This window comes from Trachemys scripta, chromosome 4, assembly GCF_013100865.1.
Source record: "Trachemys scripta elegans isolate TJP31775 chromosome 4, CAS_Tse_1.0, whole genome shotgun sequence".
Taxonomy (NCBI): Eukaryota; Metazoa; Chordata; order Testudines; family Emydidae; genus Trachemys; species Trachemys scripta.
In genome coordinates this window covers 19,819,816-20,108,173 of record NC_048301.1, presented here as the reverse complement: position 1 = coordinate 20,108,173, position 288,358 = coordinate 19,819,816, and the positions used below count along the sequence as shown (strand labels likewise).

General features: G+C 42.3%; 3 protein-coding genes across 4 annotated transcripts in view; all 3 read left to right on the top strand.

The window, feature by feature from the left end:
- Nucleotides 1–4,386, top strand: part of TDRD9 (tudor domain containing 9) — a 162,821-nt gene extending 158,435 nt beyond the window's left edge. For both annotated transcript variants that reach the window (XM_034768443.1, XM_034768442.1), the window contains 2 exons: nt 1,563–1,635; nt 3,568–4,386. In XM_034768443.1, coding sequence (XP_034624334.1) covers nt 1,563–1,635; nt 3,568–3,669 — 175 coding nt within the window. In that variant the 3' untranslated portion in view covers nt 3,670–4,386. The remainder of the gene's footprint in view (nt 1–1,562; nt 1,636–3,567) is intronic.
- Nucleotides 4,387–34,217: 29,831 nt separating this feature from the next.
- ASPG (asparaginase) lies at nt 34,218–109,941 on the top strand. Its single transcript, XM_034770021.1, has 16 exons — nt 34,218–34,457; nt 49,435–49,564; nt 53,081–53,192; nt 57,332–57,457; nt 59,883–59,966; nt 61,711–61,837; nt 73,088–73,200; nt 79,387–79,572; nt 83,383–83,496; nt 86,928–87,047; nt 91,335–91,430; nt 92,447–92,610; nt 98,735–98,821; nt 106,938–107,037; nt 107,357–107,416; nt 109,873–109,941. Exons 1-16 carry the CDS (start codon nt 34,271–34,273, stop codon nt 109,912–109,914), a joined length of 1,848 nt encoding a protein of 615 aa, XP_034625912.1. The 5' UTR covers nt 34,218–34,270; the 3' UTR covers nt 109,915–109,941.
- A 47,873-nt stretch (nt 109,942–157,814) lies between these two features.
- Nucleotides 157,815–286,958, top strand: KIF26A (kinesin family member 26A). Its single transcript, XM_034768642.1, has 16 exons — nt 157,815–158,275; nt 158,632–158,898; nt 198,541–199,041; nt 224,259–224,425; nt 252,762–252,945; nt 270,603–270,812; nt 272,753–272,846; nt 273,323–273,585; nt 273,825–274,008; nt 274,322–274,481; nt 276,729–276,891; nt 277,501–280,888; nt 284,242–284,432; nt 284,907–284,927; nt 285,289–285,439; nt 286,091–286,958. The coding sequence occupies exons 1-16, from the start codon at nt 158,210–158,212 to the stop codon at nt 286,267–286,269; spliced, it is 6,189 nt and encodes a 2,062-aa protein (XP_034624533.1). The 5' UTR covers nt 157,815–158,209; the 3' UTR covers nt 286,270–286,958.
- The last annotated feature ends 1,400 nt before the right edge of the window (nt 286,959–288,358 follow it).

Genomic DNA, 288,358 nt, shown 5'->3' with positions numbered 1-288,358 from the left:
CTACAACCGTCCTTTGCTTAGTTATCCTGGTCTTAAGATTTGTGGATCATAGTTAGGGCCCTACCAAATTGACGGCCATGAAAAACACATCATGGACCGTGAAATCTGGTCTCCGCCCATGAAATCTGGTCTTTTGCGTGCTTTTATCCTATACTATACAGATTTAATGGGGGGAGATCAGCGTTTCCCAAATTGGGGGTCCCGCCCAAAAGGGAGTTGCGGGGGGGGGGGTCTTAAGGTTATTTTGGGGGGGGGGGGTGCGGTATTGCCACCCTTACTTCTGCACTGCCTTCAGAGCTTGGCAGCTGGAGAGCGGCGACTGTTGGCCGGGCACCCAGCTCTGAAGGTTGTGCCCTGCCAGCAGCAGCACAGAATTAAGGGTGGCAATACCATACCTTGTCACACTTACTTCTGCACTGCTGCCTTCAGAGCCGGTTGGCCGGTCAGGATCCCTACTATTACAACACTATGAACGTTCAGATTGAAATAGCTGAAATCATGAAATTATTCATTTTTAAAACCCTATGTCCGTGAAATTGACCAAAATGGACCGTGAATTTGATAGGGCCCTATCACAGTATCCAGAAATAAAATTTCAGAAGTAAATTTACATCTTACTCCCCCCTTACCCCCTCCCCCAAAGTATCAGAAGCTGAACATACTCTGATTTTGAAGGAAGAGACCATCTGCTAGCATAGTGTTGCATTGTTTATCTTATTTTTCCCCTTATATAAAATCTTTCTTCTCCTGTATTTCAGTTGTTTTCTGGTCATTTTTTGTTTAATACACTGAAAAAAATGCCTTGCTGAAAAGACACTACATGCATAAAGACAGGTTTGAGTAGCAGCTGTGTTAGTCTGTATCCGCAAAAAGAACAGGAGTACTTGTGGCACCTTAGAGACTAACACATTTATTTGAGCATAAGCTTTCGTGGGCTCAAATAAATGTGTTAGTCTCTAAGGTGCCACAAGTACTCCTGTTCTTTTTACATACATAAAACTATTCAGGCTAAGTCTTTCATGGTTTCCCCTTTACAGTTTTTTTTAAATTAACTGTATTTACATCATGTCACCACTACTTAAGAGTAAAATGTGTATTTGAAATACACATCTAGACAGAATTAATTAAAATGTATCACTGTTGTACTTCCCATAGCTTGAGGAAATAACTGGGGCATACAGACAATCTATAATAATTGAGTTGTTACAGAAAACAAAATGATCTAAAGATAGCTAAACTAGATCCAAATGAATAAGCATACATAAATGTATGGAATAAATGATAGTTGCAAATTGTAGCACTTTGTCAAATAAACAACTTATACCAAATATTTTTTCTCTCAGAATAAGTTTTAAAACAAATAGTTTCACGAGAGCATGACATTATCTGTGACTTCTCACACTGGAGAGATAGTATTAGATAAATGAGCAAATTAGACTAGCATGAAAATGTTAACATTTCATCCAGCACTGGAATGTAATAAATTTCCACCTATTTCATTAGGTGTTTAGAGTTAACGATATACCATTGGGTTTCTTAAAGATGTTTTTATGATATTTCAGTTTAATCTGCAAATCAAAACCTCGACAAGTAATTGCTCCCAAGTGGTATGGGAAACCATATGATTGGAATCAGGTAAGGTTATAATTTTCTAAAAAAACTAAGCAAATGGGAATGGGTTATTACCATATTCCTTCATATCTGGAGACTTACAGTAGGTTCAGATCTGATGGTCACAAGTAAGATGTTTTTTGTCTGTGTATTCCTTTGCTGATATCTGTTAACCTCATGAGCAGAGACGGTTTGAATAACAGTACAAATATTGTAGGTTTGGATTTGACGTGCATGGACAGATCCATACACTCAGTCTGGCTCTTGTAATATTTCCTGTTTAATTTTGTGACCTCCAATATTCATTATTTCCAAACAAAACACTTCAGAAATTTGCAGTGAAGGATGGGTTTCTGGTAGGGAGTTGTAATTTATTAGTTGCTGCTCAGTGGGATAAACATTTTATTACTATCTGAATTTTTGTATTTCCCCCTTAGAAATTAACCTTTTGGTACTGCCCATCAAATAGCATAAAATTAACTAAAGGAAAGGAAAGTTTGTGACTGGTGTATTTATGTTGTTTGTTTTGGAATTGTTAGCTCACTGCAGTATATGTTGGATTTTATTGCTGGCCATTGTTGTATAACAGGATTTCCTTTTTATACTTTCAGGAAACCTGCTGGTTTTAGGGTCAGATAGGGAAGTAGTAGTCTGGAGATTTCAAAGGGTTTCTTGCAGCACAGAAGTAGGGTTTTTGTTTGGAATAAGTGCTAGTCTGCCCTGTTATTCTGTTAGAAATCTTTCCTAACTTCCTCAGTGGGTCTCCCCATCCAACCAGATTCCCACCACATTTGGTTCATGGCCAGCTTAGTGGTCAGTGAACCAGCAGGAACAAGGCAGGCCAGTGGGTATCATGTGTCTTTGGTGGTGGAGGGAACTGGGTGCTTTTCTGAGATGGGTAAGTGAGGGGTTTAGGTCTCTTCTTGAAAGGGAAGGAAAGTCTGAAGATGGGATAAGCACAGAGGGCAAATATGCTCATCCTCTTCACAGTTCACTGTGGGGAGTGTGTTTATTTTCTTTTAATTTTGCTGTAAGGTTGTCCTATATAGATGTTATATTATAAGAGTGCAAATGGACAGAAAATATCTGTCCTCTGCAGCTCTAGTACAGAATGTGCATATTTCTATGTTTTATACCTTGCATAAGCTGAAGTAGTGCTTGCTACTCATTTTTCAAATTTTAGTAGCTATCCACAGTGTCAAAATATGCTATTATGCCATCTCTCTCTCAGGGAAAAGGCCAATTTAATATTTTTTTAGACGCTCTTAAATCCCACAATGCTATGTTACCTTTAACAGACACACATTCTCCTTTCCCTTCTAAACTGCCTAAGGAACTGAAAAAACCTATGGCTGATCCTTATTTCATGTTGTGTATGGGAGATGAGCAGTGCTAAAGCAGTGCTCTATACTGATTCCTCCCACAATATGCACGTGTACATGAGTGTGTTCATTTTAACCTGATAATTCAAAGAACAGAAACTCATGGGATTTTTTTTTTTTACTACAGTACAAAGATTTGCAGGATATAATTATATGGGGCAATGAGCATGCTAGTATAATCTTTTATTTATCTACATCGTTTTTAATTTTTCGTAAAAGCAAATTGGTGTGTAAGCCATATAGCAACATGTCAAGTCTGAGAGACCAGGACATCTGACTTAATATAATTACAGAATGCTTACCTTATTAGTTATCCACTTGATAAGTAAAGCCTGTGGATCTGAAACAGAGAATTCTGGCATAGGCATCCCATGAGGTAAGTTTGGGTTTTGATGGTAATATTTATCTAATTTTTAAGCATGCCATAAAGAACATGAGCAGAATTTGTATGATTTGGAACAATCAAAAAGTTATTTGAAAACAAGATAGTGGGGGGGGGAAATCTTGTGTTTGCAGAGTAAGAACATATGAACTTACATCTTTCTAACATTGTAATTTTGCTTTTTTTCATTAGGTGGATTCAAAACTGATCATCGACCAGTCTGAAAGGCAGAATGAAAGAGGAAAGAACGCTTTCCTTTACCAGCTACATAAGCTGGTTGTGTTAAATACTTAAATATTTCTAGAAATCCTTAAAAGAAAGAAATGTTAAAGCCAGTTCTTAGTTTAATTTTACTGATGTTTTCTGTATGATCCTTAAAGTTTGGCTCCACATCCCTCTGATCTTAAAGAGGAAGGTAGTATGCAGTTTGGAATGTCCTACTGGGTGTATTAATAAGATTAAAAAAATGTAGTATGTGTTAATATCTGGTGTTCTCCCAGAGATTAAGACTCAAGGTACACATATACTGAAAATACTGTTCATAGAACAGATTTGTTTAGAGCAAGAGGCTCTTTTTTTTTTTAATAATGTTTCTGAGACGACTTTTCAAAAAGCACCCAATAAACGGAAGGGGAGAAAATAGATACAGTCTTAGTTGTTTAGCTCTTTCACTAAAGTATACAACAGCGAAAGATGAATAAGATTTTCTTTGTCTTTGAGATAAAATATATTGAGTTGCATGTTGAATTATATATATGTTTTATTTTTATGTTACTAGTGTTTGAATAATAAATCTTACAGCAAATTTACTAATTTGTTTTCTATAATTAAAAAGTTAATGAACACTGATATTTTAGTTTATGTACTGGTGACTTCAAGGCATATTTGTGTACAGATTTAGCTATAGTATATAATTAAATATCTCATGCTCGATATAATCACTTGCACAGTACACTTTTGACACAAAACATAAGTCATAAGTACATATTTTTTCATAGGTGGAGGGAAAAATCTTTTTGAACCTCTGAGTCATTGTTCCTCCATTCTTTTTTCCTGTCCCCTAAAACACAAGGTCTTTACCCCCAAAAATATGAGGCTGCTAGCTTCAGAATAAAACACACAATTGGAAATAAGATATGGTGTCTTTCCCCTTCCTCTTTACAAACCTGGTTAATAAAAATTGAATTTAATGACTATTGGTGTGCCACTAGATTCATAATATACAACAGATATTTTTTAAGTAGTTTAATTCTGTTAAACCAGTAGGTGGCAGTGCCAATCACCATAAATAGGCTAGCAGCTCAGAGAAACAAAGCTAAAGTGAAGAAATCTTAAAAGAACAGTAATTTTAGTAATACTGTGAGTCAAGAGAAACATCCATATAATAGACAATTGCAATGACCCAGTGTAACCATCACTTTCCTTTGCTCCCCAGTCAGCAGGGGAATGAGAATGGTACAGGTAGATGTATCCTCACTTTGTGATATTACTGGTGAGAGCTTCTGCAGGACAGAGTACTCCATAATGTCAGAAATTCTGGATATAAATACAAAGGCCTGGTCTACACTGGGGGGGGATCGATCTAAGTTACGCAACTTCAGTACGTGAATAACATAGCTGAAGTCGACGTACTTGGATCTACTGACCGTGGTGTCTTAACTACAGTGAGTCAACTGCTGCCACTCCCCCATTGACTCTGCATGCGCCTCTTGCCAAGCTGGAGTACAGGAGTCGATGGGAGAGCGCTCGGGGATCGATTTATCGCGTCTAGACTAGACGCGATAAATCGATCCCCGCTGGATTGATCGCTGCCCGCTGATCCGGCCGGTAGTGAAGACATACCCCTAGATACTTTTGATTCTTTATTAACAGTGAAGTTGAGATTTTGAAACATGCTAAAGGATGTTCAGTAGGATTTGGGTGCCTTATTCACTTAGGCTCTCAAAATATCCGAGCCTGAGTCTACTGAAGTGGTTATCTTCAACTATATGTAATGTTTTGGAATGTCACTGGAGAGTTGTTTAGTAGTCTTTTACACTATTAACAGTGCCAATATTACTCAGATATTTCTGTCTTCAGGCCCAATTCGGTACTCTGGTGGAAGGCTTTCTTCCCACTAAATTCAGTAGCACACGTGCAAGCTCTTTTGCTTACTATGGTCAAGAGGAATTGAATCTGGACTTGCACTCTTATCTCATGACCAGTGCACTTGAAGGTCAAAAAGTTTTAAAACGAGGGATTTTTGCCAGTCTCATACAAAGGAACTAGAACACAGAGTGAGCTGCCTGCAAGATATCTTCAGAGAAGCAGAATTACAAGGGAAATTTCCTTTCTTTGAGTGCTGGTCCCGTTAGGTATTCATTGTGTACGTGCAGATGTTCTGTGTGCCTGCGGCTGGAAATTCTTCAGTAGCACTGTTCATTGGTCCATCCCTGCACCGTCTCGTGCTCCCAACCAAGGACCTAAAGGTGGCATGGTTTGACCACCTCTTCAGTTTCTTTTCTATCATTTGCAGTCTGGGATGGAACCTCCTGTGTCCATTTCCACTCTTCAGTATTTTGCTACATCAAATCTGTAAATATTGTAAAAAGTACTTTTAGTTTAGCTTTTAATGCTAGTTAGTTGGTTGGTGGGAGTGTTTGGGGGTGGAGAGAATCCCCCCATTTCAGGCAGTTATGCCCAAAGTCCCAGGTTTTAAGCCTTGCCTGGTCTGCCCCCGGTCTTCCTGGTGAGCAGCCACATGAGACCTGCCTATATTGCCTCAGGGGAGTACACATTCCCTTGAAGTGCGGCGTCTGCTGTGCTTTCCCTGCACATACCAGGCAATCTTACGAATTCAGGCTCCAGAGGTACTTCATGGAGCTCTCCATGAGCCCTGTTCACATCCTGAGTCCTCCTGCTTCCCTTCCACCCATCCAGAGCCACTGGACAGCACCCCACCGGCAAGCCTGAGACACCTGGCAGATCACCTCTCGTGGGACTCTGATACAATCTCCTGGAGGACCTAGCTACCTATGCAGACCTGGAGTCCCCAGTTTTCTTGTAGCCTGTCCTGCTGTGGTAGGTGTCCCCATGGCAGTACCTGGGCATTCTCCAGGCTATGACTCTCTCTGAAGTGGCACTCCTGATTAATGAGGCTATTGTGGAGCCTGCCAAAGTGGTTTGGCACATAACTGATACCTGTGCCCCAACCAAAAGAGGGCTGAGAAATGTTTTTGGTTCTCCCCAAGCAAGTGGAATTTTTATTTTCCCACTTGAAACCCAATTCCCTGGTTATGTAGGCACCCACAGAAAGAGGCTGGCTGCACCACCCAAATTGACTCCACGAAACAAAAATGCCCAAGCAACTTTCTGCAGAAGACTTTGACTCGTTTAGCATACCAAATAGTAAATTACCAAGATTTGATGTTGAAATCTGATGCCTTGAATTACAACAAGCCATAGGCAGTAACTTCGTGGGTGTTCTGGGCTGGAGCACCCAGGGGGGAAAATTAGTGAGTGCTCTGCACCCACCAGCAGCCAAGATCCCCTGCTCCTCCCCTCTTGAGCATGCCACTTCCCTGCTCCTCTGCCTGCCTCCCAGTGTTTCCCGCCCAGCCGCCACCAAACAGCTGTTTGGCAGGGTTATCACGCTTTGGGAGTGGGGGAGGAATGGGAACATGGTGTGCTCAGGGGAGGAGGCGGGGCCAGGGTGGGGATTTGGGGATGGAGATGAAATATTGGCAGGGAGGGGGCGGGGACTTTGGGGAAGGGGTTGGAATGGGGGCGGGGAAGAGGCGGGGCAGGGGTGGGACCTCATGGAAGGAGTGGAGTGGAAGCAGAGGACCAGCATGGTAGACAGCCTGCACCACCATCCTCCACTCTGCAACCTCCACCACATCTCAGAAAGTCTTCTGGACATGATGGCCAACGGTCAATAGCCAGTCTCCACATTGCCTGCTACCACCCATATTGGTGGCTGCCTGGCCTGTTTTCTGACAATGTACTGAGCTATCATGATGGACAAATGGGTCCTGGACACTATATCAAACAAATACACACTAGAATTGCTTCTGCCCTCTCCATCCCTGTAGTGAGTCGGTGTGGCTCCCCTCCTGCCCAGAGGAGGGAGCACCCTTGCAGGCGCCTGAGTGGGTGGAGCCATCGCCGCCTGTTCCCACCCCCCGGAAGTCAAGGGACGGGACAGGAAGTATAAAGGCCGGCCGCTGGAGCTCAGTCAGGACCCAGCCACCGCAGGGAGCAGACGTGCGGCCGGGAGCTCCCGGCCAGGAGACCTCCGAGACCCGAAGTCAGTGCCCTGACTGGCCAGGGCTGCCCCAGGCCCACTACGAGGAGGAGCCGCCGGAGCCCGTCCGCTCCCGTCGTTGGGAAGAACCCTGGGAACCTCCCCCCACTAACCCTGAGGGCGAGACCGCACCAGAGCCCCTCAGCCTCTGCTGCTACCCGGAGGAGCCCATGCTGGTGGACTGGCCCTGGCCCGGTGCCACGAGCGAGGTAGGCCCTGAGGGGGAAATTGGAAGTAGCCCGGGGGTAGCCGACCCCGGTCAGGCTGCAGGCGAATGTGAGCCAACGTCAGTGTATTTCGGTCAGGATACCCCACTGACCAGCAGCGACAGTAACCGCTGCTAGGGCCCCGGGCTGGAACGCAGTGGAGTGGGTGGGCCTGCGTTTCCCCCCTGCCACCCCGCTCACGGGTGGCAGGCTTCCCCCTCACCCAACGCTCAGCTGCAGAAGTCTGGGCTCTTTACCTGTTTGCTTGCTCAGCCCCTGCACCAGAGGGCCTGAGCCATAACTGTGTGTGCCCCGCCCTGACCCAGGGCCTGGGCTCTTTACCTGTTTGCTTGCTCAGCCCCTGCACCAGGGGGCCTGAGCCATAACTGTGTGTGCCCCGCCCTGACCCAGGGCCTGGGCTCTTTACCGATTTGCTTGCTCAGCCTCTGCACCAGAGGGCCTGAGCCATAACTGTGTGTGCCCCGCCCTGACCCAGGGCCTGGGCTCTTTACCTGTTTGCTCGCTCAGCCCCTGCACCAGAGGGCCTGAGCCTTGAACTCACTGTGGTCTGCTCAGCCCCTGCACCAGAGGGCCTGAGTCCTAAACTAACTGTTGTCTGCTCAGCCCCTGCCTGAGGGCCTGAGCTAGCCGTCGGTTTTTGCTCCACCCCTGCACCGGAGGGTCGGAGCTTCTGAACTAACTGCCTGTTTATCCCCGCAATAGTGAGTCAGTGTGGCTCCCCTCCCGCCCAGGAGGGTCGAGCCCCGGCACGGACCTATTACACGTGGCGCCCAACGTGGGGCGACGAGCCCCTGCCCCTGTGAGAAGGGGCTAGCGGGGGAGTGGCCATTGCCTCCCCCCGTTCCAGTAAGGAATTGATATGGAGCGGTTGTTCCAGCTGCTTACGGAGAGCCAGGAGCGGCAGCAGATGGCCCAGTTGCAACAGCAACAGCAGGCCGCTCAGTTCGCGCAGCAGCAGCAGCGAGAGGCCGCCCATCTCCAGTTACAACAGGAGCAGCACATGGCCCAGCTTGAGCAACAGCAGCAGTTGATGCGGCAGTTGGGGAACCAGCTGCAGCAGCTGCTGGTTACGCTCCCTCGCCCCGTGGCGGGGCTGGCGGGGGAGACTACGGAGATGCCGCGGTTAGCTGCCTCCCTTCGTCTGACTAAGATGGGCCCGGAGGATGACCCTGAGGCCTTCCTGGTCACTTTTGAGCGGGTAGCCCTCGTCGCCGGGTGGACCAGGGACCAGTGGGCTACCCTCTTAGCCCCCTATTTGACCGGGGCGGCTCAGGTGGCCTATCGCGGATTGGCGGCCGAGGAAGCCCAAGATTATGACTAGGTGAAGGCCGCGATACTGGACGCTCTTGACATCAGTCCCGAGACCTTCCAACAACGATTCCGGAGCCAGACTTACCCCGCCGGGGCCCAACCGTGGGCAGTGGCCCAGACCCTAAAAGAGGACTGCCGGCGGTGGCTGCAACCCGACATCCGGACGGCGGAGGAGGTGACCGAGCAGGTTATACTAGAACAGTTTATTCATACTCTACCTTCCCGAGGGCGCGCCTGGGTGCTCCGCCACCGGCCGGCGATGCTGGCCATGGCAGTGTCGCTAATGGAAGATTTCCTTGCCGCCAAAAATGTCGTGGGTCCCACCTTCCGATGCCCCACCACCGGGCCCGAACCAGCCCGCGGCGAAAGGAAAGGGGAACTCCCGAGCGAGCCATGGCACTCCGCACCCAGGCCCAACTCCCGCCGTGAGGTCCGGACCCGGCTCACTGAATCGGCCCCCCGGACAGGGCCAACGGCCCCGGGCCAGGGGCTCCCAAGGGCTCGGCAAAGCCCCCCCCCCCGGAGCCCGAGCCGAGGGGGTCCCCGGAGCAGGCGACCTGAACTCGGTCCCTGTTTTGGCTGTGGGAAGATGGGGCACCTTCAGCGAGACTGTCCAGAGATGGATTGTAGTTATGGACAAGTGTGGGCGGGCCACAACCGAGCCCGGCCAGCCATGAACCCCAAGTTGACAGTCCTGGCGGCTGTCGGGGGGGTGAACTACCCAGGCTTTGATCGACTCTGGCTGTGGCCAGACGTTGGTCCGTAAGGAGCTGGTTTCGCAGAGCGATACCCGCCTCGGGTGCATCCATTTACAATGCATCCACGGGGACGTCTGATCCTACCCCAGTGCCCGGGTCCCCCTAACGATCGCGGGTGTCACCCGGCATCTGGTGATCGGGGTAGCCCCCCACCTCGCATATCTCGTGATCCTGGGACGGGACTGGCCAGCCTTTGAGGAAGTCCTACCGTTCCACGCCGGCCCTGGAGGCCGATCGACTAGGGTCCTCATCCGAGACCACCGAGCAGGTCTCGGCGACCGAGGTAGACGGCGCGGACGTGGTGGGGCAGCAGCCGGAGCCCGCCCCTCAACCCCGCTTTGACACCGACTTCTGTCGGGACCAGCGAGCTGACCCTACACTCAGCCGCTTCTACGAGCAACTCGCAGCAGTAGACGGGAGTGTTGTGGACCCCCAGCGGGCTACCCAGTGGCCCCACTTCGAGCTGCGCCGAGACCGGCTCTACCGCGTGGACCGCGACCCCCGCACCCGGGAACCACAGACCCAACTGTTGGTGCCCCTGTGTCACCGGCGGGCTGTAATGAAGCTAGCCCACGATGTGCCAGCCGCCGGGCACTTGGGACAGGAGAAGACCCTTGCCCGGATCCTGGCGCGCTTCTTCTGGCCAGGAATCTACCAGGAGGTGAAGAAATACTGCGCCTTCTGCCCAGACTGTCAGTTGGTCGCTCCGCCCGGGATCCCCAAGGCGCCCCTGGTCCCTATGCCGTTGATGGAGACGCCCTTCGAACGGGTCGCCATGGACCTCGTGGGCCCGCTCCCGAAAAGCGTTGCGGGTTTTCAATACATTCTGGTTCTGGTAGACTATGCCTCCCGATTTCCGGAAGCCATCCCCCTGCGAAGTATTACCGCCCGGACTATCGCGGGGGAGTTACTGAAGATCTTCCCGCGGGTGGGACTGCCGAGGGAGATCCTAACCGACCAGGGGACAAATTTCACTTCCCGACTGTTACGGCAGGTCTGTGCCCTCTTAGGCATCAAACAACTCCGTACGTCCGTTTACCACCCGCAGACGGACGGGTTAGTGGAGCGGTTTAACCGCACACTTAAAGGCATGTTGCGGAAGTTCCCAGCAGAGGACCTCCGCCACTGGGACCAGTTCCTTCCACCCTTGCTGCTAGCCGTCCGAGAAGTCCCGCAAACCTCGACAAAATTTTCCCCATTCGAATTGCTATATGGACGCAGGCAACGGGGCCTCTTAGATCTGATGAGAGAGACCTGGGAACAATCGACCTCCCCAGCCCAGGGCCTCTTAAAATACGTCCTCCAGTTACAGGAATACCTTACCCAGGCCAGGGCCCTGGCACGCGAGAATTTGAGGACGGCGCAGGAGCGACAGGAATGGACATATAACCAGGGGGCCCAAGTCTGGGAGTTTCAACCCGGGGACCGAGTCCTACTCCTTCTTCTGTCCAGTGAATCAAAATTGTTAGCCCGATGGCAGAGGCCTTACGACATAGTGCGCAAGGTGGGTCCTGTCACCTATGAGGTACGACAACCAGATAAACGTAAGGGGACCCAACGGTATCATGTGAACCTGCTGAAACGGTGGCAGGACCGGGAGGGCCTCTTAATTAACCCGTGCCCGCCTGAGCCGGAATTGGGACCCCGTGTACCCTCGACAGATGACCCCCCCGGCACCCCTGTTAGGAAATTCGCTCACTGAGGAGCAGTGTAAACAGGCCAACTGTCTTCTGCAGGCCTTCAAAGGGTCCTTTACGGCAGTACCAGGATACATGTTCCTAGTCAAGCACTCAGTCCAGACCGAGCCTGGGAAAGTGATCCGAGAGACGACCCAGCCCCTGCCATATCGGATGCGTGACGAGGTCGAGGAGGAAGTAAGAGCCATGCTGGCTCTGGGCATTATTGAGCCGTCCCAGAGCGAATGGCGCAGCCCGGTGGTCCTGGTGCCCAAGCCAGACAGCACCCGCCGCTTCTGCATCGATTTTCGAAGGGTAAACGCCATCTCACACTTCGATGCTTACCCGATGCCCCGCGTGGACAAGTTACTGCGCCGCCTGGGGGAGGCCCAGTATATTACCACCCTGGATCTCAGTAAGGGCTATTGGCAGATCCCCCTCGAAGAGGCCTCGAAGGAAAAAACCACCTTTGCCACCCCAACCAGGCTATACCAGTTCACCCGGATGCCGTTCGGTCTCCATGGAGCCCCGGCCACCTTCCAGCGACTGATGGATCATCTCCTGCAGTCCCATCAGGACTATGCAGCCGCCTACCTCAACGACGTGGTCATCTATAGCCGCAGCTGGGAAGACCATCTGCCCCGGGTTGCGGCGGTCCTGAGGTCCCTGCGACAGGCGGGTCTGACCGCCAACCCTAAAAAGTGCCGTATGGACTGGCAAGAGACCACCTATCTCGGCTATACAGTCGGGGGCGGGCGTGTCAGACCCCTCGTCGGAAAGGTCCAGGCCCTTCTGGACTGTCCCACCCTGACGACCAAACGACACGTTCGACAGTTCCTGTGCCTCATTGGGTATTATCGATGGTTCGTCCCCCAGTTCGCCTCCATAGCCGCACCCTTAACTGGGCTCCTGACTAAAGACTGCCCCCGGCAGGTACAATGGTCCCCGGAGTGCGAGGCCGCCTTCCGGACACTTCAGAAGTGCCTCTGCCAGGAGCCGGTTCTCTACAGCCCGGATTTTAATCACCCATTTGTTCTCCAGACTGAAGCTTCCGAAGTGGGGTTGGGGGCAGTCTTGTCCCAAGCAGTGGATGGAAAAGACCACCCCGTCCTATACCTCAGCCGGAAGCTGTTCCCCGTGAGAGGAATTACGCAGTCGTGGAAAAAGAAGCCCTCGCTGTGAAGTGGGCCTGCGATGCCCTTCGCTTCTACCTCCTCGGGGCACCGTTCACCCTCGTCACAGACCACGCCCCCCTCCGGTGGCTGATGCGTATGAAAGATAATAACGCCCGCATTATGCGTTGGTACCTGGCCTTGCAGCCCTATGCGTTTACTGTGCAGCATCGGGCTGGCAAAGACCACGCAAATGCGGACTTCCTATCCCACATCGGGGAGATGGAAGGACCTGGCCCAGGTACGCGGGAGCCAGTCTTAAGGGAGGGTGTGTGTAGTGAGTCGGTGTGGCTCCACTCCTGCCCAGAGGAGGGAGCACCCTTGCAGGCGCCTGAGTGGGTGGAGCCATCGCCGCCTGTTCCCACCCCCCGGAAATCAAGGGGTGGGACGGGAAGTATAAAGGCCGGCCGCCGGAGCTCAATCAGGACCCAGCCACCGCAGGGAGCAGAAGTGCGGCCGGGAGCTTCCAGCCAGGAGACCTCCGAGACCCGAAGTCAGTGCCCTGACTGGCCAGGGCTGCCCCAGGCCCACTACGAGGAGGAGCCGCCGGAGCCCGTCCGCTCCCGTTGTTGGGAAGAACCCTGGGAACCTCCCCCCACTAACCCTGAGGGCGAGACCGCACCAGAGCCCCTCAGCCCCTGCTGCTACCCGGAGGAGCCCATGCTGGTGGACTGGCCCGGGCCCGGTGCCACGAGCGAGGTAGGCCCTGAGGGGGAAATTAGAAGTAGCCCAGGGGTAGCCGACCCCGGTCAGGCTGCAGGCGAATGTGAGCCAATGTCAGTGTATTTCGGTCAGGATACCCCACTGACCAGCAGCGGCAATAACCGCTGCTAGGGCCCCGGGCTGGAACGCAGTGTAGTGGGTGGGCCTGCATTCCCCCCTGCCACCCCGCTCACGGGTGGCAGGCTTCCCCCTCACCCAACGCTCAGCTGCAGAAGTCTGGGCTCTTTACCTGTTTGCTTGCTCAGCCCCTGCACCAAAGGGCCTGAGCCATAACTGTGTGTGCCCCGCCCTGACCCAGGGTCTGGGCTCTTTACCTGTTTGCTTGCTCAGCCCCTGCACCAGAGGGCCTGAACTATAACTGTGTGTGCCCCGCCCTGACCCAGGGCCTGGGCTCTTTACCTGTTTGCTTGCTCAGCCCCTGCACCAGAGGGCCTGAACTATAACTGTGTGTGCCCCGCCCTGACCCAGGGCCTGGGCTCTTTACCTGTTTGCTTGCTCAGCCCCTGCTCCAAAGGGCCTGAACTATAACTGTGTGTGCCCCGCCCTGACCCAGGGCCTGGACTCTTTACCTGTTGTCTGCTCAGCCCCTGCACCAGAGGGCCTGAGCCTTGAACTCACTGTGGTCTGCTCAGCCCCTGCACCAGAGGGCCTGAGCCCTGAGCTAGCCGTCGGTTTTTGCTCCACCCCTGCACCGGAGGGTCGGAGCTTCTGAACTAACTGCCTGTTTATCCCCGCAATAGTGAGTCGGTGTGGCTCCCCTCCTGCCCAGGAGGGTCGAGCCCCGGCACGGACCTATTACAATCCCCCTTCAGGGATCCGTCTCATGAGAGGATTCTCAAACAAGAGGCAAATTCTCCAGCTGGGGGCAGTAGAGTTTGTGCCATTCCTTACTTAGGGAAGTAGTTTTTACTCAAGGTATTTCCTCATCCCTACAAAGAAGGGGGGCTGGAGACCCATTCTGGACTTTGGAAAGCTGAATGTCTTCATATGGCACTCAAAGTTCAGAATGACTGCTCTGGCCACTGTAACACCTTCCCTCCACTCAGGTGACTGGTTTGTGGCCCTCAGTTTGAAAGATGCATATTTTCATTTGGACATTCACCCCCTTTCACAGACGTTTCTGCACTTCATAGTCGGCCCAGAGCCCTTTCAACACAGGGCGCCCCCCCACCCTCTTAGGCTCCTCTATGACCCCAAGAGTATTTACAAAAGTGCTTGTGGTGGTGGCTGCATACCTTCGCGGACAAGGAAGATTGATATCTCCTTACCTGGATGATTGGCTGGTCATAGGTCAGTCATGCCAGGAGGTACAAGCAACAGTCACCACTGCACTTCAACGCTTTCGTTCCCAAGGACTCCAAGTCAATTTAGACAAGCCCTCTTTGACACCCACACAAATCATAGAATTCATTGGGATAGACCTGAACTCAGTAACAGCAAGGGCCTATGTACTTCAGGTCAGATTCCTTGCCTTGATGGCTCTAATTAGCCAGCTTTGGTTCAGATTTCAACCCAATCCTGCCTGGTCTTGTTGGACCACATGGCAGTATGTACTTATGTCACACCATTTGCACTACTGTACCTATGATGCCTTCAGATCTGGTTATGGACAATCTATGCCCTGAACAGTGACTTCTTGGACAAAAACGATTCTCTTCCATGGAATGCACAGACATTGCTCACCTGGTGAGAGAACAAAGACACAGTATGTGTGTGGGTCCCCTTTGTTCATGCACCACCTACAAAGACACTCATCACTGGAAAGATAACCAGACAGCCCAAGGCTCATGGTCCCTGCAGGAATCCAGACTACATATCAACCTACCTGAACTTCAAATAGTTCACAAGGCATGCAAGATGTTTGTACCCATTGTTCAGTCCACCCATGTCTAGGTCAGATCAGACCATACAACTACCATCTATTATGGAAACAAGCACGGTGGAACAAGATCCACCCCACACTGCAGATGAGTGGTCTATCGCTAGAACTGATAAATCAAGGACAGAATCATCCTCTCAGCAATTCACAACCCAGGGGTAATGAATTCCCTGTCAGACAGTATCAGCAGGCATTTCTGCATGAACCACTGGTGGGAAGTAAACCTGTGGATAGCACTGTGATGTTACCTGATTAAAATATGACCATATAGATCAACCACTGTCATATATATGCAACAAATCTTGTACAAAATGTAGCATGTAAGATCATAGAACTGGAAGGGACTTCGAGAGGTCATCTAGTCCAGTCCTTTGCACTCATTGCAGGACTAATTATCTAGACCATTCTTCACAGGTGTTTGTCTAACCGGCTCTTAAAAATCTCCAATGATGGAGATTCCACAACCTCCCTAGGCAAAAGTTTTTTCCTAATGTCCAACCTAAACCTCCCTTGCTGCAATTTAAGCCTATGGCGTCTTGTCCTATCCTCCGAGGTTAAGAAAAACAATTTTTCTTCCTCCTTCTTGTAACAGATGGAGAACCCATCCCTTCCCTTGGTAGATTGTTCCAATGGATAATCACCCTCACTGTTTAAAAAAAAAAATTAATTTCTCATTTGAATTTGTCTGGCTTCAGCTTCCACCTGTTGGTTCTTGTTCTTTCTAGATTAAAGAGCCCATTACTACCTGGTATAGTCTCTCCATGAAGGTACTTAAACACTGTAATCAAGTCACTTCTCAATCTTCTTTTTGATAAAATAATCAGATTGAGCTCTCAAGTCTATCGCTATAAGGCATTTTTCCAGCCCTCACATTTTTATAGCTCTTTTGCATCCTCTCCAATTTTTCAAAACCTTTTTTAAAATGTGAACACTAGAACTGGATATAGTATTCCATTATCATTAGAAAGACTTGTAATAATACTCCAGCTGGATGGATAGTCTCATGGGGAAGAGCATTATAGTACAAGCAGTTTATGATTTGAAAAGATATATGTAGGGTGCTGAAGGTAACTTGGCAAGTGGACACCACCAGTAGTCATTCTAGAGTGGTGATATAATAGCTATGTGATCATCAGTTGGCAAATAGAAATATACTCCTTCCCCATTAATTAAATGAATTGTCTTTTAATTTAAACAAATTCCTGTAGGCTTCATTAGGATTTTGTTTTCTCCATGATTGCAAGAAATATTTATTAAACCTGGCAGATTCTTACTATAAGAGTTCAAAGTTCAAGTAGACTTTATGCAAGTTGTTACTTACAAACCAGAAATATTCCTAACTATAAGTAATTAATTCATATTTATGAAGTGGTGTTGTGTTACGCAGCTGCACCCTATCCTCCACTAGTATTAAACACCATTCTATTATTTTTCACCAACATCGCTTTAATCAGTAATCTTTCTAGTGGAAAATAGGGCTGGCTTTCTAAAATATTATTTTATAGAAACAATAGTAAAAAAATATATCAGGCAAGTGTAAAGGGCATAAAAGGATGATTTGTAAGTAATCCTGCCTAAGGAAATTATGGCATTTTAACCAAATAGTGTTTTATGTATATCTTATTGAGGGAACTCATTTGGAGGTACTAAAACAAATAAATAATAAATTACTGTGCTAATCTTGGCATTGTCAAACTAATCCTTTCCCAGGAAAGTAATAGGGTGTAATAAGAGGGCTTTTTTCCCAGTTATGCACTCTGCACAGGGTGCACACTTATTTATTTTGTGCAACCGTGCATTGGCAAAACATGTCCTGGTGACATTAGGTTTGATCATTCATGTCTCTAACATGGGTTTTAGCAGAATTTCTCTCTTCCTTGTAATTGTACAGCATGTGGCAGCATATTTCTTCACAGATTTAAGCAACTATTATATTATGTCTACCCTATATTTTTCATACGGTCTGAATTTAAGTTGGTGCTGCTGCTTTAAAACTTTGAATGGTGTATGCCCTGGTATATTTGAGACTCTGACTGATATCTGCACTCAGACATCCCAGCACTTCCTTCCTTGGCTGCAGCCCTGCAAACCTGCCTTTCCACTTATTAGCAACTGCTGAATAATGTCAACTTTTTGCTGGCAACCAAGGGATTGCTAATAAGCAGAATCTACTGTATATGCAAAAGCAAAGGACATACACATTTTTCATTATTGTGACTTTTGAAAGTCACATTTGAAAATTGTAGAAATAATATTTACAATTTTATAATGTCTTTCATCTTAGGATCTCATAGTTTAGGAATCAAATGCCCCATGTATTCCATAGTGTCAGTAAAACTTAATTCTGGCACAAATGTTTTTGCATTCTCTGTAGCGGCTTATCATCAGGGACCCTAGAAATCCATTTGCCACAGAAAAATGCAAAATTTGCATTTTTGCAGAGAATCTAGTTTTTACATTGGGGGCGGGGGGATATATTAACTATTAACTAAATTTTACTGAAAGAACCAGTGTCACTTATTCAGTGTGTGCAACCCCTCCCTCTTGTGGTTGATTCTTGAATGTGCTTTAAATTTACATAGCTTAACATACTCCAATAAACTGCTTCCTGCATGTAGAGGTTACTCAATGGGGCATAGGGATTCGTGTTTTAGTGCACCTTCAATTTCATTTCAGCCTCCAGATGTGAGTAATTTAAAGTAATGAAAAGATGCTGAAAACTTTAAAAATCACCCCTAAAGACTGTCACTGAGTTTGGCAAGGACAAATTTCACGTTGATGGTAATTTACTGTTCTGTACTGTATGCAGCAAGGCTGTAGATTAAGTTTGAAGACAGGCAGTTGTAGAACACATGGAAAGTGCTAAACATAAAGCGAATGAAAAGAAACAAAAACAAGAGGCTGAAACAGCAGAGCCATCGACAACAGTAAAGAAACAATGCACTGTGACTGGATCATTCCAGTGTTTTACAACTGTAAATATATCAATAAAACATTATGTTCAACTGATACCTATAAATATTGTGGCTAGGAAAACTAAAGTTTAGCATTTCATTTTAATCACAGAAAAATGTGGATTTTTATGTGGTTTTTTATTAGAGAGTTTTGGGGATTTTTTATCACAGAAAACTAGGATCCCTGCTAATCATATACAATATGTGCTTATATATATTGCAGCGAGTAAAAGGAGTTCTTTCGCAGGATCTCGGTCATGTAGGAGTGATTTCAGAAGGTGATATATTACCAGAAGCAGACTTGGCTAAGCTCTCATATATGTTGGGCAAAAGCAGCTTAGCATTCTATCCCTAGAGATTCTATGGTACTGTTTCATTCATTTAAGACTTATACTATATTTAACGCTGCTTTCTCTCACCTAGATTGCCACTCCCCCACTGGCATGACCTGCTCCATCATTCCTATATATTTTGTACCCTGGTATAACCACGGCAATGGATTATCATCGTTCCACCAAGTTTCTGTGAGGAAAGTTACCATTCAGCACAAAAAAGAAAACCACGCCATAAAAACTACTAAACATTTGGGAGCATGGAAATTAGATGTTAGGGAATAATAATAAATATTAAATATTGTAGTTAGTGCTTTTCATTGGTAGGTCTCAAAGCTCTTTCCAAAGATGAATAAACATTCCCGTTTTACAGGTGGAAACCTGAAGCACAGAGTGATTAAGTGAATTGCAAGTCGACTAGTAGAGCTAGAGATAGAACCTAGGTCTTGGGATTCCTGGCCAGTGCCACATTGGGACGATAGATAAATATTCAGATGCATTCACAATTCATTCAGTCAATTAAATCTGTGCCTCTTTCATGTTGTCCATTGCTTTACAGGAGAGAACTCTCTTATGGACCACTTCTGCTCCCAAGTTACTGATCTCCTACAACATGGTTCTCAAAATACTTAATTTCGCAGATCAACAGAAAGGAGCCATACCTAATGACATTCATTGATGTTTGTTAGGCATTCAGATACTGCATTGTTCAGAGTTATGAACAACCTTCATTCCCAAGGTGTTTGCAACTCTGAGGTTCTACTGTACAACCATTACAGCAGACATTAACAGGTTTGCTTATTTTTGTCCTATTTATTTTAATCTATTTCTATAACAACATATTTTCTTCAAATACAGGCTATGCATGAGTTATCAGGGAGATTTGACTGGAAAGTTTGAAGGGCTAGTAAGAAAGTTATTTTTATGTGACTGGGACACAAACATTAAACACAAATTAACATTTCATATCAGGGTAATTTATAATAACCTGTAAATGAAAATATTGTACCCAATTTTCTCTAGTGTGAAGGAAATATATATCTTTAGTCTTCAGAGCAAACATGGCAAATTTCAGGCCAAAGAAATTTTGCTAGCTAATATATATAGGGGCTGGAGTTAAAATAAGGACTATAATATTATAATGTTAATTATGGAATGGATAGCCTCTCCATAAGTTAGATTTCAATGATGAATGTTATTGTGCCAAACTTGAAATATTTGTATTCTGTTCTAATATTCGGAATATTTAGTAGGTCTTTTCCTTGCTAATATAAGCCTGTTTGTATATTTGCACACCCTTTGAAACAAACACAGCTGTTGACTGATTGGGTATTCATATAAAGGCAATTTTTTTTACTTCTGCTCAGTATTTCTAGGTATCCTAGTGTGGTGAGGCATCTAGGGTAATGGATGTGCCACTTTTTCTCCATGGAGAAACTCTTAAAGGCTTTGGGACTAGTGGATGCACCAATTAATGTATCATCGTCTTTTTTTTTTTATGCTGTATCTATGTAGGTTTCCCACTGCAGTTGGGTGCCCAAGGGCAAGGCTGATGTTTCAAATCGCTACTTGATTCATCCATCAATCAATATGCCTCGAAGCATAGTTATGTCATTTGTAATGGTCACCTTGCACTATGAACTCAACTGACACCACCAATTTATTTCAGATGAACTGTTGAGCAACCAGCAGATGTTAATGATGTTTGATCATTGCTTTCAAGATGATGACCTTGAAGTGTGTATCATCATCTTACCAGTCTCCTGACCCATCCAGCCTCTTGCTGTCTTCAATACTGTGTTACTGTGTTATTTCTTTCCTTAACAGTCTGGAAAATTAACACCAAGATAAAAACCTGTTAGTTGCCGGCTGTGTGTGTGGGTGTGTGTATTCTTTCTGTGTGCTGTCCCACTTCTGCGCAGATAGCCAACACAGCAGACCTCGATTGAACTGCCCACAAAGATCTCAGACCTGTTTCAGTAGCAAAGGCATCCAACCAGGTTTATTGTCAACAAAGTCCAGTCCTAGCATTCCATAGACTCTACAGGACCACGAACACATTTATGCCCATTACAATGGACCAGGTCAGTGAATGGTGGGACGTTCAATCTCCACCTCAGCTGGACAAAAGACACCCCCTCTGAGACACCTGTTTAGATACATCTATATAATCAAGTTACGTATTGCTCCTCTGACCTGGTTACTTAGCATCCTATACCTTGTCTGTTGCTTTTGTCTGCATACCAAATGGATTGCAGGTGTGCCCTTGATTGCTACAGTACTGTTTTTGGGTAACTCGTGTTAATGTATCAATTTTAGGGGTTAAATTGCTCATTCTCAGTTTTTCACTTTGAAATTCGTTTTTATTTTGATTGCCTACTTAATTGTCCATATATGGTAGACTGAGGTGTATAAAGCACTTCATTTTTCTTTTCTTGATGCTTGGGGGGCTATTCCCTGTGTAATTAGTTTTTCTGCCGAAAAGGACCTGGGGATTACAGTGGATGAGAAGCTGGATATAAGTCAGCAGTCTGCCGAGCACTTCTAAGGCCTGGTCTACACTGGGGTGGGGATCGATCCAAGTTACGCAACTTCAGCTATGTGAATAATGTAGCTGAAGTCGATATACTTAGCTCTACTCACTGTGGTGTTTTCACTACGGTGAGTCAACTGCTGCACCTCCCCTGTCAACTCTGCCTGCGCCTCTTGCCAAGCTGGAGTACAGGAGTTGACGGGCAAGTGCTCGGGGATTGATTTGTCATGTCTAGACAAGACATGATAAATCGATCTCCGCTGGATCGATCGCTGCCTGCCTATCTGGCCAGTGGTGAAGACATACCCTTAGGAATGTTTGTGTTTTTGCAGTACCAGCCCTGTTCTTGCCAGCTTTTGTGAACTTACAAGTAGGCATGTTTTGAAACAGGGCTTGACTTCTGCCTACAGCCTGACTTCACTTTGTATCAGCAGGGCCTGACTGCTTTAATTCAGGCCATAGGCCTCTTATATCTCTCTTGTGTCTCTCTCTTTCTACTACATTCTCCCACTTTCTGTCTTTTTATGGAGAGGATGGTTTACCCATCATCCTGGAAAAGCATATTGCATGGACTGAAGATCACCCAGTGGGTTAAACACTGTTATATGGTCACCTTATTTTATTATCCACACATTCATGCCCCATCTGTCCCTTGTTTTGCACATTCCCTCATATGACTGGTGGACAGATTTTGTTTTCCAATTTATTTTTTTTATCCCTTATGGTGGGCCTGGGAATGTTAGGTCTGGGACTTTGAGGAGTGTATTTTTATGATTGAGCCTTGAGGGCATTCCCAAATAATATATATGGATAATATGGATGTGGTATTTGTAGTGTATATGTGTGTATATATGTGTAGTACGTATGTATACATATAACTCCACCTCATATCCAAGCATAACAATCTGGTTTTCCAATCTGGTGTTGCAGTCTTGCCCTTTTATTTTGCTACTTAGGAACAGACTCCTATTAGGCAATTACAGTTACCACCTGTATCATCATTAGTAGTAGGATGAGTGTTTTGAAATACTGGGATAGGCATTATTACAGTGTGTCCCACAGTACTATGTATATGAGAAGTAAAACAGAAATTTGGAGTAGTGACTTTACAAATGAGGCTTTTCATATCTATCTATATATCTATCTATCTAGATATATATTTCTTATCATTAGTACTGTCCATCCATGTTATAGGTTACTCTTACTGCTGGTCGTCACCCTCTGGTAAGCTTTGCTGGTCAGGAAACAGGAACGGCTAGCTTCTCTGTTCCATTGGTTGCATTGTTCTGTGATACACCAATAGTTGATGTAGATCCAGTTGTTTCTTACGGATGCTATCTTTCAAATAACCTACTGAATGGACAGTAACCAATCTATCAAATATTGCTGTGTCGGGATTCAATATTGCTAACTAGACCCTGAACAAGATTGTTTTGAATAACATGTGCCTCAGTAAGGATTCAGTGTCACTGACCCAAATTATGACTGGTACCAACAGGGAATTTGTTTACACAATTTGTAGTTATTATGTAACTTAATTTCTTTACCAATTTGATTTTTCCTTGCCTGCATGTTGTTTGCTGCCATTAGTTTGTTAATTTTTACTTGTGTGTTGATGAAACAGTTCAGCTATGTTATGCACATTTTCTATGTTGTACACTTCTTAGGAGTGTTCGTAACAGGGCCTGACTTCTGCTCACAGCCTGACTACTTTAGTTTAGGCCTTAAGCCTCTTATATCAGGTCTTATGTTTCAGGTTCTCTCTTTCTACTACAGCTGATATTATTTTCCTTAAAATCTTGAGCTTTTTTTGTCTCCTGACTTTTGACTGCATCTAAAACAATAAGAAACTAAATGCTGTTTTCTGCATTTTTTTTCATGTTTCCTCTTGTAGAAATTTCCTTGCTATTCCATCGTTGGACACCGACGGCAGTGTGAATTTACAGTTGGGTTCCACTCTGTAAAGTGGCTACAAAAGTGACAATGCAGGATTGCATCTTAATATTGTCTCAACACTTTCCACATCAGATTTGCTCTGTTTACTAGTAAAAAAATTCTTCCTAATTGCTAGCTTTGAAAAATCACCATAGGAGCTGAAAATTAAGCTAGTCTCTAAATTTATGTATCATCACTAGTGTAAAAAAAAAAAAAAAAAATTACTACACTAAGCAAATATTTCTTTGCAAGCAGACAGGGATCGGGCATGTTGTTAAGGTGTCTTATTGCAGTCATGCTTCACAGCAGAACCACACATTAAATGCAGTTTCATTAGTTAAAAAAAATCCTCATTTTATTGGATTGCTTCCTGTTACTGTAACCAGATAAGAACTTTTCTAGCACCCTCTCCCTTCTGCTGTATTACAGGTACACAATAATCATATGTGAGTGGAGCTTTTTTGTCAACTTATGTACAGTACTAATGATTTGTCCAAAATTCAGGTGACTTGGTCCTGTACAACCATGGCTTCTATGAATGTGCCTGTAACACCTTGAGGACCTGTCTTCTGACAGTGTGTGAATCTCCTCACCGGGTAAGAAGGGGGGTTGATAATTATCTGAGCTTTTTTGATTATTCAGAAAGGTAGAGCTTGGGGGAAGCAGCCAAACCAGTTCAGCCATCTCTCATTTTACCTTCAAATACCAAATATGTTGGGCAACAGTCAAGCTGTCCAAAGATTACTCCAATATTGAATCCAATTTTAATTTAATAATTACTAATTTCTATTATACAGCAGATCTGAAGATCTTATAGTATTAAGGATAAATATATGATGACCTCAATTTTCAAAAGTACCTCGTGATTTGGGGTCTCAGTTTTTAGCTGCAAAACCTGAGACGCATCAAATGGGTCTGATTTACAGAGAGTGAGCGCTCAGGACATTAGGACTCTTGTAGGGGGGTCTCAAGTTGGACACCCAAAATGGAAACACCCAGAATCCCTAGTCACTTCTGAAAATGTTAGCCATGAATTTTATACAATCATAAACTATCTATAATTCTATCTATACAATAGATACATGCACAGGTATGGTATAGTAACACTGTAGACCAGTGCTTCTCAAAGTTGGGCCGCCATTTGTTCAGGGAAAGCCCCTGGCGGTCCGGGTCGATTTGTTTACTTGCTGCGTCCGCCGGTTTGGCCGATCGCAGCTCCCACTGGCCGTGGTTTGCCGCTCCAGGCCAATGGGGGCTGCGGGAAGCGGCGCGGGCCGAGGGATGTGCTGGCTGCCCTTCCCGCAGCCCCCATAGGCATGGAGCGGCGAACCGCGGCTAGTGGGAAAGGCGATCGGCCGAACCTGCGGACGTGGCAGGTAAACAAACCGGCCCAGACCGCCAGGGGCTTTCCCTGAACAAGGGGCGGACCGGCTTTGAGAAGCACTGCTGTAGACCTTTAAATAGTATGCAGGAAAGTTAGCTCTAGCAGGGCATTATAAGTTTCATTGCATAAATAATAATTCACTCAAGGGAGGATTGCCATTTCTTATTGTCTTTCCGTGTATATGTAGGAGGGATAATGCAGCTTCTTCCCTTGGATTTGCTCTTCACTACAGATTAAATTCACCCCTGTGCACAGGGTCAGTTCAGTCCTTTTTAAGCTGTATTTTCAGTACTTATCTGGTGCATAGGAGTTTTGCTGGCACTCTTCACAAAGGTGTATTTCAGGTAAAGCTGGGCAAAGTTTATTGGACAAATCGTTTATTCACTGAAAATTGAAGTTTTGGATGGACCAAAACTTTGTGAATTTGTGTTGAATTTGGCAAACCAATTATTTTTAAAGTAAACATGTTTTTTGTTTTGAAAATTTTGCTCAATTTATTTAAAAAACAAAAAAGCGTAAAAGCACTCAAATAAAATGAAATTTAAATAACTGGAAAAAAATTCATTTGGGGTCCAAAAAAATCACCATTTAGTTTGACCCAGAATGTATTCTTCTTTTGACAAGAAAAATCAAGAAATTTCTGTTTTGGGTCAACCCAAAACAATTGTTTTTTCTGAATTTTTTTGGTTCAGCCACCACACTGAAAAATCAATTATTTGCCCAGCTCTAATTTCAGCTGTAGTGAGGAGCATCTCTTGCGGGGAATAAAATCACCCTTGTCCATAAAAGCCAAATACAGTGAATGATAAACTTTAACACATTTCCTTGTGGATATTTTTATAGTTCATGCATGCACCCATCACTATAGCATTGTTCTCCCTGTGGGATATGTAATCATATCAAAAATAGGTACCCTTTTCAGCAGTGAGCACAGAAACCAAACTGACTTCTTACAGCTGAAGCTGGTCCCCCACTTATGAAAGCCAATATTTTTCAAACTTGGGTGGTTAAAGGTTAGGCACCTAAGTCCATATTTAGACCCCTAAAGAAAAGTGGCCAAACTTTACATACACAAAACACCTAGAAATAAATTGCCAAAGTGGCATCTTTCAGAAATTCTACATTTATTTTTATTAGTTGCAGTAGAACAGATTTTCATCTACATTTTCTTTCCTAGGAAACGCTCCCTCTGTTGCTTATCACAATCAACTTTGAGTGTGACAATTCAAAAAGTCGGGCTGAAGGCCCTTTTAATCTTTATTAGGAAAAGTTCTTATCCAAAATCATATCTGAAATCCTATTATTATTATTTTTAGAGAAAGATCTGAGTAGGAACTGTATCGACTGAGATATAATTACTTGACGGATGATTTTTTTGCTTTTCACATGTTACTGCTCACCTTCACCATTTCCTTTACATTGTGCCAAGTTGTAAAATGATTATAAAATATTAATATGCTTTTAGAGGTTGGCCTCCTGGCTTGGAAATAACATGTCATACTAATTTATTTTTATTCTTTAAATTTAAGCCCAAATTTTTACAGGGTGAACTAGCTTTTAAGGGATCTGAGCTTAGTCTCACCTTTGCCTGGTTTAGCCAGAGTTAGTATAAGAAAGATGTAAATACAAAAACAAAGAGGAGTCTGGTGGCACCTTAATGACTAACAGATTTATTTGGGCATAAGCTTTAATGGGTAAAAACCCACTTCTTCAGAAGCATGCAGTGAAAATTACAGATACAAGCATAAATATACTGGCACATGAAGAAGGGAGTTACCTTACAAGTGGAGAACCAGTGATGACAAGGCCAATTCAATCAGGGTGGATGTAGTCCACTCTCAGTAACTGATGAGGAGGTGTCAATACCAAGAGAGGGAAAATTGCTTTTGTGGTGAGCCAGCCACTCCCAGTCCCTGTTCAAGCCCAAATTAATGGTGTTAAGTTTGCAAATGAATTGTAGCTCTGCAGTTTCTCTTCGAAGTCTTTTTTTGAAGTGTTTTTTGTTGAAGTATGGCTACTTTTAAATCTGTTATTGAATGTCCAGGGAGATTAAAGTGTTCTCCTACTGGCTTTTGTATGTTACCATTCCTGATGTCTGATTTGTGTCCATTTATTCTTTTACGTAGCGACTGTCTGGTTTGGCCAATGTACATGGCAGAGGGGCATTGCTGGCACATGATGGCATATATCACATTAGTAGATGTTCAGGTGAATGAGCCCCTGATGGTGTGGCTGATGTGGTTGGGTCCTATGATGGTGTCGCTAGAGTAGATATGGGGACAGAGGAGGCAATGGGGTTTGTTACAGGGATTGGTTCCTGGGTTAGTGTTTCTGTGGTGTGGTGTGTAGTTGCTGGTGAGTATTTGCTTCCAGTTGGGGGGCTGTCTGTAAGCGAGGATTGGCCTGCCTCCCAGGGTCTGTGAGAGTGAGGGATCGTTTTCCAGGATAAGTTGTAGATCGTTGATGATGTGCTGGAGAGGTTTTAGCTGGGGGCTGTACGTGATGGCCAGTGGTGGTCTGTTATTTTCCTTGTTGGGCCTGTTCAGTCCTAGGTGACTTCTGGGTACCCATCTCGCTCTGTCAGTCTGTTTCCTCACCTCCCCAGGTGGGTATTGTAGTTTTAAGAATGCTTGATAAAGATCTTGTAGGTGTTTGTCTCTGAGGGATTGGTGCAAATATGATTGTATCTTAAGGCTTGGCTGTAGTCAATGGATCATGTGATGTGTCTTGGATAGAAGATGGAGGCATGTAGGTAAGAATAGCGGTCAGTAGGGTTTCCGGTATAGGGTGGTGTTTATGTGACCATCGCTTATTTGCACTGTAGTGTCCAGGAAGTGGATCTCTTGTGTGGACTGGTCCAGGCTGAGTTTGATGGTGGGGTGGAAACTGTTGAAATCCAAGTGGAATTCTTCAAGGGCCTCCTTCCCCTCGGTCCATATGATGAAGACATCATCAATGTAGTGCAAGTAGAGGAGGGTGCTAGGGGACGAGATCTGGGGAAGTATTGTTCTAAGTCAGCCATAAAAACGTTGTCATACTGTGGGGCCATGCGGGTACCCATAGCAGTGCCGCTGACTTGAAGGTATAAGTTGTCCCCAAATCTGAAATGGTTGTGGGTGAGGACAAAGTTACAAAGCTCAGCCACCAGGTGTGCCGTGGCCTCATCAGGGATACTGTTCCTGACAACTTGTAGTCCATCCTCATGTGGAATATTGGTATAAAGAGCTTCTACATCCAGGGTGGCCAGGATGGTGTTTTCAGGAAGATCATCAATGCATTGTAGTTTCCTCACGAAGTCGGTGGTGTCTTGAAGATAGCTAGGAGTGCTGGTAGCATAGGGTCTGAGGAGAGAGTCCTAATAGCCAGATAATCCTGCTGTAAGAGTGCCAATACCTGAGATGATGGGTTGTCCAGGATTTCCAGGTTTATGGATCTGGGTAGCAGATAGAGTACTCCTCGTTGGGGCTCTAGGGGCGTGTCTGTGTAGATTTGTTCCCATGCTGTGGCAGGGAGTTTGTTCTTCTGCTCCATAGCCAGGAGGCAGAAAGGGAAGGAATATGTGTCTACTGATAGTAGAGTATTGAGTCTAAGGAACATCTAGAAATTCTCTGGAGTTTTCCTGAGTCAGAGAATGCACTTTGTATCATGAGCCCCAATGTAACTATTCAGGTTTCTATTCAGAATATCAAAAAGCAGGAATTTGGGACATCTGTCCTGAGGATACAGAGATCATTTATTTCCTGTACATTCTAACTCCTTAGCGTGAACATTTCATATAATTAAATAAGAACATAAGAACGACCCTACTGGCTTAGATCAATGGTCCATCTAGCCCAGTATCCTGTTTTCCATGCCAGATGCTTCAGAGGGAATGAGCAGAACTGAACAATTGTCGAGTGATCCATCACCTGTCAGCCAGTCCCAGCATCTAGCAGTCAGAGGCTTAGTCATCTTGACTAATAGCCATTGATGGACTGATCCTCCATGAACTTACCTAATTATTTTTTAACCTAGTTATACTTTTGGCCTTCACAACATCCCCTGGCAACTAGCTCCACAGGTTGACTGTGCATTGTATGTAAAGAAATACTTCCTTTTGTTTGTTTTAAACCTGCTGCCTATTAATTTCATTGGATGACCCCTGGTTCTTGTGTATAAATAATTCTTACTTCTTCACTTTCTCCACACCATTCGTGACTTTATAGATTTCTATCATATCCCCCCTTACTCATATGGATACAGACTGGCTAACCTAGTGAGGAGGGCTTTAAACTAGGTTCGAAAGGGGCAGGTGACCAAAGCCCACAGGTAAGTGAAAAACATGGAGACCTGGGAGAAAAGCCAGAATTTCGGGGGAGCTTGGGCAGGGATAAGGGAGAGACAAGACAGAACAGGGGGAGGAGGGGAAAATCGAATCCGTATCTTAGATGTCTGTATACTAATGCAAGAAATATGGGGAATAAGCAGGAAGAACTTGAAATGCTAGTAAATAAACACAACTATGACAGAGTGGGCAACACAGACTTGGTGAGATAATACGGGTGACTGGAATATTGGTATAGAAGGGTACAGCTTGCTCAAGAAGGACAGGCGGAAAAAAGGGAGGAGGTGTTGCCTTATATATTAAAAACATATACACTTGGACTGAGGTTGAGATGGAAATAAGAGACAGGCTTGTTGGATCTAGAGTCCATAGGAACACATGAAACCATAGGCAAATAACACATACAAGTACAAAAGCATCTATCTTTTAGTAGTTTTATTAAAGTTACCAACCAAGTTATAAATGTCACAGCATATACAATTCCTAAAGATAAGTACAATGTACCAGTTATGCCTACAGACATACCCACATCCTCCTAGATGATGTTAGTCTGTTGGCCCTCTCATGGATTGATCATCAATATGGGAGTGGTTCCTGCTGGAGTTTCCCATAGGAAGCTCAATTTTCCTGCTCTAGGCACCCTTTCTTATAATGAGAGTCTGTCTATACCTACGTTCTTCGCATGTACATGAAAGTGTTAATTCTTTCTTTCTTACTCGTCTGTGTCCCCTAAAAATATAAGGGATACTGAATTCTATAGGTTATGTAGGTTCTTGTTAATATTGACGTACCACCTTTATCTTGCGGTTAAGGTATGTGTTAGAGACAATATTTGTTGTTACAGCACTTTATAATTTAAATTCAATCTTCCCAGCTATACTTTCGCAATATTACCAGTTGGTACCTCTTTTCCTATGATCTTTCGGGTTAGTTCTCTATTGTTTACTTACACCATCATTTCTTGTTTCCAAGGCCTAAAATAGCTAAGCTAAAGTCTTGCAGGCCTCAGCCCACAGGCTTTTGCGTTTCAGCTTGTCTTACTCATGTCTACTACCTAGTTCCTCTAAATACTGATCAATCTTATACTTTTGTAATCCTACAAATCAACTCTGATTAACATACAGTGAATACGTCATATTACATATTGATTAATCATAACATCACACAATAAATGGATACTAAACTAAAATCATTGGCTTAGTAGCATTATATTATCTACTGTCTTATTATCTATACCTTTCCTAATGGTTCCTAACATTGTTACTTTTTTTTGACTGCCGCTGCACATTGAGCAGATGTTTTCAGAGAACTGTCCACAATGACTTCAAGATCTTTAAGTGGTAATAACTAATTTAGACCCCATCATTTTGTAGGTATCATTGGAATTATGTTTTCCAATATGCATTACTTTGCATTTGTCAACACTGAATTTCATCTGCCATTTTCTTGCCCATTCATCCAGTTTTGTGAGAGCCCTTTGTAACTCTTTGCATTCAGCTTTGGACTTAACTATCTTGAGCAATTTTGTATCATCTGTAAACTTTGTCACCTCACTGTTCTAGATCATTTATGGGTATGTTGAACAGAACTGGTTCCACTATAGATCCTTGGAGGACCCTGCTATTTACCTCTCTCCATTCTGAAAACGGACCATTTATTCCTACCCTTTGCTTCTCATCTTTAACCAGTTACTGATCCATGAAAGAACCTTCCCTCTTATCCCATGACTCCTTTGCTCAAGAGACTTTGGTGTGGGACCTTTCAAAGGCTTTCTGAAAATCCATGTACACTATTCTTGTACAATATATACTATATCCACTGGAGGGGCAGAGGGGATGGCATGAGCGGGAGCTATGAGGGCACCAACCCGCAGGCTCTGAGTCGAACCCCCGAAGGGGCCTGCAGCCTGCCAAGAGGGCAGTGTGTGTGTGTTGTGATGATGGCTGCAGCCCCTGAGGGGCACCTAGCAAAGCAGGGCAGAGGGGGTGAGGTGGGCTTGAATCCTCCAGGGCAGGAGAATGATGTGAGGCACCCGTGACACCAGAACACTGTTTATAGGAGGGGTGCTGAAAGCCATTGAACAAACCTGTAAATACTGTACATGACAGAAGCCAGGCATTCAGTTGCTAGTATTACTTCAGTCAAGCAGGCACATGGCAAGCAGCAATCACACAACAAACAGACAGACAATAAACTCACCCCAAGGGTCATATAGTTACTTCCTCTCTCCTGGAGAACTCCCTCGCAAAACCTCCGTTTGCTGCTCCTGTTGGTTGGTTCAAACAACTGATACATGAGCATGTGAGTTACGATATTCTGCAAGCATCTTATGTGTGATTAAGTATTTCGGTAAAATTCAATAAAAGTGCAGACAAGTTTGTAATGACCTAAGAATATAAGAATTTGATCAGTAATCATTTTTGCATCAATGTTGAAGTCTACACTTATCCCAAGTGACACATACATATGACCATTAGATTTTTCTGAAATAGCTGGGAAATGACTCTCTCTGAAACAAAGTTTAATTTCTATGGAAATCACTGACCTGTGTGACACTCATACCCACTTCCCTTTTCCTCACAATAAGGAATTGGCTTTGATTTCCTGCAAATGACAAACAACTTCTTGCATCGTCCCAAGTTACACATCCCTGCATGCTTTAGAATTTTTGGAAGTGGCCTCTTCCACACCTATCATTTATTTTTGCAGAAAAAGCTACAACAGATCACATTCCTATGCCATTTCCATTTTTCCAAATTCTATTTGAATTAGGGTGACCAGATGTTCCAATTTATAGGGACAGTCCTGATTTTTGGGTCTTTTTCTTATATAGGCGCCTATTACCCCCACCCCCCGTCCCGAGTTTTCACACTTGCTGTCTGGTCACGCTAACTTGAATACTTACCGGGCTTTGACTGCTTCTAAGTGACAAAATATCTTTCAGGTCACCTCAAATGACATGTCTGTGTCATTAGATCATTCTGAAGATTCTGCAGTGATGCCTATGACTGTTAATAAGATGCCTTCTTGACATGTGTGATCCTAGTAAGTAAATAGAGAAATATCTGCTTAGTTAGTAATAATCTTTATTACTAGTCTTGTTGTAGGAAAAAGTGAGAACCAAGTTTATTTTTCAGATCCTGTGGTGATTTTTTTCAGAGCTGGCAATTAAGTAAACTGAGCAAATCTGATGTGGAAATTCTTGAGACAGTATTAAGATGCAATGCAGCTTTTAGTCTCTTTACAATTAGATCCCTGTTGTAAATTGACACTGTCCTCTAGTGTCTAAAAATGGAATAGCAAGGAAATTTCTACAATATGAAATATACAGTATTATGAAAAACGCAGAAAATGGAGAGTTTCCTATTGTTTTAAATGCAGTCTAGATTAGGAGAGCAATAAAACACAAAATTTTATGGGCAATAATGGAAGCTTATTTTACCTTGGTGTTAATTTTCCAGATTTTAATACCCCACTATGTGTTTGCTAAAATGGCAGACAATTAACTCCAGAAGGCCTAAAAAGGTGAAGAACTATAAAATCCAATATACTTCTGAGCTTTCTCTGTTCATTTTTGAGTTATTTGTCAGGCTAGATTTTTCCAGTTCATCTTCAATTAATTTTGACAGATTTAATGTATCTAACTAATGTTGTGCTACTGAGGTAGATTGTAAATAGTATAATTTGGAAGGGGGAAGAAAGGGGTTTTTAAAAAAACCTTTTGGAAGTTTTAACTTCTCCAGAGTCCTTTATTTGACACATTTTTATGTATCTCCTCCCCGAAGTAAAATTCTAATCAGTATTCAATATTTCCATTGTGCACGTTCACAGGGGTCTATGTTGTAGCCTAATTCTGTGCATGTTCAAATGTAACATATTAACCATATCACACTTCTCAGTCTTGTATAGGTAGTCAGTCAAATGCTCAGGACTGGCTAATTTGTGCTGGATACAGATTTGTGTTTTTATGTGAAGGGTGGAGAATGCAAGTGTAGCTTGGTCCTCTGAAGACTACTCTGCAGCTGCCAGTAACCCTAAAGATCACTTTGGCAACTGGGAATTATGTGGATGCAGCAGCATTCTGACCATGTCCCCTTTCCTCCAGCCACACCACCTATATCTTGGACCAAGAGTCTGGGGCTTGTAGAAGCTTTTATGTCAGCTTTGTGGTAAATGTTTCTTAGGAGGCTGAAATTGGACCCTTATTCCAGTTCCTTATCTAAAGGCTTTTTTTTTAAATTGCTTTTTCTGCACAAAATGCCATATGGTACAACCCTGCTTTCAATTTTGCAATTGTTCCTAGAATAAGTAATTAGCTTTGACTTCCTGAACATGACAAACTATTTTTGACAGCGCTTTATATAGAAATGAAGCTTAGCTGGAACCTGACACCCCATGACCCTATTTCAGAAAGGTCTAACAGAAGCGATGTGTCACTTGGGATGGCCAGAGGGGTAGTTTGCAATTTTACACATCCTTAAATGTCACTCATTCATATTATAAGGCAATGACAGTGGGTGATATAGGGTGGTCTTTGTGTCTCAAAAAAGTATATTCTTAATAACTATATTAAAATTCACACATTTGTTTTTATGAACCTTCTGAATATTTAAATTTATATTAATAAGCCCCTGCCCCTAGTTGGCTTTGTAATAAGGACAAGGGAACGAGGAATGAGGGACCAAGTTTGGTCTTGTGCGATACCTTCAGGCTGGGGAAATCCTCAGCTGCCTCATTTTAATTTTTTTAAACTCTTTTTCATGTTAATCGGGTTGCTCCCCCTCACTCGATATTCCCTATGATCCCCGTAACTGGGCGTCTGCTAGAGGTGCCAGTCCCAGAAGATGCCCACTCAAGTTCCTTTTCTGGGGGTGCCTGGGCGGCTGGCTCCCCGCATCTCGCTGCTCCCCTGCCGGGCCGGTGTCTCCTCGGGCAGGGTGTCAAAGGCCGAGCACACGGGCGGGGCCGCTTCTCTTGGCTTGGCTGGTTTAGCAGGGGGCAGCAGGGTGTCCTTGGGACGACAGGCCCATGCGCTGGCTCCGCCCGCTGGTTGCGGGGGGCTGGGGCCCATGGACCGAGGGGATCTTGTCACTGACCAGTTTCAGGTTGCGGGGGGGGGCAATACCGCCCCCCCCCCAGGCCCCCGTGTGTGGGTCTGTCTCCCCGAGGGTCCCGGCCAGGGCTGGGGGGGGGGGGGTCTGAGCCTTCCCGGCCCAGGACCAGCGCAGCACATCCCTAGACCCGGGCCCGACATGGCTACGTCTCCCCCCGCCCCGCTCCCGGACTAGCCCCTTGGAGGCCCCGCCTGTAGGGCGGGCGACCCGGAAAGGGGCGGTGCCGGCAGCCGGCAGGTCCCCGCATGGCATTGACGCGCCGGAGGTAGCGGTCTCATTGTGGCCGGGATGGAGGCAGCGGCGCCGTCGGCTGGCGGGTTCCCCCTGGGCAGAGCCCTCTCCTGCACCCCGCGCCCGGCCTGCCTGCAGCGCTCGGGCTCCCTGGAGCTCGGGGGTGGCTGCAGGGCACCGGTGCAGGTGCGGGTGCTGGTGATCAACACGGGCGGCACCATCGGGATGGTGGAGGAGGAACAAGGTGAGGGGAGCGTCTGGTATGGGAGGGCACCACCAACCCGCAGGCTCTGGGTCGATGGTGGCTGCAGTCCCTGAGGGGCACCGAGCAAAGCAGGGCACGGGGGGGAGGTGGGCATGAGTCCTCCAGGGCCGGAGAGTGGTGTGAGGCACCTGCACCAGCCGCACCAGAACACTGTTTATGGGCTGGGTGCTGAAAGTCATCGCACAAACTTGTAAACACAGCCCATGATGGAAGCCAGGTATTTAGTTGCTATTATTGCTTCAAGCTTGGGGTGCTGCTGCTCTCCTAGTTCCAGCACCCTGGGGGTACCCACCTGTCGCGGTGATTGAGGGGTGGGCATGAATCCCTTGGGGTGCACAGCAAGGTGTGGGGGCGGAATTGGGTGTGAGCTCCCAAGGGGAATCCAGAAATAACTAGCTCCTTTTTAAACCTAGGTAGGAGGCCCTAAATTGCTGTTTGATTCAGATATCACTAAAATGATGCTGGTAGGCTGGGGAAAACTAGCTGAAAACCTAGCCAGGACTATATCTCTCCCTGTCATTTAGGGGGTATGTCCATAGTTGGTTACATCATCAGTAATAGTCAGGACTAGAACTAGTTGGGAATTTTCTGACAAAACAGGTTTTTGCTGGAAAATGCCAATTTTATCAAAACCTAAGTGGTGGTGTGAACAATTTGGTTTTAACCAACTTTCTCCGAAATGCAGGCAGGGTTCTGTCAGAAGCTGCCTGGTTTCCTGCCAGCTTACCTGGGCTTCCAGAGTCCCCAGCAGTGGGATAGTCCCACCATGTAGACTGCCAGGAACCCCAGAGTTTCCAGGGTTAGCAGCCCTGCCATGCTGAGTGCCTTGGAGCCAGGGGGCTAGGTGCTCTGAGAGCTCCAACTTTAAGAGGGGCGCTCAACATATACCTACAATGCAATTAAAAACCCATGTCTTGCCCATGCCAGTTGACTTGAGATTTGGGCTAAGGGGCTGTTTAATTGCAGTGTAGATGTCTGGGCTATCTTCCTGAATCTACAAAAGGAACAGGAGTACTTGTGGCACCTTAGAGACTAACAAATTACCTCCCTGACACTAGGGAAAACAAACTTATTCAGTGTTAAAGGAATGCGGTTCAAAGAGAATTGTTTAGTCTGTTTTTGTGTTATGCTCTGGCTAGTGTAAATCATTAATGAATCACATTTTGCTTGATTAAACTTTCACTTTCCTTTTACGCTCTTTACAATGATACTGTCTTCATTCTGACTAAACAAAATTCTCAGCCTGACTCAACACGTAACAGAAGATTTTCTGGTTCATCTCTTTCAGGATGTTCAGCTGTCTTTATAAGTAAAGTCTCCACAGTTTGCTTTAATACAAGCCTTCCTTTATATACCTTCATTTCACCTTGTTCTCCTCGGACTTTAATCAGTGACTAGAAACTGTCATGAGACACTAGAAACTGTCTATTAATAGCCCTGCATAAAGAGGCATAATTGGTTTTATTCAAAGGTAAAGTAAACAAGCTTTATGCATCTGAGGCAGATGAATCATCACAGGGTAAGACTAGGTCCTCCCACAGTAGCAGCTGGTTACATTTAAGGGAACATGTAGTCCAATCATAGCACATCAGGTATTGGACTCTATTCCTCACCCCCCCCACACTTCTGCAGTCAAACAAGGCACCACAATTGGTGCTTCTGAATTACTCTTCCCTTCTGAGGTGTGGCTTATTAACGTAACAGTTTATCTTAAAGCTAAGAACTCCCAGCCTTCTGCTCCAATCCATTGTGCCCTGTGCAAGTGTTTTGCTCCTGCTCCTCATTGCAAGTAGCTCCAGCCAAACCTTTCCCTTTGGCTGGTATGGAGAGGTTCATCCCCAGGCTTTTCTAACTCTGGATCCCTTCTGGGTTTCCTGCAAGTCTCTTTACCTTTGTATCAGCTCTGGGCTATCACCATGTCATGCTTGGTCACCTGACACAACCACTGGCCCAAGCCCAAACCCATCATGAGGGGTGTGGTGGATAACTATGCACAGTTAAACTGTGGGGCTAAACTAGAGCAGGTTGGAAAAATTCTGATGAAACAGAATTTCATTGGAATTTTTCACAAAATCAAGTTGGGTTTGACACACCTATGCCAAATCACAGCAAGGTTCCATTGGTTCCCTGCCAATTCACCTAATAAGCTACTGGGAAGCCCTGCCAGCTGGACAGCTCCAGGATGGAGGAGTTCAGGCTTTCAGGTTCCATGGCGGTAGGACAGCCCTGGGACTAAGGACACTGGGCTTCCAGGGTCCACAGCTCTGGGGCAACCCGTCCATGCCAGTGCCTTCAGGCTCCCTATCATGGAACCAGGCAGTCTTGGAAGTCTTGTGAGACCCAGCTCTAGCCAGGGGTCTCAGTCTAGGCCCCCAGCTCTGCAGCAGGGAGCCTGGAAACCCTGGAGGCTCACTCTTGCAGAGCTGGGAGCCTGGAGGTACTGGGATAGATTCCAGGGCTCACGGCTCTGGAGCAACCCCACTCTTTGGACAGCCCCAGGGACAGAAACCCCAGGGTATCCAGACTCCTGGGCCAGCTGGTTTCCCATGTGTTTGAGTCCTGAGCAGGGAGCCCTGGGGGACTGCAATTCCTGGAGTCCCTGGCAATCTGCATGGTGGGGCTGTCCCAGATCCTGGGATCTCTGACCGCCACTGACTGAATTTGACATTAATAGTGGTAAAATTAAGAATGTCAATTACAGTCAGACAGTCACTGGTCTGTGGAGTGTTATGTTTCAGAAATACCATGTGTCAGGCTTTCCAATGTGTAATTGGTTTTGGTTTTCCAGTTCCCAAGAAATTTTAAAAAAATTGGTTTTGTTCCAACCAAATTCTGAATCATAGAATTTTAGGATTGGAAGAGACCTTGAGAGGTCATCTATTCCAATCTCCTGCTCAAAGCAGGAACAACACTAACGAAATCATCCTTTGTCAAGCCGGGCCTTAAAAACCTCTAAAGATGGAGATTCCATCACCTCCCTAGGTAACTCATTCCAGTGCTTCACCACCCTCTTAGTGAAATAGTGTTTCCTAATATCCAACCTAGACCTCCCCCACTGCAACTTGAGACCATTACTCCTTGTTCAGTCATCTGGTACCACTGAGAACAGCCGAGCTCCATCCTCTTTGGAATCCCCCTTCAGGTAGTTGAAGGCTGCTATCAAATCCCCCCTCACTCTTCTCTTCTTCAGACTAAATAACCCCAGTTCCCTCAGCCTCTCCTTGTAACTCATCTGCCCCAGCCCCCTAATCATTTTCGTTGCCCTCTGCTGGAGACTCTCCAATTTGTCCACATCCCTTCTGTAGTGGGGGGACCAAAACTGGACGCAATACTCCAGGTGTGGCCTCACAAGTGTTGAACAGAGGGGAATAATCACTTCCCTCGATATGCTGGCAATGCTCCTACTAATACAGCCCAGTATGCCGTTGGCCTTCTTGGCAATGAGGGCACACTGCTCACTCATATCCAGCTTCTCATCCACTGTAATCCCCAAGTTCTTTTCAGCAGAATTGCTGCATAGCCAGTTGGTCCCCAGCCTGTAGCGGTGCATGGGATTCTCTCTTTCGAAGTGAAGTGTTGACATTTCTCACAAATCAAATATTACTGAGTTTCGGCCTTCTTTACTCAACTTCCCTTAAAGGACCAGCCCACTCTGGGAAGCCTATTTAGTTCCATTTAACATAGTGGATCATCATGAATGCTTGGAGCTACATTATAAACCAGTGGTTTCCCCTTTTTTTTTCAGATTGAGGGCCAAACACAGTATTTCACAAAGATTAAGTTGCCACAGGCAATACTTGGGAGCCGATGCTCTATACTGTTCCTGTTCCTCTTCCTTTATTCCACTCATATGGCACAGCAGGAGGTGAAATCATACACCAGTCCATAGTTGGGGATTTTCTCAACATAGTTGTTCCCAGTGGGCATAGAGTCGGTATAGCCAAATCCTATGCCTTCCTCCCCACAGTCCCTAGTGTAGGAGACATATTAGGGATGGAGACAATGTGGGATGTCTGTCAGGAGCACACTATGCTCTAGCTTCTGCACCTGGTATATGGTCCCTAGGGGACTGTTGCCAACTCATTCAAGTTACAGGAGCTCCTGGACTTTAATTGGGGCTGGAGCAGAGAATGAGGAATCTATGAGAGACTTGTTTTCTCAGCTTCTCCTCACTTTCCTCTCTCCTGGGTTGCCTATGCTGTGTGTGGGGGGTGTCTCTCTTTTGCTAGCTGCTATGCTAGGCTCAGGCAGAGCCATTTGAGTTCCTTTCCTTCTGGGGTCCTTATCATTCAGCAGCTGAGCAGCCAGAGCTAATCTTTCTTCCTTTTGTGATCATAGGTGCTGGAACTGGGGGTGCTGCAGCACCCCCTGGCTTGGAGTGGTTTCCATCATATACAGGTTCAATGGCTCTCAGCACTCCCACTATATAAATTGTTCAGGCACCCTTGCTTGTGGTGCAGCACGGGAGCTGCTGAGTAGCTGCAGTAGGGAAAGGGCTGCTGTTGTGTTCAGAGTGTTCTGAACTGATGGTCAGAACTGCTGCACTGGAAGTGGTGGGAGGCAGCACCTTCTGTCTCTTCCCTGTAGTGCTGGGCTGATTCATACACTTCAGTTCAAAAAACAGAGCTTGGCTCAGGGACCGCAGTTTTGATTTAGAATTAGATATCCACTTTCTTTAACTCAAAGGGCCCCCTTTTAGTTCTTCAAGAAACCACTGTGATAAACAGGTGTGTGTGTGTGTGTGGGGGGGGGTCTGTTTCAATGCTAAGTGGATCAGCTCTGATGCTTCTATAGTATTAAGCCTAGCAAAAAGACAGTTACTTAAATTTGGTACAAGCTCTTGATGTGTAATTTGGGACATACTACAAAGATGAGTCAGCCAGAGGTCCACTTAAAAGCAAGACAGATTAATATTCTCAGGTCCTTTGCTAATGTGTCTCTGTTGTCCAGGTCCCACTACAGATATCTGGGGTAAACTGACCACATGTCTGGATTTAGCTAGGTATCTGAAATTAAAATCAGCAAATGGAAGCCCAAAACACTTGAAACTGTGTGCTGTGCTTCTAAGGTGGAACAATTCTATGCAACAGCACAGCAGCAGAAGTGGCCATTTGTGATGAAGTTAGGAGCAAGTATCAGGGGGTAGCCGTGTTAGTCTGTATCTACAAAACCAACAAGGAGTCTGGTGGCACCTTAAAGACTAACAGATTTATTTGGGCATAAGCTTTCATGAGTAAAAACCTCACTTCTTCGGATGCATAGAGTGAAAGTTACAGATGCAGGCATTATATACTGACACATGGAGAGCAGGGAGTTACTTCGCAAGTGGAGAACCAGTGTTGACAGGGCCAATTCAATCAGGGTGGATGTAGTCCACTCCCAATAAGAGATGAGGAGGTATCAATTCCAGGAGAGGAAAAGCTGCTTCTGTACTGAGCCAGCCACTCTCAGTCCCTATTCAAGCCCAGATTAATGGTGTTGAATTTGCAAATGAATTTTAGTTCTGCTGTTTCTCTTTGAAGTCTGTTTCTGAAGTTTTTTTGTTCAATGATAGTGACTTTTAAATCTGTAATAGAATGACCAGGGAGATTGAAGTGTTCACTTACTGGCTTATGTATGTTACCATTCCTGATGTCCGATTTGTGTCCATTTATTCTTTTGCGGAGGGACTGTCCGGTTTGGCCAATGTACATGGCAGAGGGGCATTGCTGGAACATGATGGTATATATAACATTAGTGGATGTGCAGGTGAATGAGCCCTTGATGGTGTGGCTGATGTGGTTGGGTCCTGTGATGGTGTCGCCAGAGTAGATATGGGGACAGAGTAGGCAACGAGGTTTGCTACAGGGATTGGTTCCTGGGTTGGTGTTTCTGTGGTATGGTGTGTAGTTGCTGGTGAGTATTTGCTTCAGGTTGGGGGGTTGTCTGTAAGCGAGGACTGGCCTGCCTCCCAAGGTCTGTGAGAGTGAGGGATCATTTTCCAGGATAGGTTGTAGATCGTGGCTAATGCGCTGGAGAGGTTTTAGCTGGGGGCTATATGTGATGGCCAGTGGTGTTCTGTTGTTGTCCTTGTTGGGCCTGTCCTGTAGTAGGTGATTTCTGGGTACCCGTCTTGCTCTGTCAATCTGTTTCCTCACTTCCCCAGGTGGGTATAACTACAATATAACTACAATGCCCAAATAAATCTGTTAGTCTTTAAGGTGCCACCAGACTCCTTGTTGTTGAAGTTAGGAGCAGTATCTCCTTCACAGGAGAAGAGATTCTAATTGAACAAGTGAAATGTCTGAAGCTTGAAAGCATGTTAAGTGTATTGTGTAAACCAAAGTACTCTGGCAGTAGTCCAAACAAGTCCAGTTAAATGCTGTTGCTGTCTTGTGAGAAAGTTGGCCATGAAAAGGCCTGCTATTTAATTTAAGGCAAGCCAGGAAAGAAATTAGCAAGTGCCTAAAATCAGTCTTTCCATTAGTTTGGAAAGAGCATAAACCCCCAAATGGGCATAGCTTGGCATTACCTACTATGCACACAGTTTCTCTGCTCGTTTGGGCATTTAAATAACAATAAAAGAGACTTTGGTATTGAATCTGAAAAACAGGGAAATTGGAGATGCTGGCTCAAATATGATGTTTAGGCCAGACAAACTGAAAGAGCTAGGAAGTGGAGAATCAAAGAAAATGAGTGAGCACCAAACTAACTGGCACTAACAATAGTCCAAAAACTGGGTATAGAATTTGATTTCTGCAGCCTGAGAATGAGTTCTGGAAAGTTGAAATAGGTTTACTCATGTTAAGTTTGAATGGAATCTGATAACGATGCCAATAAAGAGAGTTAAATTTAATTTAAAAAAAAAGTGTTTCAGATGAAATGTCTCGTAAGCAGTAAGACTTACATTTTTTCTGAAGTTTTGGACAGATTTTGGACTTCAGGTTTGGGGCTCCAGAATTATGATTTCTGTCTTGCCTAAAATTGGACTTCCATACCCAAGTTCATGATTCAAATTGGGAAAAATCTAAATGTACACAATTGAAAGTAGCATGGATCTCAGATCGCTATTAGCCTCTGAAATTCCTATGTGACAGTCATCGGTGAAAGATACAGCATTTCCAAAGACTTGGATAGTGGGATTAAAAAAATTCTATCACACTGTGGATTTATAAAAACTAATCCCTTCCTATTCCTCTCATCTAAACTCTTTGGCTACAATTTAAAGGTCTTGTCAGTTCAAAGCCAACTCTGCCAACTGCAAGCAATGGGAGCTGCAGGGGCGGTTCCTGGGGGCAGCGGCACGCCTAAGAGCTGTTGCTAAAGGGGGGTGCGGGTCGCTTTCGGGAGCTGCCTGAAGTAAGCACCACACTCCAACCTCCTGCCCCTGCTAGGGTAACCAGATGAGAGGAAGAAAATATTGGGACACGTTGGAGGGGGAGGGGTCGCTGGCAGAGCAAAAAAAAAAAAAAAAAAGCGGAGTGCCGCAAAATATCGGGACGCGGGATCAAAGCCTAAATATCGGGACGTCTGGTCACCCTAGCCCCAGCCCAGCCTCCAGAATTCACCCCCCACACCCACTCCCACACTCCAACCCTTGCCCCAGCCCAGAGCCCGCACCTTAACTCCTTCCCAGAGCCCGCCCCCAACCTCCTGCCCCCTGCACCCAAACACCTGCCCCCCGCACCCATTCCTTCATCCCAACCCCCTGCCCCAGCCCAGAGCCTGCACCCAAACGTCCTCCCAGAGCTCAAACCCTCACCCCTCCCACACCCAAACTCCCTCCCAGAGCCTTAGGCAGGTGGGGAGGGGAGTGGGACTTGCACTTGTTCTGGGCACCACCAAAAATTATACAAACCTGCAACCCCGAGAGCAAGGAGCAGTGTGGGTGGACTTCCTTTTCCCCTCCCTTGCTTTTCCCTTCCTCCCACCCCTTCAGGGGAGCAAAAGGCAGCTGCCTTTCCCACTTACCCACTTCTGACACCCGCTTTCCTGGAGCCAAGCCGCCTGGAACCGATGCAGAAGCTGGGCCAGTCTCGGCCGGTGGGGGGGAGGGTACAGTAGTGGGGGCTTGGCTGTAGGTGGGGGCGGGGAGGGAGGCTGAAGACGTTGTGCCTAGGGGCACATAAGGTGTAAGTCCAGCCCTGATCACGGTATTTATTCTCCATCAAGATCTGGAATTAAAGGAAAATTGGGGACAATCCAATCTCCTCCAACCCAGAATGTTTTTATAGATGGTCTGTTCAGATGGACCTTGTATAATTATAACCTCTAGAGTGCAAGATACTAAACCTCCAAAATATAACAATTACACTGCTCTACAGCCAAAATGCTTCTGAAATAAATGTAGTCAAACTTTACTAATTCTGGGTCACTGAGAATGAAAATGATGCTTAAAATTGTTGATTGTCTCTAGTTTTCAAGATATGCTATTGGGACAGTATATACGACCCTTGACTTGGGAATGGCGGAGGATAAGTGAGTTATAAAGGGAAGGGATCTCAATTTAAACCAGAAATGACTAAAATGCATCTTTGACTGGATCTATGAATAAATCTATGACTGGGTTTGGACAGTACTTGCTTTTTAGGCAAAACAATGAATGATGCAATCTGAAGCTGGTATTGCGTCATACATGATATGAATTGCATCATGTCATTCCTAGAAGTCATGGATGATGCAATCATAACGAAGCTTACATCACTCTGCTGAACAAATTGCCCTATATCAGCTCTAGAAATCATACAGTGTCGTGTTCTCTTATTTGTCAGTGTTTGATTTTGCAAAGGGACGCATTTCTGTTTAGCCAAAGTGAGCAGAGATGCCTCATACTTGTGTGAACAGTGCAGATAACTTCTGCTATGTTTGCATCACAAAAGTGCAGTATAACCACTATGTTTAAGAGAGCCTATCACCTTTATTTTGGCTGCAAAATTGGAGATCAGGACAAGAGGTGGGGCCCACACATATGCTGCAACATTTGTGCAACAAATCTTCGCCAGTGGTTGAATATGAAAAGGAAACCTATGCCTTTTGCAGTGCCAATGATTTGGAGAGAGCCAACAGATCATACCAGCAATTGTTACTTCTGCATGGTGCCTCCAGTTGGGAAAGGTGCGTCAAAGAAGAAAAAGTGGACTGTGCATTATCCAAACATTCCATCAGCTATACGCCCAGTACCCCACAGAGAAGGACTGCTGGTTCCTGATGCACCAGAATCATTCTCACTTGAGTCAGACCGAGGAAGAGGAAGAGGATGAAACTTCTGTTCCTGAACCATCAATGTCACAGGACCCACATTTTCTCCCATCCTCCTCCTCTGAACCACATCTCATAACACAAGATGAACTGAATGACCTTGTCAGGGATTTGGAACTAGCCAAGAGTAAGGCAGAGCTGTTGGGTTCCAGACTACAGCAGTGGAATCTCCTGGAAGGTGATGTTAGGGTTTCCATGTTCCGTGACTGTCAAAAGGATCTTGTCCCATTCTTCTTCATGGAAGGTGATCTTGTAGCCTGCAGCAACATCGATGGTGTGATGGCAGCCCTCAACATCGTTCACGATCCAGATGTGTGGAGACTGTTCAGTGATTCGTCGAAGACGAGTCTTAAAGCTGTTTTACTGCATAATGGCAATGTTTTGCCATCAATTCCAGTTGGTCATGCAGTCCATATGAAGGAAACCTATGACAACATGAAACAACTTTTGAGGTGCATAAACTATGACCAACATCAGTGGCAGCTTTGTGGCGATTTGAAGGTTGTTGCTCTCTTGCTTGGTCTGCAGACTGGATACACAAAGTACTGCTGTTTTCTCTGCGAATGGGATAATCGTGCAAGAAAGATTGGCCACTCCAACAGTCATTGGAGCCTGGGAGGAAAAGTCTTCAGCATCCACCACTTGTTGAACCAAGGAAGATTTTGTTACCACCCTTCCACATCAAGCTGGGTCTGATGAAGAACTTTGTCAAGGCCATTGACAAAACACAAGCAGCTTTTAAGTACCTCCGTGGAAAATTTCCAAGGTTAAGTGAAGCTAAGATAAAGGAAGGTGTCTTTGTTGGTCCTCAGATTCGTGAACTTCTTCGAGATGACGCATTTGACCATGCACTGCGTGGCAAGGAAAAGACGGCATGGAAAGCCTTCCAGTTAGTGGCAATAAATTTTCTCTGAAACAACAAGGCAGACAACTACAGGTTGTTGGTGGAAAACCTCCTCAAGGCATACGAAAGCCTTGGTTGCAACATGTCACTAAAGATACATTTTTTGCACTCTCATCTAGATTTTTTTTCCACCGAACTTCGGAGCAGTGAGCGACGAGCACAGCGAGCGATTTCACCAGGACATTGCAACAATGGAGAAACGCTATCAGGGCAAATGGAGCCTATCAATGCTTGCAGACTATTGCTGGACAGTGACAAGAGATGCTCCATTTAATGAATACAAGAGACAAGCCAAGAAGCGCCGAGTAGACACTAAATAGGACTAAACTATGTACATAATAGTTTTTTGCCTTTTGTTTCATAATAAATTTTATTTATATAACCCTTTTGCTGATTTTTAAAGTGTTACATAAACAGGACAGGTGAAATATTATCATGTAAAGCAACCATAAACACATGAAAAGACCTAGGTTTACAATTTATGATTAAAACTCTACTATCTACACAATATACATAGACATAAACTGTAAAAACTTAAATATCTTAGAAACAGTAGCCAATCAGTTGTTTTAATTGTCATATTTGAATTCAGCACATCAAAATACATAATAAATAGCACATTTTATCTCTGAAGCAGACGACTTCTCAAAAATTGTAGACCAGTGTTATAGGTAGAGAGGAAATTCTTCTTAGGAATTACTGAAGAAAATAAACTATCTTTTCTTTTACAAGCCTTTATGTTGAGTGCCTCCTAGTGGCTGGGTGTGGTTCTACAGTCCTCTTCTTGCCCCTGGTGTGTCTTCAGTGGCTTGACCCCCTGGATAAATCACAAAGTCCAATAACTCACAGTCTGTTGACCCTCACTAGGGTCTTCAGCCCAAGCTCTGGTCTCTTTAAATTTGTCTTTTTGTTCAGGCTCCAAAATAAGGCCTATCACTTCTTGGGGTTTATGCCACTTTACCTGGGGAAGAACCTGGGCCCACCCACTACTCCAGGTTCCAACCCAGGGACACTATACACAGCAGCCACATACTGCTTATTCCAGTCCATCATTGCTATTTCCCTGGGTCTCTTCCTAGTTGGCCCTTTTAGCTTCACCTTATCTCAGAGTTAAAGTTCTTAGGTCCTCTCTCCCTGCAAGCCCAGCTAAGCAAAATGCAGCCAGAAACAAACTCTGGCTGTTCTTCAAGCACCTGTGGCCAGAGAGGAGCTCCCTTCCTTGCCCTTCTGCTTCCAGTCAGGAACTAACCTGCGAAGGCCCTGCAACGCCTTTTATCTGAGTCTGCTGGGCTCTGATTGGCTGCTTTTGAGAGGCCTCTGTAGGCAGGTCTGGAGAACCCATTTTTGCTGCTCCTTTTCTGTCAGTTCGCTGCTTCCTGGGGCACGATGTAGGAGGACCGTAGGGCCTCCTGTAGGGAGCCACACAAACCAGGTGCAACCTGTCACACTGAGACTAATCTGTTATCGCTTGTTACACAGATTGATGCTTTCCAGATTCCATCTGGAAGAAAAAAAATTGTTCATGTATCTGTGTCAAGCCAGCATGACATTGCTGCAGATCATTGAAGCTAATAGTACAGAGCACATGTGCGTGTTCTAGTGGAACACTGTCTCATTCATGCTTTGTATAATGTTTCGTACTACTCTATTTTACAGATACTGTCATTTAAAACATCTTCAGTGTCAGCTTGTGGGGTCTGGGAGATGAGAAATCCAGGCCTGATAATCAGAGTCATCTGTGACTCAGACCCTAAATCTGTACTAACATGGTCTGGACCGTACAGTATAATCAATTTGGCTGCCCAGCACAGAAGGAGCTTAACTGTTTTAAAATGTGTTTGAGACTATGCTATAGACTGGAGGTAAATTTTTCAAAATGCCTAAGTGACTTAGGAACACACGTCCTATTTTCACACGTGATTTAGGCACTTTGGAGACTAAGTATTATTGAAAGACAATAGGATTTAAACTCCTACGTCCCTTAGACATTTTAGAAAATATTACTAGGAAAATCTGTATTCTTCCTGGCCCCTGACATTTGGGAATCAAGGGAGGATTGAAGGGGATTTTGAGTGGCAAGGAGAGTGTTGTGCTGTCACAGACTCACAGATCATGCCCACTCATGGCCCCGTGCGGTCCGTGGGGGGTGCCCCTTCCAGTGAGACAGCCCTTCTCAGGGGTCCACTCTCTCCCGGGGCTGGCCCCTCCACCTCCTGGAGCTGCACCTCTCTGAGCCTTAGCACACCTGTTTCTTGCCGTGGGCCCTCTCAGGGAGTCCACTCGCTTTGGACCCCCCAGGCCTCTACCCCCGAAGGGGTTGATGAATCACTATTCTCTAGACCGGAGCGACTCTCAGCCAGCGTAAAACAGGAGGGTTTATTGAGAGTTGAACACAGCACAGGAAACTCTGAGGGTCTCAGGCCTGGCCTCCCTCAGCACAGCACATCCCAGTCTCCCCTGCATCCAGGTGGGCTCCGCCTGCTCCCCCTCTCCAGCCCAGAGCCCCAGCTGGGCATCCGATATCCTGGGCCCCGAGCCCCACCTCTGTCCATTGTCTTCTCTCCAGGTAAACAGGGTCGTAAACAGGGTGGCCTGGGCCGCCGCCTCCTCTCAGCCCTCCTCTGGCTGGAACCGGCTGGTTAGGTCCCTGGGATCCTCTCTTCGCAGCCCATTGTCCTTCCACTGGCCAGAACCGGCTGTGACTCCTGAGCTGCGTCTCCGGGTCACCAGTTGCTGGGGTATCCATCCTCCAGGCCATCAGCTGGGGTCCCAAGTTCCCTCTCCAGTCCTCTGTAACAACAAACTCCCTCTCCCCTCACCTCGTTAAACCAGTAACACCCAGGGACACTGAGTCCCGCTCCCTCTGCATGCAAACCATTGGAACACATGGAAAAACCCAAGAAAACCCCCCACTTCGTCACATGTGCAACACCTTCTAGCTCCAGAGATGCATAGTTGTTGTTTGCTGGTGGCCTTGACATTAACTACTAGAAGTCTGGTCCTCCACTTTCCCCCCCTAATTTGGATCTCTAGGTGGAAGGGGAAGGTATTTATTTTCCTCTGGCTCTGAGAGTTAGGGTTGCCAAATCTCCGTTTTTTGACCAGAACGCCCGGTTGAAAAGGGACCCTGGTGGCTCTGGTCGGCACTGCCAACCAAGCCATTAAAAGTCCAGTTGGGGGCGCAGCAGGGGTCTGGGGCTAAGGCAGGCTCCCTGCCTGCCCTAGCTCCACGCAGCTCCCGAAAGCAGCAGGCATGTCCCTGCGGCCCCTGGGCGCTGGGGCAGCCAGGGAGGCTCCATGCGCTGCCCCCAGCACCGGCTCTGCAGCTGCCATTGGCCAGGAACCATGACCAATGGCAGCTGCAGGGGCTAGAGGCTGCAGGGACCTGGCAGCCGCTTCCTTGGAGCCTCAGTAAGAGCCTCCGGGACCCCGCACAATCTTCCCCACCCACCCGGAGCCCCCTCCTGCATCTCAAGCCCCTCATCCCCCATCCCACCCCCAGATGGAGCCCTCATCCCCCCCCCCCACATCCCAACCCACTGCCCTAGCCTGGAGTCCCCTCCTGCACCTCAAACCCCTCATCCCTGGCCCCAGCCCGGAGCCCCTTCCTGCACCCCAAACTCCTCATCCTCGGCCCAACCCCAGAGCCTGCACCCCCAGCCCGGTGAAAGTGAGTGAGGGTGAGGAAGAGTGAGCGATGGAGGGAGGAGAGCGGAGCCTCAGAGAAGGAGCAGGGCAGGGATGTTTGGTTTTGTGTGATTAGAAAGTTGTCAACCCTACTGACAGTGTCAAGGCTCTGAGTGGTGAAACACAGACTGCTGTCTAACCTCATCCCTTTAGACCAGGAAATGCAGTCAGGAGTTGGAGGTTTCTAAGATATATATATAGATATATAACATTTTAAACTTAAAAGTGGGTTTAGACTTTGAAAGCTCCATCCACATTTAAAAATTGAGTTTCCATGTTTTAAGAGACTGAGCATATCAGAGGTGCATGTCTAAGAATAAAGATTAGGACTGTCTATAATGCAATACCCCCCTTGCCTACTGGACTACTGACTTTATCCTCCTCTGAGCAAGAGAGGAAGAAAACTTAAAATGAAAAGTTCCTAGGATGCATGGGGGTTTTCAGAACCCAACTCCTGCTTGTCTATTACAGGTAGCATGGCAAGAAAGTTGCCTTTGGAGAACAGGTGGCAAAGAGTCAGTGGTGGGGGTGGAGAGAGCATACAGTGTTTTAAATGATTTCTGAAATGGCTTTGGCTCCATCTGAGTACTTCATAGTCTGTCATTTTAGTTAAATTCCCAGTTGCAAAAAAAGCTAATGGATGAATGTCATTGGTGGCCGAGAGTCTTATAATATGGATAAAGAATCAAAGTTCAAGGTGTAGGAAGGAGGTAACATCATTGGTTTTTTACTAAATAAAGTGTTCTCTTGTTTTCCTGATCCTGGTATGTGTCAGGGAAATAATTACAGATAATTTGTTTACAATTGCTCAGATTCGTTGACAATCTCTAAACCTGCTGGTAACTGATTTAAAACTGATCTGGAAGAGTATGCATTATAAACAGGATGTTTTCTCCTTTCTGATCATGTTAAGGTTTAAGCAATGATAGCAGTTACTTTTAATCTTTCTAACCATGCCTATTAATATTGAGTGTTCTTTTTGGAGTAGATATGCTGGGTTTAAATCTGTGCTGGAAAATACATGGAATGTCAATGCAGGGGAGCAGAAGAAGCCAAAGAAAAATCAATGAGAGGGAAAACAGAAAAATGAATGTTTCATCAGTAGTTTTTTCCCCCTTTATTTTCTAGGACTTGCTCCTGAAGCTAATAAGTTAGTGAAGGCCCTGAAAAAAATGCCGATGCTGCATGATGAGGTATATGCGAAAGAAAACAAACACTGTGATTGCCCCAAGTTTCCTGATAACACGTTGGTGCTTCCGTAAGTAACTGAAAAAACATGTCTTCCCACTCATTTTGAGAAATTTTTGTAAAGTGCTTTGAAGTCTTAACATGAAGACTCCAATGTTCTTCTTGTGAAATTAATTTAACATGATTTAAAATAAGATAACTTATTTTATGAGTGCTAAATTGTTATGCCTTGCTGGGTCATTAATCATGACCTTTTTAACTCGTGGAAGGCAAAATAATACCCTTCTTGATCAAATTGTTGAGACAGTCTAAAATAAGTAATTATTTGGTAAATTCTGGGATTTCAAGTAGATAATCCTCTGGATATGAATGGTTTTAATAGCCAAGTTATTCTTAGGCTTTTTCTTGGCCAGAGGGGAATATCAAGAGAGAATGTGTGGAAAATAAAATCTGTTCCGGTACCTGTCTTAGCTAGTGGAGTTACCTTTCAGCCATGTTCTAACAGCTGATGTGTTAAGACCATAAGATAAATCACTGTAGGGTTAGCAAAAATATTTATATTACATTACTTTAAAATCAGAATGCCAAACACATTAGTTAACCATAGTATGTACTTATTTTGATCTACATAGTGCCTAATACAATCTCCACTAGTTGCCAAACACAATTACGTTACAAAATAATTATCAAAAACCTAAGAAACACTCTTCAAATCAACCATTTCACAGTGAATGTATGTCATGAAGCTTAAACCTTTCCCCCCAAACATACACTTTATCTATCCTGGGTGCTTATTTGCCATGGTACTATCACATAAACAAACGCTGGCTACTATGAATACTGTATAGAGCACTATGTGAATTATCTCCAATATGTCTCTGAAGAAGTAGCAGCAGCAGCTAATTAATACAGCTTTGAACTGCCTTCATGCTTTAATTCTACAGTCCCTGCTGCTGTTTAGAATCCCTAAAAGCCAATTGTCTCTTTCTGCCCCAAACTTATGCAACATCATGGTAATTAGATATGGGCTTTATAATTAATCTGCATGGCTTTTTAACTGTTGGGCAATGATTAACAGGCTTATAGGTTTTATTTAGAGGACCATATGCTAATTTGATGTCTTCCCCAGCTGTGACGAATGACTGAATCCCTGTAAACATGTTACATTACACATAGATTGCAGGAGTATATTTTACAAAATATTTGAAAAGTTAAATAGAATTATGGCTGTTTTGCTATAAGGAGTGGCGAATGAGGTTGATTATGGAAAATCATCTCTTTGAGGGGAAAATTAGGAGACACATAAGCCAAGCAATAAAGTAAATTTTTTAGTTCAAACCTCAATAAATTGAAGCACTTAAAATAAAGAAATTAGGACAAAGGAAAGTCCAAAGGGGACAATACTAACATGAGTTTATGATATACTTGATCTTGTTAAATATTTTGGTTATTTTAAGAAAAATATGTTTTTTTACTGATAGATGACTTTTTATTTAAGTGCTTATAATTGAATAATTTGTTAAAGACATTTTTAAAGGAATTGAAAGATAGTGGAACTCTACTGATGTGCCCTTTTTGTGTCCGAAGTGCATTGCATGTGAAGTGTACAGACAGGGAAAAAACAAACGTATAAATACATGAAGTTTAAAAAATATGTTTCAGGTGAAGGACTGTCAAATACAAATCTTGTTTGTTCTTTAGTATTATTGATCACTATTTCACGAAGGTTAGTGTGGCAAAATTTTGTTTGCCATTGTAGTTTCTATATTTCAATGATTGCTTAGTGATATTTTAACTAGACAATTGAGAAATATTGTAAGTTTTGGGGGAAGAAAATGGGAACAGTTAGTGGACTTTGTAGATCAGTCTGATAACTCTAATGTAATGAAATGGAACATTCTGTTGACTTAAGGATTTGTTTTTGTGGAGGTGTTTCCACCACTAGTAAAAGAGTTGACTGACCGTACTATCATATGTCTCCTTTTTAAACAGCACTGGCGCAGAGGATCTCTTTTCACTACTGTTTCTTGACTTCCTTTGTAGTTATTTTAAAACCTTGCTCTCATACAGAGTGTGTACATAATGGTTAACGTTAACAAGGCAAAATGCTGTATAAAACCTACATTTCTTAGTTACAGTATGTCAGTTTAAGATTGAAAACAGAAAGTTTGTTTGAATGGTCACACTATAAACTATTCAAATATGCAGACCCACTTCTGCCACGATACCTATAAGAAATTACCCAATTAATGATGGATTTATGGCAGCTGGGGATAATTGACTCCTGTTTTGGCATATTTTCTGTTGTTTTATAAATAGTGTGTATAAGAAATGTATAAATCTGATTTTTCTTCTCTCCCACCATTTGTATGTTTCTTGTAAGCTGCTCAGAGCAGGGTCTCATTGTTTTTGTACAGCACCTAGCCCTGGGGATCCTGATCCTTTTTGGAGCTTGTGAGTGCTACTGCAGTATAAATGTTAATAATAAAAGGTTTTTAAAAACCAAATATGGTAACTCCCCTCTATTCCATAGTAAGCATCAGGATGTACTTAATTCTTAATCCTCAGATTCATAGGTTCATAGATTTTAAGGCAGAAGGGAGCATTAGTCTGACTTCCTTCATGACACAGGGCAAAGAACCTCACCTGGTAATTTCTGTATCAAGCTCATAGTCCAAATGACCATTCACCTTAATCACATCTGTATTCCAAGGAAACCCTGGACATACCTGCGCAGAAGAGAAAATATCAAAAGCTGATTTTGCCTTCAAATGTTTTTTATTTCAGCTAGCTTCTTGTGTGCCAGTAGCTTGTTATTTAGGAAGCTAATTGAAATGGAAAATATGAACAGTGCACTGCCATGTTTTCAAAGGTTTGGATTTATTGCCAATTTAGTTTAACCTTGTGACTGAATTTTAAGAGTTTTTACTAGTATGTACTCTCAATCTTAAATTCACCTTAACAAATTTCTCTGCTTACCTGCCTTTTGGTGTGAGAATCTCCTCTTAAAAAAAAAAAAAAATACACGCACTCGCAGACACACACAAACAAACCCTAATGAGGACTAGGGGAGAGAAAGGGGTCTTACATGGTGAGTATTCCATCTTATTCCCTGAAGTCTGCAGTGAGCACTATCCCACTTTTGGGAGGTAATTAAGATCTGAAGGAGAAGAGATTTGTTTCTGAAGCCTTATGAGGAAGTTGTGAGGGGAGCACACAGGGGTGCATTGCTCTCTCTTTTAACATGGACCTTATGAGGGCCACCAGAGACCATTCAGGGTCCCTGCCTTCCTACTTTTTGGCACTTTACAGCAAAAAGAAAAAGTTAGGATTTTTTAAACCCTTTATATTTAGGGTGTTGTAATTCAGGAGCTCATGGTTCAGTGCATCTCTACCTTGATAGAAGAATTCTACCATGGCCCCAGGCTTAACCTACCAAACTTGATGTCAGTATTCCATTGCGTATTTTTACACATGTGAACAAAAACAGGCTTACCATGGATCATTCATTCAGTTAAAGGTTAAAAAATTATGAGCATACAATAGTTCATAGCCTAAAACTTTTTCATGTTCTTGTCCTTTTCAGCCTCTCTGAACAAAATAAAAGAATTATCTACACAATTCTGGAACTTTCACCACTGCTTGATTCTTCCAACATGACAACAGATGATTGGGCTAAAATTGCCAGGAATATTGAGGTACTGTAAGTGTGAATAACCTTGATCATTCTTCAGGTGATATGCTGCAGTTTAATTATTTTCACCTTCTGATAAAATAATTCACTTGTACTCTGCTCATATCATTTATATACTTATTAAAAGTACAATGCTATTCAGTATTTTACGCAGCACACTAGACTGCTGATGACTTGTTAACTTTTGTATGCTTATAAAAAATCGATGAAAAGATACATAAGTATAGTTTTGCAAATAAGAGCCAGAGAGAAATTATGTTTTGTGAAAATGTCAGATTTATTAGAAATGTTTGAGCATTTAGCTATCATTGAAATAATTTTATATAACTGATAGTTAGCTTATGTGATTTATTTTTACAAAATTATGTCAATTATAATTGAAAGAATATAATGTATCTGAGGCTCTGTAGTACTAGTAGCATGGATGATTAAAACTGTGAAGAATGGATTAGTTTTTTCTACAAAAACAACAAGGAGTCTGGTGGCACCTTAAAGACTAACAGATTTATTTGGGCATAAGCTTTCGTGGGTAAAAACCTTACTTCTTCTTGGACACTGAAACTAGACTGCTTAGCTTCATTAGTCATTAGAACAATATTATTGTGGATGGATTTCCTACACTTGGAGAAATGTCTATGTGCACAAAAATAACTGACATTTATGAAAACAAACTTATGAAATCCTTGAATTTTGTGTGGTTTAACAAAAATTGTCCTTATCCGCCAATCTAAATCAGTTGTGTGCTTTTAGGAAGTAGATCTGTTGTGACAAAACATTGGGAAACATGAACATGTCGTTATTAATGTGCAATCTTTTAGGAAATTATAAGTGACTTCTTGCAAAATTAATCATTATGATTGTGGTTGTCGAAAACACTATGCTCCCCTGGTTCTGTTCACCCTGCATGTTGGTGATGACATTTCAACTGGGCTTGTGTACAGTGAATCTTTTTTCCTCCACCACTGGAATAGCACCAATGCTGCTCCACCAGCACTAGCAACTCTGGAGCACTGCTGAAGACCAGCTGCCGGTGTTGTTCCCGCCATGTCCTCTAACCCTACTTGAAGCAGGTCTAGTGACATCACTGGCTGGCCACTCCCACTATTGCTGCCACCACTGGAGCGTCACTGGTGCTGCAGCCATGAGGGGAGACTTTCAGACACCCATCACTGTAGATTCAGCCAAGATGAACATATGTAGCCTTCAGCTCGCATTGAAATGACCTCAGTGGCTTATGTTTGACTTTTAAAAAAATATATTAATCTTTTAAAATATCAAATCGTTTATGAAGGCAGTTGCTCATTAACCCACTGATGAATGTATGTTATAGGTCTCCCTCTATGCCTGAGCCTCAGAGGGTCAGAGTCTGTTATAGCCTCCAACTAGAGAGCCTTGGCTTTTTAGCTCAAGATGTACCCCTCTCGGGCTTTTAGTTCTGAAGGTCCCTGGTTCAGTCCTGTATGTCACACTGCAAAAAAAAAAACCAACCCCCCCTCCCCCCCCAAAAAAACAAACCCCACAGACATGCAGAGTTACAGCCAGCAGACTTTATATCAAAGAGACACTTTTCTGCAAATGGGTGACAGTTTGTGAAGGATATTTGCACTCTGATTTTCACTTCTGCATGTTGGCCTCTCCCAACAGCAGTTCCAGTACAGAAGAGAGCTCAACACAACTGTATTTCTTTAAAATTGCATGTTAGCTTTATTTTAGCTTCAGCTCACAACAAAATCTCCTTTTTCATATGAGCTTCCCTGCTTGCTTATTCTGTCAAGGAACTCTTTCCTCTCCGACGAAGCATCCGACGAAGTGGGTATTCACCCACGAAAGCTCCAATACTCTGTTAGTCTTAAAAGTGCCAAAGGACTCTCTGTTGCTCTTTCCTCTCTGTTAATGTGTAGCTCTCATTTCAACTTTCCTGTTTAAGTGCATGCTATCACAAGGTGGAGACACATAATTTATCTTGTACATTTACAGAGCATAATGGTGGCATGCTGATGACTTGTCAAAAAGAGACGCTTTGTCTAAGAAATATGCATTTTGATTGTTTTCTATTGTTTTGGAGCATGAGAAAGAAATCAAGATACATATTTTGATCAGTGTGCTACTCTTAGCTTCTGTATCATCTTATTGGAAAACTGCCTGGAAGGAGGTGGCTAGTGGTGGTGGATTTGAGCTCAGTCTGTGGGGTACATCCTCAAATGATGTAAATCTGCTAACTCCACTGAAGTCAATGGAACTACACCAGTTCATACCAGATAAGAATCTGGTCCTTAATGTGAAGCTAAATTAAATTTCCATCCATGTGTTAGTAACACTTAGCAGTAAAGTACAAATAAAATAGGACCCTTATAGTCTGGTTCCATGCTGAAAAATAACTCTGTAAAAATGGAATTGTGGGGTTTCACATTTGTGAATCAATGATCTTCAGATCAAATCTGCTCAGGTTACAAGTTAAAAGATGTTTTCTCTAATTGCCAGCCCTTCAAACTCAGAATTTAAGTCAAGCTATGTTCTTTCTGGCTGATGCATCATTCTCAATAAAGATTCTGCCACTGAAACGTCAGTTAACTATATGTTGATGATGCATAGGCCAGAAACAAATCCAGCTCGCTGTCCCATAGCTGCATTAGTATTACAGTGCTAATGAGAATATTAAATAATAAAATTTACTTTTGTAGTGTAAGCAAATGAGACTCTGAAAAAACACAGGGAGCATATTGGTTGAGTAAGAAGGGACACATGATTATTTTTCTGACCATAGCCACAGTTTAAGCTTGATTGTCTTGGACAGTCTTATCATGACACACCACCACAGTATCATGTCAAAACTTAAGTGCGGACTTTAGCATGTTGCAATTTGGCATCATGACATGGTGATTTGTCCCCAAAGAGATTTTTGAACCCTTTTATTTCCTGCATATTTAGCTTGCAGAATTGGGAATGGCCCCATCAAATTCTGAGTAGGTGGCAAATAGTACCTATTTGAGTATCTGTAGGCAAGTACAGAGGTAGAAATCAGCACGTGGTAGAGGAGGTGATATTATCAGATGAAATAGTAGTGCAAAACTTAAACTAATGCTTGCTTATTCTGGCAAGTAACATCATCAAAAGAAATATTCCATTTCATGAAAACAAATAAACATGCTTGTGCTGACTTCCATGCTGTTGCTGGCACATGCTCAACTGAAAACCAAAGGTAAAATAGTAGTTAAAAAATGAAGACAGCAGAATTACACTAGGAAATATCTTGTATGGACAGCTCATTAAATAGTGAGGGGTTTTGGCCTTCCTCTTCCCCCTTCCAAAATCTAGCAGATGTCTTCATTCCAACAGAATCTGCTGTGAACTGCGTGCCTTTGTACTATTACAGCCCAGAATATTATGAGGCCTTCACATTCCTTACTTTTAAAATGTGTACATGACTTGAATAGTTCACATTAACAATAGCAGAGGTCCTTTTTTGTGAGAGCTCTTTCAGTTTGTTACTTAGCCATGGACCTACAGTAGTGAGAGAATCAATGCCTTTGTGAGAGAATCCAGATTCATAGTAACATGACCAAAGAAAAGTTAAACATCATACAATAGTTACTTCAGTGTTAACTTCTGAACGGAAGAGGGCACTCTTACACTGGCAATTTGCCTTTCTGCCAATCGGATTAAATGGGCTGTTTTTGGTTTAGTACGATCGTACTGGTTTGCCTAATCTGTTCTTGTAAATGGTGTAATCTCCAGAGTAAAAGCAGCTACAAGAAATCAGACTGTGCGACAGATTTACATATGTTAACATTCCTGTTTAAAGCCATTGCTAAACTTTTCTTAATTAGCAGTCTTCTGGTTTAAAAATGCTGCATTAATATGTATACATAGATGAATCTGTCTTTGACTCTTCCATAATTAGCTAGAAGAACTAGATTTTATGTTGATTGCCTTATTAACTCTTAATTATGTTCAACTGAAAACCTGGACTTCTCTAGGAGGAAACATATTTTATATATAAAATATAGTACTTTTAACGTATAGCAGTTAAAATTATCACCCTGCAGTAGTAGAAGTAAAGCAATATATGTCTGATTTGTGTCAGCACCAGCACAGCATTGTTCTAATTCTGATTAATGTGAAAAAATGTCTTTCCATTTCCAGAAATACTATGAACAATACGATGGTTTTGTGATCCTTCATGGCACGGACACAATGGCATATACTGCTTCGGCTTTATCCTTCATGTGTGAAAACTTGGGTAAAACCATTATTCTGACAGGATCTCAGGTAAACCTTAATTTTAGGCTGAGTTCAAATGCATTTTTATTGTAGTGTGTCTGTATGTAAATTGTATAGTATAGTGATTAACACTATATGCTTTAGACTTGCAGGGGCAGATTCTTAGCTGGTATGAATTGTCAGTTGTCATTGATTTCAATAGAGCCATGGCAGTTCACACCAGCTGAGGATCTGCTCACAGGTTTTTTGTTGTTAGTGATTCTAGAAACGTAAGAATTGCCGTATTAAATCAGACCAGTAGTGGTTCTAGTCCAGCTGCCAACAGTGGCCAGTACTGGATGCTTCTGAGGAAGGTGCAACAAACCCTGTAGTGGGCTATTGTGTAATAACCTCTTTATATAGGAAACATCTGCCTAAAACCAGGCTGTTAGTGGTTTGTTTAAGCCCAGGAGCATGGAGGCTTATATTCCTTTATAAATTGTTATCCTGTCCTGGGTTGTTGTGTGTGGATTATTTTTGTATCTGAGTGTAGCAATCACCCATTTCTTTGTTGTGGGGGACAATAAACTTAATTTCTTCAAAACTCTTTGTCCCCATTTTGAACCCTTTTATGATTGCCAGAACAGGATGCATGTGCTTCCTTGGCCACGGAGTGTCTAACATGGGATAGGAGTAGGATGCCTTATGCCCAATTTCACAGTTGGCATACTTCCTTTAATTTATTCATCTCTATCATCCTGGTGATTGGGCCTTACCACATTGAAGCTGACTTTTTATTTTGCACCAGTGTGCATTTTACACTTGCTGTTTTACCAGAATGGCCTCTGCTGTTTGTTTAAACATAAAAGTGCAACTCTAGTCTTAAAAGTGACTTGAAAAATGGTATTGTGAGATTTCATCTTTTATCTTCCAATAACTTCCACATCAAACGTGATCTGTTGCAAATAAAAATATTTATTTATTGCTAGCTCTGAAAAATGAACTTGAGCTCTGAGAAACATCCATTTTCCCAAGTAATAAAGGTCCAGGCCATATTATGCTTTTATTAACACAATAGGTAAGCAGGCAGCAAGTTATGATTACCACTCTTGATTGACTAAGAATTATGCACATCCTATTATTTTGTTACCCTGTCTTCTCAACCTGCTTGTTGGTTTCATCCATCTGTTATGTTTTTTTTTCTTTTTTAGACTGTAAGCTCTTTGGTAAGCTCTATGGTTGTACAGTGCCTAGCACAATTGGACCCCAGCCTGATTGGCATCTAGGCACTATCACAATTTTATTATTAAATAACAATAATTCTGTATTCCTACTGTTGTCTCTGGGTTTGTGCAGGAGAGGCAGTGTAATCTAGTGTCTAAAGCACTGGACTGGGACTCTGAAGACCTGGATTTTATTCCCAGCTTTTCTACTAATCTACTAGGTGACCTTGGGCAAATCATATAATCTCTGTGCCTCAGTTTCTCCATCTGTAAAAAGAGGACGATACTTACCTCCTTTGTAAAGCGCTTTGAGAGTTTCTGATGAAATGTGCTATATAAGATCTGAGTGTTATTATTTATTACATGATTGACTTTGTACTTGGGACTTAGTAAAGAATTTGGATGATAAAGAAGGAATAGAATGCAGGTCACTGTCTCTAAATTGTCGGGGTCTGTAAGATTATATGTACTGTTTACTTTATAAAAAAAAATGAAGGATTTTGCTTTCATTTTTTGCTGTATTATTTACAGATCTGCCTGGCACATGAACCAGAAGCAGAGCATGCAATCTTAACTTTTGCATTGTTTAAAGTCGCTCAGACATTGGGGATGATTTTGCTAATAAAGATTCATTCTAAAAAGGCTTAGAAGTCATCATCCTTTAAGTAACACACTAAGTCTCTACATTTAGTCTTGTCCTATTCTGTCAATAACAAACTACCTGTTCGCCTTTTATATTCAGCCAGGAAGGGGAAGGCAAATTATATCCTCAGATGATGCTATGGGTGATTCAGAATGAAGTGAGGCTGTTGCTCATCTTACTCTCTGTACACTTTTCTGCCTCATGCTTCCTCACTGAAGAATTGAATACACACATTTTCTGTTCTTGATGTTGTTGCTAACCTGGCTTTCCCTTCTGAAAGAAAATATGCAGTTGCTTAATCAGACCAGAATAATTTCTTTAATGAGATTTTTTTTTTAAATAAAGCTATTACAATAAGAGGAAAAATATGAAAAAGCCAATGATATATTTTATGAAAAAAATCTGTTTTACATTCAGAGGGAGAAATTCCACCATCTGCTTCTGTCTAAAATAGTTAGTTTGGATGAAGAAGTAAATCTTATTCACCGTAAATGATATAATGGGAGATTGCCTTGATTGTTACATAAATTATTCATGTATTTATACTGGATTTGTATTGCATGAACTGGAATCTCTTCTGCTGTTTATATATAAGAAATGGGGTGTAATTTCAGTCTCTTCTTTTTAGGTGCCTATATATGAATTGCGGAATGATGGTCGAGCCAACCTACTAGGGGCGCTGCTGATTGCTGGACAGTTTGTAATTCCTGAGGTCTGTTTCCCTAGCATCAGAATTTGCTTTCCTGAATTTAGTAAAACCAAATGTTTACACTTTTAAAATATATCTGTTAACCAAGAAGGAATATGCATTGATCTTTAAAGGAACCCCGTCAAGGTTAACAGACCCCCATCTGACACAGTGCACACACTGTTGTCAGGCTTAACTTACCAGTATGTTCCTAATATATTGTATAGACTTGTCATGTCTCTGACATACTGGCGCAGTAGACTTGAAATCAAAGATTTTCATTTGCACACTGTGCTTGGGACTCGAAACAAGTAGTTGAGTGGAGGTGGTGGGAATAGTTAAAATTGAAGAGAAGTTTAGTACTGGTAAAATGTAGAGAATTTCTGTCTCTGTAGAGATTGTAGTGCCTGTTATGTTAATAAAGGACATCACACTCAGAGCTGTGGAAGCTAATATGTTTGAAATCTGCCTCACTAATATGTTTGAAATCTGACCAGCAGAACCCACCCATCAAGCAGAGAGAGACAGTAGTTCAGTTTTCACCCTCATTCAGTCTGTCTCTGTTCTGACACTGCCAGTTTGATGTGGGTTAAGTTCAGCAGCTTACTGACCAAGACTTTCCAAAGTGACTAGTAATTTTCAGGTTTCAGAGAGGTAGACGTGTTAGTCTGTATCAGCAGAAAGAACGAGGAGTCCTTGTGGCATCTTAGAGACTAACAAATTTATTTGGGCATAAGTTTTTGTGGGCTAAAACCCACTTCATCAGATGCATGGAGTGGAAAATACAGGCGCAGGTATAAATACACGAAAAGATGGGAGTTGCCTTACCAAGTGTGAGGTCAGTCTAACGAGACAATTCAATTTAACAGTAGGATACCAAGTGAGGAAAAATAACTTTTGTAGTGGTAATGAGAGTGGCCCATTTCAAACAGTTGACAAGAAGGTGTGAGTAACAGTAGGGGAAAATTAGTATGGGGGAAATTAGGTTTAGGTTTTGTAATGACCCAACCATTCCCAGTCTTTATTCAGGCCTAATTTGATGGTGTCCAGTTTGCAACTCCCATCTTTTCATGTATTTATACCTGCTCCTGTATTTTCCACTCCATGCATCTGATGAAGTGGGTTCTAGCCCATGAAAGCTTATGCCCAAATAAATTTGTTAGTCTCTAAGGTGCCACAAGGGCGACTCATTGTTTTTAGTAATTTGCAGTGCCGTAATTTTTATGGAGTTCAGCTTGAGACCTTTGAAGGGGACTGACTTTTCACTAAGCATGGAGTTGCCTGATGCCTTTTAGGCATCTTAAGTTGGGCACCCAAAAACGAATGTATCCAAACCACTAGTCCCTTTGGAAAATCTTGACCATTTTGTGTGGGCCACCAAAAAGCAATTGGACTCCAATTTTCAGATGCTTATGACATCTCTTTAAAAGTCCTCTCTTTTCTTCTCACCTACCTCCACTTAAACTTGACCAAAAAACTCTAAAGAAACAGCCTTCGCCGTCTTTCCTAGACTTTGCCTGCTCTTGTGAGGGAATTAGGTAGCTAGTTAACGTTTAACTTGTTAAGAGTTAAAGAACAATCCATAAAGTGACAGGCATTCCACTTTTTTTAAAAAAAAAAGTGTCAGAGTTGTAAATCTGCCAACCTCTAAGTACTTCTCATTAGTTTAAAGATTTAGAAAACATTTTAAAAGGGGAAGACAACAGTATTTGTTTATATCTTTAATTACTGGCTTCTACACAGACATGTTTCTTTATTTTTCTTGTAGGTGTGCCTGTATTTTTATCATAAGCTGTACAGGGGAAATAGGGTGACTAAGGTGGATGCTGGGAGTTTCAATGCCTTTTCCTCACCTAACCTGCCTCCACTTGCAAATGCTGAGGTTGATATTACAGGTAAACAATTTCATCGTTTAAGCCCTGTAATTTATGACACATGCAAAAGTGCACTACCTTCCTCAAGAGCTGTTTCAGGATTTGATCAGTACTTACACAATTGAGACACACATTTTCTTAAGTATGGATGTGATTTAAAAGCATTGGGTTATGCCGTTTGTGTCTTGACACCACTCCATGTGCCCTAGAAGCTGTTAAAATGATAGTTGTATAAGATATAAGAATCAGTGATTAAACTGCAGGTAGATTTTGTACAGTTCTCTATTATAAATAGACATGGCTGGATTGATTCTTACCAAATATCCAGACTCTTGGGAGGGAAGCATTTTGGGAATATGCCCTTCTGCCACAAAAATGCTTGGTCTGTGGATAAAATAAGGTAGGGAAAAATGAAAGAACAAAGTGGTTTAATCTCTTTAATGATTACACTGGACCCTGAATAAGGCACAGCAGGTGGGGCAGCATCTGTACAGTTTTTGACAGATCGTTTGTGTCTGCACTTTGGTTCATAGTCATAGTTCATGGTAAGGCGCTTTATTAAGTGCTTAAGAAACTAAGATCCTTTTAAATCAGAGGGACACTGTTAATTTTGGTAGGTCTAAAATTTGATCTTTCTTCCTAATTTATTTAGACATTAGGCAATCTGGATGTGTGTTTCTGGTTTTTTTTAATTATTAAAAAAATACATAAGGATTTCAGTACCAGTATGCAAAGTTACTGTCACAAATGATTGTGCAAATGTGATGGATGAAGTTCCTTTTTGGTCAAGAAACTTATTTAAAACGTCAAGGTGTCAAGGGGTCACTACAAACCTTGACTAAGATATATTTCATACTTCTGAAAATTATCTGTTCGTGCTGGTGTCCAGTTAAATTAAAAAATATATCTGGGGTAGAAGTGGTGCAGAGAATGGATGCACTAACCTTTCACTTCCTTCCGTCATCTCTAGTCCCTAGTGGTTGTACACCTAACTTGAAAAACCTCTCTTGTTAGTGTTGTTGAAAAGACTGGTACTGTGGCTAAGACATTTGATTAGGATTTGGAAGATCCGAGTTCTATTCCTGGCTGTGTCACAGGCCTCCTGTGTAACCTTAAGAAGTCACTTAACTTCTCTGTCCCTCAGTTTTCCCCAGTTGAAAAATTAAGTTAATAATACTTCCCTACCTCAGAACTCTCTTGTAAGGATAATTCCATTAATGTTTATATAGATACTATGATGATGAGCACTGTTAAAAAAAAAAACACCCAACTATAATTTATTTTTTTTAAATTTCAAGTAATTGACAGTCCATTCAGCCACATTCCAAGATTGGAATATACCTCTACCTCGATATAACGCTGTCCTCGGGAGCCAAACAATCTTACCGTGTTATAGGTGAAACTGCATTATATCGAACTTGCTTTGATCCACCGGAGTGCGCAGCCCCACCCCCCCGGAGCACTGCTTTACCGCATTATATCCGAATTCGTGTTATATCGGGGTAGAGGTGTAGTAGGTTTGTACTTCTCAGAACTGAGGTGCATCTTGTGAGATTCCCCACAATAACTGCCTTCAGAACATCTGGGAGATAAAGGGAATCTCTTTCTTACTTTTGCTATCACAATTTAGTTAAAATTAACTCAGGCAAATAAATGACTTCTGTAGTTAAAGAAAAAATTTAATGTATTCGGTTAACCAGAACGCTTCCCTTTGTACTATTTCTGAATACTGGGATGGGTTGTCTTGAATTTTTTTACTGAATTTTTATAAACTGGGACAAATGACATTATAAATATTGGATTTTCTTAATGATCAATAATGGAATCAAACTTTATGTAAATTCTTTCTTGGGTTCAAATGATCTGCTTTATGAGTACCTGTTTTTTGTAGTAGAAAAACGATAAAGCTATCAGTTACTTTTTCCTGGCCATAATATCCCATTAAATTGTAAGCAGAACTCCCCCATTGAAATCAATGGGGAGTTGTGCTTAAAAACTGATGGCATGAATTGCCCCATTATTACTATTTGTTTCAATTGATTGCATTGTTAGTGTAGTGCCACTTGTCCAAAGTGGAAGTGTCAGTACTGAATGATTGTTTCATTTTGGAAATCCATAGTTCACAGAATACAGACAGTATCTATAACTAGTGCAGCTTTACTCTGTCTAAAATAAATTTTTTAAAACATGGTTATTTTTCCTGAGTGCACTCCTAGAATCCTCATGAGAAGCTCTTGTGGAGAAAAAGAACCATTTGGGGATTTTAAAAACACACCAAACCAACCCAGCTATTTTTAACCATTTAAATTGCTTGTGTACATTGTCTTCCTTCACTTTTTTCAGACAAGTCCATCTCTTTTGCTGCTTCCAGGGCTGGCTCCAGGCACCAGCACAGCAAGCTGGTGCTTGGGGCGGCCCATGGAAGGGGGCGGCACGTCCGGGTCTTCGGCAGCAAGTCCCTCTCGGACTTTCTCTTCGCTGCTTGGGGCAGCAAAAAAGCTGGAGCCGGCCCTGGCTGCTTCAGTCTGCTGCCGATCCGCTGTCAGTTCCAGAAGGAGATATAGGCAGTCTACAGAAACTTTCCTCTGAGAATCCAGCTCCACAGGTCTACAAACTGGGAGACAGGCTGGGCTTGGAAGGTGTGTGAGAGAGATTAGGAGGAGTTGATTATCTGTTTCCAGCAAGAGAATGGAAGGTGGGAGTATAATGGGACCAGAGCCCACTATGACTGATTAATTGGTGCAGAAGGGCGAGGTGGAGAGATACTGCTGGTGGGTAGAGAGCTATGCTATGCTGTATCTGTCTCAGAACCAAAGAGTGAGGCAGAATAGAGAAGGCCAATGCTCAAACCACTGAGCTATCAATCTGCATTCTGTGCATCTGCAGCAGCCTCTTCACCTCCAGTTGCTCCTCTCATTTTTTCCCCATTGATCCATGCTCCCACTGATCAATCCTTGTGGTTGGTTTCTGACTTCATCAGTCCTCTTTTCCTTTAATGTCCCTGGTCAATATTTAGAAGTTTCCTGTGGCTTTTTCAGCACCTTCCTTTCAGTTCCATTGTCCATCTCTGGACGTACTGGCTGTATCAACATCCCCAAAATTTTGGATCTGGCAAGCTTGATTCTTGTAGGCAGCGGTGAAAAGATTCCAGAGTGTTGTTCATGTGAACAAGCCTCAGGAAGCGCCCATGAAATACTTACTTTAAGCTCCTGATGCAGCATAGGACAAAAAGCATTGGAATACATTAAAAAATATATTTGTAATATCTTCAGTGATCAAGAATAGACCTTGACTCCAGGGGTGCCTTACAGATTTGAACCGGGCAGACAAAAAAGAAGCCCAGGCTAATTACTAACTACAGTGTATAAAGACACAGTCTCAGTGCATTTCATAATTTATTTCTCACTTCAGCTACTCTTTATTCATAGAATCATAGAATATCAGGGTTGGAAGGGACCTCAGGAGGTCATCTAGTCCAACCCCCTGCTCAAAGCAGGATCAATCCCCAACTAAATCATCCGAAAGTATTTTATTGCCTGAAAGTATCAAACTAAAATCTGCTTCTTTATTCTACCTAGTTTTTCTCCATCACACATGCATATGGTTTGTTAGCATAGGGATTTTGAGGGCTGAGGTTGTCATCATTGTGGTTTGGTTTTGTTTATTTTTTAAAGAAACATTGAAAGATTTATGCAGGAAAAATCAAGTACCTAAAAAAATTGCTGGACTTTGCAGATAGATACAACAGGGAAAGTTGTGAGGATGCGCACTATCAAGCTTCATAGTATCACTAATGTAAAAGATAGAGGATGGTTAGTTATCAGGGGCCAAAGTTACTGTGTTTTGCTTGGCAGTATTAGGCAGTTCCGGTTGTACATAGTAAAAAGCCCAAGTCATTTATTTATTCATAGTATCAAGGTAAATGCCAGCTCTATACATTGAGGTATTTTTTCTTACAAATACAGGCACGTTTATTGTTGGAATGAATATTTAGTTGGGATAGACTCATTTCAAAAGGCGTGTATCAATTTTGACAAATTATTGCCAGAAAAAGGCGGCTGTATTTTTTTGTCTTGCTTTCCACCTTTAAGAACCATCCATAAGTTGGTTTGTGCTCTCCACCCATTGGCTGTCACTCGTATAGCTTATATAATGGTACGACTTGCCTGTCACTTTGCAGAGAAGGGTAAGAAGAAAGTGCTGCTGTTTGACTGGAGCTTTGCGATCATTAAAAGCTGTATTTCTTGTTTGATTTCATAACTTTGAGTTCAGTCACCACTCCTTAGGGAGGTGTCACTTTTAGAGCTACTGTACTCCTATAATGAATGAGTTCAAACCTGTATTGTGGCGTTTGTGTATGTGTTGCCTAACAAAAATTTGCTGCTTTCTAGAATGTGTTGTATTAGTTTGATTTCTTTCCCTCTGTCCTGATGTATGGTCTTGTCTTTATTAGATTAGACAGAAAGAGACAAGACTTTCACCATCTGATACTTCTGTAAAGGGAAAAGAGGTCTTCACTTACCTTCCAGGACCTATGACCCTGGAACCTTCCACATTCTTACTCCTTTCTATTCAGTAATTCTAAACCTTTCAAGTGAACAACATCCTTAGTACACACATTCTGACATCCTGTCACGGATATCTCAGATATTACACCTTGTGGGATATAAAACACAAATTTAAAATCTTAAAGAGTCTTCACAATATACTAAACCAACCTCTTCATACTTCAACTGGATTGTATGGTAACAATGGTGTCACAGTCTGGTTCGTGCTGAGGCTTAACAGTGGAACAGAAGCTAGCCAGACTTCAGGACACCGCCACGCCTTCTGCCCCCAATCCCTCTGTCAAAAATGGTTTAGCGTACAGTTATGTATGAAGGTCAAAACTTTCAAACTTGGCTGCTTAAAATTAGACTCCTCAGAAAGTGTCCTGATTATTTCAGAAGGGTCTGAAGTCAAAAGGGAATTGTGAATGCTTAGCACATTTGAAAATCAGACCACATTTGTAGATGTCTAATTTTAGGCACCCAATTTTGAAAACCTTTAAGGTTTTAAATTTTTGTTTTTATATCTCATATGCTTTGGCCTGTTTGCCTTCCTTTCCCAGGCCATGTTGGACATTTAGTACACTAAAATATAATTACCTAACTTTTTAAATAGTGTACATCCTTTTTAGGGGCTTGCCTGTTTCTGAGGAAGATGAATAATGTGCTTATCTTTGTTCCTAAAATAATCAGCTTTGTACTCAAATTTACATAATGCAGAGGAGTATGTATGCTACATCAGTTGAAAGCTTTTTTTACAAGCATAGCCCATCCAAGTCAGAACAGGTTGCTCGTTATCTGTTGCAATGTGCCAAAAGCTCAATGAATAACTTCTCTAGTTAGCCAGTTCATCATATAGGAGTCCATAAAGCATTATTCTGAACACAGAAAGGTAGAAATTCTCATACGTCATCTGCCTATCCATAAGCTTCCTTACTTCATATTGGCTGTTCTTAAGATTATTTTCATCGAACAATCCAGACAACCTGATGTAGCTGCAGAAGTTGTGGGATAGAATGTTCATCCAACAGAATGACATAAATTGTGCATAAATTGAGCCATGACATGGAAAATTTCTCCATTTCTTGGATATTGTATATGGTAACACAAACAGTGCAAAAGAATTGCTGAATGAGATTGTGTATGGCTCTCTGCATGATTTGAAATGGCTCAGAACAAGCCTTAGCTGGACATGGAAGGATTTATACTTTTGTTTGTTTGAGAACTAATCCAGCTCAGTTGGATTAATTAGGTTGGAAGCCAGAGCAGAATGTACGAGTGGTGTTATTTGCAGGATGGAAAAATGTCATTTGTAAAGATAACTGCTACTCTTATCCCTGAAGTCATGATCTGTATTAAGCAGATCGGCAAAACTCTCGGTGTGGGGAATGATGCTAACTAGAGGAAAGTTTTCTGGCTATATTAATTTTGTTTAAAATAGATCTCTCTTCTGGGATAAGTTACTTTCCTCCACTAATGCTGTAACATTTTGAACACCAGAGCATTATTCAGTAGAGCGCATTTTCAGACATAGGTTCAGAAAATATAAGGTAAACATTAGACCTATCCTGGTTATCTCAGTTTTAGTCTTCTTATCTTGGCGTGGATCTCTAATGAGAGATGGTTTAATCTTATTTTGGCAAAGTTAACCAGGATAGGTCTAATTCACTCTTCAGATTTTTTAAGAAAACATTAAGTACACTGATAGTTTCCAAAGTAGGTAACATACATTCTGAAGGATGTCTCAGCAAAGTCTAATCTTTGACTGAGGATGGAAGAAAAAAAGCTTTCATGTCCTTTAGTTGGCACTGGCTTTGAGTGTAGATGAGACAGCTTTAAAAAAACATCCCTTGTTGCAGGGGAAAAAGAGAACTGGGGATTCTTGGGCATCTTAGTAAATACTGCTGCTGCTCTCTCTCCTCCCACCTATGATTATGATGAATAGGACTCAAAAAAAATTTTAACACTCACTTACCAGGACAACCTTCTGGCCTGGTGAGAGAGATTTCTACTGCTTCAGCCCTCAAGGCCCTACTCCAAGCCACACCTATTTAGCTATCACATCTTCAACCCCTACCAGTAATTTTGCCCCAATAAATTCTTCCTTGCTAAATAGAATCAAGGGGTTGGAATCAAACTATTGGAGACTGAGTGATGGGGATTCACAAGTCTAGTTAATGATGTTTCGGTACAGTTCATTACAGGCACATATGAGAGTTTCCCTTGACACAATCCCGGAAAGAAGCTTTTGTTTGGGATATAAGTTATAACAGCTTCCAGATGTCTTCTTTTGTTGCAGCTTCTTATTGTAAATGTAGGCCACTTTTTCCCTGTTTTATTTAAACTTAAGAGTACTTCAGCTATTCTGTGTGTGAAGAGGAAGCCATGCTGGATGCAGGAAGGGGAGCTGTTGAAACATGGTGGGAGACAGAATCTTAAACCAGTGTAAAATGGTATAAAAGCGAGGAGAATAAGTGAAGCTTGCTATTTTCATCAAATACTGATTTGCTGCAGTAGAGTTGATCCATCTTCAAAGGCTAGGTATCGTGGTCCGCAGGGCTATTGTGGTGGAATGCTTTTCTCAGCTGATTTAGGATCCTGCTTTGCAGTTGAAGTTTTATCAAACACAGTGTTTTTCAGATTGTAGAAAGCATTTGCATGTTACATGATTGAACATATAGCTATGATTCATTTGAGCTATTAGGAGTTGATTAATGTTGAGCATATGAGCATACATCCAGTGCCTTCTGTATTTCTGTTATTAATTTTATTTTAATCCATGGACCCTTCCCCTGTCCTGCTGCAGGAATTAAATTTCCTGTGCTAGGAATGGCATTGTAAGACAGGGTGTAGGAGCTGTCAGTTTCTGTAGGGAAGGCAGCAAATATGGGGATGAAGGAGCAGAGCTGGAGACCATGAGCCATCTCATGCATAGTCAGTTCTTTTGTTGCTATTTTATATACTCCCCTCTTTATGAGAGTGTTCAGGTAATATAACAAAAGCTTCCTCTAGCTCTAGAGTAAGACACAGGTTTTCTGCTTTTCCAGTACTCACTCACCTTCACCGTAACGTCTCAGAAATCATTACACTCATAACCAATTGGGTCTTCTCCTGATGTCTGTTTCTTTGGTCTATATTACCCCAGACTTAAACTTTTCTACTAGTTCTGCACTTAGCAACTGTAATGCATTAAACATTTTACTGCATAATATGAATTATTACATATTACTATGTTTAGTATGTAGCTGGAACCATTTCAACCCTAGGCTTGTTGGACCTCCAGGTTCCTCCTCTGCCATATTGGTGTGACAAGGCAAGAGAGTTGCCTTTTTAGAACATCACTTTATATGTTATCATCAGTTGTCAAACGACTTGGACCCAATCTGCCTCTGTTGGCGGCATGTTGCAGGCTAGGGTGTATTTTCCTGCAAAAATAAAAATGCTCATGCAGAATTGCATAGTTCACTTTAGGCACTGAGGAAGCATTGGTCAAACGGGAAAAGCATTTGGTCCAGTAGTAAATCCAGCTATGTGATCTCCTGAATTGAGCTGGTCAACTGCCCAGAAATTTTGTAGCTATACATGTTCAGGTTGAATCTGCACATACATCCTACTGCTCTCTCTCATCCTCAGCACAGTGGGGATCCATTTGCTCATGAGTGGATGATTCTTACACCATCATGAATATCACTTTAAATATGTTTCACAATTTATGAGTAAAAACATTTATCCATATAAATGGTTTATTTTTTCTGTAAGCACTGTCCTGAGACCCTTGTGACGTATCTGCTGTCTTGCTTGCCAGGGATGGGACGGTGTTGGGAAGTTCATAATAACTTTATGCTGATAGATTAAATCAGTTATGTATAGCCTGTCGTGATTGTTAGAAATTGTCTTGTCCTTGCATCAATGAGAGGAAAATTGTTTTACTGGGGTTTGGAGGGAGGCTTTTAAATATATATTGGATATTCTTGAAAGCAGCTGTGACTATTGATTGCAAGAAATCAGGATAGTAGCTGAATGTTTTCAGGAGTGACTAATTCCTTACAAGACACAGGGCAAGTCTATAATAATATGTATCCTAATTTTCTATCTGTCCTTGCAGTCCAGGGGCTTCTCCAGAAGTGAAAAGAAACAGTTTGTTTTCCATTGTGAGCTAAGTTTTACAGCATGATCTGTGCTTTTAGTGAAATATGGTACTTGAAGCCATGGGTTGTCATATGCAGTGTACTCCTGGTGGAATTCTGCGCCACTGCATATGCACACAATTCATTTCCCCCGCAGATCTCTTTGCTTTCCCGCAGAAAATGCCTTTCTGATGGGGAAGCAAAGGGAAGCCATAAGAGCAGTCATGTGACCCTCCCCAGCAGTATGTTTTGGGTGCCCAGGGCAGCCAGCAGAGAAGTAAATCACTGTAGGGCAGGGGGCAGGACTGGAGAAGACCTGGCTGGTGGCTCCTACCCTGCGCTGGGTTCAGCTTTTAGTCCCGGATGGGCTGGGGAGGACGGGACTTCCTCTTCCCTTGCACGGCATCCAGGGCAGATTTCTCCCTAGGCTGCAAGAAGCTCTGCAAACTCCCTACTTATTGCTCCTCAGCTGCAGGGGCGAGGGATCATGATACGAGGAGCTGCTCCTCCATCCGCCCAACTCCCATGCATCCAGACCCCCCTATACACAGACCCTCCTGCCGAGCCTCAACTCCCCCCATATCCAGACCACCGCTGCCAAGAACCACTCCCTCTGCACCACCCCTAAGAGCCACCCGCACCTGGATCCCCACTCTACGGAGCCTTAAGCAGCTGAATCTGGATCCCCACCCCACTGAGCCCCACTCCCCCAGTATCTGGACCCCAATCACCTTCACATGGACCCCCCCTGCAGAGTCCCATTACCGTTGCACCCAGAACCCCCCGACAAGCCCCTGTGTATCCAGCTCACTGCTCGCACCCAGAATCCCCCACACAGAATCCTCTCAACCCATACCTGGATCCCCCCCACAGTAAGCCCCTCCACACTTGGATCCTGCTGAGCCTGCCTGCCCACATCTGGTGCACCTGGCAGGGAGGAGTAGGGCCCTGAGGTGTTTCTAGGGCAGACTCAGTCCTTGCACTATGTCAGGGTTGGGTGCAGCCTTACTGCTGAGCCATGTCCCGGGGGGTGGGGAGGAGCTGCAGAGTGATCTCCCACCTCTGTGCAGCCAGCGGCCTGTACTTCCCAATGCCATGCTGGAGCCTCCACATTTATTTGACAAATAAAATTTGCTGAATTTTAAAATATTGTGCGCAGAATTTTTTTTTTTTTTGGCGCAGAATGCCCTCAGGAGTAAAGCCAAAGCCCCTTCTACAAGTTGTCAGTTATTGATATTTCTCTCTTGCACTGGAATACTAAACTTTTTGAAATCCATAATGCATGATTTGGCTTTTAATAATGGAACACAAACAGACTATTAAACAGCTGGCATCTGGCTTTAAATATATAATCACAGTTAATTGAATCCTTGCTATTTTATTTAATCATTAGTAACTACATTATAAGGTCTGGAGATGATTAGTGGCAACAGTAACAACATCTGTCTTTAATATGACATTTGGAATTCGTGTCACATCTTTCATATTTGAGAAGATGTATTTTTTCTGACTTGGAGTACTTGTTGATATAATTCCAATTACAAAATAATGAAGTCCTGATTAGAATGTGTGAAAAGTAAATGTTTCATTTACGTTAGACCTTCTTCATACCATTCTGTTGCCCCCAAATCTTCCGAATATTCTAAACAGGTGAAGGTAGAAGGAGGGTAGTTTATAACGGGGGATAGTAACAGGGCCGCCCAGAGGCGGGGGGCAAGTGGGGCAATTTGACACGGACCCCGCAGGGATCCCGTGAGCCCTGGCCCGGCGGTGGTCCGGGTCTTCGGCGGCCCCGCGAGCCCTGGCCCAGCGGTGGTCCAGGTCTTCGGCGGCATTTCGGTGGCGGGGGGCTCTTCAGTGTTGCCGAAGACGCGGAGCGACTGAAGGGCCCCCTGCTGCCGAAATGCCGCCGAAGACCCGGACCGCCGCCGGGTGAATACAAGCGCCGCAGCTCCCCCGCTTTGCCCCAGGCCCCCTGAATCCTCTGGGCAGCCCTGGATAGTAATGATGGCATAGGTGTAAGTGGAATATCAGTCAAGGACTTTGCACAATCACTGAATTAACTTTACATTTTCAGAAGATTATATTAGAATGTAGTGTCAACCTTTTTTAACAGCAGATCATGCTGTTCACTAGTAAGGACCAAACAGATACACTTACATTTAATATTTCTTGTTTTAAATTAGTATATTATAACCGAGCTGCTGTATTAAAAATATGGGGGACTAGTAATGTGGAAACTTTTCTGCTGAATAATATTGATTTTTTTTCTGGAGATCTAAATTATTTGTAATTTTTAAGATTTAAAATATAGCACGATGAGATCTGACCTAATGGTTCCTTTGGACACTATTGAAATATAGGCTCATAATAAACACAGTGAGTGAGATCAGCTATTGTGTTTGCCACTCTTGATTATTCCTTCACTTCTCCTTTTTAATTGTTTTTGTATGAAGGTCATACTAATGAATTATAGTACAGACTTTAAAAATAAGGAAGTATGAAGTACTACAAATACACTTGATATAATGTTGTGAAGCTTAATTAAATGAGCAGTGAGACTTCTCTTTCTTTATGGTTCTGTTTCTCTTTAACAGTTAACTGGGAGACAGTGTGGAGAGCCAACACCACAAAGAAGTTTAAGGTCCACACTAACATGAACAGGAATGTTGGGCTGCTGCGAATCTTCCCAGGAATTAATGCTGCCACTGTAAGTATTCTTTTTTAATTGTTGAAATGGTAGAAAGAGTATCCAAACACATGGCTGCTTGGCCTAACAGAGCTGCAGTGATTCAGATAACCTGTTGTTATAGATGGAAAAATCGATACGATCTTTTTGTAAAGGGAAATCTTGCCTCGCCAATCTAGTAGAATTCTTTGACGGGGTCAACAAGCATATGGAAAAGGGTGATCCAGTGGATATAGTATACTTAGATTTTCAGAAAGCCTTTGACAAGGTCCCTCGCCAAAGGCTCTTAAGTAAAGTAAGCTGTCATGGGATAAAAGGGAAGGTCCTCTCGTGGATCAATAACTGGTTAAAAGATAGGAAACAAAGGGTAGGAATAAATGGTCAGTTTTCAGAATGGAGAGAGGTAAATAGTGGTATCCCCCATGGATCTGTACTAGAACCAGTACTGTTCAACATAATCATGGAATTCCATAATGATCTGGAAAAAGGGGTAAACGGTGAGGTGGCAAAATTTGCAGATGATACAAAACTACTTAAGATAGTTAAGTCAAAAGCAGACCGTAAACAGTTACAAAGGGCTCTCACAAAACTGGGTGAATGGGTAAGAAAATGGCAGATGAAATTCAGTGTTGATAAATGCAAATTAATGCACATTGGAAAACGTAATCCCAACTATACATATAAAATGAGGAGCTGTAAATTAGTTGTTACCACTCAAGAAAGAGATCTTGAAGTCGTTGTGGATAGTTCTCTGAAAACATCTACTCAATGTGCAGCAGCAGTCAAAAAAGCTAACAAAATGTTGGGAATCATTAGGAAAGGTACAGATAATAAGACAGAACATGTCATATTGCTTCTATATAAATTCATCGTATGCCCACATCTTGAATACTGTGTGCAGTATTCACCCCATCTCAAAAAAAGATGAATTGGAAAAGGTACAGAAAAGGGCAACAAAATGATTGGGGGTACGGAACAGTTTCCATATGAGGAGAGATTAATAAGACTGGGACTTTTCAGCTTGGAAAACATGACTATAAAGTCATGAGTGGTGTCGAAAAAGTAAATAAGAAAGTGTTATTTACTCTTTTTTTCCAGAGGATGTTGTGAAGGCCAAGACTATAAGGGGGTTCAAAAAAAGATCTAAATAAGTTCATGGAGCATAGGTCCATCAGTGTCTATTAGCCAGGATGGACAGGGATGGTGTCCCCAGCCTCTGTTTGCCAGAAGCTGAGAATGGGCAACAGGAGATGGATCACTGGATGATTACCTGTTCTGTTCATTCCCTCTGAAGCACCTGGGATTAGCCACTGTTGGAAGACAGGTTTCAGAGTGGTAGACGTGTTAATCTGTATCAGCAAAAACAACAAGGAGTTCTTGTGGCACCTTAGAGACTAACACATTTATTTTGGCATAAGCTAACTAAAAACTAATTTCCCCATGCTAATTTCCCCCTACTGTTACTCATACCTTCTTGTCAACTGTTTGAAATGGGCCACCCTGATTACCACTACAAAAGTGATTTTTCCTCTTGTTGATAATAGCCCACTTTAATTGAATTGTCTTGTTAGAATTGGTAAGGCAACCCCCATCTTTTCATGTACTATGTATATATATCTTCCTACTGTATTTTCCACTCTGTGCATCTGATGAAGTGGGTTTTAGCCCACGAAAGCTTATGCCCAAATAAATTTGTTAGTCTCTAGGGTGCCACAAGTACTCTGTTGTTTTTGTCGGAAGACAGAATACTGGGCTAGATGGGCCATTGGTCTGACTCAGTATGACCTTTCTTATGTTCTTAAGATGTTTAATTGTTTTGGTAAACAGCCTTGAGCAATGTACCCCAATTGTGTTGGTAAATATTCCTAGTAGTAATATGACTGACTAGTCCTAGCATGGAAAACTATTTATGAAGGTTTTAAAAGTACCTTTAACCTGAATCACATGGGCTTTGGAATTGATAATGTATTGCTTCCATGTGTCTGGAAGATGTATTTGAACTCTTGGCAAGCACGTGCAAGCTATAGTGACCAGAAGTGTCTATTTGCCAGGCAGTCAAGTGTGTGTGTATAATATACACTTTGCCAAAGGTATGCATGCATATACAATATGGGAAAATGGAGTGAGGAAATTGTGCCCTTTTCTACAATTCATGCTTCTTCCTGCAACTAGTTTAAGGGTTCAGGGCTCTGATCCTGTTCTATGATATGCTAATGTGAACCCCTGCACTCCTGTGAACACCTGGAGCCCTATTGATAACAATGGGACTCCACAGAGGCCAATGCTAGCAGGTTGCTTTGCAGAATTGAGGTCTTACATGGTTTGGGCTAGATTCACGAGGGGAAGTTAGGTGCCTAACTGCTATTTAGGCACCTCCATTCAACATTTAGGTGCCACTGACATTCACAACCCCCCGTTCAGGTCCACCGTACCCTGTAGGTGCCTAAAACCCCTAGGCACCTAAGATTCCACCTTAAAGTTCCCTAGCTGCCTAAATGTCTGCTGATGGGCATACATAAACCACCTAAGTCCTGATGCCACTGAGCAGCTTTGTGCCTAACTACCCCTAGGCCCTGTCAGGATTCACAAACTAGGCATTTCCCCAGCCTATCTCGCTTGTGGGGCCAAATCTGGTTGGTGTATAGAGAGGCCACCTAAAAGCACCTTACCCTGCACAAAATGTGTTGAAGTGGTGCCCCCTCCTGCCTTATATACTCAATAGCCCAGTAGTTAGAGCACTCATCCAAGATATGGAGCGTGGGAGTTCAAATCCCTCCTCCTCCTGATTTTAGACCAGGGTCTTGAACCCAGGTCTTCCACCTCTCAGGTGAGTGCCCGAACCCTGACTAGCCACTAGTCAGAGGGTATTTTGGGATAGGTCTGTCTCTCCTTTCTGAAGCTCTTTCACATTGCACGAAATGTGTAGGGCTTGTCTATACAGAGAGTTAGTGCGTGACAAACCGAGGTGTAAATCTATGAGCATTCTGGTGTGCCGTGCGCAAACTGATTGTGTGGACCTAGCGGCTGCATACTAAAAATTCCATAGTGTATTTTGACCTACTGATGTGCCAACTAGGCAGAAGGGTGCCGAAAAGTTAGGGGGTTGCGAAGTTCAGTATTGAAGCGCTGGTGTGTCTGTTTTTGAAGTTTCGCCAACCTGAGTTATCTTTCTCGTGGCCATTGTCAGCTTAAATTGCATCCAGTAGTTTAAGCAGAAATTCCTCAATTATACTAGTCTTCTTTTTAGGTGAATCTGAACAGATGGAAATGCAGTCGGGTGGTAGATTTGTAATAAAACTCCAACTGTATAGTTAGTCTCATAGGCGACTGTAGTGTATTGCAAGTAGTTTATGTGATCAACAAAGAAATATTTAAGTTGTTTTAAATGATTTCACTAGATGACTACTTACATTGATGAGATACATTAGCTGCGTGGTTACCAATTGGCCCATAGAAAACTACTTCTCCCTCCCCTCCCCTCGACTCTTCAATTAAATGAACCGTCTCTTGAATTTAAATTAATTCCTTCTAATGTTTGGAAGGCATATGTACTAATAGTGAAAAGTGTAAGGTGATGCACTTGGGGATGACTAATAACAATTTTAGTTACAAGAAGGGGACGCATTGGTTAGAAGAAACGGAAGAGGAGAAGGACCTAGGGGTCCTTGTAGACCGCAGGATGACTATGAGTCGACAATGTGACGTGGCGGTGAAAAAAGCCAATGCGGTCTTGGGATGTATTAGGCGAGGTATATCTAGTAGGGATAAGGAGGTCCTGCTTCCGTTGTATAAGGCGCTGGTGAGACCTCATTTGGAGTACTGTGTGCAGTTCTGGTCTCCCATGTTTAAAAAAGATGAACTCAAACTGGAACGGGTGCAGAGAAGGGCGACTAGGATGATCAGAGGAATGGAAAACCTGTTGTATGAAAAGAGACTAGAGGAGCTTGGGTTGTTTAGTCTGACAAAGCGAAGGCTGAGGGGGGATATGATTGCTATCTTTAAATATATCAGAGGGATAAATACAAGGGAGGGAGAGGAATTATTCCAGCTTAGTACTAATGTGGACACGAGAATGAATGGATATAAACTGGCCGTGGGGAAGTTCAGGCTTGAAATTAGACGAAGGTTTTTGACCGTCAGAGGGGTGAAATATTGGAACGGCCTTCTGAGGGAAACGGTGGGGGCGACGGACCTGCCTGGTTTTAAGATTAAGTTAGATAAGTTTATGGAGGGAATGGTTTAATGGTAAAACATAGTAGCCAAGGAAAACCAAGCAATGGTACGTAAATAGTATAATGGCCAACAAGGGTTAGGCTAGAGACTCTTGCCTACATGCTTGGGGTCTTACTGATCGCCATATTTGGGGTCGGGAAGGAATTTTCCTCCAGGGTAGATTGGCTGAGCCTCTGGAGGTTTTTCGCCTTCCTCCGCAGCATGGGGCAGGGATCACTAGCAGGAGGGTCTCTGCCAATTGAAGTCACTAAAACACAGGATTGGGGACTTCAACAGCAGAGTCCAGGGAAGGGGTAGGGACGGTTTTGTGGCCTGCAGCATGCAGGGGGTCAGACCAGATGATAATAATGGTCCCTTCTGACCTTAAAGTCTATGAGTCTATGAGTAAACATGGTAGATTTTATCATTGTGGTTCAAATGTATCAAGTAAGAATTCTGTGAATGTGTTGTTCCATTTATGAATATTTCTGCATTTACAAGTAATACGTTTACATTTATCAAATAGTTTTCGGTCATCATGCAAGTGCATAGCTTATGTAAGAGAGATAAGATGGGTGAGGGTAATAGCTTTTATTGGATCAACTTCTATTGGTGAAAGAAACAAGCTTTTGAGCTCACACAGAGCTTGAAAGCTTGTCTCTTTCCCCAGCAGAAGTTGATCCAATAAAATATATTACCCTCACCCACCTTGTCTCTCTAATATCCTGGCACCAATATGGCTACAATACAGCAAATAGCCTATGTAATGTATTTAAACAATAGCTTGCCATCCTTTTCTCCCTAAGGTCATTTTAATCAGCCCTTCCTGTAGAAAATTGCCATTATTTTAAAATATATCCCTTTGGGATTTTCATAGGAGTCTAAAGAAATTGTTTCCCAACTCCCATAGCCTTCTTTTTGAAAATCCCAGCCTTATTTTTTAAAAATGATCACCACAAATGGCCAGTGTAGATGAAGTACTTATTATTTGTAAGACTCTGATTCCTGCTTGAGACATAATGGCATTTTAACTAAACACTTCTTTATGCACCTCTTATTGATGGAACTTATTTGAAAGTACCATGTGATTATTAGTAATCATGGCATCACTTTTTGACAGTGCCCTTGCCTTGGAAAGCCATGTGTCAGAAGTGGTATGAATATAGTTTTTCTAGTTGTGCAATTTGTACAGGCCGCATCCTTATTTATTAGTTGACAACCTCACAAGTGTAAAACATGCCCTTGTGATCATGAGGTTTCATTTTTGCAATTCATTTCTGCGTAGGGGTCCAAAGAGAGTTCTTCACACACACACATACCCCTTGCAATTAGTTCAGTATTCAACTGCATATTTCCTCACTGGCTTGAGAAACTCTAATCAAATTAAGTGTTTACCCTGTACATTTTTGTATACTGACTCCTGTTTTGTGGTAGATTGACTTTAAATTGATGCTGTTGGTTTTTAATATCCTCAATGGTGTAGGCCCTGGCTAATTCCAGCTGACACCGCATAACCTTTCAGGGGTCCTATATTCTTATTTGTGCTCTGATGTCCTGTAAAAATTGGAACTTTTTTCCCACTGAAGTCCATCTTGGTCCATCTTTTCGCATACTTAAACTTAATTTTTTTTCCCCAAAGATGCCACTACTGCCGCTATATTTATAAGCGTCTACCAACCTGTCTTGAACACTCACTTCCAATGTGTTTTTCCATATACTTTGGTATTGGATTAGTCATATATAGATATAAAGCTCTGAACATAGTTAATATGTTTGTGCTACTGTATGGTACCTCAGTGGGGATACTCTCTATAAATACTGTCAATCATGATAGGCAAGAACTTTAATTCCCTTTTTTTTTTGGCTCGGGAGTGCCATCCACTGCTTTTGTAAGATCTTTTGAAAAACATGTATGGGGGAGAAAGGGGTTGCTAATCGAATTATATAGCATTAAAGACATGGCATTGTAATACTTTAACACCTTATTTTAAATAGGTGAAGGCATTTCTTCAGCCTCCAATGGAGGGCATTGTACTTGAAACTTACGGAACTGGTAATGCACCAAATAATCGAGAAGATTTGCTAGACGAACTGAAGAAAGCAACAGAACGAAAAGTAGTGATTCTGAATTGTACCCAGTGCTTACGCGGGAGTGTTGCTGCAGTCTATGCAACTGGACAGGTGAGAGAAATACAGCAATTTCAAATTGCAATGTTATGTAAAAGAAATGTTTCACTTATGTGATTGGCTGTATGTTTAATATGCTAGAAAACAAACATCTAGCTACAGGAAGATGTTGTCTATAAAACAACCATATTCAATTAGCTTTTAAATGGTTCAAGCTGATCTGCAAACAAGATTTAAAAAAGCCCTTTATGTTAGTCTGAATTTTGTAATTAGCTAGATCTCATCCCAATTTACTGATTGTTGGCTTCCACTGTGTGTGTGACACACCAGCATCCATCTGCAAAATACTGTTGATGTCAATCCCAAAAGATCTCCAGTGAGTGTGGTCAGACATGTCAAGTAATACCTTTTCAGGTTTGCAGTTACTTTAATAGTTAAAAAATAAGGGCATTCAGTAAGGTGGCAAACTTCTAAAATATTCTAAACATCATCACTTACTTGACCCTCAAGACTCCCATTAGGCTATCTGCATGTGCCAATGAGTTCATCAGTATAGTATGTACTGGGATGTCTCTCTGAATGGAGGCCAGTAGTCTGTGACTTCTGGAGATCTGAAAGCAGGTGTAGGCTAGTTTAAAGCAAATTTATATGCAGATACTGACACTCTTGGTATTCAGGGTATTCATCATATTTTAATAGAGTTTCCCTAATTTTATTTGCAATTCACAACCCTTTTGGTTAGTCAAAATATTGGTAGGACTCATGAGCCTCACAGACCCCACCAGTGTTCATAACCTGTGTGAGAATTCTGAATTGTGAGAGGAAAGTTCATTTGTCTTGCTTAACTTTCCTTCTATTCCCTAGCCTACGTCTGGTTTCAGATCTCCATTGACCATTCAACGACTAACCTTTTTATAGTATGCCTTGTGTTTATAAATATCATTTCTTTCTACAATAGGACTGAACTATTATTGTTTCTTATACATGAAATATTTTGGCACAGCTTTATTTATTTTTTGTTTCAACAACTTTCTTATAACCTAATATATAACTGAGGGAAAAAAGGAAACGTAAATTGTGACATTACCCAGGGTACAATCTGGACTGTTGAACAGCTGTGTCCCCTCAATTCTCCAAACGGGGTTTTACACCAGCCTTTTACACTGCTTCACTGTGAGAGCAACCACTCCTGGTCTGCTCTCACACAGCCTCCAGCATGTAAATTACTCCCAGCTATACTATATGAGTGCTATAGCCAGCCACTCTTGAATTACACTGTAGAGCAATACCAGCAAACTCCCAGTCCCAGACTGTCCCCAGAAATGTGCATCTTGGACTGCCTAGCCCTCTCCTGGACAACACAAGCTCATATAAAGCCCGTAATTTTATTAATAGAAAATGATATGCTTAAATCCTGTTATCTCAAATGAAGTGTCCCAAACACTTCAATCCAAGCACACCAGTTTAGATAAAACAATAAAACAAATTTAACAACTGCAGAAAGATAGATTTTACATGATTACAAGTAATGAGGCATAAAAGTCAGAATTGGTTACAAGGGGAAAAAAAAGTAAAATGCATCTAATACCTAAGTTAACAAGCTAAGTGAATTCAAAGCAAGTCTCTCTCACCACATGTGTCAGCAGTCTTACTGGCTGAACTACTTTCAGACAGGATTCCTCCCTCAGTCCAAAGCTGTTTCTTTGTTGCTCAGGTGTAGTGTCTGCTGTGGATAGAGAGAAATAAGGAAGGAATAACTTGGGGTGTCTATTCTCCATTCTTACACTTTTCCTCTTCTTTGAGAGTCATCTCCAACTGGAGTTCAGGAGACAGAAAGTCTGTGGGGATGGGAACCTCCAGCTGTTTCTTTGCAAAGATGTAAATATCTCGCTCACATCCTTTTTCCTGCCAAAGAATGGCCACTTAACTAGGTGATAGTTCATTTGATTTCATTGACAACTGGCTAAGATGTCAGTTTGCCTTTTGTCTTCGAGGAACTGGTTTGTGGCTGCTTTTTCAAACTCAGAACATGTCTCAGTAATGTCATTACAGTAGAATGTTATAACTTTACTATGATGTTGCCACACATATTTTACTAGGACAATAATGATTAGTAAATTATGAGTTTTCAAATAATATCTCACAAGGCATACTTTGTACAAAATTTATCATAGTCTTGTAAATGGGATGAGCATAGGGGTACAGACTGTCACAAATGTCAAAAGATTTGAACTTGAGACCTTCTGAAACATAAGGTCAGACCTTTTACTGAGTAGGCTATAAAGTTTTGGGCTAACATAAATGGGGAATTTAGAGGGATTACTTTGACCATCCTGGAGCTCCCGTACATGTTGGTTAATGTAAAATATATGAAGAATGAAAAAAGCAATATATAAACAACTGAATGTAAAAATTTAAACAAATGTAAAGTTTGTTCACTAAATAATCCCAAGATACCTGAAACTGCAAAATTTCATGAGAACAAAATCTAATTTAGTATATGACATTCTGCTTCAACAAAAATGTAGCAATTTTTCCCTATATTTTGGCTGAAAAATTCTCCGTAAGTAGAGCACCTCTGAAAATGACTTCTTGTGTTTGATCCAAAGAGCTGTTTTCCAAATTTAATCTTATTAAACCTTTACAGGGTTATTTAGTCACTTTCAGTCACTTGTTAATTCCTGGGCCCCAGCTTTTCAGCTTTGTATTATGTGGCTTCACCAACTTCCACTGATGGAGGCTAAACCCTATTTATATTGGTATCCGTACAGGAAAACATTGCCAACGTGGACAGAGCCCTGGAGTGTTCTGGCTGAATTCTACAGAATTTATTTAATGGTGGTTTTTCACTGCCCTTCCCTTTTCAAGAGCAACAGCTCTGTGGAGGAAACATGTTGTCTGAGTTCTGGAAATGTACTATAATATTAGTTTGTTTCAAAAAAGATTGTATTACATTTTTTATATTTTAAAAAAAGTAAATAATATTTTGAGTAGCTGGTAATAACATGTTACCTTCACTACATGTGGCTTTATCCTGTCATTTGTACATATTTTAGCTAGTCAGGTGATTTAGTGATTAAATAATCATGGTTCATCTCAAACTCTTTTAATTACGGTAACTGAATATCTGGGCTCTGATCTACCTCCTCAGAACAGATTATAGTTGAGGGGTCTATATGGTGATAGGAAGTGGGGGAAATCACTTCCCCTCCTATCCAGCCCCGGAAAAAGCCTTATCTATTCTTTGGCTGAAAATACTGTAACTTTCCAGCACAGAAGGAAGTTTTAAATGGTATATGAAGATCTTAAGGAAACCTCCTTTGTCTTCACTCCATGGCTGGTATGCTTTGTAAATGTACATACTGAAGATAGGTCAATTTGGTTCTCCTTTTGCATTGGTTCAAGCATTAGTTAATTGCTGAATTGTATAGGGGAAGCAATCTGTCTATAGCAAGCACTATTTGTTTTTTGCCAGAACTGTAATTATGCAGTCTAGTCTCATATCCTAAATCATACACAGGTAATGCAGCTTAGAATGGTCTGACAACACCTGTATTGGTAGCACACTGCAGTACTGGAATTCATCCAGGGTAATACCCCATAATAAATTCATCAATATGTTTGTGGGAAAACAACATATTTGGCAATTTTAAAAACACACTGATTTTAAAAGCTAGTAACTGCAGCTTTATAATGTGGGCTAACCTAACAACTGTTTATGTAGTTAATACACACCCATAACCTTTTCCTTTTAGGATAAAAGAAATGGTCAGTCTGGGTCTCTAGTAATCCCATATGCATCAATACTGTATAGAAGTGTTTCTGAATACTACACTAATTAAGTCAGTTTCTTTTCATTCACAGACTCTCACTTCTGTAGGAGTAATTCCAGGGGGTGACATGACACCAGAAGCAGCCCTAGCTAAACTCTCATACACACTGAGCAAAAGCCATCTTAGCTGGGAGGAGAAGAAGGAGGTAAATATTTCACTGTTAGTTAGTAGACTTTTAATAGTGGTTGGTTTTTAAAATCTAATTTTTTAATATTTACTACACTGACTTCTGTGAAGTAAAATTATTTGACTTTTTATGTTAATTTATGAGCATTCGCTTCCACTGTCTAATGTGAATACCTCACACCCTCCTACTTTATGCAAAATAATATTGTTGTAGAACTATGAAAATAGGTAGATTTGAGGGGGGAAGAAAATCCTCAGACCTCTGCATAGAGGTAAGCTGAAAACCAACACCAATATTTAAAACTTCTGCTTTTAAATTCAGCAGTGGATCTGTCCTCAGCTTCAGCACAGACTCCAAATAAATAATGTGCAAACTGAAACAGGACGGAGGTGAAATCCTGGCTCCATTGACATCAATGAAAATTTTGTCACTGATTTCAGTGGAGCCTGGATTTCACCCAGGGTTTATATTTAAGTCTTTATGTAGCAACTGGTGCATCTTATTATTCTTGTCACTTTATTTGAAGTCTGTGAGTCTTGAGTGTCAATGTTAGATGTAATTTTGTTAAGATGAAAAGATTTGAAATGAGTATGTTCTTTAAACACAGACCATTTCTCTGCGTCCCTGACTTTCAAGTGTTTATTAATTGACTATATATTTATAATTACTTGTTAATGACAGATTTGTTTTGGTTAATTAATGTCTTAGGTGTTGGGAAATAGATAGAGTTAATACAACACATACAAATATATAGCCCTCTGTTAAACATTCTCTTTTCGGTGGCAGAACGCTAGCACACGTATACATTAAAACTTCTGTTTTTATATGCAGCAAAGTCATAGTCCTGATGGAGTAAAGTTGTTATCCTGATTTTTGGATGATATCAACATGAGTCATTCTCTAGATTTAATCTATCAAACTAACGATTTCCCCCTCCGTTGGATGTGCTAGGTAAAAAAAAAAAAAAAAACTGATCAGTTGTGAAAAAAAAATCTATTTCCAAGTCAATACCTTCAAATAATGGCTGTAAAAAAGAAAATCCTATAGAATACTTATCAATGGGGATGGAGGTTGGTGGCTTTTCCTTTCTTTAGAGCTTTAAATTTAAATAGTCTTATAAACTTTGTAAGAGATTTACTAGCTGTCTGAATATGAAATTTTAATATTTTTAGAACTATCTTACCACTTTCTACTTTAGTAGTTTCTTATATTTTAAACATTTTCTGTGTGTGTAACTTAACAAAATCTTTGTCCTGGAATGGTCTCTTTGCTGTGGGAGGAGCAACTGTGCACAACATACTTTATGCAGGAACACATTCCACAAAGGGTGTAGTAGAGAATATGGCTTATAGGTATAGCAGTGCCAAAGAAACAGTGGTAGTCCATATGTAACCCCACAGCAATGAATATATAATTTCTACTTTGCCCTTTTTAAAAAACATATTTTTTTAATGAAAGCTCTTCAATAGTATATTTTAGCATGCGGACCTATCTGAATTTATGTCAGCCTGTCAAATCTGGAAATTTCCATGCACCAAATCAGTACATAACTTCCACTGATATACATGTAATGGGACTCTTCCAGCAGACAGTTACAATATTGTAAGTGTTCAGGAGTGTTTTTTTTTTATAAAGGGCATGCCTAGACACAGGTAAATCTGGGGCACTCTTTCTTCCCACATCACACCTTGCTTTCTTGCAAACTTGCACAGTCCTGCTTCTTAAAATTCTAATTGAGACAAAAAGAACAAGGAGTACTTGGGACACCTTAGAGACTAACACATTTATTTGGACATAAGCTTTCATGGGCTAAAATCCACTTCATCAGATGCATGCAAGAAGGTGTGAGTAACAGTAGGGGGAAAATTAGCATGGGGAAATAGTTTTTACTTTGTGTAATGACCTATCCACTGGAGAAACTGCAGAACTGGAATTAATTTGCAAACTGGACACCATTAAATTAGGCTTGAATAAGGACTGGGAGTTGTCAACTATTTGAAATGGTCCATCCTGATTATCACTACAAAAGTTTTTTTTCTCCTGCTGGTAATAGTCCACTTTAATTGATTAGTCTTGTTAGAGTTGGTGTGGCAACACCCATTTTTTCATGTTCTCTGTGTATATGTATATATGTATTCTTACTGTATTTTCCACTGCATGCATCTAATGAAGTGGGCTTTAGCCCACGAAAGCTTATGGCCAAATAAATTTATTAGTCTCTAAGGTGCCACAAGTACTCCTCGTTCTTTTTGCTGATACAGGCTAACACGGCTACCACTCTAAAACCTGTCACCAAGCAAGGTAATTGAGGCAACTTACACAATAGTTGTAGAGGCATCTTGACAAGAGAAAGCCAGCATATAAAATCATCAAAGTTGGAGAAACCAGTGGATTTGTTAATGTTCATGATGTTCAGATTTGTTCCCCCTTTCCTCCAGCTTTTATGAAATCTTATTTCTAGATTTAAGAGTGTCTCTATTTAGGGGTGCTGGAAGAATTTGTATCATGCGGGTGCTGAGAGCCATTTAAGCATTCTGTAAACCCTGTGTATAATGGAGTCCACTTCAAGCCAGGGGGTGCGGCAGCACCCCTAGTTTCAGCATCTATGGGTCTGTTCATCTCCAGTCTTGTTTCAGAGGCTGCTTCTGAGCAGGGAGTCTCTCATTGATGCTTGATCCTAGTTAGTACTAAGGCCCTCATCCTGCAAATCCTAAATACATGTTTAATGTTGAAACCCTGAAATCAATGGGGCTACACACATGCTTAAAGTTAAGCATGTGCCTAAGGGTTTACAGAATCAGGGCCAAAGGGCCTGATTCAAAGCCTATTAAAATCGGTATGAACCTTTCCATTGACGTTATTGGGCTTTTGATTGAGTGATAAGTGTACAGTCAGTGCAGTGCATACTAGTTAAACATTGCCTTGCTTCGTTACTCTAAAACACCGGACAAAGGCAGGATCTCAGAAGGCCCAGTGCTTTTCCTAAAATCACCACTGATCTCCTAGTTTTATTTTCTCATTCAGTGTTTTAACTTACTGTTAGTTTAAATAGGATGCTACTTACCATGCTGGGAAATCTTGACTACTTAAACCAAACCGTTCTCACACACACCCCCACCCCAAACAACTGCTCCGCCTTCTGGATTTTCGAGTATGTTCTGACATTTCTCTATCTTTTAGGTTATAAACTCTTTGGAATTATAACTGTTTTTACCTTTGTTTCTTCTCCAGTGCCACTTCCACTGTGCTAAGCAAATAAATAATAGCCTATAGAAAATATTAAGTAATTTCAACTGTGTTCTTATTCTATGGGGCAAGATTAATTTTTACAGTAAATTGCACTCATTTGCATTTTCTGTAACTTTCTAGCTTAGGCTAATAAAAATTAACAGCATCAACCCTTTTTCTCTTGCTTTTTACAATGATTTGTTTGTTTGCCCATTTTTCAGATGCTGAGTAAGAATCTGAGAGGAGAAATGACTGTAGTACCCACAGGAGCCAAGATCTCTCTTACAGATAGCAAGTTTATTCAAGTTATTGCCAAATCTCTAAATGTCAGCTGCAAGGAGGTACCTACTTTAAATATTTAAAGTGAACTCATGTACAGCAGAAAATTAACTTAAACAAGTATATCTTAAAGGTGAAATACAGTGCAACGTTGAAAACGAATCATAGATTTCCTTGCTAAGTGTCCCAACTAACCAGGCCATGGGGGGGCATTTGGTACAACAATAAGTTAAACTTTGAATTTGTTTTCTATGTCTGTAAAATTCTCTTGATACTTCTTGGTTCACTGATGATCTGTGCTATCACAAATACTACACGGGTCATTGTCATGCATGGTACTTATGATGTGAAAGAAAATACTAAATTATTTTGAATTTTCTACATATTTTGACAATATGGAACAATTCAAGCATAGAGGGAAAATACTGTAATACACAAGATTATAAATTACTAGTACAATGAGAGGCATTCTGCGTGTAGCTGTTAATGCGGAGTCAAAATATTAGTCAATGTTGATTGCACAACAAATGTTCTATGGAGAACATTGCAAGACATAATTATTATGGTCTTCTCTTGGCTTGTTTTCAGGGAAGGTTTAATTGAATACCTACTCTAGAGTGCATGGGGGTAGGAGAGAAGGAAAAAGGGTGAGGGACTGGGGTCACTTGGAGTGAGTTAAACATAAAAGAAGTTGAAGACTGGGTTTCGAAGGTTACACGCTCTCCTGCTCATTGAACTCATGGAATTGGGATCATTCTGCAGTTGAGAGTTTTAAAACAAACAAAAATAACCCCCCACTTATAGCACAGACAGTGTGTTCCAGATTTTCTGGGTCATTCTATTAGTGTCAGCAGAACTTGTTGCTGCTGTTCTTTGAATTGTGGGTCACTAAGCTCTGTATCATGCTTTATGAGACAAGATCTCGCTAATGACCCATTGGGGAGGCTTGGAATGACCCCAAATAAGACTCAAGGGCTTGTGTAAATACAGTCTTTGTACTGCTTTAACTTTATCATTTAGAAACTATATAGTTAAATCAGTACAAACCTCTATTGTGGACACAATTATACCAGTATAAAGGTGCCTTATAGTGGTATAGCTTATAACTGTCTATGGTAGGGGGTTGTACAAACTTAACTGTTTTGGTAAAAAAAAAATCACACAACTACTCAAAATAATTAATTTGGTACAAAAACTGTGCGTGGATCAGGTCTAAGGAAGGGTACAAAGCAAAGCCATTGGACTCTTTGGCTCTTTTCATCTTTATGAAGTTGGTGTCTCCTAATAGTGTCTCTTCATAGTCCTATCAGAGATGAATCAGAGCCTTATCGGCCACACTCATTCTAACATATGGGTGAGAGTGAAGTAGGAATGGTATGAAACTTGCAGGGGTGAGGTACATATCGCAAATATTTTTCTCTCTCTCTCTCTCTCTCTCTCTCAGCTTTACGTAATACACAGGAAGATCACAAGTATCTTCATGCTGCATTTTTTGTTGGCTTTTGTGAATCATAGATTCAACTTGTGCTCCCAGAGGCTGAGATGAGAGAATTTTGATAGAAAAGCACTAGTCCTGTGCTGTACTTCTGGGAGATGCTGGATTTTGCTCCTATTTTGATTATAGGACTGGAGCTGAGACAGCATCTTTGTTAATCTGCAGGTCAAATGGGTGAATCTGAAGACATTCGGAAATAGCTTGCTGGTTCTGTTTAACCTGGATAACAGCTGGTAGGCTGATAAATGCTTTATTGTGGAACAGCTACACAATTTCTAATCTCACGCACCTCAGGTCAATAAATAAATCTTTGATGCAGTTGGACTGGATCAACACAGAGGTCTGTAAGGGGAGAATACATGTATTGTTTGCTTTTGGTAAACCCTGACTCAGGTGGTCCGAGCAGACGGAAGGCAGACAAGGAGCTTAAGGACCCAAAAGCCTGGTCCACCCAGGCTAAATGTAGCCTCAGGACTTGAAGCAGAAAGTTGACCATGTTAACCCAATGCATGTGGGTGAAGGTATCTACCTGTAAGCCATGCCACTGAGCACAGTAGTACAATGATAGGTTAAAATGAGGAAATAGGGAGAGCCCTAAGAGACAACAATGTGTTCCAGTACATATAAGGGTTTAGCACAGAGGTTCTCAAACTGGGGGTCAGGACCCCTTAGGGGGTTGTGAGGTTATTGCATGGGGGGTCGCAAGCTGTCAACCTCCATCCCAAATCCCGCTTTGCCTCCAGCATTTATAATGGTGTTAAATATATAAAAAAGTGTTTTTAATTTATAAGGGGGGGTCGAATTCAGAGGCTTGCTATGTGAAAGGGGTCACCAGTACCAAAGTTTGAGAGCCATTGATCTAGCATAATGTGTGTTAATGTTGAAGGCCTGGGTGGCTGCCTACGGAGTGCTGAGTGCACCAGAAGTTTATTGATGCTCAACCTTTCTTGCGAGGAGAGTTGGGTAATGTTTTTTACAACACATTGTTTTTTTGCTGAAAACTGCATTGGGGGGGCTGAAACTATTTGCCAAATTCAGGTCAAAGTTCATGAATACTTTTGGTTGGAAAAAACAGCCTTTTAATTTCAAATGTGATCAATAAAAAAGGTGAAGAACAGCCTTTCTGTTCAAAAAACTCGAGAGGGGAAAAAAGAACAAAAAGCAAAATTTGTTTTGAGTCGACCAAAACATTTTGGTTGCTACAAAATGATTTTTTTGTTTTTGATTAGAAGAAAAAATGTTTTGGTATGAATCGAACCAGATTTTTTTTTTTTCAGTTTGGCCCCTATACCAAAAACATTCATTATTTGCGCAGCCCAAATAGTGAGTAAGTAACATATGTTAGTAACGTAGATCTAATTTTTGGAGTTTATGCAGCATACTCTTCCACTATGAAAAGCATTTCCAAGCAGAATGATAAAAAAAAAAAAAAAAATAGCAGAGCAAAAACAAGTGTTGCTGTCCTCGGTTCTAAACATCAGTAGAAACTTCTCAGCATAGTATATATTAGCAAATGGTGTTATATATATACTTTAAATGACGTTCAATATTGTTCTCATGGTATGTTTATTGGCTTAAAATCTCAAAAATGGCCAGTGATTCTTGGATTGTTCCTATGTTTAGGTGCCCCATTTGATACACCTTATAGGGGTGTTACTTTCAAAGCCTGGGTGATCTTTTGAAACTCAGACCCCTTTTTAAATTGCCTCAGGTTGGGTTCCCAAAAATGGAGACACCCATAGTTGTTAGTCCCTTTTGAAAATTAAGGCCTTGATCTCTTTAATGAGCATGAGTTTTCTATGAGCCTTATGAAGGTGGATCCATGATAGGTCCATCATATTTATATATTTTACTCTTCAGTCTGACTAGCTACCACAAAAAGACAAAATATTGTAAATTTGTATGTGAATCAATCAAAGCAGGTCTCAAAATTTAAGAATCTTTAACAAATGTGGTTCAAAAAAGTCACACCTTATTGATATTAGGACGTGCCATATTTTGCAGGATCCTATTTAGCTATGAGGTTTGTGAATACTGAAAAAGATTGTTTACTAAATAGCTGTTAGAATCAGCATGGTCAGACTAGGACTCAGAAGTATCCTAACTCCATATTGACTTCAGGAAACTGATATCTGTAGTTAGTAAGGAAGTGGTAAGTTTGGTAATAATACAGTTTTCAGGCATTTAATTTATTATCTTGATCACTTCTTTATTATATTGATTTTTATATGAAGTGGGAGATTGTTTTAAAATTAATTATCAAACTTCAAAGATGACTGCTTAGAGGCTTTTTCATTGCCACTTGCACTAGAAGAACCGACATGCTCATTGTTCCGGAAAATAGACATTTTAAAATATGCTATTTCAGTTGCATATTGTTTATTGGCCAAACCAGAAATGGTTTCCAAAAAACTAATATTGGGTTGAGATGAGCACATATTGATAATAGGATGGAGTTTTGCTGTGTAGAATTCATGTGTAGACACAGGGATGTCATTTGGGGGATCTGAAAAAAACTGTAATTAGCATGTGCGTCTGAAATAGCATAGTTCAGAAATCCTCTTAATTTAATTCCAGTGTAACTAGGAAGTGAGAGAAGTCCAAGTAACTATGGAAACAGGGTTTTATGAACTTCGGGGAGAGTATACATGTGACTTCTTTTCCCTCAAAGAATGTGAACAAGATTGTTTTTACTAACTGGTATCCTCAATTATTATATTTGGTTACTCTCCAAGTAAACGTGGGTGCAATATTGTTCTTCTGATGTAGATATCAGTAGTTCTAAGGACACAAATGGTAAATAAAAAGATATGTATGATACTAAAACTTTTAAATTTTATTTTTTGTTTCCCAGGAGCTGGAAGCAATTAGAGATGCATTAATTCCTTCTTTGGCCTGTGCCGCAGCTAAAATAGGTGACACAGATGCACTAAAAGCCATAGCAGAAATGGTAAAAAATTAAACTTTTTACAAATCTTTTATTTATAGCTTAATACAAAATGCATTTGTAAGAAACTGGAAGCAAGCAATATGTCTGTATACTAGATTATGGTAGTAACACAAACAAAAATCTACATTTTTAAGTTGCACTTTCATGACAAAGAGATTGCACTACAGTACTTGTATGAGGTGAATTGAAAAATACTATTTCTTTTGTTTATCATTCTTACAGTGCAAATATTTGTAATAAACAATACACACTTTGATTTCAATTACAACACAGAATACTATATGAAAATGTAGAAAAACATCCAAAATATTTAATAAATTTCAATTGGTATTCTATTGTTTAATAGTGCAATTAAAACTGCGATTAATTTTTTTGAGTTAATCGCATGAGTTAACTGTGATTGACAGCCCTAGCAATAATTCTTTCCTTGCTGTTTTTAAATATGTAGGTTCTTTCTGGTTGCATTTAATATATGTATGCATATTTATGTGTGTGTCTGTATAAGTGGTGCACATTCTTAGATTTGAATATTCATTCTTTATGACGTGTGGTCAGGCATCTGGTAGGTATGGTCAGGCATCGTGGTAGGTGTGCTGTGGCATCTGGACCTGTACTTTTTCATCCACAGAATGTTCAAAGTATTGGAACTGGAGAATTCACCAAAGAATTTCTTGATGTGGTAGAGTATTTTTAGCCACTTGTGAAGGTTCCAGAGCTGAAAGAGGTGCCAAGGATGGTCTTGATATACAAAACCACTGTTTGTTACATCCAAAGGTCTATGCATCTCAAAGTATACATGTTTACCCGTGACTACTGGACACCATAATGGACTTGACTAACCAATTAGTTTCACATAAGCTTTTGAGAAACTGTCACATGTTTAATGATTTTTGGTCATTGGATTCAAACTGTAATGTTGGAGTAGGTATCATTATGTGACTGAGCCCCTGAACCAACCAGCCTCCGGTGTACTATCATTACCTCTTTCCTTAGGCGTTGATGTGTTTATGTTGTAGGGTGGAAACTTGAGCTGTGAAGATTATGATGGTCGAACTCCACTTCATATTGCATCAAGTGAAGGAAATTTACAACTAGTTGAGTATTTATTGAAGTATGGAACAACTGTTTATGCTAAAGACATGTTTGGTGCTACCCCACTGAAGTATGCAGTCAAATTCAGGTATTAAAAAAATACATTTTACACACAGATCTATGAGAGAGCTAACCCCATCTCATTTCAGATTTACATCGCTTTCAATTAGTGGGTTTTGGTCAGCAATCTGCAATAGTGGAAAGCAGTGATCAATTCTGTGACAGCAAATTCTGTAGTTTTAAAGGATGTGTAAATGGGTTGGATGTTTAGGACATTGTAGCCGAAGGAAACAGCCTTGCTGATGCCAAATCCCAGAGCTAAGTAAGTCAAGATTGTTTTTTTTTATCCCTACCCCCTACTCCAGGACTCCACTATTTGTGGTGAGATTTCTTTATAAAAGAAAAATTTTACTTATTGTTAATTTTGTTTTTGCAGAAGGGAGAGTTCAGGAACTAGAGCAATAGGGGAGGGGGGCTGTCTCTTTGTACCTTCCCTTCCTTGTCAGGAACAGAGGGTTTTAAAATAAAACAGGCTACTCCAGTAGGCTGAAGGGTTTTGTAACCACCCTTTCTTTCTGGGTGACCATTTCTCTGATTTCTCTCCCACATACTCTACACATTTATCAGCAGAGGCATGCACAATAAGCATGTGCTGGCTGCCTCCCTCAGTGATTCTCTCTCCGTGTTGGCAATGACACCAATAATCCTTGAAGTTGGTCTCCTAGGTGGTGGTGGTCTGTAGGCCAGTCATTCTGCTGGTCTTTATCCTATTGTGTAGGTTCATAGTGCCACAATTTATCAGAATATAAAAAGATATCAATCACTGTAGTTGAAATTAAGACTTGTAGTTTGGAGATTTACAACCTTATTGGTCCTCCCACTTGTTTGAAGCTACAGATTGACTCTGTCTCTCACTTACCTTTGCTTTCCCTGTTTATTCATCCTATCCTTTAGGCCCTTATTATGTGTTTACAGTTTGTGAACACCATTTGTCTGTATTTTTGAGGGACAGTGCCCATTTTTTATTTAACAAAATATTTATCCTTTTACACTCTGTGCCTCCAAAAGGTCCCTCAAGTCCAGTGCATGTCCTGGTCTTTCTCTCCAAATGTCTCTGTTATAGCTTTCAAATGTTGGCAGGTTCACCTGTCTGTGAGGGCTGGATCTGGCTCCCTGTGGAGTCTGACTGTTCTGTTTATGTAACAACTGAAGAAATCTCTGCAAAAGGATGTAAAGCTTTTCTCCTCTACAGGAGCTCGGACGCTGGCTTAGCACTGATCCCAGTTTCTGCTAACCCAGGACTCTCAGAGCACAGGGTGGCTGCACACTGTGCTACTGCTAGACCATTGCGTCCCCCCTACATCTTTATAGTTGTCACTGTCATTCTCTTATAACTATCCAAGCCTTTTTGATATAAGAAATATTTATAAAAGTTGTAAACCCTCCCCTCCACACACACACACCAAGAACCAACTAAAAGAAAATCAAACAAACTTGCAGTAGAACAGAGGTGCCCCTAGTCCAGTGTGAGAAAGCACTGCATCACTATTAGATGTTCCTGCAAATCAGATACCTGCATTTATTTTACCACACCCAACTACTGCCTAAGGAATTTCACATGAGTTTGTTGTTTGGATTCCTTTTCATTGCCACTCCTATATTCGACTCCTACTATGCTTCTTTAAACCTGTACACCCATTCTGAAATGGGGAGTGGTAAAAGGAAAATGAATCCTAACTATTTTTAGTTTTTGTTTGTTTGTGCCCTCATCAGAATGAGAGGAAAAGCTAAATAAATATGTCATTTTATTGTCTGTAAAAATAGCTTCAGGCCTGTACTGCTAAGATACTAAACTTTATACTGAAGCTGAAGTGGCTCTGGACATTAGAAATCTTGCAGAGCTAATTTACCTCTGATGTAGATGGGGGTGTATGGAATCAAATATGTGCTAAAAAGATGTGATTACTACAAAATATATTTGAATTGCATTCATAAAACAACTGCCTGTTGAAGGTGAAGAGAAAAAATATTGATGTTAAACTTTTGCATTTTATATTAGGCAACAAAGGGAAATGCCTGTTTTAAAAAGTATTACTAATAAGTATTCTGTGCTTTATATCATGCTCAGAATTGCAAAATATAAAATTGTGCTTTTTAAAACAATCTAAGAAATTGCCTTAACTTCATAGACCTTTGCACTGATTGATTCCTTTTTCTGGAAATTAATATTTTAGTTGAATTGGAATATAATCACCGATTTATTCTGTATAGTGTCTACTCCTCTCAAAAGCTTTATTTTAATGTGTGTGTCACTTCTCTCAATGATTTGGGGTTTTTTAGCAAATCAGAAAAATGACTGGTGATTTCTCTCTTCCCTTACCATTAGTATACGTGGTCACGATTTGTGTTTCTGCCAAAAAGGATCTTAACAGAGCACTGTCAACTTGTAGGCAAACAAAATGGCCTATGTCAACAGTGGTGTCATGTTTAAGCTCTTATAGCTTTCCTTAATTTTTAAAAAATTAACTTGATATTTTCATTGCTGTTAAAATTGGAGTTCTTTTAAAAGCCATAGTAATCTGTTGCATGTCCATCTTCTCTCCCATAATACATGTACTCATCCTCTTTATTACTGTGTATATACACATTCTCTTTATTATAGGGCACCTCATACAATATCTCACACCCAGGAGATAATGTAGGTCAGTTGTTTGGACCTATAAAAGTTAGCAACATCCCTTTGACTGCCATTTTCCCAGTGCCTTAATAGAGTGTTCATTTTCAAAACTGTAAAATAAATACTTTTATAAAATACACTTTTCTAAGCATGAAACAGATGTCTCAAATCAAAATTTCATATATTTTATTTATTATAACCTTTTCCTTATACTTTAAACTTAAGGACTAAAATGGCTGCAAAGAAAAAGTTGTATACAGTTTGTGTTGCACACTGCTGTGAGAACATCAGAGACTATTGTTGGTAAAGTCACTTCCCACATAAACATGCATTGAATCTACACCTCACTCTGACTCTTTAAAATCACATTGTAGTCTGTCTGATATTATACAATGCTTCGGAGTTTGAAATTCATAGTGGTTCAACATTGTGAAAGTTGAATGAGAAAAACAGAGCCAATCCTGTCATAGCCATCCTAGCTGCTAGAGAAGCAAGGATCAAAAAGAACGAAGCTAATCACGTTTAAACGTACATTATACCTGCATTTCTTTAAATGGCTGGTGGAAAGTGCAGCCCAAGGTCCTGAGCCTCTTACACGTGGGCTTAATTTTGTGCACTCACAGTACATAAACTGATGTTCAGAAGCCCTTGCAGTATCAATGTCTTAGTTACTTTTCTAAGGATAATGAAAAAACTCTGATAACTCAGATTACCGCCTGTGGTGAATATTGACTTTTTAATGGCGACCATGGTATGTACCAGTTTTTAGGGATCCCAAAAGATTGAGGGCCAGATCATTCTTCTTGATTTTAGCTGTACAGGTGAAAAAAACCCATGCAAATGGCCAAAAGTTTGTCAGAGGAAGGGAAATTTGAGCCCAAGTAGCAGGAGAGCATTTATGGCTTTTGGGGAACTACTCTCTCCTGTCAAATGTATGTGAGAAATACCCACACAACTTAATTCTGACCCTGTCAGCACAGATTCCCAACCTGCAGCTTCACACCTCCACATGGAATGAGAAGCGTGGTTTTGTGGTTCAGACATGATTGTAATGCAAGGAGAGCCTGGTTCCTGAGTTGTGTTGTGTTACCAGTTAGAGTAAAGAGCCATGGGGGCTAGCGGATAAGGTCTGGCCCTCCATAGGGGCCCTGAGATTGGAAGGATTTCTATATGGATCTAAGGTCATCTGTGGGGCAGGAGGGCTGTACCTCCTACCACCTCTAAAGATCTCCAGACTCCATCTGTTGCAGTGGAAACAGTGGGCTCAAGACCATTGAGGTTTCCACTTAGTTTCAGTTTATTTTAAAAAAAGAAAGTCTTGCCAACACACACTTCTCTCCTCCTCTCACCTCTATGCAATCTGTTCAATATATTTATTTAATGCTGCCAAAAAATGCCACAATGGAGCAGTAGTCTTTTTAGGAGTGTTAGAAATGCTGAGTACTCCAGGACAGACCACTACCAAGGAAACTGATACAGACACTTTTTGCATGTACTCCTATACAAAATACAAGTTTGTGAGTAAATGTAAAAGCTTTTCTGCTATAATCTGTTATCAGTTTCATTTTTCAAATGAGTACTAAACTGCTTGATATGTTGTGGTTAAATCATACTCTTATGAGTTGTATTATGTAAAGAAAAATAAAGACAGCACTAGTTCCTACTTGCTGTCTCCAGGAGACTCTTACTGACAGCCAGCCATGTCTCAAGGGACTCTTCTGATGAAATATTTAAGATAACTAGACCAACTTACAATATGTGCAGTTGCAGTAACTGATCATGCTTACTTTGCTGCAGAGAAACAAAGAAATTAAGATTTCAGTTTCACTCTGGGCAAAAAATTGGCCGCATGATTTAAATGCTAAAATTCCATTGAGCAATTGAAAGAATTTAATTTTTGAAAAGGCAAAATTTTAAAAACCTTGTCATAAAGTTGTTACCAGAATAGCTTATAAGGAAATGTGGATCTTGTATCAAATTTAAAATTTTATATTTTAATTGGGCTTCATCATGATAAGCTTTAAAGTAACTTCTCTTTGTCAAGATGAAGATTTCAGAACACAAGCTGTTTGACCTGCAGTCCAGTTTCAAAATAGGAAGGTATTATAATCTTCAAGAAGAATAAGAAATGTAGAATAAACTCAACATACATTTGAACTTATTTTTGTATTTGTTGATGAATTAATATTGAGTGACTGGTTTGTTCTTAAGGTTTTGAATCCAGCCATAGATTGTTGATTTAGTTAATGAACAGCGTTGTACTTTTCACTTTAAAATGTTCCTATAGCCCCCTCCAAACAAAGTCACAATAGATGTGATTATACTTGAAATAGACATTCTGTAGCAGTGTCGGTTAAATTCTGCCTTTGAGTTTGGGAATTAGGCAACACAATAAATTAACATATTTTCTTCTCTTGAGACCTGGGTCCAAATCCCACAGGGCATTAGGTCAAGTTCTCCAACTATCATATTTTGGCTGATCGTTTTCCCACAACTTGATATAGTGCTTCTTTATTATTACCCTTTTGGGTAATAGATGGTCTATTGTCAAATTGTACATACATCCCACAGCATTGTAATCCAAACAACAAAGTTTTAAGGAGCCATTGCAGTGGCCTCAGCAGAACTATTTCTGAGTTGTGTGGCTGAGGAATGGGAGCCAGGCTGGTCATGTAGATCCTACCATACCTATCAGGCAGAAGAATGCACTTATGGGAGAGGGCCAGCCAAACCATGACCATGGGTGGACTAGTAGGCCATGAAGAAGATTGTATCCAGCTGGGAAGAAACTTAGCAGAGAGATATTTTGTGGGAGATTCTCCCAAAGGTCAAATAAGAATCTAAATTTATGGGTGCTTATATCATCCATGAAGTCATAGGAACTTTGGCATCTCTCATTTTAACCCACAAGGTTTCATTGCTAACATTTAAAAACAACAGAAATCTTACCTTGGAGAGACTCAAAATGCCCGCCTAATCTATCCCTTTATGTGGAAAATACACACAGAAATACTGTTACTCTGTGAATGCCTTCATTGTCTATCTGCATTTCAGTGCTTGAATTAACAAGAGCTAGAAATGGGGACAGTCAGGGGACAAATAAATATAGATTCATATTTGAAAGGTATTTATGTTCCTTTCTCTTCATTTTGGATTCAGTAATTGAGAATGTAGCATTTTTGTAAATTCAGTGTGCCAAGGGAGTTAAATGATGTAATAAGCCTTTGCCTCTTCCTTGCCCTACATCAGTGCAGAGGAAACTGGGTGGGGTTTAGTGGCCTGTGATGTGAAGGAGGTTAGAGATTATCTGTTGGTCTCTTTTCTCTTTAAACTCAGGCTCCTTGAATGGAGAACATACTCATCAGTCTCTCTCTTTTTTGGGGGGGAGGGGAACATACCAATCTGAAAAATGGTGAGAATCAGTGTATAAAATCTGTGTTTATGGAATACTTGTTTTGATCTCTAGATGTTTTTCCCCCAGGATATTTAATTGTTAAAAATAACTCTTTTTCTTGTTATCAATTTTTTCATAAAGGCATATAGAAGTGATTCAGTTACTGCGTGAAACTGGAGCTCACCTTTCCAGCCAAGAGCTAGAGAACATAGGAACGGAACTTTGCAGGTAAAGATGACATAAGTTTAGATATTGCATTGTAGCATGGTCCAAGTGTCAGGAGCACAGCTAGCTCCCAGCCTGGTCGCTAGGCAACACAGCAAGCTCAGCTGGGCTCAATGAGCCTTCTCCAAATGTGTGTGTTCCTGATGGGGCAGGGGAGCCAGCAGCCTGCTACTTGATCCTTGCAACAGCAGTAGCACAGCAGCTGCTCAGCTCGTACCCACAGCTGTACCTGCCCTGCCTTGGCTTCCACTAATTGCTCCAACCCTGGTTCTGCCTTGATTCATATCAGCTTCAGTCTAGTCCTTGCCTCCCTGCCCTTTTCTGACTCAGACTCTGATCTATGGCTCGGCTTCTTGATTGTGACTTTGGCTTACCCTTTGGCTTGGTGTTCCCAATTCTGATTCTGGTTCTGACCTTTTGGCTTGGCCCCTCAATCTTGACTCTGCCTTCATCCTCGGATTGGTACCTGACTCCTGGATCTATGCTCGCCTTTACTCTGGACTGTCGCCACAACCACCAGTTAAGGTCCTGTTGCAGCCACTAGGTAGGCCGCCCGTTCCCTGGCATCTTACACCAAGTCAGCTGTGCTAATATGCAGTAGTTACAGTTACATCCTCCTCCTCCTGTTATCTCTATTTTCAAGAGTAAATGATTGAGTTGTTAATATGCCCAGGATTTATTTTGAAATGGGAAACAATCAGGGGTTTTATTATTGAAGCAAACCAATGTGGTTGGGTATAAATTACCGAAGTGATACAATAATATGTTAGTGCAAACTAGGGATCCACATGGGAAGTGCGGGGGGGGGAGGGTTACAGCACAGCACTTTGGTGTGCACTACAGTTCACACCTCCATAGTCTGAGCTGTGGTAAAGTGTAGCAAGGCCCTAGGTGAGGAATTCTTGGGTTGTAATCTTGATTCTGACACTGGGTTACTCTGTCTGTAAAATGGTGATTTTTTTATAGTAACCTGTTTCAATGACTGATGTGAGAATTGTTTCTCAAATCCTTTCAAGATGGAAAGCACTATATAAGTAATTATTATATATGCCAGGGACCATTGGGTACCTGGCATATACTATTTTGGGGCTAGAATTAATAACTAAAATGCAAGTAAAGGGACAAAATTTACTATTGACTGTGTGACATACCTGAAGTAGTATAGCAGAACTCCACAAGTGAAATGGAGAGCATTATGGAAAATGTGCAAATGTATTTGAAGCAAGTCTGTCCCTCTTCCTGATGCATTTTTATACATTTTGTATTACTTTTGGGTTGTAGGGAACTTGTGTTTTTGGTGTCCAGATCTTGAGATTAGAGCAACAGGGACAATTTCTACTGAAGCAATGGAGTGGTTTTATTCTTCCTCATTCCCCCAACAATAAATTAAATACTAGTCTCCTCACCCAGACAGAATACTGAGCAAAATACATTGTACCGTGTCTTCAAGGGCTACAGCTCTGCTACCCCCACAGAAGATATGGATTCCATAGTTGAGGGCCCTCTACTAATAACACCTTGCTACTAGCTGTTGGACATCTAAATATAGGGACTCTTAGGTGGAGTGCCTCAACTGTTACGACAATACGCAGAAGAGAGACTCTCTGGCACATAGCCTGCACCCAAACCATATAGAGCTATACTACATATTTCCCAGAACATTGCAAGCGATGGAAACAATGGAAAGTCTTTTCAAATTAAGAGTTTGCTAACTCTGATCCATCTGTCAGAAGTATTAGGGGAGCGGCTCAGAAAATTACATTCTTTCACAAATAAATTGACCCCATACATAGCCCCTTCTGCCCTCTGCAGAACCTGTTTAACTGGCTAGCCTGATAGTAGTACCACAAAAATGAGAGCATGTAGCTTTAAACAAAAAGTGAATGTGATGCAATTTGTTGTAGTACATTCAGGGAATATTGTATACACTGGATCTGTATTGCGTGATCTCTTGTACTTTGAATGAAGTGGTAATGAACCCCCGAGGCTTTTGAAGCATTTTAAATTGGTTTGTGATGGTATTAAGCTAACAGAGGACAAAAAAACCCATTTGTTTTAAAGATATCTACTGTGCAGAGAGTGGAATATACATATGTGGAGAGGAGAATGAGTGGGCTTTGTGCATGGAATTAGTGCATGGATTTCCTTGTCTTGAGACTTTCCACCACACAACACGAACAGAGCATGAACCAGCTCTTTCACAGCCACCCACCCACAGACAAGAATAGTGGCCTCACACCTATGGGGAACCCGGGACTGCTGCATCAGTGTAAATCCTGCGGCCATGCCCCTTGCACTGGCCTACACAGAGCTGATGTGGAGTCCAGTTCCACAATGCACATGGTATTGAGAGAGACACTGAACTATGACTTTTCAGCAGGGCACTTCTGCACAAGGGAACCACTTCCCTTATACTGCTCTAGAAGGCCTTCGGTGTCCCTTTGCAGAGGGGTGAATTTCCTCCAGAGTGTATGAGCCAAAATGCTAAAGTGTTTGTAGTTAATATTGTCTTGTTGCAGATGTTCTGTCCTTCCAAGGTGTCAGGAATACTCACTTTGGGATATGACAGCTCTTAGATGATTTGAGCAAACTCAGTGATTTATTCTTCCATACTATTCAGTTTCACTTTATCCGCCACCCCTGCACCATCTTCCTAGGGAGTTTTCTCATACTAGGCATTGGCATATTGGTGAGGTTGTTGCATGTGTTCAGCCTGGTTAGAGTTGCCTTTGGAACAAACAGATGTTTTACTAACTCTTCCTCTGGTCTAATTTAAGTGACCGGCACCATGGCAATATGCCCAGCCCCCAGGGTCTGGAGAGCCAAAGCTGATTGGTTCCTAGGTAGCATTCAAGGACTGGTCTAGCTAATTTTAGCATTGTGTCAGGAATCATCTTGTATTGTTCTCTACCTGAATTAAGATCCAAAAGCCAGTTTTTCTCACTGCTTCTCTATTGTCAAAATAATTTGGCTTTATTCTGTATTCATTCATCTCCATGGCCAGAGCTTTTGCTGTTCTAATGCTAGCCCCTTAATTTCCTTATCTTTAGACATAAAATGATTTAGGATTTAGAAACTAAAGTGTTCGGTTTAGTACATTTGGTCATCAGCTGATAACTGTAAAATGTCAGTTGGAATTCTTTCTAGTGCATCTAGTGTTGGAATTGTACTTGCAAACAAAACACTCTCATGTTATCCAGTCTTTTAGCCGCCTCTTTTAAGTGTTAATTCATCCTGTTGTTTTTAGAAAGTCAGATGAGGAATTTGCATTTTTAAGATGTTTAATTCTTTGATCTCACGTTTCCATTTTGTCGAGATGAGAACTAAGTTTTCTTACCAGTCATCCCTCAGAATCTTCCAAATCTGTTTTCCCACTGCAGGGGTATTGTTGTCTTTATGCAAAACAAAACTGTGACCACTCCAAGACATATAATGGTGACTCTCCAAATTTGTTCAGAAAGCTACTCCACTAGATTCAGTTTAGCCACAAATTTGATTTATACTACTGTTTTTTTGACTGTCTATTAAGTGAATGTCACCTGTTCTGAACAGTCTGTGCTCAAGAAGGCTGAAGTAAGGGCAGGGGGGAGCAAGCAAATGAATTCACTCACTCACTCATATGTTAAAATATCAGTTCATGAAATCCAAGGATGCTCTTTTTCAAACCTGTTATCAGGATAACATACCTTTTTAAGTCTGATCACAGATGTTGGGATAAATTATAGTTCTGAAGGTACTGGAACCATGCTTCTAATACCTACCTGGTTAACTTTCTGAAGAAATAAAATATGAAGCAGGCTTTTATAATCTTAATCTCCCATCTCTCCTTGCAGTTATGAAACATGAACAGAAAGGCCTGGGGACACTGGATAATATGAACGGTATCCTTGAGTGTACTCTAGAGAGAATTATATTAGTCCCTCACAGAATCACTACCTTGCATATCAAGAATCTTCACCAGCAGAGAAACATAATTTCTCTACTGTCTGGTTGGTGCTGCAGCTACAAATATCTCATCATATTCCAGTGGCTTTAATTACACATTGAACAAGCAGGATCCCCACATGGAACTGTGTATAAGACCCCCTGAGAAAGATGGGGTTCTGAGCTCACCAAGAAAAAGGAACTTAGCCTCCCCACCCTTTGCAAAACCCCACAGATGAGTCAGCAGTACCTCATGGTAAACACTATCAGTAGCCGTTAAGAAGCTTATACTTTCTTCTAATCCAGTTAAAATGGTACCAACTTTTTATTCTTATTTTGCTGTCACTGCAATGCGTATTTTGAAAGTCATGAAGCACCGAGGAGTCCCAGCCTTCGTAACAGTTTTTATGCTTGTAATCTAGTGCAACCTGCACATACTAGCTAATATAATTACATTTATCACTTTTCCACCATCTTGACTCTTCTACAATGAAGTCATTCTGCCCATAGTGGAAATTCCTGTATTATGTAACTGTTCTATAATCATCCTTCCCAAATGTTAAAAATCCAATGGTATTCTCATCTATGCTCCTGCCTACTATATGGTATGCCAAGCGGCACAAGAGCTTAGCGGTGTGTTGTTTTTCACTCTCAACCAGTGTTGAAGAGTTATTTGTTTTGGAGGGTGGGATTTCCTTTTTTTAAATAAAAATACAAGAAGCCTTGAATGTTTGAAACTGGGCTGGCATTGAAACATGTTCTGCACCAGACACACTCCCATTTTTCTACAGAGCCAGGCCCTTCCTTCCTGCGCTTTTCTGCATGTGTGCAAGAAGGAAGCTCCTGTCTTGCAAACCTCGGGATCGCCTCAAAAGCTTCTTGGGATATGTCTACACTGCATTTGGGAGCAAGCCTTCCAGCTTGAGTCCAAAGACTCATGCTAACACAGTAAAAATAGCTCTGTAGATGGTACTTTGAAGTTGCAACTTGGGCTAGAGCTTGGGCTGTCATGGCCGGAGTGGAGTTGGCAGCCTGAGACCAAATGTCAAAGCACCAACTACTCACCTAGCACGAGCCCCACTAGCACAAGTCTGTGGACCTGGCCAGAAGGCTCTCTCCCAGATGTGGTGTAGACATACCCATGCGAGACATGCAGGAAGGTAGCTCTTCTGTTGTAAACTAGGAGAGTCTGTAGTAGCAGGGCTTCTCTCTTGTGCTCCTTCCAAGGCATGCCAATGGCTCTCCTCTGGAGTGGTTCTCCTCTGTTGCCAACCTGTTAGGTGCAGAGGAGGCTTCTGGCTGTGGGTAGGAGGCCCTGCAAACCTCAGAAGGTACATAGCAGTGGAGTTCCTGTGATGCAGACCTAAAGAGATTTCCTTTTTGGCACACCTCTGAAATTGGATTAAAGTTATTTAGAATCAACATAATGTCTGTGAGATGCAAGATGACCAAGCTACTTGCACTCTTCAAGCATATCAAATGGATTGACTATTTTCAACTTAAAAATCTCATCTAGGTCTTTACCAAAACAATTCCTTTGAGGCAGTAAACCTCAAAGGATGCCCCCGGCCCTATTTAGCTTTCATATCCTGGAGGGAAAATGTAAATTGGCTGTGAATTAATCAACAGGATAGACTAAAGGTCACATATAGTGACAGCAGTGAAAACAAATAATAAACATTTATCTCACTGGTTTTGCTCTTGGTTAGGATACAGTGGTACTAAATTATCTGTTTGTTCATTACCCATTTGAGCAACTGTGACTTGATAACCTGCCATTCTTAGTTTTTGTTGATAAAGACTCCCATCTATGATGATGTCAGCAAATTTGGACAAATCCAGACACAAAAGCAAAAGATGTAGCAAAAGATGAATCTTCTGAAACAAATAAACTTTCACTTGTTGAGTAGCCACTGCTGTGAGCTACTCATTTCCCTATTTTTCTAATACTCTTGCTGTCTTGTGCAATTTATAAGGGCTCTTTCCTTTTAACTCACTATTAAACTCCCCCCTTTGGTCTGTTGTCAGTGGGAAATAACCTTTTTGCAACAACATTGCTTTCCATTAGTGCTTCCTCAACATTTCATCTCTTACCTTATGCCTGCTTCCACTATTAAATTTCTCATACAAAACAAAGACGCTAACTCCTCTCCCCACCAAAGGCAAGCCTTTATCTTCTTCCCACCCTCTCAGGCTGCTGCCAGGAAAGACCGTGAAAAAGCTTTCTTCTCACCCACCCTCAGGCTGCTGCAGTTAGAGGTTTCCACTCCCCTTTACAGATTTTTTTAAGTACCTAAAAATAATTATCAACAGTTGAGAAGTGGCTTCAGACTAGCAGGGAGTAACAAATTTTGCGGACTTGACTGCAGAATGACCCTTCTACAAGCTGTCCTGGCTGCCTGCTGCTGGGATCTCACATGCCTTTACTGCATTCCTTCCTCCTCCTCCCCCACCTCCAGCAGTCAAGTCTGCTCAGCCAGTCTACAACACTCAGGAGCCTTTCACCTTCCTCCTTACCCATGGCCTGCTGTCCTCAGTACTCTTTTCCTTCAGAAGACAGAGAGCGACATTCAGGGCACCAGGGCATATGCCAGAGACTAAACAAACAGGCCTTTTCCATCCCTCACTTCAATGAGATCCAACCTCACTGGAGAATCACCTGGCTGTTTCTGTTCAGATATTCATCAAGTAGTCAATATTAATGCTTAAAGGCCTTACAGCTCCAGAGCTAACATCCTCTTGACATGCCTGGGGGTAGGCCCAGTCCTTAAAGCGTGTCAGGTCGCAGATCTGGGAAACAACCTTTCTAAGAAGCCAGCTAAGTTGCTGAGGGGTACACATTTTTAGTGCGGCTGGGGAACCCCTCTGATTGGTTGCTTTCCCCAGGGCTGCTGCTGCAAGCAGGCAGAGTGCTCCACTCCATCCCCAAGCAACCTGCACCATTCTCGCAGGGGATGGGGAGGAAAGAGTCCAGCGGCTCATGATGGCTCTGCTCCTCTGCTCCTTCCATCCCTGCATCCTGGAAAAGCAGAAAGGAGACCCCAGGATTTTGGGGTGGGGTGAAGCACCCCTAGAGCTGTCGGAGGAGCAAAGGTGAGGCTGAAAGGGGCAGAATTGATATGTGGATTGAGGGGCGGGATTGATTTGGGGTCAGAAATAATTGCTGGGGGGACAGGCAGATAGATGGCGGCGTGATGGTGAGACCCACCCACTTTTTTCAGACTACATGCTGTTCTATTGTTTCAGCCTGTCTGCAGGTGACATTGCATTGGGGCACATCCAGGTGTTTTTCACACCACAGGAGCTAAAAACACTTTTTTTAAATGAAAGATTAAGTTCTGCAGATACTAGTGGGGCTGCCAGCAGGCCTGCAAGAAACTGCCTGTGGTGTTACACCACAGATTCAGAATCCACTCGTGTCTTGATTCACTTTGGAACGGTATAATGTTTGTCATCTAGAAATGGTGAGCATAGACCTCCCTTAGCAGACTTTTTTTCTCACTGTGTGTAAAATGGCTGTTTATTGATACTGAGTTTTATAAATTGCCCTTAATTTAAGATCCAAATACTGTAGCATCATTACAATTATCCAAATGGCACCACAGAAACATAATGCTGTCATAACCATAGCTGATAATGACTATTAACATTCATGCTAGAGGCAATATTGTATCAGATATGTTTATACAACTTTTGTAGTTTGTTTTTAAGTGCAATATTTTGGTAGCATGTCTGCTGTCACTCTCTGTATAGTAAAACTATTATTGAAAATGCAACACACTGCAACTCAAATGTGGGATAGCTCCCCCCAGCCCCCCTTAAACGCCATTTCACAGGATAAATATTGTGTTGTGAAATATGAAACTGCGTATCTTTTTTCCCCTTTAGTCATAGTCACACCCACTGGGTGAAACTAGCCTGTTGTAAGTTGCTTATAATACAGCCTTGTTAATTTAAGGAACTGATTCATCAAGCCGTGTTGCTGGCTCAGCTGTTCAAAGCTTTTGTAAACTTCTCCCTCCCTTACTTGTGCTCTCCGCCCCTCCAACCCCCCCCATCCTGGCAGTCATGCTAAGATTGTTGTTGGTTTAGTGTTCACATTATTTTCTCTGATAGTTAAGAGAACACAGTATTACAGTGAGATGCCCTTACAGATTTAGAAAAAGTAAACTGTTCTTAATTGTTCTTTTTCCAGCCTCGCTGCTAATGGCGATGTGGAAGGGTTGTATGCCTGGTATCTAGCTGGTGCAAACCTGGAACAAACTGGGTATGATGGCAGAACTCCCTTACAAATAGTAAGTGTGACTATTGGTGTACTGCATGTGGAGCTCTGCTAAGCATGTGTGTTATGGCATATCTGTTCTGACATGTCAGATGGTATTAGGTTGGGCAAATTAAATGCCACTTTGGTTCCGACAGTTTTGATTAAAAAAAAGTCTTTGCTTCAAATTAATGACACTTCCAGAACTCTTGTCAAGTAATAAGTCATTCAAAGCCATCATTCTCCCAACTCTCCACAAGTAATTAGACATTTCAGTCAGGCTTTAAGTAGTTTTGCATGCCTGTGTACATGCATACAAGCCATGGCAGTACTCTTTAAATTTCTGTTTACAGGCAGAGGCTACAGGGCATGTGGAGCTCCTAGACTTCCTTAATCAACTGAAGATAAAGCAGGTAATGGTTATTTTAAAAGTTCTTGTTTGCTGAAATGAGCCTGGGTTGTCTTTTTTGTTGCTGTTGTTATTGTTGTAGGATGGTTTTGTAGTTAAGGCCCTGGACTGGGTTTGGAGAATTCTGAGTCCAGTTCCTGGTTTTGCCACAAACTTCTCTGTGACCTTGAGCAAGACCTTTAACCTCTCTGTGCCTCAGTTCCCCATTTATAAAATGGGGATATAATCTAAATAGACTGCCTTGTCTATTTAGATTATAAACTCTTTGGGGCAGGGACTGTACATACAGCACCTAGTACTATGGGATCCTGAATTTCATCTAAGTATTACTGTAATGGAAAGGAGAGAGAATTTACAAAGTAAAGAATGCATTAGTGAGTTTCTTCTCCGCAGGTCTGACAACCACTGGTACATCGATTTAAATTTACTTAAGTAAACCCAAATCAGGAATACTTTTAGTCAGAATCAAAACAGACAGACAAACTACAACCATGCAAATACTTCAGAGTTTACATATTTCATTCAAAAGGAAAATGTGTTTTTGTAATGTGTGCAAATAGATTATGCTTATAGCAACCAAGAAAATACACGGAGTGAATTAAACATTCCCCAAAACAAGTATCTTGTTACTTAAACCGACAAGTTCCTTTCATGTAACTGTATGGATCTGTTTTCATTTGATGTGACTTAGGAGTCTTTGGGCAGAGGATGAGTTTAATTAGCTAAACAATCTAATAACAGCACTAGGGAAAACAGCATCTTTGGGAAATATGTATTGCGCCTTCATCAGAAACTTAAAAAACAGATTTCAGAGTGGTAGCCGTGTTAGTCTGGCAACTCCCATCTTTTCATGTACTGCTATATATATTTTCCTACTGTATTTTCCACTCCATGCATCTGATGAAGTGGGTTTTCGCCCACGAAAGCTTATGCCCAAATAAATTTGTTAGACTCTAAGGTGCCACAAGTACTCCTTGTTGTTTTTAAAGAACAGAGTGACACTTCAGCTCTGGTTGCAACTGTTTTCTGGGGTATGTCTACACTGCAATTAAAAACTCGCGGCTGGCCTGTGCCAGCTGACTCGGGCTTGCATGGCTTGGACTGTGGGGCTGTTTCATTGCAGTGTAGACTTCCAAACCTTTCCACATCAAGATTAAAAGGCAAGATGGGCTCATTTGCCAGAGCAACACCTTGGGATCACTTCATATCATCCCACTCCTTTCTCATCTCATTCCTGGCATGTTTTGATGGCATATTCATCTGTCTTGACTGTATTAGATCGTAAATTCCTCTGAGAAGCACCCTTGCCTCATATGGACACCTGTGGCACTATATAAATGATAACACACATTCTGACTCACTGGCTTGAGGACAGACTGTATTGTAGTTAGCCAGCACTGAAACCAAGTGGCGCAGATCTTCAGCTAGACTGAATACACCAATGACAATTTAACCAGCAGAGCATTTGCCCCCGGCTATCCTAACTCAGGATTTTGTTCCTAATAATGTAATTTAGAAAATCTTAATCATAAAAAAAAAGAGAGAGAGAGAGAGACCTGACTAAGCACATGTTAGGAATTATTGATGATTGACGTAGAAGACTTGGGTTTAAAAGGCCTCACAGATTCACCCTGCCATTGTAGATTCTGAATCAGGACAGTAGGAGAGATCAGGAATTTCAGAGATTATCTGAATTCTAAATTATTTACACTGAATGCCAAAATTAACAGTATTGACATATATCTTCTCCAGCCAACAGTCAAATGAAACTGGGAGAACAGTCAACCAAATCTTAAATGATGCGTGAATGTTTGGAGACGATTTACCACTCAGCTTGCCACTATAACTGGAGGAAATTCAAACACTTAGATTTTTTTTTCTCAAAATTCTACTCTGATGCAATCCTCTCACATTGGAGATTAGATAGCTCTTTTCCAGTGTACTGGAAAATCTAAGATATTGGAGAGGTTAAAAAAAAAACCCTCAGGATGTTTAAAGACTTTGGGCTGGATTCTCCACTGCTATGCGTCTTGGGTAGTCATTTACACCTGTATAAAGTGGATGTAAAATGCTCCCACTGGTGTATGTGAGTGGGGAATTCTCATTGGTAGCATCCTATACCCACTACACGCTGATTTAGTGTTTCAGTAAAATTCAAAGATTTGTGGTGCCTTTACATTCACCTCAGTTGAAGTCAATATTTATTTTTAAATAAAATTTGATATCAGACTGAGAAGCATGTCACTTTAAATCTGTAACTCTCATATGGGCCATCTCTTGATCTTTTTTTAATCTTCCCTACCTATAGGAAAGACAATCTGAAGGCATTCCTGAGTGTTGGATTAGAGTTTACTCAGTAGGCTACAATGTAAGCTTGTCTTGGAAAGGCTTCAGGCAAATTTGAGTGGTCCACACTGCATGTCTTAAAGCTAACTGTTTCTTTATATGATTTCTCCATAGGTTATGGAAAATGAACATTCCTGGGAAAAAAGCCAGTTTTGAACAATTAAACACTAGTGGGCAATAATTTAAAAAAAAAGAAGAAGAAGAAGAATTAAAAAAGGAAGGTGGAGATGATTGCAGATGCTGCTAGAGTATATTGGGAACCTAGAATTAATTTAGAAATATATTTACTTTTTTCTTATCTTTTAAGATTATTTTCTTATGGCTGATATTTTAAATTTCTTTTAAAAAATGAAAACCTGTTACACTAGCATGTCACATCTCAGGTTAGGTCCTTTTTCAGTGCCAAGTGTCTGAGCATATAGCTAAACAAATGAGATTAGAATGTCATGATATAGTGTCTCTTACTCTATAAATATTTTATTTTTCTATAACTAGTATGTTGATTTTTTTATTTTCTATAATTGGGACACTGAGTTTTTATCTAGTAAATCTATGGGGGAAATGCTGCATGCAACCAGCAGCATTTCTGTTATGTGAATTTATATTTGTGGGGGGGGGGATTCAAAGTTGATTATATATTCATGGATTTACATTAATAAAATCTCTGGAAATAAACGTTTGTTTCGCTTCACTGGTTTTTTGCAATAGTTTAGATCGTGTCAGTAATAATAATTACAACAACTGTGTGTGTGTCAGCGCAAATAATTGCATCAATCAAGAGCATCCGCCTGCAGTTCTGTGCTAATATTCACCAATGTGTTACTTTAAACTACACTTTTTAAATGTATTATAAGGCTGACACCTTAAACACAGGGCTTGTTTGCACTGCGCCACAGTGCAGACTACAGGCTTCAGAATTGTGCGCCAAAATGTTGCTCACTGCTCTGTGTGGATGCTTCAGGTGTGTTCTAAAAGGTACCCAGTTGACATTAACATGAACTATAGTAAGAGACACTTTGGTGCACTCTACAATTTGAATCCCCATAGTTCGCACTGTGGCACAGTGTGGACATAGCCACATTCATTGATGGGACTCTTTAACTGAACTGAGTTTCTGTAACAATGATTTTACCTACCTTCTGACCAGGACATAATCAGAATAGCTATGTTTGACATCAGATTGTATCTTGAGTGGCTAAAGAATTAATAGATTTCTGGTTAAAGCAATAATGCTTCTAGGTATGAAAGCCTAGAACTTGCAAATATAGAGAATACTTAAGGCAGATGCACAGACAGGGAATAGGTTTCAGAGTAACAGCCGTGGTTTTTTTTTTTGCAGACAGGGAATACAACTTTTGATTTACAACTATAATTTCTGATTTTATGTCTTCCTCAAACAAATGGCACCTTTGTTGAAGCACGGAGGAGTTCCTCCCCCTTTCCATGCAGCCAATGCTCCATTGATCCTTTCTGAGCCCTTTAGCGTTGGAAGCCTTCCCAGGCCAAGTTACAGACCAAATTCCCCCAGGAATATGGAGTGAACACTATGCACACGATTGGAGGAAACCCCGCTTTCTCTGCCAAACACAACTATTGTCCTATGGAATATACTGTAGACATACGAGCCGATTTTCACACCTAGAAATACATGATCCTGTTTTATGCTATGTTTGGTGCATCCATTCACATTGGAGCATTCCTCTAGTCACAAAAAACATCTTAATGCATGTACAAAAATACTGTCTCTCATTACTGCTATATCAGCCTAATCCAGTATGGGTATGATTGAACAGTATTGGTGTATTAGAAACTTCTCTTACTAAGCTAACATCTTGACCCATTGCATTAATAAAATGTATTAAATGGCTAGCATTACATAGCAAGTAAATTATAGCTCTCACATTAATATGGATCAAGCTAATAAAATCCAAAGATAATGATTAAATAAACTTCAAAAGGAACAATGTCAGATGTTTTAGGCCTCAATTTTAACATATCCTTGAACTGGTAAATTATAGGCGGATTTAACAATTTAAAAGCTATGTACATGTATTATCCTGATCATAGTGCACGAGAATAGCTTTATTTGTATAAGACCTAGACTGAGTGGCATCTTAAGAATCAATCCTGCGATGGTAAACTTTCTAAAAATTGCTACACTGGAACAGGAAATCCTTCACTAATAGTAATATGTCACTTGAAGATAAATTAAATTTGGGACTGAAATAGTGGAGTTTGGGGAGCGGGGAGAGCTTTAAACTGATTCTGGGAGACAAAATCAATTCATCCATGGCATCCATTCTTAGTGACACAGCAGATAAGAGGACTTATTGAGAAACCCTCAAAGGACCGACATATACTATGGATACCATTCTATCTTTAGAAAATAAATAAATAAATAGAGATATCATATCTCCTAGAACTGGAAGGGACCTTTGAAAGGTCATCAAGTCCAGCCCCCTGCCTTCACTAGCAGGACCAAGTACTGATTTTGCCCCAGATCCCTAAGTGGCCCCCTCAAGGACTGAACTCACAACCCTGGGTTTAGCAGGCCAATGCTCAAACCACTGAGCTATCCCTCCCCCCTTTATCAAAAAAGCATATACGCTAAAGTAGAAACACTGGTGATCACGTCTTTAAAGTGTACAATACAGCATATCTTTCTATACCACACTTTCTGTACAAGCATCTTAAAGTGACTTAAAAAAAAGTACTAGCCTTCGGCATTAAAACTGGGAAAAAGGTAAGTTATTGACTTTTTCCTGCACATAAACCAGGTAGACAAATTCCGATTTTTAAAACACTTGGGGCCAAGTTTTCAGTCACAGTGTAAGCGAACTCTACTCATTGAAATCAGTGGTATGTCCAGCATTTCTGGTTAAGTTTGGGCAAAAGTTTAGAAATGTGATATAGTAAGAAAAGGGTTTATATCCAAGAACTTAATAAAACCTTAGAACTAGAATGCAATACTCAAGTCACGTATGTGGAATGAACCCTTGCCTGCTATGGCTAGGAAAATTATAATAACGCTTTATAACTGAAGAGAAATATGTCAAAACCCACTAAAACACAATGGTAAGCTTTTAACTCTGGTGTAATATGCTGTTCACATTCTGCGTAAAGTAGCAAGCAACGTGAAAAGTTCCAGATAAATTGCACCTGGCAATGTAAACAGTCCGGAAGGTCTGCAGAGAATGAGTTTTTAAATTATGTAGCTGAGGTATATTAAAAGCATGAAAGAAAGGCTAAGCATTTACCTGAGACAGTAAATAGTAGTAACCTTTTTATATGCTAAATGACTGTAAAGGGGTCATGATGTAATGAAAATGCCAAGCAAAAGCTATCCCAAGAAGGGAACAAAGCAGGGTTCTGAACCTTTATAGCAGGCTATTGATACTCCCATTAAAGGGAACTGAAGAGGATGAAGCTATAGTGGAACCTCAGAGTTACGAACACCTCGAGAATGGAGGTTGTTCGTAATTCGGAAAGGTTCGTACCTCTGAACAGAACATTAGGGTTGTTCTTTCAAAAGTTTACAACTGACTTAATACAGCTTTGAAACTTCACTCTGCAGAAGAAAAATGCTGGTTTTAAGCACCTTAATTTAAATAAAACAAGCACAGAAAGTTTCCTTACCTTGTCAATTCTTTTTTTAATTTTCCCTTTATTTTTTTAGTAATTTACATTTAACACCGTACTGTTCTGTACAGTATTTGCTTTTGGGGGGGAGGGGTCTCTGCTGCCTGATTGCGTACTTCCAGTTCCAAACGAGGTGTGTAGTTGACCAGTCAGTTTGTAACTCTGGTGTTCGTAACTCTCAGGTTCTACTGTATTCAAAAAGTAGCAGGGACCACCTTAAATCAGCTGTGGTGTTTGCTCAGACTTTGGCTGAAAGTTACTTTAGAGTTAGAGCCTAACTAAACCAAGAGTTGTTCTCCTGTAGTCAACTGAATGGGGAGAGGAGTGACCATGTGTCTTGTGAGTGTCACCATGATAATTATGCCTTTGAATCATAGCACCCATGTGAAATATATATATAATACAAACAGTACAGCATAGGTCCAAGGACTCTGCCCGGTGAGACCTCAGAGTGCAGGCGAATCACTTTAAAACATATTGAGCTTCAATCACTGAAGCAGCAATCCATGGAATTGGAGTTTTCCCAAGACCTCCTTTTACTTGGTTCCCCAAGAACTCTGTTTGACTCCAGGCTCACTCAAGTTCCTTTATTAGGCATAGAGCAAAGCTACGCTGAGTTGGTCAGACTCAAGCATAGGGGCTGGATATAGGGTGTATTACACATCCAAAATGACACAGCAAAACGTATATACATTTTTACTAATGCTAGTAATACATGCATTTTTAACTACACATTGCATTATATGCTTCATGATTGGATTGGTTACGTTTTAGAAACCAATCCCTATACAGCATGATCTGTCCATGTGCTGTTCCTGAATAAATTGACTTTTACATTCCAGGTTTATTTTGTCCACTGTTCGTAGCACCAAGGTGTTCCTGCTTACCTTAGCTACCACAGACATCCTGATTCCAGCCTACTACTGCTGGTTAAGCCCTTATTTAACCTTCCATTCACCTTCCCAATCATGCACACTAAGAAATGAGTTCTGTCTTACATTGTTACTACCCAAGCCAACACATGGTCAATGAGTTAGGTGAAGCAGTATGATCCAATATTATATTTGCTCAAACCACTGGTAAATACTAAGAAGGTTGGTCTCTATAAAAAAGAAAGCCTGAACCTTGTCAGACTTCTCAGCAAGGTCATTAGTTTGGAGGAAATGATCTAATTAGGTTGCCACAACTTTTTCAGCCTCTCTTGTCCAGAAAGATCAGCTGTCAACATTGCTGAGGACAGAATAATGTCTGTGAATGCTAAAATTACCCAGGATTCATTAACTAAATCTAGTGTCACTTCTAAAAGTTGGTGATAAAATTTTTAGCTAGATCAGGGGTGGGCAAACTACGGCCCAGGGGCCGGATCTGGCCCGTGAGCCATTTTAAGCGGGGAGTGGAGTCTGGGGCTTGCCCCGCTTCGGCGCTTGGTCGGGGGCCGCACCATGCAGCTCCCAGAAGCCTCCAGCACTCCAATGGGAGCTGGAGGGGTGATGCATGTGGATGGGGCAGCGTGCAGAGCCGCCTGACTGCTCCTCCACATAGGAACTGGAGAAGGGACATGTCACTGCTTCCAGGAGCCGCTTGAGGTAAGTGCTGCTTGGCGCCTGCCCCAAGCCCCAACCCCCTGCCCCAGCCCTGATCCCTCTCCTGCTCTCCAAACCCCTCGGTCCCAGCCCAGAGCACCCTCCTGCACCCCAAACCTCTCATTCCCAGCCCCACCCCAGAGCCCGCAGCACCAGCCGGAACCTGCACCCCTTCCCACACCCCTGTCCAAGGCCTGATCCCCCTCCCACCCACTGAACCCCTCAATCCCAGCCCAGAGCACCCGCTTACACCCCAAACGCCTCATCCCTAGCCCCACCCCAGAGCCCACACTCCCAACCAGAGCCCTCACCCCCTCCTGCACCCCAACCCCAATTTTGTGAGCATTCATTGCCCCCATGCAATTTCCATTCCCAGATGTGGCCCTCAGGCCAAAAAGTTTACCCACCCCTGAGCTAGATGATACTCGTTGAAAGTTTTGGTGGCATTTTTCATCCATAGGCTACTCTGATGTTTTCTCAGAACTCCTACTGGAGTACATAACAGAGAGAATATGGCCCTTTGTAGACTCTGTTGCTATACACGGCTATGCAAGGGATAGAGGGGTTTTGCCTCATTCCTGTTCCAACACTTGATGACATTCCTTCAGGCAAAGGTATTTCCCCTGGTTTTACATGCTGTCAGCCTCAAACCATAGGACACATCTAGGTCTTCTTGACCAGAAGTTTGGTGATTGTGAGAGCCTCTTCATAGCAATGGCATGCATGTTAGGCAGTGCAGGCAGAGTTTCTGGGTGTGCATTAGTCATATTGTCTGTCAGAACAGGTAATGGTGTGTGGGTACACAATAAATACAGGTTATTGCAGTACTGCCTGTTGGACCAAATCCAAATTGGGGCCCTATTCTGCTACGCACTGTACAAACACACAGTTAGACGTGGTCTCTGCTCTGAAGAGTTTACAGTCTAAATTCAGACACGATGTATGTGAGTTCAGTAAGCAATAGGGGAGGGCAGGGCAAGGAAAGCAATAAAACATGCATTTCCGTAGGCTGGCTATTTGCATAACTTGATTTCAAATAATTTAAATTATTTATATATAAACAAAATGATGATCCTGTGAGTTCAATAACCAAATGGCATATCATGTACCCTATCGAAGCACTCCAGGCTAAACTGAGAAGTCACTTAGCGACGGTCTTTTATCAAGAGGCAAGTAATTATCACAAGTGATTGTAATAAGGCCAGTCCAGGGAGAGCTTTAAATAGTAAGTCAGAGACCTTGACTTGAAGTCTGTATTCAGAGGGGAACCAGGGCAGAGACTGGATGTGGGCTGATGTGTTTCAGGGGCTCACTGAGCACAGGCTGCTGTGCTTTGTACCAGGTGGAATCAGGCCCTCTCAGAGATCCAGAGCGGCCCAGGCCATAATAAAAATAAAACATGACGACACGTGGTCTAATCTTGTGCCATCAGAACCGATATATTTTTATGAATATTTATGAACATTTTTAACTCTTTACTATGACAAATTCTATATCAGTTAACAAAAAAAGGCTTTCACCAAATCACATCTCTTATTTGCTTAAATTTTGCAGTTCTAAGCTGAGAAAGTGTGTCACAGTTTGGTCCGATAGGGATGCTCATAAAAATAAGTTGCAAAACTTATCAAATGCCAAAAAATTAACAAGTGTCTAAATTTGAGGCCCCCCCTGTGAGTTGAGGCCCAGGCCAAAAGGCCCCCCCCCCCCCCCCCCCCCCCCCCCGATTGGCCCTGGTTGGAATATTTTTCAGGGTGTGTGACTTCATTCGTAGACATGAGTTGCAATAATCAAGTCGAGGTCCCACGTGGATCACTGTGGCCAGGTCTGCTTGATAAGATGTGATGCAATCTTCTGGCCAGATAGAAGTGGAGTCTGGACATGTGTCAGAGTGTTTGTGCAGCCCGTCTAAACGTTCAACTCCCATGTTGTAAGCCTGTAAGATTAGCTTCTAACGTAAAAGTTCTAGCCATTCCTATAGTTCTTTGCTTTGCATCTTTGCTGGCCACTGTGGGCATGGCTACATTGCAGTTAACAACCTGTGGCCGGCCTGTGCCAGCTGACACAGACTAAGGGGCTGTTTTTAATTGCAGTATAAATGTTCAGGCAGCCCAGGTTCTAGGACCGTGCAAGATGGGAGGGTCCCAGAGCACAGACCAGCTGCAGGTGTCTAATTGCAGTGTAGACATACCTTGAGGGTGAGGTAAAATAGGTCAGTTTATTCATTAAGAGTATCCTGGACAAACTCGCCACCTGTAAACCAGTCCCCAATTACACTCATATGCTTTGACTTGAAAAATTCCACCACAAAAGCCATGAAACCTGAAGAATCTGATGTCACGACAGCAGAGATGTTGAAAAATGGTTCGTCATGCAAACTTGTCCCCCTGCCATTGTATTCTCTATGGCTTGAGCTAACAGTCAGATACCAAATCTAAAGAGACGATCAAATTGCTAAAGAATAATGGCTTTTTGACTAGAGACATTACCCAACAACAAATTATGCTGAATCTTCAGAACCAGCTGTGTGGGTGAACGTGAACAATAAGATTATAATAAGGTTTGTGTTAATTATTGCATTTCGGAGTGTAATTAAAAACGTACTTTGTGCCTGGCAACTAACTTTTAAATGTAAATTTCTTGGCTAAGATTTTCAGACGTGACTAGTGATTTTTGGGTGCCTCAGTTTCCAGGTCCCAACTCGAGACACCTTAAAGGGAGCTGATTTGCAGGGAGCAGGTGATCACTAACACTGGAAACATCTTGTCCCCTGGCTATTTCATTGGTATTTTTATTTCAAAATACCACAAGTTTACAAAATAGCTGAGGGGGGGAGGAGGGGACGAGGGAGAGTCTTGGGCCCAATTTCTCTGACATAGGGTTGGGTGTCCAGGATGAACTTCAGAACTGACTCAACAGATTCAATTTCTTTTACAATTCTGCACCTCTCAAGCTGATATCCTAAATGTTTGCAGCTCGCTGAAGTTTGAAAGAACTACCCTGAATGCTGGGGTTACAGTGGAAAGGTCACAGATCATTAATGTACAATGGGACTACTGGAAGTGGAGAAATATCCATTGATGATTTGAAATGTGCTTTTTCTAACGTTCGTGTCTTTGCTGCTCTTGAGATGCATGTAAATCTTCGTCAGTGTCAAGATCTCAGAGAAAAAGGATAACTACTCCCAGAGGATAGATCATGCAGATCAGTTTGACAGTTCTCAAGCTAGCCCTGAATCGCAAGGATTATCTTTAGCCCTGTTTTATATTTACTGATGCAAGAGCATAAGTAATTGTTGCAACCACTGATGAAACCTGTGTGCATGCAAAGCCGAGGTGGCTCTTTCTTATTCTATACCAGATATCAAAAGAATTGACTTGTGTAACAATGAACCAGAAGGCATCACTGTTTGTTTACTGCTAGCAATCATGTTTCTGTATGTTTGATCCTGTGCTGGATATTTTGTATTAGGTAATTTATATTACTTGGACCATTGGAATGAACAAGGTGTTAAATCAGAAACGTACAGTATGTATCCTCTAGGGCCTATGTTCTACATTGTCAGGGGATGAGCTAGACAACCAAGTAGGTATTTTTATCGCTATTGTCTATGTTTAATGTACTAGATACAGATCCGTCTTCCGTTACACTCATTTCTGAGCCTGAGAAATGTCATCCACACAGTGGTGATGTTTTCCAAACTAAACAGTGAATGTTTGACATCACATGAAGCTACTGGTTATTCAGATTTTTATTTGTAGTTTGAGCTATCATTTATTTATTTAAAAGTAGCAGCTGGAAATTTCCTATAATCTTTACAAAAGTTCATAGTTCTACAAAGTACGTCCACCCCTTATTACTCTGTAGTAATTATTTATATAGTAATTACAAATGTTTCCTATCTGAAGTTATCAGTAAGTTTGAAACTGTAAATCCAGGTGTTTATTACCAGGAAGATAGGTTACTACCAATGTATTGTTATACTGGCATGTGACACTCAACAGGTTGTTATACTGACAAATCAGATGATACTAAATAATGTAAACAAAAAGTTGTAGCATCAACGTTTGTTATGATTATATGGATTGGTGAGTTCTAGGGGAAACAGCTAATCAGTATGCAGCAATCTGCATATTATTTTATTATTTTTACAGCACCTAAGAATGTGCTAGTTGCTTTCCAGACAAGTAGAACTCAAGATCCCAGCCCCAAGGAATTTACAATCTAATTTCAGGTGACCCACAGTGAATGAGGATGGGCAAGCAAACAGAAGTGGGGAAGTGATACGGAAAGTCAAAGGTTACAATAATAGGATCATGTGGTTACACACTTAAGGCATGAATGCATCTTAATGGTTCAGACAGAAAGATACACACAGAGAACGTTGAATGAACTCACTCTTTGTATATGACTGAGCCTGCAAAAATGAGGCTTTTAGGAAGGATTTGAATGGGGGATAGAGGTGGCTTGGTGAGCTCTAGAAGAGCGTTCTGTCCATAGGAGTGGCGCTGAAGGGACACAACTGGAAGTGGGAAAAGGAAACAAAGGGGATGTCAGTGCTGCCACATTTGGCAGTGAGATTGGAAAACATGAAAGAAAACCAAGCAAGAGATGTGGAATAAGGCTAAGGATCGGCTACACTTGAATAGGGATTAAAGTAGGATGTGAATTTAAAACATGATAGATCAAGCTAAACAGGAATAAGGCACTTGTTTTCCAAAATAAGTGTGTTCATGCATGGAGTTAATCAGGAACTGCTGTATGTGTAGACAAGCCCTAAGTGTTGAAGGCCTTAAAAGAAAGGACAAGAGATTTGAATTTAATATGCAGTGCAATGGGAAGCTAATGGGAGGGTTCAAAGAAGTTTGACATGGTCTGAATTATAAATACTGTATGATTACTAAAAGCAATTGGGACCACCACACAAGTCAGGTATCCCCATCCTCTGGCTTGATGAGAGCATTTCATTTTGGCTTATAATTGATACTATGTGGTTTCATAATGTAAACCACTAAACTTTGATTACACAAGTACCCACTATAACTCCATTTTACTGCAGGAATAGAGAGTGGGTTCAGTCTGTTTTGACAGCGGAGCTCCCACTTGTGGATAACACACAAGATAAATATGCAAATTTGGACTGTTGGGGATGCCCGTACCCTGAGTTGCTCCTGTTTGGAATAAAAACATCACAATGTAGTAAAACTGCTCAGACTGAAAAAACAAAACAAAAAAAAAACAACCCACTTTCAGTTTATAAGAAAACAAACTGAGGATTAACTAAGACTCCTCATAAATCTAATCAGAATCTTATCACTACAGCAATACAGCAAATACTATGCAAACAAAAATAATAGTATCAAATATACAGATTTCTTCAGTACAAAAGGTCACAGGCCACGAATCCTATGCATTTAAAACATGCACTGCTGATTTGCCATTTATGCCACCACTTCATCCTGAACTGAACAAACAGCAAGGGCCCAGCTCTTTGAATAGGCTGTTAGTCTTCTCTTTGTGGTTATCTTCTTGCTGCAGTAAGTAAAAGTAAGCCTGTGAGCATCAGCCTTCAGGCCAGAGATCTTCACCCCCCAGCTGGTATTGCCATCTCCCTTGGAGAGTCCAACCTCCCCTCTTTTTTTTAACTTGGGAGTGGAATTGTCTCCCACCCTTGGAGAGGCATGAGCATGCTCAATGGGTTTGTGAACTCCCCCCGCTAGTCCCAGACTAGTTGGAGTCAGTGGACAGCTGCTCCACTCTTCTGGCAAAAAAAAACGCCCCCAACTACTGCTGTTTAAAGGAAGCCTGGGTTACAATAACACATTTGGAAAATGCTTGTCTGTGATCATTTATCACACCCTTCTCCTAACTCTGATCGTATCTCCCACTCTTATTGAATATCTCTGTCTCTTTCAGTGGGCTTCTCCTTTTCCTTCTGCATTAAAGCGTGCTTATGGTAAGAAAGTGGTTATGCAAAATGACACTTTCTTACTCAATAGATCTGTTCCCTCTATATTCCTGTTTCCTGAGTCCTACTTGCTTGCTTTGATGACAAAATAAGGCTTAACTGTGTTTGTTCCTGTTAGTACTACTATCCCTAATACCCTAGGCTGGATTTTACTCCTTTTGTGCATCACCATCAGCAATATGTGAGGATAAGAGAACAAACCACATGTGACAGATGAGTCCTGTCTCTTAATGAACTACTAGCGTGCAGATGCTATAGTGAGGAGCAAGGCATACGACCCTACATAGAATAGAAATAGAAGGTGTATAGCTCCCTTACACTTTAGCTCCATTGAAAAACGGCCTCCGTATAAATGAGTTCTACAAACTCAGCCTGCGTCTGTTGATGTGCAGCTACACTTTTCTACCTTTAGAGCCTTCAGCCTCTTCCGTGAGACTGTTTCTTCTAGCTAACAGAAATAAAAGGACATTAGGTAAGGTCACGGTTTTATAAACCTGAGACATTTCAATAAGAACAAGTAACTGAAGTTGTACTGTTTTGTTCAATGTAGCTGCATACGTTCTTTAGAAGGAGAACCGGGGTTTTCTGTAAATATAGAATTTGTATTATTTGGGCAAATAAGTATCTAAAAGAGCATATGTGAAAGTTTGAACTCAACTCTCCTGACTCTCAGTAACTGTACCTTAGCATATGTGAAAGTTTATGCACCTGCTGCATGGATTGGGCCCTAGCTGTTTTCCTGAGAGTAATTCTAAATAAACTATCACCCCAGAGTTTAGCCAATAGATCTTAGCTATTATCCTCTTTCATTATCTTCTTTCCTGAAAATAATGACCTTAAAATTAAATCAGTAAAAGGCACCAGCACGCACTAAAAACTACACAATGCATGAGGTTTATATGCATATCTGATATGATAGCAGTGGGGTCAGAGTTTATATACCTGACTTGTATGGTAGTGTGGCTTATACCTGACTAAAGTGGTGGGTGGGTGTTATACCTGGCTAGTACAGTAGCAGGGGAGGGGTAATATACCTCACTGGTATCAGTGGAATATTTATGTTAATACTCCATAAAAACCTGTGATGGGGATTAAGGCCTAATCCTTCAAAGAGATCAGTGTGGGAACAGCCTGGCTCCCACAGTGTCCCATTGGGTAAAGGGAGTGTGTCCTTACTGACCTCTTTGATTGCAACATATCAATAATGCACCTCCCACTGTTAGTTGGGGACTGTAGGTAGGACTCACTCAGGGGTCAGGTTTGCCAGGAGACGTGGCATTGCTCTCAGAGCAGTGTCTCTGCTCAGGCATGTTCAGATGACTAATGCACAAGCATTGGATTTGGTCAAGCCTCTCCTAGTCACATGATACCTACTCTTACAGGCCATTTCTCCAGGTCTTGACCTGTATTGTCTATATATTTTTAATGTGACAGTCATCATAGTATTTAGGTGTCAAAATAACAATACTTATGTAGTGCTTTAAATGTTCAAAGCGCTCTACAAACATTAACAAAGCCTCATAACATGCTGGGAGATAGGAACGCATTTTCCCCATTTTATAGGTAGGAAAACTGTGGCAGAGAAGTGCAGTGAAGGGACATGGCCAAGCCACGCAGTGAGTCATTGGCAGAGCAGGGATTAGCATCTTGGCTCCCCACCTCCTGTTCATGTCTCCACATCACAATCGTACTGTGAGGTAGGAACAGCAGAGTCACCTCCCCTGCACTGGCTAGAGGGAACTACTGTTGAGCAACAGCAGGACCTCCCTGCCTGCCGGGGCTCAGAACTAACAACTGGGAGTGACAAACTCTAATGAGATTGCTGGGCAGCCCATTTGACACAAGTGCACTGGCTACTGTGAATCCCATGCCAGGTGCTGGTGTGTGTAGGCCTCTAAAGCATCCCTTTGGCTGTAATGTGCGGACCCTTGGGACTTTCCCTGCCTTGCACAGACTGAGGCTTAGCAACAAGACATTAGCATATTGTGTATTTCTGATGAGTTGCTGAACCATTTAGAAACCCAAACTTTATCAGGAAACATCAATGCTTTTTTGCATGAAAGGACAGTAGAAGTCTTACAGGGATAAGACTTCCCTTTCTAATGGCACCTTCCATCCCAGCATAACAAATTGCTTTGCAAATATTAATAAATTAATAAATATCCACAACAATTCTGTGAGAAGTATCCCTATTATTATTCTTTTGCAGATGAGAAAGCTGAGATTCAGAGAAGTTAAGGCCAACATTTTCAAATGTATGCGCTTAACGTTGGACTCCTAAATTCAAGGTTTGGGGCCTAATTAAAAAGGGCCCCATTTGCTGAGGTATAGAGTGTCCTCTACTACTACTGAAGGTAATGCAAGCTGTTGAGTGCTCAGGACCTCTGCAAATAAGGCCAGTTACACAGGTTGCTTGAGCCTGATTTAGGCTCCTAATTTTAGGGGCCCAAGTGGCCTGATTTGTAGGTGGTCGAGCACCCACAACTCTTACGAAAGTCAGTGGAATCCAATGGTGCTCAGCCCCTCTGAAAATCAAGCCACCAAGTTCCTGAAGCGTAGACTAAGTGACTTACTCAAGGTCTCACAGGAAGTCAACAGCAATGCTGGGCATTGAACTCAACTCTCCTGACTCTCAGTAACTGTACCTTAGTCATAGGACCGTGCTTTCAATACAGTCCAGCACAATGGATAGACTCTTTCATAAGTTGTCCAAAACCAATTTGTGGAGATAACCTATAGGGCCAACATTTTTAGACTTTGGTATCTTAACCTGAGCATCTAAATCCATAGTTAGGCACCCAAATAACCCACTTGATTTTCAAAAGTGCTGAGCAACCCTTAGCTCCCATTGACTGAAATATGGAGGTAGTAGCGTAAAAATAGAGCCTCCGGTTTAGGCATGTGAGCTGGAAAATGCTGGTCATGGTACGAACCCAGGTGACAAATGTTTGCCGAGGGGTAAAGAAATGATGAGACCAAGACTAAAATGTGCAAACCGGAATGTTTACAGTTGGGATGCTACATCTAAATGACCTGACTTTCAAAGGTGCTGGGTACCTGCAGCTCCCATTCGTTTCAGTGCTGTTTGTGGGTGGCCAGCAGTTCTGAAAAGCAGGTCTTTTATACGTAGGGGCATTACTCTAGGTAGCCTACTGAGAGTCCTGGGGAAACCTTTAAGACTAACAGAAGTATTGGAGCATAAGCTTTCGTGGGTGAATACCCACTTTATCAGATGCATGCGTCTGACGAAGTGGGTATTCACCCACGAAAGCTTATGCTCCAATACATCTGTTAGTCTTAAAAGTGCCCCAGGACACACTGTTGCTTTTTACAGATCCAGACTAACAGGGCTACCCCTCTGATTCTAGGTAGCCTAGTTACTGTAGGTCCCTACAGTTAAAGAGGTGTTTTCAGCTGATGTGTAAATAGATGCAGAGACACAAGAAGGTGTTTATAGATGGCGGGAGTTTTACTGGGGCTTAGAAAATCCTCCGAGAACATTAAAGAACAGCCTGTTGTCAGGCCAGGAAAGCAAAGGAAGCTACCTGGGGAGGCTGCCAGCCAGTGGGAGTGTTTGTGTCAGGCGGCTGCTGGGTGGAGTTTCTTACTCACCTTTCTGAGCTACCTCCAGCTTCTGTGAAACCTGTTGAGCGGTTTCCCCCCGGTGCAGGGCGGGGGGAGGAAACGCGCCTCTTGGAACAGGTTTGTCTTTTACCTGCTGACGTTTTACTGCCTCTGATGAGCGTTTGAAACAAAACCACCCTGTCAGTGCAAAGGCAGCCTGGAAAAACTGGTCATGTCAGGGGCGAGGGCTGCATTCCTGCCTGCTGCTGCAGGGGACGGCAGGGAGTTGGGCAAGTATATAAGGGGCCAGCTCAGAGAGCCTGAGCAGAGAACGGAGCCTGGGGAGTGCAATGGGCGACGGAGGAAGAGCCGAGCCAGCCCGAGGAGCAGAGGCAACAGGCGCTGCGAGAACAGAGGGGCTGCCTGGCTACCTGCCTTCCTCAAGGCAGCTTGGCGCGTGGGGACCGCTGGGATCCCCGCGCTGCCTCCTGCACAAGCTCTGGGGGCTGCAAAAGGCTCAGTTGGTTGCAGCCAAGCTGGGAAACCCCAGTGCAAAGGGGGGTGGGAGGAGGGCTCCTCCCGGGACCGTGGCACCAGTAAGTGGCCAGCTGCGTGGGGAGGCCAGGCCGGGGCGGCGCGGGGGTCTCTCTCTTGTTTGTTTTGTCTCGCAGGTAGGTCTCTGCGGCGGAGCCAGTGCAAGCCCCGGCGGGCGGCGGGCAGCCTCCTTGGTGCAGTGGTTCTTAACAGTTCAACAGTTCTCTAGCATAATTGTGAAATGTTTAGGACCACTTGACCAGGAAGGCCCGGGCATCCGGCGAGGAGGAGAGAGAGCAGCGGACGGCGGAGCCCTCGGCGGCCCAGGTGGGAGGGGAGCCGCGCCCTGCCAGGGGGCAGTCTGCGCCTGGGACGGGCCGGGCCGGGGTGGGGGGCCCTAGGGCGCAGGAAACGAGATCGCGGCTCGAACTGGATCGGTGAGAAAGGGCTGCCCCTGCTGGAGTCGGAGCCCGAGAAGCCGGGCTGGACACTGCCACCCAACCGGAGCCGGGGCACTTCAGGGGGGATTGTGCTGCACAGGGACCATGGTTCACTTGACAGCTCTTTCACAGATTGCCTGGACTGTTCCCTAGCGGCGCTAGGCGCGTTACTGACAGGTGCTGGGTGGCTGGGAGAGAGGATACCTGGCACATGCAGAGTGAAAGTATTGGCCAATAGACCAGCTTTAATTGCAGAAAGAAGAGCGCACCCATCAAATAGGCTGCAAGACCAGCTTATTTGCCTCTATTTCCCCCTCTGTACATGCCAGATAGTCGTATGTTCTAATATATCGTTATTGATAATGCCCAGTGAAAATGAGACTGACACAGAGTAATACCAATGGAAATATTTTTAAAACGTTATTGTACCGTGTGTTGTAAGAACCAAAATGTGGCTAAGTGTTTGATAAGGAACAATTGGGGTAATGCAGAAACGAAAGGGTTTCTGTTGTCTTTCTGTTCTCTCTGAACTCAGATCCATGTTCTCTCTCTCTCTGTCTCACAACCATTACCTGATTAAAAAAATGTAAATGAATGTACTGCCTATGGAGGTTCTATCTTCAGAAGTCTGATCTTTATATGCGTGTTGGTGTTAGAGATCTGCCAGTCCGCCTGTTGGTTCTTTAGCAATCTTAACGTTGTTTTGGACTGTCGCGTCACCTTTATACTGCTGTACTTCATGTGATGTTATTTTCAATATATATACTGTTATTTTAGAAATTTAGGGCCATATACAACTAAAGAAAACAAAAAGAAGAGGCTTTTATTTAAAATGAAATGTTACCATTTCTAAATCTTTAATGGGAATGGATATCTGTCTGTGGTTTTTAAAACCAAACCAAACACACACCTGCCTCTGTTGCACTCTGCTTGCTTAAAAAGTTGCCACTGTTTTATAGCAATCACACTAGGTGCACATGTGCAATTGCTGGGGGTGAAATCCTGGCCCCATTGAAGTCAATAAGAGTTTTGACATTGATTTCAACAGGGCCAGGATTTTACCCCTGTGTTGTTTTGGTGGAACAACATCCAGGGGAAATTGATGATATCTGAATGTGGATAGGCGAAAATAACACAAATGTGCTGATCCGGGACAGTTTAGAGCAGTAGGTAAAAATCATACCATCTCTTACTCAGAACAGGTTGGGCAAGGTTAATTATGACATATGGGGTTTAATATAGCTGGAAGTCAGGGAACGGTGGCCCTCTAGCAGTGTTTCTCAAACTGTGGGGCTGGCCTCCTTAGGCAGGCTTAAACAAGCCCAGGTAAAATGGAAAAACAAATTTTGTACGGGACTTGGCAAAGATAGAGCCCCATATTCATTAATGAGGATGATTCCTCATTCACAGAGACAACAATTGAAATGATCTAGCAAGGAAAAGATTAGCAGCCTATCCCATTTAAAGGTCTGATGATTCAATGCTATTCTGTCTAGGTTCTAATATATGGCACCCATCATCACAGTCTCTGAGCACCTGCCAAATATTGAAAAAGAAATAATAGTACGATTCTGTGCACTCAGTTCTCTTTCACTTCAGTGGGTGTTGTGAATGTTTAAATAGTGCAGGGCCGAGCCTTGAAGTGGTGAAATTATACTTGCAAAACATCATGGGCCAGGTTCCCCAGCTGGTGGAAATCAGTGTAACTCTGTTCACTTCAGTGGAACTACACTAATTTACACCAGCTGGGAAATCTGGCCCAATGTGCTTCCCCACCACCACAAACAATGGACCTGATTCTGTCATCCTTCCACAGCCAACCTGCCCACTGATGTCAATAGGAGTATTGGGTGCACAAAAAAGTGGGATGGGACCTCTTGATATCAACGAAAATGCTTCCCTCTTGCTCCATTTAAAAAATATTACCATACAGGTCCAGAGGAGTATATTTTTCTGTGCCTGAGCACAGAATGCTCTGAGACAGCTTGAAAAAAACAAACCCTGCTGCCTGATAGAAAAGAGGGTGTTTTGCTTTAAAAGAAAATCTTGGTAACAATGGCAGAGTGAACCTGTTGGAGTTTGTACACACAGAAAGAAAGAGAAAACTTAATGTCCTGTTTTGCTTTGTCAAACTTATGTCAAGTCAAAGCTCTCCTGATTACTCATGGGAACGGATGCTTTACTGTAACCCTTTGGGTGGAATCAGGGAAGGTCACTGCTTTACTGGAATGTCTCTTCCATGCATATTTTACCATGCATGACATTTTAAATGTTCTGAATTGGATTGATGCTAACCATTGTTTTTCTTTTGTCAGACTTGTTGTAGTTTTCATAAACTGGGCAACAAGCCACCCGGATAAACAAACAAACAAACAAAAATGCTATGCAATGGAATATGAAAATATGCTGGCAACTAGCTCTTCCTTGTGATACATTGTCTGAGCTAAGTTCAAAACTTGAGGGGCATCAGCAAGGGAAATCAGACCGCTATTGCTTTTTTCTGCCTAAACTAGTAAAATATTGCTGCACAGCACGTCTTCAGCTCTAGCCATTAACATCTAATGTTTGAGACTTTAGGGCAAAATGTAAGCTCACACGGCTCTGTAACCAACTTCGTATAATGACATCTGATATTAAGCACCCGGTTAAAATGAATAGTGAAGATATTAAAAGGCTGGTTATGGCCAGGATAGAAGCAGTGGCAGATTAAACCTTTGTGCGACCCTGGGCTCAGACTAAAGATGTATTTCTCCTAGCCTGCTGTGCCAAAGAGAAGTAAAAAACATTCCTCCTTTCCCCCTCCTTCTTTGTGTGGGCTGCCTTTGCTACTGGCGCCTAATATTTTCAGAATGCACAATAATGCATTGGACATGATAGCTAAGTGGTCAGAGATCCAGCTGGCAGCCCATAGCAAAGCTCACCAAGCCAAGCCAAATAAAAATAGAATGCCTGAATGAAGAAATCGATGTATTCTCTCTCTCTTTCAATTGCTGGATGCTACCCCCTGTATGTGGATGACCTAGGCCTTGTCCCAGTCTGCTCATTGATAAACATTTTGCTGAATGCAAGGCATCCTTGATAGCATCACACTTAGGTTCTTAACTAAGCCATAGTCACACCTCTTCAAGCCCTTGAAGTAATTGCATAAAGCCATTTTGTTGTTGTTAAAGCTAATAAAAATATTTCTACTTCAAAGCATCTATGAGTAAAATTTTCAAAGGGGACTCAGTGTGGCTTCTAACTCACACCTGCGGTTTTGCGTATGCAGTCACTTGCAGAAATAGACAATAGAACTTTCATCGTTTAACTGCCTGTTAGTGGCAGGAATTGTTAGGCCCAATCCAGTTCCTGTTTTCTCACTGGCTGCAAGAAGAGCAGGATTTGACCCATAGCTTGGGTGCAAAGTCAGTAGGTAGTTATTGACAGCCAGATCCTCAGCTGGTGTAACTTGGCCTGGCTCCTTTGACTTCAGTGTAGCTACACTGATGTACAGCACCTGAGGATCTGGCCCTGAAATTCTCTTTCTCTACACAAATGATTACAAGCACAGAATTATAGGTGCAAATGTTCCAAGTGTATTCCATTTAAAATACATGATAGTGGATGTTGACAAATGAGAGCAAAGTGGGGGGCCAAGGCCTGTCAGCATGATGATAACGAGGGAATGCACAGTCAATCTATGGAACTCTTTGCCAGGGGATGTTGCGAAGGTCAAAACTATAACGAGGTTCAAAAAAGAACTAGATAAATTCATGGAGAATAGGTCCATCAGTGGCTATTAGCCAGGATGGGCAGGGATGCAACACCATGCTCTGAGTGTTCCTAGCATCTGTTCACCAAATGCTGGGAGTGGACGACAGGGGATGGATCGCTTGATGATTATCTGTTCTGTTCATTCCCTCTGAAGCATCTGGCATTGGCCATTGTTGGAAGACAGGATATTGGTCTGTCACAGTATGGCCGTTCTTATGAATGATGTGCTGAGGGTTAATATGTTTAGTCAGGAATGTGGCAATTCCCTGTGTTGACATCAAGCCATACAAAAATCCAGCCATTTTAGAATTCATATGAGTCTCATTTCAAACGTGCTTATGATTTTTAGACACTATTAATGGCAGCCAATGTGGCAGTGGCCACATTAAGCATGACCCCCCAGTGCTATCTGGCCTGCCTCTCTCCATCCCTGCCTGGCAGTTAGACACCCCTTAGTCACTTCTCTCCTCCTGCCATTCTGGCTTCCCTTAATCTGTATAGTCCCATTGGCTGCAGCTTGCTCTTTGATGGTGGGTATCAGAATCTGTGTTGGACACTTGAGAGCGCCAATAGCTGGTATGTATGCAGCTAAATCCCAAATCATTTGATTCTTCCTAACTCCAGTTTTCAATCTGATTTCTTTTCCCTGTTCTCTTATGTCAGACTAGTGACTCCATCAAGGTACAGAAAGCTGGAATGGAAATGTTCTGCACACTGGATAGTATGATGTATTTTATTAGACAGTTGGTTAGAGTCCCCGTGTGATGACTCTTAACCTGAGATGAGCATATCTGGCCAGAGCTGTAACTCTTTAGTCTCCTTTATGGGAAACATCACTTGTTCCTCGAGTTCTGGAGTTACTTGAATTACCTTTGTCTTTCTTCCTGGAGTGCAGCAGGAAGCAATTTTAAGAACATGGGGCACTAAAATTAGAAATAATTCAATGACATTTTTATAGTAGCCACATGCAGGGAATTCTCTTTCCTACCTCGTTTAACCTTCACAATATCATAAAGTAGCTCTAAAGGCTTTTTGATGTCAAGATGAAATATATTTAAAATAATGTTTAGTTACTGCACTTCATTAATCATACAGCAAGCTACATTTCCAGTATTTTTATTTCTGAATTCATAAGAAAGCTGGGGGGAAGGAAAAAATGAACCAATACATAGCCCATATACTGTGAGACTGTCAACGCTGCAGGTAAATGATCTAAGATATCTACTGATACACAGCACTCTTCTGTCTCTTATTCCATTCTTTTCCTTTATGCTACTCTGGCAAACGTTTCAACTTTTCCCACTGTGATAGAACAATAGTTAGAATTACTTCATCAAACTGGTCAGTGTCCATGGTACATTGTGCTGCCAACTCTTGCAATTTTATGATGAGTCTTGTGATAGCAGGTGTTTTTCTTAAAGCCCTGGTTCCTGAATTCATGTGAATAGAGGAGAATTTCCACTGTGTTTTTGTCTCAAGTGCACCCTAAAGTCTCATAACCAGAAGGTAAATAAGAAGAATTCAAATTGTGTTTTATTTTTTTAATCAAATGATTTTTAAGTCAATCTCATGATTTGGGGAGGGGGCTTGCCTCATGATTTTTGAATGTTTGGATTTGGCAATACCAAATTATAATAAATCTGGTAAGATGTAGCTCATTAATGTTAGGAAATCAAGACATTAGGCCAGTTTTTTTCTCATTTACACAGCTGTAATTCCAGAATGACTCCAATGGCTTGTGTGCACTGGTGTGACAGAACAGAATAGAAAGACATGGACCTTGTTACAGTGACCCATGCCTTTGCCATCTTCAGACTAGAATATTGCAATGTGCTGTATGTGGGAACATAGCTTAACTCTTTTTAGAAATCTCAAGCTAGTGGAAAATCCTGCTGCCTGTTTATTAGGCGCTGTTTCATGCAGATAGCATGTCCTGCTGGTACTCTGGAGTGTACCAAGGTCAGATGGGACTGTTATGATACAGTAACTCCCCACTTAACGTCCTCTCGCTTAACGTTGTTTCGATCTTACATCCCTGCTCAATTACAGAACATGCTCCATTTAAAGTTGTGCAATGCTTCGCTATAATGTTATTTGGCTGCTTGCTTTGTCCACAGCTGGCAACCCCCCTATCATCACCCCTATGCCCCCACACAGCGCCTCCTGCCCGCCGGCAGACCTCCGGATCAGCACCTTTCTCCTCCCCCCCCCCGCCTCCTGCCTGCAGCAATCAGTTGGCTTGTGGCGTTCAGGAGGGACGGGGGAGGAGTGAGGACTCGGTGCTCAGGCTCCCCCTCCCTCCCCTGTCTCCCTAATGCTGCAAACCAGCTGATTGCCGTGGGCAGGAGGCAGGGGAGGGAGGGGGAGGAGCGAGGACACGGCGTGCAGAGTAAAGGAGTAGGAAGGGGGGGAAGAAGAGGTGGGTTAAGGGTGGGGCTTGGGGGAAGAGTTGGCATGGGCGGGCCAACGGTTGAGCCCCCCGCCCTTGGTGCTTGCAGAGTAGGGGAAGCGGCCGCTGCTGCTGCGCAATGTGCTTCTCCTAGCCTACAGCACCTTCAGCCTCCTTGCCTGCCTCATTGTCTCCAGTGCCAGTGGGCTGTGCCTGTGTGGGGTAAGGTGGGGGCACCTCCCAACTATAGTACTGTACTGCACGGCAAAACAAAATTTCCCTGGAACTAATCCCCTCATTTACATTAATTCTTATGGGGAAATTGGATTTGCTTAACATTGTTTCACTTAAAGTTGCATTTTTCAGGAACATAACTACAAGGTTAAGTGAGGAGTTACTGTAATGTAGTCTGACCTCTTCCACGACATAGACAGGCTATAGAATTTCACCCAGTGGTTCCTGCACTGAGCCTAATAACTTGTGTTTGAGCTGGAGCATCTGTTTCAGAAAGACCAGCAGTCTTGATTGAAAGACTCCAAATGAAGGCGTTACAAACATTAGGTTTACCATGGAAGTTGCAAAGGGTTTGGGATCCAGTTGCCTTAGACACTCTCTTACTACCAGCCACAAGTGAGATCAGCAGGAGTGGTGGAGCTAACAGACCCCGGGTTTAAAAGAAAGGGAGCTCTTGGTGGGGGTTTTATGTAAAGAGTCTTTTGTCTGGAATTCATGCCCTACGTGGTCCACCAGTGTCAGACTTTGTTGATCTTCAGGTCAAGCTGCCAGGCTTATCCATTTGTCCAGGCTTTCTGAGTAGGCTTGGTAGGTAGGGGAGGCTACTCCTTTCTGTAGATTGATTAGAGAGACCATTTTTATTCTGGAAGATGTAATTAGTTTTGACAGGGATGGCTAGGTCTTCTGTGTTGGATATTTAACCTTTTGGTTCTCTGTTTTGAATGTGTATGAGTACCTACAACTCTGGGTAAACTTACATTGCCTCATCTCTGTAGTTACGGAGCATCTCCCACATATTGATAAATTTATTCACACAACAACCCTGTGAGGAAGGAAATTATTGCCCCTCTTTCACAGATGGGGAATAAAGGTAGAGAGAAGATAATACCCAGCATCACACATGAAATCTGTGGCAGAGCTGGGAATTGAATCCAGGTGTCCTGAGATCCAGTCCAGTACATTAGCCATAAGAGCATTCTTCCTGACTTTTAAACATATATGAGAAATACTGAGAATAGTGGGTTTCTCTAAAATGCTTTAATGAGCTTAATCTTTCTATTTGCCAGAATAATATTAATTATTGATTAGGGATCTGATTCGATGGTCCTTACCAGGCAAAACTCCCACTGATTTTAGTGTTGTAACAGGCTAGAATAGAAAACGTGACCATGAGCCAAATTTAAATGGTTAAATAATTATTGTAATTAAAACAATACAGGCTGTCTAATGAGGTCTTTACTATCAATATGCTCTTTTCAGTATCAATGTGACCCATCTGCATACTCTGTGCTGACAATTCTAGGAGACAATTGGCCACATTCCCCTCTGTCACAGCTTTGCAACACATGTTGAGTTCAGTCAAGTTGTGCAGATGTGACTTAGAGCATAATTTGGTCTAGTTTCTCAGCATTGGCAAATACTTAAATTCAGAATTGTGGCATCTAATTTCAGAAAGGGGAACTATGCAAAAATGAGGAGGTTAGTTAAACAGAAATTAAAAGGTACAGTGACTAGAGTGAAATCCCTGCAAGCTGCATGGACACTTTTCAAAGACACCATAATAGAGGCCCAACTTAAATGTATACCCCAAATTAAAAAACATAGTAAAAGAACTAAAAAAGATCTTAACAACTATGTAAAAGAAGCAGTGAGAGATAAAAAGGCATCTTTTAAAAAGTGGAAGTCAAATCCTAGTGAGGTAAATAGAAAGGAGCATAAACACTGCCAAATTAAGTGTAAAAATGTAATAAGAAATGCCAAAAAGGAGTTTGAAGAACAGCTAGCCAAAAACTCAAAAGGTAATAACAAAATGTTTTTTAAGTACATCAGAAGCAGGAAGCCTGCTAAACAACCAGTGGGACCCTGGGACGATCGAGATACAAAAGGAGCACTTAAAGATGATAAAGTCATTGTGGAGAAACTAAATGAATTCTTTGCTTCAGTCTTCACGGCTGAGGATGTTAGGGAGATTCCCAAACCTGTGCCATCCTTTGTAGGTGACAAATCTGAGGAATTGTCACAGACTGAAGTGTCACTAGAGGAGGTTTTGGAATTAATTGATAAACTTAACAGTAACAAGTCACCGGGACCAGATGGCATTCACCCAAGAGTTCTGAAAGAACTCAAATGTGAAATTGTGGAACTATTAACTATGGTTTGTAACCTGTCCTTTAAATTACCTTCTGTACCCAATGACTGGAAGACAGCTAATGTAACGCCAATATTTAAAAAGGGCTCTAGAGGTGATCCCAGTAATTACAGACTGGTAAGTCTAACGTCAGTACCGGGCAAATTAGTTGAAACAATAGTAAAGAATAAAATTGTCAGACACATAGAAGAACATAACTTCTTGGGCAAAAGTCAATATGGTTTCTACAAAGGGAAATCATGTCTTACTAAACTATTAGAGTTCTTTGAAGGGGTCAACAAACATGTGGACAAGGGGGATCCAGTGGACATAGTGTACTTAGATTTCCAGAAAGCCTTTGACAAGGTCCCTCACCAAAGGCTCTTACGTAAATTAAGTTGTCATGGGATAAGAGGGAAGATCCTTTCATGGATTGAGAACTGGTTAAAAGACAGGGAACAAAGGGTAGGAATAAATGGTAAATTTTCAGAATGGAGAGGGGTAACTAGTGGTGTTCCCCAAGGGTCAGTCCTAGGACCAATCCTATTCAACTTATTCATAAATGATCTGGAAAAAGGGGTAAACAGTGAGGTGGCAAAGTTTGCAGATACTAAATTGCTCAAGATCAAAGCAGACTGTGAAGAACTTCATCAAAAAAGATCTCACAAAACTAAGTGATTGGGCAACAAAATGGCAAATGAAATTTAATGTGGATAAATGTAAAGTAATGCACATTGGAAAAAATAACCCCAACTATACATACAATATGATGGGGGCTAATTTAGCTACAACTAATCAGGAAAGAGATCTTGGAGTCATCATGGATAGTTCTCTGAAGATGTCCATGCAGTGTGCAGCGGCAGTCAAAACAAATAGGACATCAGGAATCATTAAAAAAGGGATAGAGAATAAGACGGAGAATATCTTATTGCCCTTATATAAATCCATGGTATGCCCACATCTTGAATACTGCATACAGTTGTGGTCTCCTCATCTCAAAAAAGATATACTGGCATTAGAAAAAGTTCAGAAAAGGGCAACTAAAATGATTAGGGGTTTGGAACAGGTCCCATATGAGGAGAGATTAAGAGGCTAGGACTTTTCAGCTTGGAAAAGAGGAGACTAAGGGGGGATATGATAGAGGTATATAAAATCATGAGTGGTGTGAAGAAAGTGAATAAGGAAAAGTTATTTACTTGTTCCCATAATATAAGAACTAGGGGCCACCAAATGAAATTAATGGGCAGCAGGTTTAAAACCAATAAAAGGAAGTTCTTCTTCATACAACACATAGTCAACCTGCGGAACTCCTTGCCTGAGGACGTTGTGAAGGCTAGGACTATAACAGGGTTTAAAAGAGAACCAGATAAATTCATGGAGGTTAAGTCCATTAATGGTTATTTCCCAGGATGGGTAAGGAATGGTGTCCCTAGCCTCTGTTTGTCAGAGGGTGGAGATGGATGGCAGGAGAGTGATCACTTGATCATTACCTGTTAGGTTCACTCCCTCTGGGGCATCTGGCATTGGCCACTGTCGGCAGACAGGATACTGGGCTGGATGGACCTTTGGTCTGACCCAGTATGGCCGTTCTTATGTTCTCCTTAGCCATATTCAGCTGAAACATTTTAAAAGGTAATTCTTGGGCCTGATCATGCCAGCTGAAAGGTGAGAGTCCATCAATTAAAGACCTGTTGAGACTATAAGACAACTTCCAAGTTCTTTACAAAAATACATAAATATCAGAACCTAGGCAACAACACATCATTAATTATAAGCATTCCTCCTAGCCATCAAACAGGCAGATCTGATCATCTATAAAGTTCCAAAGTAAACTTTTGCAACAAGGGATTGGAATCTGTTCAGTATGTCTCTGTTAGTTGTTATATTTATTCCAGCGCTAGGTGACTAAGATGGCGTCAGAGGCCAGTGGTCACTTGAGTATCCTCAAGAGAAAGAAGTTTCCTTTACAATGACCTTACAGCCAGAAAAAGAGATGGAAGTATCAGCTAATGATGTATGATGAGGCAAATTTGGTGATTTACAAATAATGGGATCTCAGCCACGTAATAAAGTTGGTCATTTTTTCGCTCATTCTTTTATGCAAGTCAGTCTAAATTCCAAAAGTTCTCTTCAGAACACCTATCATTGTCAACTCTATAGCCAGGTTCTGAAGAAAAAGGTGGAGTGACCCAGTGATTACGCCATGGTATTTTAATAATATGCATTGAATGTTTGTGTGTGCACAATGCATATTAAACAATCACCTGAAGTCCCAAGAGTTACCGTGGCCACCATACAGAACTAGGTCTTTGTTCTCTATCATGAACAGGGACTGTTCTGCAATCTTTTTAGGCTTGGCTTGCAAACAATATTCAAATGACAGACAGCAATTAAGAGAGTTGCTGCCACTGTAAAGTAAGGGATGGAGTCTTATTAACCAATGGCAGATATGTCTCCTTCAGAAGATGAATGACTTTGCTGAAGGCTTGATCTGGTACCACTGAAGTCAATAGGAGATTTGCCATTGAGTTCAGTGTGTGTAAGATCAGGCCCTAATCTTGCTTCATACTGTTCCTAAATAGAATTAGATCCTATGCATTGAAGATTTTCAAAGGCACTCAGGTGCTCAGCTCGCTCAACTCCCACTGAATGTCAATGGGAGCTTAATTGTCTCAGGACTTGTTTGCACGGCGAGTTAATGTGCAGCAAGCCAGGGTGTGAATCTATGGTGCACCAGCTTGCCACACACTAATGTAGCCTGTGGACCTGCTACAGCCCAGTGAAGGTTCTAGAGTTTGGCCAGGTGTGCTACGCTTTCACGGCGCTATAGCAGTGATGACCACATGGGACATTGGTGTGCACCAAGCTGATACACTGCAGATTCACATCCCACTAACTCACCATGTAGACAAGCCATTAGGAATTCTCCAAAATTCCACCCATTGAAACCAAGCTTTTCAAATCTGAGTGCTTAAAATTAGGTTCCTAAACCCATATTTAGATGCCTAAATATAAGTGGCCTGATTTTTAGAATCACTGAGCACCAAAAATCCAGCTGAAGTCAATGGGGTGATCTAAGAAATATCAGATCATATGAGTGCTGAAATATGGATTTAGGAGCCTCACATTAGGGACACAGGTTTGGGAAGTTTGGCCTGGTCCAGTAGAATCTTCAGGTAAAACTTCAAACTCTACTTTGCATCCCTCCAGGCTTACAGGCCAAAACTCTTTTATGCATTCTTTGGAGGAACATGTGCCTTATACGTTCTGTCTAATCTTGTACACACTCCTATGTCTCCAATGTGTGACTGAACCCATGAATTCTTAACAAATAAAGTCAACATATGAGACCATTAAACAAACAAAAGAATTATATAAATTCCTGGAGGATAGGTCCAATCAATGACTATTAGCCAAGATGGTCATGGATACAACCCCATGCTCTCAGTGTTTCTAAACCTCTGACTGCCAGAAGTTGGGAGTGGGTGATGGGATGGATCACTCAATATTTGCCCTGTTCTATTCATGCCCTCTGAAGCATCTAGCACCCACCATTTTTAGAAGACAGGATACTAGGCTAGATGGACCATTGGTCTGACCCAGTATGGCCATTCTTATGTTCTTACCATATTTTAAAGAATATCAGCATTCACTCATATGGGCACCTATTATTCACCCCTTGTTCAATAAACAGTCAGCACACATCTGGCCTGGTGTGAGCTTGAGCACTGACACATGACTGTAATTGTAGATGCTAAATATTATAGTGCGCAATAAATTTTGTTTTCTATTATGCCAAGTTTATCCTATGAATGTGACTCCAAGGCACCATAAAGAATTATTCTTCTCTGCTTGTTGATCCATAAATGTACCACAGAAAGCGTTTGTATCACAGCACATATCTATGGCAAGGTATTTCACAGAGAAAATAAGTAATTTGATGGGTTGCTTAACATTCTGCAATTGAGCAAATTGATAATCTATAGTTCATTTACAGATTAATCCCAGAGATTATATATAGTAGTACAACAATTGCAGATTTTAAATAGTGTCTTCTGAGACGCCCTTTAAAGCTAAATTAAAAACAAGTTATATTCTACAGTCCTGCATGAGGTGACTTTGCAGCACTTTTAGATGCTGCATAAAATATGTCCCCATCAGATTGGCTCTCACTGTGCTGTCTAACATCCCAAAACAGAAAGGCCAACATTTTCAGGTATCTACATTTAGGCTTCTAAATCCACATTTAGGCTTTGTCTACCCTTGGGCCTTGTCTGGCCTTAAAAGATTTGCCACTTTATGCCAGCATAGTTATAGTGGTAAAGCCACCTTAATGTGGCTGTAGTTAAACCAATATACAAGTGCTTATGTCAGCATCACTTATTCCAGTTTGGTGAAGCAAAATAAACTATACTGACATAAAGTGCCTTATTGTATAACTACACCTCTATCCCGATATAACGCTGTCCTTGGGAGACAAAAAATCTTACCGTGTTATAGGTGAAACCGCGTTATATTGAACTTGCTTTGATCCGCCGGAATGTGCAGCCCCGCCCACCGGAGCACTGCTTTACCTCGTTATATCCGAATGTGTGTTATATCGGGTCGCGTTATATTGGGGTAGAGGTGTATGTCTACACTAGGACTTTCACTGGTATTACACTGTTGTTGAAATAATCTTACTCCAACCAACACAGTTATATTGGTAAAAATTACATGTAGACTAAGCAATAGATACCTGAATGAATGCCCCTATTTTCACTTACGGGTATTTGGGTGATAGGTAAAAACCAGAACATTTATTTAGGGCCTATGGAACCCACCAGTAAAGTTCAGTAGATAATTGTTACTTTCTGTGTCCAGGCCACAGAGGATGTGTGTCATTACACCTCAGGTATGGAGGGTGGCTCTTGAGCTCAGTTGTGCACACTCGTGTTTTTGGTTCCCTGGTTCAATCCCTGGTGTTGGACAAGTCAGTGGCCATCACACCTATGTGTGGATATAAGTGCTTAACTTTAGAAACACAAATTTGAACAACTGGCCTTAGCCTTTTCTACAGTCACCAGCCCTGCCTGGGTCTTAAAGCTAGAGCTCCATAGATATAAATTTGACCTTTGCACCCTTTAACCAGGATGTAAATTTGACCTTTGCACCCTCTGTGTTGCCTGACAGCCCATGAACCCACATGGCTCTGCAGGAGCTGAAGTTGCCTCTCCCTTCCTCGGCTTGTGTAGTGGGACCAGGGGAAAGAAATATCAATGAGCACTGGTGGTGAAAGCACAAAACACAAGATTAGAGGGGGCAGGGAAAGCTTCCATACACCCACCTACAGATCAGATCAACTCCCACTGTGCCATGGATTAGGGAAAGTGGTGGGTGGTTCCTTTTGCTCCCCCCAGCAGCCAGAGCAATTTCTGAAGTAGCTTGCTGCAGGATCATCAGAGGATGGGGAGGTAGCTACCACCCTACCTAGGGAAGTAGTATATGGTGACACCAGGTTGTTTGGCCCACCACCAGGGGTTAAGTGGGAAGGACCACTGGATATGAGTCTGAGGAGAGGGACTGAACCAAAATGAATGGGGAGCTTGGTTAAGAGGGACATGTTAGGGAATGGGAAGTGGCATAAAGCCCTTATATGGTGACAGTGTTAAACTATTATTAATGATGGGTGCGATTCATAAAGGTATTTAAGTGCCTACGTCCCATTGTTAGGCGCCGGTGTGATCCACAAAACTCATGCTCAGCTGCCGCCTAACCTTGTCGGTGCCTAAGTTTTTGTGATAAAAGTTCCCTGACTGCCTATGTTTCTGCCTCTAGGTGCCTAGCTCTGGCCTAAACCCCAGAGTGATTCACAAACTGGTGAAGACAAGCCTAAGTCATGAGTTGGGGCCCATCCCATAGGTGGGCTCAGACGGTCTACTGGCTCAGGCCTCTCAGGCAAGTTCATGTAAAGCAGCTGGTGGGGTACGGCAGGAATAGGGCATCCCTTATAAGCTTTAGCCTAATGGACAGGGTACTCAACCGAGAGGTGAGAGACCCCCATCCTCCTCCTGAGCGGAAGAAGAGATTTGAAGCAGCATTGAGCACCTCTCAGGTGAGTGCTCTAACCATTGGACTATGGGAGAGTCTGATGTAGGTTTCCCTCAATCCCTTCTGTTGACATTGTTCCACTTTAATGAAATGATTGTGTAATTGAACATTAATCAGGCCAGAGAGTGAACTCTATAGACCAAAGCTACATCACTTAACTGAGAAGTACCCAAGTGCTGTTCAGATCACTTCTTTCGTTCAGGCAGAGTGAGTGTTGGGGGGGTGGAATGGGCACTTGAACCTGGAGGCTCCATCTTCTGGGTGAGTATCCTGTGCACTAGGCTGAAGGTTACAATGGAGGCCCTTTTTCTTCCTCTGCCCAGCTACTTTGTTTTGGGCACCACAAGTGACTTAGGTGGCTGAACACCTATATTCCCTTTGTTGGTGGAGCTCAGGCAGAAATAGGTACCTCCCTGCAGCCCAGACTTAAGCATCTCTTAACAGTGGCTCCCATTGGCTAGCTAGTGTGCTGGTTTTGTGAATTGGCATCTAAAGTGCCCAGCTCTCCCCATTCATTACCTAGGTGCCTAACGGATACCATCCACTCAGAATTTGTGGATTGTAATGTTGTGCTGGTGATTGTCTAGGTGTCACAATGTCTTAGTGCCTTGTTGTCACATACTGAGGGGAATCCACTCCCCTTTAGGAATGCTGCTGTTTCTGTCCTTTGTTGTTGTTTTCTTGTCTGCCTTTCTCTGTTTCTCTCCCTCTTCCTGTCATCGTCTCTCTCCTTTCTTTCTTATGCATCTTCTTCCCAGCTACAACTTGGAAATCTCACCTGTGAGCTCACGCCCACCTCTTACTCCAACCTATCTGGAGCATTAATTAAACAGTTAATGCTGACATTAAAAAAGTAATTGTGAGACTTTAGAATTAAAACCTCGCTAAAATTAATAGGGTAGAATTTGGGGGAATTAACCTCTCCGAGACATTGTTTCAGCCTGTCTGCAGACTTAGGTAGCCATCATTGTATCAGTTCATACTCATTTCCTGCTAAGAAGGCTTTTCTTCACAATCACAGGGGCTTACTTTTATTTTGAATAAAAATTGAAATTCTGATGAATGTGTCACGTGGGCCACAAAAATACAACCCATGGGTTAGATCTGAAAAGCAAGTAGTGTTTGACACATCTAGGCTAAAATGTTAGATCGTGCTGCATTAGATGCTAGATGCCCACCAGATTATGTGAATGTCCATAGGCAGAGGTGCAAGAAGATAGGAAGCCATGCTGTTTTCAAGTGCAAGTGTCTGTAAGCATTGACACAAATAAGCATTTGCAGCCTGAAAATATCTGGGCAAAAGTGGGTGCAGAGTGAGTGGATCTTCCCGTTTAATTGACCATTGGTATGTTTCAATTGCAATATTATGCAAGAAACTCTAATTATGCTTGTTCATGTCATAGATTCTCTTTATGTGTTTTACCATGCTCCAATGATACCATCTTTCCATGTTTCTCCTTTATGGGTTTCATGTAATATTATATTCATTATACTTTCTTTCTTTCAGGCTGTCAAAGCATGGTTCACGGGTTCATCCTTTGTCTCATAGGGAAGAGTAGTAGGTAGGAGGAAATGGGGTGAATAATGTACACCCGAACTTCAGTTTTAAAAGTTAGTAATCCTGAAAAGAGAATTTATTGCTACTGATGTCATTAGAATGAATTCTGTCTATTCCAGTTAAAAAACATACTTTGTAAAGCCTCTTGGCAGACTGGAATAAAAAGCCACTACATACATACAAGCCATTATTAATGTTACTATTATTTCATTTGTTTATTTTATTTTGTATTTTATCAGGACTTTTTTTTCAAATTCTGAAATTTCGGTAGCAAAATATATGATTAAGCAGTATTATATAGTCATACAAAGATCCTCTTGCCCATTAAATTATATGGCTTAGGGTGACCAGACAGCAAATGTGAAAAATCAGGACAGGGGGTGTTCAATTATATAGGAACCTATACAAGACAAATTCCCAAATATCAGGACTGTCCCTATAAAATTTATGGATGATTTAGTTGGTGTTGGTCCTGCTTTGGGCATAGGGTAAGACTAGATGACCTCCTGAGGTCTCTTGCAACCCTAATCTTCTATGATTCTATGAAAATTGGGACATTTGTTCACCCTAAATTGGCTTAGAGGCAAATATCTTACTTTCCTTTTGGTGCCTAACTATTCTCAGATTTTTTTAAAGGCTTTTTGCAGCCCTACAGTCTAAATCGTTAATAATTTCCATGACAGTTATTGACGATGCAGCGCCACCTGCTGACAAATGCGAAGTGTGTAAATAATAACTCAATACAATAGAACCTCAGGTTAGGAACACAAGGGGAATTGCGGCTGTTCACAACTCTGAAATGTTCGTAACTCTGAACAAAACATTATGGGTGTTCTTTTAAAAGCTTACAACTGAACATTGACTTAATACAGCTTTGAAACTTTACATACAGAAGAAATAATGCTGCTTTTAACCATCTTAATTTAAATGAAACAAACACAGAAACAGTTTCCTTACCTTGTCAAATAAGCTATTGAATCTATTTCCCCATATTAAGTATCCTCAGACTGTTTGTAATGGGCTATCTTGATTATCACTACAAAATTTTTTTTTCTCTTAATTAATTAGTCTCCTAGAGTTAGTAGGGCAACTCCCACCTTTTCATGTTCTCTGTATGTGTATATATATCTCCTTACTATATGTTCCATTCTATGCATCGGATGAAGTGGGCTGTAGCTCACGAAAGCTTATGCTCAAATAAATTTGTTAGTCTCTAAGGTGCCACAAGTACTCCTGTTCTTTTTGCCGATACACATTAATAGGGCTGCTACTCTGAAATCTGTCATTAAACAAATAGAAAGCTGTCATAAAACTATGGTGATTGGGTGTTGATAAATAACCTTAGTTCTAAGTTGAACAGCAATTTGAGATTCAAGTTTCTCTTTTGTAGTTTTCAAAATTAACAACATTGCTGTGATAAAAAGACCAGTCAAAAATCCCTGACCCTTGCTGGGAGTCAAAGCCACTTGTCTCATATAAGTGTTAGTTTCTTTTCAGGGGGATAATTTGCTATTCAAAAGTAAGAACCTGCTCTATTCTTTGTCTTTTTATGATAACGCAACATAATTTTAGTAGAATTATACACTTTTCTCATTCCAATCAAGTGTGTTTAAATATTGAATTAAGAAAATGGAATGGTTCTGTTTGTTCAAGGGATTAACAAGGCACACAGATATGGGCAGAACAGCAAATCATACACGTTCATGTTCAGATGCAGTAAAAAGAATTGGCCAGTCCCTCAACTGGGACAATGCATCCGATGAACAAGACAGACATTTCCTGAGAGGACCATCTGGGAGATCTTTCTGGGAGGAGTCTGATGACTTAGTCCCTTACAATACAATCTTGATTGTAAAGAGTGTGTGGACAAAGTAGTCGCTCTCTGAGCCTTCCCAGAATCTCATATTAGGAATAGGAAATGTTTCCTTTATGTGTAGTTGGCAAATCTGCCTCCTTCTGTTGTAACTTTTTAGAGCATCTCATTTGATAAAGACTTTTTTTGATGAGATATCTGTAGTAATTGTTTAATAACAGATCCCAAGGAATGCCCTCCGGTCTGACCGATGTTATAGGGAAAAGGGGACTATTTGATTAAGCCCCAGTAAATAACACCATGTCTCACCCCTATCAATACATTCTACGCTTACCCCATCTGCTGTATATGCCTATGCTTTCCTAGTCAGCGGGTCTCATTCAGCTCCCAGTTAAAAAGAGGGATAATCCTAGGGCTGTGAATAGGAGGAGTTACTCCTGATTTACACCTTTGTAACTGAAAGCAGAATTTGACCCGAGTGACATTTGACATCACAGCTCCACTTTTAGTTCTACCGCTTTAAACTGCGGGCTTCACAAGGCCATTGCTGCTATTCAGAAAGGAAGTCAGTTTGGATTTGCCACATCCAATTCCGAACCAAATTATCCTCTAGTTTAAACTTGGACTCATTGGCAGAGCAAGAATATCGATACAGCTCGTGCATCAGCACCCAGAGGAGAGTTGTGGTTTGGTTCTAGCATTGTGCACATTCACCTATAAGGGGAGCTCCTGGCAAAATAGCTGTTTAAAAATACCGCATTACCTAAAACCTCCTGCCAGGCTAGTTAGCACCATCTTGATATTCATTGTGTAATCTAGAAGTGATTTTTGACTTCAACCATTTTTTTCGTGGATGCAGTTAAAAAATAAAGAGCAAAAGCTCAATAAGAAACTGGCTCTGTTACCACGTCAAACGAGGAGGTGGTCTCGCTTTCGCTGCTGCTGACTGGATGCATGGGGAAGTGGAAAGTCCCTCTTTCATAACTATTGTATTCTTGGGGCTACGTTATTGTTCACAGCGTTGTGCCCTCGGTTACAATCAGACCTGGGTACAGAGTAGGCATTGTTCACTTCTACCTGTTTGGTCATAACCAGCCCTCAGAGAAAGTCACCTGGAGAATATTAGAACTGCCAACATCGCCTCAGCTCGTGAAAGAGGCGCTTTACTGAATAAATCCCACTGAAGTAGGAGGATGCATTGCACTGTAGTGTTTTTCTACAGGGCATGAAAAAGGGCTGCGGAATATCCCAAGAGGGAGACGCCACTTTGCCTAGAATGTATTACATTATCCCTCTCCCTAAGAGGCAGATAAGTACCTGCGATCACACTAATACCGCGATTTCCTTTCCTGCCCAGCGGTTAGCTGCCCGTCTATAGCACTACTGAGATAAAGGCAGATGTTTACTGCGCCAGGGGACACCTGTTTCCATCCCAGCTACAAGAAAAGGCAACTTCCGGCGGGGCTGTAGGTGCTCTGATGAATTCTCGCCTGGCCGGTCATGTAAAGGCCCATAAATGTGAGGTGGGGAGCAGTAATTGATTGTTTGTAGTAATTCTGATCTGGTCGGATCGTTCCGGGTGACAGGGTCGAATGCTGTGTCATTAAATGCTCCAGCTGACTCTGGGCTGCGGGAATTCCCCCGGGTCCTGCAACCAACCGGGAAACAGCAGCTGCGGCAGCAGCACTGGGACCTGTGGCGCTGGCCCAGGTGCTGAAAGATCATCAGGGCTGCTCCCAGCACCAATTAGAGTAACTCTCTGACACCCCCCTCCCCTCACATGTACACTTTGACTCTCTCTTCCACAACACGCACACGCTCACACTTCTTTACTGTCCCTCCGCCCCTAGAAAACGAGATCAGATTAACAGGAACCCTTCCTGGAAATAAATATGAGAATCCTAGTCCATGTTCCTTTTTACATGCTCCTGTAATGATCTCCTGAGCTGCGGATAATCTTTGCTATTGGAATTTCTTGAGACGTGTTGAACCGAACCTCAGTACAGACAGCAAGGCTAGGATGTATCCAGATGTTTAAGGCACCACAATAGTTCTGATTAGAGCAGAGCTTAGGTAAACCTATAGAGGTAACACAATTGAAATAAATGGACCTTCGGGCAACACTGGAGAAACCCGCAGGATATTTACCTCTTTTATTTCCCCCCTTTCCTATGGGCTGACGCTCAAAAGCAATTTGATCAGAGGTCATTTAACTGTTAATAAAACGCAGCCTCTTTAATGGTGGGCGCAGTGAGAGACAGACTAAAACCATTTCAGTAGGTAGCATTTAGCAGTCCAAGCGTGAGAGGCATCCAGGCAAGCAAGTGAGGGTTAAACTGGCATGATTAGGGTGACAAGAAATTGAATGGAAGAGCGTGGATTACACACTGCCTGTCTTTATGACTTGCAAATGAGAATGGAAATTAAAAAGCTTGAACACAGCGATCCCCACGCCTCCCAGACACGGACAACTGAGCAAAGATGGTCCGCAACTGTCTTACATTAGGAGGGCAGTCTTTCCTAACCCTGACCTTCACCGGTTGTTTACAGTGGGAGTTTCAATCGCTTTCCTAGTAGATCAGGGCTGAAGACGCCATGGACTGAAGCGAGGACTTGCTTGGGAATCCACTTTGGCAAAACAACGTGTGGTGAGACTGGGGCCCGGGATCAGTGCTGGATGCCAACTTTAAAAAGAGCCCATTGAAACTGATTATTGGATCAGACTCTCTCTGAAGCCATATGTATTGAAACCCTGAGAGGACGGATGGCCCAGTGGTTAGGGCACAAAAATGGGATTTGGGCAACCGGGCCACACACTCCCTCTGCGCCCTTGGGAAAATCACTTCGTCTCTCCGTTCCCCATCTGCAAAATGGGGATAATAGCACTGCCCTACCTCAAAGGAAGTGTGTGAGGTGCTCAGAAGGGGGTCATAAAGATATCTAAGATATTCAGATGGGCCAGCTTTCATGATGGGTGTAAACTCTAACACGAGGATTGAATCCCATTCACAGCCACATGAATGAGTGGCTTGCAAACAGTAAGCTAAGGAGAGGAGCGGGAAAGTGAGGTAACGGCCATATTTCCAAGTGGAAAGGGGAAGAGGTGAGTTAACAGGCTAACCCAGAATTAAATGAAAGGATAGAGCAGAATAAGTTTCTCTCCAGAATGCTGACGGATAGTGGTGGTGGTGGGTAGTTCACTGTTAATATAGTCCTTCACATTTATTTTGACATATTTTGACAGTGCTAGAGATCCTTGGGTGATACCAGAAGAGATTTTTTCCCTCCAGGGAGGCAGTTACAGAGGACTTCTTCAGGACACCCCCCCCCCCAAAGGAGCTCCATCCCGCCCCTACTGGAGTCAGGGGGAGTTTTGTCTCTGATTTCAATTGGCGCAGAATCGAGAGCCTTACGATTAATCACCTCTCAGCCATTTTTGCCCTCACAGACTTTCCTCTTACATACGGTCCCAGTCATTATCCTTTAACGTCTTACTGTCAAAAAAGTCTGCAGCTTGCAATTTCAGAGCGTGCATTGTTGAAACTTAAAGGTTAGCTATTTCATCTACTTACCCGTCTGCCTGCTACTATATGGTCGGCTATTTTAGGTAGCTATGTGGAGTGGAGTTTTGGTGGGCTAGGTTCGAACATATCCGAAGCAGTTAGGTTTTTGAAGCACCCAGGAGGAGGAAGATGATATGGCAGGAAGGTTATAGTTGTGTACATACATTTGAATGCCTGATACTAACTACAGAGCACACAGTTTACCTGCTGCTCACGAGTGATTTCAGGCATGATGGGTGGCACAGAAGCTTCAAATACCTTCAAACTCTTGTGATTTGCTCTGAGAGGAATCCAAGCAACATGTGGTGTGGGAGTTTCTAGCTCTAGAAGTTGTGTATTGTCGTCTCAGATATGGTGAGCTTCCCCCACCCCCGTCCTCAACCAATTCAGTTTCCTGGCAGGAACTTTATTTCCCTCAGGGCCTAAAAATCGCGGAAGTCTTACTTTTTTTGTCTAAGCAGTTGTAGCATTTCAGGTCAATGTTTTTTTTTTTTTTTTTTTTTTTTTTTTAAATCAAGCAGACTAAAGGACAAGCTAAAAAAGCAGACAGATTGTGTGATTCAGACTTACAGGCTCTATTCTTACACTCCAGAAAAGCTGCAGTCCTTCATTATTAAACAAAACATTTATAAACAGTGGAAACAAACAATGACAACTCGCCCTTTCTAGATTCCAGCCACTGAAAACAACAACAAACCAGCAGTTTACTGATGAGAAGACATCGGAGACATTACATCCTGGATCAATAGCTCTTGCTCCATTACACCGCGTCTGTGTATTATATAGATGTTTGTGGTGGTGCGTGCATGTTTGGGCTAAATTTGATTAGAGAGAGAGAGATTAAAATATTCATGCATCCGATGAAGTGGGTATTCACCCACAAAAACTCATGCTCCAATAGTCTGTTAGTTTATAAGGTGCCACAGGACTCTTTGCTACTATTAAAATATTGGAGGATAATCTGCTCTAAGAATATATGTTACATTTTCTGGTTCTGTTTTAGTCGTTAGTAATATTGCCATATGTCACAGGTAAATTGAAGCCTATGGTGGTTATAGAATTCTATTCGACCATTGAATTTGGAGCACATTTTCTATTATTCTTGGGAACATTTTGGCATGCTTAGGCAGAAGAGTTGCCTGCATCCTAAGGCAGTGCTTCCAACCTGCTCCACTTCCTGTAACTTCCACTTCAGTATCTATTTTTAAGGGAGTTATTGAGTTGTGTGTTTTCCTAATTGTGCTTTATTTAACTATGCATGAGCTATAAGTGTCTAGGACTAGTCTTGTTTTGCTTTCCTTTCTTTGCCCCCACCCCCACTTGCTCTGATGTCATTTTGCATATCATGCGAACAAGAGCAAAAGCTACTTTTAGCACCTCCCTCCGCCTCATGCAGCATTTGCTACAGGAAAAAGGGTGATTCATTTAAAAAACTCTGACAGAGAGAGCATTCCCTCTGATTGAAAACTTAAAAAAAACCCAAACACCCTACGTGAACTTTAAAGTGAGCCCTATTATCACGTTATTTAAAGGTCTGATCGTGTCAGGTATCATACTGGAGAAAAATGTTATGTCTGACAAAATGCTTATATTTTCCTGCGGTATTAATGAGAAGCTTGCCCTGGGCTATTTCCCCATCTCAGAGGGCAGCAGATGCGGAAAGTCCTTAGGGATCAGATCTTTGAAATTTCATCAGCATTCATGGGTGACCTAGCCTTTTCAAGCACAATGATAGACATGATAAATCATCTTTACAACGCATTCTAATGATCCTTTATGTGGCCTGGGTGCCTCTTGAAAAGTGTTAGATTTCTGCTTTTCCTTCATTGCTTCCAGATTTCTGTGTGGGTGTCAAAAGTGGTTTGTTCTCCTCCTTTCCCTCTGTGGATTGCATGAGCCCCAAACCCGTGAGTGTGCAGGAGTCAAACTACTCTATTAAGTTACACGATTGCGTGTATTGAACTAAATTTAATTCTCCCCCCGCTCCCAATGAAATTACGTGGCGCGGTGTAAAATAAGATTAGAAGTATACCATTATAGCAATTAATACGATAATGCCTCCATGATTAGTGTGTTACATTGAATTTCATGGATTTTTGCTCACTGTTGGCTAGATTTCCCTTGGGTCCTCTAGACCAAACCATTGTATTCTTAGTAAATTAAATGTGAAATCACAGCCATATACTTTAAAAATCTACTATAACCTGTATATCATATTAATAAATAAATCCAATATAATCTGTATTGCATAATATTATAGTCCTATATGATCTGAGAGAGAGAGAGAGAGAGAGAGAGAGAGAGAGAGAGAGGTGCCTTTTCTATAAGGACCACTGTTAGGATATGGGACTCCTGGATGTTATGTGCCATAAATGGCTTGCAGGGTTTATAAGGAAAGTGTGTGCTCAGTGAATGGACCTTATAGCCATTTAGCGAGAGACAGCACTTTTCATGGCCAGCCTTTCAGAGTCCCCTGTGGTGCAGTGCTGGGGGGAGGTGGCAGGCGCTACCGGCTGGGCTGGGGGCTGTCTGTGCCCCGAGATTCCAGCGCTGCCCACCCCTATGTGCTGAGCAGAGGAGACCCCAAGGGGGCTGCCGCCCTGACAGGAGCGCGCCTGAAGAACAGGCTGTTGGGGACGCCCAGTGCGGAAAACAGTCAAAGCGCCCAGCGCAGCATTTTGTATCCGAGGCTTGATCCAGATTCTTTCTGCCGACCGGCTCTGGCTCCAGGGGGCATTGGATCGGGCCATTGCTGCCTTGTGTTTTGCCAGAGCTCTCTGGTCCCCGGTTCCTGGAGCAGGGACAGGTTGCGTTGCTGGTGGGTCATTTGCACGCGCCCTTCTGGACTGCGCCTCACCCGGCACAGCAGCGCAGCCCCCGCCTCCCGGGGATGGAGCTGGATTGTAGCCAAGGTACATAGCTTGCGGGGAGGGCGGGGGAGCAGAGCCCCCGCAGCCTTGCCCGCCGAAGCACACAGCGGAGGGAATGGCCAGGATGGACTAGCTCTGTTCCTGCTACACGCGGACTGGGGGTGGGGAACCCGCACATAGGGCCCATGTTGCTCCCTCCTACTGATCCGGCCTAACCTCTTAGGTGTTACCTAAAGCGGGCACCCGACCCGCCTCTAGCGTTGTGCAGGGGCTCTGGGCATCCATGCGAAGGTGCCAGGGAATGTCACGGCCCCCGCCCCAGCAGGGCGAGTGTTGGGCTTTCCTCACCATCCAGACTGTCTTGCGCGTCCCCTCTCCCTGCGGCGCTGGGCAGCTCCCCAGGCACGCAGCCCAGAGCTATTCACAATGCCGGGCCCGCGCACCTGTGCGAAAGGGGGCGGGGCGGGGCTTCTGGCCCTATAAACCACACCGGGCTAACTGGGGTTACGTGGGGGCGCTTCCACCTCTCCGTTCAACCCGGGGCTCCAGTATTCTTGCTGATGGAGCAGAGTTTACCCGAGGGAGCAAAAGTGAAAGGCACCAGCGCCATGGCAAGGTGCTAATCGGTGGGAAGCAGCGTCTGCGGGGCTCTGCTCTGGCTACCGAGCTGGAGGGGAGAATTCCTCTGTTCTCTTCTAACACTTGCCAGCCCGCAGATCCCAGCTCTCCCCCCTCCCCAGAGTGCCTTTAAAGAGGAGCCTGTTTGAGGTGGCCCGGCCCCTGATGGAAAGGGGGTTATTGCCGAGGTACCGTAATGGCTGTCTGGTTATCTGCAGCCAGGACTCTGTGGCGAGGAGATAAGATGGTTATTAAGAGACCCGTTTTAATGCTCGGGGATCGCTTTCAGAGCGCCCAAGAAAAATGGACTTTATCTAGTCTATTATTATATACAATCGCGCCGCTGATGTTTCACTTTAGTTTAGAGCCCATGAATAAAAGCTAATAACTTTCCCTTCTGCCTGTTTATCGGTTGGACACCTGGGGGGATTTTTCACTTTGTCAGAGCTTATTAAAGAGGGACTTTTAGGGGTTAGAGCTGGGGGATTGGGGCTCTCGCCTCTTCGGGGCTCACTTAATACCTGCCATTAATTACTGAGGTCGCACACAGGCCGTTCAGAGGGCGACTGGCTAAGCCAAGCCCGGGAGAAGGGCTCATGGTTACTGCGAACGGCCAGGTGGTAGTTTCGAGGCGGGCTATGGGTTAGTGTCTGAGCCTAGCTGCTCAGGAGCTGAGACCTGAAGGGAAGACGGATGGAGGGATGGGGGTGGAATTAATTCCGGCCGGGGCTGAACCCCCGTAGGATTGAAGACGTGGGGGACTGGACAGTGGGAGGGAAGCGCATTGCAGGTGGGATTCAGGACATGGAGGGTGAGTCTACACTGCACTGTTAGCCCATAATTGGAACTCAGGTTCAACCCCCCCCCCCTTCTGTCTATACCCAGGACCTCACAGGGTGAAGGGTCTGAGCCTGAGTCTAGCTGGGTCCCAGGGCTCAAACCCCATTGCTTTGCACTATCTATAGTGCAGCTCCACTGGATTCATGCTCTTGGAGTCCCCCCAAAGCATTCCACAATCCCACAGGATGACTTCCTTTGTCCTATGGACAGTCAAGTTTTCCCACTGCACCATGAACAAAGGGCTAGAAGGCCACATTTTGGGAGTGTGCTAGGAAGCCTGGGGTATGGGTGGTTGGAGTTGGGCCTGCATAATGCAGTATAGATGCTGGAGCTACAGGTTGGGACCTATTATTCAACAATTCCTAACTTGGGATTGCAAACGAGTGTAGCCCTAGGTTAACAAACCCAGGTTCTGCTAACTTTAGTTCTACTAGCTCTGGGCTTACATTGTAGTGTAGACATACCTGGAGAGGCAGATGGAAGGTGAAAATCCTGGCTCTTTTGAAGTCAACAGCATAGCTCCCATTGACTTCAATAGGGCTAGGAATTCACCTCTGGTTCCCTGTGGCAGTGAGGACATGGGGACTGTGGTTATGGCAGTAGCCAAGGAACAGGAGACTGACTCTGAATGGGGGCACTGGAGCAGTAGAACTTCGGGAAATTCGCTACCCTGCCCCCCTAATAAATGTCCAGCAACATTTGTTACCCTTTCATGTCAGGTGGTTTAAACTCCCTCCTTCTGCCCTCAATTTACTTAGATTGTAAGATCTTTGGGAGCAGGGACTGTCTCTTTATTTGTGTGGGGAATGGGCCCATGTGTTCCTTCTGGACATTTCCCATCGTGTCTCTGAAAGCATTTGTAAGGAGAGGCAAGGAACCTTGATTGGTGAGAAGTTCGGAATTTCATGAGGAGTATTTCACAGGGAGAAGGGACCTGAGCCTGGTGGGACTGAGGACGTGGGGGGATAGGATGGGCTTGGCAGGGGGCTGATTCTGGGTGAGACTGTGGAGGTTGGGAGAGAGGCTAGACTTGGCCTAAGGGCGAGGGATTGATTCTGGGTGGGATGATTGAGGATGTGCTCTGGGATGGAGGGGGGTGAGGTTTGTAAGGCTCTGACTCCTGGAGGACTGGCTTGGAATTAATAGTTTCAGAGCCCTTTCAACCACCTCAGTGCTACACTGGACTCAAACGCCTCCCTGAGGAGGAGAGGTGATAGGAATCCCCCACATGGTGTTTTTTTTCCTTTCCCCAGACACGTTTGACTATTTTGTCCCCATTCAAACCTCCCTCCAGCGCCTGCCTGTGGATCCCAGATTCCATAGCCATTATACAAGCCGCGGCATTCATTGGCTGCTGCTGTCTAAAACGGTGGTTTACAAACTGTGGTCCGCAGACGACGGCTAAGATTTCCAAAGGAGTTCACATCCCCATTCGAAATATTTTAGGGTCCCAAAAAATGTAAAGAAGTTTGAAAACCATTGGTCTAAAATATATGCTTTTGAATCAGCTGGAAGCCTGAAATGGGAGACCCCGTATATTTTGTGGGTAACCAGGAGCCAGGATGCTTTTTAGTGCTCTAAGATTGCCATTTCATTTGGCACAAGTTTTCTTTATACTAGCAATTGATTAATTAACTAGCCTCTCTCCCAACCTCCACAGTCTCACCCAGAATCAGCCCCCTACCAAGCCCTGCCCATCCTATCCCCCCAGGTCCTCAGCGTAGATCCGGTGTCGTACGGCTTGTGATGTGTGAGCTCTTACACAAGGAATCGCTCTAGGCAGGCACAACAGCTCAGTGTAAACTGGGCATCACTGAAATGGAGACTGGCTTTTAGCATTCCTGGGAAGGTGTCAACAGTGTAATTTTGTTATGGGGGGGGGGAGAAGGAGGAAGAGAAAAGCACCTTGTTAATAGTTTGGATCCCTTGGTGAATCCCGCCTCTGCGAGGGCGTGAATCTCGTGACTGCGCTGCTGCGCCTTAAGTACTAGAAATTAAAGGCGCATAGAAAAGGATTAGCTCGGCGAATGTGCTCCCCCTACAAAGCCGGGCTAAATAGCTTATTCTACTCACTTGCACTGCAGACACGCCGAAGCGGGGATAATGCTTTAGGAGTTGTTTGTACAGGGAAGGGGATTAATGCGCTGCCTAGCGCCCCGTCCCCTTGCCCGCTCCCTCTCCCCTCTGCGCGCCGGGGCGCTGCCTGTCCGCCTGTCACCGCAGGCTGATGTCACCGTGGGGCCGAGCCCCGGCGGGATTGGCTCGGGCAAGGCGTGGACGGGGCGCGTGGCTCCTGCAGCCCCAGCAGTCCGCGCAGCTCTGGCAGGCGGGAGAGCTAGGCTGGCTCTCGGTGAGATCCACCCCGCCCGCAATTAGCCTCACTTTTTATACGGCTCCCCTGTAGGCAGGGCACTCAGGCAGCCGTGCCAAGGCAGCGCCAGACCTGCCTCCCTCCTTCCTTCCCTCCCTGCAGGCGACTATTCAGGAGGAAGCCACCACATGCGAAAGCTCTGCCTCCAACTTTCCTCGTTAGCAGCAAAGCCGGGGGGTGGCGGTGGGGGGAGCTGCGGGGAGCACCATGGTCTGGGGCACGGCCGCCCGGCTCCAGTCTTCAGCCGGCTTGCTGCACCGTGGCTGCACCCCGGGAGTCTGATTTAGGAGGGAGGGGGAGCCTGCCGGGTTTCCACGTGTCCTCTGGGTCTGCTGGACAGCGCTTCTGAGAGCCAGAGAGGCCGAGGGGGGATGCATCTGCCACCGCTTGCCACGGAAGTCGCTCTGAAGGCAGCAGGCACGCGTCTGTGGCGGAGGAGAGGCGCTCGCCCCTTCAGCCCAGCCATTAGAGACCTGTTCCTCGCCCCCGATGAGGAGCGGAGCGAGCTGCTTGTGTGTCTCGGGCTCTCTGGTTACTAACAAGCTTTTAGGGGAGCGGTAGCCCCGCTTGGAAAGTATTTCCTCAGGCGTTTCCCTTCATCTTTCGCTAACTGTCATCACAGACTTCACTGGCAGCCCTGCCTCCCTGGCACTCCCCCGGAGAAATCACCAGTGCATGGGGGAGGCAGGAGAGAGGCACTCCGGGTTAACGGCAAGGGCATCCTCAGACGAGCCCGATGAGGGCTGGGTGCTGATGGCCGGCAGGAGCGGAGCCGGGGACAGAGGGGAAGAAGCTGCAGCTCTGATGGGACGCTGAGCGGAGCTGCTGCTGCTCGCCCGCGAGAGGAGCCCACCAGACCAGGTGCGCTACAGGGGGAAATAAAAAGGAGTGAGAGATATTGGTGGGTTTGCTGCCTGGCTTCTGGCTCCCTAACCCCCAGCCCGGCGCAGCCTGCCAGTATGAAGGAGTAACTCGCACCCAGCGGGGTTCTTTGCCATCGCTCAGGGAGCCGGATATTTCAAACCAAACTATGGCTTTTCAAAAATCGCCCGATCCCTCCAGCGCCACCAGGAAAAACCCCAGCCTGCTGGAGATAGGCGCGCTCTGCTTGGACTCGGACATCATCTTCGGCTTCACCAGCCACCTGCTGCGGAGGAAAGGCAAGGTAAGAGGGGGTTGTTGGGACAGGAAAGCGCTCGGGGTCAGGGGCAGCAGAGGGCGAGCTGGGTTTGGCCGCTATCACCGATTTCCGCCCAGTTGTAGACCGGAGCAAAAACAAACAAACAAACAAAAACTTGCGAGGGGTTAACTGTCTCCTAGTCCCTAGATATAAAGTTAATTCCGAAACGTGCAACGAGCCCACGTGCAGTTTCAGCACCACGAACAGTGCAGGCTGCACAATAAAAGACCAGCAATTAAATCCGGGAAAGACACCCTTCCCAGGGCTCCTCTATATCGCTCTCAATGGTAAACGCGCGGAATAAGCAAAGCCCCTGATTTATCCCTTCTGAAAGGGATCGGGGCGGCTCCCTCGGATCACCTTGGGTAAAGTGTGGAACGGCTGGCTTCAGTCTACAGGAAACCTTTGAAATGGGGATGTCTTAGAAATACTTGTGTCTATCCAAGGTGTTTTTTTTTAAATCACCTGATTAGTTCTAGCAGCAGGACTCGGAGCACAGAACCGGAGCTGGAAGCAGGGCCCACCCCCCTTTCCCGCGGCAAGCCAGCCCAACCCTGGGAGTCGAAGGAGGCTTTTGCAGCCATTACTCAGACGCATGAAATATTTAAGCAAGTTACTGAAGACCCGCAGAGCGCATTGAGTAGACACGATAAGGAGACCGGGCACACCACTCATAATCGTGCGTGTGTCTCTGTCTCCTCTGCCCCCCAGGTTAATGCCAGGGACAAGGTACTAATGAAGCGTTCCCAACTGTGCAGTGTAGCGCTCCTGCAGCATGGCACCTAAAGGTTCGCAAGGGCGGGCTGCCTGGGGGCCAAAGGCATTGAAGTTTGCCGATGGGCATCCCTGAGGCGATGGGTAGCCAGGTGGGCTAGTTACAGTGAAGGGTCTCAGGGAAGGATTTTTAACGGCTGGTGTCACATTTTCCGATGTCACCAGCCTCCCCTGATTGCTGCATTGTTTGGTTTGTGCGCGCTTGTGATTTGCGCGCACAAGCTCCGCGGGGGTCCCCGCCTGCAGCAGGAGATGATGGGGGAATGGCGGTCATCAGAGGCACATGGAGGGATACTGGGCTCCCACCGGGAACAAGAGCTTTGCAGAGCTGCCTCGTGCATGTGTGGGGCAGCTGGGGCGCCGGAGCTCGCAGGGGAACTGTTGCCGCCCGAGAGAGTCTGGGGAGGTGGCGCATGGGATGAAGTGGAGCATAAGGGAGCTATCGCGCGGTTGACAGAGTTCAGAGCCATTCAGCGTGCATTTAATAGCTTTCATTACCTATTAAGTGTCTGGGATAAGTCTGCCTGGCAAAGGCAGTCTCCCTGATGAGGCGACACGCATTATAGCGGACCCTGATCATTGCTTGAGCGCCTAAAAACCCAGGTGCAAATCTCCGGGAGCTAGAGGGAGATTAAAGTTATGCGGCCAAAGGGACTTTCCATTTAAAGAGCTTTTATCTGCAGCCCGCATTTCGGGCTGTGATCTTCACTCACGTGTGTCCAAAGGTGAGCTGCAAGAGGCGCAGCGCGTTATTATTATAACCCATACTGTGTCAAACACACATCGCGTGAGTGTAATGCTGGTACATACCGTTGTCCTGTATTTAATGGGGATTATGTGTGCGCGGAGGGGAACCCAAAGTTTCCAACCTGCCTGCCCAAAGTCAAATGCATACATGCGAGGCAGTCTAGCGGCTCTGCAATGAGGCGTAATAAAGAAGCCACGTGTGGCTGTGTGTTTCCGGAGTGAACCCCCCACCGCCCCTTCTAAGTGGGTCTGGGGATCGCAGAGTGAGAGCGTGTCGACTGAATTCGCGGGGGACCTGTGCAAGCACATGGCCAAGTCTCTGCCACCAAAGTGCGGAGTGGCACGGGACCAGCAGATGGCGCTCCAATCACAGGGACCGCTCTTAGCCTGCAACCAGAGACTTCATCCAAGTGCTTATGCGCTGGCAGGGCTCAGACCATCGGGTGCGAGAGCAGTAGCTGGACAAGGCAAGCAGGTCTCAGACATATCCATGGCAAAGACCCAAGCCACGTAACTACCCTGCCTGCGAGGGTGAACTGTGAAGCCACTGCCCGTCACACTCTTGCAGGTGTAAAACGCATCCAGATCCTCTCCGCGGGTCAGAACCGAACGGGCCGGACCTTTGTTGTCTAGCTGGGGGTGGGGGAGGGGCATAGCAATCAGGGGCCAGGAATGGTTTCACACATCTGTCTGCCTGCAACAGAAGTGCTAAGGCCAGGAGGCGGAACGGCAGCCAGAGAGACAATTAGCGGAGGAACGGGGATTTCTCCACCTGTCAGGTCAATTGTCACATGCACATTCCCAAAGAGCTGATGGGAATGGGCGGAGCGGTACACAGACTCCAGCGTGTGTGTGTGTGTGTCAGGGGGCGAGAGCGCAGTCATCTGTGCAAGGTGTGTGAGGCTCTCAAACGCCACCCAAGCAAACGTGGCTGCAGCCAGGCACCGAGCTGCATCTGGAGAGATTCCTAGAGAGAGCAAGCGAGCTCTCCAGGCACATGTAATAAAACAAACGGTGAGAGTAACTCAAAGGACGAGCTGTGCCTCCTTTCTTGCTAATTTGAAGTGCAGAGCCCAGGGTTCAATCCCATTTCCTTCGCAGACACCCTCCCCTCCCCTGATGTAGTAGTTTAAAAGCCTGATCCTGAGACTTGTTTGGAAAGTTTGTCTCGGGCTGCCCCATGCAAACTACTAACAAGCAACCCCCTTGTCACTGTTCAGGAACCTCTGGGTTTTTATTTGAAGGGGTTCGCGTGGCAGGCACCCCACTAACGCTCCTGAGGGTTTGCAGCCGAACGGAGCTTTGCAGCGTCAATGTGGGAAAGAAACGCTCAAACTCTAGCGGCTCCCACCTCGTTCACCCCACCCCACGCGGAGCCCCTCCTCCCCTCGGAGCAGTTTTTCCTAAAGCGCTCCTGTGCTCTCGGTCCCTTTCTGCACCGAGGTGGGGAGCTCACTCCTCCTCCGCCTTCTCCTCCCCTCTGCTCCGCCCGCTGCCTCAGTCCGGGGCTTCTCTCGCGAACTCGCAACCCAAACTTTACTCCGTTGAGTTCCAACAACATGGGAGGAAATATTACGTAGCTCCAGGCTGCTGCCCGCCGCCGCAGCGGCAACCGCCCTTGCAAGTGGAAACCAAGGAGCCGGACTTTGCAGCCCCCGGTCCCTGGACTTGGCAATGGGCAGGAAGGTCTTTCAGGACAGCTCGGGACTGCTTAGCCCAGTGTAGCTGCAAACGGCTGGGATCTGGGCGCGCGGGTGGGTCAGGGTCCAGGTGACAAAAACCTGCCTGGTCCGGAACCATGCTCCGGGCTGCAGAGAACCCAGCTGGGAGAAGGTGTCTGGGCTTTGAACACCGGGCTGCGGGGGTAAGTTGGGGCGGAACTTTTCAGGGAAGGTCAATGGAGCCTGGTGCAGAGCGAGGGAGGTTTCACCCCTGCCCTCCGCGCGGGGATCCCCCGGGTGCTTGGAGTTTGTTGCTAGTTGGCCGCGCGCTTGGGAGGCACGAGGGAACTTTGCACTGGAGGCTGTGCGAGCAGCGTGCGCGGGAACCGGTCAGTGCACCGGGCCGAGGGTTGCAGAGCTGGCTTTTTGCACCGGTCCGGCCCGGGGGCTGCTCTTTGCAGGGTTCCCTCCCAGGCACAGGGGCCCGTCTTTGCAGGCTGCCCCGGATAACGCGAGCTGCTGGCTCCTTGCACTGTCCTGAGTCCTTCTCTCTTTGCAGGTCGCGGAGGGAAGCTCTGGGCGAGAGCCGGCCCCGCTCTCCCTGGAGCTCGCCCCTAGGAAGAGGCTGCCGCTTGCCGCCGATGAGGACCGTTGCGGCAGCCGCCCCCCTCCGGAGGGAGCTGGGGCCGTCTCGCTGGCCGAGCTGGGGCACTTCGAGAGAGCCGGGAAAGGAGGATGGTGCAAGAACTGCCAGGTCAAACTGGCCGAACTCAAGAAGCAAGCCGTGAAACTGGCCGCCAGCAGCAGCCCAGCTAACTCCCTGCCGGTAAGCCAGGCCCTTGCCCGGGCCCAGACTCACGCGGAATGGGGTTGCGCAATCACATCTGGAGCACACACAGCTGGAGAGCTATGGAGCCCATACCTAGAGTTCTACACTGTGCCCACCCAGTACCTGGCTACAGCTAGATCTTTGCACACTACACAAATCTGCGTGAGGAGGGCTATCTAACCCATAGCGTGTGTAGAGCTGTTCACCTAAGGTTCCTGGTACCTGTCTAGAGTTCAGCATCTGGACCTCAGTGCTACTGCTAGCTAGCTTTCTGCATAGTACTTTTCTGTGTCTCTGGGCTGTTTTAGAGTATATAGAGCTAGCTGCAGAGCTAGATCTCTGCATAGTAAATATTTGTATCTATACATAGTGCAAGTCTAGATCTTTGCATAGTGCTGATCCAGAGCTGCAAGGGGAGCAGCGGGGGCAAAAAAAACCTAGCTAGTTTTAAGACTGAGCTTGATAAGTATATGGAAAGGATGGTATGGTGGGACGGCTTTACGGTGGCATGTGGCCCATCTGTGACTGCTAGTGGCAAATATTCTTAACAGCTGCAGATGAGACACTAGATGGGGAAGGCTCTGAGTTACTACAATGAATTCTTTCCCAGGTGTCAGGCTCGTGGGTCTAATATATTTAGGGTCAGGAAGGAATTTCCGCCCAGGTCAGATTGGCAGAGACCTTGCGGGTTTTCACCTTCCTCTGCAGCGTGGGGCACTGGTCACTTGCTGATTATACTAGAGTAAATGGTGGATTCTCTGTAACTTGAAGTCTATAAATCATGATTTGAGGACTTCAGTAACTCAGCCAGAGGTAATGGGTCTATTACAGAAGTGTGTGTGCGGGGGAGGAGGTTCTGTGGTCTGCAATGTGCAGGAGGTCAGACTAGTTGATTACGATGTTCCCTTCTGGCCTCAAAGTCTATGAGTACAGCTCTAGGGCTCTGTATAGTATATATCTAGATCAGTGGTTCCCAAACTTTAACAGCCCGTGAACCCCTTTCACTAAATTGTGAAATCTTGTGAACCCCCTCCAAAAAATGAATATTTTCAGGGATTTAACTTTAAATTTCCTCAGTGTGATGGATGCCCCGCTCTTCCTGGGGCTCGGGCTGCCAGCCCTGCGTGGGGAGCGCTGGGGTTTGGACTGCCGGCTCCCCCGCTGACGGGGGCAGGGCTCGGGCTGTCAGCCCCAACTGCCCAGCCCCGCTCTTCCCGGGGCTTGGGCTGCCAGCCCTGTGTGGGGAGCGCTGGGGTTTGGACTGCCGGCTCCCTCGCTGACGGGGGCAGGGCTCGGGCTGCCAGCCCCAACTGCCTGGCCCCACTCTTTCCGGGGCTTGGGCTGCCAGCCCTGCGCGGGGAGCACTGGGGTTTGGGCTGCCGGCTCCCCCGCTGATGGGGACAGGGCCCGGGCTGCCAGCCCCAACTGCCCAGCCCCGCTCTCCCTGGGGCTCGGGGTGTCTGCCCTGCAACCAGGTCCCACTTGCTGTCTCTAATGCCCGGGGTCCTCTGTCTGCCATTAGTGAAATTTTTCTGGCAAACCCCCTGTAACGTTCTGCGAACCCCCAGGGGTTCGCAAACCCCAGTTTGGGAACCACTGATCTAGATCACTCTACGTCTGTGTTTCCAACTATTTTGCATTTGACTTGATTCTAAAATGGGTGATTTCAGTACTAAAAATGGTTAAAAACATTTCAAGGACTTTAGATTTCAAGCTCTTCTCAAGCAAAATGAAACTGCAGCCATTGCAAACTCACACAGTACATACATATAACTGATTGCCAACATTACTTTTTGCTGACAGTGTGAGCTGAAGAGTAGATTAAACATTGTGTGGAGTGCAGTCCGGAACACACACTGTGTCAGAGATCAAAGTCAATCCAGACTGTGCAGTCTTTCCTCACACGAAGAGCATGAAGTGCCAGAAGTGCCCTTTGTCAAACTTGGTAGAAGTTGGTGTAAGTGGCTTGTGACTCAGATCCCCAGTCACATAGTTCTGGAGCTAGTCTGAGTTGAAACGGCAACTGTGCTTTACGGGACATTAATTTGTTCTATTGCAAGATCACTAACAATTGGCAGTAGCACTAAAGTGGCACTAACAATTGCTCATTTCATGCAGGCCATAAAATGCTACTGAACGTTAAACTGTGATGTCCCCGATGGGCCTACATATTTCATTCACATAATTTGGAAAGAAAGTTTATGAAGGATGGTTTTGCTGGGCCCTAAATGTCTGGATGCTTGAATACACATCTCTGCTTGGTGGGTTGACTCCTGTTCTTAATCTCACAGGGGCAAATCTTGGTCACATCCTATTCTCATGCATTTATGCCTTCTACTAGACATTGATGAATATCTGATAATGAATGAGTATAATACATGAAAAAAAACAGGAGTACTTATGGCACCTTAGAGACTAACAAATTTATTAGAGCATAAGCTTTCGTGCATCTTCGGATGCATCCGAAGAAGTGGGCTGTAGTCCACGAAAGCTTATGCTCTAATAAATTTGTTAGTCTCTAAGGTGCCACAAGTACTCCTGTTTTTTTTGTGGATACAGACTAACACGGCTTCTACTCTGAAACCTATAATACATGAGTGTTCTGGAGTTTCATTTGCCATATGCATTGCTTTACCTATAGGTAGTGTGTTTATCTGCACAGTCTTCTTCTTTCTCTGTGTATATGATATGCATATGTTAGTTGCATTATATTATTAATTTGTTCTTCTAGCACAAGTATGTGAAACATTACTCTTAAAAGCCATTATAGGTAAAAAGCACATACAATCGTGACTAGACACATTAACAGATCACAAAGATTAGGTAGTGGGACAACATAGAACAGAAGACCCTAGTAATTCATTTACAAGGCAGACAAAATGTGTATTACGTTTTTAATAGCATTGGAATAACATTGTTTTCCAAACAATGCTTATCTGGATGTTTGCAAGAAGGGGGGGGGAGGTCTGCAGAGGAAGCCAAACCCTCTTGACCTTCATTTTCATTCAAAGAGTTCCTGTATGATCTACAGAATTCCCATTGAATCTAAATATAGTTTTGTTTGGAGGTGCATTGTACTGTAGTGTCAGAATGCAAAGCTCAGATTATAGTATTTTAGGGCTTGATCCAAAGCCCTGTGAAATCAATAGGAGTCTTTAGATTGACTTCAGTGGGCTTTGGATCAAGTCCTTATTTCCTTAGTGTAAAATGTCATGTACTTTTATCTTAACTGAAGGCAAAACTATTGGACCTCCTGTTGTCTGGATCCCCATGAATGGTGAATAGAAGTTTAATTTCCTATTGTTAAGTGTATGTGATATACTGGCTTTAAAAGAAGCATACAATGCCTGAATTCTTATTATCCTTATAGGAGTTTCTGCCTTTATTGGAAAGTAATAGGGTCCTATATTTAGATGGAAAAGTACATGGATCTTTGTCATGGGAAAAAATACATATGCTGGAAAGTCAATGGGTCTTGCCCAGGTGTTCAGGTGAAGAGACCTTCTCCAAAGGTCTGTTTGTGTGGTCTCATTTGTGTAAGTCTCTGGGGAAGCTTCCTGATAAGCACTTGATGATAGGTAAATTAATCCCCCTTTTCTTCAGGGTTCAAAGCATGCACAGAAAAGTAATAACTTAATAGCTGTCACAGTGTTAAAACCTTGACAAACTTGTTCTTAGAATAATTGATACAAAGAGTGGTTAGTTTATTGAGTAGCGTATGATAATCTCAAAGAGCTGAAGCTGTAGTGTTCCAGGATATTTAATGATTGAAACTGTATTTTCAAATGCCCACAATACATTTAGTTCAGCAAATAAACTACTTAGTACAGAGGAAGACAACACAATCAACAGCTAGAATCTCTATTAACTTACTGCACACCAGTGCACTTTGAAGGCAACAGGAGATAATGGTCAATGGTCCCGATCCTCAGCTGGTGTAATCTGGCATTACTCTGAAGTCGGTGGAGCTATATTGATTTACAACAGTTGAGGATCTGAACCAATGTGTTGGCAGATTGAGCATTTTATAATGTTTGTGCTAGAAAGGCAGCTTTTATTTTGCTTTCTTGTTTAATTACATAACAAGACATTTGAAAAAGCAGCTTCTCTTCTGGGCAGTGGCAAGTCCATAAATTGAAAATAAAGATAGAACTAATGACAAGGAACTAACATACTATGGGATGAGTGAACACAAGAAGGCTATTTCTTTGAACTTGCTATGTGCTCAAAGGATTTGTGGCCTTTGCCACGATAATTAAGGAATCTTTCAGCACAGATTCAGAAAGGTCTCTACACTTGGTACACAGGCTCTTTGGGAAGGTGGGTGTGTGGTTTATAGATTAAAGAAGGACATAATTATTGATGAAAGAGGGAAGTTGCATTCTCATACCTGGTGCAGCTGATAAGGGATTGAATTCAAATTAGAGTAAAAAGTCAAAATATTGTTTGCTGTCCAAAGGATGAGTTTCTGTAACCTGTCTTAAAGGATAATAATTGCTTGAGAATAGTATGATTAATTTAACTTTTGTGCTGCTGCCCTTTGAGTAAAAGGTAACTTAAAATGAGGTTTCAGTGCTAGAGTGATATGCAGTCACAACTGGTACACATTTGTTGTATTATCTTTTTTGAGTCCACTGACCATATATGGATAACTAATAAGAAAGATATGAATTTTAGCCTAGGTTAAAACTCCAGAACCAAGTTCTTAAACAAGAAATTTACTACACTCTACACTATCACTTCCCTTCTTTTTCTATTGTCTTTTCTGTTTGTTGTCACAATGATACCTGAAAATGAATTAAGACGTAGTTTCAATCAAGCATGTGTAGAAGCAAGCAACGTTTAATGTGGAAGTATCACAGATTAGCATTAAATATTGCAGTATCAGTGTCAGTTTAATGGGCCATGTACTGATTCTGTGTAAAATAAATAAATAAATAAAGAAAGAAAGAAAGAAAGAAAGAAAGAAAGAAAGAAAGAAAGAAAGAAAGTCTTGGTTTATCTCTAATAAAAAGTTTTGTATTTGTCTAGCAGACTGGATGCCTCAGGGAATTGGTAATGGGATACAGAGTCTTTCACTAATGGGGTTCTGGTTTGAATTCAGACCAGGTTGGTAGAGACTGAAAGTTGTTATAATTTGACAGCTGTTTGGTGACCTATAGGAAAATACTTGGTGGTCACAGTCTCATTCCCATTTGGCAGCTATCCTCATCACAAAACCACAGCACAACAATTAGCACTAATTGGCATAGTTGTTGGCAGTCACACAAGAGAGGCCAAGGATTGAATGGGCATGTAGATTTAAATAATAATAATAATGCTTAGTGTTTAAGATCTTCACAGCACTTGACAAATGTTAATTAATTAAGCCATTCAATGCCCCTGTGAGGTAAGTAAGTCTCATTTCTAAAGAGATGTCAAAGCAGCATATGGACCTCAGAAAGGAGGGAAACAGGCAGAGAGGTTAGTGTTGGCTTACACACAAAAATTATACCTCTTTACTTATACTGGTATAGTTAAAGCAGTACAGTGCCCAAGTGTAGATGCAGCTATATAGGTGTAAAGGTGTTTTATATTGGTATAGCCATTCCTATATGGGAAGGGGGATAAGCTATACTGGGTTAAGACACCATTATGCCAGTATAACTATGTCCACAATAGGGACATAGTTATACTGGTATAGTTAACTCTTTCAGTAAAAACTCACTTCCCTAGCCCAAATAGTTGTATCGGTACGAACTATATGTTTAGACCAAGCTTAAGTGAGGCCAAGAGCACAGGAAGTGCCAGTTTCAGAGCTGGGATTGAAACTGAAGCATTCTTAGCTCTTTTAGTGGTAAGAGTGAGTCACTGGAGGGAGCTGAGTACCAGCTTCTTGTATTCAGCCTGCCCTTCTCAAGAGGTGGGCTAGTTATATGTTGCACAAGGGGCAGTCTCTGAGTGGCCATGACTGTCCTCTCTAGAGGAGGGAAATATAGTAGTCTAGTATTGAGTTGATGAACATTTGTATCGTGGTTGGTAGGTCCTTGTCTGAAAAGAAAGGGTATGGTCTCCTTCCTGACAAGCAGAAGGTGAAGCACATTGTCCTGATTACTGTTGATATCTGGTTATCAAGGAATGGTGATGAAACTAAAGATACTCCAAGGCCTCACACCAATTCAGCAAACAGAAGGAGATCCCTTCTACAGAGAGTGTTGTCAGGGTCTTGGCTAACTCCTCAAAGTTTGTTTTCCTCTTCCTACTAGTAACTCTTTGCTCTAGCCTGGACTGAGCTCCAGCCAGCTGTTTTTCGTCCAAGTGATTATTTCATGTAGGTATTGTGACACTTTGTGATAGCATTAGTCACAGAGATGAAGAATAGGGTGTCATCAGCATATTGGTGACACTAGATCCTGGGGCATCACATGACCTTTCCCAGGGGTTTCAGATGTATGGTAAAAAAAGTAAAGAGGGTACAGGTTTGAAACTTGGGGGCTCAGTATGTGAGGGCGTTTGATGACCAGTTGCCCATCATCACTTTGGGTGCTATCAGAGCATGGTCACAACCACTTATTCAGTCAGTTTGTCAGGGACAGGAAGCATGGAGATGGGGTAGTCATTTGTGAGATCGCTGGCTTCTAGTGTTAGTTTCTGAAATATTGGTTGGACTATCGCATGCTTCAGGGTTGCAGGCTAATAGTCTTCTCTGAAGAAAGTTTAAAGGAAGTCATCAGTAGTGGATCTAGTTGAGCTTCCTTGGATTTCACTCATACAGTTGTGCTTATCTGGATAAGCAAGGATCCAATTAACACGTGAATGTCCCTCACAACTTCTAGTACCTGCGAGTGTGTAAGAGATCTTTGAACTTACTAAGGAGGGTGAGGTAGCCCTTGCCCTTTGTTGCGAGTTGGCTTTCTTTCCCTCCATATTCAGTTAATCTTTTGAGCTCTTTAGAATGTGGGTCAGTTGGGTCTGGAATTTGGTGAAGTCAGCTGATTATTTGGAATGACTTACTAGGCCTTGACTAACCTGTGATTCATCTTTATTTTGCTGTGAGACTATTTTAACCCCACAAACTGGCCCCGCTGTAATGGGTTGACACACATTGGAGGAATGGCATGGGGGAAGCTTGTGCTAACACTCTATACTTACCCGGTGGAGAATAGGGGACTCCAGTTTTGATGTTCCAGTTTTCAGTGCCTTTTGTGAGCACTACATTCCCTTTAAAATGTTTCATATTTAACATTTCAAAAGATGCCTCAGTGTAGAAGGTGCATCTTTGTTAGTAAATATGAGCTACAGGGCATTTTTTTGATGCATCTTTAATATTTAATTTCTGCAACACGGAATCTTGCATAGACATGGCTGTCGAGCGCTTCAGGCTATGAGATCAGATGTGGTTTTCAGGTACACGTGGAGCCTAATAAAGGGGATAGTGACAGTGTCAGATCAAATGTACTGAAATGAGCAACCAGGTAAGCTATTGTGTCCTCAGCCCTGCAATAGTCCCCATGCTGTATAAAAGGCTATGAAAGCTCATGGGACTGAAGCAGGATTGTAATCAGCTTGCCTAAAACATTTTGGATTGTCAGGCATGCCCTTTTAAAACACAGGTGAGCAGGATTATCATGCAGCACTGATGCCTGAGGCAATTGGTCTTCTCACAGGGGGATCTGAAATGGGGGAAGTTATGATTCCACAATTAGCTCCTGAGACTGCAGCCTCCTGGGCTGGCTGAGGGTAATTAGTATTGCTCTTGCTCTTTCTCTGCCTAATTTCTTCAACACCCTGGTCTATTAGACAGAAAGGGAGGAAACACATAAACCAGTTAAAAATTGAAGGGGGTGTGAAAGAGCAGCTGCTCCTAACCTCTGAGGTTACTTTGAACCTATTGAAATATATAGTATTGTTTTATTGTTTTTGCCAAGAGTTCCACCTACGTGATCCCAACCAACTTCTGACATGTTAATAGCGAGGCAGTGCTCATCTCTCCTGCTGCTGCAGATTGTGACTGATTCTCTTGACTTGACAGTTCAAGACTCTTGGAATTTTTCTCTATCCAGAGCAGGGCCCTCCCCACTTCTTTCTTCATACTCTTGATACATGGACGTCCAATCCCATGGAAATGGCATTGTCTGCGTCCAATTCACTCTACCTACTGAGAACACACTGAAACCGGGGCAGGCAAGCTTAAACTGGCTGCTGTTTTTTCCTATGTAGAGACCAGTATTTTACACCATCCTTTCTAGAAGGAAGAAACTTTCTATCTGGTTTTGTATACATTTCCTGCATGGAATAGTATTTTAGAAAGGCTCTATTGCCCTTCTTTGAACTAAATTACCTTCATGAGCTAGATCTGGTTGGATGTTACTTAGGTTAAGAGTGAGGGAGATCTGTGTAATTAAGGTTACTAGGCTCTCTTTTTTTAGTATAGGTGAAAATCTGTGGAACCCAACTTATCATAAATACTATCCCCATCCTCTGACCTGGAACCCCTAGTCCTAGAAGGAGTATTCACTACTTACATTGCCAATGTAGTCAAGTAAAGAATGTACTGATCAGAAACTTGAGTTCTGTTCCTGCCTCTGCCACACTCTATCATCTTTGGGAAGTCACTTAGGCCAGAGTTTTCGTATGTCTGCTAATTTTGTATGTCTGCTTTTGGGTGCCCAAGGTGAGAAAACTAGGACTTTATTTTCAGAGCTTCTAAGCATCCACAGCTCCCACTGAGTTCAAATGAAGGAAGAATGGTCTATGGTTAAGGCACTGGACTGCGACTCAAGAGATCTGGCTTTAATTCTCAGATCTACCACAGATTTCCTGTGTGAACTTGGGCAAGTCATTTAATCTCTCTGTGCTTCCATTTCCAATCTGTAAAATGGGGACAGTAGTCTCTTTTCCTTCCCTTTGTCTGTATGGTCTTTGGGGCAGAAACTCTCTTACTATTTTTTCTTCAGTGCTTAGCACAAGGGGGTCTGATATTAGTTGGGGTATCTAGGTGTATTGTAATACAAATAGTAAATAGTAATTAATAATAAAAACTGGCACTGATGCTGACAGTCAGATGCTGCAATAGGGAATTTGTAACTTGCAACTGGGTTTCCAAGTCTTGTAGTTTTAAACTGGGGGTGAGGGTGGGGGCTGTCTAGTTGGGGTCACTGGTTGCAAGTGGGTCACTATCATTTGAAGAAAAAAAAATGCTTTAGGAACCAGAAACAAAGCCAGGAACCTTAGGAAATAATCCATTAGAATTGTAAAGAAGAGTTTGTCCTAAAATAGCTCTGGAACTTGACAACTTACTAGCATGGACATGGCGAATCTGTGGAACAGGAAGTATGGGGTGGTGCAGAGTGTGTCAGGGCCAAGTGGAGCGTGTTTAGGGAACAGATAAGAGCTCAGAAGAATGAGAATGGATTAGATCTTTAATGATGACACGGTAGTACCTAGAAGATTCTTATCTGCATATTGCAGTGGGCTCTTACTGTTGTATCGTTAGACTACTGTATTGACGAACTACGGTGATCCCTTGCCAGATACCAGAAACTACTGTACTGTTGTACTCATCCAGTAGCAAAGTGATGCTGTTATGGAAATGTACTAAAAATGGGTTACCTATTTTTTTCTTAATAAAAATGTATTATTAAAAACATGAAAAGAGGAAAATGTTTGTAGAGATGCACAAAATATTGTTTTCAAATGAATATTCCCAGCAAGGGGTGTATGTAACTTTGCATAATAACTGATTTTTCTTCTGAGTAAATTAAAATGAATATAAGCTTTTGGTATAAATGTTATTTTAAAAGATGCTCTGGGTTATGCAGTAGCATAAGTGGCATATTCTGTATTGCAGGGGGTTGCGTTTGAAGGTATACTGCATGCTTTTATTGAATAGCACACACCTCAAACTTGTGTAACTTTATAGCTCATACTTAATTATTGTTGACCCAAGACTATAAAATTTTGGATACCATCCTTTCTTCAAAACACATCTCTACACACACACACACACACACACACTCCATTTTGACAGACTTTTCTCTAATGTTGAAGTTGCACAAGCTTTAAGACAGGGGCAGTCTATTTTTTGTCAAGATCCAAATTTCTTGGTCAAGGTATACTCAAGGTCCAGACTCCAGAGAAAATAATAATTAAAAAATTATGATAATGATAATAAGTAAATAAAAAGATTTCAGGGTCTGTTCAAAAGACTCTGGCGGTCTGGATTTGGCCCGCAGTCCGCTTATTGACTACCCCTGCTTTAATGTATATAATTAAGAGATGTTCATTTGCATGTAGGAAAAATGTTTAAATGATATAAACAAAACCATTCATTTTAAACAGCAACATTTCATGTTTGTTTTTGCGTGTTTACTTTTAGCACTTAGGCTTTGTTGCTTACATACTGTGCTAATGCAAATTGCATTAATGCTTATGGCAGGATCTGAAGATGTGCCAACACTAGAGGGTTAAATATACAGAAATATTCCTCTTCCCATGAATCATGCCTTAAATTCAGGCTTTATTCAGTATTCTTGGAATTTAGTAAACTGATCTGAATTTCACGTTGAGATGGAGGCCAGTATTACCATATGTCAATACTTGTACAGAATTGATTAGAATACCAGACGAGAGTGGGAAAATGATCAATTTTCATTTAGCTCTTAGCAAATCTTCGGCTAACATTGTTGGGGGATTTTACACTACTCAGTGACTATGACGTGAAAGCATTCTGAACAAAACTGAAACTTGATACCTCTATTTAGGGTGAACATTGAAAGGCTCTCAGCATTAACTGTGGAAGCAAAGCATTAGGCCTAGTTTTCACAGCATTCAAAGGATTATGTTTAAAGTGTATCTTATTTTACCGCAACATACAAATGTTGAAATGTATTTTGTGCTACCATTAAGGCAGGTAGAAGACTTGTAGAGTTAATATATTGATCAATACTAATCTCGCTGAGAATGGGCTGATTTTGCTGGAGTGTTTTAATAGGCATATTCAGTTTGTTTTACCCTCTCGTTTTAAGCATAGAATCATAGAATTATAGCAATGGTAGAGATCTTGAGAAGTCTTCTAGTCCAGACCCTTGTGCTGAGGCAGGGCCATGTAAACCTAGACCATCCATTGCAGGTGTTTGTCCAACCTAATTCTTAAAAACCTCCAATGGGGGGGATTCCACAACCTTCTTGGAAGCCCATTCCAGAGCTTAACTATCCTCATAGTTAGAAAGTTTATACTAATATCTAACCTAAATCTCCATTGCTGCAGTTTAACACGATTATACCTTATGCTACTTTCAGTGGACCTGGAGAACAATTGGTCACCATCCTCTTTATAACAACCTTAATATATTTGAAGACTGTTATCAGGTTCCTCCCTCAGTCTTCTTTTCTCAAGACTAAACATGCCCAGTTTTTTAACCCTTTCCTCATAGTTCAGATTTTCTATATCTTATATCATTTTTATTGCTCGCCTCTGGACTCTCTTCAGTTTGTCCGCATCTTCCTTAAAGTTTGGTGCCTAGAACTGGACGCGGAATACCAGGTGAGGCCTCACTAGTGCAGAGTAGAGTGGGACAATTGCCTCTCATTTCTTACATACAATGCTCCTGTTAATACCCCCCAGAATGATATTAGCAATTTTCTGCAACTATTTCACATTACTGATTCATACACAGTTTGTGATCCACTATAACCCCCAGATCCTCTCCTGCAGTGTTACAGCCTAACCAGTTATTCCCCATTTTGTAGCTGGCATTTGATTTTTTCTTCCTAAGTGTGGCACTTTGTACTTCTCTTTATTGAATTTCATCTTGTTCATTTCAGACCAATTCTCCAATTTGTCTGATGTCAGTATACAGTTTGTCTGATGATGCCCTAGCTTGTGATATTTTATTTACTTGTTATTGATTTTGGGTCTGATGTTGTGAGGTGTGAAGTCTCCTACACTCCCAATGAGAATTTGAGGGCACTCAGCACTTCTCATTGTAGGAAACAAGGGTGATGTCATGGTAGGGGGTCTACTACAGACTATCCAGGAAGAAGAGGTGGAAGAGTCTTTTTTTTTTTTAAGGAACTAACAAAATCATCCAAAGCATAGGACTTGGTGGTAGTGGGGGACCTCAACTACTCAGACATCTGTTGGGAAAATAACATAGCAGGACACAGATTATCCAACAAGTTCTTGGAATGCATTGGAGACAATTTTTTATTTCAGAAGGTGGAGAAAGCTAATAGGGGAGAGGCTGTTCTAGATTTGATTTTGACAAATAGGGAGGAACTGGTCGAGACTTTGAGAGTGGAAGGCAGCTTGGGTGAAAGAGATCATGAAATGGTAGGAGGGAAAACAGCACAATAAAGTTAATGGATTTCAAGAAGTCAGACTAGCGTATTCAGGAAGTTGGCTGGTAAGATCCCATGGGAAGCAAGTCTAAAGGGAAAAGCAGTTCAAGAGCGTTGGCAGTTTTTTATTAATATTATTAAGGGCACAAAAGTAAACTATCCCACTGCATAGGAAAGATAGGAAGTATGGCAAGAGACTACTTTGGCTTAACCCGAAGATCTTCAATGATCTGAAACTCAAAAAAGAGTCCTACAAAAAGTGGAAACTAGATTAAATTATAAAGGATGAATATAAACAAATAACACAAGTATGTAGGGACAAAATTAGAAAGGCCAAGGCACAAAATGAGATTAAATTAGCTAGAGATTTAGGATTAGTGCGTCTGGTGAAGACATGCGATATCAACGGGAGAGCGTCTCCTGCTGACATAGTGCAGTGTAGACACTGCTTTAAGTCGATGTAACTTATGTTGCTCAGGTGTGATGAATTTTACACACCCCTGAGCAACGTAAGTTACATCAACGTAAGTGGTACTGTTGACAAGCCCATAAAGGGTAACAATAAAATATTCTACAAATACATTAGAAGCAAGAGGAAGACCAAGGACAGGGCCCATTATTCAATGGGGGGGAGGGGAACAATAATAAAAAATGTGGAAATGGCAGAAGTGCCAAATGACACTCTTGTTTCAGTTTTCACCAAAAAAGATAAGTAGCGACTGGACGTCTAACATAGTGAATGCCATTGAAAATGAGGTAGGATCTGAGGCTAAAATAGGGAAAGAGCAAGTTAAAAATTACTTAGAGAAATTAGATGTCTTCAAGTCACCATGGTCTGATGAAATACCTCCTAGAATATTCAAGGAGCTGACTGAGGAGGTATCTGAGCCATTAGCGATTATCTCTGAAAAGTCATAGAAAACAGGAGAGATTCCAGAGGACCAGAAAATGGTAAATACAGTGCCAGTCTATAAAAAGAGAAATAAGGACAACCCAGGGAATTACAGACCAGACATCTTAACTTCAGTATCCAGAAAGATAATGGAGCAAATACTGTATGTACTTGTGATGTTCACATGGGCTTTGGTAGACTTCCAGAGCTAGTTCCAAAGGTGAAGGAAGACCTTCTACTGTGAAAGTGCTATTGCTTTTCCTGGGGAATTCACTTACACAAATGGAAAGCTAGAGCATCCCAGATGACCTTAACTGTCATGATGAGATATAGGGTGAGAAGCAGTCACTTGTAGCTGGATTCCCAAATTGGCCTATTAAATATCTTCCATCCTCTGTCTAAGAAACTCTCCTTTAGAAGGCTTAAAGATGTGGGGGGTCTTTAGCTGGTCTCAACTGGTATAAATGGCCATTGAAGTCAACTGAACTTGTCCCATTTATTTGGGAATATGATGTTACTGCCCCTTATATCCTAACTATAAGAAATAGTTGTATGGAAACCATTAAGTGAGCTATTTCCATGTAACTCATGGTAATGGATATCTAGTGTCACACACATACTACCGTCAAAATTATTTTAAGAAACATACTGACTTCTTCCTGTATTATGCTGTCTTCTATTATTGTTTTTAGAGCATCAGAGCTGAGTTTAGTTTCCAGGCTGGAATTGAGAAGAAGAAATGCTGAGTAACAGAAATATAGGAAGCTCCTCAAGATGACTTTATTTTAAAAGTACTAGCAACGCCACCACATCTTGTGTTAAACGCATACACCTGTTGCAGCAGGGTGTTGACAGTTTGGAGTATAAAAACTATGATTCTGATAAAAGAGAAGGGGCTGAAGACCATTTAGCTTCTGATGAGAAATCAAGTGATCCACACCAAAGGCCAGATCCTGTGTGCACTAGTAAGAGGAGCAGAAGTCCTATACTGTCTTGTAAGCCTGTTCTGCACTGAGCCAACTGGTCCTGAGACTGGTAGGAACTAGTCAGTAGAGTGGAGAGAGGGATTTGCTCCTGATCCATGGTAGGGAGCCACAGTGTGGTTTGAAGGATTGGGGGAGAAGATGTCATACAAATGTGCTTCCTGCCTGACCCTACGTCTTCCTTGCTGGGGCCATAGAGGTTACTAGTAGGCCTGTATTAACCCATGTGGATTTTGTGCTGGGGGAGAAGGTAAGGAAGTGTGTCTGGATTAGAATCCCGGCAGTCTCCTTGCTCGAGGGCTGGGGGTTCACTGGAGGACTCAGTGCTATCCTCCCATCCCAATCATCATGGACTGGGAATTTTCAGATTGAAAGATCCATCTTCTGGCTGAAAATCCAGGTTTAGAATGATCACTTAGGAGTTTGCTGTTCAGGCCAATAAACGCATTCAATGTCCAAGATGTATTACTCACTCATGGAGCAATCCACCTTCACTGGGACATCAGGTAAGCACTGCTTCTCCTGACATGACCTCCAGTGCCCCATCTACCAGATATGATTATTGGCGACAGGGAGTCGACTTCACTACTTGAGAGGTGGAGGTGTCTGGCCCATAGGTGCTATACACCCATCCACCTCCAAAGGGAGACCTCTCTCAGAATCCATATTAATCTCAGGTGCAGTGGCACATCCATTGGCTGTGAAGATCTGGAAAACTCCATGCTGCAGATGGACCCTGGACTAGAATTTTGCCTATAACTTGCAGTTAAAAGTTGGCCCACAACCTCCAGTTTAAAATGTTGAGAGTGGTGGTGCAGTTTGCATAATTATGGTCCGAGCAAGCAGTTTTTCTGTTTTGTTGTAATAAAGGTTTTGTTGCAAAGAAAGAAGAGTGTATTTCACATTCCTCAAACAAGCTTTCAAAAGGAGAATTTTGTGTGTATGACTGAGTAGCACTGAAATGCTGTAAGATATTGTCCTTTTGTGGGTTTTGTAAAGAGCAGACATAGTTGGAGTAATTGATAATATGCCCAAGGTCTCACAGTCTGTAGAGAGAGCCTCCTCCAGCAATTACCTCTAAAAATAAAATAAAACCCATTTATTATTGATAACCCATGTTCCACATAAAGAAATACTTCTTTTGATAATGTTAATTTTTTATTCGTAGGCTCCAAAAGAGTCTAGAGTAAGTCAAATGTGGAGGATGAAAAGAACATATATGAGTTAATGTATTAAGTTTACATATTTTTGGTTCGATGGATTTATGGCTTTTAATTACATCTTCATGCCTATTCACTTGAATTGAGATCCCTTGGGGCCCTTTCTGTAGAATTTCATGCTTATGTTCTTACATCTACAAGATTCTTTAACCTATAACCTTGTGTATTCTGACAGCCACTTGATTGACCTTTGCTGAAGTTGCCTTTTATTCATTAGTTTTAGGTTTCAAAACGTTAACCAAGAGTAAAATAGGTGGAAAATACTTTTGTGAGCTAAAGGTTGCTCAATATCCATGACACTGAAGCAGTTTGATGTACTATAGCTATGAAATATAGGCGGTGAGTCTCAGTTCTTCCGTCGGGGGTAAGGGAGGGGTTTGTGTTTCCCATATTCTCAGGCGATTCAGGGGGTCTTTGTAAATCGGAGCAGCCCCAGGCTGTTCGTAGCTTATGCACTGGTTACAATAGCTCCCTATGGCCTTCTGCTTGCAGAGAATAGCCAGAACCCAATGTACCCACCCCTTCTCTGACATGCCCCTACTGGGCTGCTAGTGGGACTGGATAAGAGCCTCTAAGTTTCACAGGTCTATAGTTCTGAATCTTGCAGGGTGTATGCTCTTACTTCCAGCTACTGTCAGATATAGGGCCTGGGCCTCATCTCATGACAAAGTAAATCAGGAGTGATTCCACTGAAATTGGAGTATAAAACCAAAGTAAAACGAGGAGAAAACCCTAACCCTAACCCAAGCCCATTGATTTCAGTAGAGTTACTATTGATTTACACCAGTGTAACTGTGACACGGAAGCCCATTGGTAGGTCACTATTCTGTGTCAGCAGTTCCTGTGGGGCTTGACATACTGGTTTCAAGATATGTATTTAAACAGTGACATGTAATATATCATTTGATATCTGATAACACTCTGGTCATTAAGGTCACTGTGAAATGTTTGTAACAGGACTGTAGGTGAAATTATGGATACTCTCTGATATTATGTTTTGGAGACTGAACAGACAAAGGAGGCAAAACAGGTTTTTCCATATAAAGGGGAAAAAAATATGGTGGCAGATGCCCTGCCCAGGAAAGAGGGTTCTGACCTGCTGCCTCCAGGTCAGTCGGTGACTAACCCTCCCGCAGTTTTGTAAGGAGGGCGGTGTGATCTAAGAGCATCCCTATGCCATCTGGCAAGGAACTCCCTGGTATGTAGCAGTGAGTTTCCGTGGGCCTGACCAGCCCAGTGTACCCCAACTCACTATTGTCTTAATCTGTATCTAAAATGGGTCATGTAAGGTATCATACGCGAATGGTGACACACAGGTGATTAGTATCATTGTGAAATGTATGTATTAACACTATGTGAGGCCTTATAGATACTCACTAATATTATGCTTTAAAGTCTGTGACCAAATAAAGGGAGAGAAAAAGGTTTTATCCCAGACAGGAGAGAAAGCAGCTGTCTACTTGTCTTCTCTGTAAATTAAGCAATGGGGAATCAAAACAATGGGAGCTGCATTGACATAGAAATCAGCAGGGGGATGGAAAGTCCACAGGAACAGAAGAACAGCAGAGGTCACCCTGCCTGTAGAAACAGGGTCAATGAACTTTGGGAGATATAAGCAGAGATAGAAAGCCATTTTGGCATCTTTCACCTAGGAAGAAAGGGAAACCAACACCTTGTACGTCTGTGGAAAGTCCTGACTGAGAGAAAGTCAGCCATGGCTATAAAGAAGAATGATTGATAAGAAATCCACCTTGAACAAAGACTGTAGCTTGGTAAGTTAAGTCTTACCCATTAGAAAGTGCATTTGTACTTTTATTTGCTTGTAACCATTTTTGTCTTTATCCCTTGTACTTGAGCTCACTTAAAACTTCTCTTTTAAATTCTGTTTGATTAAATAAACTTGTTTTATTTTTAACCCAAGCCAACCCAGGGCTGTGTTTGAATTGAAGTGGTGGTTAATTCCAGTTAAAGTAGTAAACTGTGCTTTTGTCTCTTTAAAGGAGCAATGAACCTTATGAACGATGTTCTCTAAGTGTTCCTGAAGAGGGCTGGACACTTCTGGGCAGACAGCTTTGGGGAAATTTGGGACTGGGATCATGTTGGGGTCACTCTTCAAGTAGTAACCAAGGCTGGGGAAGACCAGGGGCTGTTGTGTGGTAGGCAGGCTTCTGGGGTCAGAGTGCTGATCCTGGGTGGCATAGTACACAGACCTTCAGGGAACTGCAGACTTGTTTGCAGAGCTGTGAGCCCCGGCAGCAGAGCATTTAAGGCACTATAGGGCAGGTGGTGACACAACCTCTTACTGGGCTGGGTTGAGCTCCAAAATGTTACCATAACTGATGGAGAAATCAGACCAATAGAACTGAATCTGTGTCTATATTCCATATTGGTCTCTCCTTATGTGTATTTGTGTCATCTATATGCCTCATTCTGGCTAATCCAGAATGATTTTCATATTAATTTTTTCACTGGATGAGGAGCGTGGTAAGTATGATTAGTTATATGCAAAGAATAAAAAATGGAGGGTCTATTAAATGTATAGCCGTGAAACAGCTGATCCAACAGGTGTACAACCAAGAAATGTAAAGTACAAACCTTCTGAAAAAAGTTAACCTTTGGACTGACACTAGGCATGTGAAGTTTCAGCCCCTATGGGACATTTTAAAAGAAGCTGGAGTGAATGAATATGGGTTCCTAATGAAAGTGGAATGTCTCTCTTAACCATAGCATCTGTAACCGTGAATGTTATAAAAATTCTCTTTGTCTGTCAACTAGACTGAGTGAATGAGTGAATTTTTTTTGGTTCAGTGGCTGAACGAAAATATCTGAAAAAAATTGTTTAGGGTGAAACCAAAACTGATTTTGGTTTGTTTTTTCTTGATGAAAGTTTATTTTTCACAAACAATTTTTCTTCTGTTTTTGTTTCATTTAATTATGGTTTGGGATTTTTTTTTACCCTAGCATATTTTTTTTAAACAAATCTAGCTTAATTGTGGGAAAGAATGTTTTGAAACAAAGTCAAAATGTTTCATTTTGAAAAAGTTGAAGCAGTTCGACTTTTTTGAATTTTTTTCCATTTCTTTATTCATCAAAACTATTTGACATGAATTCGTGAATAGTTCATTCGACTGAAAAATGTATTTTTTTGGTAAATAAACTATTCACTGAAAAAGATTCTAATGTCTACATTCTTATGCAGCACCTATCATTTTGGTATCTGAATACCTCTCAGCATCTCCCTCTTTTCCTGTTTTAATCACTACTATCCCAAAACACACACAGTCCATCGGTATTATAGACTTGATTTGTACTGCAAGAGTTAGGTTGGCTTGCAGCATTTTGTAGCATGTGACATGTCTCTGTGGAAGACATGGCTTTTCTGACTTGAAAAGTCTTCAGTGAGCAACATGTTACTACAAAAAGGCTTGATAGCAGTGGAGATTCTGCCTTGGCAATAAATGCAGAATATGTAGAAGAGATCCTTAACGTAGAGCTGAGATAAGTATTTTGCTCTTAAAAATGAATGCAAATCAAAATATCAAAGTGTTGTTTGCAGAGTTGGGGCTTTCAAATATCTGTAATTTCCATTTTAATTCTTTTTGTTGGTCCAAGTTTCGTCTGACTGACTTTCTTCTTCACTACTGCAGTGATACTCCTATTTGCCAGTGTGGGAAATTAGCCCAGAGCATCTCCTCTACTTATAAAGGCTGCACTCCTGCTTTCTTTGATTCTGAGTAGAGTGAGAGGTGTGGAATAGATGATTATCTCATTAAGTGTAATGGTACAGAAGTAGCTGATCCACATCCAAGTAAAGTGAGCTGAAAAATGACTATGACTGTGCAGAAAGAAAAAATGCAGACCTGCTAACTGGAAAGTCAGCTTCTTTCATCATGGTTAACAAGATCCTTTAAGCCTATGCTAGAACAAGAAAAAGAGGCCGAGTCTGATCTCGGACTGATGTAAGCCAGGAGTGCAGTAGCTCATCTGAAGGCAATGGAATTACACAGGAGTGAAATCAGGGTGTAATCAGAATCAGCATCAACATATTCAAAGCATGATGCAAGTCTTTAGAAGGTCATGAGAGTTGCCTAATAGGTCAGGAGTTGCTGTATTTGCAGCCAGGGATAGAGAATGACCTCAGGCAAGCAGAAGTTGTTAACATTAAGGTGATCATCAGTGTTGCAGGTGGAGTATTGGATACATTTTCAATGTGATTCTCTGTCAGGTACACTCTTTGGGCCAGATCAAGCCCCTTGCTTTTATGCATATAGGGTACAGAAACGGCAGAAGAGATGCAGAAATTGCCTATGTGATTTTGGAGGGAAAGGACTGACCTTAAGCAGCATCATTCTCTTCTCTTGCCAACTTTGAAGAAGCCGTTGCATCTACTTTATGCTTCTGTTCAGCATTATCTTGTGTCCTGCCTGGCACTTTCAGCCCCTGAGGGTGAGAAGAAAGTACTTGCTAGGTGAACAGGCAGGCGACCGAAGGAAGCATGACTTCTGAGGGAGACATATTGCCATGGGGGTTTGGCACCTCAGGAAGTAGCGTGAAGGCAAAGGCCCTTTGTGACTACCCTGTTGCTCTTGAGATGGGATATTCATTCCATGCATTAGCAATGCCACTTCCTGACAGAATGAAGTCTCAAGCCCATGAAGTTTTCTGTCTCCGTTTTGTGCTTCGATGTTTTTTGCCTCAGGAAGTCATAATTTAGCCCTAAATTCCTGTTAATTTTCAGGGGAGCTATTCATGAAGAGTAGCTCATGCTACTGAAAATATACCCCTAAAGCTTAATGTCCTCTAGTGGGTGATTCAACAGAATGGCATAGATATAAAGGGAGAATGAAACTGAGCATCCTACTTTTCTGGCTGTCTGGTTAGTACTGCAGGGCTGGGCAGAGTATAATGTATGGTCCTCAGATGTATGACAGGAAAAGAGAGACTTTGTCACCGTATGCTCCATCTCCACTATGAAGCAGATCCTTGAGGGGGAAGAGTCAATGCCCATGTCCGAAATTTAATGGGCGATGGAGAACCGGAGGAATCCAGGTTCTTGAAATCCATCCTACTTACAGATCTTGGGACAGTATTATTTATATTTTTCCTACCTTTTAAAAACTTGGTTGGATAAACTTCAAATGTGCTCAATCACAGACAAGTTAGGTGGGGTTAAAATCACAGGAATAAGTGAATACTATCCATACCAAAATGTTGCAGCTCTCACCCTCTGTTGGCAGACCATATAACATTGGTTGGGTCTGTCAAGAGCGCCTCATATAGGGCTTGATTCTTCTGTCACTTGTTAAATCTATAAAATTCCATTTGACTGCAGTGGAGTTACTCCTGATTTACACCAGTGTAAATGAGAGGAGAACCAGAGCATAAAATGCTGTGTAAAAGACTCGGTTCATTTAAATGTGAATCTGTCACAGTCTAAAAACACATTCTACAAGAAAATGTATAGCTCTTCGGTTTTACTTGCTCCTGTAAAAATACTCTTGAAAGCAAATTTATGTCTCCTCAGCACTTTTGTTTAAAGACAGGGAATAGAGATATGGAATTCCAGACAGACATATTTTTGTTATGGGTTGTTTTTGAGCACTCATTTGATGGTAAGTCTTTGTTCAGACCAGTGCTTTGTCATTAATGACTGTAGAGTAACTAGATATGCAGAGCTAGAGGAAATCCTGTCGTATATGTTCCTATTCTACGGGAGCCTTAGAAAGGATAACAATAATGCCACTTAGGTTTACTTAGTGAGGTAATGTGTAAACATAGTTACAAATAAAAACTTGCATGATCTTTACAGAAACAGAAAAATAGCTTATGAAGCATAATGTTGCCTCTGCCACATGTAGATAATCAGGCCTTAGTGCATGTGGAATAAAATACAAGCTAAAGGAGATGAAACAATTTATTGCAAGTTACCTGTCTCTGTGGGTGTGGGATTTAGGAAGTTGGCAGCAAATGTTAATGTCAACTGAAAAGGAGTAGGGGCCTGACCTAAAACCCATTGGTCAATGGAAAGACTCACAGTGACTTCAGTGGGCAGCTCATTGCTGTTTATGATTGCTATTTGGATTGTCTAGCCTCCTGTAAGGTTAGCAGGAGTCAGCCAGCTCCCCAGCTCCCGTGAAAGGGATAGCACATTAGAAAGTATTGTGGGGCACTCTAGATTCAGGCCCATCCTCAGACAGAATCTCATTTAGGCCCTCCCCAGATTCTCTGGGAAAGGGAAAATAGAACTGTCTCCTGCTCACTTTCACTTGCTGAAAGAATGGAATTTCGTAATAACTTTTAAAGAGAGGAAGAACCCAATGATTTTTAAAGGACAGAAAGGGTCAAACCAGAAGTTCTTACTCAGCTCTTACTGAAGTCAGAGATTTTTGACTGAATAATGGCTTTAGGTCTTGGCCAATAGATGGGAAACTGGCAGGTGGAAAAATAGGATGAATTTTTCACAACAATTTTTGCAACAAATTTGTCCCTGTTTTTTGTCAAACATTTTTGAAATTTGAATTGTTTTGACTAGCTCAATCGGCAGCATTGTCAAGAGGAATGAGTGGGGCGTGAGAGTTACAACTCCAGTGTATTAGTACCTGCTCTGCCACAGATTAACTGGGGGACCTTGGGCAAGTAAAATAGGCTCACCTTTTTAAAAGCATCCACTTACTTTTGCATGTGCACACTGCTTAGTGCATACATGCAAGTCAGTGAATTGCATGTGCGCATACCTTAGCTCACATGTAGCCCCAACACACATTGTGCTCATTGGCTTTTTATGTGCTCAACTTGGATGTGTGCTCTTAAACACTGGGGCATTTATCTCTCTGTGCCTCAGTATCCTTGATGGTAAAATGGGAATGATAAACTACTGTAGAGATGTTGTGAGGATCATGTGTTAAAAGTATTCGAAGATATAACCCTCTATATAATGCTGATTATTTATCTTGTTTTATTTTATTAGCATCCCTACATGGCACTTCAAAATCTCCCTAAGGATTATACCTTTTCTTTAGGAGGGAGAGGGAGACTGTTGGAGTGAAGTCTCTGTGATTTTCTTTCCTTGGTGCAAGATTTGTAAAGACGATCCATCAAAATAGATCACTTAAATCAGTAAATTAAAAAAGAATATAAAAGAAATTATTAAATTGCTCTTGCTACCTGCAAACTTTGGATCTGTTTGCCCAGTGCTGAAAACATCACTCACTTAAGAATTTGGTTTGTAGCAATTTTGACTGGGAAGAGAGCGTGTGGCAAGAGTTGCCGTTGGTTTTCTTTTTGCAACGTTAGGTTGCCATCAGGCTCTGTCAGTTAGAGGAGCGAAGAATGCTCTAATATGTTTTTCAGAGAGAAGTAGTAGCAGTTCTGAGGAGGGCGGAGAAGTGTCATTTGTGCAAGGTAGACAGCCCAGGAATGAGGGAGATTCCATGTGCATGATGGGCTAGTGATGCATCAGTAGAATAGTTGTTAGACCTGTGTACTATCTTGATCCAATGATATTTTTCCATCTGTGTCTGCCCAGTATTATCAATCAGTCACTGAAGAGAGGGCTGGGCTGGGAGAGGCTTCTGAGAGAAGATCTGGTGTAGAAGACTGCACTCCCTGTTTTCTCCCTTCTGTGTTTCTGTGTGTATGTGTGAAAGATCAGGCTCTGATAAGCCTCACTTCTCATCTTCTTGCAAGGATGGGGTGACACCCATTTCTTTCCATCATTGTGTTGTGGGAAGGGGCTCTGCCTGGGGAAGGTTGTCCCACAAGAGGCAGGAAGAGTGGTGGGTGTGAGGTTGTCCAGGATGGAGTGAACATGGGGAATTGGGTGTAACATGGATGGGAGGCAGCCTGGGGAAAGAGGTTGTATGAAGTGTGGGGGAATGCTCATGCTGGGATATGTCTAGGGAGAGCAGGCGTATGAGGGATGAGCATGTGTCCGTATGCCAAGCACATGATTGCATGGGGATGAGTTCAAAGGGAAGATATCGTTATGCATTAGTGTAAGGTGTCACCTTCTTCTCCTCCGACCTGTTAATAGTTATACTATTTCCAGTCATATGGAGGAGAGGGAAGCTGTCCATCAACAACCACCCTTCAAAAACCCCTCAGATAGGCCCTATTTGTGTGTAGCACCTTTTGTATATCTTGTTCATATCGTATTACATTATGATGGAAATCCGGATTATTGTCTTTAATATTTTCAAGAGCACAATGTCTGTAGGTGCACCTACTGCATGCTGAAGTTTGTCATCAAGATTAGAGATGTGTTAAGGAAATTTGTAATGAAAGAAAAATGCTTAATTAAAAATATCAGTTTGGAGGCTAATTCATCTTTAGCTAGTTTGCTGGAAATTGAAAGGAGTCTTACACAATGGCAAGTGGTGGGAAAATATACTTGGCTTTCTACATTTTAAACAGGAAGGAACTTTTTAAATGCTAGACTCACAATAGTAATCAGGGCAGTTATTTGGGAACATTATATTGCATATTGTAGCTGCAGAGTGTTGGGGATGTATGCTTAGTCTATATAAGATGGTATTCTGCTTTCTTTAACTAAAACAAAAGAAAAGAGGCTCTACTGCAAAATAATTGGTTTCTTTTACACTGAACAAGACTTCCGTATTAACGGCTAATATATTCTGAGGTCATGGCAGTCACACAGTTAACAAATTCTTCGTTTCCTGAGAGGTGCAGCTTTATGTGAAAAGTCTTAAATTCAGAGTCTGCAATAGAATTTTAGCTCTTCATCCCCAATGACCATTATAAAATTGCCATATGCCTAAAAATATGCTCAGCACAACTGTGATTGTTCAGACTCTGAATTCACTCTCATTTGATGACATGATCCTTAGTTTAAAATAAAATTATTCTTCTTCAATGGAGGATGAAAGCCATTTGGTTATATATGGTTCATTATAAAATGCGGTAACTTTAAGTATTTCGAACAGTACACATGCTTTATTTGAGTTTTTATACCACTTTTGGTGAACAGTAAACTGTAACATGTTGTCATTTTTATCATGATCAGTCCATAAAATCAGTTATCTTTCTCTTTGGTCCAACTTATAAACACATATAAAACTGAAGCAGATGTCAGAGCAATAACCAGGTGTACATTGTAGTGCTTTGCAAAGTTTTAATTGCACCATGGATGTTACATGTTTAACGGTTTTGGTTAGTAAGTGTTTCTGTCAGTTGTGTCTTGTACTGGTTGTTTAATTATACTCAGTGTTTTTCAGACTGAATCTTATTTCATTCAGTCTCTGAATAAGCTTTCTCTCTGTGAAGTATTTTTGAGTCATCATGCATACAGCACTGTGGACTTCAGAGTTGCCGTAGCTCTGTGTGGTATATTGGGGTGAAATCAAAATGTTTTTGGATTGTAAATGTTGTGGGGTAGGGGTTGTCTCTTTTCTAGGTTTGTATAGTTCCCAGCACAATGAAGCTCCACTCCCAGTTGGGCCTATGGACAGTACCGTATTATAAATATTTACTACTACTGCCAGGTTAGTATAAGCCCCAGCTTAGACAGGTCTGTGTGGTGGGGAGCAGAGCCAAAGTGCTGGTGGAACCCTGGAGAACTGGAGGAAGCAGAAGCTCATGCCCCTCCATTGGGCCTCTGATCCTGGCCCTTGTCTCTCCCCTTGCAGGGACATGGAGGCCACTTTTGCATGGGAGAAAGGAGAGACTGAGGGGAATGTGTGTCTGGAGAGAGGTCTGGGATTTGAGAGAGGCTCAGTCACAGAGCCCATAAACATTACTGGTGGGTGGGGTGGGGAGCTCTTTGGGATAATGAAGCCGCTGACAGTATGAGACCTCCATTTGGGAGCTGTCAGCCAGCTGCAGCTAAACTGCACTGGGTGAGGGTGCCCGCAGCTTCCATGTTGTCTCTTAGGCTTTCACCTTTTGCCTGGAGACCCCGTCTCCAATGCTTAATTTGTAATGGAAGAGGTACCAGGGCTCAAGGAATTAGGTGCCAGGACTCAAGCCATTTTTTTACATTCATAACTGATGCAGCAAGCCCAGAGGTGCCGGGGCTCTGAACTGCCAAGCCCGGAGGTGCCGGGGCTATGAACTGCCAACTCTAGAGGTGCTGGGCTCAGCCCTGGCAAGCCCTGGCACAAAATAAGCTTCTGTGGCCACTCCCTGGAGACCCCACTGCCACACACGGCATTGGAGAGACAGATTAATGGACTCTGCCTCTAAAGGCAGGTGGCATGGCTGGGAGGTCTCCAAGTAGCTCTGTGGCCACTGCCCAGAATAGTGACATGGCAAGGAGGGGGGAGCCCCTACCTCAGGGTCTCATGACTGTGCCAAGGGCATGGTGCCTCGCTTTTCTACCAAATACACCATGTGTTGTAGAAGTGCCTGTTTGCCTCTGTTCCCTGCACTTACAGTAACTGCATTAATTTTTAAGGTTTTTGTAGGCCAGTGGAAAACCCCGTATCAATCTGTCTGTATGTGCTCAATTGTATTTAACTCTTTATAAGCCCAGTACCCAGTAATGGTGTTTTGGTGCTTTCAGTGAAGTCATTACAACAGCAGTTAGCATACAGCACAGACCTGGATTTTGTATAGTGGGGTCTCTGTTAGTTAAACACTGGAACAAATTGCCTAGGGAGGTTGTGGAATCTCCGTCTCTGGAGATATTTAAGAGTAGGTTAGATAAATGTCTATTAGGGATGGTCTAGGCAGTATTTGGTCCTGCCATGCGGGCAGGGGACTGGACTCGATGACCTCTCGAGGTCCCTTCCAGTCCTATAATCTAATCTAATCTAATCTAATCTAATCTAATCTAATCTAATCTAATCTAAATAAAANTAATCTAATCTAATCTAATCTAATCTAATCTAATCTAATCTAATCTAAATAAAATAAAATAAAAAATGGATAAACATCCAGCCTATCTTTTCTATCAGTAAATTTTCTCACCCTCAGCTGCTTTCTGCAGCTCTGAGATGTGAGTGCCTGCCACTGATTGGGTTGTGATTAAAAAGCAGTGACTTTTAATATGCGATGCTTCAGGGTGAAGAGGAGTCACTTTCATTAATGGTTTCTGGTGTGGGAGGGCAGAAGAGGAGTAAAGCAGGGTTTTCAAGGACAGTGAATTGGCTGAGGTGTTAGTGCATAAAAATGTTTTGATCCAGTTGTAACTAGTAGCTGCTAGTTCCTGTTGTTTTTGTTTTGATCAAGAGCCCAATTTGTGTGTGGCCGGGATAGGAGGTGAAGACAAGGAAAGGAAGTAACTGTTCAAAGTGCATCTCCTGTGGGAAGACAAAAACATGAGCCACGTGGTGGAATCAAGGTTAAAAAATTACTTATTTTCCTTTGGTCTGCATAGTGCATCCATCATGTACAGTTTTCCACATGTTGGGTAATGGAAAGTTGAGCCCCAAAGGAAGTTCTCTTTGTAAGTCAATATGGGATCATAAAATCAATCATTGTTGGGTCACTAATTGGTGTGCAAGATAGGAATTTCCTAAACTGTATGATAAGTTCATTGGCTTTTTGGCAATGAACTCTTTAGCGAATGATATTCTTTCCTGGTTCTGTTGTTAACACAGGAAAAGCATCAGGTCATTTATAGTTACACCCAGATCACCGCTTGTTTTTAAATAGAAGGGAGAAAAAAAAAAGTTGGCTGTCAAAAGAATCAAAATATTTCTGACAAAGTTTGTTTTCATGTCTCCGTGGCATAGTAGTAAAGCTTGGCAGCCACATGATAATAGTGAAAATTGATTGCTCTCTCTCTCTGTTAAGCATCTCGCATCTCTGAATTTATGTTAACACAAGCATTATTCCAGCAGCAGCATCTGGCTCATTGGCAGGTTCCACAGACAGTTGTTCTGATGGCTCTGGAGATGCCTTTGGGCTGTCATGTAGTTAGGTGGCTGAATGGGCTGGCTGTGCGGCTTTGTCATTCCCTTTTTTTATTTATTTGACTTGCCTTTGTCTGTGATGAATGGCTCTTCAGAATATGGGCTTTCACCAATCTTTCCTAATCTTTACATGCAGGAGCTTTTATGAAATACCCGGGTTAATTTATACCTGTGCTTCTTTGCTGATCAGAGCTGGAGCTCCAACATCCTAGTCCATAGCTTCCATGCAAGTTTTCCCCGTGAATCATGGCCTCAGCCTTGTGCAATAAAATGCACATTTTTGAGCATACTCCTGCATAATGAGTTTCTCTGAGAACAGAACGACAAGGATAAATCAAATATTACTATTATACAGTGGGGGGGGGCTTATGTTGGGAGTTGGGAATTCAGGAAGTCATTCAGATTTCTCAAGATGACAATGTTTGTGTCTTAGGTAGTAAAGTTTTGGGGCCAGAGCCCCAGCTCATGTAAATTGGCATGGGACCATGGACTCCAGTGGAGCTATGATAATTTACACCAGCCGCGGATCTGCCCATATGTGTTTTTATTGTACAGTATTCACATTCGCTGTATGTAAAAATATGACTCCTTTAAATGCACTTTGTTTTTTGAGGGTATGCAGATGTGACTTCTAGTGCAATTTTGAGAGATAGTGAAGTGTCCTTTTTTTAAGTAGGATCATTGGGGTCACTGGTTCTTCTGGATGAAGTTCTTTGGCTAGACTAGATGATCATAATGGTTCCTTCTGGCCTTAAACTCTGTGAATTCGTGGAACAGCTACACCATAGGTGTTCCTGGAGCTGTCTTAGGGTATGTCTACATAGCAGCTGAATGGCGTAATTCCCATCTTGGGTAGACATACACACTCTAGCTCTGCTTGAGCAAGCATGCTAACATTAGCAGTGTGAATGCAATGGCATGGGTGGTGGCTTGAGCTGGCTGCCTGAGTGTATATATACCCAGGAGTTGGGCAGGATTGTACTTGGGTGGGTAGTAGGGTTGTCACCTTTCTAATTACTGATAACCAGACCCCCAAGGTAATGCTCCTGCTCCGCCTTTTCCGCCCCAGGCCCCACCCCCATTATTCGCTCCTCTCTCCTTCTCCCCTCCCCTCCCGTCGCTTGCTGGATAGTCTCAAGGAGCCTGCCTGCAGGTAGGAGGTAACTGAGCAGGGGCTGTCGCGAGTTAATGACCTGGCACCTCCCTCCACCCTGAGGGAAATGGACTTTTAGTTTGGGTGCCATTTAGAGTTGCCGGGTCCCCTTTTTGACTGGACTTTCCAGTTGAAAACTGAGAACCTAGCGACCCTAAATGGCACCTGGACACAGAAGCCAAAATCTGGACTTTCTGGGTAAAACCTGGATGGGTAGCAACCCTAGCTGGTAGCCTGAGCTGCTGCGTTTGCTGCTGTGGCCACACTGCTATTTTTAGCACACTAGCTTGAGCAGAGCTAGCAGGTGTAAGTCGACTAGTGCTGGGAAGCACACCTCCTAGCTGCTGTGTAAATGCACCCCTACTGGCTTTCAAGTTTTATCATAACCATATTAGCAAGACATATATACACAGATTTTCTTTTTTAAATGTATATTTGCTTTTTATAATAGCAATAAAACATAGTTGATTGAGTTTTTTAATGAAAAATGGAGACAATAAAATCTAGTGCCACATTATTTCAGTTTTAAAGTAGAAGGAATTTTCCATATTAATTCAATTCATCATCCAAAAACTCTGCATACATTGGTTGCATGAACCTCCCCCGAAATAAATAGACAGCTCAATGAGAGAAAAATGTTCATAGCTGATTTTGGGTTAGGCTGGGGATGCTTGTCTCCTTTGTAGTCAATAGGAGTTTTGCCACTGTCTTCAGTGGGACCAGGATTTCACTCTGAGGCTGTAATTTCTCTTCTTAAAGAAACCCTCCATTCACTAATACCTGCTATTTCTTCCTAACATGTGTTGGGTTAGGTTTCTTTCTTCCAGAAGGGCCTAGAAAACAAATGACAATACAAACATTCCACTATATCAGGGTTCCCAAACTTGGTTCGTGGCTTGTTCAGGGTAAGCCACTGGCGGGCCACGAAACGCTTTGTTTATCTGAGCGTCCGCAGGTATGGCTGCTTGCAGCTCCCAGTGGCCGCGGTTCGCCGTTCCCATTATCCCTTGTTTTCATCCTAAATAAGAGATCTTTTGATACCTCTGTATACCCATCCTATATGTGTGATGGAAAACTCGCTTTTGTTACATGGTATCTGTTCCTCCTGAAAACATGGAAGAAATGTCTCTGGGTCCATTGAGCAATGTGTTTACCTAATAAATTCTTCATGAAGATGTCATAAAATCCACAGTCAAGAGATAAGCCTGCAGATGGGTGTCATGCCACCCTGTTGTCACCATAACTGGTGCTTCATCAGTTCTCTTTTGGATGTCTTTCCATTTATAATCAAATACTGCTGGTTTACTTTCTCTCACAGAGCATCTTGGCTTTTTAATGAGCCCCCTACAATCACTATTCTAGCTGAAGGTACTGAAGTTGGTGCACTTTTATCAATTCTGGGCCCTGGTTATTTGTAACTTGGAATATTGTGTTCAGTTTCAGAAAATTCCAGACAAACTGGAGAGAATGAAGAGAAGAGCAACAGATTTGAATATGTGGCTGGAAGGATTTATTTGTAAAAGAGCTGCATATGTATGTCTTGGCTAGGCAACTGCTAAGGAGTGTGGGGGATTGTGATAATAGACTATGTAAATATGTAGGAGATGAGGAATTATTTAGGGTTGTAAAAAGGGGTACAATTAGGAGTAAAGGCAGAAACTTAAGGCAAGAAAAATGCATGCTCAAAAACTTTCTGACTTTGAATTGCTTGGATTGTGAAATAGCCTCCAAAGGGAAGTAGGGCATTTAAAATCTATCCTGTTGGTGCCTCTGCCCTCTCACTCATGACACTTGAGCACAAACTGCAAGTCAGTCTGCAAGACTGTAGTCTGCGTGGTGCTGTGCAAAGAAAGTATGTGTGGTCAGTACCCTGCTTAACGAAACTGTAGAGAACAGTCCTGCTCTGAGAGGGGAGAAACTGGGTTTGTTTAAAAAGTCTTTTTCAACTCCCATTTGTGTGACTGAGATCATTATTTCATGGCCAAGGGATTTTCATAGAAAGGTTCTTTGATTCTTTGGGGGATGATCCTGCAGGATCTATTTGCATATTTTCCCCTTGCCACACGGGAGGGGGAGTCAGCTACCTGAATGGCACCAGGGGCATCTGGAGGAGGATTTGGCTCTGGCAGTGTGACTGTAATGCCCCTCCACATCACTTAAGACCCGCTGTGGGGCTGTGATGGGAAGGGATAGGTGGAGTGGCTGCAAAAGGGGTATCTGAACCACCTCTGAAAAGTGCAGAACTGTCTTCAGGGCGTGGGCAGATGGAAAGGCCATGGGATCTATGCTTATGCAGTGACTCAAAGGAGGAGTGGAGAGGTAGTGTCTCCTGTTTGTGACCCTGTGCCAGCCGAGGGACTGGGAACCACTGTCTTGAAGCCACACATGGCTTGCCTGTAGGTTTGGGGAGTTAGGATTCCATCTCCTCCTCTTTTGCCCCCCTCCTGCTTAGTTTTCTGAACAAAGTCCAAGTGGGAGGGAGGGGGAAAAGTCTCACCCCACAGAGAGGATGTGATCCCCATCACTGTAAATTTAAAGTCAAGTCAAGCCAGCAAGTCAGTCTTTGCTGAAGCACTGACACTTTAATTATCATGTGAGATACATTGTCTCTGGAGCTAGACCGCCTGGTGTGCTAACTACACATCTGCATATGGCAATTTGTAGCTTCTAGTCGGAATACACAATAGGCAGCCCTCGTTCTTCTGAAAGCTGAGCCATTACCTTATATTCCTCAAGTGTTCATTCACTAAAAAAGTAATTGATAAAATGAGCAAGTGAAAGATACATTAAATGGGTCTGATGTTACGCCATGTGCTGGCCTTTTAAGGTGAAATTAAATATATGAGACGTTGTTTTATGAAAAATTTAAGAAAAATGTCAACTTCCTAACTTTTGCTGTTAAACATCCTTTTAGTTGGATTGAGATGGCTTGACTGGAACAACACAAGAATTTGTATACAGCTGTCCTGTGTACTCCAAGCATTTTTTCCAGAGAGTCATGTCCAGGTTTTCCAAGTTGACATTATTTTCACTGAAGTAGGAATCCAGAAGCTTTGAGCTGTACAAATAGAAAAGTCCAGATGTCCAGCCGATATAAATGAACATAGCTCTGTTGAAATATACAGAACTGCACCCGTTTATACCAGCCGAAGATCTGGCCCAAAGAGTTGTTCATCTCCTACCTCTCCAGTGCCTGTATGAAATAGGATGTTGGTCTCAATCCTGTTTCTTGTCAGAGATGATAGTCCACTTCTCAAAACTGACCACCACAATCATCGCTTTCAGCAGAGTCCAAGGACTGAATGGGTATTAGAGACTAAAATACCCTTTTCTCCCTGACAAGGTGGTTCCTCTAAAATAGAGTTCTGAAGCACATTTTGACAGAGCGATGTGAATTGTGTACACTGTACAGATTCTTGCTAGCATTCAGTAGTACCTTACTACTCAAACAGTCCCATTGAAATAATTGAGACTACTCATGGATTAAGGCACTACTTTGCCACGTGTAAGGGCATCAGACTCTTGACTTCTGTGGTTCATAGAGGACAGGCTTTAGAGATGTCAATCTAGCACCTTTCACAAATACTAAATTTGCTTTAAGAAAAAATGTTGTGCTCTTCCATACAATTCAGTAATGATCAAAGTTAAAGCACTAATACACCAGTGAGAATTCACTCCCCAGCCTCAAAGAGGAAAATAATTAAAAATAGAAAACTGATCAAGTTTTATTTAAAATATCCAATTTCTCTCAAAGGTTTTTGTCTAAACATTTTTTAAAAATTAACATTCAAAGGAGAGCTTTTGAGACCCAGTGGATTAGCTATAAGTGTAGTGATGGCTTTATAACTATTTTCCAAAAGTCTATATTATAAAAGATGATACTATGATAGAGACAAAGTAGCAAATGGATGTTGTAAGAGCACATTTTCATCTGAACAAAATCAGTGCTGAGTTTGCATTGTGAAGTTACAGTAAGTCACAGAATAGAGAGAGAGAAAAAATTAAAGGATTACTTAAAACTAACAATAAACGTACAAATTAAAAGTAATCATTTTAAAATGAAGTTATACTCTATTAAAATAAGCATAAAATTGCATACTCGTTTGGATGTGTAATTTATAGAATACACAGAATACCCCTAAAATTGACTCAAATGCAAGTAAAATATCTTTTTAATTAGATCGTAAAGAAAGGAGATTAAAAGTAATATTTTGTAAGATAGTAATTAGTGTTTTTCCAAAGTAGTCTGGTTCCTGTATTAACTTTAAATTTAATTGTGATAGTGGATCTCTTTGGGATTCTACATTTTGTTTGTGTCCTTTAATTACTTTAAATCACAACCATTACCTTTATTTTGTTTTCTTTCAACTAAACACACTGCAGGGCTTTTTGCTTCAATAGCCTGCCTATTCACAAACACAGATCTCTGAGCAATCAGCCTCTACCCTTTCATTGTGAGAGGTTACAAGTCAAATCGTTGCAGGGGCCTATGCAACAAGATAACAGGAAAGGACCTTGTAACCAATGGGGAGTAGTTTGAGGTGCTGATGGGCGTCTGAGATGTAAATAAACCAGATTGCTCTCATTTCCTGTTTCCACTGTATTATGCATTCCAATAGCACAATTCATCTTTATGACACACACCTATGGCTTTAACTTTACTGTGGGCCACTAAAGTACATTAAAGTGGGCAGGAAATGGAATTTAAAAGAGCTCAGTTGAGGCTTTAGAATAACTAAACACATTGCAATAGTTTTTAGTGTAAGGTGACATCTCTTTTCAAGAAGATTTAACATAGCACTTCACTTTGGTTATACAAATGAATGTTATCGTAAAGTCATGCAACCTATTTATAAATCAGGTATTCAAATGTGCTCAAATCAATTTTCAAAATTCTCTGGATTAGCTACAGTTAAAACACAAGATCGAGGGCCAGATCTTCAGCTGACTGAAGCTATGCTGAGGTACACCAGATGAGGATTTGGCCCCCAAACTGAATATTAAATGAATGTTTAAATAAAATTTGCAGACATACCACTGACAGCTGCACAGGGAGGACCAAATTCTCCTGCCTTAAATGAATAGTCCCATTAAAGGTAGTGGGGGACTTACGTGGGGAGAGTGGGCAAGATTTGGCCTTAAAAAGGAATATAATTGTTTTTAAGTGTAGGCATGTTTTAGTAGCTCTGAAGACGTGGTGTGCAAGCCTCCCTATTCAGAGAGATATTTTCAAGTACATTTACAATTTTCAGCTTACATTTAGCGTTTAAAATAAACAGTGACATCTAGTCAATACTTTTCTTGTGAGGATTTTGCAAGTTTTTTTCTTTACTGCATATATACTAGGAGGATATATGGCAGGAGGATTGTGAGTTTACAGCATGGGTTACTTGAAGAAACATAACTCATATTCTCCCTTCCATAGGATAATTAGTGCCTGCCCTATGATGTCACTTACATGATACATGTGGTTGAGGTTTTTGAAAATGAACCATTCATCCTGCTCTTTCTCTGATTACACTGAATGGCCTCTGGTTTTGCTGAGCACTGTGTTCTTTTTTTCTATCCGTGAATAGATAATTGAACGCAAGCATCAACCTTCAAAGTGTTTATCAATATAGAAGATATTAGTGGATATTGCACAATGTCATGTAAGGTAAAAACTAATTTGTAAGCAACACAGCAGAAAGCTGGAAAGGCAATTAAGTTAAAAAGTCATTAACATTGATCCTTTTGCACTGAGAAAGTACATTCCTTTCTCAGAAAACATCTTTGAAAAATGGTGTGCAGCTAGGTCTATTTTTAAGATGACATTTAGTTTTCTTTGAATATTTTGCTTTTAAAACTAAGAATTTAGTTTAATGCAGCATATTGTTCAAGATTCACTTGAATTATATGAACAAGGAGAGACCTGTAGGTAATTAGTAAGGATGGTTGCTGGCAGTTTCTTTCATCATTTGTTCACACTACAGGTATAAATTCTCACTGAAAGGATAAGGTTACAAGATGGGTGGGTATTACTTCAATGATTGCAGTTTCTTAAGTGAGAATCCAGATGCTTTTCTTCTTTCTCTCCTGTTGGTTAGCGTGGACATATGAAGTAAATAGCTGAAGGTAAGGTTTAAAGATTAAACTTTTTCTGTTTTGCAGTGGAAGAATAGCCAGTATTGCTTGTGGTTGCCTAGACAAAAGTACCCATCTGCAGACTTTAAGTAAGTGAATGCACATATGGGGCCAAAATTTCAAAAGAATTCAGAGGCAGATTTTCAAGGGCTCAGCACCCACAAGTTGGGTCAGATTTTCAAAAGAGCTCCGCTCCTATCAAGGCATGTTGGGTACTGATCTTTTTTTACAATTGGCCACTTGTTTTGATGCCTAGAGGGAAGTTTTGGTTCTTCTGAAAATTCTGGCCTTAGGGCCTGATCCAGTTACCATTACAGTGGATTGGAATATTCCTATCAGCTTCAATGGGAATTGATTCAGCCTCTTGCATTTTACAGTTGTGAGGAATGCTTTGAAACCTTTATTTAAAAAAATATTAACTAAAGAAAACCCATGCTTTCTTTTTTGTGGCAAATAGAATATATTGCAGCCTTATAGTCTGCAAATTCATTGGTCCTTGTCAAATTTGATTAGGTAGAAATGCAATAGCTGAGACAGAAATCAGATAGAGAAGTGTGAATTAAAATTACTGATTTCTCCTTTCTCTCTTTCACTCTTTTTTTTAAACTACCTTTTCATTACTTGTGCTTGTTTTGAGATTGTTTCTTTGATGACAGTAATATAAAACCTTAAGGCAAACTTTGGGTCCAGGCCTGCTCATGTTGAAGTAGATGAGAGATTTACCCATAGATTTACTAGGAACAGAATCAGGGTCTTTAAAATCTACCTTCCTTACTTTTCAGTCCTGCAGTTGTTGCTTGTGTGAGTAATCCTCACTCAAGTGAGTAGACCCACTGAAGTGAGTAAGATTACTCATGTGAGCAAGGACAACTCACTTAAAGGTTGGCAGGACCGGGCCATGGATCTTATTAATGTGAATAGTGCTTACTTCCTGGGACTTCATGGAGCATTGGATTGGGCTCTCCCTCAGTGCATTGGCTCTAATAGGACCATCTGTGTTACTCTCATGAGTAAAAGTTTGCTGGATTGTGCCTTTACTACAGGTTGATTATGCACTTCCAGAATTCACATACAGTAGCAAACAAGCTTAAAAGTAGGGTGACCAGATGTCCTAATTTTATAGGGACAGTCTCGATTTTGGGGTGTTTTTCTTATTTTTCTCCTATTACCCCCCACCCCGTCCCAATTTTTCACACCCTACTTAAAAGTGAAATTAGGTTTTCAGAAACAGGGGAAGCTATCAGTGTAAACTGCACCATGCCATTCAACTCCTTCAAGCATTCTGCAGATAATTACTAATGATGTACACAAAGTAGATATAGAGAGGTAGCATGATAGGTGTGACAAGTACTGTATGATTTGTTAATGTGCTTTGAGTGAAAGATCAACATATCTGTCTACAGTGTAAAAGACAACTGCTCTTCCTTTGTAGTGTAACAGATTAAAATGTTGTTGGAGCACTGCTTAGTCTGAAATGTTGAGGTCCTTACCATACCACATAACCTTCCTTGTCTGGCTCTTTTCCTTCTGTCTGTGAGGCAGTAATTGTGGCTGGAATTCTCCCCCCTCTTGCTTGCAGTGCACAGAGCACATTTGGTCACTTTAATGTCTTCCCTCTGTAAAACATGTGAGTGTAACTTCCCCATAAGGTTTATTAGAGCTGAGGCTATTGAAGTGGAGATTCAGTAGGAGTCGGGATTGTCACAGGGTAGTGAAATCCCTTTCATTGGGCTGGTTTAACTTTTAAGTTACGTTTAATGTTTTTAACAGTAACTTGTGTTTCCTTTACCCTTCACACCCATCCGTTAGCCAGGTGTTTTTGTCACACCGAGTGGAAAAATAAAAGTAAACCATCTGCACAGCTGGTCCCTCAGTGAGAAGCTGGAGGAGGATGGGCTGAGCTGCAAGAAGTGATTAGAGAAACGGCTTGAGTAGTTTAAACGGCCTCCTGCAACTGCTCCATAAAATCCAACCACTGGAAAGGAGAGACCGTTTTTATAGTGAATTAGAATAGTTAAATCTACAATACAATACAGTTATATGAGCGGTGCAGTGTAATTTCCTAAAGAAGTTGTTTTTTAAAAACATTTATGTATCATCTTGATTTTGTAACTTTGCACATTTGATTGAACTTGTATCAATCACTTCACATATCCATGCATGATGGGCTTCATTCTGTTCTCTCTTACACTGGTTTAAATCCAGAGTAAGTCTATTGAGGTCAATAGTTACCCTGCTGGAAACGAGGTGTAAGGAGGAGCAGAATTAGGCTTACTGATTTCTTTACATCAGACACACATTTTTGTATCAGAAAACATTTTCATGTAGTAATTTGCTTATTTTAAATATTTGATAGCATTTTAGCATTGCCCTGTTAGTCACATAATCCCAGATCTTGGAAACACTTATGCTTGGGCTTAACTTTATTCACATGATTAGTCCCACTGATGTAGCATTGGCTCTTAAGAGAACTAAATAGCACTATACCTGGAAAGTATGTGTTTCTTGTGGGACTGCTCACGTGAGTAAAGCTAATCAGGTGTGTCATTGTTTGTGGGGTTTGGCTAGGGTGACCAGATAGCAAGTGTGAAAAATCAGGATGGGGATGGGGGTGGTGGGGAAGACGCGGTAATAGGAACCTATGTAAGAAAAAGCTCCGACTATCAGGACTGTCCCTATAAAATCAGGACATCTGGTCATCCTAGGTTTGGCTCAGAGAGTTCTATCCTGGAAACACTTTACTACTGATCTTAGTACCATTTAGTTTTCTTAGGGCAGGTCTACACTAACCCCCCAGTTCGAACTAAGGTACGCAACTTCAGCTACGTGAATAACGTAGCTGAAGTTTGAAGTACCTTAGTTCAAACTTACCTTGGTCCAGACGCGGCAAGCAGGCTCCCCCGTCGACTTCGCCTACTCCTCTCGCCGAGCTGGAGTACCGCAGTCGACGGCGAGCAGTTCTGGGTTCGACTTATCGCGTCTTGTCTGGACGAGATAAATCGAACCCAGAAGTTCGATTTGCTTGCCGCTGAACTACCGGGTAAGTGTAGACCTACCCTTAGTAGACAGTGAGAGTATGTTCAGTATTACAGTATTTACAGCGCTCAGTAGTGTGTGCAGGATTGCCCCTAGAGAAACTATATTTTTCATTTTCTATTTGTCAGGGTTCATTTCTGCTTAGGGGTGGATTAGAAGATCCTAAAATATTACTTGCTCCTTCCTGCCTGATCCGGGGTTCTTTATCTATGTGTTCTAATCTCTCAGTAGATTGGAGAGGGGAAGGGCTTCCTCTGTCATGACTGTGAGCAACTCCTGTAGAGTTTTACTAGTGTCAAACTTCATAAAAGGAGCAGAGCCAAAGTAAAATCTGCACCTTTATTTGAATCCAGAAGTCCGTTCACTAATACAATGTACTGGGGAAATAATTGTTCAAGCAGTAGCAACAAAACTTCTTTTTCATTCTAATGGTGTAGTGCCCTAGGCACTAATACTTTATAATTTCCAAGGCTTAGAAGTATCAGTGTTTAGATATTCATTTAAGGGACAATAATTTAGGAGCATAATGAAAAGAAATACAATAGTTAATGATATTCGCTAATGAATGGTGTGATGCTAAATACACTCTTAACAGCTTCTATCAACAGCAGTGTTGTATTTTGTGAGATATGTTTAAGAAAACATTGCAAGAGTACTCCAGCAGATGATGATGAAATCAAGTCCAAGATTCTGCCTGGGTTGTTAAATAGTGTTTTTGGACTTTTTAAATTCAAACTGCAGGGAAATAGCTCACTTGGAAAAGAATAATACGCAAAGCAAAAAGATCAGTGCCAGGATTGTTAAAAACAGTTTTTACTGATGTATATTCTAATTAAAAATAGAATAAGTTGAACTTCTAGTAAGCTGTTCATTTCCTTGAAAGCAATCACAGTTTAGCATAAAGTAACACATTTTTTTTTTTAAAGTGTACTAATCTGGGTATACTGTAAGCACACACGATATGGCTATGTTACTAGCTTTGTCTGCCCTCATCATTAACAAGCAAATTAAACATTTTTTCACTTTTTTTTAATGAAACAAATAAATCTTGGGCTGCTCTGTGATCTTTCATTAAAACCTTAATTGCCTGGAGAGCTCAACATGAGTTCTTGAAGTTGGTCAGTTTCATTGCACAGCATTAGGTATTGGTAGCAGATTAACAACAGAGCTGGATTTAATCTCTTCCCTAATCCTTAGAATAGTCTGTTGGGGAGGAGAGGCAGTTGCGTGTTTTAGGAGATAGATTACTGTATCTCTGAACTGAAAGCACAGCGATGGGTTTTAAAGTGTCTGGACAGGCATGAAATGATTTTGAAAGAGAAAAGCTTAGTCAGTGGAAATAAAATAGGTGTTGCTTTCAAATCAGCTTCTTGGCATGCCCACCTCTGAAGGTTGCGGTAGGCTCCAAATGTATTTTTTTCATCAAAGCAGTTGTAGCGTAAGACAATATTGCCATCGCCTAGATCACAATTTTCAGAAATGTAGTTCCCAACTAACAGAGGAGCCAACTGCGGTCAGTATCAGGTAAACTAATTCTGATGCTACTTGATTATTCAACACTGAGGGCAAGGACCACAAAACATTTACCAGGTCACGCTTTAATCTGTTTAGTGCTCTGAGGTCTAATTTTCATGGGTTTAAGATGATTGCATGCCTTTGAAATGCATTATGATATTAGTAGGGTCTGCACCAGAAACAACGTTGTTGCTGAGCATGAAAAACATGGGCACATTTCAAAAGAAGAGTTAATTAGGAGGGTAAGTAGATGAGTAGTTATCAAGTGCACCACAAGTTCCACTGTTAAACTCTGATAATAATTTTCATGCTGGGCATTATACAAATGAAGCTGCTTATGACTGATTAATCAGTTACGGGCTGTGAGTCTGGCAGGGTACTCAGCTGAAGCCTGAGAGTTAGCAATATACCTTCACTACAAGTACCACTAAGGATGAAGAGTGAGTTGTAGACTGTATTTCCTTTTTCTGTGTTTGTCTTGGACTGATTTTCTTTTTTCTACTTTTTTTTTTTTTGTCTTTAGGACCCACGATTATCAGCTTTAATTTTTGATAAGCTTCAAGTGCCTGACTATTTACAGAAAAACAGGAATGAAGGAGAGAGCAGATGTGAAATTTGTGCCACCCACCTGAATCAGCTGAAGCAGGAAGCCATTCAAATGATCCACACCCTTAACCAAGCCAGCTATCAAGAAGTACCCGGCCTCCCTCAAAGCTCTGGAGGAGTGACCAGTGTCTTACCAAGGATGGTGACTGTGTCATCCCAAAGGGATTTGCCGCTCGTTGCTGGGCAGGTGGGCAGACAGCCCGGAAAATCAACAAACCTTTTCTCTGGGACAGAGAGAAAGAGGGGACTTGGATGGCCTCAAGGCACAAGCAGTTTTCCAAACTCCAGTGTTCAAGTAACTGTGGCTCCCAGCGGCCTCAGTGGTGCTTTGAGCTCCGTGACTATCCAGGCTCAGCAATACCTTGAGGGGATGTGGAGTATCTCCAGGGTGAACAGCTTTCTTCCCCAAGCTTGTCTAGTAAGTACTGGCAACTCGGATAAAAAGATTATTAGTTTTTTAGAGAATCAGCTCAAATTGCTGTGAACCATGTCTCGAGAAATTAGAGTTGAAAGGAACTTTAAAATGATGTTTTTTTCCAGTGTACATAACAGTTAATTTGCTTCTGATTTCAGGTGATAGAACAACCTTTTTGCAAATCTCTTTGCACACATTTCAGCTTTGCCTATAACAGATGGTGATCTTAACTTTCACACACCACATGTCTGGGTTTAAAAAACACCAATGGCCAAATTCATCCATGACATAACTCCATAAACTTCAGGGGATTTATACCAAGGATGAATTTGACTCATGATTCTGAGTATAATGCTGAACTTCTGGAGCCCTGTTGAATGCAGTGGAAGTTATTCGTATATGGCAGTGGAGATATAGGAATTCTGAAGTTTAATTTATTGCAGGACAGTTACTACTATAGAAAAAGGCTGTTCAGAATGTTAGAATATTGCTCTGTGCCCATTAAGATCATTGTATTTTTGACTCTGAATTCCAGTGATGTCTGTTTTTAAACAACTCCTGGATTGTATGCATCTCTTTATAACATAGAACATCTGTCTTTGGAAAAAGTCGTATAGAGAAGCTTGTTACCTTGAAAAGAGAGTCCATTACCAATTTTGTATGATCTGTATTGGTCATTAAAAGACCCTCAAGAAAACAGACCAAAAGTTGTTTGCTATGTAGGTGACACTCTTCTTCTTCTTTTTTCTTTGAAATTTTACTTAAAAAAAAAAAAAATACTGACCTAATACCCCATCATTGTGCTGTTGGAGGTGCCACCATTTAGATGAGATCTATACAAATTGAAGTCTACTGGTGGCCATTTAAATATCCTGCAGCAGATTTTGCAAGATTGGAACTGTTGGCTCTGGACTGATTTCAGATTCAGTTTGGCATACTACTGTATATCAATTTACATCCTTGTACATAATCACTGCCTAAATTTGTTTGGTAGCTTCAGCTGATTGGGCTCCAAGTTCAGCAGGACACTTTGCCTTCTAAAAACACGGCTGTGTAATGTTGCAGTTACAGAAGGGCTACTGTGTTTGTATCCTAGAGGGGGCCGACTTTCAGTGGTGAGTGAAATGATTACGCAGACTCACAGACAGATCCTGATCTCAGTTACCATGATGTAAATCTGCAGTATCGCCATGGAACTCAGATGGATTTACCATATAGTTACAGTGATAAAAAATAAAAAGCAGAAACTAGCTCATTTGGGTCTTTAAAACACCTTGGGAACCTCTGCATGGAAAGGTGCTGTATGAATGAAAGGTATTGTATAGAATGTCAATGTAAATACCAGGTAGAAGTCTAGACAATATTGTGTATAATGGTGTGCTATCTTTCAAATTCTGTATATGTCACAGGAGAGTGATGAAATGAGGAAACAGTTATTGGGGAGGGGAAGAGACTGCTGGGGAAATCTGCCTGGTTCCCTTCAAGCTTGCCTGATAGGCTGCTGGGTAGTCCTGGCATGCAGACTGCCCAGCTGGGGATTCCAGGCTTCTCCGGTTCATGACTCTTGGGCACCCCCACCATACCTGGCCTTGCAAGTTTTCAGCCTTCCTGCTGTGGGGGTGTCACAGCTTTCAGGTGCATTACTGCAGAGCAAGGAGCCCTGAGCTTCTGGGACAGGTTTCCAGGGTCTGCGGTTCCAGGACAGTCCACATTCTCAAGCCAGATGGAATGCAACAGCAGCAGTGAGACTGAGAAGAATGTGAAGTTCACTCAGCAGCTGCCTGTCCTGGGGAGAACACTTTGTTTGAAAGCACCATGTATTGGTGTTTTTGAAATGAAACTTCTGCAAGATTTATGGACTATGAGAAATTTTGAAAAATGTGGATTCATAGAGTTTAAGACCGGAAAGGATCATTAGATGTTTTGGAGTAAAACCAAATTTTGAAATGCAAAATTCTGACTTTTGGCCAGCTCTAGTTCATATACAGGATGCATAAGAGAGGATGCTTCTTGAAATAATGTGTTTACTATACTAAGTAGTAGCTTTCTATCCAAAGAGCTCAAGGTGTTTTACATGTATTAATGAATTAACACTCAACTCAGTACAGCATGTGAATTAGGTCTTATCCCCATTTTAAAGACTGGGCAATGGACATGCTAAGTGACTAGCTCACAGTCACACAGCAAGTCTGTGGCAGAGGTGTAACCCTCAAGGTTACAGATAAAAGAGCCCTAGAGTGTATGGTCATAGAGTATTATGACATCCATCATGTACAAACATGTTTTCCGTATGACCAGTTTCAAGGACAATATAGTAAAAGAAAAATTATGAATATTTTACAATAATCTTCAAATCAAAGTGTTCCCTCCTAAATCCCCCTCTCAAACTCAAAGTATTGCACAGTAATGCCCCACCCATGAGCTGCAGTGTTTGGTGTTATTGCAGCAGTTTTTATATGGGTTTGGATCTCAGATTATAAACTTTTGGGACAGGGATGCATCTTTAAAGCATCTAGCAGACTTTGGGTGCTGTATAAATTATAATGTTATGTGCTGCAGGCTCAACTATTGGGGGAAAAACAGTTTGGGAACCAGGACAGAATAAAATGTAGGGGGAAAAACATAGGGAATAAGGTTCAAAAGATGCAGATACAATTCAGTTGAGATAAGGTCTTGTGATCAGTTGCTTCAACCAATTGCTCTCTAGTCAATAGAAAAAAAAAAAACTACTGACCAGCTAGAGATGATTAGTAGTTTGGACAGCTAGTGAACAACTTTTGGGGTGATATAACTCTAAGATAATTGGTTGGTGTCTGGCTGTTGAAGTGTGTGATTATTATTTTTAATAGCCCTTTTAATCTCAAAGCTAACACATTGAATACAATTTCACCTCTGGGTTGAAACATGACAAAGGTCCAGCAATGCATAGCATCCCTACACAAAAATTTAGAATAGGAATGAAGAACTGCATGGGGAAGTTTAGGAATACCAAATGTGATTGCCTCTGCTGGAATTTGGTCAGGATGCTAATAAATCAATGTAAATATATATAAACCTTTTAGAAACGTGCCAATATATTGACTCATGAAAAGTTGTTTTTCTGTACATTTTCAGGTAAATGTATTTATATACGACATTAAACTGGTTAATGTAGCTATCCCAAGTGCAGTAAAAACATTACAGCAAACTGTGTGCAGACGGGGTGGCTCGAGGTGCAAGGAGAGGGTAGCTGGGGCTGTGTGCAGATGGGGTAGCTCGGGGTGCAGGGAGGGGGTAGCTGGGGCTCTGTGCAGACGGGGTAGCTCAAGGTGCAGGGAGGGCGGTAGCTCGGGCTGTGTGCAGACTGGGTGGCTCGAGGTGCAGGGAGGGGGTAGCTGGGGCTGTGTGCAGACGGGGTAGCTCAGGGTGTAGGGAGGGGCTGGCTAGGGGCTATGTGTGGGCAGAGGATAGCTCAGGGTGCAGGGAGGGCGTAGCTCAGGGTGTAGTGAGAGGGATATTAGGGGCTGTGTGTTGGGAGGACTCCCCTGCAGTTCCTGTTCCCAGAGGGATCTGCCAGCCATGGAGCTGCCCCCCCGGGGGCTCTTTTCCGCTGCCTCTGCGTGAGCCAAGGGGGCTGGAAGCTGAGGAGCAGCTTCAGCCTGGGGCACCAGCAGGAGACAAGGGAACGCTGCCTGCTCCATGGCATCAACCAGAGCAGCAGTTACCCCGCACTGCCTGGCTCTGGCTTCCCGCCTCCAGCCTGGCCAGGGGGTGGGGAGAGGAGATGAGGGAGGACTCGGGAGAGGTGTGGAGCTTCCCTTGGGACTTCCATGCTCTTGTGCTGCAGTTTGGAAGTGGGGGGATGCCCTCCATGTCCCCAACTCTGCCCGTGGGCTCAGGGCTTCTGCCCCACAGGGAGCACCAGGGCTTGGGTCTCTGGGCTTCAGCCCTGTGCCTCCTGGCTTCAGCCTCGCTGGGGTGGGGGCACGCAGTGGGGGTCAGGGCTTGAGCCACAGGGTTCCGCGGCCCCTTTGAAAGGGCTCATGGACCCCTCCCTTCCCCCCCCCCCCCGGTTGAGAACCGCTGTTCTCATTTGCTTTAAAAAATTCAGTGGGAGAACTGGAAAATTGGAATATTAGAAAAATAGAAATAACATGCAAAATAAGATGACCAAATATAGGCTCCTGTTCAGCAAGGTGCTTAAAAGCACACACCTATCAGTAAAAACATGAATAGTCCAGTTGAAGTAAATGGAATTATTCATATGTCTAAAGTTATGCATGTGTTTAAGTACCTTGCTAGATCAGGCCAGACATGGCCAGATCCTCAGCTGGTGTAAATCAGTATAGGTCCATTGAAGTCAAAGGACCTATGCTGATTTACCCCATCTGAGAATCTGGCCTGGTTATTTTAATCACAATTCAAAGTCTGTCCTTGAATTCTCAGGCAAGAGTCTCCTATTTAATTGAATGGGATTTAAGTGAATACATATGAAGGCAGAATTTAGCCCTTCATTAGCTTTCTTTTATTCTGTTTTTGTAATTATGGTGACTTATATTTTCCTTAGTGAAATTATTAAAAAATAATCAATTGTGAAAAATATTGCAATGACAAGATTTATTTTCCAGCAGTTACTGTTATACATTGATAAATGTCATATTGAAAGGATTTTTAAAAGAATTTTCAAAATCTTTTTTGATGGCTCTCTAACTGACCTTTATTGGTCCAAATTGTTGAGTGTTCCGAGACAGAAACCTGATCTACAGGTAGGAAAAATCTCCCTTCTTGATGCTCTCGTAGCAGAACGTTGGGATTGTTGTCATGCCAGCAGTGTGCTACTTCAACAAATGCAGAAGACAAAGGATGGCAGTGGGTTAACATTATTGCCAATACCACATGTTCAAAAATTGTGATCCAGACCCCTCCAAAATCATGAGATTAGCTTGAAAAGAATACGATTTTAAAAATAAGTTATTTTTTCTGCTGTGATCTGATATTTTCACTTTTAGGGGAAAGCACACCATCAATTTGTGTGATCATCTCAGGGCCTCCCTGTTCACTACTTGAAGGGGACTCCACTTACTTTCTCCAAACACTATGGTGTGTAGGATTCTGCCATTATATCCCTCTCTACCCAGACAGGATATGCAAGTTCCCACGCCAAAAAGCACCCATTTGATCCTTTCACTCCCCTAGGCTAAGCAATTATTATTACAGCCTCTCACGGAGAAACAAGTCCATACTGGCCTTTGTTGACAATCAAGACAACAAGCAGTAATAAAGAACTGTCAGCCTGTTCCCATTAAGGGCAGATTTAAGATAAGTGGACGCTAGAGATTATTTGCAAAGGATACTTCGTAAAATTCACCTCAGTCGTGTCTCAGAAGGTTGTGTCTCTCTGTCACCCAGTAAAGAAAGGTGCCTGCCTTCAAACTTTCCAAATGCACTTTCCCTTAGAGCAGTTTCTTCAGTTTCCATTTGTTTTCATGGGAACTAGTTAAGGGGTTTTTTTTTTTTGCCCCCCCCAATCTCCAAAAAGATGGAAATTCAGCTCCATCGATCCTTGTCCGACTCAAGAAGTGTATCATAAAATGTACAGCAACACGGAGAATCTTCCTCTTCTCACTCAAGAGATTTTAACCATATACTTCCTTTGTTGAACTGATTTGACAGGGACCTTACCTGTTCCTATTCATCCAGCCAGTTTCCATTTCTTCTGCTTTGTCATAGGCCACTTGAACTACTTGTGTGCTCCTTTATGATCCCCGGATCAAGTAATCATTTCATTTGATCAGAACATCCCACTCCCTTTTTTACAATCTTCCCCATGAGAAAAAAATCCAGCTTCAGAGTCTGGATCTCAGAAAGGTAATCAAATGTCACATTTTTTAGAACAGAATCTGTCTAAAACCCAAAACTTTTTTCATCCCATAAGGTCTGAAGGTCACTGTTTCACATTGACTTAATTTGGATATGAAGGAGTTTTACATTGGCTCTAACGGAGTGAGGCCTCAAAGCATTGAAGCCCTTTCCACTAAGACTGTAGTGGTATTTCCAGTAGAACTATAGTAACAGTATTGTCAGAAATAGAATTTCTTATTGAAATTTGCAAAGCTGTTACTTTGCTCATTCACCAAGCATTACAACATTTCATTGTCTGAATATTCTACTTTTGGATACTGTGTATTGTAGGCTACCAGTATTCGCTTTTTGTTCTCAATTTTGTTTTACTTACCTATTTTTGTTCCTACCACTCATGTCCCAGTGGTAATAAGGCTTTTGATAGGTGGATATGTGGACTTTACAAATAGGACAGTTTTTTATCTTGGCTGTTTATTGGTCTTATGTCTTGCTCATCCATCAGTTTAGAGGCCCCTTCACCTCTCTTCTTCTTTGTCCTCTCCCTCTAATTGGTGCACTTGTAACTATTTATATACTTACTTACTACTATTTATATGCTTATGACTATTTGGAAGTTGTATCCTAGGGTCAGTCTCCAATAGGCACCCTTCTTCAGAGGTGGGTGCAATATAATAATCTAGCTGGATTGACAGGGTAATCTGGAAATCATTGGCTTTTACCTGAGCGCTTGGAGCAAGTGTAACCCACACACCTGGGTGTGGTGTTCTGTCCTGCCTAATGGCACTGAGACCATTTAGAGAAAGATTGGTGAGTCTGCTCTACAGACTAAGCTAAGAGCCGTATGGCTTTTGGATCATGCAGTAGTAGAGGCTCATGCACTAAGCTCCAGAGATCCCAGGTTTGATCCCACCTGCCGATGACCGGGGTCTGTCAGTGTTACACCAGAAAAAAATCTTTCAGACCTGGGAGGACTCAACCAAGTAGTCTTGAGCCTGGACTGGTGGATGCACTTGATGGGAGAAAAATAATTTTTATAGATGGGACAAAATTGTTTCATTTGTCTAATGTGGGGCTTGAATCCCCAACCTACTCTTTGAAAGGCCTGTGAAATGCACCATTGCCCCAGAACCTAAGCACTAGAATCATGGCATCCCTGAGTGGTGGAATGCTATGATACATATCAGGGCCATGTAACCTAGACAGAAAGATCGTGGTAGTAGACACTTTCTTCCCTTTTTTTTTGTTTTGTTTTGGTTAGTTATTGAAACTCAGACATAAAAAGCCATTACAAAATGACTGTTCCAGCACTTGAATTTAAAAAAATAGAGAATTTACAGTATGTAGCTAGAACGCCTAGACTTCTCATGAATTTCATATATGTATATTTAATGGAATTTATTGCCGCTCTACAGAACATAGTGTCAAATCAACTATGTTAATTGAAAAAGATTTATCATATTATTGTTAATGTTGTAGCATGATTCTAGATGATATATAAAATAATGCTAGTTGAAATGGCATTAACGTATGCATTTAAGTTCCTTTTTCATTTATGTGCATTATTGATCTTATTTCATTGTTGGGGAGATAATGGATTTATAATTAGAATACACTCACAGTAATCAATGATGAGATTATTAGGCTTATAAATAGAATTTTAAGACTAAGATGAGGTAATTTCCCAGTGTAACTAAGAATCAATAATTAGAGGCTTGCCTTGAATCTTAAAGTAGTACTTGTAAGATTAAAAATAAAACACTTTTAGAGAAGTAAATCCATGTATATTTCTTAACTGTGTTACACAAAGATATGGTTTATCTATAGTTTGTATTTAGTTCTTCTCCAAAATTAGCCTTTCTTTTAAGTTTGACTCTAAGGCTCTCCCCAGCTGTGCAGCCATGAAGGCTGGCTGCCCAAATTTGACTTTGTCCTAGGTGATGGAGTCATTATGCCTTGCCCCGTTGCCATATGTTTGCAATCAAGCTTGAGGGAGTGACATCAAAGGATTCACTGAGCAAATCCCTTGTCCTAACACACGGCAGTAGGTTTTTCCTGTCTGACTGACATAAGAACGGCCATACTGGGTCAGACCAAAGGTCCATCGAGCCCAGTATCCTGTCCTCTGACAGTGGCCAATGGCAGGTGCCCCAAAGGGAATGAACAGACAGTTTATCATCAAGTGATCCATGCCCTGTCACCCAATCCCAGCTTTGGGCAAACAGAGGCTAGGGACACCATTCCTGCCCATCCTGGCTAATAGGTCCATCAATGGCTATCTTCCATGACTCTATCTAGCTTCCTTTTGAACCCCGTTCAGTATTGGCAAGGAGTTCCAGAGGTTGACAGTGTGTTGCGTGAAAAAATACTTTCTTGTGTTTGTTTTAAACCTGCTACCTATTAATTTCATTTGGTGGCCTCTTTTTCTAGTATTATGAGAAGGAGTAAATAACACTTCCTTATTTACTTTCTCTATACCACTCATGATTTTATAGACCTCTATCATATCTTCCCTTAGTCACCTCTTTTCCAAGCTAAAAATTCCCAGTCTTATTAATCTCCTCATATGGAAGCCGTTCTATACCCCTAATAATTTTTGTTGCCCTTTTCTGAACCTTTTCCAATTCCAATCAGGGCTGATGCTACCATTAAGGCAAACTAGGCGGTTGCCTAGGGCGCCAAGATTTGGGGGCACCAAAAAGCGGTGCCCCCAATTTTTTTTTTTTTTACAGCATTCCTCCACCCCCTCCCTGAGCGCGCAGTCGCCGCTCCACTTCTCCCACCTCCCAGGCTTGCAGCGCCAATCAGCTGTTTGGCACCACAAGCCTGGGAGGGGAGGAGAATTAGAGCGGGGGCAGCATGCTCAGGGAGGAGGCAGAGCAGAGGTGAGCTGGGGTGAGGAGCTGCCGCATGGCTCCCCGGGGGGGGGAGCTGTTGTGAGGGGGGGCACCTCAGGGCAGGGGGGGAGCTGCCGCAGGGGGTGCCTTAGGGCGGAAGGGGGGTGGGGAGCTGCCGCAGGGCTGGAGGGGGGGGTGCAAGGTGGAAGTTTTGCCTAGGGCGCGAAACTTCCTTGCACTGGCCCTGATTCCAATATATCTTTTTTGAGATGGGGCGACCACATTTGCACACAGTATTCAAGGTGTGGGCATACCATTGATTTATATACAGGCAATATCGTATTTTCTGTCTTATTATCTATCCCTTTCTTGATGATTCCCAACATTTTGTTTGCTTTTTTAATTGCCGCTGCATATTGAGTGGATGATTTCAGAGAACTATCCACAATGACTCCAAGATCTTTCTTGTGTGGTAACAGCTAATTTAGACCCCATCATTGTATATGTATAGTTAGGATTCTTTTTTCCAATGTGCATTACTTTGCATTTATCAACATTAAATTTCATCTGCCATTTTGTTGCCTAGTCACCCAGTTTGTGAGATCCTTTTGTAGCTCTTTGCAGTCTGTCTGGGAGGGAGAGTTCCGTGATTTGAGCATTGGCCTGCTAAACCCAGGGTTGTGAGCTCAATCCTTGAGGGGGCTACTTAGGGCTCTGGGGCAAAATCAGTACTTGGTCCTGCTAGTGAAGGCAGGGGGCGGGACTCAATGACCTTTCAGGGTCCCTTCCAGTTCTATAAAATAGGAATATCTCCATATATATTTAGTAGTTTTGTATCATCTGCAAATTTTGCCACCTCACTGTTTACCTCTTTTTCCAAATCGTTTATGAATATGTTAAATAGGACTGGGTCCAGTACAGATCCCTGGGGGACACCACTATTTACCTCTCTCCATTCTGAAAACTGACCATTTATTCCTACCCTTTGTTTCCTATCTTTTAACCAGTTACCAGTCCATGAGAGAACCTTCCTTCTTATCCCATGACTGTTTATTTTGCTTAAGAGCCTTTGGTGAGGGACCTTGTTGAAGGCTTTCTGAAAATCTAAATACACTATATCCACTGGATCTCCTTTGTCCGCATGCTTTTTGACCCCCCCCCCCCAAAGAATTCTAGTAGATTGGTGAGGCATGATTTCCCTTTACAAAAACCATGTTGACTATTTCCCAACAAATTATGTTCATCTATGTGTCTGACAATTTTGTTCTTTACGATAGTTTCAACCAATTTGCCTGGTACTGAAGTGAGGCTTACTGGCCTGTAGTTGCCAGGGTCACCTCTGGAGCCAATTTTTAAAAATTGGCATCACATTAGCTATCCTCCAGTCATTTGGTACACAAGCTGATTTAAATGATAGGTTACAGATGACAGTTAGTAGTCCTGCAATTTCACATTTGAGTTCCTTCAGAACTCTTGGGTGAATACCATCAGGTCCTGGAGACTTACTACTGTTTAGTTTATCAATTTGTTCCAAAACCTCCTCAATGACACCTCCATTTGGGACAGTTCCTAAGATCTGTCACCCAAAAAGAATGACTCAGGTTTGGGAATCTCCCTCACATCCTCAACAGTGAAGACCGATGCAAAGAATTCATTTAGTTTTTCTGCAATTGCCTTATAGATTCATAGATTCTAGGACTGGAAGGGACCTCAAGAGGTCATCGAGTCCAGTCCCCTGCCCTCATGGCAGGAGCAAATACTGTCTCTAGACCATCCCGGATAGACATTTATCTAACTTACTCTTAAATATCTCCAGAGATGGAGATTCCACAACCTCCCTTGGCAATTTATTCTAGTGTTTAACCACCCTGACAGTTAGGAACTTTTTCTTAATGTCCAACCTAAACCTCCCTTGCTGCAGTTTAAGCCCATTGCTTCTTGTTCTATCCTTAGAGGCTAAGGTGAACAAGTTTTCTCCCTCCTCCTTATGACACCCTTTTAGATACCTGAAAACTGCTATCATGTCCGCTCTCAGTCTTCTCTTTTCCAAACTAAACAAACCCAATTCTTTAAGCCTTCCTTCACAGGTCATGTTCTCAAGACCTTTATCATTCTTGTTGCTCTTCTCTGGACCCTCTCCAACTTCTCCACATCTTTCTTGGAATGCGGTGCCCAGAGCTGGACACAATACTCCAGTTAAGGCCTAACCAGCACAGAGTAGAGCGGAAGAATGACTTTATCATGTCTTGCTCACAACATACCTGTTAATGCATCCCAGAATCATGTTTGCTTTTTTTGCAACAGCATCACACTGTTGACTCATATTTAGCTTGTGGTCCACTATAACCCCTAGATCCCTTTCTGCCGTACTCCTTCCTAGACAGTTTCTTCCCATTCTGTATGTGTGAAACTGATTGTTCTTTCCTAAGTGGAGCACTTTGCATTTGTCTTTGTTAAACTTCGTCCTGTTTACCTCAGACCATTTCTCCAATTTTTCCAAATCATTTTGAATTATGACCCTGTCCTCCAAAGCAGTTGCAATCCCTTCCAGTTTGGTATCATCTGCAAACTTAATAAGCGTACTTTCTATGCCAATATCTAAGTCGTTGATGAAGATATTGAACAGAGCCGGTCCCAAAACAGACCCCTGCGGAACCCCACTTGTTATACCTTTCCAGCAGGATTGGGAACCATTAATAACTACTCTCTGAGTACAGTTATCCCGCCAGTTATGCACCCACCTTATAGTAGCCCCCATCTAAGTTGTATTTACCTAGTTTATCTATAAGAATATCATGCGAGACAGTATCAAATGCCTTACTAAAGTCTAGATATACCACATCCACCGCTTCTCCCTTATCCACAAGACTCGTTATCCTATCGAAGAAAGCTATCAGATTGGTTTGACATGATTTGTTCTTTACAAATCCATGCTGGCTATTCCCTATCACCTTACCACCTTCCAAGTGTTTGCAGATGATTTCCTTAATTACTTGCTCCATTATCTTCCTTGGCACAGAAGTTAAACTAATTGGTCTGTAGTTTCCTGAGTTGTTTTTATTTCCCTTTTTATAAATGGGCACTATATTTGCCCTTTTCCAGTCTTCTGGAATCTCTCCTTTCTCCCATGATTTTCCAAAGATAATAGCTAGAGGCTCAGATACCTCCTCTATTAGCTCCTTGAGTATTCTAGGATGCATTTCATCAGGCCCTGGTGACTTGCAGGCATCTAACTTTTCTAAGTGATTTTTAACTTGTTCTTCTTTTTTTATTTTATCTTCTAAACCTACCCCCTTCCCATTAGCAGTCACTATGTTAGGCATTCCTTCAGACTTCTCGGTGAAGACCGAAACAAAGAAGTCATTTAGCATCTCTGCCATTTCCAAGTTTCCTGTTACTGTTTCTCCCTCCTCACTGAGCAGTGGTCTTACCCTGTCCTTGGTCTTCCTCTTGCTTCTAACGTATTGATAAAAAGTCTTATTGTTTTCCTTTATTCCCGTAGCTAGTTTGAGCTCATTTTGTGCCTTTGCCTTTCTAATCTTGCCCCTGCATGCCTTATCGTTTTTGAGTGTTCCTTTAGCATCTCGATCGTCCAGTGGCCCCACTAGCTGCTTCAAAAGCAGCCATTTAAGGTGTCAAGAAACTCTATCTCAGCGTCCCTTCCTGAGGTGATATGTACCCAGTCAGTATGGGGATAGTTGAAATCCTCCATTATTATTATTATTGAGTTTTTTATTTTAATAGCCTCTCTAATCTCACTGAGCATTTCAGAGTCACTAACACCATCCTGGTTAAGTGGTCTGTAATATAGTCCTACTACTATATTCTTATTTTTCAAGCATGGAATTACTATCCATAGAGATTCTATAGTACAATTTAGTTCATTTCAGATTTTTTACTTAATTTGATTTGACTTCATGCTCTTATTTCAGGGCAGAATTTGAAAGGGGCCACATGCTGACTGGGAAGGCTACCGACTGACAGCTCAGTGCTGTTGGACAAAGAGAGGGCTCAACACCCATTCTGTAACTCAAACTAAAAGTGATTTATCATGGTAGGAACTCAGATAGGATGGTGGTGAGGGCTGTGTAAATAGCTGGATAGATAGATAGGGGAAGGGACTCTTCCTCTGATGACTGGGGGAAGGGGCAGTTTGTCCATCCATGCATTGGCGGTGATCCCTTGCATCACTTTTGATACCCTCCCCTTCTGACACTCTCCAGTGATCGGAGGTGGCATTTGCGAGTTCCCACACTGCCTGCTAACATACCAAGGTTAGAAAGACTCTGGTCTGGTTTAAAAAAAAACAGGAAAACCCTGCTCAAGAACTGTTAAATTGCTGTGTATCTGTGTTAATTGAGCTTTCGGGCTGTAATAATGTCCACAAGCTGCTTGGCTCCACTGGGGTATATAAGGAGGGCACTGACAATAAAGGAGTTGAACTGCACGCATATGAACTGTCCATCCCTTGCCTTGGAACTCCAGTGTTCTTTCTCTTTTATGGCTTTGCTTACTGACCAAACTCCCTTGGGTAGACTGACTTAGCGAGGAGTCAGCATGCAAGTAGCCTAGAGGGCAGCATAAATTTTAGGCCTGTCACAGAGCCTTGTTTAGTAGATTTGTGTGTGCTAAGGGCCCAATTCTCCCTTGAGATGGCCAGAGCTTGTACGTTTTTAAGCACGATACTAGCTGCACAGTGACACGTACTCTGGTACCTGACAGGAAGGTTGGTCCCTAAAACTGTTTTCTTTAAAGTAGTTAAATTTAACACACAGGCCCAAGCATGATCAAAATAGAAATTAGGAACGAGTGTCTCCCATTTTTGCCTTTTATGTTCTTTATTGGTATTTCTATGCTGCTCATCATCAGACTATCTGAGCGCCTCACAATATTAATGAGTATGTTCTCAGGTAGGAAAGTATTGTGATCTCCATTTTACAGATGGAGTGAGGCACTGCGAGATTAAATGATTTGCCCAAAATCAGATGGGAAGTCTGTGGCAGAGCCAGAGGCAGACCACCCCACGTCTCATGATTCAAAGTTCTGTGCCTTGCATATGTGACCATCTTACTCCCTTCCCTTAAAGAAATATCAGGCTATTGGAAGTTTGCACTAATGGAAAGGCCTTTCCTCTGATTTATTTTATGTGGGGAAAAACAAATCCTAAATTGGTATAAATGTATATTATTACAGGCTTGAAAATGCCTCCCTTTGCTTTCAACTATCGACTTCTGTCAGTGTAGTCAGGGGAGTCAGTCAAGAAACCATGGGCTGTAGATTTTGGTAAACAATCCATTTTTAATTGTGACCAAAGTGGTAGTTTAAAACATAGTGAGCGGTGGAGCAGCCACATTTTGGCTTTCGGAAGCTGCATTCATTTCTGATGTGTGTTGATAAAACATGTCAGGTGAGGTTTTTCTAGTGTTTTCTTGTGGCAGACGGATCCCAGTTATTCGAGCATAGGCTTTGTTTACCCTACTGAGACTGTTTGGAATTCATCCCCCACAAAGTGGTGATTTTAAAAGGGAGAAGATCCAGCAGAGACTCCTTTCACTTGGGGCTGCCTTTTCCTCTGTGATCCTAAATCTCCATGTGGGAGGTTTATACAGGGCATCTAGGAGGGCACACAGGTTTCTCGGAGTGTATTCGACAACATGTTAATCAGCTGGTAGAGGTAAGAAAGAGCTTCCGCTGGATACTGAGTGGCACAGAGCTGATTTTCCATTGGGTGGGACTGGGTGTTGCCAATTACACCTGTGTGAAGTGGGTGTAGAATGCTGCTAAATGAGAATGGTAGCGTTTTACACCCACTTTGCATGAGTGCAAATGACCACACAAGTGGCTAGATTCCTCAGTGCCTACCCTGTTTCCCCGAAAATAAGACAGTGTCTTATATTAATTTTTGCTCCCAAAGATGCGCTAGGTCTTATTTTCAGGGGATGTCTTATTTTTCAATGAAGAAGAATACGGTACACATTTTTTTGCCTTATTATCGGGGAGGTCTTATTATCGGGGGGATGCCTTATATTACAACGAGAGGCAAAACTGTAAGTAGGCCTTATTTTCGGAGGATGTCTTATTTTCGGGGAAACAGGGTAATGGTCTGTGTAGTTTCGGTGCTGTAGAAGAGGCATAGCCATGCCTCCCCAGGGAATGCCCTGGAGGGGAACCCCTGCAGCAGCTCTGGCCTCAGTGGCTTTCCAAAGCAGGGACATGGGCTGGCTAGAGGAGAAGCGGGCATTTCAGGGGGTGGATGAGGAGTAGTGACTGTGGTGGCCCCACACTCCTGCCATAGGCATAATTTGACTTCTATATTGGGGTGTGTGTGTGGGGGGGGAGGGGGGCGGAAGTGGGCATGCACATGCGCACACACACATGTGCATGGTGATACTCCTGGGGGAATTCTGCACCACAGCACAATGCAGAATTTTGCAGAAATTAATGTTTTTGTGCATAATTTCCTTTCCTGCACAGAAATGGGCTGCAGTGCTGCTGGCTGCCACTACAGGCCTCTGGACCTGGCAGAGACTAGCTTGCACATAGAATATACTGGGGGAGGAGGGGAGAGGGAGAGGGAGAGAGTAGAGAGTTCCTAGTATCTGCAGCTCCCAGCATGCCCTGAGGGAAGGAGACGATGGTGTGAAGGAAACTCCACACAAGCCAGGGACCCAGCAACAGGCTGTTTTTCCCTCTGGATCCCTGGGTGGTAGGGGGAGGATGTCTGGGCTGGCTGGGGCCACAGCTGGGCTCTGGGCTGTAGGGGGAGGGTGTCTGAGATGGGGGGGCATGGCTGGGCTTTGGAAGGGAGGGGGTGCAGGTATGTGGGCTGGGGGTCCCCCACGGCTGGGCTCAAGGGAAGGGAGTTTGGGTGTATTGGAGGGGGGTGTGCCGCGGCTGCATTCTGGGGGAGAGGTTGTGCGTCTCTTGCCCCCCGGCTGGGCTCTGGGTGGGGAGGGGGCAGAGAAACAGGAACTGGGTTGTCATAGGGGTTTCTTTAACGCTCTACTCCTGGGGGAATTGTGTGTGTTTGTATTGTTACAGACATACTTGCTGACAGGTATTTTGAAATAAATTACCAAAATAATTGAAACAGGCATGATTATGTAGTGTTATTTTGACAAATAAAATTTGCAGAATTTAAAAATATTGTGTGCAGAATTTTTTGGCCCAGAATTCTCCCAGGAGTAATACTGAAGCCAGTTTCCTTGGCTCACTGGCTCTCTCCCCTGTCTGGAGTGGTACCTGGGCTGCTGGTGCTGGGGGGGGGGGGCGGGAATTTTATGGCTTAACAGGGGAGCCCCAGCTGCTAGCCACCCCAGCACTGGCTGCTGCAGCCATGTTGCTGCTGAGGTGCAGCTGTGACCACTTCCCTGCTCGGGGGCGGCGGCGGCTGCTACTAAGGGGACTCCACATGCCCAGCTCCTGCTTCCTCCCCCCCCCATTTCTGTATCCTCTTCTCTTCCCCATCCTCTCCTCTATCCCACTCCCTTCCCCACTCTCTCTTCCCCTGTCCCCCTGCAGGCATTGACCTTTGTACAGTAAAAGAGTGGGCACTAGGACCCAGGAGGTGGCATCCAGCTGCCCAGACGGGGACCCAGAGCACAGGAGAACAGGTGCTCCATCCCGCCCCCTCCGCTCCTGCGCGCCGAAACATGCTGGGGCAGGAGGAGGCGCAGAATGGGAAGCACAGAGCCCCCCTCACTCACCTATCCCACTCAGATAGAGCAGAGCAAGCCCTGCAGGACAGCTTGGCTAGGGTTGCAAGGTGCTGGTTTTCGAAGGCCACTAAAAGTCTGATTGGTGTTTCAGCAGGGCTAAGGCAGGTTCTCTGCCTGCCCTGGATCCACATGGCTGCCAGAAGCTGCCAGCATGTCCAGCTCCTAGACGTAGAGGCAGCCACAGAGGCTCCGTGCAGTGCCCCCGCCTTGAGCGCCAGCTCCGCATCTCCCATTGGCTGGGAACTGTGGCCAATGGGAGCTGCGGGGGTGGCGCCTGCAGGTGCGGGCAGCGTGCAGAGCCCCCTGACCCCTCCACCTCTGAGCCAGACATGCCGGCCACTTCTGGGAGCTGCACAGGGTGGGAAGGGAGCCTGCCTTAGCCCCGCTGCGCCACCGACTGGGAGCTGCCTGAAGTAAGCGCTGCCTGGATGGAGCCCGTGCCGCGAACCCCCTCCCCACAGCCCAACCCTGCCCCAGGTCTTAACCCCCTCCTGCAGCCTAACTCCCTCCCGGAGCCTGCAGCCTTCACCTCCTCCCGCACCCTAACCCTCTGCCCTAGCCCTGAGCCCCCTCCTGCACCCGAAACCCCTCATTGTTGGCCCCACCCCAAAGCCCACACCCCCAGCTGGAACCCGCACCCCCTCCTACACCGCAACCTCCCATGCCCCAGCCCTGAGCCTGTTTCTGCACTCCGAACCCCTCATTTTTGGCCCCAGCTGGAGCTCTCACCCCAACCTCCTGCCTCAGCCCGGTGAAAGTGAGTGAGGATGGGGGAAAGTGAGTGACGGCAGGAAGGGGGATGGAGTGAGTGGGGGGCGGGGCCTCAGGGAAGGGGCAGGGCAAGGGTGTTCGCTTTTGTGCGATTAGAAAGTTGGCAACCCTAAGCTCTGCACTCACAGAAATGGGGTGGGGGGTGAATGGCACGTGACCTCCCCCCCACGCCTATCCTCTGGGGGAGCAATGCCCCCCTGCACTTCCCAAAACTACATCTATGACCCCTGCAGAGCTCCATAGGGATCACTGAAGCAGAGGCACAAGCCCTAAGAGCTGCTCTAGCCTGTGCCAGGGGCAGGAATAGCCCCCATGGACCCTAACTAAGCAAAGGCAGACACAAGCTATCTTCTCTCCATCCCTGCACCGGCACAGGCATAAATCTGGCCCAAAGTGCATGATCGTGAACAATTGGGGCCTACTTCTGTGCTCTCAGCATCTGATCCTGTTCATATTGAATTCAGTTACAACATTCCCAGTGACTTCAGTGGGTGCAAGGACTGAGCCCTCAACCTCTAACATTAATCCAAATTCTGAGGGCCCTGAGTTTGCTCATGAATTTGAGTTTCCTGCGAGGTAGCTTGATGCACTGCTGTGTGAGATGGTGGACAGACCTTCCTATTTCTACTAAATTCTACCTCTGCTTTTTTTTTTCCTGGTGAAATTTTCAGGGTGAAACAATAGTGAGGTGTGTTAAACTCCCATGTGTAGCTAGCAGTGGCGCCTTTTTGGGGAAAATTCTGTATTTGAGTCACAGAGAGCATGTGATGCACATAAAAGGCTGACACTGCAGGTTTAGGCACAAATTACGGGAGATGGCAGTCTTGTTACCACACCACAGCTGCAGGTTGTAAAACAGCTACAGTAGTGTATTTTAGTTAGAAACTGCCCTACTGGTTTATAACAAGTCCCCATGGAAACATACTAGTAAAAAGTTTATCCCAAACATGTTTCAGTTCAAATGGGCATTTACTTCCTGGTACTTTTATATCAGTCTGAAAGGGAGAAATTTCACTTCCAAGCTGTGTGCACCCTTTCATCCTTGCTTGGGGGAAAGGAGGGTTTACCGTCTGAGAATTACCCAGATAGTGATTTACGTCACACTTGTTCCAGTTAATGGTGGTAGGTCATAGAATTTTAGTGTGAATTGCTTTGGGGTAAAATTATTTATCATTATTTCATGTACAAACAGTAGCTTATATAAGATGCAAACTTGTTAGGCCAAGCAATTTTGACAATTTAATTAGCTGTCACCGCTGTAGTTTTAAAGTGAAACCTATTGGATTAAAGGGGAAAAAACCCAGGAAACTCCCATGCAAAATCACAGCCCCAATCCTGCAAAAGCTCCACGTACAAAATCCACATTGTCTTGTGTTGGAATTCTGCATGCAGAATTCTTGCAAGATTGGCCCAGTGTTTGGAAAGGAAACTGTGTCCAATTCTGATCTCACTTATGCTGGTGTAAATCAGGAATAACTCCATTAATGTGAGTAGAGTTACATGTATGTAAAACTTCATTAAATGAGAGGACAATTGGACCTATCCACTTTAATTTGTGTCCTTTTTATACTTTTTTATATTCTCTCCTATATGAAGCTACCTTTGGTTTTTATGTTTAGAAATCCTATCTGTTTCCTTTCTCTTATACCTCCATCCATTTTTCTTGGGATTTTCCTTTCTGGTTTTCTTCTACCTTTATTTTATTGTCCACACATTTATTTGTCCTTCTCTTTTCATCTGTGTAAGCTTTTATATCTCAACTTTTGTTTCTTCTCTGTCCCCAGTGCCAGTTTATGCACATGATTTTACAATTACTATTCCACTGGAGCACAGCAACAGCAGGCTGGCTTTTTGGGTATTTCTGGGAAATTCTGTGGCCTGTGTTATCCTGGAGGTCAGACTGAATGATCTAAATGGTCCCTTCTGGCCTTGGCATCTATGAAACAATGGACAAAGGTCAGTGTCCAGAGACTGGAAACATTCTGGCTGAATTTTTGGCTTTGGACCTCAAACTTTTATTAATAAGTTAAGATCTTGTTAGAGCTGTAATTGTTACTTAATGTGGTATAGGTAGACAAAATTTTATGTACCTGGATATCTGATATACTGTATTGTGAAGTCATCTACAATGTAATTTTGGAAAAGTCTGATGTATTTAAAACTATTCAGAGCTCCTGCCATCTGGTCACAGTAGAGAGCACTGATCCATGTATTCGTACACAGAGAAAGGGCTCAGTTCCCTGGTGCTCCAGAACCCTAGTGAATGTATCTGCAGAGTGAGGGTTGGGAACATGTGACACCATCTTTGGCTTGTTCTGCCCCTTGAAGCAAATTGGAGCAACCTCTCACCCCCTACCCCCTTGCTTGCCAGGGCTGGCTCCAGCATTTCTGCCGCCCCAAGCAAATCAGCGGCGGCAATTCGGGGGGAAAAAAAAAAAAAACCCTGCGATTGGCAGCGGCAGTTCAGTGACAGGTCCTTCGCTCCTAGAGGGAGTGAGGGACCTGCCGCCCCCGAATTGCCGCAGGTGCCGCCCCTCTCCCTTGGCCGCCCCAAGCAGCTGCTTGTTAAGCTGGTGCCTGGAGCCGGCCCTGTCGCTTGCTAATCCCTCCCCACTTGATTCTGGTTGCCTCCTGGCCTGCCCATTTAGACATCTCTTTGCTAGTTCTTTCCCCATCTATGTTGGATGGACTCATGCTTCTGGGTGCCCCATCTTCCACCTGCTTCAGCAGACCTGCTGCAAAACCTTTACCTCTGCCTCAGTGGAACTGCCTGTTATGCCCTTAAACCAGCCTGCTCTCTGGTGTCATGTAAAGAATTACAAAGACTTTTTTCAAACACATTAAAGAAGACAAGTAGCTGGAGTTTGAGCCATCAATTTTGAATTAGTCTTTTTAAAACTCCTTATTGTAGTGATTGATATCTGACTATTACTATGATTGGTACCCTATGAATACCTCAGATCGATAGAAACCCTCACAGCAGCTCCATCCCAACTCTCCTCTGCTGCTAACTAGGGTGAGAGATGGGGTGGGATGTCTAAGAATGTACAAGCACAACACTGAGAGGCTATGCAAGAATTGCTAGGGTGCCTCAGTTTCTTCACCTCTCCAGGCTCCCAGGTTCCTGGTGCTCACCCCATACTCTCCTTAAGGCTCCCATTGCTGTCGTATTTCAATCTTCTAGTACAAAAAACAAAATTTATTGCCACTATTCGCAGCTCAAAAAATTTGACTTCCAACAGGAGTACCATGGCCAAAGAGCACTGTTTGTGACTCTGCTGTTTGCATGTTCTCATGACTGACCCTGGGATCTAGCAGGTCTTGCACAGGCCAAGAGAGGTTCCCCACAGCGAGAGGGCAGGTTAGGTCAGGAGTCCCAACCTGATTGCTCCAGCCACTGGCCAGCTTTCTCCCCTACTACCGCACCTTCTAGAGATGCCTACAAAATCCCCGAATGGCAGCCAGTCCTGAAGTGTAAAACACTTTTTCAGAAGTGACGGCCTACTTCTGCTTTCATTGAAGTCAATGCGTGTGTGACTTATAGAGGGAGCGGAGTTAAATCCAATGCTGAGCAGTTGTGGAAATCTCTCCCTGAGGATTATTCAGTTTCCAAAGGGTTAAGGTTTTTATTTTTTTTTATAAGGAACCATTAATCTTGTGGAGCAGCAGCCTATGGCAGTTAAAATATTCAGTGCAGTCAGTAACACATTATAATGACAAGGTTGTGATTTCTGCACTTGATCATGAATGATTTATGAAAATTTAGTAAACAGCGAAGGCACAGTTCCCGTTCAGCGGCCTATTGAAGTCATCTCCTTGTGCAGACTTGTGTAGTTTTAAAAAAGGCCCCAACAATCAACAAACCTGCTCCCATTCCCCTGGAAAATGATATTTTCAAAATCCATCCTTCAGAAGAGCACTGTGGATGAGGTAATGCTCACGATTTAAAAGCAACCCCTCCTTTCATTATCTTGCTTTAATCCTTCAGGGCCCATAGTTGAAATTAGTCTGAAATTGTTATTTGTGACAAATTGCAGTGAATGGGAGGTTCCCCAAGTTTTTTGTTTTTAATTTTCCTACCTCAGGGTGAGTGACTCGGACCTGCTCGATTTCCTAATGCCTGAATTGGCAATCCTTGAATCAGCAGCACTTCTTTTCTCTGATGGCTGGCACAGGCAGAACTGTGCATCAGTATACCTTTCCTCATGCTCGCTGTTTCTTTTCTGCTTTTCTCTCCTTCCTCTTTCATCTCTGGCTTCTCTCTCTTCCCATGCTCCATTTTTGCCTCTCTACTTGCTTATCAGAGAATGGCCTAGAGAATTTCTTTGCTAGCAGGACTGTAGACACCAAACACATTCCTGTTCCCTGCCTTCCCTAACCCTTCCTCCCCCTTACCTCTCTCTGCCTCTTTTTCCCAATCATATTGCCACCATCCCTTTCTGTCCCTTCCCTCCCTCCCTCTTTGCTTCACACCTATTTAGAAAACATTCTCTCTAAAAGGCTCCCTGGGCGGTTGTGAGTGTCCATCTTTGTTGGGAGCATTCCCTGCTGTGCGGATGCTGAGCCTGCCCCTGCATGAAGCACTCATTGCAATCAGTTCTGGTCTCCTGTGACCCATCAGCAGAGCCAAGGAATGGGAAGTCAATCCCTAATTAGAATCAGCCCTTCAGGAGCAGACCACTTCTAGTGCCAAACACTAGTAGTGCTTACTATTCTCTAACACTAATAAAGCACTTTTAGGGCCTGATCCAATGCCTGTTAATTTAGGTGGGAGTCTTTTCACAGATATCAACGGGCAGTGAATCTGGCCCTTAAGGTAACATTTTAAAAAAAGCCTAAGGCCCAAATTTCTAAAGGTATTTAGGCATTGTTGTGCTCAGCGTCACCATGTCTATCTGATTTAGGAGCCTGTTTCATTTTCAAAAGGGGTTTAGGCACTAAGGCTGGGATTTATACTCAAACTGACTTAGGCCTTGGCTACACTCGCGGATTCACAGCGCTGCCGTGGCAGCGCTGTGAAGCGCGAGTGTAGTCGCGCCGCCAGCGCTGCGAGACCTCTCTCGCAGCGCTGCAAGTACTCCACCTCTCCGAGGGGAATAGCTCACAGCGCTGTGAGAGAGCGTGCAGCGCTGCAGGCGCTGATTACACTGGCGCTTTACAGCGCTGCACTCGCTGCGCTCGGGGGGGTGTTTTTTCACACCCCTGAGCGCAGCAAGTGCAGCGCTGTGAATTGCCGGTGTAGCCAAGGCCTTAGGGACTTAAGCTCCTAAGTCTAATTGAAAGTCAATGGAATTTGGGCTCCTAAGTCACTCAGGGTATGTCTATACTGCAGTTAAACACCTGCAGCTGGTCCATTTCAGCTGACTTGCGCTCGGGTTATGGGGCTGTAAAATTGCAGTGTAGACATTCCGGCTTGGGCTGGAGCCTGAGCTCTGGGACCCTACAAGGGGGCATGCTCACTCAGGATGGTGCAAACACTATTTGAAATGAATCCTAAGCTTTGAAGAACCATTTTGTTTTTCTCTGTCAATATATGGCAAAACTGATGTTACCTCTGAGTTTAAGAATAGTAATTGAGTAATTAAAGACTTAATGGAAAGGTATGGATTGTCTTTAAATACATTATTTCACTGATTAATTTATCGTGCACGCCTCGTTCTCATTTTTTTTCCTTTCCGAGAATCAATGCACTCTCCTTTGAGCCCCACCTGTCGTTCGTTGATATAAATCTCTCTCTAAGAGCAAAGAGTAAAATCATTTCACTGACTAGGAAACTGCAGGCTAAATTTTTCAAAAGCGACCCTTTGGTCACTGCAACTTTTGTGTGCTGATCTGGAGATCCCCTGGGGGACTGATGTTCAGAAAGTATTGAGCATCTATCCTCTGAAAATCAGGCCCCAGTAAGGCCTCTCAAGTTGGGGACTCAAAAAATTGAAGTGTCCAAAATCACTAGGCAGTTTTGGAAGTTTAGGCCTATGGATTTTGAGCTGGTGGGTATATATCTGCATTGTTGCCCATTATCTGTATAGGGCCATATGCTATAATAGCTTCAAAGAAGGAATGAGAAATCCGCTTTCATTATATGCATACTAGATATAAAAATATCTCATTCAGCAATAGAACTGTATTAAATGAATAGCTGTTAAGAGATGCGACCTACTATAAGACTAGAAATGTGGTGCAAAAAAAGGTTATCCAGTCAACAGATTCCACTGAGTCATCATAAATCTGTTATCTGTTGTCTTGAAATTCCATGAAGTATTATGTTAGCGGTGCAGATTTCACTTTTAGCTTTAGATTAAGAAGTGGCTGCACAGAAAATCCAGTAGTTCATAAATCTTTGCTTCTTCTGTAATAATTCGTAACTTAAATGTACGATTCTCCACAAAACACTGTTGCATAAACCCTAGTTCTATAGAACTCCATGAAGAAATTTCTGTGAAATTCAGTGGGGACCAGGCTTTGGCCCTGTAATTATAATTTGTAGTAACAAAGGGTCTACATGGAGTTTATGGATTGCCTTCAGGCAGATTCTTTCTTGGACTCAAGTTTCCTAAATCAGTCTATAAAATGTTTTCAGTGAATTGTTATGAGGAAAAGCATCAACTACTTAACAAACCCTTCCACCCAAACTCTGTAAGCGTTGGATCCTTAGACTTCAGTGGGAATAGCGGGTGCCCAGAACCTATCAAGATGGATTTAGCACTTTTGAAAATTGGGCCCTCAATGAAACTGCATGCAGCACTTCAGGTGTGAAGTGACTGACTGGAAAGGAGTTGCTTGACATCTGAAGAATTTTGCCCCTCCCACTCTGATGAGAGAAGCTCAGTTTGGATTTTTCAGAGTGTTATAAAGCTGAGGTGTTGAATGTAAGTGTGGACGCAGATAGTTCACATGTCTGTGTAGCAGATAGTTCTAAAACGTGATCTGCGGTGGTCTAGAATTTAACATTTGGTGGCATCCCAGGGAGTATTTAATTGCATTTGTGCTGCATTACAAGGCTGTCTCCTTTTTCTGAATTTATTTTAGCTAATTAGTTGTAAATGTCAGAGTAGTATTTCAAATGACAGAAACATCCTATATTATTATACATGAAGCAATTAACTCTTCTGACAAATATTTATTTTGGTGTCTTCTTTAATTAAGCCTTTTGTACTCTTGGAAATACAGCGTGTTCTCCCCAAAAAGGACACTTTTCCAGCGCTGTGGTTGTGTATTTTTGCAGACTGCCATGGACATCACAAGTAGTTTAATGAAACTTGGCACTGGAAGAGTTAATAGGCCTACATGTTAGGATACTTACATGACACTGTCTGTTTCAGAATACAGATTTCTATGATATTTTGGGCAAAAACAAAAAACAAAACCCCAAACAAACCAAAAACTCCCCCAAACACCACTGATTTGGGACATTACACTGAAAATGATTAATCCCCAGGCACTCTTGTTCTTTGCACAGATATCATTTGCAGGAGACAGAAATGTAACATACTTGTGCCACTGATGCTGATGGAAAAACAGCAGAGCAGTGGCTTATATAGGTTTTTTTATTTAAAAATATCGATGTTTTTACTTGTTTCTCGTGGCTGCTCATGTGGAAACAAGTTACAAATATGATTGTTTGTTTGTTTAGCTCCTTTTAAACAGATAGGTCTCATAGTTGATGTGCCACTGAGAAATAATTCCTGACAGTTATAACTGAACCAGATAAACAGTTCTGCCAGCCGCAAAATAACACTGTAAAACAAAAGGGTTCTGCTTATCGTTTTTCATTTCTTCATGCTTGTCAAACTATTTAACCGTGCATTATCCAGAACAAAGGGTCTCCATATTACTCTGCTTGTCTGCTGTGGTCTGGTTTTAACCTTCTCCACTGCAGGGCCCTCTATGGCATGCTTGTCCACCTTCATTACTTTTTCCTTGCTGTCGCTATGTTTTAAGCACAGGCTGCAAGGTTGTGATTTAGAAGCACTACCTTAAAATTCAGGCTGTCATACATTTAATCTATGTTTATATGTATACATCCGCATATGTATCTTTTAAAATTTTTCTTCAGGCAGAAACGGCAACAGAGGGTGGACGGGAAGGTCCTAACGTTCACGTCGCCTCAGGGCAGAACAACTGTGACCAAACTGGAACAGGCGGCTCACTGACCTCGCAGAGTTTGATCGCTCCTGCTGGGGCCTCTGCTGGTACTTCAGCTGCAGCTTCATTCTTCATAAGGTAGTGTTGATCTTTACAATTTACATAATTGCTAATGGATGTTACATGGTTATAAACTGAAGTTTCCACTATGAATAACAGTTCATGTTGGCGTATGGTGGCAATTGCTGAGAAGGGAGGTAACCATCCTCTCCAGACAATGGCCTTGCACCATTGCTGAGGTCATGTTTTTATTTCTGGAGACCTAGCGGGTATAGTTACATATAACAAATCCACTACATGATAGGCTTCCTTTGAGCAGGGGTTTTGCTGCTCTGTACCGGCAGAACAGAGATGAGAAGCTTAAACATCATCTACCTCTATTATAATTTGTTTAGTCATCAATGTTTTGTGCACACACAATTGACATACATTTTCAGAACCCCCTCAAAAGAAGTACTAAAACTTTGTGGATTATTAATGGGACTGAAGCCAAGGCTGTCTCTCTTTATGCCAATCCAGCTTTTGTACGAGTGCGTGAAGAACTCAGTTGTGTTATCCAAAATGCTGACATGGACAATAGTAAAATCAGACGTTGTTCTTGTTCATGCACATCCAGCAGCTGATCTAAGAATTTTTTTGGGGTAGTTCTCTGGCCTGTGCTATACAGGGAGTCAAACTAGATGATCATATTGGTCCCTTCTGGCCTTAGAAACTATGTGTCTACAAGATGGTATGTGTATGTATAACTAAAGGAGCAAACCCTTCATTCCACATGCTCATATTGCTTATGAAAATGTTGTTCATAGTGGTACCATATTAACATGCATCCATGTTTGTGCTATTTTTTTCCCCCATCTACCCCAAAGGGTAAGTCTGTATTTTGACATTTGAGATTATTTGGGAAAAATGAAGAACACTTTTTATTTAGGTTGTTATACAGTAACACAGGGTTTCTCAAACTTCATTGCACCGCGACCCCCTTCTGACAACAAAAATTACTACATGACCCTGGGAAGGGGGATTGAAGCATGGCAGTGGGGCCAAAGCTGAAGCTTGAGGGCTTCAGCCCTGGGTGGGGGGCTGTAACCTGAGCTCTGCAGCCCATGGCTGAAGCCAAAGTCTGAGCTCTGCCACTTAGGGCTGAAGCCCTTGAACTTCAGCTTCATCCCTGGACGGCGGGGCTCGGACTTTGACTTCAGCCTCAGGCCACAGCATATCTAACGCCAGCCCTGGTGACCCTATTAAAACAGGGTCGTGATCCACTTTGGGGTCCCGACCCACAGTTTGAAAACTGCTGCAGTAATATAACATGCGCATGTGTATAGCATTTTTTCTCTTGTAAATGGTAAAAAAATAGGCTCTCAGGTGAAAAGCTTGAATTTCAAGGTATAGCCTCTAATAAATTGTTAGGACCAAGTGGCAGAGTTCTCACAGTAGGGGTTCATTATGAAAATGGTTACTGAACTATCTTGGTGAAAATGCTGGTGCTATAATTGCTAATGTTGGTTAAATGGAAAACTATTGAGCAGATGGTAAATTCTAAAACAACAAAAAAAAACCCCAAAACCCTTTTAGGGACTCATCTGCGCTTTTCAATTTCTTTTCTATACGAAACTCAATTTGTAACATTCTGTTGGGAAAGTTCAGTGTGTTCAAATGTTCAAGTGTTCAAATAGTATTAAGAAATTTTCATGCTGGGAAAACTTGTTAATATCATGCATATAGAACATCCTTTCTTTTCTCCTTTCAATATCTTTTGGCCAGATTTTCTGATGTATTTGAGTTTAAATGAAGCCTTTGCTTCTTTCCAGGCCAACTTCTTGTGACATTACGCCACACATTCTTCTTAGCAATATTTCTATGATATGAAAATGGCCTAACTAAGATGTTTTATGGAAGATAGGTCATGTGAGATATCATTGGAAAGGTTATGATTTACTGAATGTGATTATCCTATTTGTATGCATGTATCATTTCGGTATCTGAAGTTAGAAATATTGACTATATAAGAATTACAACTGTGTTTTCGCCTGGGGAATGCCCACCAGACAGTATGCAATCAGTCGGGAATGGGCCATTAGGGAGAACAGTAGGACTTTGAAGATACTAATCTCCCTCCTTCCTGGGATGCTGCAGAGTCATGTGATCATGTCACCTGGTATTGGACACCATCCTGGACTTCTAGTGTTTTTCCATTAAGAGGGGGCGGGGGTCAAACTGGGAAACAAAGGATTCCCGCCATATTCAAATCCTATTTAAGGCTGGGGAGTGAGTTAATCTAGGTTCTTCTCCACTGCCTCCCCGCACAAGAAGAAAGACTGCTGAAAACACCTGAAGAAACAAAGGAGCTAAACTGAGGAGAGCAGGGGTTGAGCCCAGGCAATCAAGAGGAATACCTGGAGATTTAAGCTGTAAACAGTGAAGTTTACCGTCAAGAAACTCTGCAACCTGCATAAAACAAAATTTAGGAATTTGCTACTATTAACCAATTAATTTAATTTATTAAGTTTAGGTTGCATGTTTTGTTTTATTTGCTCAGTAATCTGCTTTGTTCTGTTTGCTATCCCTTATAATCACTTAAAATCTACCTTTTGTAGTTAATAAACTTGTTTTTGGTTTATTCCAAAACCAGTTTGTGTAATTCATAACTGGGGTGGGGGACAGGGAGGGGAAAAGCTGTGAGGAAGGGAGCGGATTTCATGAGCCTACGCTGTATAGATCTCTATCCAGCGCAAGACAATATAATTTTTGGGTTTCCACCCCAACGGAAGTGTGCACTTGAGTGCTGGGCAATCCCCGATCTGAGTCTTCCCACACACAGCTGATTTCTGTAAGCCTTTGGAGCTGGGTGTGTCCCTACCTGCGTGTGTGCTAGAATAGGCTTGAGAGCCTGGCACAACAGGACAGGGTGAGAGAGCCCAGGGTGGTGGAATGGGCGGGCTCACTGGGACCCCAGTACATCAGGTGGTACCCAGAGTGGGCGGGCAACTTGTCACACTTCTCTTCTTCCATGATCCTATTTAAAGACCAATACTAGTCTGAATTTATGTCCTGTTATGACTACAGATAATATGCTGCTTTACACACAAAATAACTGCATTAGGGTGTAATTCACACCTTTTGTTATGCAAATTCTGTGTGTGGGCACTCTTACTTTGATTTAGTTCAAGTTGCTTTGGATTTATTTCAGTGCAAGTTTGTATGTACACAGTCTTATGCAAGTACAATGTGATAACTTCACTGCAAACTCCAGAAGACAGGGAAGTAGGACTGTGAGGGAGAAAATTCTTATTCAATCTCAGATATCTGAAATCATAGGGGGCGGTGGAAGTAACTGACCAGATAAATTGCCTTTTCTTTAAGAGGTTTTTTTTTTTTTTTTTTTAACCCTGGTTTCTTCTGTAATGATATTTATGGGCATGATGCAAAATATGTTGAAGTCAATGGAAAAACTTCCATTGACCTCATTGGGTTTTGGATCAAGCTCTAAATGCTTTCTATGAATCCATCTTTGTTTCCACTGAATCAAAATTTTACAGATTTAGCACTTAAATTCTGGCTAAAACATTTGAAAATCTATTAGTCATGGTGCGTGTTCCCTATCATTATTCCTTAGGAAAATGTCTTCTGTTCAATTGTTAACTAAATAACAGTTGGTTGAAATATTTTTGCAGAATTTTCTTTTGTAATGACTTTTATCAAAAAATGAAACTTCTTGAAAAATTATCAGTTATCAAAATTTGCTGTGAGGTTTTATTGAAATTATTTTAGAACTTTTTCATATACAAAAACTTTCATTCTCTTACTGATAACCAGGTTTTCAGCAAACAAAAATGTTTAAAAACAACTTGAAATATGTGTTTTTATAAAAATGTAGGCCAAAATATTGCAGAAAATTCCCCCCCCCCCCAATGGAAAATGGTTTAATTTCAAACGTGTGAATCAGAAACAACTTCAGAAGCAGTTAAAGCAGGTACTGCTTCCCAGGGCTGCCTCTTCCTTCCAGCACTCCTTGGTCCCAGAACGGGGTAGCCTTTTGGAGGTTAGGACTCCTGCAGCACCAGCCTCAAATCCCCCAGCCATGTATTATTTAGGCAAGAAAGTCAGGCAGAGATTGAAGCTGGCCTGAGCACCTGCAGAAGCAGCTTAATCAGCGACTACTGGCTATTGATGTCATTGGAGTATTTTTTTATACTTTTGGTCAGACACCTGGTGCTGATTGGCTGTTTGCTCTAACCACCACCCACCTCCTCCCTCAGTCTTTTCGCCTCATTCTATACTTGCCTTTCATACCCTCCTGCTTCCTCCCCTATTCCCTTTACTCCCTTTTATGTCCCCTCTCCCTTCTGTTGTCTTTGTGTTTAGCTAATCTCCCTCTCAACTAAACACCATTCGCCCCTCAATAAAACAGAGAGGAATAATGGCACCAATATGTTGTTTGCTGCCATCGCATTGTCCACTCTGCTTGTATGTTCTGCTTTCCCCTACCTTGTCTGTCTTGCCTATTTAGATTGTAAGCATTTTAGGGCAGGGACTGTCTACTACCCTGTGTTTGTATGGTGCCTCATGCAACGGGGCCCTGTTCATGGTTGGTTCGTAGAAACAACTGTAATAAATATGATTATTAATAATAATTTGTGGGTTTGTGCAATATCGTTTTCTTTCTTTTTGACCAGCTGTCCTGACAGTTGGAATTTTTCACTCGAGTCCTTTTTGTTTAGTTTTGGGAGAAGACCTTTTCTCTTAGTCATAGAAATAAAGTAGATCAATAAAAGTATGCCTGGAAGCTAAATTTTAGCATATTGCAGATGTAGTTTAAATTACTTTGCAATACAATAAAGCCTCAAATAATGAGTTTACCTTTTACTGAGGTGAGTAGTACCATTCACTTTAATGGAATTTCTCACACGAATAAATATTTCCAGGATCAGGCTCAGTATTATTGTTCTTAGGGAAACAACATTTACCTCAGTCAGGAAGGCCAACTAGAGGTATGCAGGCATGTTTGGGCAGTGTCTGGTTGGTTCATGGATTTACAGCCCGCTCCAACCTTCTGGCATCTCTGCTGACATTAAAATCTGCATCTTTGCTGAGTGTTGCTCTCTCCCCTTTTCATTATTGTATGCTTTGCCATGCTGGAGGGAGGGGAGGAGGCATCTGTACTGTGTTTATTGGCTTATGTTTGTTCCTTACCCAAAATTGTAAGCCTATATTTGTAAGTTCACAATTCGTTGCTCTGAAGATAGTAAACAGGAGAACATGGCTTCAGGTGGGGAAAAATAATTAAGTTCTGTAGCAAAATATTTTTCTGGGTATACAATATATGCATGATTCCAAATGAAGATAATTTAAGTAGCCCTGGTACAGAATGCATTTGTTTGGTTAATACATATGCAATCTGAATCTGCATATTGAGTAAGGAGCTCTTTTTCATTTTACCTGTTTGCTCAACTTCAAGCTTAATTATGTATTTTGCTTTTTATTTATTTTGATATTTTATTCATCAGCTTGAAATGCAAAAGTCTCTGACGTGGAAGTGCTCAGTATCCAAAATCAAAACCAAATGTTAAAAATAGTGGATGCAAGTGTGTCAGCAGAATAAAGTCTGTTTTAATCTTCCCTCATCCCTTGCTGTATTAGCAGAAAAACGTTTTGACCAATATTGGACTCTGTCATATTCAGACCTGAAGAAGAGCTCTGTGTAAGCTTGAAAGCTTGTCTCTCACACCAATAGAAGCTGGTCCAAAAAAGATACACCTCACCCATCTTGTCTTTCTAATATAAACAAACTGTCTGAACTTGCAGTCTGTAATCAATGGGAGTATTCCCCGAGTAAAGACCACGAGGTTTGGCAGAAATAACAGATTTCCAGCAGGGAACTGGCAGAGCAAGAAGGCTTTCCTTTAATAAAATAAAATAAAAAGTACAGATACAGAGCCAACTTCTGTTCTCACTTCAGAGAAGAGGCTCGTGGTATAAGAGGAGTAGAATTTTGTCCCATATTGATCAGATTTAAGAAAAGTACAGTGGAGCAGATCTGAAGTCTAGTATTTGTAGAACTGTCATGGAATTGAACTCTGCCTAGCTTTAGCAGTCTGAATTTTATAACCATTGCCTGGCTCCCCCCCCCCCCCCGCCCAAGAAAGTGATATGAAAAGCTTTGTTCTTACCAAATGAAACTCTTTATAGTTACAGTACCACTAAGTGGGCCCAGTTCTGCTGTCACTGTGGTCAGGGCACTTGTTTCTTGTGAGGATACCATATAAGGCTGTTATAAGATGTAAAACTTTTGTTGACTGAACACCTCAGAGAGAGGAGCACTGTAATTTCCAAGAGCATGAAGGAAAAAGGGGGAGGAGGAGGACGAGGTTAGGAATGAGAGTGCACTGGGGGAGAGGTTAATTGCCTAGTTACCAAAAGGGAAAACACCACTCCCCTGAGAGAGAAAAATCAAGCTCCCTAAAAACTGAAGCAATCACCATTAATCTGTGACTTCAGCCTGTTTGTGACTTGTGACAGTTGTGGTGGTGATGCCTGTGTTCCTCGATAGGAATTCTACTCAATGAAGCCATCTGTGGCTGGCCTTGACACAGAAAGACAAGACTGAAGTAAGATTTGAGCACTGGCAGGATGTTTACTGAAGAATCAGAGGGATTTAAAATCTTAGTGTAAGAGGCTGGATCACATGATGGGAGGAGGAACAACAAAATATTAAGTAACCCTTCCTAAATCTTTATCTTGGTAGATTTTGGAATAGCCCTTCTTCTTTTCTTCCTCCCAAATCAGCTTATGAGAGATGTTCTTTCTTGCATAATATATGTCTCTCTTATACTGCTAAGAGCTTTTGCAAGATGTTTGTGTATGTGCCAATTAATCATGTTTACATTTGCAAAATGACTTCCATTGAAAGTAGGATAATTAACTATAGTTGCAACGTCTTAACACCCATACTACCATTTTGGTTTTACCAAATATCTTTTTAATTACTGTGTTTACTTGGGTTACTGAATCACTCCATAGTGATATAGGGTAAAATTCTAGGCTCCCAAATAATTTAGGCACTTTTTGAGAGTTTTGCCAATAGGGCCCAGTTCACCAATATATTCTAATTTTATTCTGGGGTAACTCCATTTAAGTTAATAAAAATGGAGTAAGACAGCATTGAATCAGACTCATTATTTTTCTGTTGCCTACCTACTCTTGAGTGTGCAAGAAATCTCTCAATTTATATGCATATGTTTTTTGCTATTTACTAGGAAAATTCTATTCATCAGTCCATTTGCTTATCAAGGTCATAAAATATCTAGACAGTGAATAGTATGCATTATATTTAGAAACTTAGTAGGCTTTTTGTAGATTCAGGATACTCAATCATATTTTAATTCATGTGAGTCGTGGATTAAAGAATCTAATTATTCACTAATGAGCAGTAATGGTACATATAAACTAAGGGTCACTATCCTATTACAGGCACCTGATGGTTCACTGATAACCATTTGGTCGTTAGATTGACCATAAAATACAGTCAATAATTGAGGTTACTCATAGAGCAGACACCTTATCAGCTTTAGGCATGGTGGGACAGCTTGTCAGTACTCAGTATACTGATTGTGCTGTGACTGAGCATATGATTAGGGTATTGAAGCAGTGTGTATCTAATGAAACTTCAGGAAAGGCATAGCAATATTACCACAACCGCTAAATGACTAATGTGTTATTGTTCCAAGCCTCAGATGCTTCAATTAGTTCCAATAAACTGTATCTTGAATATTTATTTTAATGTGATCTAGTGTAGCGGTAGGCTCAGGACTTCAAAAATTGTGTGTACAGGCTGTCATTACACTAGTCTAAATTTGGAATCTTTTGGGGACAGATACAATGGATATGAAATCTGTATGGCTTTGAATGAAAATCTAATGGAAGAAATAAAGGCTATCATGCCAGTTCCACATTTTGCAGTTTATTTTTGCATTTTTCTATTTAAAATACTTTCCGAAAAAATCAGGCACCACCTATTGCACAAGATAAAGCTATCTGTGGCAAAATTTTATAGCCATGTATTCTGCTCTTAGATTCATCCATGCAGCTCCCATAGACTTGCACATGTGGATCTGAAGTCAGAATTTTTCTCTTAGTATATTGTGCCATATGAACAGTTAAAATGTTCTAATTCATGATGCCTTCTAGGGAGACTTCATACTGTATCACAATGCTTTATACTGTCTGAGAAATCAGACCTAAGACCCATTTTTTTTTTTTACTATTATATTTTTTCCATGACAATGCCTTAACTTTCATAAATTATTTAATACAGCGAAGGATGCAAACTGCCTTTTGTCTTTCTGAACTGCTATTCAAGCTTCTATGATGTGACCTTGGAAAGTAACCATAGAAACGTGTTAAAAGCATCAACCTAAAATCTGTAGTTCACTATGACAGTGATGCAGATTCCATGAAAGAAGATTATGATGTATTAAGAATACTAGTGGCAAATATCACCTCTAACCTGTTAAACCTGATTATTCCATGACTATCAGTACTTTCAGCTTTTTAAAGTTGCTATATTAAAAAACTGTAGCTAAATCATTCTAATTTGTCAATCTAACTTGCAGTTCTACTAGACACAGGCATTATTTTTCTCCTGAGTTCATAATATAGTTCACTAGTTCTCTATATTTAATAGCTGTAAACTTTTACTCTCTACCTGGCTGGGGTTGCCTGGTATCGTAGCTTTGTGCAGAGTTGGTATAATTTAAATCTTCTTGGCAGATAAAGTGGATAACTGGGTCAAGAGTTATGTAGCTCACTAGTAGGTAAAGGGAATTTTTGACTAATCAGATATTGAGTTAGACCTTTTAGTGCAGGATTGCTGTGGTGAAGGCTAGTTCATAAGTCTGAAACAAAAGTCTAGGGTAGTCCTTGATATTGCTAAGAATAACAGCAATGAAAGTCCAGCTGAATGTGGGGGGGAATGAAGCTAAGTCACTTATTATTAACTTCCTTATTAAGCACAATCCACACCCAAAAAATCCTAAACTTTCTCTTGGTATGATAGAAAAAAATAAAAATTGAATTAATTAACTTGAAAAGCCCAGTACCAGCACATCCCAATTAAAGCTACCCTACTGATAAATCTATCCCTATCCCCATGTATATTTCATCTTCAGATTGCCATTTAATAGCAATAATGAGCTAGGTACAGGGCCATTCCTGGGGAGCAGTGACAGACTACTATTAATGGTCCTTGATTACTACTTGGAACATTAACCCTTCCTCTATAATCCCCCCGCAATGCCCGGTCTCTATTGTTGCTGTTTAATTTTTGTTTGGAAGGGCATCTTCTTCCTTAAGTTTAATAAACCACAACATTTACACCTGCCTGGAAACTGTAGCACATGCACCCATTTGGCTCTCTGTGTGTGTATTTTAAGCCACATCCCTGTGGTGCTTAGCAGTGTTATGCCATTGTGGAGAAGTGACAATAGGAAGAGCAGGGACTATAGAATTGTACAATATCTTATAACATTTTAGGGCAATTTATGAGTTCCTATTTGCTATGGCAGCATAATACTGACTGTAAATAAGAGCAACAATGGATGTGTTAGTCGCATCCTATTTCATGTTAACACACGAGGGGGATTCTGTGACAAATCTTAACTAGAAAGTCATGTTTGAATCAAGCAGGCTTTGCTCTTTAAGGCAGAAATGACTCAGAACACCAGACCAAAGAGGTAGGGAAGATCAGAACGTCTAATAGCATTAATATAGCACCATACATTTACACAGTGCTGTATAAATAGAGTAAGCCAGGTTTCCTGCTGTGAAGAGTTTAACAAGGCAAACAAAGACAATACACAGAATAATAGTTCAGGAAAGGGAGAGTGTAGAGGAGTTGTAGCAGTCAGGAGGAGAGTTAAGGTAGATTCAAAGGCATCAACACACTGGAGCTGAGACAAGGAAAGCAGCAGAAAAGGCAGAGAGGTTAATGGACTGGAGATCAGAAAAGGACAGAGTGATTAGACGGGAGGGGAGAATATGCATTGCTGGTAGAGAGGAAATGGTGATCAGAGAGGGGGACTTTAGAGAGACTAGAAAGAGAACAATCAAGAGAGTGACTGTCATGGAGAATGGGGGAATCAGTCCTCAGCTGCAAATCCGGGTTAACAAGAGGCATATAGAGCCAGAGGGATTAGAAGGGTCATCAGCATAGAAAATGAAGTCAGTGAGGATGAGGGAAAGGGATCATGGCAAGTGCCAGGCATCCAAATCAGGGAAATAGGAAGGAAGAGAAGTTAGGTTGGAGATTGGGAGAGGGGTAGCTAGGCAGAAAGCAAGGAGGGACAGGCTGGAAATGGGAAAATAGAGAGAAAGAGGAGGCCAGTACAGCGAGAGAAGGACAGGGCAGTCAAAGAAATGGAAGCAGCAGAGGGCTACGCTGGAGGGAAAGAACCAAGATTTTGGTGAGGGCAAGTAGGAGGAGGTGACCAGATTCTCAAAACAAAAAGATGGGGCATCTTTCACACTGGGGCTGGGTGAGAGAAGAGGGGGCATATAGATAGGAACAGGCACCACTTCTGGTGGTGATGCAGGTGCCACCTATCTGTCCCTCATTTTTTGGTGAGTGGGGGTGGGGCCCTCGGTGTCTCTGGCCTGGATACATTATTATGTCTGTGCCCCACGGGTGATATGACTGGGTGGGGGAATGGTTTCCCAGACTCTCCCACTGTGCCCCCAACTGGGAGGGAAGAGTCAGAGGGAGTTGCTGATTATAAAATCAGACACTTAGATGTCCTGTTGTAAGGCTCCAAATTTCTGGGATTGACTGTTGACCAGTCCTGTCCTGGGGTTGGGGGTGGGGGGAAGAAATGAGACATTGGGTCACATCAATCATTCATAGGGATGGAGTAGGGACTCCAAAGAGAGTAGGAGGCAGAAAGGGAAAGGGCAGAAGAAGAACTAGGCTGGTAAACATTAGAGTCATTATACCTGGTAGAATGCTTTAAAAATCATTTGCAAAGTGTACAGCTCACCCATCCAGGCTGGGTGTGCTCGCTGCACACTTGCTAGTAGCTCCTAGTAACAACAAATGTCCTGTGGCTTTTTATTCAGTTTTGTGACACAATAAATACAGAATTAGTACTCAACAAAACACATCCAGTCTCTACAGCTATCCAGTTACCTTACAGATCCTTGTACCTTGAGGCTAATCCCTCAGGAGATGAGGGCTGACTTTTATCAGCCACTAAACACAGAGCAGCCTAGCTAAACAAAAATGAGATTCTGGAGCATAGGATGCAGCCTCCGGGGCTTGCTGAGCTGGTGCAGCCTAACGCCTATTATCTACAGGAGCTGTTGCTGGCATTGCTACTGGGTATACATTTTGAACCACTTGTGACGTCTGGGAGAGCTAGATAAAATCAGTTGAAACCAATGTCTCATAAATATGTGGAAGGGGAAATTCCGGTATCAGAACTCCACGAATTTGAACTTCCAGGGAATGACAGAACGGGCCAGAACAGGGTGCGTGTAGTGGAGTCAGTGGAAGGGATTAGCAGTGTTGCAGAGAGGGTGGCGAGTATGGCTTTTTAACTGGGCAGAGCCTGATATATTCATGAGGAATCTTGAGTCCCATCCAGTGGATATTTGCCATTATTCGCTTTCTGTTCCCTTAACACTAGATTTATTTATCTAACTAAGTATATTTTCCTTTCCCTCTGTTCCCATATTTCTCCCCTTCCTAACTTCTTTCTTTCTTCCCTCTTTTTCCTGCATTTTTGGTCTTTCCAATCTGCCTTTGCTTTTTTTTCTTGTGTTGGTTTTTTAACTCCCAAACTTCAGCCCTCATTTTGTTTCCTATATTTAGGTTTCCCCAGCCTTGGATCAACAGCAGTGGCAGCTGCACTGATGATTTTGCTTCAGTATGGATGAAGCATTCCATAGGTAAAATGATAATCGTGACTTTCCAGCTGGGCTCGAATCTGACAGTTTGCACCTGTTTCTTTTAACTTTATTGGTGACTTTTACATTCTTATATGCAGTTATATATTTTAACTATTGTAATGCTTCATTATAACTGACAGACTCGACAGTCATCATGATAAAAGCGGCCTGATGCTTACTTGAATATTTGATTCTCATTGTTGAGCTGTAGAATGCATTTCTGGATAGTTTATCATGTACACTGCAATCTTCAAGGCAGACTTTTAAGTAACGTGGATTGTATTCTAGACCGCTTTGCCTTTGTTAATGTTTTCAAAAAGAATGCAGTGTATTTTTTCAGATATCTTTATTTACAACATAGTTGATAGACATCACATATAAGTGGCAATGTAACCTTACCCAAAAGGAATACTCCAGCGGTATCATTTCAGTGCTGTTTACTTGATATGCGAACTGTTTGTCCTACAGAATTCTCTTAACTTCAGTGGGAATTCGGTACAGGGAACATCTCTGAATTTTTGGGCCCTACAATTCCCGCCTGTGTTTATCTAAAGCTGTGAGGAAGTCTAAGACAAACTCATTGGAGGGAAACAACAAAATGAAAGTTCTTGTGAAAGCAACTTGTGTAGCATGAAATGAACCCAGTTTCAATGCTATTAATGAATCTAGCTACAAGGAGAACATGCAGTGTCTTTTTAGAAGATTTTCCTTGTGAAAGGAATTGGTGAATTCTTTTACAGTTCAGTAGTGGCCCATACTGCAGAAGCAAATAAATCTCTTTAACCGGTTAAGTGCTTTTTCAGTGTGAATGTTATCTGTCTTTGCTGGAATTTGAACCTAGGATCCTTGGATCCAAAAAGCTTCAATGCCTCTCAGCCATAATAATAAAGATAAACACTTCACAGGCCTATATATAATCACAAGTGGGGAAGGCTATTGCATTTCTCTGCTAAGTAATATTTTAAATTTGAGTGATACAATTTCAGTCCATTATATGTCTGAGAAGATCTGTTTCAGAACTACACCTCTACCCCGATATAACGCAACCCGATATAATATGAATTCGGATAGAATGAGGTAAAGCAGCACTCCAGGCGGGCGGGGCTGCACACTCCGGCAGCTCAAAGCAAGTTCAATATAACGTGGTTTCACCTATAACGCAGTAAGATTTTTTGGCTCCCAAGGACAGCGTTATATCGGGGTAGAGGTGTACTTTGAATTAAGTAAATCACAGCAACTTCATATCCTAAGAAGCATCCAAGGCCCTTCTCCATTTAAAAATAGTTCATTGTGTGGGCCTGGAGCTCCTGCCTTTCTATGATTTCCACTGAATCATTTAGTGCTGTCAGTGCCTATTAAACCTGATCAAACTAGGGATAACAAATGTCCCCCTAAGTAAGTTGTTTTGCTTGGCAGTATAGATAGTGTCAATGCCCTCACTAAAACTTCGCTGATGCTAGGAAGGCCCATCATTGTGTTCTCAGATGTGAAGTAATCATGGATCTGGTACAACTAATGGAGAAGAGAAATACAAAGGGTTTAAAGATAAAAATCACATGGTTTTGTATGCTAAAATAGGTTCTGCATTAATACATGTTGACTCGTATCCATACTATGGGTGGCTTAGAATCATGAAAACACTGGATCAGACTGGTTTATCAAGTCCATTTTCCTAACTGACAGTGGCCAGTAGCAGATGCTTCAGATGCATCCATCTTAGCAGTATCTTACTCTTCACCTCCTATCACTTCCCCCAAACAAATGCCCCTGCTCTTCCCCATGGTCAGGGTGAGTCAACATCAACCAATCAGAATGCCTTTGCCCTATACGCCTGATGTGTTTTTGATAAATATAGAACACAATACCTTTCTATAACAAGTAATTTATTGCCTGAAAAGTTATTTTAGCATTGGCTCTTTTTTGTTGTTTACTGCGACTGGTATTGCGGGCAAAATGCTAAGTGCTCTGTATATATAATTACTTTAATAATGAATGGTTAGTTAATACAGTTGTTTCTGTTTCATTACTTTCGAGCTTTAAAATGGCTTTATTGCTTTTCCTGATTGAATACAAATGAAGCTAAAGTTCTATTTTCTGAACCATACCATCTGTGCAGGAGGCTACATTTAAAGGCTGGGAAATAAAGTCCAACTTTTTGTCTAGGGAGTATGCTGGGATTGGATTGATATAGTTCTGCCTGCTTTAGCTTGATTTGTTTATGAAATAGGATGTGAAAACATTTAAAAAAAAATAATAATGGAGGTATCCCATCTTCTAGAACTGGAAGGGACCTTGAAAGGTCATTGAGTCCAGGCCCCTGCTTTCACTAGCAGGACCAAGTACTGATTTTGCCCTAGATCCCCAAGTGGCCCCCTCAAGGATTGAACTCATGACCCTGGGTTTAGCAGGCTAATGCTCAAACCACTGAGCTATCCCTCTCCCCCCCTCCCCCTTGTTGGCTCTGAGGTAGCTGAATTTTCTGTATGTAGTTATGTGCTCTATACAAGCTAGGAATTGACATATATTTTTATATTCGATGTTGACAGTTTTGCTTACATAAAGATTAACCTACACAGGTTTCAACAGTTTGTCATATGGAGCAGCAGTAAACAGTGAGTATAGAAGTACAGCAATGTTTACATCTGTGCTTATTTCATTTTACAGCATTCGTGAGCAGAACTAGACTAGGTAGAAGCAGGGCATAGTTACTGGCTGCTACCACGGAGTATAAATTATACAGCCAGTTTCTCAGTCTTGGCTCTGGCTGCAGAGGCAATGCATAGCAGCCAGAAAGCTGCCCGGAGGATTCCCCATGAGGAGCCCTTGGGTAGCATAGAACCAGCGTCACAACAGCCGAAGTTGGCTCTTTTGACTCTAGCTGGCTGAGTTTTGGGGGAGCAGGAAAAATTGCTTGAACCTTACACTCAGTGCAGTTGAGGATTTGGCCCATAATTTTTGACATGGAAAAAGTATGGCTCCTAGGAATAATACTGTGATGATTCCTTAGGTCTGTGTACACAAATCTCATGTGTATTTCTTGAGTTCTTGAAAACAGTTCTGCTGGAACTCCTGTGTGGTTGGATGCCATCTACACTGCTGTTTAACAAATAAAGTACAGTCGCCCAGTTGAAGGAAGGGGTCAGGTCCTGAAATGGTGTAAATCAGCGTAGCTCCTTTGACTTCACGGGAAAAATCTCACTTCACACCAGCTCAGGATTTAGCCTAACTGTCCATGCTTTAGAAATGGTCCTGGTGTGCTTGAATTCAGGTACCTCTTAGCCATTTGCCTCCTATGATTAAGGCCCCATCTCTGCGTGGCTTTGAAACGTGCCTAAGTGTGAGAGAGCCTGATTCTGATACCACAGTAATCAATGAGAATTTTGTCATTCATTTCACTGTGAGCAGAATCGGGCCTCTACTGTGGGAACTTAGTTGATTTCTCTGCCATTCTGATTTTAGTAGATGATAGCCCCAGCTCCAAGTGAGAGAGCTAAATTTAAACCTGGAAGGCAGGGGTATCCTACCTCGTGGAGCAATTGTAAGAGGCAGGGCAGGAACTTAACCTTAAACTTCTTCCCTATAGTATTGGTTGGGAAGGATGTGGTTTGACATCTTATAAATCTCTATCAAACTGCATTAAAGGCAGCCCTTCTAAAAACGCCACCCTTTGATGCCTTACATTGTGATCCAAATGCAGAATTGTCCGCTGAGCAAGGTGACCCACGGAAATAGCTGCCACTAATTGCTTGTTCACTGCTTGACTGACTGGCTAAATAAACAAATGTTTGGTAGCCATGCCTGCCTGAAGATTCTAATATGAGAAAAGTCTTATTGTCAGTGATTGACTGTGTAAACAAGGCAGTCATATTAAGCATGTTCTAGTGGGCAGAGCATAAAAGCGTAATCCAGGAACTCTGTATCCCTCTGTACCAGTGACTCATTGTTCATCTGTAGACCATCTATTATGTACACTAGTTCACAGCAAGTTGGGGTGTAAATCTATCTCACATTATCTTGCCACACACTAAGGGTATGTCTACACTGCAGCTAAAAAGCCTCTGCTGGCCCATGCAAGCTGACTTGGGCTCGGGCTAAGGGGCTGTGTAACTGCAGTGTAGATATTCAGGCTTGGCTGGAGCCCAGGCTGTAGGACTCTGTGAGGTGGGAGGGTCCCAGAGCTCGGGCTGCAGCCTGGGCCCGAACGTCTACTCTGCAATTAATCAGCCACTTAGCTTGAGCACGAGTCAGCTGGCATGGGCCAGTGCACCGCTGACTGGGCTATTAAAAGTCCGGTTGGCTGCCTGTATCAGGGCAGGCAGGGTGCCTGCCTGGCTCTGCGTGACTCCAGGGAAGCTGCCAGCATCTCCCTCTGGCTCTTAGGCATAAGGGCGGCCATGGGGGCTTCACGCGCTGCCCCTGCCCCAAGCGCCGGCTTCACAACCTCCCAGTAGCTGGGAACTGCGGTCAGTGGGAGCTGTGGGGGTGGTGCCTGCACGCTGGGGCAGTGCACGGAGCTGCTTGGCTGCCCCTCCACCTAGGAGCCAGAGAGACATGTCGTCACTTCCCGCAAGCTGCCTGAGGTAAGCGCTGCCCGGAGCCTGCACTCCCGACTCCTGCCCACGCCCCAACTGCTTGCCCCAGCCTTGAGCTCCCTCCCGCACCCAAACTCCCTCCCAGAGCCTGTACCCCCTCCTGCACCTCAACCCTCTGTCCTGCCCCAGAGCCCCCTCCCGCACCTTGAACCCCACATTTCTGGCCTCACTCCAGAGCCCGCACCCCCAGCCCAGAGCCCGTACTCCCTCCCACATCCCAGCCTCCTATCCCAGCCTGGAGCTCTGGAGCTCCCTCCCACACTCTGAACCTCTTGACCTCCAACCCTTAGCCAGGAACCTCCTCCTGAACCCCAACCCCCTCATCTCCCTCCCCCCCCGAGCCCGCACCTCCAGCCCGGTGAAAGTGAGCGAGGGTGGGGGAGAGCTAGCGACTTAGGGAGAAGGGATGGAGTGAGCGGGGACAGGCCTTGGAGAAGGGGCGGGGCAGGGCAAGGGTGTTCGGTTTTCTGCAGATAGAAAGTTGGCAACCCTAACAGTAAGTGTCCATGTGACCCTGTTGATATACACTAAAAGTTCCATAGGCCTTGGCTACACTGGCGGTGTACATCACTGCAACTTGCTGTGCTCAGGGGTGTGAAAAAACAGTATAGCACTGTAAAGCACCAGTGTAATCAGAGCCTGCAGCGCTGCACGCTCGCTTGCAGCACTGCATGCTTGCTCGCAGCGCTGCAAGCTATTCCCCTCGGAGAGGTGGAGTATATACAGCGCTGCGACTACACTCGCAAGTCCCGAGTGTAGTCAAGGCTATAGTGTGCTTTGATCTGCCTTACTTTGAGCTAGGAGTAGATCGAAGTGCACTAAGGAACTCTTAGTAAATGGCAACAGGATTCACTTCGTGCACGGCAGCCTAGTGCAGGTAGAGTTACACCCCAGCTTGCTGCGAACTAAGTGTTCGTAGAGACAAACCCACTGAATACTTGTCAGGATTAACTCATGAATGTTCATACAGTACTTTGAATATGTAAAATGCTATCTAAGTGCTAAGTAGTGAGCATTATCATTATTATTAAGCAAGGATCATTTGGATTCAGGCCCCCCAGCCAGAGGGAATTGGGATGGAGTAGGAGTACAAGCCCTAATGGCTGTATGATTGCTAATGGCCAGCTGGCTGGAATGCGCCATCTCATTATGGAGCAATATCCTAGGGGTAAAACTGGCAGAGGTCCATTGAAATAAATACAGCTCTGCTGATTTTTTTTCTTCATCTGAGAATTTGGCCCAGAGATTGTGGAAGAAATCAGTTGTTCATGGAAAGGATGAGAAAAGGGGTTGGCAGAACACGAAGAGCAAGATCCTGAAGTTTTTGAAGGATACAAGTCCTATTGAGCTCTAACATGCAGTATCCCTTAATCTTAATATATCTCATTTATCCTTAATCTAGTCTTGTGTAGACAGAGCCTACTGTCAGCCAAGAAATGAATTGAATATAGAAATCTGTGCCACTCAAGGGGTCACTGTGGACAGTTCTCTGAAAACATCCACTCAATGTGCAGTGCCAGTCAAAAAAGCTAACAATGTTAGGAACCATAAGGAAAGGGATAGATAATATCACAATAAATATCATAAGGCCACTATATAAATCCATGGTGTAATCATCTTGGGGTTCATTAAATAACAAACCAGTGAATGAGAAAGGAATAAAACTTTAATAAAACAAATTGGAGAGTGTCTCTGGTGAACTGCTGCACAAACCACGTGGAGTTTCGAATCCCTGCGTGCAGGGCACATCTCCAAATTCCCACACTCACAACACAGTCCCTTATGAAGGAATGTCTCCATATCACTATCTCTCATAAACATATCTCTACATCTTAAAGAAAAAATAATTAACTCTTATATTCATATATAAAAGCAGTTAACTATCTAATAACACATACATTAAATTCTCAACCCATCTAGTACATTTCTATAAACCCAATGTGTCAACTACCTAGAGAGGAAAGATTACCAGCATCTTTCTGGAGTGAGTATTTACCACTCACTTTCCTCAAATACCCCTTCTCCAGGCAGGTTAACAAATCTCTCTGAGTCTTTCAGGATGTTTAATTTCCCGCTCTGATCCTCTCGGTATCAGCCTTTCATTAGAGTCTGAGTTGTTCTCTTGTTCCTTGACAGTTTCTCCTTTGTGCATTGATGATCAAGGATCAGTCAGATGGGAAATGCCAGAATCCATATCAGCTGTCAATGTGTTGGATCTTTCTGGGATTACTCATAGATCCCTTCGATTACGTCGAAATGTGCCCCCCTGGTCTATCTGGACTACATAAGATCTTGGATGCAGCTGTTCTTTAATGGTACACCTCTACCCTGATATAACGTGACCCAATATAACATGAATTTGGATATAACGTGATAAAGCAGTGCTCTGGAGGGGGCGGGGCAGTGCACTCCCGCAGATCAAAACAAGTTCGATATAACACGGTTTCACCTATAACGCAGTAAGATTTTTTTGACTCCCAAGGACAGTGTTATATCGGGGTAGAAGTGTACTCCTTTGGCCCCAAGTATTAGAGTGTTTCTGAGGAATCACACCTCTATTACCTGAGTTAAGAGACAGGCTATCACCCGTTTGTCAAAATAATATTTCTGCTTCCACTTCTGATTTTCTTTCATCTTCTGTATGGTTTCATTGTTATGAGATTTCAGCAAGTTCTCAGTAATTGGTAAATTAGATCTGATCCTTCTTCCGATTAACAGCTGAGGTGGAGAAAAGTCATTCTCCAGAGGTGTACTTCGGTAAATCAATACAGCTTTATACCAATCATCCCCACTGTCAAAAGTCTTTTGCATAAGGTTCTTTACTATCTGTAGACCTTTCCACAAGTCCATTTGATGGGGGGTAATTTGGCCTTGATGTTTTGTGATGAAAACCCCAATCTATGGCAAATTGCCTAAAATCTGCACTGGAAAATTGCAGCCCACTATCGCTAAAGACTTTATCTGGCATTCCCTCTCTGGAGAAGATTCCCTTCATGCCGGCTATCACTGACTTACTGTTAGTACTGTGCAGTGTGCAAATTTCTGGATACAGAGAATAATAATTTGTGACTGTTAAATAATTATTTGATCACCAGGTAAATAAGTCAGTGACGACCTTTCTCATAAGGCCTTTGTGGAACTGCATGAGGTCTCAGTGACTCTGCTTGTTGGCATGGCTTGTATTTCAAGCAGGAAAAGGAGTTTCCTACCAGATTAGTGATGTCATGATTGATCCGCGGCCAATACAGCGCACCTCTTGCGCATTGTTTGCACTTCTCAATTCCTAAATGACCCTCGTGGGTCTTCTGTAGCATTTCTTTTTGGAGACTCATTGGAAATACAACCTTACTGCCCTTGAAAATCACCCCATCTATCACAGTAAATTCATGTCAGCAATTCCAATAGTCTCTTATACATGTAACTTGTAACTTCTTATTGCATAAGTAACTGCTTATTTTTTCAAGCTACCCTTTAATTATTACTTCTTTAAGGATCCCCAATGATTCATCTTTCTCCATTTCCTCTTATTTGTTGTAGTTTCCTGTTAGCTATGGGAATTGACTTTATAATCCGATCTACATAGGCTTTCATCTCTGTCTCTAGTCTTCTCTGGTTTTGTGGAAGCCACTGCTCTGGAAAGTGCATCTGCAGTGAACCTGAATTTAGCGGACATGTAGATCACAACCAACTCATACTTTTGCAACTTTGTCATCATTCTTTGAATCCATAAAGTACAGTCATTTAGCGGTTTGCTAAATAACACTATCAGGGTCTTGTGGTCTGTTTCAACTTCCACTGTCTGTCCATAAATATACTGATCGAATCTCTCACAGGACAACAATATTCCTAAAAGCTCCTTCTTGATATGTTCACATCAGGTTTCTGCCTGTCAGTCAGTCATTTGGATGCATGCTACTGGTTGCCAACAGTCCTCATGCTTCTGTAAAATCACTGTACCTAACCCAGACTGTGAAGAATCTGCTGAAATTTTAATAGACCTTCCAGGTGCATAGAACTTCAACACAGCTTCTTGTATCAGTTGTTGTTTTAAACCTTCCCATGATTCTTCCTCTTCTGCACCCCAGTACCATTCATTTTTATTCCCTAGGAGTTTTCTTAAAGCTGCTGCTTTGTTGATAGATTAAGTATGAATTTACTGAGGTAATAACCACTCCTCGGAACCCTTGGACAACTTTCTTTGACTGGGGATGTGGCATCAGTTCAATGGCTGAAATCCTCATCTTATCAGGTTTTACATCTTTGTTGGAAATAATATCCACAACAAAAGTCAGTTCTGTAACCCCTAAAACACTTCTCCCTATTTAGATTGAGGTTTGCAGTTCTAGTTGCGACTAGGACTTCTCAAAGTCTACGATCACGCTCCTCTTTCGTTGAGCCCCAGACGATTATGTCATTAATATGTCCATAGATCATATGTATGGTTTTGTGGTTCACTTCTGGTGCTGAAGCTATGCCGAAGGGTAAGTGTGAGAATCTGTATCTTACAAATGTGCATAGTTTGGAACCTTCTTCAGTTAATTGTAGCTGCCAAAAATGTGGGGATGCATCCAATTTATTAAAATATTGAGCCATAATCTCTTCTCTGCTTGGTAGTTTGAAATGTTCTCTTTTTATAGCCTTGTTGAAGTCTCAGGGATCTAAGCATATACATAGCTGGCCATTACTTTTCTCCACAATGATGAGGGAGCTCAACCATTCTGTTGGCTCCTCAAATTTTTGTATTACTTGCATTGCTTCCATGCTTGCAAGCTCAGCCTTGAGTTTATCATGGAGTGCAAATGGCACCTTTCTATATGGATGGATAACTGGAGGTACCTGCCGGATTGTATGTTCACCTTGCAAGCAACCCAAACCTTGAAACAGATAATGATATTCCTGAAAAGAGTGCCTCATAGCAAAGTTCAGTATGCTCTTGTAGTGAGAGCACACGTTTTACCAGATTGAATTTCTCACATGCGGCCAGGCCTAAAATTGGTGTCGCCTCCTTTGCCACTCAAAATACACACACAAACTTCTGTGCCTGGTGCTCCATGTGCTTTTCTGGTACCTCCCTTTGTCTCTGCTTTCAGTTGCAAATGCAGGAGTTAACTTCAAAATGATTGCAGTTTCCTTCTCATTCAGCCCTTCTGATGCCGTGTGACGATCTTGGGGTTCATTAAATAACAAACCAGTGAATGAGAACAGAATAAAATGTTAATAAAACAAACTAGAGAGCATTTCTGGTGAACTGCTGCACACAGCCATGTGGTGGTCTCAACCCCTGCCTCTAGGGCACATCTCCAAATTCCCAAACTCAAAACACAGTCCCTTATGAGGGAGCATCTCCAAATCAGTCTTTCATAAACAATCTCTACACATGGTACGATCACACCTTAAATACTGCATGCAATTCTGGTCACGCCTTCTCAAAAAAGGTATATTAAAACTGGAAGAGGTACATAGAAGGGCAACAAAAATGATTAGAGTATGGAATGGCTTCTATATGAGGAGAGATTAAAAAAGATTGAGACTGTTCATCTTAGAAAAGAGGCAATAAAGGGGGATATGATAGAGGTCTATACAATCATAAATGTTGAGGAGAAAGTGAATAAGGAAGTGTTTTTTACCCCTTCACGTAATACAAGAACCGGGAGTCACCCAATGAAATCGATAGGCAGTGGGTTTAAAGCAAACAAAAGGAAGTACTTCTTCACATAACTCAGTTAATCTTTGGAACTAGTTGCCAGAGAATGTTGTGAAGGACAAAAGTATGACTGGGTTCAAAAAAGAATTTAGATAAATTCATGGAATTTGATAAATCCATCAATGGCTATTAGCCAAAATGGCTAGGGCTGCAACCCCATACTGTGTGTGTCCCTAACCCTCTGTTTGCCAGATGTTGGGACTGGATGACAGGGGATGGATCACTTGATTGCCTTGTTCTGTTGATTTCCTCTGAAGCGTCTGGCATTGGCCATTGTCAGAAGTCAGGACACTGGGCTAGATAGACCATTGGTCTGATCCAGTGTGGCCACTCATATGTTCTTATGGATGTCTGGGATTGGAAATCTTTCATTTAACTTGTAGACAGTCTAAGTTTTGTTAAAAATTATTATAGGAAGACCAGGCCAATGTTATGTGGGATTTTTTATTTTTTTTATTTTTTGCAGCAAGTGTACTGTGCTACAGTTCCAATTTTAGAAGCACAAATCAAACAGTTCCAATTTTAGAAGCATAAATCAAATACAAATAGCAATAATATTAGTAATAATGCCAACAAAGTTTATCTGTGTGCTGCGGAAGGCTCAGGGTAGACTGCTAGAGGGTGTATTGTAAGGACATCCGTCTATTTATTGTCAGTATTGACGAGTAATTAAGGAAACAATAACTGGAACTGCAGATACAAAGACGGGCTCTGTGAGTTTTCCTGGTGCTTCCTTTCAAGTTGCTGTGCAGTGGGAAGCAGGTAAAAGAATAGCTGTTAAACAACACAGTAGTAATTGCTAAATTTGTTCTGGCATTGTTAGATGGGAATTGGGGAAGAACAAATGAGTATGGTTTTTGAATAGAGAGTAGAAATAATAAAGAGTAACCCAGATCCAAAACTCCAAAAACTCTTTTTTTGGGGTGGGAGGGGGTTCAGAATCCAGATTAAAAATTTCTCTGTAAATATCTGTAATGGGCCAAACCGAAACACTGCCTGTGAACACTTCAAAATGAAGGCTGTTTAGTATAGGGACTGAAATTTTACAGCTCCAGCTCATCCCTAGCCTTGATCCCCCATTGAAGGCTCCAGGAACCACTGCTATGCAAATAATAAACAAAAATGATCTCTGACAGAGATGGATAAATAATATAATTTGAAAACAGAGTGCAAAAGCTCTGTTAAAAATCTAAGTAATTACTGGTAATGAAATGTATCTTCTGTAGTTTATTTTTGGCAGTGTGGCTTAAGAGCTAGAATCAGGACTCCTGGATTCTATTCCTGACTGCTAGTGATTTGCTCTGTTACCATGGGCACGTCACTTAAATTGTCTATACCTCAATTAACCCATCTACATAATGTATATAATGGTAAGCTTAAGAATACTGCTGTGAGGAAATGTTTGTAAAATGCTTTGGAATCTTCTGAGGAAAGGCATTACATATGCACATCGTTTCAATAAAGCCTCTATATTAGGTGTTTTTGATTGTTTTTTAATGATATAGATATGCATTACAAGGGAGTGCAATTATGGCACTTACTCTCACAGCTATAATGTCCATAGATTGTTTGGTGATTATTAAGCTTTAAGAATCAGTATTCTTAAAGCACGTTCCCTCGGCCCACACCGCTTTCCAGAGCCCCCATTGGCCTGGAACGGCGAACCGTGGTGAATAGGAGCTGCGATTGGCCGAACCTGCAGACGCTGCAGGTAAACAAACCGTCCTGGCCTGCCAGCGGATTTCCCTGACGGGCCGCATACCAAAGGTTGCCGATCCCTGGTATAGAGCCTTTACTGTACAATTAAATGTCTGAAATGCCACATTAACTTTTAAAAATGTGTATTTCTTTTAGTGGGTAGGGTTTGTAGCTCTGTTTATTGTACATCCTTGCTCCCCAGGTGCTAAACATTAACTAATTGATCTTATCCTTTGCCTTGTTGCCTCATCCATGCACAGCAGAAAACCTAATATTCTGCAAATTGTGTGGAGGAAAGAGTAGGTTAGAGACTGTCCCTTGTCACTTGATATTTGAGTGCTCCTTCATGTGCCATATATTAGTTTTATTTTCTGCCATGACACTTAGCTATGAGGAAAGAACTCTCCAGAGTGTCTTAAAAGACAACTTCTATTAAAGATGAAAAGAGTTAAGCAAAATGCAGCCAGTAGATCTCACAGCTAGAAGGAAAAATAATATACACCAGTGTCTCAGTAGCTTTAATAGGAAAGGGAGAGAGGCATGAGAGTGCGGAGTCCAAGACTTAGTTCCATTGCAAGGATTTTTGATAGAGGATTAGATAAACAACAGAAGTTAAGTGGGGAAAAGGAAAAGGGGCTGGGATGGGGGAGGGGAGAGTGAGAGTATGTGTTTATAGTAAAGCTCCTCAATACAGTACCTGGAAAACCATCATAGAAAAATGATAATAATACTTAGCTTTTACATAATGATTTTCTCCATAGATCTCAAAGAGGTTTATAAAGAAGGGTAAGTATTGTTAGCCCCGTTCTCTAGGTTGGTAAATTGAGGCTCAGTGAGTCACCAAAAGTCACCCAACAATGTGTGGTAGAATTGAGAATAGAATTCAGCTCTCCTAATGCCCGCCCCTGTGCTTTAACCAATAGACTGTGCTGCCTCCCAAGATACAAAAGGGCAGAATTTTCAAAAGCTAATTTTTCCCATTTGCAGGAGCAATTTTGTGGGCACAAATTAGACCTGCAAAAAGGAATGCTGGGCTAGGGTTTGGCTGAAACTTTAAGCCAGATGTTCAGTACTGGTCTGTTGGGTACAAGTTATGGAAAATCCAGCGTTCTTAAGCATTGCAAAAGTAATTTCTTATGAATATATACGCTGTTATGAATTTTCCTGAATAAGCAGTGTTGGTGAAGTCTGATGGGGTTTTGCTATTTATCCAGGCCTACAGCCATACCAGCCTGGGCTGTGTTTTGGCCTACTTAGGATTTGGATGGGAGACCACCAAGCAGAATGCTGGTGCTGCAAGAAGTGATGTTGGGGACTCAGTACGTGGCACTGCTCCCTCAGGCTTGGTGTTGAAGTCCAAGTCTGGTATTAAGTGTACTGCACTGCTGGCTTTGGGCTGCGATATAAATTAGATTCTGACCAGTTGTGATCTTTAATGGACTGATGGCACTCATTGCAAGAGCTGAGGCTCAGGAAAAGCTCACTCTTTTATCCAAATTCCAAATGCTGATCATTACATTTCACTTATCTAAATCCCTCATGCCTTTTCAGCTGTGTCCATTACTTTCATCTTCTGAAAACACTGATGTGGCTGCTGCAGAATGTCTGTGATGGTTCCATCCCATAAGTGGTTGCATTTCAGCCTTGGGCATGAATGTGTGTGCAGGTGTAACTCACTAAACTTTGATTTCAGTACACAAGCACTTTGGGGTGCTTGTTGGGTAGAAAAGATGCTCTATAAACACAGGCCTCGTAAAAATATCTAGTACTGCAAGTGCCCTGGTCCTTGTTATAATGCTGATTAGTCCCTAGGACAGCTATTCCACTTCCTCTCCTTTTCTTCTTTTCTGACTCCCTGTGTGGACATGTAGTCCCTGTGCCAAATTTCCAATAAGTATTCTGCTCCAAATTCTTAGGAAGAGAATATATCGGTACTAAAACACTTAATTGCTTGATCTAACGTATGGCACTGTGCCTGTTTAAATTACACGAGTGGTGGAGATGCACAGTGTGTGTACTATACAAGGGAATGGTCTGAAATTTGTTCTTTCTCCATAGGATAACTTAAAAGGTTAGGCCCGGTTGTGTTGTCTTTCACTTGCCTCTTTAAATGGACAGCCTTCTGTAAGCTGGCTCTTTTGGGAGATATCACACCTCAGTATATGGCCTTTTTTGTGCACCTTAACTTATCTATTAGCACTTGATCTGGGTGCCTGAATAGACATGGGATGTGTAAGGTCATTCTTTATATCCTGTTCTCTTTCACATATGGTTCCCAAGGGGATTCCTGCAGCAGACTTTATGGAAATAATAAGTATTTCATCAGGACTTCATGTATATCTTGATTGTAATTTGAAGACATTCTCTAGAGCTGTTTTTATAATTTCTGCAGTGGATCATAGTGTGAAAACAAAGATAAACATTATCTTTCATATTAATCAGCAATATGATTAAATAACTACAAGAGCTGCTTGCTGCTTGGCTACAGAAAGTAATCCAAGTGTGGTACCACAACGGACATCCCCAACAGATTGAGTCTCTTTGCTATACAGTCAAACCATATATTTAGGACACATTTACGTTTTAAATTTACAGTTGCAACTATTGTGCTCCTGAGCAATTGGTTTGTCTCAGATCCTGCTTCAGAATTTAGAGATGCATTTTCAGAAACGAATGGGATTTTAGCAGCATAACTCCCATGATGGGATTTGTGCTGCTAACTCAGGCTGCACTGCTACTGAAAACGTAAGGGTTCATTATCACTGCTTAGAAAGTCCAGTGGGAATATAGATGTTCATTGGCATTTATGATTGCCTGGAGTTTGCTGCTTTTGTTATGAAGAAATGCAACCGGTCATTGTGCTGATCTCTGTACAGAGAACACAATCTATTGTTTAGAGCTAAGAGACCTGCATTCTAATTCCTGGCTCTGCTACTGACTAGCTGTATAACTTTGTGCCATATTCTAGAGATAATCCTGGGACAGGGCAGTTATGTGCCACCCCTTGTGACACAATCTGTCTCGTAACCGCTCTCTGCTTCGGTTTCTCCATTTGTACGAGTATAATAAGTATTGATTAATAGGTGTGTTGCCAGACCAAATGTTTGTAAAGTACTTTGAGATACTTGGATGAAAGGTGTGATACAAGTGTAAATTATTAACAATAAAATGATTAATACTAGGCTCATACTCATAAAATAATGACTTTAGAGTGACAGGCTTTTGTATAATGGGCCCAATCCAGTGAATGATCCATCTTCAGAACTCCCTTTGACTTTGGTGGAATGCTTGTAAGGTTGGGCCCAAAGGTGTCAGCACTGTAACTTACTGCATCTTTACTTATTTTAATCTTAATAGAGGTACAGACATTAAATTGAGCATCTCTTGGCACTGTTGCAGAATGTGTCTCTGTGTGCTCTCCACTGATGGTCTCTGGGTCAGATCCCACACTCCTTATTCAGGAAATCTGGCCAGTGAAGTTGGGAGATTTACTCGTATAAAAGTGTTCAGATCTGCAGCCCGTGGATACACTGGAAAACTGGTGAGCAGAATGGGTAAAATCCTAGTGCCACTGAAGTCAGTGGCAAAACTCCCAGTGACCTCAGTGGAACCAGGATTTCACTCCCTAGGCATGTGGAACATGCACATGAATGTATCTCGTGTTTTAAGTTCACAGGTTGATTTTTAGAACATATGGGTTTTGCTCTAGAGCCTACATTTTATTTTGGTTCATTGATATCCTTCTTGGTGTCATCATTAAGGATTAGCAGAAACCTTGATTCTAATCCCATTCTTATTCACAAAGAACAGAGTTACAATTTTAATTGTACGTTTTAAATGTTTTCCTTCTTCATCTTTTGTGTTTTGAAATTCTGCATTTCAAAAGCAGGATCATTGTTGTTTGGCACATTAAAGCATGTCTCTTTAACGGATTTTCCTTTTAATGAGGAAACATGGAATTAAGGGGGAAAACAAATCTGTCTTGAAGGGATTCTCTTTTATCTAACAGTTTTCAGTGCAGCCAATGGTAGAGAGTCTTGCACTCATCTGATTTGCAGTCTATTGGAATGTCATTTTTCTGTATTGGATAACTTGTTAGCGTACAAAACATCACTTTCATAAATGTTATCACCAGCAAAGCCCATCTGGTCCTGCTAGTGACAAGGGGATGATTTTAGGTTTTTATGATGTCAGTGAGATTTCAGCAGTCTTGGACTCATCTGCCAAGCTGTTGGAAAAAAAGTTAAAATTATAATTGGAACTCTGTTGGGGGAGAAATTAAATGAATATCTTGCCAACCATATTTCTGCCCATATTTCCTTCGATTAGTCTCCTGATGGTATGTCCTTATGAAATCTGATTAGAATGAAATGACTTGATTTGTTAAACAGGCAGTGATGACAATGAACATCTGTTTTACTGCTCTAAATTGCATTGAGCTCATAGTAACATTGTCCTTTCTTGATATTACTTTATACAGAGCAGCACAGAAGCTTAACCTGTCCTCGAAGAGAAAGAAGTACCATCCGCCCCTGCCACGCTCTCACGACTTCTCTGTCTATGCCACCAACTTTAGTGGCATACTGCAGTTATGCTCTCCCCCAGCACCGCCATGCCTTTTGAGAGCGGTGTCAAAAATCAAGGACAACCCTGGCATTGGAAAGGTAATTGGAGATCTCAGTCTCTTTACAATTTCCTAGCTAACTTTAAAGAGCCATAAATTTTAAAGCATAGAGGCAGGGATTGGGTGGCTCAGGGGAGTGGTGCTGGGATACAGAGTCTTGCACATCTGTTTAGAGGTGACTGCGAGTTGACTCTTGGGTGGCCTATAAAAATGAGTCAATGGTCTCTGTCCAGATTCCAGTGGACAAGTGTCAACTTCATAAAGGTGAAAGGAATAAGTGAGAGGAGAAACAGGCCTTCAGCCTCCAGCCATGGACATCTGGCATCTTTTACAAGTGCTAAATTGTAAATTTTGCACTAATTTTACTTAAACAGAATCAATTAAAATGTAAGACAATTATTTAGTTTTATGTACATTTCTGACATGTTAAAAGCACAAGCTACAGTGTCTGAATACTTATTTACATAGGTTACAAGAGATTAATATTTCAAGATGGACCTAACGTGCAGAGGAGAGTTAAAAATGCACCTCAAGTAACCATTCAAATCAACATTAACATAAATAAATTGTCTGCCTAAGTACTTTTAAATGATACTCAGTTGTATTGTATTCTGTTAAATCAGTGAGTTGAAGGAGATAAAGGTTCTTGCCCTTGTATTTTTGCTAAATGGAAGGGAAATGACTGCAGCTTTACCCTTCTATGAGACAGGTCTTTTAAGAGGCTGGACATGTTACAAATGTGAATATGATTTCTGCCCCTGATTTTTTTCCATATATTTGATAAGAAGCTGGCAGATGAATTTTTGAATGCAATAAACTAGCAAGTAGTTTAGTACCTCTTAGCTGGGAGTCAGTGCCGAGGGAAGGGAGAATTTAAGAGTCTGTTTCTACATGCAACATTTGCAACACATGCCCTTTACCCTGTCTGCCTCTTCTCCTGCAGACTTAGGGCTAAGTTGTGGCATTAAGCCACATCCTTGTGATAGGGAATAGCGCAGAGTTATGTTGCCTCTGGGGGAGCTCAGCAAGATATTCTGTTTTATAAAATACATACATCCGAAGAAGGGGGTATTCACCCATGAAAGCTCATGCTCCTATACGTCTGTTAGTCTATAAGGTGCCACAGGACTCCTTGCTGCTTTTACAGATCCAGACTAACACGGCTACCCCTCTGATACTTATAAAATAGTGTCCCTAGAGCTCGCAAATGCTCATGGGGGCTGTTTCTGTGCACCTTAAAGGGCTTCAGACTGTGCACTCTCCCATAGCTGGCCAAATCTGACAATGGCCCTGCCTTCCTCCCATCCCTTTTGGTGGAGCTGGTAGTATTAACTACGACTAGTCATTTTGCTGAGGGGAGTTCTGTTTTGTCCAGTATCCTCAAATAGATAATCCAAATATAACTCATGATCATATACAGGATTCCAGATCAGTAAAATGTCAGGGAAATCCTGCATTTAAGATAATCTTGTACAGACCACTTTTCTGTCCACTTTTCTGGAGCAGAGCGGGGGGCAGTAGGGTGACCAGATGTCCCAATTTTATAGGGACAGTCCCAATTTTGGGGGCTTTTTCTTGTATAGCCAACTATTACCTCCCACCCCCGTCCCGATTTTTTACACTTGCCATCTGGTCACCCTAGGGGGCAGCTAATCAAAGAGCAAAACCCTGATCAGCGGCGGCTCCAGGCACCAGCACTCCAAGCGCATGCCTGGGGCGGCAAGCTGTGTGGGGCACCCTGCCAGTCCCTGCGAGGGCGGCAGTCAGGCAGCCTTCGGCGGCTGCCTGCGGGAGGTCCGCTGGTCCCGCAGATTCGGTGGCAATTCGGCGGCGGGGACGCCGAATCCACGGGACTGGGGACCTCCCGCAGGCATGCCGCCAAAGGCAGCCTGCCTGCCGTGCTTAGGGCGGCAAAAAAGCTAAAGCCGTCCCTGACCCTGATAGAAAACAGCAGACCCTGCTAGAAAGCTGGACCATTCTGCATAGAACTAGACTGAGCTCTAATATTTAGGATCTTGGGCTTCTTCTAACAAGGGAAGTATGTAACACACTGGCAAAGTGTGTCATATTCCCCTATAGTAACTGGTACTGTAGATTCTAAAAGATAACATTCTGCTACAGCCACCTACTCATGGAGTTACACCTTTAGCTGAATGGTAGGGTCCTGTGGTGCAGCGTTGAAGGCCTGGGTTTAGAAACCTTGGTCGTGCAGAAGGCAATTATACCAGTCTCTCTGGCCCTTGATTTTTAATCTGGCAGTATCCCTTTAAGCCAGTGGTCTCCAGCCTTTTTACGCACAAGATCACTTTTTGAATTTAAGTAGAACCCAGGATCTACCCTGCCCCACTCACACCATCCCCCCCTCCCTCCATCACTCACTCTCCCCCACCTTCACTCACTTTCACTGGGCTGGGGCAGGGGTTTGGAGTGTGGGAGGGGGTGTGGTCTTTGGGCTGGGGGTGGGTCGGGCCAAGGGGTTCGGAGTGTGGGAGGGGGCTCCGGGCTGAGCCTGGGGCAGGGGGTTGGGGTACAGGAGGGGATGAGTGGTGCAAACTCTTGGAGGCTCCTTGCTTGCCCCAGCCCCACGCTGTACCCAGAAGCGGCCAGCATACTCCTGCGGCCCCTGGGGAGGGGAGAGGGGGGCATGTGTCTCTGCACGCTGCCCCTCTGCAGGTACCACCCCCGCAGCTCCCATTGGCCGCACTTCCCTGTTCCTGGCCAATGGGAACTGCGGGGGTGCTGCTTGCAGGCAGGCGCAGCACGCGAAGACCCTTGCCTCCCCTCCCTCCCAGGGGCCTCAGAGGCATGCTGGCCGCTTCCGAGAGTGGCGTGGGGTCGAGGCTGGCAGGGGGCCTGCCTTAGCCCCGCTGCACCGCTGGACTTTTAGCGGCTGGTGACCACTGCTTTAGGCATTGCTGTAAAGCAGTCCTTCACTGTGAAAAATACTTTTTAAAAAAAATCTTTAAAACAAAAATACCTTAGCTGCTTGTAAAAATCATGATTCTGCATAAAGGATGCCTCATTTAACTTAATGATAATAGTCATTGGGCAGAGGAAAAGAATCAGCACATGTATGTGCTATAACACTTTACGTTTATATCTCCACCCTTCCATATCAAAATGATAATGAGCAAGTAGTCTTTGGTGGCGTTTATCCCAATGCTCTTCCTTTATATTTTTCCCTTTCACCTGCTAGTTCTTTGTGGGTGGCATCTACAGCCTCAGGCTGATAGAGTTTTCTGGTGATGCTGACAGCAATGGGAATAAATAACCATTTGTTTCTCCCTCATTACTTTAAATATCAATGCAGTTAACAAACAACAAAAGTTGGCAGATGCCTGTAACTTCTCTGTTAACTGAAGAATCCTGTCTCCTCTTGCCATCATTGAACTTAATACTCTTCCCGCTCATCATTGACTTCTGCTTTTTCTTGCGGTCTGGAGAATAATACCAGATGGCTCACTCACACAGGGGATATGCTTTGCAGAAGCTGGACTCTGGCATATATTTTTCTTACTGGAACATCCAACATCTGTGTTTGTGGCTGGCTCCCTACTTTCTTTGATAGTTCCAGAGTCAGCTGTGTGCCTGGCCTCATTGCTGGCTGTGGTTCTGTGTATGTGGCTACATTGGGTTAGGCAGCTGCTGGAGCAGCGCTTTACTTCCCCACCCCCAATTTGGTGCTATTTTGTTTCGTACTGTTAGTCTTGACTGAGTTGCCTTTTGGTCTTTTAACTTCAGTGGTTGTTGAGGGTGCCGAGTACCTTCCAAGAGGTGCTCCGTACATTGCAAGATCCCACCCACAGTGGATAAGATGCATCTGTAAGTTGAAAACCAAATGTTTGCATTTCAGGCTGAATAATTTAAACACAAGCCAGACGTGTACAGAAAAGGCCAACTCCCTGCATGGGGAGTGTCCTATAACAGACCAATGTGAATTTTCACTGGGGAAAGTAATGTGCAAAACCTATGTTTCCCTTACAAACAAAAAAAAAAAAACCACTATTAGAAGCCCTGTAATACTATGATCAGAATGTTAGCAACGTAATATTAAATTGTAATATCTGTATTGTGGTCTTTGATGGAAAGCTAATAGGAGTTCTGTGTGGAAGGTACAGGTTCAAGATTGGACCCATTATTTACATGATTCAATGAAAACAGTGTGGCTAAAACTTTTGATTTTAGATCGATTCTCAGAAATTAGAGATGGAAAACAGACCTACAAGCTCTAGTCCACGTTCCCTGACTTCCCCCAGGTTCCAGTGCAATATTCTGCCATACAGTACATTTTTGCTTTGATATTAAGTCGTGTAACAGTATAGACAGATCATATTCAGCACTGACCTCAGTGGGAGTTCTGTGTTCAGAATGTGTAGTAGGAATCTGCATATGCGGGTCAAAGGGGACAGGCAAATGTTGCTTTGAATATAGAACGCTAATTCAACTAGCATAGAAATTACAGCTACTTGTAGGGCGGAACATGGCTGTCATTTGGCACTGATAGTACCCATTGATATTTAGGAGGCAAAATGATTCTTTGCTTCTCCAGCTGAAACCACAGGAGGACATTTTAAGGTAGGGAAAATGGGGCAGATCATCCACGATGAAGTCATTGTGGCTAAACCAGGGATGAATTTGATGCATTGTAATTACCTAATTCGTCCAGGTCAAACCATCCCTGCCCTTCAGTGACCTCAAGTAGCCAGGGCTTTGGTTTTATGTCTCATCCAAAACACATCAACATAGGTTCCTCTAGCACCATTCTAGAGTATTTTTAATTCTGATTTTCCCACATCAGTTGTGCAGCACCTGTGTTTTTTCTTTGTAGGCATGTCTTCCCACTGTGGACCATGCCTGACCTTGCTATAGCTAATGAGTTCAGGCGAGACCACAGTTCAAGGTGTTGCTACTGTGATGCCGTCTTAGCATTCACCGTGAGAGCTGCAGTGTAAGAAATGCTGTTGACTATAATTTACGAAGAAACACTTTAATAATTACAAAACATATCTGCTTCTTTGCTGCAGACACTAAGAAGAATCAGCTGCTTTGGTCTTATGAACAGCATGGAATCTAAACATATGTTCTTCAGTGAATCAAGCACATAATAATTAAATGACGGTCATTCATTGTATTTTTTGCTTAGTATTTTTTGCCTGGTGAGATACTTCTGAGAAAGGACAGAAAGAACTAAAGAAACATATTACAAGTTGCAAGAATTTGTGCCCCCCCAAGTGTATGTATCTCTAAATTATCTTGTCAGATGAAATTTAGCTCTGTGATTGAGCTAGGAGAAAGGTTAGCTTTTTAAACTTCAAAACTGTAGGGGGTTGCAGGAGTACTGGAAAGGTAGTAATGGTTCACATTAGCATATTTATCACTGTTACAGCAAAATGTACTGTACCCCAAGATGGTTAAAAAAAAAATTAAATAGATAATTTAATATCAACATCTGGACTTTAAATTCCTTGTTTGATTGTGTATTTCCAAAACTGACCCATATTTTATGTCATGCCTAACATGGAAAATCCCTGGTGGCTGAGGCCTCAATTCAGCAAAGTGCTTAAGCATGTACTTATCTTTAAGTGGGTGCTTAAGTCCCATTCATTGGCTTCAAAGTTAAGCTTGTGTTTATGTGTAATCATGAATAGGGGTGCTTCCTGAATTGGGGCTTCAGTCAGTGGGACTTAAGCAGCGACTTAAATTAAGCACATGCTTAAGTGCTTTGCTTAATGAAAGCTTGAATGTCTATCTTAGGTTTTTCTATACTGACTGTCGTATTGCAGAATCTAACTGCTTGGGCCCATCATTCATGACTGAGCAGGGTCCTTTTGCTGGTTGGCTTGATGGAGTTTCTGGAGAGGGGGAGAGGTTCCCCAAACCTTGGAAGCTCAGCAAAACCACTGATCTTATGTGAGCATGTGTGTGTGGAGAATTAGGTGAGAAGCCCAGAGTGCTGAGTAAGCTGTGTTAGCTCAGTTTAGGTGCAGAATGAGAGGCAGCTGTTGAGAATTTGGCCTAAAGGTTGAGATTTTCTTTCAGCCCAACTACATTGCTCCTATTCACATGAGTGGGAGTTCTGCTATGGACTGATGGGAATATGTGGGCTTTGTGTGGATTGAATATAGTACTACTTGTAAATTATTTATTAAAGCAAATTTCAAATACTTTAAAAAGCATTTTAATTTCTGTTTTGTCTTCATTGTCTCCAGTGTTCTCTAAGGGGAAACCAGCCCAGATACAGAGACACGTGCTAGCTCTGCTCAACCTAGCCCACTATTAATAGCCGTGCGGACTTTGTGGTACAGGCAGTGACGTGGGCCAACTGCCTGAGTACAAGCCCGACCCACTGGCAGCTAGCCTGTGCTGCTGTCCATGCCGCAACATCCACACTTCTCTTTTTAAAGCGCTATGTTAAGCAGAGAGAGCGCGTGTCTGTCTACCCAGTCCGGGAGGCACTCCCCTGGTTGCAGCATAGACATTGCCTTAGGAGCATCTTTTGTTCCATTCCAAAACCATCTATTCTCCCTGTTCATCGGCCTTTCAGTTGGAGCATGTGAATCTGTCCCAGAATGCAAATCCCCAATTTTACATCTAAATATTTTGTTTAGAGATAGATGGCCCAATATGTTTCTGTACTACAGTGTAAAATTTTACGCATTGCCATAGGTGCTAACAAGTGGCTTGAATTTTCAATAATGTCAGGTGGAGGAAAAATTTAAACTTTCTTAAGTTCTAACGGAAGGGTTTCCTTGGGACCTATGTTTAGTATAATAAGCAATCATCTACTCTTCCCAGGCACAAAAAATCCCATTGCAAATGGCATACTGTATTCTGAACAGAACTTCATTCAATACTGAAAAATGTTATGTAGCAAATTATATATCTTACCCATGAATCTGCCTGAAAACACCAGAGTCCAAATCATTTAGTTGAATCCTGCTTAAAAGGCAATGATCCTATGCAGTATGATTCTTTTAACTGAATCATTTTTGTGGTCTCACTGGGTGTTATTAAATTTAATGTCAGAATAGTGGGAAAGATGTCTGAAAGCCATTTAATATTGTCACTGGAAAGAAGTTAGATTATGCTCAATTTCTGACATTAATGTGCTACTTAAGATAATTTATCATATTGTGGTATTAAAAAGACATCCTTTTTACAGTGGCTGCTGCATAGCATTCTAATTTGTTATTTTTCTTTAGTGTGGTAGGAAGCCTTTTTCATGCAAAATGTTTTTTCCGGGGTTCTTTTCAACACACTCTTTATAATACTGCATCACTTACAAGAGCAACTTTAAGTGCTTGTCTCTTCCAAAGATCTTGTCAATTTTTTTATGTTAGAATGACAGAATTCTTCTATATGAGACAATTGATGTGGAGCATTAAGAGGGAGAATTTGAATTCCCAAACTGGTGTCTTGGAAAGGCATATTCATATTTTCCTTCATTTTTTATTTGCTTTAGACATTTACTTTCATTTATATTTTTTCTGAACCTATAGTCAAGGTACCTCTAACATGATTTACTGATGATGTAGACTTTTCTTAAGTGTACAGTATACAGTATTCACTTGTTCTTACGATAGGTGGATGATGGATAACAAATAGGTACTTAATTTTGCCATCTTTATTGCTGCTTGTTCCTAATGACTAAAGTGTTATTTCCAATATACATCATATGTCTTACTAAAAAGTCTTCAGTCTATGTATGCAATTTTGTAGAACCCATGACATACAGATCCCTGCTGAAGGAACATATTAAACACAATGCAGAAATGTATATAAAAATACACTTCTTTCTTTTTTCCCATGTTTAAAAATGGAATAGTTTTGTGTAGTATCATCTGGGAATATAGAATCAATTCTTGCTTAATAGAGGCCATTTTCTAAGGAGTACAATATAGAAGTGCTTTTTTAGGTTCTCCCAAGGGAGCTAAATAGTTTATGCTAGCATAGCAGTTTTGCATATAAATTTGCTATATAATGGTAGTGGCAGTATATGAAAGGCTTGTAAGAACTACCCACAGTAAACCAATTTTGTAAGGGTTGTATATCTGTCAGTTACAATTAAATCCATGAAAAATATTGGCTCTGAACTAAGACTTTTGTAATTTCATTTACACAGTAGTTGAGAAATAAGCAATTTCATTGGAAAATGGCCAGTAATGAATTCTGTGTAATTTCTTGGTGAGAAATCTTAATTCAGAATGTTGTATATATAAATAACTTCATTCTATTAATTTGCTATAACCCACCATTCTGAAAACATTGAACAAATTAACTTCCTTTTCTGGACAGTGCCTGTTATGAATGCAAGTTCTCAGGGAATATATATTGACTGTTCAAATATGGTATAATGATGTTTATTGCTAAAGACCAAATTGCTTGTTCATTTTAAGGATTATGATACCGTGATCATGCCGCGCATCACCAACATTTCTAGAATAGATTCCAGTCTAATGCCAGTATAATTCCTGAAATATAGACCAATAAAATGTTCAAAGCTCATTTTAATAGCCAGGGCTGGAACTGCAAACTCATATACCAAAATGTTATAATTCTTTTTAGCATATGCTTCTTTGTTTTTCCTTCTTGTTTTGTTTAATTTTAAACTCAACATCTCTGTAGGCTCCAGTCCAACTAAGCACTGAAGCACATGCATAACTTTAAACATGTGAATATGGTAGATCCATTGACTTCAAAGGGATTATGCACATGTTTAAAGTTATGCATGTACTTAAATATTTTGCTGAATCGGAGTCTTAATTCCCTTTGTATTCACATTACCAATGAACAAACTGGTTATTCAGAGAATTAATGTTGTTTTTCCTTGTACATCGCCCTAAGGTTAAACGCGTGAAATATTTGGTACCTCTTACTGGTCATCTGGAAAAATAATGGCGTCGTTCTCTCCTGACTTGTATATTTTGTAGTCATTGCCTAAGGACACACTTGAAGTCTGTGGCAGACCTGGAAATGGAGTCCAGCATTCCTAGTTCTGTGTCTTAGCCATGATGCCGTCTTTCCTCCCTCTTTGATTTCAGTTCAGCCTTGCCATCTTGCTTGATCATGTGGCACAGTTCAGTGGGGTCATGAATATCTTCTTCCTCTGTTCTTTCCTATCTGTCCAATAAATCCTTTTTCATGACTGGCAGTGGGTAATTCTCTTCTATTCGATCTGTCTGTTACAATGCTCTTTAGGATTGTGTTATTGGCTGTGTTATCTCTTCCATCCCAGTTGGCACCTTTCTTTCTGAATTCACCTTTGGACATCACTTCTATTGGGATGAGAATGCCTGCACTGATGCATCTTCATCCTCAATTTCTACCAGCTTCATATCTCGTCAGCATACGACTTTGAGCTATCTTCCTTCAACTTAGAATATCCAAAATATATACCCTACTGATTGCTAAGATGAGCAGCCTCAGACAAAACTCCATCTCGACCCAGGGCACCAATCTCCTGTTCACTCCTACTTTCAGAAACCCTAGAGCTTTGACTTGACTTTTTCTTTCTTCTATGCCTGTTAATCTGCTACTGCCACGTAGAAATATTTCCCATGTTCAACACCGTCTTGACCACTCTTACCCACCATTCCTTTGTCTCAGTTGCTGTATTTCCTTTCTTTTGTGTCCTGCCTAACTTCCAGCTCCAGTCTGTTTCAAACACAAAGGAAAGTCTGGAAGTCAGAACACTGCCTTAGAGTTCTTTCTTGGATCCCTGTGCATTCTGGAATCAAGTACAGACTCTCCCTGATAAGCTTCAGGACACTTCATTGAATTGTCCCACTGCATGTGTTCAACCACATTGCTTCTATTTTCCAGCCCACTCTTTGGGTTTCTTGAATGTGGGGCTTTTTTCTGCTCCTCTTCCCTGTCTCTCCTCAAGCAGGTGGCAGATTCCTTTCCCTCTACACTTGAAAGAACCAACCTGACTTTCTTAGGAAACTGCCTCAAGACTCAGTTTTGCCCTCTGGTCTAAGACTCATAACTCTCCTACCTGCCATAAAACAAACAAATCACACTCCCAGAGCCTCCCTAATTCCCCATGTGTAACTGTTCTCTACATAATGTGACCTTGGTATCCTATTTCACTCTGTGGGTTCAGTCATGCCATTAAGGCACAGACCTGCATTGAGAACTATGCATAGCTACACAAAGTTCCCTCAGGCACTCCTCAGCATAGAGCAGGAACAGAGGAGTAGATGGGGCCCTACCTGGCCCTGTATCCGCGGATCTGATTAACCTGTGGATATGACCTACTCTTTAGAAAATGGCCCATACTGCAAAACTCAGGGATGTTTTGGATTCCTAGTTTTGGTTCAGAACTGTAAAATATGAGTCTGGTTCTGATCCACTCCAAGTTCAAGAATGTTCAGATCTAGAGTTTTGGTTCAGGCGTCTCTCTCCCAAAAGCATCAACAACATTTGGTTGTAGTGTCTATAACCATTCAAATGTGTTCATATGAAAGGCAGTATATCAGGCTATACGAGAGCTAGCATTGTCATCTACACGGGTGGGTTGTTTCTCTCTAACTCTATGGAGCTTGAATACTGAGCCGCTGTCAGCCTTTGTCTACTTACAAGTCTCCCTTAAATCTGTTGCTGTACATGCATAAAACAGCCTTTTTAACATTTTTTTTGCACACTTCAGCATCCTTCCACTTTATTTGCCCTTACGTGGTAGAAGTGAGTGAATTTCAGCTTGCAGATGTTTGCTTTGATAACCTTTCTTTTCCCTGACTCCTACAGTAGGTTGACAAATAGATAAATGTTAAGGAAAAAAAAACAAATCCCTGATTACTGTGAATCCTTCTCCCACCCCAGCCACTGACATTTACAGTCCCGCCCATCGTCGTGCATGGGGCAGTCACACCCTGACCTCATGCCACCCATTTCCAGGGCTTTCCAATTTATTTATTTATTTGTTTGTTAAATTCTTCATCTCCTGTGGCATATTCAGGATATGTTTATCATCTTCTTTTCCCAAACACTTTTGATTTTAATAGGATTTCCTTCAGCGATTCTGCTGACCTGATTCCCGCAGAAACATGAATTTGGAAAGTTCAGCAGTTTTAATATTAACCCATGGTGTTCAAAACCTACGAGATCAGAGCCAGTTCATTAACAAGATACTTGACTGATTTGCATGATACAGAAGGCTTCATGCTTAAAGAAAAATATGAGTTGTTATGTGGTTGTGTAGTGGTGTTTTATGTGTGTGTTTTATTTTAGGGTTGTTTGTAGAAATCAAATGAAGGTACAACCCCCAACCCCCTCCCAATTCTTATTCCTCGTGCAATCATTGCAACTGGCCACGTAGCCAATACTGACACCATCTCTCTCTAGATATATATTTGTATCCAACTTATAACTTTTTTTCCTACTCCGTGACACTGAAGAGAACAGTTAAATGTGATATGCCATACTTTTTATAAAGAGGAAGAAAGGAAAAGAGAAAGAAAGGAAGCCACTAGAAACGTTAAAACCTCAGCAGCATTACCATATGAGTGAAAATGTCAACATATGCTTCATTTAAAGGAATATAAAGTTGGCAAAATCACAGATTGTTCTATGTGTTCCTATAGGATAGGCTCTGAAACTGCAGCAACCTTTGTCTGCTGTTTGTGTGGTCATTGTGAGTACTGCAAGGGAGTGGGGTGTAAAATAGTTTTTTATGGGAATAAATTAGCATTCCCACATTATTTTTATTGTCCTCATCTTTGCTCAGGGGCTTGGCTCTTTCTCCTTGTTTGAGCCACTTTCTGGGGCCTGAAATGAGTTTCGGGAGCCAATATATCTTGTCTTTCTTGTCTTGTGTGTTTGTCTCTTCTGCTTTTTTCTCTGTCTGTTGTTGTTCTCTCCTTTTGTCTCCTCTTTTCTCTTTCAGACCAACTTCCTTCCCTTCCTACTTGTTCCCGCTATCCCATTTCTAGACTCACTGACTCTCTCATATTTTTACTATTCCATCCAGTGTGCTACTGGTAGTTAATATCTTTATAGCTAGACGAGAGCCCCATTATAGCCTCTATAGTGTACATCTAGGGTGTAATTCCAGAGCCTGAAATGAATGCTGGTGCACTTGACTCTAGTTAGTTTTAAATTAACTCACCTACTTGTTTGGTATGCAAGTCACTGCTGCACCAAGGTAGCATTAAATCACCGCTCTTGTGAAAATATTTAATTTTGTAAGTGAATAAATGCATTTGACTGTATTGCAGGTATGATTGCTCCATTTCTACATTTGCTCAGCCATCAGTGTGCATAACCAGGATTGCCCATTTATGGACTAAGGGATTAATGAATTATGAAAGTATGTATCTTGTGCTGAAAGATGGTACATCACATTTTTCCTAGTTAAAATTGCTGTATTTGTGCAGTTGCTTTCAAACTTCTGGTTTGTTTATGCATTTGCTTTACTTTTCTGGGTGGTGATGGCCTCAGGTAATGAAACGTGGATTTCTCCTTCACTCCAGTTGATTGGGCAGGCTATGACCTCATGATGTCATGTTTAGCTCTGAGGCAATGAACTTGGGTTGTCGGGGTATCATCCACTCTTCTACTTATGGGTCAAAATGTTTTTTGTGGCCGCCAAGCTCCTTCTTCCTGTGTTATTTTCTTTAATCCTCCCCACCCAATGCCCTCACGTCTAGATGACTCTCTTTCCACTGGAAGTGGCTCTCTCCAGAGCACAGCATGCTGTTCCCAGGAGAGTCAGAGGGGGGTCACACAAGAGAGATTCAATGGACTTAATCCTTACAGCAAGGAGTATGCTGCCTTTCTAGTGCTCCTAGATCTTGCATGTCATAAACTCATATTCCTACACAATAAAGAATTGTACTTTAGGTAGACCAGTAATTGTGAACCTCTGGGTTGCAATATGCCTGTGAATGACCACACAGGTCTCTAGGTGGGTTGACATAAACCTGCTCCTGACCTTCAGTCCCTTGAATCTGGGCCTGAGATGTTATATGAAACCATGTAACATTGTGCTGATTCTCATTGTGCCTCCTGTTGTTCTACATGGCCCTTATCACTGCAGTATCTGAGTTCCAGGAAAATGGGCACAAAGAATACCTGAGCGGCATCTCAGGAGGAGCAGTCTGTGAAAAGTTGAATGTGGGGATGCTGGAGGACTCCTATGCAGGGCAGTCAGGATAGCATTATTTTCCTTTGTTTCTAATATCGTATTCCTCTTCCTTCTTAAGCCACATCTGTATCATAGCACAACCCTTGCAGCTGAGAATATGGACCTTGTCACACAAGGCGGGTCCTAAACTAGAGGACATGGAGAAAGATACATGTAGCAACAAAGTGTTCTGTGATGTTCTCAGAAACACATGCCTGCATCCAAGATTAGCCATGAACCCCTGCCTCCCATGTGACTGGTCCATTACTATTGCAGTCCTTGCTCATGCTGGCGAGTGTTTACATGAGCAACTCTCTTCTACTCCCCAGTGAAGTTAATGGGCTCACCCACATGAGTAAGAGTTACACAGTCTAGCCTTACATTTTCAGGTGTATGGTCTTTCAACAGTGATGGGAAAGACATAGCTGGAGTAAAGCATAGCTGAAGTAGACAATCACATTAGCTGTCACTTGGATTCAGATGTACCTGGGAATAGGAAAATGTGGTTAATCTGAAGTCAATAGTTTTCTACACACACACACACACACACACACACACAGAGTTGTTACAGACAAAACACTAAAAAAGAGGGCACCTTCCCCCTCAATTTCTCTTGAAAGTTTAATTTCACTTTAAAAATGAACATGACCCCGGAGGCCAGATAGACGTAGAATCTGATCCATTATGGTGAGAGATTTCAGTATCCTCTGGCTCCAGAGAAATGGACTTGAAAGGCTGACTTGATGCATGTAGCTTTTTCTGAGGGTGAAACTGTTTGTTTAGGGACTAACCATGCTACTACTGAAGGGAACTTGCTGCTGAGGTCATGAGCAAACCAATTTTCCTTTTATACCAGCGCCTCCTGTGCTAATCTAATAATAGGTCTACGAGAGAAAGGAAAGTACAGTTTATAAATGCATTTTGAAAACAGCATACATTTTAAAGTTCATTTTAATCAAGTGATTTTGAAGTGTGGTGGTTTTGGTTTGGGTTTTTTTTTTTTTTTTTCCCCATCAAGAAGGTTATTTACTGAACATCTTGGTGATATGTCAAGGTTGAGGGAAGCACTCTAGCACACAAAGCTAGCTTCATGCAGCTTTTATGGGGAATCAGCCTTGAAGCTGTCACCTGTAATGCACTTCCCCTTTTGAAGCAGCTGTTTCGTTTATTTTAAGGTTCGCTTATTTTCTAGGACTGTCTTTTCATATTCAGATCAGTACCAAAGAGAGAAGAAAGCAAAGCATTGAGATCAGGAGACCACTTACCAGGGCTAATGTGTTCGGAGGATGCAATATTCCCCTCCATGAAGCTTTGTGTAATGTTCACTTGAAGGGCCTGTAAATAGGGTGTTGGGTTTTATTTTTTATTTTTTTTTTAATTTCTTTGTTCCTTTGGAGAAATAGGGGAAAGTTTTCAGGGCTAACTTTTGAAAAATATTTCCTATGATGCCAAAAATGGATATTAACACCCCTGTTTGAGTATACAGGGGTGCCTCATGCAATTTAGCGTTCTGAACTGATTGTGCTATGCAAAACAAAACTGCACGGCAGGGCATCTAAACGCAACTTCCAAAATACCTTAGCCACAGTTAATAAGGACACAGGCCCTATTCAGCGGGATACTTAGGGATGTGTCTAACCAAGTCTGTCATTAATCCCATGGGTTTGGATTACCTGTCTACACCTCATAGGGGACAAGGCTATATCCCTCCTCCCTCCTGTCCTTGCACTGCAATCCTAAATAATGGCACAACCTGCGCAGTTCTCCTGCATATTGGACTGCTTGGGTGCTTTTCTACGCTGCAATCCATACTGAAGCTCTGGACTGCCCCCAGCACAAATGAGTGTCTTAAAGGCATAATCCGGCCCTTGTGTTTTGTTTCAGCATCAATTGAAATAACCTTGGAATGGCAGTTCATTTTCTTTTTGGCTGTTATTTCTTTGAATGAAAGGGGAAAGGGCTGGGGTTAACTGCTGTTTACACAGAACAAATGTAATAATAAGAGCCGAAAACTACAAAAAAAAAAAAAAGACAAAAAGAACCTATGCTAATTTTATAAATCGACATAATTTGTTAACATTATTAGAACACCATGGTTGTAATAAACCAGTGTTGGAAAACCTGGAAATGCAAAGCTAAGGTTAAAGTCAACAAACAATTGTCGAACGTTAGAAATATCCCCAGTCAGAGTTCCACAAGTTTGACTTCCTTTTCCCACCCACCATTCAAAGCTGTCCTGGTGTTATATCGGAGTCAAATCAGCAGGTTACAAGTGTGTGCTATATTTGGCTTGGTATGTATTTTGGATGGCTGATCAGGTAGATATTTCGGCTCTTTGATTCATAGTGGAATGGTTGCTAACAGACTGTTATACCTGGACTCTGTATGGATAATTAAAAGGAGAAGTGTTTGGTTTTTGTTTACTGTCAATGGGTGTTTTGAAGTGGAGCAGGCTCAGGATTTATGCCCATTGTACAACTGGGCACCTGGGGACAGATGCTCAGATGGTGAAAATTGTCCTAGCTCCATTGGCTTCAATGGCATTATGACAATTTACACCGGTTCAGGATCTGTTCCGTAGTGTAGAATTAAACGCTGACCAGCAGTGGTATCTCATACACGGCAGGATTTTCCTGTACTTGGATTAGAACATAACACTACCATTCTGCTTATAATTTAAACATGTCACACAATGTACATAGAGTCCCACTGGTGGAGCATGTCACTTCTCTAAGTTTGAATCTGCTAGACAGTGGCGCACTGAAGATCTAGGGCCTGCTGCCCTGCATCTTGTGTAGTCATTTATACCTGTTCAAAGTGCATGTAAAAGACCATCAGAGCAGAATGGTAAAGTTTCACGTCTACTTTGGACTGGCATTGGGCAGCAGAACATTGGGACCCTGGTGTTTCATACTAAGACTGGGCTTATCAAGGAGCCTAATGGAGTTAAGTGTTCAGCTGCCACTGAGGTTCAATGGGATTTGGGCACTTAATTCCCTTAGTTGCTTTCGAACATTGCAACCTAAGTGTCTGAGTTGTCTTGACTAAAAATACACTCCACCCTTAGAATGTTGCATATCGGAGCCAAGCATTTATAGCATTAGAAAATATCCTTTTAGTGGGTTGGTTTCAAGGTTTGGAGCTTTGAAATTTTTTTCTTTTTCCTTCCTTCCTTCCTTTGATGCCTTTGGCTCAAAAGTGGTCCTAGCTGTGCTGCGACAATAACCCTGCCGGCCGCCAGTGAAGACCTTAGCAATGAGTTATAGCTGCGAAAGGGATCTGGCCATGTGGGTTACAGCAACAGCACTTTTGTATTGGAGGAATTGGACTTAAGATATGTCAGAGGTTAGAAGGAGAAAAAGTGAGAACTTCCAGGACTTCTTTCATACAACATTCTGTTTCATTCTTGGTTTATTCAAACAGCGGTTCAGGAAGGATTTGTTAATACATCAGGTCACAAAGTCTGTGAACATTAAGGTCCTGATTTACAAAAGGATCTTGCCACATTCTCCTTTTCTGTGGACACAGTTTTTCATCGAGCATTGATTGTGCCTGCAAATCAGGGATATGTGTGTGTGTGTGTGTAGTACATAGGTTTGATGATGACATTTTCATGCTTTCTCTTTATGGATTCTGGAGTGACTCTGAAGTCCAAAGCGTGACACACATGCAGATCGGGCAGACAAATTGGTGACCATCTTGGTCGCTATAGCAGTAGTATGATGCTTTTCCCTTGCAGCTAACAATCGATTATTTCTGTCCTCTTCAAAGACTTGAAAAGCTCTGAGTGCTGTGTGTTGCCATGCTGATCTATTTAATGCAGCCTTCTCAAGATCATCTGGTTTTATTGCACTGAAGTGTGTGCTGTTTTTGATGCTGTCCTTGTAGTACTTTCTGGGGTGGTCTTGATTCCGATGTCCTTGTGCCAATTCTCCATAGAAAATTTTTCTATGGAGTTGATATTCAGGCATCCTAATGATGTGTCTAACTCAGCATAGTTGGGCTTTTATCAGCATGGCCTCGATGCTTATGACATTTGACTTTTGGAGAACCTCCAGGTTGGTAATTTTGTCCTGCCAGTGGATCCCCATAATGGTGCGCAGAGACCACATATGGAAGGCCTCTAGCTGTTTGATATTCCATTTGTATGGTGTCCAGGTCTCACAGCTGTAGAGGAGAGATGTGAGCACAAAAGAATTCCAAAATTTTATTTTTGTTGAGAGTAATATTTTGTGGGATTTCAGGACTTTGTTACGTAGCTTTCCTAATGACTGAGAAGCTTTCTGTATCCTGTTCGTGATCTCTTTGTCAGGAGATCCATCATTAGACATCTATTTGGTAAAGTTGAAAATGCACTCTTTTAAAATAAAGTCATTGCAGGCACAAGAGTGGAAGCCAGTGCTGAAAATCTTGCTGTAACTGTATGGAATAGTCATTCTTAGTCACAGAACTGTTAAAAATGTACAAGTTTTGGGAGCAGGGAACAGTTTGGGGGATGGGATACTATGCAATTATTTACATTAGCTGTAAGTAGGAACTAAAGCTGTCATTTCCCTTGTAACTACTTGCAGGTGAAGGTGATGGTGAGAATTTGTCCCTCTCAAGGACCACATGACACGTCCGAATCCATGTCTTTTCTAAAGGTAGATCCACGAAAAAAGCAAATCACTCTTTACGATCCATCTGCAAGTGGACCATCCAACTTAGGTCACAGGAGAGGAACTGTTGCTGTCCCAAAGATGTTTGCCTTTGATGCAGTATTCCCTCAGGATGCTTCTCAGGTACTGGAGATAAGCATATAACTCTAACAATTCTTCCCATGGGCACACCATTTAATTCATGTAAGAGTTCCTTATTGCTTCTGGGGAATTTTGTGTGAAGGAGTTAGTATAATTCCTTGGAAAACATGGTAATTAATAGACAGTGGGTAAACTCTCACACTGTTTCAATTTAGCCCAGAAGTGAAGCTATATCCAGGAAGATAAATGTGCTGAATGAATACTTTCCCTGTATTTTTAGTGCTGCTTAAAGGCACATTTGACTTGAAATTTACATTTTTAACTGACTATGTTGTAACCCCTTTTAAATCAACAGGATTAGGAGTACAGCCCCATTGACTTCAGTGCTTTGCTACCTAGGGTCAGATTTAAGCATGTGCCTAAAGTTTAGTGCTTTGCTGAGTTGGGACAATGGTTACAACTAACCCCATAAGATTACTATAATTGAAAGAGAGCAGGGAAGAGTTTTATTTTTCTCTCCTTTTTCAGTTTTACGTTTCACATTTGATATCACTTCCTGACTAGTCAGTTTCACTGTTTTGTTGATCCTGCATGCCCTTCTCCAGGCCCTGCAAGGATTGTGCTTATGCACAAAAACAGCAGTAGAGCTGAAACTGAACAGGCAGCAGGCAGACGTGGGCAGAAGGAAAGGGGATATATTTGGTGAGGTTGAGGTCAAGACTACCCCAATGGGAGCAGAAAAAACACGTATAGCAGCTTTAAAACAAAGGATTAAAAAAAAAAAATCTGGACATAGACCAACCTTTACATAGTTCTCTAGGAGAAAATTCAATTTTATGAAACTCCAAATAATTCATGTTGAGAGTGTCACTTTACAACTTGAATGAACAAGACAAATTTTGTCTAAAAAACATTTTTCATCCTTTTTATCTCCAATATTGGATAAGTGAATATGCATATTGTGGTCCTAATGTCTGGTAAGTGCAGAGAAAAAGGTGTAACGACTCACTCAAATAGATGCACAGGACAATTGCAAATGCACCTGTAATGCAGTCCTAGTGACCAGAATAGTCTATTTGTATTGAAAGTTGCAATAATCTGGGCAGGTGGTTGTGCACAGCAGCTGCTGATGGTTTGGGTGCTGCACATGCAGTACGAAAAGGAGATGAGGTAACATTTTGGCTTGACTGAAGTCAATGGCAAAACTCCCATTGTCTTTGGGTGGGACAGGATTTCACTGTGATCTCTGGGCCACACTCTTCAACCCTCTCTTGGAGGGCCTCTGAGGTGGCATTTCTCTGCTATTTCAAGGTGGCTAGAATCAGAATGGCCAACTTCCACCTGCAATATCATTGCAAGGGCCTGACTTGCTGGCATGTATCTATTTTCATTGTTCACTAGTGTATGGCCTTATATATTTATACCATCAGTTGCTATATTTAATAAATTATGGCATATATTTCAAATCCTTATATACATTGATAAACTGGTTTTAGTACACTTGGGGAATTTAGCGAATTCCCTTTACCAATTATATTATTGTTTCCATAGTAAATGAAAATCAGATACTTAAAAATTCTTATTCAGGGATCTTCAATGCATTTTTCTCCAGTATGAATGGCTTTTTAATTTCTACAAGCATTCTTTGGCTAGCTTCATTTCACTGAAGCGGTTACTATTATTGAAAACCCTTGGCTAAGCTATTATACCAGCAGCAAGCTTGGTTGGATAGTGTTCAATTGCTACATTAGTCATAGAATCGATATTCCAAGGGAATTGGTATAATAGAATAGGAAACTATTTTAGGCTGTTATAGCAGCTTTTATTTTTAAAAAATGGACCATAGTTACTAAAATAGGAGAAATAATGCTATAAAAATGGGCAAAAGGGTTATGCTTCAGAAATATTGAATAATTCTTTTCATATAGGAGAGAAGTAAAGAGTGTATTGTGTAACTTATTTGTCTCCAATTTTTCTTTCAGGCTGAGGTATGCTCTGGAACAGTAGCCGAAGTAATCCAGTCTGTTGTGAATGGTGCAGATGGTTGCATATTTTGCTTTGGTCATGTCAAGCTTGGTGAGCTCCCAAATTCGTTACAGTTAATTACTATGTCAGTCTGGTAATTACATACTGTCAGCTTCTGGAACAATAAATCTGGAGTATACGAATAGATTAGAATTTCTTTTTAATTAGCTTTGCAAACTTATCATGGTTTATTTCTACACAGGGATCTTAAATTCTAATTTGAAAAGGTAAAATGTAACATCAGATTAGCTTATGTAGGAACAAGCTTTTAGAGGCATGTTATGATGAAAAGCAAAAGATCAGAGATACTTTTAAAAATTAATTTGCTTTGGGTTTGAGTTACAAAAATGGCAAAATTAATTGAATAAATACTAACTGATTAATAATTAAATACATACAAATCATTTTTGCATTTGTTATCCCCAGCTATCTGTACAGCACATGGCATATAATGTAAATTGGCAGCTGCATAAGAAGAAACTGTTTTATGCTTGAAAGATAAGTTTATATTTTCCTTTCCTTTATAGGCAAATCTTATACCATGATCGGCAAAGATAACTCCACACAAAGCCTTGGTATTATCCCCTGTGCAATTTCTTGGCTCTTCAAGTTAATCAATGAACGCAAAGAAAAAACTGGGACTCGTTTCTCTATTAGAGTATCTGCTGTGGAGATCAGTGGCAAAGATGAAAACCTTAAGGACTTGTTAGCTGAAGTAGCCACTGGCAGCCTTCAGGATGGTCAGTCTCCAGGGGTTTATTTGAGAGAGGATCCGATATGTGGAACCCAGGTATAATGGATATCGCAACATAGGCTTTTGAGCCTGACTTTCCTCTGCTTTTTATTTCCTTTTATCTGACAATGATGATGACAATTTTTAAGATGGTAAATTTTTTTATTGTCTTTAATATATAATCTCCACTCCCATGGTGTACATATTTGTTTCTCTTATCGCCCTAGAGACTTGGTATGATCAGCAAAAAACATTCACCCCTGCCTTAATTAGTCATTTTCTTGTTTATATTCAAGCTTCAAAACCAAAGTGAGCTTAGGGCCCCGACAGCCGAGAAAGCTGCCTTTTTCCTTGATGCTGCAATTGCTGCCAGAAGTACCAGTAAACCCGAGTGCGATGAAGAAGACAGGAGGAATTCACATATGCTCTTCACTCTTCACATTTACCAGTATCGCATGGAGAAGAGTGGCAAAGGAGGAAGTAAGATCAGTCACTCCAAATTCGATTTATTCATTTAGTTTTAAATTAATATTTTTAAATTTAGATTCAAAATAATATGCAGTATACTAAAAAAGCCCCCCAAGCAGTCGAGAACGGACACAAACTGTGGTAGATGTGGCTAATAGCTTCTTTGTTCAATTCGCATGTAGCCCCATTAATATTTAATTCAGGCATTACCCCATGCTGCATTCATTATTTCTGTCATTTGAATAAATTCTGCATAGCTAATCTGGTGTGAGTCCTTTTGCTCAGGTGAATGTGTGTATAAATGTTGTTGTCCTTGTTGTTTTAGTGTCCGGAGGACGGAGCCGTTTGCATCTCATTGATCTAGGAAGCTGTGAAAAAGTCCTGAGCAAGAGCCGAGATGGTGGAGGTTCCCTGTGCCTGTCTCTGTCTGCCCTGGGCAATGTAATTTTGGCCTTAATTAATGGTGCTAAACATGTACCCTACAAGTAAGTAAATTACTGTGTACATTGCCTTAAATATAGCTAGTTTTATCTTGCAAATAAATTATATCAAGGGCCTGCTAATCTATTGCACTCATGTCAATGGATGTTTTGGCTGTCACATATATGGCAACATATATCTGGCCTCCAGTGCAGTTTTTATGACATTTATGTTCATGTAATATATTTTAGAGTCCCATAATGTGTTGTTGGTATGCACAGCGGTCTGAAAAATCATATGCATTTTGGCATATACCTAAATTGGATGTAGGGTGCGTGTCCACTTTGAAAAAATTGCAGAAATATTTTTCTTTCTTTCTGAAATGTTGAAACTTTGAAAAATGTTGGCCAGCTTGTTGAAAACCAGGGGACATTTTATTTCCCTGGGTTCCCCCCGCCCCAAATTTAGAAGTCTTGTTGAAATTTCAAGAAACATCAACCAGCTTTACTGTACATATAACAGAAGGATGAGGATTGTATCAGTAGTGCTATAAATAATCTGCCCTGTTCAGCAGGTTGCACATATGTATGTTTCCAATAAAAACTGTGCATTTAAATAGATTTAGGACCATATTCTGTTCCTGTGTGGAAAAGGGAATGGTAACTTGACAAAAGTGAGTATCAATGTGTGCTTTCTAGAGTGTGTCTGGCAGTACTGTCATGGCGAGGGAACACATTTATATCTGCAGGGGGCCCAGTCTAAAGAGGACATACCTGCCACAGACAGCACTGGTAGAATTTGGCCTTTCATACCAGAGTTTAATTGCTGCTTGCTAAGATGAGTTGTAAGTTAGTGCCTCATTTATTTCTCATGTCATTTCACATATTTATCCAGTGCGGAATATGAAGCAGGTGCTCTTTCATTTTGTGTTAGATGAAAGCAGGTGTTTTTCTTAGGCCAGTTGCCAGCTGAATGAATGGACTAGAATAGTGAATGGCTAGATCCTCTTGACCAAGCCCTTTGCCACCTAGCCCAGCTCAGTGAGCAAAAACGTAAAGATGACTCCTAAACACAGGCCACCAGGTGCCAGGCAACTTCTGAGGAGCAACCTAGAGCAGCCTCAGGAGTGTTCTAAGTTGTGCCAGTTGCATTCAGCCCCTAAGTAGCTTTTCTGGCAACTGTGGCATACAGAGCATAATGACTCCTCAGCTGCACTGGATATGGCTGAAGACCACTTTGGCCATATACCACCTGATGATTCCCTTTTCCCCAGGGAAATCCTTGGACAGCCAGTGAGGCTAATTTTCCACTGGATTTGTGCTGCCAGAGCAGAGTGGGCAGAATGGAAGCCAGGATCTGGCCCTAAATCTTCACCTAAGCCACACAGAAGAACTATAGCAAATGTCATAATTACTTCAGTGTATGAGCATTGTGATATAGCTGTATCCACCCAAAAAGTTGCGCATGTTATGGTATATGCGAGCTTATATCCACATCCATAGCCACAGATCGGGCTATAAAGCGTGTCTGAGTGTTTGGGTAATCAGACTTTTCAAGTAGGTGGGCGTTCAAGGCATCTCTTTTCTCCCCTTGAATAGCGGAACATCCAGTGCACTGCTGCATCAGGCTGTGTAACGTCCACTGGACGGCTGTATTGCCACTTACTAAGGAGAAGCTTTGTGGAACTCTTTCTTCTCCATGCTTCAAATTGTGGATCTGGTGTATGGGCTCCTTCCTCTGTGCACACCAGGAGGAAAGGAAGATTCCTTTGCATCATGCTCTGGGTCAGAATGCCCAGGTCATGGTCTCTTTTAAAATGGCAGAGAAGGAATTAGGTGGGACGGGGCTTAAAAATATCTTTGCCTAATAATATATTTGTTAGGGTATTCTTGACTGTGTCTGTTCAGTAATATAAAGTTATTTTATTTCTTGTTACATGAACTGTTCACCTGTAGGTTAAGTACCATGGTGATGGTGCATTCAAAGTACCAGAGATTAGCTCTAATGAGATAAAAAGATAGTGTTTGTAAGCTGTTTCATGATGAACTGCTAGTAAAGTGAATAGTTCTTGGATTTGCCCAAATTAACAAAGAACTAAAAATATGCAGGTAGAGGAATAAATTTGGTATCTCTGTGTATATACGCTTAGACATGTTTTAAATATGTACAGATCATGTATATTTCAGATCTACCTATACCATACATACATGTACACTATAAAAATGAAACCATAATACTTGGTGTTTTAGAAAAGTCTGCAAAAGGAACTAGAATTCTTTTAAACCATCCTAGTATTATTATTTATTACATAGGGACAACAAGTTGACTATGTTGCTGAGAGAATCATTTGGGAACATCAACTGTAGAACAACCATGATTGCTCATATTTCTGACTCCCCAGCAAATTATGCAGAAACTCTCATGACAATTCAGCTTGCATCACGAATCCACCGAATGAGAAAGAAGAAATCCAAGGTTGGTGTACAAGCAAGCTGCAATTAATTTAATTGAAAATGAATTCTCTGAACCCCTTGGTGGGGGAATGTGGGACTTCTAAACAATGAGGACTAATACAAAATGCATCAAAGCTTGGTAGAGAAATTGACAAACGTGTTGGCCCAAAGCTGTTGTTATTCCACTTGATTATTAGTCCTGAAACATTTGTGTTTGAATTTTATGCAAACTCCCATGCACATACACACAATAGATCAATATTCCTTTGATTTTATGTGGGATAATTGCAAATATTCCTTTGATTTTATGTGGGGCTATTGCAAAAGGTTCAACTTGTTTTAATTAAAAAAAAAAAGGAAAGAATGTAAAATGCTAAGATTGAAAGACAACATAATATTTTGATGTTATGAAACTGACCTGTGGTAAACTGGTTAATATAATAATCATATCATGTTTAAAATGTACATAGATAAGTTTTGTTATTTAACTTCATATTGTAAAGGTTTTCCACTAGACACAATTGTGGTTGATGGTGAAAGCAAAGCAGAGTATATAAGAACCCTAAGATTTCCTCTCTTATTATAAATACATTTAATATTAATAAAGATTTTCTTTTTTTATAATTAATAGTATGCATCCAGCTCATCTGGAGGAGAAAGTTCATGTGAAGAAGGCCATGTACGAAGACCACCTCACTTGAGACCTTTTCACCCAAGAACTGTAGCACTTGACCCTGATTTTCCTGTACTGAGTATTTCTAGTGATCCTGATTATTCCTCCAGCAGTGAACAATCTTGTGACACCGTCATCTATGTTGGTCCCAATGGTGCAGCTTTGTCTGACAGGGAACTAACAGATAATGAAGGGCCTCCAGAGTTTGTTCCCATAATTCCTTCCCTTAACAAAAAGAGAAGCAAGGACAACTTTTCTATTGCTAGAAGTTCCGACAAGGACCATTTTAAGTGCAACACTTTTGCTGAATTGCAAGAAAGGTTAGAATTCATTGATGGAAGTGAGGAACCTATAAAGTTTGCTTGTGGAGAAACACCTGTTGCATCAAATTGTAGTCCAGTGACAGTGATAGAAAATGTGCAGTCTAAACTGGTAAATGAAAAACCATCTTCTCCATCTGGAGGGTATAAAAAACCTGTTCCACAGGAAACAGTTTCTCCAAAAAAAGGACATAATCTTCATTTCCAGGCTGCTGTGCAAAGGGGTGGCAGTTGTCATGAAAAGAACGCCCCTCACTTCAAAGCGGAACATTCCAAACTGCAAACCAAAGCTGAAGGCAAAAAACTAGGCTCAGCCTCGGATGGCGAGAAAGAGAGAGAGACAATCACAGATTCACTGAAATCATCAAAATATAACCTTACTAGGAGTCAAGAGCAGAGTAAGGCCACAGCTGAACCCGTAGTGAAAGAAAAGTCCTCATATGTGAAGAGACCTTTACCAAGCCCTGCGCCCACACCCCCACAACAGAAAGATCAGACCCTCAAGTCCAAAGAAGCATGTTCAGAGTTGGACAATAGCAATGCAATCCGGACTCCTCCTGTGGGAATGAGTAAGCAAATGGCTAGCAAACCTGAGCACAACTTGGTAGGAAGCACATTTCTAGTTGGCAGTAACACCCAGAATCAATCTGGTGCTATCGAGGTACATAGTTTCCACTCAGCGTTCAAAGGTAAATGTTTTGACCGGGATATACTGACCACCACGGTGACTTTGCAGCAGCCTGTGGAGCTGAATGGAGAGGATGAGCTTGTTTTTACAGTGGTAGAGGAACTATCCATCAGTGGAATTTTAGATAATGGAAGGCCTGCCAGTATCATTAGCTTTAACAGCGACTGCTCCCTTCAGGCTCTTGCATCAGGTTCCAGGCCGGTTAGTATTATTAGCAGTATAAATGATGAGTTTGATGCTTATACCTCACAGGCAAGCTCTACTGGTGTAAATATTGATATTGTTTTGCCCTTTGCCGAGGATCCGTTTTCCAGCAGCAGACGTTCCTCCATCAGTTCTTGGCTTAGTGAAGTTAGTATTTGTACAATTGAAAGTGATGGAGCCCAGTCCAGTGACAGTTTTGTTGCCCAATCATCTTACAACTGTAATAAGTCCAAGGAACCTTTTAACTTGGATTTGCCCAATGTAACCACCCCATTGAAAAGCTCCCTGAATGACAGTGGATTTTGTTTCTCAGAGCTGGAAACTGAGAGTATAAGTTCTAGCAAAATGTCTTCAGGCATCAACAAAAGCCCCCAAACCTCTGAATTAACCAAAGCATCTCAGATGAAAAGTGCTTTTTGTGTAGCTGATCAGCCCATAAAAGTTAAATCTAGCAACTCTCGAGGTACACCGTTGATAGAAACAATACATTCTAGTCTTCCTAGGAAAACAAAAACTACCTCATCTCCAACCCACAATAATGCCATGGTAAGCTACAGGGAACAGCAGAATCCACACAGTATGTTTGAAGATCCCTGGCTGGTGCGCACAGATAATCACTTGGAAGCGAAAGCCGCAGAATCTCTGCTGTCTCCAAAATCTCACACATTTGGTACTGATAAGCAGCCAACAAAAGCTGCCCAATACTTCAGCAGTGCAACCAAGCCAACTAAGTCACAGACGATGCTTGCATGCTCTCAGAGGGTTGTAGATGGTTGTGAAATGGCTTGCAAATCTTCCAGTGAAGCCACTAAAAAATCTGAAGCAGCAATGAAAATGCCACAGCTTAAGAGAGGAGCCACCACGCTGGGCGTGATGCCAGTAGCACATAGTAATAGTGCTCCATCAGAAGGTGTGACTAGGGGAAGTTCTGAAGCTGCCTTTGCTGTTGGCAGCCTGAAAACCTCCCTGGGAAAGAAGACTCTGCCACAAAAGTCAAGCATGCTACCTAGGCCAAATGGGACCATACCTCCAACACCTCCTGTACGTAAATCAAGCCTAGAACAGAAAAATGTGGTGGTCGCAAATAGTGGGGGCAAAGCTGCAGGCCTGGACTGTCCTAGAGTTGCAACACCAAAAGCTGAGGAAGAGGCAGAATTGCGATCAAAAGCTGGATCTTGGGTTAGTGAAAGTACCAGCTGTAAAACAAGCCTCAAGGGGGACCATTCTTTGCCTAAAATGACTTCAAGCTTAAAGACTAAGGCAGCTAAAAGTGAAGCTGTTCATCGCTATGGGAGTCACATGTCTCTGGAAAGGTCTGATAGTCTGACATCAGTTGGCTCCAAAGCAAATACAACTAGGGAAAATGGCAACGCTAGCATCAACAATGGTAGAACGGGACGATCGGTCCCACGGCTGGGAGTTCCCCCTGTAGCTTCTAACGTGACTTCACCACCATCACATACTGCACCTTTACCCTGTAAAAACAGCCAGGTAAAAAGTACAACTAACCAGAAGGCTCAAGCAAATGGAAACAAAAGCCGCAGCCTTTCTACCAATGGGTCAAAGTCGCTTAGCTCCTCTGTAAAATCACTGACTCAGTCTATTGGAAAAAGCTCTAGCATTCCTCCAAGTGGGAAAACAACCCCCCGATGTGTGCAGGGTGTCAACAACAAACCTGGCAGAGGAACTATTATGGGGACAAAGCAAGCAATTAGGGCAGCCAACAGTCGGGTTAATGAACTGGTATCTGGCAGTTCTGTCAAAATGGGGCATTTCAGAGGCTCCACAGACTCTGATAGTGGGAATGACAGTGGTATTAATCTCAGCGATGAAAAATCACAAATTCCAGTGTTGCCATCTCCATACAGCAAAATAACTGCGCCCCGGAGGCCTCAGCGGTATAGCAGTGGGCATGGCAGTGATAATAGTAGTGTTTTAAGTGGAGAACTGCCACCAGCAATGGGAAGGACAGCCCTTTTTTACCACAGTGGTGGCAGCAGTGGCTATGAAAGCATGATTCGCGATAGCGAAGCAACAGGCAGTGCCTCTTCCGCACATGACTCAATGAGTGAAAGTGGAATGTCGTCACCAGGACGCATGAGGAGTTTGAAGTCCCCTAAGAAAAGATCAACAGGTAAAAAATTAACGTGACTGGGGCTTTCATTTTCATCCATCTTAGAAATTCATTGATATTCTCCTCATGTTTTAGAATGTTGAGTTTTTATTGTGGTTCTTAAGTAAACTGGTAGGTCACTTAGTTTGAATTTAGATGCCTAGCCACGTTGAAGATTATATATATGGATAAAAGAGGCACTAATTGTAGATTAATGCTGTTAATTCATTACAAAATTATAGGCTTTGTAGTTTTTAAATCAAGTTTTAAAGCTAAATTATGAAAGAGATACACTGCTTAGTCTTCTGTTTTGTTCAGAGAGGTGTGATTTCCATTCACTGACGTTTGTCCTAAATCTTCTAAATCCACCACAAAACCAAAGTGATTGGCTGTTTAACAAGGGCTAAATTCCACCACCCTTATTGACCTTCAGTGGCATTTACTTGTTGGCTTCATTGATGCTGCTTGTGTGGGTAACGGCTTCAGAATCATGCTTCTAATGTCCGCGTTTTGGAAATAGTTTTTACTATTCTAGCAGAAATACCGTGGTCGTTATTGGAGATCCACTGCAATTCATGCAATGATAGCTACTGACTGAAAGGCTGCTCCTGCAACCTTTAACTTCTGGTAGGATTATGTGTGGGAGTAGGGTAGGAAATACTCCTCTGAGCCTGGGCTTGCTGAATCTGACACGTCAATTGGAAAGGTGTAATTATTGCAGTCTCTGCAGGTGCACATGATATTCACTTGTGCCAGCACAACTAAATGAGTTAAACTAATGTATATGTTATGGTGCTTTCTGGCAATAAATCAGTTCAGAGACCTTGTGCAACACTTGCAGCAGTTCTCTTTTCATAGCACATCAACCTCTCCTACAAATCAATATTAACAGCTGTGTAAAGTTGCACACGTATTGAGACGGCATTACTCACTGATGGATTTGTATTTGTTTTTGCCCCAGGAAATGCTTATTAGGTCTTTAAAAATGACAAATTATTTCTTTTTCAGCTGAAATTGTCTTCGTTGGTAAATTATACCTTACTTTTTGAATGCTTCATACTCTGACACACTAATATATTTTATATATGAAGTGGGACTTCGTAGGAGTTTTATTCAATATCGTACAAACAAGAAAGGTTTGATAGACCCATTATTGGCCTAAGTATTCAATAGGAAATGATAACCATCTTCCCAGGGTAACTTAATACTAAACTGTCAAAGTGGATTTGAGACTTGCTTCTGCTGGATTTAAGCTCTTAGGAAAGCAGTGCTAGAGAAACTCATCCTGGGAACTGATCCTACCATCAAAGCCAATGGAAGCCTACTCCTTAATCTTGCAACCCCTTCCATGCAAGTAGCCCCTTGTGTCCACATGGAGCCCCAATGACTTCACATTGGGACCACTAGGTACCATGAAGTTCATCTGCTTTGTGTATGTGATCGACTGCATCTGTTTATTGACTTCAGAGGGGTTTCATCTGCTGGAAGGCGGTTGCAGGATTGGGGTTTTAGTTGATGGGGAGGATCAGGCCTGTAGCTGTGAATCAGACTGAATAACTTGAGGTTGTGGAAAGGATGCCCAGTTGATTACATACCCAGAATTGATTAATTTAATGTGGCCCAGCTGCCTGGCAGTCCCATATTTTGCAAGGAATCATTTATTAAGAATATTTATACCAGATAACTCCTTAAGCACATACAGCATAGATCTCACTTTCAGTGAGGCCTGGTGAGCTTTTACCTCTGTTATTGACCATTCGTAAAGTTTATAAAGTAATTGACCTGATCTCATAGCACTTGACTCCAACGTAGGAGACCCAGGTTTGGAGAGGGCTTCAGTCAAACTCTTCTAAGCAGCAGTGCAGTGTTGCCCTCCCAGATGCACTCAGCTGCGGCCACAAGAACAGAAGGAATAATTATAAAATGTCACACCTCTGGTTTTCCCCCATGAGACTCCAGACACTGAGGAGAATTTTACTTCACTTCTCCCTCAAAGATTCCGTCCTGTGATCGGAAAGTTTTGGAAGCAACTCCTTTGAAAGAGTCCAGTGTTCCTCTGTACCTCCATTAAAAGGGAGTCACTAGAGGGTAATGTACATTTCTCTCACTGAGCTCTGAGTCAGCAAGCATGAAGCTGCTCAGACTGCCCATGACAAAGAGCACAAGCTGTAATATCATTCTTACATTTCAACTTGTTTTGGTGTCATTGGCTCCAGTGATCTGGGGATCAGTGCTACTGGCTTCAGTATTGCCTGAACATGCCCTGTACACTTGTTGATTAATGACAGATGCATTGGCATCACTAAGAACTAGTCTTTCAAAAAGTAGAGGGTGACACACGACTGTAAAAAATGCCTGCACCAATGCACTCAGCTTTGTATGAGCAAATACCAGCACGTGCCCAGGTGCCCAAGACAGTCTCTGCCTTGTGAAACTTTTGCCCTGATGCATCTTGGTAATAGTGTTGCTTGTTCTTAAATCTGGGAGACCCTTGTTAAGTGGCAAGTGAATTTCCTGGTTCCCTGGCCTTTGCAGCTTTGTTGCATTGTGGAAGTGATGTGCTTGGACACAAAAGAGGAGAATTAAGGTTGTAGCATAGCAAGTTGCTACCCTAAATGCCAGAAGCCTTCAACTCCCACTGAAATAATCCCACAGCATCTTGCAGCTTGGATGCTGAGTTTAGAGGAGGCCATGTGCCAGTTCAGTTGGCCAACAGGCGGCTGTTATGGTAGAAGACAAAGGGGGGTGGGTTATGCAACGGGGTGGAGTGAGAGGGTGGTTCTATAGAATGAAGTGGAGAATCTCATCTGAACAAGTCTTGCTTGGAATTAACCTAGGCATAGAACAAATAGCCTGTCAGAATCCTCAAACGTTATCAGCCTCGTCACATAACCTACTTGACTACTTTTGCCAGAGTGAAGAAATGAATGAGATCATACTTGCTCACCAAAAAGAAATGTACTCACTCATGAAAGTGAGTAAACAAAATTTGGGAAGGCTGGCATAAGGAACTAATGCTTAGATGGCCCTTGGGAGAGCTACTACTGCTGTTTACCACCACCAGACAAACAAGGAGCATGCCAAAGCTCATCAAAACAGTAAGGTCCAGATCCTTAAAGCTATTTAGATGCCCGACTCCCATTGATTTCAGATTGCAGTTAGGTACCTAATACCTTCAAAGATCTGGCCTAACTGCTTACATTATTTTATTAAAAGAAAAGGATAAAAAAAAAAAAGCATTTCCCCCAAAGTATCCTAAAAACCTGTATATTTTCTTTGTTGTGTCATATTTTGCAATATACTAGTACTCCTAGGTTTTGGATGCATAACGTCCCATGTGATGCAAAATACTTTTTAAAAAAAATGTATTTAAGGTCTCCAGCGTCGCAGACTGATTCCCGCTCCATTGCCTGATGCTACATCCCTAGGAAGAAAGCCCAGTGTCACTGGCCAGTGGGTTGATCTACCACCTTTGCCAGGCACTTTAAAAGAGCCATTTGAAATTAAAGTTTATGAGATTGATGATGTGGAACGATTACAGCGACACAGACAAGAGGAAACTGAGGTCAGTACATATTTTACAACGACTCCAGACAACTTAAATTACAATATACAGGCAGAATCACTGCTTGAATGCTAGTTTGGTATTCAGGAAATTGATTGCAATTAAAGCACTATAATTATTAATTTTACAATTCATATGTTGGGGTGCCCTTAACGTAGAAAATGAAAATAATTACCGTCTACAATTAATTGTGTTCAACATGACTGATGGTATGAACGGAGAATACCAATGAATACATTATGAGAAGATTTTATAATCTTAGCCTGCCTGATGAAACTTTACAGCCTCTCTCTACTATGGGGTCATTAACTCTTTATGTAAATGACATAAAGTATCCTGGTTAGAATTCTATTAAATCAGGGATATTGTGAGTTTAATTTACTCGTAATTGGAAAACAATTCACTTAATTCTATTTTGGAGACCAGAGTTCTGTAGTCTTCTGATGCCTCTTTTTCCATTTTTTTCCAAAATAGCCTTTCCAGGATGTTGAAAAGGTAAGAATGCTTTTATGTAACTACAAATTCCTATGTCTTAATGTTCTTAAAGAGTTCGGAGTTTCATTTAACATTATTAGACTGTTTATTATTTGCACTAATGGAGAAAATAATTTCTCTATAAACAGTAGCAATTTCAGAGTATATTATAGATGTATGTTAATTCAGAAAAGTGCAATAAATGCTTAGCTGATTGCGACATGCTGTTTCTGTAGATTAGAATCCATTAATGCACACTTCAAGCGAAGAGAAAAAAACCCTGTTAAATGTTACAGTGTAATGAGGTGGGTAGGGTTTGGGTGATGCTGACAGAGGCCAGGCCAGACAGATTCATGAAGTGGTCTTTCTGTGCCTTTTAAAGGGTCTGATGTATTTCAATACCAAGCTGAAGATTTTAGAAAGGCGCCATCAGCGGATTAGAGAAGTGAAGGCAAAGCATGAATGTCTGAAGGAAGAGTTGGAAGAGACAAAGTGCAGATTGATGATGGATCCAAAGAAGTGGAAAGAAGAGTGTAAGTTTTTCGCCAAAGTCACTGTGATGCTCAGATTCAGCAAGGAACTTATGCACATGCTTAACTTTCAGTAATGAGTAACTTTAACTTACGTAACTTTAAGCCTGTGCTTAAATTGCTACCTGAATTGGGGCCTTAACAAACTTTGCCCAGCAATGAAGTTTGGTATGGTATGGGACTGCTTTGCAATACCGGGGTACTGTAAGTAGAATTCAGAAACTAGCAAAGCAGTCCAATCAGACGAGAGAGGCAAAACTATACAAAGACTGAAATAATAATAATAATAATTAATAAGTACTTTATATAGTGCTTTATAGCCATAGAGGTATTTTATACTAGGGAATAAGTACTATTACCCTCATTTTGCACATGGGAAACTGAGGCGTTGAAATCAGAGCCTTATTCCAGCAAAGCACTTAAACATATGCTTACATTCTTTGCTAGATTGGAGCCTAGGGTTGGAATTCTGACTCCAGTGAAGCTAATGGCAAAAGTCACTTGAGCTGAATGGGGACAGGCTTTTACCCTAGGACTTTGTTTCTTACATGATGACACCAATTACTGCTGACTAAAGATGTTAAATTCTGCATCTGAAATAATGTTTTATTGTAGACAGTTTCTCATATAAACGTTTTGTTTTTTTGCTAACAGTTGAGGTTGACCCTCACCTTGATAAGGAGTCTCAGGAGTATCTGGAGGCGCTGGAACAAGTGACAGAGGAACTAGAGCAGTGTGTTAATCTGTGCAAGTCACATGTCATGATAGTGACCTGTTTTGATATCGGAATGATATCCGATGCACAAGATGGAGTTCGAGAAGTGGAAGTTTGAAGGTGGTTTTTCAAGGGACTTTAGGAAGTGCAGCCAAACTGTCCAACATGAAGAAGAAAAAGGACTCGGAAGTGAAAGTGGAAATGTGAAGACATAAAGCCACAATGAATGTTGTAGAGACTGATACAGATGAGGAATTGGAATGTTTATAAATCATTATGGTGCCTCTACGTGACCTGAACTGTACAAAGATTAAAAATAGAAATAAACGTTGTTTCTAACAGAGAAAAGCAGAAAAATCTAGGACAAACCAAGACTTTAAAAAACAAATAGAAAACAATGAAAGTGCCTTTAAAATTCATTTGATTTTAATTTTTGTATTTGGTGCTAGAATTAAAGCCAGCAAACCTAAGCAGACCACAAAATGTATTCCTATAAAATATTTTATACTGTATAGTGTATTTATGACTATATGTAAAAAAACCAACATTGTAGCACAAGCAATAAGTAAATTATGTTTTCATACCTGAACTTGCCTTCTTGTTTAATAGAAAAGCTGTTTTATGTAGCAGAACTAAAATTGTATTATAATTGTTTTCTTGGTTAGGATTCAAGATATTTTTATGAACATTTACCTATTGAAAAAGTGTATTATGGAATTTCAAGATGATTGTTTTACGTTCTGTTTTTGTATTATTCCTTTTTCAGATCAAAATAAATGTTTGTTTTATATATATATATATATATATATATATATATATATAAAATATTAACTGCTTAACTACTTCCTTGGTTACTAACCTCTGTTTTCATGGATCTGATCTTTTTAGAGTTGTTAACCGAACTCGAGGAAATCTAGAAAGGGCATTGTGGTTTGTTTTTCTCTGACTACAGGAACTGAGAATTATGTTTTATTACCAAAACCATAAAACAAGCAAAAAAAAAAAAAAAGAAAGTTTTTGTAAATTTTAAGTTAGGTCCATATTTTTATATAGTTTTGACTATAAATAAAGGTTTTTGCATTATGAACTTTTAAGACAAATAGTATATCTTTTTACAGTTTTTCTAAGGAAGGCAAACCCTCAGGATCAAGTTTATACATGCTGCATGAGATTTGTGCTTTTTTGAAGGAGACCACCTAAGTGTGGAAACTATTGATAAATTTGTTGCCAAACGAATACTTTTGAAAAGGTTTAATAGTGTATGTAATATCACATTTCATAATGAATCATATTTTCTGATCATCTTGCTTTTTATGGGTTTTTTCAAATCCTTTGTACAAATGTGTATTATAACAGCTTGCTTCAGCTTTTATCTGTGAATAAAAGATACATCTATTGTTAACATTGCTTCTTATTATTTACATGATTTTCTATATGCTGCAATACAATGTTAGGAGTGCAAGGCACAATTATATAGGCGTTAGATTTTTAAGAGGTATTTAGGTACCTAACGATGCATGTCTTTCCCCTGGTCATACAGGAAATCTGTGGCTATGCTGGGAATTGGACTCAGGTCTCCTGAATCCAAGTTTAGTTTTGTTAAATATTTTTTAAAACATTCTGATTTCAGTGGAGTCGGGATTTCACCCAATGGGAAGACTCCCACCCAAGGTGATTTACGGTTTATTGGGCCCGATCCATCTCCACATGGGAGTTGGGTTCAGTTGTCTCGATGGCACTAGCCCAGTATCCCTGAGGCTGTGCATTGTCCCACTGCTCCCTCCCTCCTACTAATTAGCAGGGAATTTGCAAGAACGTTAACATACACGCCTCCTCCTCATTAAAGGCAGAGTTTCTTCAGGGGAAGGAAACTCTGGCAATGTGAGCTGGAGAAAAGTCACAGCTAATCCAGAGCCTCCAGCAAATTGCAGGGGATCGGGGAGGTTTGGATATCTGGGTGGGATTTCCTTATCCTGCAGATGGTAGAGTTTGCAAGAAATTCTACTAAGGGGAACCTCATGGTGTTCCTTCCCTCTTTCCCCTTGATTTGACCATGGAAATGGTACAGTCCAGCTCATTTTTATTTATTGCACATTGAATCATATTTGGTGGTGCACAAAATATAGATGGAAATGTAGGGGCCTAGTTTCTGTGTTCCTCTATTGCTGTGTTAGCTCTTTTTCCAGGCAGTGGACCAGGTCTGCCTG

Excerpts from the sequence above, each read along its gene's own strand:
- KIF26A (XM_034768642.1), top strand. The coding sequence starts at position 158,210 with ATGCTCCGGGCTGCAGAGAACCCAGCTGGGAGAAGGTGTCTGGGCTTT. Across the intron at positions 274,009-274,321 it reads GAAGAGTGGCAAAGGAGGAA|TGTCCGGAGGACGGAGCCGT; the intron begins GTAAGATCAGTC and ends TTGTTGTTTTAG. Across the intron at positions 280,889-284,241 it reads CCCTAAGAAAAGATCAACAG|GTCTCCAGCGTCGCAGACTG; the intron begins GTAAAAAATTAA and ends AATGTATTTAAG.
- ASPG (XM_034770021.1), top strand. The coding sequence starts at position 34,271 with ATGGAGGCAGCGGCGCCGTCGGCTGGCGGGTTCCCCCTGGGCAGAGCC. Across the intron at positions 49,565-53,080 it reads GATAACACGTTGGTGCTTCC|CCTCTCTGAACAAAATAAAA; the intron begins GTAAGTAACTGA and ends TGTCCTTTTCAG. Across the intron at positions 73,201-79,386 it reads CAGGAATTAATGCTGCCACT|GTGAAGGCATTTCTTCAGCC; the intron begins GTAAGTATTCTT and ends TATTTTAAATAG.